General features: G+C 44.2%; 1 protein-coding gene across 1 annotated transcript; it reads right to left on the bottom strand.

The window, feature by feature from the left end:
- Nucleotides 1–134,604: 134,604 nt before the first annotated feature.
- GABRA6 (gamma-aminobutyric acid type A receptor subunit alpha6) lies at nucleotides 134,605–254,049 on the bottom strand. Its single transcript, XM_075344444.1, has 9 exons — nucleotides 253,753–254,049; nucleotides 253,497–253,612; nucleotides 253,291–253,358; nucleotides 249,817–250,037; nucleotides 216,776–216,858; nucleotides 170,331–170,474; nucleotides 164,681–164,833; nucleotides 153,172–153,425; nucleotides 134,605–140,295 (listed from the first exon to the last, which is right to left on the bottom strand). The coding sequence occupies exons 1-9, from the start codon at nucleotides 253,791–253,793 to the stop codon at nucleotides 140,005–140,007; spliced, it is 1,371 nt and encodes a 456-aa protein (XP_075200559.1). The 5' UTR covers nucleotides 253,794–254,049; the 3' UTR covers nucleotides 134,605–140,004.
- Nucleotides 254,050–288,358: the final 34,309 nt, after the last annotated feature.

Raw genomic sequence — 288,358 nt, 5'->3', positions numbered from 1 at the left:
AAAAAGGAGCAGGGGAGGAGGGAGATTACCGAGGCACCGCAGTACCTCGGTTCATAACACCCAGCTTGGGCTTCTGTGGACAAGCGCCCTGTAAGTTAAGTGGTTCTCCTTGATACAAACATGTGGACAATAACTGTGGTTTAGGCACATTGTGATGATCAGAAGGGAGGAGTATGGGTTTGGGAGAGCAGATTTAGTTTATTTTCTTTTAGGGAAAGCCATGTAGTTTTCTAGAGCCTTTGTGCTACTGTGGCGCCGCTGACCTGGTCAGGCGCCACTGAGTACTGCACCCAGGAGGGGGCAGTGCAATACAGGTAATCCAGAAGGCTGACCGAGGTGTGACTACACAGGCGCATAGTAATCAGGTCTCACACATCTACATTTGGGAGGACTCCTGAGAGATTCCAGGAGGGGGCGTGGCCCCCATGTCCACTCAAGGGGTGTGGTGGAGTGCCTGGTTGCTAGGTGGCATAGGCAGGCACAGTGGGGAGAGGAAGTAGAGAGGAGAGAGGAGAGAGTCTGAAAGTGGAGCTCAGGGAGAGCAGACATGCAGGACCCACGAGTGAGCCAGTTTAGTGTGCAGCTCAGGGAGAGCAGACGTGAGGAGCAGACCCTGGAGCTGTTGCAGTCTAACAGCGTCCGCGCAGTGACTACCGACGGGGAAGACCAGTCACCTGGTAGTGCCACCCGAAATCCACCCAAGGCTAAAGAGAGCAAAGGGGTGGCAGAGTAAGGGGACTGCCAGGGAGGTACCAGGCCCGCAAGGGTAACAAGTCCCAGTGCAGAGATAGATTCACCTTTCTTCTGCCAAACCTACCTGAGGGGGCACTTCAGACCTCCAAGACAACACCACAGAGTCCGCAGCCACATAGCAAAGAGAGGGCCCATAGTTCACAGGAGGCAAGCAGCCAGAGTGACCTGGTCCAGGCTACAAGCAAACGGACCGAAATGAGGGGAGAAAAGGCAGCAGCAACTTCCCTGGGTGACCCCCGTAGGGACTTCAAGTCGGGGTCACCACAAAACACAAAGGGCTAAGGAAGGCTAGTTGGTAGTCACCCTCATCAGCCAGCCGGAAGGATACCTGGTTCCAGCCTGGTTCATCCCAGCTACGCCCGGGTTACTCACTCTGCCACCTAATGTGGGTAAAACCCCTGAAAGACATTCTGCTTCTGTGTTTGAGTCATTCTGCGCCTTGTGGTTCCACACACTTACACAGTGCCCTGGGTCTTGTCTCACTCTCGGGAGGCCACTACAAAAGACTGCACCCACCATCATCCCCAGGCACCCCTTAATCTGCAGTGGTGTTCACCCTGACCGCAATAGTGTGAGCGGCGTCACGAAAATCTTAAAAGAAGGTTCCCTACCTGTGACCAGACTGTTCCATCCACGTGGAGTCCCTGAAGGTAATGCACTGACACAACACCTGTGGGGCTTCACACTACCAGTAACGTGGAAACCAACTACAGTTCTGTTAACAGATTTTGGTAATTGTTTTTGTGAGATGTGTTGAAGCTTTAATTGATAATATTGTGGGGTACATACCATTTTGGATCACTTGGTTCACATTTATCCTGTGCTTTACGCTGAGAACTTACATTGCGATTTCCATCTAAATCTATGAAAATACATGATTCAGATGGAATCTCTGACAGATCCCTTCAGCTTAAGGAAACACAATTACTCTGGAATCTGTCTTAGGCCTCTTTCACACGTCTGTGAAAATCACGCACGTTTTTCACGGACGTTTCAAAGGTGCGTATTGCCCTCCGTGAGCCGTGTTTATGACACACGTGTGTTCTCCGTGTGCTATCCGTGATAACACATGGAGAACAGGAACTTTCTGCTCACCTGTCCCTGGCGTTGCTGTCCGTGGTGCTGATCTTCGGTCTTCGGTCCTGCCGACTCCCCGCTGCTGCTGCTTCCGGCCCACAGTGGAGTGAATATGCAATGAGCATAATGAGCTGAGGTCGGAAGCAAGTAACAGCAATGGGAGAGACAGCAGTGCTGGAGAAGGTGAGTAAAGTTTTTTTATTTTTTTCTCAGACACGTGTGTTTTCTCCAGTGCGTGTCACATGGAACACATCCGTGTAGTCCGTTTGCGTTCCGTGTGACACCCGTGATGCCGGAGAAAATGGACATGTCTACGTGTGGAGCACAAGGGCACACTATGCTCCACACGGGCACACGGTCCATGGCAGAACACGCACGTGAGTGCAGACCCATTGATTTTAATTGGTCTACATGTGCCCGTGTCTCTGATATATGAGGAAACGGACATAACACGTACCGGAGACACGGACATGTGATGGAGGCCTCACTTCAGGTCAATATTGTCCATATTCTCACAACTGAGCAAAACTGTGATTGAGCATACTTTTGTGCAAGCCTAAAATTACGGACACTGACAGTTCATAGGCCAGAGTGACTCCATCTGTCTCATTATAGGGAATGTTCTGTCTGGGTTTTTCCCTGAATCGCATATTTCAGAGATTTACATGGAATCCTGTGTGGTCAGTATAGAGCACAGGATAAATGTGAACCGGGCTTTAATGCGATCCTTGGGAGTTAAGGGTACTTTGCACGCTGCGACATCGCTAGTCGATGATAGCGATGCCGAGCGCGATAGTACCTGCCCCTGTCACACATGCAATATCATGTGATAACTGCCGTAGTGAACATTATTCACACGCACTTACCTGCCCTGCGACGTTGCTCTGGCCGGCGACTTAACTCCTTCCTAAGGGGGCGGGGCGTGCGGCGTCACAGCGATGTCACACGGCAGGCGGCCAATAGAAGAGGAGGGGCGGAGATGAGCGGGATGTAAACATCCTGCCCACCTTCTTCCTTCCGCATAGCCGGTGGAGGCAGGTAGGAGATGTTCCTTGCTCCTGCGGCTTCACACACAGCGATGTGTGCTGCCGCAGGAACGAGGAACAACATCGTATCTCCTATTGGTGCGACATTATGGAAATGTCCGACACTGCACAGATCACCGATTTTCGACGCTTTTGCAATCGTTTATCAGTGCATCTAGGCTTTACACGTTGCGACGTCGTTACCGGCGCCGGATATGCGTCACTTTCGATTTGACCCCGACGATATCGCAGTAGCGATGTCGCAACGTGCAAAGTACCCCTTAGAATGTACAAGTCAACAGTAGTTCAAGAAATGCTTTTATGTATTTTATCTTTTGCATGTTCATGAGTTGGTATAATTGATCAGACAGCTTTTATTTTCTTTGGGGTCAGTATGATAACACCGATATCAGATTTCTTTTGTGGTTTTTTTTTTGTATTTTTGCTTGTTTGTTTGTTTTTTCTACTATCCCAAGTTAAAAAATATTTTTCTCCCCCATAAAAAGATTTTTGCATCACCAAAAATGAGTTAAAATTTTCATTGATAGCATTCTGGAGTATGTGACATTTTTTGAACGCTTTGTATTATGACTTTTTGGAGGCAGAATGAACTATAAACAGATGGAAAAATACCACATTTTTATGCTGTTTACTGTGTAGTAAAAGTGATGAAAGTTTTATTCATCTGGTCAGTGATAAAACATTTACAAAGATTTTATCATGTTTTGCTGCTTTTACACAATTACAATAAAGAAATGGTTTTGCATTGTCATATACTAAGAGGTATAGGTTTTCTACTTTTGTGTCCACATAGCAGAATGGTGACTTGCTTTTTGCGAGGCAAGATGATGTTTACAGAGATACAATTTCTATTTTTAATCAACATTCGGAATGTGTTTTTTTTCCACTTTTTGTTAGGTTGTAAGATGAAAACAGTTTATGCAATGTTTTATATTTATTTTTTAAGGTGTTCTCTGTAAGGGTTGAATAGTATGACAGGGTAAAAGATTAGGTTGTTACAGTTACAATAGCACATTTGTGTACTTCGTTCACATAAATATATGACTTTTAGTGATTTTTTTTCCTTGTTTGTTTTATATACGTATACTTTTACACTTGTTTTTAACTTTTTTGTCTGAATGTTGACCTAGTGCATTGCAATAATTATGCTTTGCAATATATTAGACCTGTGAGCTTCTTAAGGCCCAGTCACACACAACGACTTACCAGTGATCCCGAAAACGATGCGACCTGATAGGGATCGCAGGTAAGTCGCTGGGAGGTCGCAGGTGAGATGTCACACAGTCAGATCTTACCAGCGATGCAGGAACGATACAGGTCGCAGTAGTGACCTGTATAACGATCTCAGCAGTCACTGTGACCCTGTCACACAGCGTCAAACACAGCGATGTGTCCTGCCCAGCAGGACACCGCCTTTGAAGAAAATGGCCTGGACCATTCTGCAACGACCGGCGACCTCACAGCAGGGGCCTGATCGCTGGTAGGTGTCACACATAACGAGATCGCTAACGGGATCGCTACTGCGTCACAGAAACCGTGACTCATCTGCGATCTCGCTAGCGATCTCGTTATGTGTGACAGTACCTTTACTCTCAGAATGCCTTTTAGATCCTGTTTATGGCAGAGTCTAACAGGCCACTGAATTATCTGTATGATCCCCTGTGAAAAAGCTGTAGCCTGCAGTGAAACATGTGTTGGGGTGTCACACCCTCCTGCACTGTGAGTCGACTCTACTTGCCAGATTCTAAGGTACTGTATATTGCCTCACTAAGTATGGGCTAAGTTCCCACTATTACATGTGTCAGGGTGCTTGTTTGACCACTGTCTTGGATCTTTTGGTGTTCACAGATACAGAGACATGTGGTCCATTTTACCTCGGCTTTTGGGAATTATTGATTAACTAGGTCACTCTGTCTCTTTGTCTTTTCTAGCTACATCAGATATATATATATATATATATATATATATATATATATATATATATATATATATATATATATATATATATATATCCTTCAGCTATGGTTACTCACAGCTCATTTTGGGGGTGATGTTTTCCACATAAACAGACGTGTATATCATTTTTCATTTGCCTCCACTTTTCTGTCTTTTTTACATCCATGTAAGTTATTTCACTATTTTTGTATTGATCAATTGTTAAAATAAAATGTATACTTTTATAATTACTTTTTCCCATGGTGCTATTAATCTTTGTTCTCCTTTGTGTCTATTCTATTCTTGTGTATTGGCCAAGGGTCTTCTTGATATCAACCCTTGGAGCATTTATAAATAGCATGGTTTCCTGGACTTTTTTAAGGCCACTGAATTTTGCAGACCCCTATGTCATTATTTCACCTCTGGATGCCATGACGACTATCGGATTCCCACAATTAGGAAACAGGGATTTTGATGGGTTGAAAGAGTACCTCTCTTGAATATCTAAATACAGTGATTGCTCCTGATAATGTCATTTATATGGATAAAATATGGATAAAAAGCAAGAGGCGTTGCTGACACCTGCCCTGGTTGTTACAGCAAGCTGGTTTCATGACAGGGATTGAGAGGGGACAGCACCTGTGCCGAGAGTTGAGCGATGTTTGATTTGAATGGTTCGCCAATTTCAAATTCGAGTGATTTTGGGCGGCGTTCCAGTCGTTCGACAAACGATTTGCTTAAAGTTCGGCAGTTCGAGTTACGTTCGATAACGGTTCGATCACCAAAAGCGTGGCTTTTCACAGTAAGGCTATGTGCATCCTGCATCCCCAGCACAATCCCTCTCTCTTTCCTACTCACCGATTATGGGCGCGACACTGCACGGCTGTCACAAAGCTCCGGCGGCTTTTCCTCTTTTGAAAATGGCTGCTGCTTCATTATTTAATCAGGTATTCCTTGCCTTTCCCACCCACCGGCGCCCATGATTGTTTGCAGTCAGACACGCCCCCATGATGAGTGACAGCTGTCTCACTGCAACCAATCACAGCCGCCGGCGGGCGGGTCTATATCGTGCAGTAAAATAAATAAATAAAAAAAAAAAATGCGGTTCCTCCCCAATTTTGATACCAGCCAGGATAAAGCCACACGGCTTGAGGTGGGTATTGTCAGGATGGGGAGCACCACGTTATGGGGAGCCCACCACTCTTAACAATATCAGCAGGCAGCCGCCCGGAATTGCCGCATCCATTAGATGTGACAGTCCCAGGACTCTACCCAGCTCATCCCGAATTGCCCTGGTGTGGTGGCAATCAGGGTAATAACGGGTTTGATCATGGCAGGCGTCTCCCCGAGATACCTTCCATGATTAACCTGTAAGTGAAAGTAAATAAACACACACAATGAAAAATCCTTTATTTGGAAAAAAAGACAAAAAAACCCTCTTTCAACATTTTATTAAAATCCCCAAATACCCCTCCAGGTCCGACGTAATCCACAGAGGTCCCACGACGCATCCAGCTCTGCTACATGAAGCTGACAGGAGCGCCGTAGAACATGAGCGCTCTGTGTCAGATCCACAGAGCAATGAAGTGAGCAGCGCTGTCAGCGGGGACGTCACTGAGGTAATGCCTGCGTGTGCGATTATGATGGGGGTTGTACTGCCTGTGTGTGCGGTGATGATGGGGTTGTAGTGCCTGCGTGTGTGCGAGGATGAGTACGGTACTGCCAGTGTTTGCCCGCCCATCCGCCCATCCATCCGCTGATCCATCCATCCATCTATCCGCCCATCCATCCATCCGCCCATCCATCCATCCATCCAGTCCATGTGAAAAGAGACGGAAGGCACTCACCAAATATGCGGTAAAAAAGCTGTTTTATTCGACCATCAGGTCAGAGGGAAAGGCATGGCCTTTCACTGGAATGAGCACCGTGGCCAGAATGGAAGGAAATTTACAAGCCATATAATGCGTGTATAAACCTGAAATAGAAAGATTGAGCAGTTAGCTCGCTGAATGGTACCAGTGTTTCCTCCTTTCACCATCCATCCATCCTTGGAGCTTGAACAATCTGCTTCTGGATTCTCTACTGCAGGATAGAGGTCAAGATTACCAAATCTTCCTATGCTTTTCATTAGAGGCAGTGGCTCAATAGATAGAGCTACTGCCTAAGAAAAGTTAGTTTACGAGTTCGAGTCCCGGCTGTCCCGGTAAAGAATTTAATTTATTTTAATATATAATTATTATTTATTTATAATTATAATTTAATTTAATTATGCACTGAGGGGAGGAGCCGGACATCAGCTGTGAGCCACGAGACACACCTCTAAAATTGGAGCAGTTCACGGAATGAGGCTGCATTGCTCTCTCCTCTCTCTCCTCTCTTCTCTCTCTCTCTCCCTCTCTCTCTCTCTTTCTCCCTCTCTCTATCTTTTTAACTCTTTTTTTCCTCTCTCTCTCTTTTTCTCTCTTTTTCTCTCTCTTTCTTTCTCTCTTTTTCTTTCTTTCTCATTCTCTCTCTTTCTCTCTTTCCCTCTCTCTCTCTTTCTCTCTTTCTCTCTCTCACTCTCTCTTTTTCTCTTTTTCTCTGTTTCTCTTTTTCTCAGTCTCTCTTTTTCCCTCTCTCTTCCCTCTCTCTCTCCCTTCCCTCTCTCTTCTCTCTCTCCTCTCTCTCCCTCTCTCTTCTCTCTCCTCACTCTCTCTTCTTTCTCTCTCTCATCTCTCTCTTTTTTCTCTCTCGTCTCTCTATCTCCTCTCTCTTTCTCTCTTCTCTCCCTCTCTTCTCTCTCTCCCTCCCTCTCTTTTCTCTCTGTTTTCTCTCTTTTCTCTCTCTCTTTTCTCTCTCTCAGACCTTGCGATGATCAGCTGATGCGGTCACCTGACGGGATCAGCTGACACTATAAGTCGAGCGGTGAGGCCGGCTTTTTACCGCCCGGCCGGCTAAACTATCAGCTGCTGCTGTCGGACAGGAGTCTGCACAGAAGTGTATAGTTTGGGGTTTTTTTGCACTGATGAATCAGCTGATTGTATAAAAGCTGAATTTCATGAAATAATTAAAAAAAAAAAAGACGTGGGCTTCGCCCAATTTTTGTGCCCAGCCAGGTACAACTAGGCAGCTGGGGATTGGAATTCGAGCACAGATTGGCCCGATCTTTCTGGGCCCCTCTGCTGCGAATTGCAGTCCGCAGCCACCCCAGAAAATGGCGCTTTCATAGAAGCGCCATCATCTGGCGCTGTATCCAACTCTTCCAACAGCCCTGAAGCCGGGTGGCTTTCTGGGTAATAAGGGTTAATACTAGGTTTGTTTTACTAGCTAGTATTAAGCCAAAGATTCTTAATGTCAGGCAAGTTTGAGCCGGGCATTAAGAATCTCCAATAAGGGGTTAAAAAAAAAGACACCACACAGAAAAAATACTTTAATAGAAATAAATACACAGACACACTTAGAGACTCCATGTTTATTATTCCCTCTCAATCCTCCACGATCCTGGTCTTCTGTCTTCTTTTTCCTTCAACCCATGCAGCTCTGCTACATCAGACAGTACTGCATGGGAGGAAGGCGCTGCTACTCCCCCGTGCAGTCTAATCACTCAGTGAGTGAGCAGAGGCTGCAGGTTGTAAGCGGTGACGTCACCACTGCCATCGTTGCTAAAGTAATCTGACAGGCGGGTTACTATTGCAACGGTGCTTCGATCACGTGATTCCCGGTGCCGCAATTCACTAGCTGTGCCAGCCAGTCCCTGCATGTGGGCTGACTCTGTAAAGAGCACCGACATGCAGGAATGGGGAAGCCGACCATGTGCCCAAGCATCTCGCCGGTACACGGAGATGCTCAAACAAGCACCTCGTACCGGAGAGATGCACTGACAGGATCTAGCATGACGTATATAGCCATGTGACCAGTCTGTAGCCAATGAGATAATAGACACGTGACTGGTCACATGCTATGACGACATCACGGAATATCCTATCATCAGTGCTGGTTACCAGGAAGATGTAGCGATTATCGGAAGGAAAAGCGGCGGGAGACCGAGTGCAGGATGCGTCGCGGGGACCTGTAAGTGTAATGGCAATGTTTATAAACTGTATGTGTACATGTATAATGTGTTTTTATGTGTTTGTGTTTGCCTGCCATTGTTTTCAAAGGGGTTCAAAGGTGTTCGTCGAACGGTCGCCGAACGTTCGCCGAACGGAGCCGCCGTTCGACGAATCGAACCGAACTCGAACGCTAGGGGGGTGGCTCAACACTACCTGTGCCATATAATTACAACTTACCGGTACATCCATTTCTGTGAATCCACTGCAAAGTAGGACATACTGATAGGTTCAATATTGGGAAAGAATCAATAACTTCGCTCTACCCTGCACCCACTCTAGTTTAACTATATGATTCTTATACAGCAAAAAAACAGATAATTATATCACTTTCTGTAGCATTATAAGAATAATCTGTATATCATTTTAAATGAGTGACAATCCATCTGCTGACTCATAGAATTGCTTAAAGGGAACTTGTCACCAGATTTGGCAACTATAAGCTGCAGCCACCATTAGTAAGCCCTTATATACAGTATTCAAGAATGCTGTATATAATTGCCCAGACCACGCTGTAGAATGTAAAATCCCTTTTATTACACTCACCTAGATGGCGGTCTGGTCTGATGGCTGTCGCTGCTCTCTGGTCTGGCACCTCCTCTCTGTGGCGATCACTGTCCTCCTTCTAACCATCTTAGTATGGATGATGTGTCCTACGCAGGCGCACTTTGATCTGACTTCCTGAGGGCAGATCAAAGTATTGTAGTGCACAGGCAAGGGTGGTCTTTAGCCTTTCCTTGTGCTTGTGCATTACACTACTTTAATCTGAGCAGGCCAGATCAAAGTGCACCTGCAAATTATCGCAATACTGGCCTGTGTGGATGACATAGGACACGTCATCCATTCCACAGTCGGCTGAGTAGAAGGAGGACAGTGATTGCCGCAGAGAGGAGGCGCCGGACCAAAGAGCAGCAACATTCATCAGACCAGACCGCCCCTTAGGTGAGTAATATAAAAGTGATTTTTACATTCTACAGTGCTCTTATATACAGTATTCTAGAATGCTGTATATAAGAGCCCACTGATGGTGGCCACAGCTTTTTATCGCCAAATCTGGTGACAGGTTCCCTTTAAAAGAAGGGAAAAAGATGACATATCCAATTGTGGTTAAATTCTTCCAATTTTATTAAATGTCCATAGTGTTAAAAACCACAGATTGGTAATGGCATCATCACTCTGACATGTTTCTGGCGCACTATATGCCCTTAGTCATAGAGTAATATCAATAGGAAATGAACACGGATTTATAAAAATCCGCCAAAATACGTGAATCTAACTAATTAATTATACAGATGTGACACCTGCTTTGGGTGCGATCTATAGTGTTCCACCCACATTCACCTCTACAGATGCTGCTTCTTTGGTTGAACTGGAGAATACTACAATTCCCAAAGTGCCTTGCAAATCTGGGGGGGGAGGAAACAGGACGGAGGGGTGGAAGGAAGCTGAGTCATCTTGGAGGCGGGAAGCTGCAACTCTGGGTGAGGAGAGACTGTCTAAGAAAGTGACAGGAGGCACCATTAGTAGGAGCTGCGGCCTTCCAGGTTTACCACACCGAAGAAGGATTTTGCCTGCTGTACCAACTCTCTCCCAGACATTGAATCCAGACGCCCCAGTGTGGAATAGTCTGAGAGAACAGACCTGCTGCAGACAGAAGTGAGTAGGACATTGCTGTGACTTGTAGTTCTACAGTTTGAGAAGTGTGCTGGAGCAAATTACAAGGCCTTGCTAGAGAGGACTTTTGACTGCACTAACTGGGAGTTTGTATAGGACCAGCCCTGGGGAAATACTGCCTTCATTACTTTAAGTGCACCAACGTACTGCAAGCACGCCAACGTACTGCAAGCGCGCCGACATCCGCGGCAACTGGGGCCCCAATTTGGGACTGTGTCAATTGTGAGGCTGCAGCTGTTAGTTGGTAGATTGTAAGTAGTCAGCAGAGTGTGTGGTGTAGGGTAAAGAGGAAGCATTACCCTTAACCTTCAGGTCTATTACAAAGAGCCCCTCCTGCATTTTTGTAGAATACTGCGTAACAATACCTGTCATTTCACTGTTATTTGCTTGTTCCCTGCAATTACCATTGTCATCCTCCTGCAACTAAACCTGTTAATTTCTAACCTGAGTTATTGTGAGTGTGTACGGAGCATGGGTAGGGGTTTCCCGAGTCGACCCCTAGCAGAAGACAAAGACCCTTCTGCATTCCACTAGAGCTCCTAGCAAGATTCGGGTGGAGGCACTGCGTCATATCAAGGTGAGAACTACCAAACACCCTGCCCCAGCGGCAAATTAAAGGGGTGTTAAAAACCACAGATTGGTAATGGCATCATCACTCTGACATGTTTTTGGCGCACTATATGCCCTTAGTCATAGAGTAAGATCAATAGGAAATGAACACGGATTTATAAAAATCCGCCAAAATACGTGAATCTAACTAATTAATTATACAGATAATTAAAAAACACACCCGTATGCAAATGTAACTCACCATAAAGTAGAAAAACAGAAATAAGAAAACATATATAACAATCACATTCAAAATGCACTATAATACTTTGATCTGCGCTGCTCAGGGCAGATCAAAGTGCACCTGCGCAGGACCTCAATGCTGGCGAATGTAGATGACATAGGATGCGTCATGCACCCAGACTGCAGAAGAAGGAGGACAAAGATGGCCGAAAGAGGAGGCGCCGCACCTGGAGATCAGAGCCACCCATCTGACACGCCTGCACCATACCAAACGTTTAGGTAACTATTATAAAGTCATTTTTATGTTCTACACAGCAGCCTGGGCTCTTAAGGCCCTGTCACACACAGAGATAAATCTTTGGCAGATCTGTGGTTGCAGTGAAATCACGGACATATTGTTTCATTTGTACACAGCCACAAACCTGGCACTGATTGTCCACAATTTCACTGCAACCACAGATCTGCCGCAGATTTATCTCTGTGTGTGACAGGGCCTTTATACTGTGTGTCCACCCATATCCTATCCACCGCCATTAACTTGAGAACGGCGGCAGCTATAGGCATAGAAGTGGTGTCTAGGTATAGTAAAGTAGCCATGCTCTACGCAATGAAACCACCTATAGCGCTACCTGGTGGAAAACAATGGAGATAGCATTTTTATCTTGAAAATAGAACGAGATAGAGAAAAAAGTGAACTAATAAATTCTAGGGCATCATCAATTCAATACGAATTGACATCTTGCATACAGAAATGCTATAATATGAAACCGATGACCACCCCAAAACATTGAATGCTGGTCACGCATATGGTGCTCATTTAACTTTGATGCTCAAAGTGGCCACTGTCAGCTGCAATGCACATCTGGACTCTGGACATTATACTGTATCTTGCTGCACGTTGTGCAATGTGGTAGGTGACACGTTTGCACAAGCATCTGTGATACGTCATCGTAGGTCCTGCAATGTTGGTGGAGGGGTCGCCTACACCTGCTGTTTGAGTGACCTCACAGAAAGAAGTCCAATGAGGTCAGATCAGGTGAGCGTGAAGGCCACTCCATGCAGCCACCATACCCAATGACTTGTAGGAAGGTCTCCATGATGTATCGCTTCACGTCCGCAGCCTTGTGAGTTTTACACATTCTAATCATAGCATTTCTGTATGGAAGGTGTTGATTCGTATTGAATTGATGAAGCCCTACAACTTGGTAATTCCATTTTTTTCTCTATTTCGTTCCCTTTTTGAGATAAAAATGCTAACTCCGTTGTTTTCCACCAGGTGGCGCTATGGGTGGTTTCATTGCGTAGCGCATGGCTACTTTGCTATATCTAGACACCACTTCTATGCCTATAGCTGCCGCCGTTCTCAAGTTAATGGAGGTGGACAGGATTTGGGTGGACACACTGTATACAGCATGTTAGAATGTGTATATAAGAGCCCAGTGGTGGTGACTACAGCTTATAGTCCCCAAATCTGGTGACAGGTTCCCTTTAAAAAGAATCAAAATTGTTTTGCAAAAATATAGTCCAGTCCCACTTGCAGAGATTTTATGCAATTAGGACATTTAGCAATGTTTTTTGCTAAAAAAAAAACCTTACAAAATGATTAAAAACAAAAACATAGAGTATTTTTATTTTGTGCAAATTTCCTAACTACATAGCCAGTGTTTTAAGAATTTGGAACAAATAAACACAGAGAAGTAGCAGAAAACAAAAGAAAGAATAGTGATAAATAAACACATATGATTAATCTTCATCAGGCTGCATAATTCAACGTTAACAGGCTGCAGAGGTACAATTGTACCTTCATATATACCTCCACTGTGGGAAGACTTTCTCCTTTACTTGGTTTCAGAAACTAAAGTTCATTCAGCTACAAATGTTATGCTGATATCTATTGGCCAGTGTTGTTACTGCACACTTATGTTGCTGTCAATTAAGTTGATTCAAACTGGGAGTGGCTTCTACTTCTCTTCCTGTCTCCCTCCTCTCAGTAGCCATTTTGCTGTTCATCTCATTGCTGTGAGCACACACATTTTTAGGCTTGTGAAGTCTTCAATTTCTTGGATACGAAGGTAGGAAAGTCTCACAGCATCTATCAGCCAGTTATACCTTCATTCGCCTTATGTGGGGACAGAACAGTCAGAAATTGTCTTTGAGACTGGACTTGGCTTACATATATTTTGTATGAAACTTATCACTATAGGTATGATTTTTATACGAAAAATGGATAATAATTAGTATCTACATATTGTTTTATGATGTTTTACTTATATTCAGCACAAAATAAAGATGGTGGCTCTGTTACAATTTTCCTATTGGTCGAAAAAACAGTCGAAGATGGAATGAAAATTCTGAAACCGTATACGGTTTACATAATATATAAATGACATTTATAAATAATTATCACTAAAAATAATTTACTTTTTTACCTGCACTTTAGAATCGAGTTTCATTCTACTTGCCACGTGTTACTGAACTAAATTACGAAGCCAAAATTCATCTACCAAGTCATCATGAGTGATAGTGATGCTGGATCTAGTTTCCGCCATAATCCAAGAAAATGTGTTTGCAGGTTAGTATCATTTTGTGAAAAGCCAATAATGTAGTATTGTGTAGTATTTCGGAAAATTATTTATTTTTCATTTTTTCACATTTACAGATTTACGTCTGACGAAATAATGCGAATGCTAAAAGAATCTGCTACTGAGCATGAGGAAGAACCATATGTTGCATCTGATGATGAAAACTATGTACCACAAGTGTATGTTACTGAAGAAGAATCAGACATTGAACAAGAAATGGTCATAGAGCAGGAAAAAGAATACGACTCAGACGAAAGTGTTGAGGATGAGTCTGTGCCTCAAAGTGCAGGCGACGTTTGGACTGCTAAGGATAAAACTCAATGGTGTAGTTGTGGCGCCCTGGACTAGCCAGGTCGTCACAGGTAACACACACACCTCCACTAGACAGTAACATTAGCCAAACACAAAACCTCCCTCCCTCCAGGGTCTGATGTCCACACCAGGTGGGGCGGAGCCAAGCGGTTGGCCCCACCCACCGAGGAGTTTACAGGCCTGGAGGCGGGAAAAGTGACAGATCAGTTCAGGAGGTTGAAGTGAGAGGAGAGTGTCTGGGTTTGTGGCCCAGGCACTGACAACAAGGTTGGCAGACGGTGGTGGCCGTCTGCAGGAGTGGTGAATCAACGCCGGACCGTAAGACCGGGGTCGGGCGGCGGCCCGCTGGTACCGACCGGGGAGCGAAGTGAAGCCAGCACACACAGGCAGGGCCATCGGACCCCGACCAGGCTTGGAGTCGCCGTCAACAGTCAAATCCGAGTGTGACAGGAACCCCAGGGGTTTCCTAACAGCCAAAGACCCATTAGAAGGCAACGTCCGCACCGTGAGGGTATACAGCTACTGCCTAAGGCTAGAGACCCAAGGGCCAGCGCCTGCGGGCAAACGGGCTCCTCCGGCACCCATACACCGGGGAGCGGACTACCGTTGGGGACCCATCGTAGTCGAAACAGTACACAAAGGTGCAGGGAAAGACAGCCGCCATCACCTGTCCGGGAAGAGACACAGCAGCCGGCTGCGGGACCCGTCCATTCAGCCATTTAGTTTACCGAGGACTTTGTGCATCTCTTACTGAGTGAGTACACCCGTGCCATCTGGCGCCGCGCTGTCCCTGCAACCCTGCACCTCACCAACCCTGCCTCCCCGTCACACCACCGGGCCCCGGGACCACCGACCCCTACCCATGGAGGGGGAAAACAACATCCCAGCTGCTCCCCACCATCGCTCCCGGGATTCTCGTCACCAGTAGTGGTGGTGCCCATCTTCACCACAAACCGTGGGTGGCATCACGGACTAAATCCCCCAAAACCAACCACTCTTTTCACTCACGGGCGAGGAGCGCCGCTCAAGTCCCCGGATCCAGCCCACCGCTCGAGCCACATAGCAGCAGCCGCAGCAGCGCCGGACCCGAGCGTTAGCAAGCGCGCCGGCGGCGTCCTCCCTGCCCGCGACATAGTGATCCACTGCCAAATGCACAAACAAAATCTCATAATGTCCTATGACAAAGAGGTGGCCCTGCAGCAATCAGCAACCTGTATACAGCAAAAGAGCTGTTCAAGTCAATCATGACTCCCGAGATGTGTGACATCATATTACGAGAAACGAATCGAAAGGCCAAGAGAGTTTGTGATGCTTACAACAACGAACTGGTACAACGTTTTCCTGATTCTTCTGAACGGCCACCACAAAAAACATTCAAGCAATTTACTGAAACTGAACTCCATGCATTTTTGGGCATACTGATTGCTGCTGGTGTGCACAGAGACAACAAAGAGAATCTGGATGAAATGTGGAATGTTGCTGCTCTGCCTCTTATACGTGCAGCCATGTCTTGTGACCGCTTCAAGATGATACTCAGATTTATCAGATTTGACAACGAAAATACACGTGCAGAATGTGTGCAAACAGATAAAGCTGCACCAATACGGGACATCTGGACAATGCTGAACAGAAATCTGAAGAGAGCCTACAAGCCATATAATTGTATCACCGTAGACGAGCAATTATTTCCATTTAGAGGCAATACTAAATTTACCCAGTATATACCTTCAAAACCAGCTAAATATGGCATAAAGATTTTCTGGGCTTGTGACTCGTCAAACGCCTACCCATTACAAGGTCAGCTCTACACTGGGAAACCAACTGATGGTCCTCAATAAGTAAACATTGGTGAACGAACAATATTGGACCTAGTGAGCTCGTATAAAGGCTCTGGAAGAAATGTCACCACCGATAACTTCTTTACAACCATGGAACTAGCTAAGGTATTGAACTCCTGGAACATGACACTAGTTGGTACAGTGAGAAAAAACAAAAGGTTCCTACCTAGCAACATGCAGCCTGCCAAAGAAAGGCCTGTAAACTCGACAAATTTTGCCTACAATCATGATGCAACAGTCTGTTCATATGTACCAAAGAAGAACAAATCAGTCGTGCTTCTATCATCTATGCACATGACGGGAGAAGTTGAAGAGACACTAGCAGCCAAGCCAGAGATAATAAAATACTACAACAAAACAAAAGGCGGAGTTGATGTTATGGATAAAATGTTGGGAGAGTACACTGTGGAACGACGAACATTACGTTGGCCTCTGTCATTTTTCTACAATATGATTGACGTCACTGGGTTAGCATCCTACATCATCTACAGAGAACACAATCCAAGCTTCAGGACTAAGGTGGGCTTTGCACACTGCGACATCGCAGGTGCTATGTCGGTGGGGTCAAATTGAAAGTGACGCACATCCGGCATCGCATGTGACATCGCAGTGTGTAAAGCCTGGATGATACGATTAACGAGCGCAAAAGCGTCGTAATCGTATCATCGGTACAGCGTCGGCGTAATTCATAATTACGCTGACGCGATGGTCTGATGTTGTTCTTCGCTCCTGCGGCAGCACACATCGCTGTGTGTGAAGCCGCAGGAGCGAGGAACATCTCCTACCGGCGTCACTGCGGCTTCCGTAGGATATGCGGAAGGAAGGAGGTGGGCAGGATGTTTACATCCTGCTCATCTCCGCCCCTCCATTCCGATTGGCCGCCTGCCGTGTGACGTCGCAGTGACGGCGCACGACCCGCCCCCTTAACAAGGAGGCGGGTCGCCGGCCACAGGGACGTCGCACGGCAGGTGAGTGTGTGTGTGAAGCTGGCGTAGCGATAACTTTCGCTACGCCAGCTATCACCACATATCGCTGCTGTGACGGGGGCGGGGACTATCGCACTCGGCATCGCAGCATCGGCCTGCGATGTCGCAGTGTGCAAAGTGCCCCAAAGGATCAACGAAGAAAGTTCCTGAAAGATCTCGCAAATCAGCTGTGTATGCCTGCAATTGAAGATCGTAGTACAAACCGAATGATGATGAGAAACAATTTTCTTCGAGGTGCAGTAGAAATGGTGTTTGGTCGATGCATTCTGGTAGCATTGCAAGCAGCAGCTGGCCCTCAAATACCTCATGGTAGTTGTGGACCCTCCCCTGTTGTTGGTAGTTGCTATGTCTGCCGAGACCTGAGGCGAAAACAACGTAAGACTAGAAAGTCTTGTGTGGTTTGTGTGAAACCCATTTGCGATGAACACTCGGTAGCAAAGACAACATGCATTACTTGCGAAGAAAATCAATGAAAAAAAGTTTCTTACATTTTCATTTTCTTTTATAATGTAAATGAACAGTCGTTTTACTTGTTTATAATAATAAAATAGCATTATCATTAAAAAAAATATTATTCTTTTTTCCTTGCATTATCTTCATTCAGAATATATGAGGGTACATTTGTACCTATGCAGCTTGTTATGGATGCAAAAATATCTCGACCCCTTATCTCGGAAATAGGTGCAGATATTTTATTGAAATTTGGCCAATATATTCTGGACCAAAACTGCAGAGATGTCACGATATTTCAGCCCTCTACGGCTTTTCGAAAAAAAGTTATTGCAATTTTAAAATGGAATAGTTACAATTGTACCTACTCAGCCGGACGAAATTGAACCTATGGCCTCATTGAGGTGCAAAACAGCTTGAGGCCTCTGTCACACGTCCGTGCAAAACAAACATTTTGCACAGTACGTGGTGTAGGCGCGTATGTGTGTGCGTGTGTCCTTGTGTGTGGTCAGTTTGCTATCCATGCGACATCCGCATAGCACACGGACAGCATGAATTTCTATACTTACCTGTCTATGGTGCTGCTGTCTCCGGCGCTGCTGCTGCATCTGGTCCTAAGTGCAATGCATATGCAATGAGCATAATGAGCAAGGGTCAGAAGCAAGTGTCAGAAGCACTGGATACATCAGTGGTGGAGACAGGTGAGTATAGAAAAGCATTTTATTTCACAGACACATGGTTTTCTCCGGTATGTGTCACACTGATGTCACACGGATCACATCAGCATGCAGTCCGTGCGATCCATGCTACACCTCTGCTGCCGGAGACAAACGGATAAATCTACGTGTGGAGCACACGGACACGCATATGCTCCAGACAGAAACATGGTCCATGTGAAAACACACAGTAATGCGAGGAGTCATTGATTTTAATGGGTCTACGTGTGTCCGTGTCTTTGGTATGTGTGAAAACAGACGTCACACGTTCCGGACATACGGACAAGTGAAGGGGGTCTAAGGGATCAGTGCAGTTGACTTACCAAATTTTTTTGTCTACATTACATATGTATACCAAAACTACTTGTGACGGGGGTCCTTCTCCAATATCACACAATCAACAGAGCAAGTAAAGTTCCTTTATTCCATGCAATCCAGAAGGTTCATAAAAATAATCCACAATACAGAGGGTAAAATAGTCCAAGAACACGGATACAGTCCAAGAGGGGATAAATGTCCAGGTCTCTCTGGGAAGCCTCAGCTTCTCCCACAGTGGATAAACAAGTCACAATCCTCCAGCAGTCTTCTTCCAGGGAAATCGGGGTATCTCAACGGCTCTCTGGGGTGCTGCCTGTAGCCGCAGCTTCTAACCAGAGGATGAATCTTCCTGCTTCTCTAGTATTTCCCAGCCAGACTGACTAATCTCCAGGTAAAACAGAGAGTTTAGGTGGATCCCAGTCCCCCTCCACCAGACTCAGTGACAAAAAAACCCGGGAGTGATTAAACCTGCAAACAGGACAATGTACACACAAGGAATACAGAATGGACAGAGCAGCACACCTAAAATACAAACTTACACAAAATTATACACAACCCCCCATATTTCACCATCACACTACTGATTCATATTTTTAGTACATAATCCAACATTGCAATGTAAATAAAACTAAGAATTAGATTTATGACAATTCATAACTACTTTCATACATGTATGACAAAACAAAACAAAATATTGCAGTGTTGGAGTTTATAAATAGAGATTTTTTTTTTAACAGAGGGGTAACGTTTGGTTCCAAAATAAAAATTGTAGGATTACTCTCAAGTTACCAGGTGCCATTTCCAATGATTTTGTGACATGATTAGGAGGAACCCTCCATCCAATATACAAAACAGGGCTTGGGTGCACCTGCACTGCCCACCTTATAGGGTCAACCTTGGACTTAAGAAAAGATTCCTAAGTGAAATAAGTTCTTTCAATTCCAAGATGTGTTATTTCAATGAATACAACACTGGTTTCTACTATACAGCACATCTATATAAAATATAAATGATATGTTATCAACAAGTCAAACTTTGATTGACGTGCAATACAACGTAAGCTTTTAAATGTATCCTGGGGTCTGTAATATGTACAATTAATCAGAACAAAACATTAAAATTGCATTTTCTGAACATGTTGACTACAGCTAAATGCACAGTTTAAAATTTTTATGTCAAATTATGTTTAAATTTAGACTGAACAAAACAATAAAGATGAAGTAATCTATTTACAAAAGATCAAGTCCCTGACATTCAGCACAGGCTGAAAGGTGGAAAATTAACTACATGACCACACAAAGTTTGTATCTTGTCTGTCAAAATTATTCAATATTGTCTTACTTTTATTTATCTAACTAGCTGTAGTACCCGGAAGTAAATGTCTCTCTGTCTGTCTCCCATCTTCTTCTGTTTTTGTCTGTCTGTCTGTCTCTGTCTGCTGTCTCTGTCTGTTTGTCTGTCTGTCTCTGTCTCTGTGTCTGTCTGTATGTGTCTGTCTCTGTGTGTCTGTTTCTGTCTGTCTCTTTCTGTCTGTGTCTGTCTGTCTCTGTCCGTCTGTCTCTGTCTTTTTGTCTGTCTCTGTTCGTGTGTCTCTGTCTGTTTCTGTCTGTCTCTTTCTATCTCTGTGCCTGTCTGTCTCTCTTTATCTCTGTGTCTGTCTGTCAGTCTCTTTCCCCGTCTGTCTCTTTCCTCATCTTTCTCTTTCCTAGTCTGTCTCTTTCCCCGTCTGTCTCTTTTCCCGTCTGTCACTGTCTCTTTCCTCGCAAGAAGGCCTGCGGAGACACCATCACATGTTTCTCAACGCTGGCAGGAAACTAGCCAGGTCTTTCACCGGGAAGGAACAACCACGGGAAGAGCAGTCTCCAGTCAAGGAGACCACCTATGCCAAACATGGTATCCATCCACAGACAGCCGTTTCGGGGTATTTGCCCCTCATCAGTGTGGAGTAGGAATCTGGCTAGTGGGACATTGCCTAGTAAAAGACTATGTGAGCAAGGATGGTTGACCTTAGGGAGATCAACATCCACCACTGCGGAGACACCATCACGTGTTTCTCAACGCAGTGATTCTAGAGCAATGCCCCCTGGGAAATATTCAAAGCGAGAAGGCCTGCGGAGACACCATCACATGTTTCTCATGATTCCTACTCCACACTGATGAGGGGCAAATACCCCGAAACGGCTGTCTGTGGATGGATACCATGTTTGGCATAGGTGGTCTCCTTGACTGGAGACTGCTCTTCCCGTGGTTGTTCCTTCCCGGTGAAAGACCTGGCTAGTTTCCTGCCAGCGTTGAGAAACATGTGATGGTGTCTCTGCAGGCCTTCTTGCTTTGAATATTTCCCAGGGGGCATTGCTCTAGAATCACTGCGTTGAGAAACACGTGATGGTGTCTCCGCAGTGGTGGATGTTGATCTCCCTAAGGTCAACCATCCTTGCTCACACTGTCTCTTTCCTCATCTGTCTTTGTCTCTTTCCTTGTCTCTTTCCTTGTCTGTCTCTTTCCCTGTCTTTTTCCTTGTATATTTCACTGGTTTTGTCTGTTTCCCTGTCTCTTTCCTTGTATCTTTCCTCGTCTGTCTCTTTTCCTGTCTTTCTCTGTCTGTCTTTCTGTTTCTTTTCCTCTTTGTCTGTCTCTTTCCCTGTCTGTCTGTCTGCTTCTGTCTGTCTCTTTGACTGTCTGTCTCTCTCTCTCTGTCTCTTTCCCTGTATGTCTGTCCTCTCTTTCCCTGTCTTCCTCTTTCTGTCTCTCTCTGTCTGTCTATCTGCCTGACTGTCTCTTTCTGTTTCTCTCTATCCGACTCCCCAATGACATCTTATTACCTCACACATAAGCTTCTTATACTAACAGTTTATTTTGTTTCTAAAGCAACCACTGACAGTTGCTATTAATAGCTTGTAGCTCCCACCTCCATTCAGTTTAATGGAGGCAGATTTTTTGGAGAGTAACTGTAAAGCACGGGGTTAAATTTTCCCGTCAAAACATAGTATATGATGTTCCCTGAGTCACATGGTGTGTCTGTGCAAAAGTTTGTGATTGTAAATGCGACGGTGCGGATTCCTTTAGCGGACATACAGTACAGACCAAAAGTTTGAACACACCTTCTCATTCAAAGAGTTTTCTTTATTTTCATATCCCTGAAAATTGTAGATTGACATTGAAGGCATCAAAACTATGAATTAACACATGTGGAATGAAACACTTAACAAAAAAGTGTGAAACAACTGAAAATATGTCTTATATTCTAGGTTCTTTAAAGTAGCCACCTTTTGATTTTGATTACTGCTTTGCACACTCTTGGCATTCTCTTGATGAGCTTCAAGAGGTAGTCACTGGAAATGGTTTTCACTTTACAATTGTGCCCTGTCAGGTTTAATAAGTGGGATTTCTTGCCTTATAAATCGGGTTGGGACCATCAGTTGTGTTGTGCAGAAGTCTGGTGGATACACAGCTGATAGTCCTACTGAATAGACTGTTAGAATTTGTATTATGGCAAGAAAAAAGCAGCTAAGTAAAGAAAAATGATTGGCCATCATTACTTTAAGAAATGAAGGTCAGTCAGTCCGAAAAATTGGGAAAACTTTCAAAGTGTCCCCAAGTGCAGTGGCAAAAACCATCAAACACTACAAAGAAACTAGCTCACATGAGGACCGCCCCAGGAAAGGAAGACCAAGAGTCACCTCTGCTGCGGAGGCTAAGTTTATCTGAGTCACCAGCCTCAGAAATCGCAGGTTAACAGCAGCTCAGATTAGAGACCAGGTCAATGCCACACAGAGTTCTAGCAGCAGACACATCTATAAAACAACTGTTAAGAGGTGACTTTGTGCAGCAGGCCTTCATGGTAAAATAGCTGTTAGGAAACCACTGCTAATGACAGGCAACAAGCAAAAGATACTTGTTTGGGCTAAAGAATACCAGGAATGGACATTAGACCAGTGGAAATCTGTGCTTTGGTCTGATGAGTCCAAATTTGAGATCTTTGGATCCAACTACCGCGTCTTTGTGTGACGCATAAAAGGTGAATGGATGGACTCTACATGCCTGGTTCTCACCGTGAAGCATGGAGGAGGAGGTGTGATGGTGTGGGGGTTCTTTGGTGGTTACACTGTTGGGGATTTATTCAAAATTGAAGGCATACTGAACCAGCATGGCTATCACAGCATCATGCAGCAGCATGCTATTCCTTCCGGTTTGGGTTTAGTTGGACCATCATTTATTTTTCAACAGGACAATGACCCCACCACACCTCCAGGTTGTGTAAGGACTATTTGACTAAGAAGGAGAGTGATGGGGTGCTACGCCAGATGACCTGGCCTCCACAGTCACCAGACCTGAACCCAATCGAGATTGTTTGGGGTGAGCTGGACTGCAGAGTGAAGGCAAAAGGGCCAACAAGTGCTAAGCATCTCTGGAAACTCCTTCAAAACTGTTGAAAGACCATTTCCGGTGACTACCTCTTGAAGCTCATCAAGAGAATGCCAAGAGTGTGCAAAGCATTACTCAAAGCAAGAGGTGGCTACTTTGAAGAACCTAGAGTATAATACATATTTTCAATTGTTTCACACTTGTTTTGTTAAGTATTTCGTTCCACATGTGTTAATTCATAGTTTTGATGCCTTCAATGTGAATCTACAATTTTCATAGTCATGCAAATAAAGAAAAATCTTTGAAAGAGAAGGTGTGTCCAAACTTTTGGTCTGTACTGTACATACACACATACACACATACATTTAGCTTTATACTGTATATTAGACTAGATATTGCTATATTGCTAAAAAAAAAAAAAGAAGAAGTTTATGCCATCAGAAGATCACCCTGAAATTTGACTTGGAAGATGGGTATGTCCAGAATATTGTGACTGGTAATTTGTGCAATCTATTGTATAAGGCTGCCTAGGTGTGTAAATACAAATATTGTTAGCAAATGAATTGCTACATTGCTTTCATACCTTTTATTTCTATACTAAACAACCATGTAATGTGTAGAGTGGTGTAGGTTGGTAATTGTGGGTGAAATGTTGCTTCCCGACTCCCTGTTACGCTTACATGAAAAACATGGTCCTGGCTGGGTGTATAGATTTGTGTAGTGTGGGCCGTAGACCTGTCCAGGCCACATGATGTTGATGGCTTCAGCTGGCCAGGGCGACCACCAGTTCTGTTTAAATGATAAAACTTTACTTAATAGTTTTTTTTATCAACTTTATACTCTAGATAGTGGGCACTAAACTCCCTGCATGAATTATGCACTGGGAGGCCCAGGATGAGTGGCGCCGCTGATGTATCCTCCTCTGCTCAGCCTGGGCCTCCTGGTCATGAATCGTGCATCGGGAGGAAAGGGATGAGCGGCACCGGCGGCATTTCCTTCTCTGCTCAGCTTGGGCCTCCCAGTGCATGAACTGTGCACCGGGAGGCCTAGGATGAGCCGAGCTGGTGATGTTTTCCCCTCTGCTCAACCTGCACATACTGGTGCATGAATCGTGCACCAGGAGGCCCAGCATAAGCCAAGCCAACGATGTTTCCTCCTCTGCTCGTCTGACCTGCAGACAGCATTTGTGAGCGGAAGCAGTCAGATGCTGTCACAAAGGCTGGGGCTATGTCTGACTGCAACCAATAACAGTTGTCAAGCCGGCCGGTGGGCAGGGAAAGCAGTGCATATGTGATGAGCAGCCTAGGATGGCTGCAGGAGCAACGTATAGCCGGCCAGAGCCTCAGTAAGTATGAAGCTAGCGCTTCATTCTTATTCTCTATACTTTTCCTTTATTTTTTTTTAAATTTCTTGAGTTACAGATCAAAGACCTGAAATCCCAGGCCTGGGTCCGGCACCCAGGCAACTTTGAAACCACGTGGATCTGGACTTTTACAGCCCTAATGTCCACCTCTGACATACCTGCTATGTAAATTTGCAACATGAAATTTGACCACCCATTCTAACATTATCTATATTTAAAGTATAGTGTGAATTGTTTTCCCATCACCCATCATTAATCTGCAGACATTCTCCATGTGCCTAAATATGTCACTTAATGTATAATTAAATTTAAAATCTTGCCCACAATATGCCTCAATTAATTTCAATGAACTTGTTTGAATGTGCTTTGCCAGTGGTTAAGTTTTGTAAAGGACGGATAATGCCATGGCTTGTTTTTTGAGGATTTGCCAGAACCACTTAGTTCCAGTAAATATCTGAATGCTTCAGCATTCCAAGAGTTTTGTATGCTTGTACAGTTTGTTTCAAACGTTGAGTACTAGGAATACAGTGCCTTGCAAAAGTATTCAGCCCCTTTGAATTTTTCAACCTTTTCCCACATTTCAGGCTTCAAACATAAAGATAAAAGTTTTAATGTTATGGTGAAGAATGAACAACAAGTGGGACACAATTGTGAAGTTGAACAAAATTTATTGCTTATTTTAAACTTTTATAAAAAATAATAAACTGAAAATTGGGGTGTGCAATATTTTTTGGCCCCTTTAAGTTAATACTTTGTAGCGCCACCTTTTGCTGCAAGTCGCTTGGGGTATGTGTCTATCAGTTTTGCATCGAGAGACAGAAATTCTTGCCCATTCTTCCTTTGCAAACAGCTGGAGCTGAGTGAAGTTGGATGGAGAGCGTTTGTGAACATCAGTTTTCAGCTCTTTCCACAGATTCTCGATTGGATTCAGGTCTGTACTTTGACTTGGCCATTCTAACACCTGGATACATTTATTTGTGAACCATTCCATTGTAGATTTTGCTTTATGTTTTGGATCATTGTCTTGTTGAAAGACAAATCTCTGTCCCAGTCTCAGGTCTTTTGCAGACTGCAACAGGTTTTCTTCAAAAATGGTCCTATATTTGGCTCCATCCATCTTCCCATCAATTTTTACCATCTCCCTGTCACTGCTGAAGAAAGTCAAGCCCAAACCATGATGCTGCCACCACCATGTTTGACAGTGGGAATGTGTGTTCAGGATGATGAGCTGTATTGCTTTTATGCCAAACATGTCGTTGTGCCCACAAAGTTCAATTTTGGTTTCATCTGAGCAGAGCACCTTCTTCCACATGTTTGGTGTCTCTCCCAGGTGGCTTGTGGCAAACTTTAAACAACAGTTTTTATGGATATCTTTGAGAAATGGCTTTCTTCTTGTCACTCTTCCATAAAGGCCAGATTTGTTTAGTATATGACTGATTGTTGTCCTATGGACAGACTCTCCCACCTCAGCTGTAGATCTCTGCAGTTCATCCAGAGTGATCATGGGCCTCTTGGCTGCATCTCTGATCAGTCTTCTCCTTGTTTGAGATGAAATTTTTGAGGGACGGCCGGGTGTTGGTAGATTTGCAGTGTTATGATACTCCTTCCCAGGGGCAGACTGGCCCACCAGGAGGTCGGGAGAACCCCCGGTGGGTCCCTGCTATTGATGGCCATGCCCCCTAGGCCCCACCCCCCTACCCCTCCTGGGCCCCTATGGATATGTGTGAGAGCCCCCCCCCGGCCGGTAATTTCACTAATCATATCGGCACATTGCCGATATGATTAGTGACAATCCCATTCCCTCTGGAGCGGCAAGCAGGGAGAGCGATCTCCAGCTCTGCCTGCTGTCACTGTCAGTGCCGCATGGCTCTGACTCATCTGCGCAGCCAGCGACACTGCAGGAGGAAGCAGTCTCAGAGCGATGACTGCTTCCTTCCTGTGCAGGTGCTGGCAGCATCGCGCTGCGCGCTGCGGAGGACGAACCGGCGTCACCCCACTGGGCCCCGGGGGGTGGTGCGGGGGCCCAGGAAGGGTGTATGGGGTCCCCGGAGGGGGGGTGCGGGGTCCCGGGGAGTGAGCAGGGGCCCCTCATACTCACCTGTCTGCAGCCTCCCGGTGCCATGTCCGCTCCCGGTACCACGGCTCCGGCTGTGCGCAGACGGCCAGGACACCTCCGATAGCTGCAGGACCTGGCGCTGATCACCTGATGCGGTCACCTGATGGAATCAGCTGACATGATAGTGACAGCGGTGACGCCGGCTTTTTACTACCCGGCCGGCTAAACTATCAGCTGATGCCGTCAGGAGACTTTATCAGCTGATTACCGCCGGGTCCTGCATTGATCAGTCTGACAGGAGTCTGCACAGAAGTGTGTGGGGTTTTTTTCTTTTTTTTTGCACTGATGCATCAGCTGATTGTATAAACGGCTTTTATACAATCAGCTGCTGTGCCATGGAATTCACATCCTTGATCCTGACACATCATCTGATTGCTCTGCCTTCCAGCAAACGATCAGATGATATTGGATCTGGATTGGACGGCGCGGGACCCTGACCCAGGATTACTGCGGAGGGGGGTCCTTTATTTCAAAAAAGATGGAGTCACTAATTGTGTTGTGTTTTATTTCTAATAAAAATATTTATTAGAAACTTCAGGATCTAATTCTGATTGAATATGTGTTTAATAGCACTTAAGGTACCCTAAAATTAAGTTTGTTTCCATAAATTTTCTTTGTAGAGTTTTTTGACAGAGTCGTACTGGGGACTATTTGGCGGGAGTTTTGAAATGTTTGTATTTCAGAGTTATTAGTTTTATGTTAAGCAAATGGGGTTTTTTTTACACCTGATTATGTGTAGTCTCTTTTATTACATCCCTATGAAGGTCACTGATCACTTTTAGAGCACTGAAATTGCAAACATTAGATATTAGAGGTATTTTTCTAGCCTGCGCCTGACAGTCACATTGTATGTGAACTCGTTAGAACCAATATTGTATGTGACGGAGGGTTAAACACTTCTTTTGTACATATTGTACTTATAATTAACTGTTTTATAACGTATTTGTTAAAAAATGAACAATAAAAGTTGCTTAGTTATTACTATTATCATTTCAATAATGCAAAATTGCATGTCCTTTTTTGGGGGGAAAAATAATTTTTGCCTTATTTCATATGAATGAAAGGGGGAACTTTTTTTAAAAAACAAATAAAAGCAATACTTATTCTTAAATTACCCATAAAAGTTCCTCGATTGCACATGGTTTCATAAACTGTCTGTAGGGGTAGGTGTATTGGGACACGGGTGGTTGTAGTGTTTCTTATGACATGTGACTATTATATTTATGCATGATTTCATATCACTAAAATCAATAATGATGAACTGTTTTCTTTGCCTTGGGCAATTTCCTGTTTTGCTCTGCTATCAGGGTTTTCAGCCAACTTATTTGAGACAAAAACGTATGCATCAAAAATGCATGTAACAAAAAGATACACACAAAAACGCAAAGAAAAAATGCAAATAAACTGTGGTGTGAAATCGGTGCAGAAAATCTGCAGCGTCAAAAACAACAAACACTGATCGTGTGAATATATCTTAAAAGTATGAACAATACTGCTATCGAAGTTTAAAAAATACCACTAATCTATGACCACATAAAAACACCACACACTGATGGAATGCCACCATACCGATTATTACCAAAACCGACTGTACCAAGAATAATATTACCATCAATACTATATTTTGAGACAAATAATACAGCCCGTAAGTAACTACATGTTATTTGCATATACTACTGACAACACGTCTCTGAATTTCCAAGCAAAAAAAATTGTATTTATTTTCTGAAAATAGTAGCTTATAGAATAAAACAACAATTTACATTTTACTCAAAAATATACCTATAAAGAGAAAAATCAGAAAAAGTTAAAATTTTGCAGTGGTCTCTTAATTTTTGCCAGAGCTGTGTATGTATGTAGATCTATATATATATATATATATATATATATATATATATATATATATATATATATATATATATATACATATATATATATATATATATATATAAATAAAAATGAATCTAAATATATATATATATATGTACTGTATATATATATATATATATATATATATATATATATACTATATATATATATATATATATATATATATAATATATATATTTAGATTCATTTATATATATATATATATTTATGTTTTTATGTATATATATATATATATATATATATATATATACAGTATATATACACAATATATCATTATGTCATTGTATAACAAATAAACAATGTAAAAAAAAATGACAACGCTCCGCGGTATTTTTGATTTTCAGCGCAGATAAAGCGGACGGCTACGGGTTGCCACTCCCATCTGCCTAGCTTTATCTTGGCTGAAAAGCCCATTAAAGTTTTTTTTTATTAAAAAAAAAAAGAAAAAAAACAAAACAGTACAGACCAAAAGTTTGGGCACACCTTCTCAGTCAATGAGTTTTCTTTATTTTCATGACTCTGAAAATTGTAGATTCACGTTGAAGGCATCAAAACTATGAATTAAAACATGTGGAATGATAAAATTAAAAAAGTGTGAAACAACTGATAATATGTCTTATATTCTAGGTTCTTCAAAGTAGCCACCTTTTGCTTTCATTACTACTTTGCACACTCTTGGCATTCTCTTGATGAGCTTCAAGAGGTAGTCACCGGAAATGGCCTTCCAACAGTCTTGAAGGAGTTCCCAGAAATGCTTAGCACTTCTTGGCCCTTTTTCCTTCCCTCTGCGGTCCAGGTCACCCCAAACCATCTCGATTGGGTTCAGGTCTGGTGACTGTGGAGGCCAGGTCATCTGGCGTAGCACCCCATCACTCTCCTTCTTAGTCAAATAGCCCTTACACAGCCTGGAGGTGTGTTTGGGATCATTGTCCTGTTAAAAAATAAATGATGGTCCAACTAAACGCAAACCGGATGGAATAGCACACTGCTGCAAGATGCTGTGGTAGGCATGCTGGTTCAGTATGCCTTCAATTTTGAATAAATCCCCAACAGTGTCACTAGCAAAGCACCCTCACACCATCACACCTCCTCCTCCATGCTTCACGGTGGGAACAAGGCATGTAGAGACCATCCGTTCACCTTTCCTGTGTCACACAAAGACACGGTGGTTGGATCCAAAGATCTCAAATTTGGACTCCTCAGACCAAAGCACAGATTTCCACTGGTCTAATGTCCATTCCTGGTGTTCTTTAGCCCAAACAAGTATCTTCTACTTGTTGCCTGTCCTTAGCAGTGGTTTCCTAGCAGCTATTTTACCATGAAGGCCTGCTGCACAAAGTCTCCTCTTAACAGTTGTTCTAGAGATGAGAAGGTGTGTCCAAACTTTTGGTATGTACTGTATGTGGGCTTCCGCCGTATTTTGATCATCAGTCAGGTAAACCCAGACAGCTGGGGGCTGTGATTCTCTGTAGCCCACACCCGCCCCTGGAAATGGCGCATTGTTTCTTAGCGCCATTTCCAGGCACTTTACTCGGCTTGACCAGTGGCCCTGGTGACGGTGGCATGCTGCATAATAAAGGGTTAATACCAGCTTTGTGTTCTCAGATGGTACTAAGCCAGAAATTCATGGTGTCACGCGAAATTAGATATGGCCACCATGAATTTCTAGTAAACAGTAAAAAAACACAACACATAGAGAATTTTTTTGTTACAAATAAAACAAAAAAAAATTTAGAGTCTCCATCTTTATTATAAAAAAACCTCCATAGTCCAACATTGTCCACAGGGAGAGCCATGTCAACTCTGCTTCATCACTTTGTAAAGACAAGCGGCTCTACAGAGAGAGAAGCAGAGAGAGCATTTTCAGTTCTGTTACATCCCTCTGTACAGAGCGAGAAGCAGGCTGACAGTGATGGTATGATTCCACTTGTGTCTTGCATCGGTATCAGCCGTTATTGCATGACGATCTTCAGATAGGAGCGCCTCAGCTGCATGGAATCGAATCCATGAGCCATGAAGTTGGGTGAACCCTGAGGTCACCACGAACACGGCCGAAGACAGCCAAGTGACGAGCAGTGCAGTGCATATGCCCCCTTATTTCCTTCTCTGTAAACTGGATTTTTCCTTCTTTCTGTTGATGTTTGACCTGGACCAGGGCGTCTCAGTACGCAGACTGTGAGTCCTTTCATGTGCTTACCATAGGGGGGCTTATACTCTTTATGTTTTTGTTAACCAGTTTTTTATCCATGTGCGTATAGTTTTCTGTAGTCCCTGTGTCTGGAGCTTTAGTATAAGGCTGTTATGTGGTACAGTATCAAATGTCTTTGCAATATTCAGATATATCACATCAGCCAAAAGGTCAGTATCCAGATTTGCACTTATCTACTCATAGAAACTCAGCCTGTGAGCTAGAAACGACTTATCTTTCATGAATCCATGCTGATTATCAGTTATTAAATTATTCTGGGCACTATACTATATTTTTGCAGGTCATCCCTCAAAATTTGTTGCCTGGATCCACCTTCTTACCTTCCTTAAGTATTGGTAACGTGTGAACCATACTCCAATCCTATGGCACCAATCTTGTCACAATACAATCTCAGAAGATGAAATACAGCTGTATGTCAATTACTGAGCTCAATTCCCTCAATTTTCTTGGATGAAAGATATCTGGCTCTGGGTATTTGTCAATATTTAATTTTATTTTCCTTTTGTCATTAAAGGGGTATTCCCATCTTTAAGATACTATACCAATATACCAATATGTAGTAGCTGTAATAATTATAATATTATTAAATATCCCCAATTAGAAAGGTAGCATAGTTTTCCTGATTTGCTATGTCAGTTACCTCATGTGCAGGGCATTAAAGTGGCTTAGATATCCATGGTTACAAACACCAGCAACTAACCAACTGTCAGTATATGTGTGGTCATAACCACATCCCAGCCCCCTCTAAATCCTCATTGGAAACTATTATCTCACTCTCTCTGTCTTCTATAACCCTGGCCCCTTAGATACTAGCTTAAAAGCTCCTTCTTCTGAACATTTTTTTCCCCAGCAGAAGCTCAATACTCCCCATTGAGATACAGCCAACAGAGACGTCGGCCCACTTCTCCTAAAACCCATATAATTCCTTTCTGCACCAATTTCTAAGCCACTCATTTATCTCCATAACCTCCCGCTGCCTTTCTAGTGACACTGGTGGCTGCAATTGTATTTCTGAAAACACCACCTTTGAGGTCCTAAACTTTATCTTTTCTCTCAGTCTCCCATAGGCATTTTTAAGTACCTTTCATCTCCCTCTGACTTTGTAATTGGTACAAATGTGTTCCATGATTGCTGGGTTTTGCCCAGCTCCACCCAGCAATCTGTGTATCCTGTGCACAATATGCCGACGATTTTGTAGAAAACACACTGTTCAGCATTCAAGGTACCAGTGGCAGATGACCCTGTCAGTCCACCTACTTATAGAGTCCCCTACTACCAACATCTGTCTGGCATTTGAACTCTTGTTTTCCCACTTCTGTTGCACTGAGAGTTCCACTATCAGGAAGATATTATCTTTATTTCTCTTGGTAGCCATGGCTTTCAGTCAGAGTCCTGACCAATCGTTTCAGTTACTACTTATACATAGTAAGTGGAAGCTGTAACCATGCCCTTGCACTGACTGACAGATTCTCTGTGTTGGATCTGTTGCAGGCGGGGAGAACGCCGTCGCTGCTGCGCTCTGGCTAACGCTCGGGTCTGGCGCTGCTGCGATGGCTGCTCGGTGGCTCGAGCGGTGGGCCGGATCCGGGGACTCGAGCGGCGCTCCTCGCCCGTGAGTGAAAGGGGTGGTTGCTTTGGGGGATTTAGTCCGTGACGCCACCCACGGGTCATGGTGAAGATAGGCACCACCGCTGCTAGTGATGGGGAACCCGGGAGCAATGGTAGGGAGCAGCTGGGATGTTGTTTTCCCCCTCCGTGGGTAGGGGTCAGTGGTCCCGGGGCCCGGTGATGTGACAGGGAGGCAGAGTCAGTGAGGTGCAGGGTTGCAGGGACAGCGCAGTGCGGTGCCGGATGGCACGGGTGTACTCACTCAGCAAGAAAGGTACAAAGTCCTCGGTAAACCAAACGGCTGGATGGATGGGTCCCGCAGCCGGCTGCAGTGTCTCTCCCCGGACAGGTAATGGCGGCTGTCTCTCCCTGCACCTGATGTTCTTCTTCTGACTACTATGGATTCCCAATGGTAGTCCGCTCCCCGGTGTATGGGTACCGGAGGAGCCCGTTTGCCCACAGGCGCTGGCCCTTTGGTCTCTAGCCTTAGGTGGTAGCTGTATACCCTCACGGTGTGGGCGGTTGCCTTCAATCAGGACTTTTGCTGTTGTGAAACCCCTGGGGTTCCAGTCACATTCGAATCTGACTATTGTCGGCGGCTCCAAGCCTGGTCGGGGTCCGATGGCCCTGCCTGTGTGTGCTGGCTTCACTTCGCTCCCCGGTCGGTACCGGCGGGCCGTCGCCCGTCCCCGGTCTTACGGTTCCGTGTTGCTCCACCACTCCTGCAGACGGCCACCACCGTCTGCCAACCTTACTGTCAGTGCCTGGGCCACAAACCCAGACACGCAAGTGCTTACTCCTCAAACTCCAAACGCTATCTGACACTTTTCCCACCTTCAGGTCTGTGAACTCCTCGATGGGTGGAGCCAACTGCTTAGCTCCGCCCCACCTGGTGTGGACATCAGACCCTGGAGGGAGGCAACAAGGGTTTTGTGTTTGGCTGGTGTCCCTATCTAATGGGGGTAGGGTGTTTGAATGTTATCTGTGACGACCTGGCTAGGCCAGGGCGCCACAGATCAGTACAGAGCCAGCTGTCCTTCAGTGCCAGGGGTGCGGTTGCATCCCTCATTTAGTATGCACAGAGCGGTGGCTAAAAGCACACCAGCTGTGCCTCTATGACTGAAAGCCTGAGGCTGCCAGGAGGATTAAAGTTAATTTTCTCCTAACAGATTGACTTTCAGTGTGGCTGACACTCAGAATGATATTAACTTGCAGATTCACACCATATATGCAGGTTGTAGCCATTTTTAACATGATAGGTAATAATTAATTAATTATAAACCAAATATACAATTAAAAAGTGATATTTTTTTCACTTTTAGTACTACTATTGGGAGTAATAAAGAAGTTACCATTCATAATGTTTCCAGAAGAGAAGGATTAGTAGTCGTGCTGTAGATTTTTTACAAAGAAGCATTGAATTCAATAAAATTGAATTTTACCGGAAGTATTTCCATTGACTGCAATATCAATATTGCAGAAACAAAATATCATGAGACGCAATCAGAGCGATGCAATGTATTATGGTTGAATACGCCTGGGGACAGGTCATTTTTGTCATGTTTTTGCTTCCCAGGGTTTCTAATCTTTCATTTTATATTAAAGATACTTCATTTAGCTATTAACTTAAATGAGCAAGCAGCAATAACAGGGTATAAAGCGTAATGTTGTATATCTGACAAATCGAAATGTAGCTTTTAAGTAAGAGCATGTTTGTTTTAATTTCAGAAATTGATGGCATTTAATGCTTTAGGCAGCCTTTATATTTTTCGGAGTCCCTTAATAAGAATACAAGTTGCTAAATACGAGTATAATTTATGCAGAGAATTTTAATATATACAACAATAAAGAACGTTGATTTAATTTGAAAACATGATATTCTACTATTCTACTTCATTACAGTCTTTTTAATGGTATTTTACAAAAAAGAAGATTGCAAATGAGAAGTGCTGGGTTTGTATGTATTTCTTGTAGGACTATTACAATAATATACAACAAAAGGAAAAGTATATTATTAAAAGCAACATGGAAATGATAATGCTAGAAGCCCTGCAGGAATTTAAAGATGTGAGATATATAAGAAAATATAGAAATAGAAAATTGGCTTCACAGGGAATATTCGTATATTTTCAATATTCAAAATCAATGATGTACGTCTATAGGATATTGGAAGACCTGACTATAGGATGCCTATATTGAATTTGCCCCTTTCTCATGATTCTAAAGGAGATACAATTAGAAATGAACATAGAAGTAACAAAACTGAATTTGCCAATGTATTTCCCATCTATGAATTAAATAACACAATGTGTTAACTTTATATGCTGAGGCCACTCAAGGTATAATATATTTTTTTCATTTTGGGATGACCATTGCAAGTTGCAAACAATGGTAATCAAGACATCTACTAGTAATTCCAAATTCCAAGGTTCCATAACCTCCAATGAAATACATCCAAAGAAATGTTGTTTAAAAAAAATTATGAAAAAACTACCCTGAAAATAAGGCCTAGCTGGAGTTTTCAGCAAGGCTTAAATTTAAGACCTACCCTGAAAATAAGCCATAGTCTCGATTCAATAATGACGTGTCCATGCAGCTAAAAAAGTTAAAGAATACTGCAGGACACTTCATTATAGAAAGAAGACACCCCAAAAATGAGAAGAAAGAAGACAGAAGACCCCGCGATCATACTGACCATACTCACGCCGACTGGGAGCAGTGGAATACATCAAGGGCCTGCGGCAGAACACACACCCAAACACATGAGATCACACACATGAGATCACACACACGCAATCACACATCAGATTGCAAACACTCTCACCACATCCAGCGACATCAATTGATTCTGGGCAGAATAAGGACCTGGAACACTGAGCAATGGAGTGCCAGGACCTGTGCAGGGAACACATGGAGGAGCCAGTGGTGGAATGCATCATGGAGACAAGAGAGCAGAGAGTCCCCTGCTGGCTGGAAGTAAGTGGTGTGGCCAGATGTGATGACTGTGTACGCATGCGATTGTATGTGCGATATCATGTGTGTGTATGGTGTGTGTGTGCAATCTGATGTATGAGTGTTGGCCAAAAGGATGGGAGGACGGCGGGGTGCATACCTGTTGGGATCATCCCCCTGAGATCGCTGGTGGACCTGGAAGACATCCAGATTCCTGGGATCTGGTAAGTATTACAATCCTGGGAAGGGCGATCTGCATTTCTTAGGAAGTAATCTTTCTCCCAACCATGTTTCCCTGAGAATAAGCCCTCCCCCAAAAATAAGACCTACCACTTTTTTGACGGCAAAAAAATTATAAGACAGTGTCTTATTTTCGGGGAAACAGGGTATTAGAGAGAGAGGAATTACATAGAAATATATAAATTAGCTGCAGAAGGCTGTATTTTTTGAAAAATCAATAATAATAATAAGAAGAATAAGGATGAAAAGAAGAAGAAAGAAGGACAAGAAAACAGGAGGAGAAAGAATGAGCAGAAAGAAGAAAAAAGAAACAGGAAAACAAAAAAAGACCAAAATGCATCAATTGCTCTGACTTCTCATTTATTAAACATTGCAGAATTTTTCAAAGTAGGTAAATATACCTCAAAATAATGGAAAACCCTCTTAAGAACAAAATTAGATCTAGCATAATACTTTCGCACTCTGAGCCTGCAGTTTCATCACATGAAGGAAAATAGTTTGAGGGAAGAAGCAGAAGATTTAAGCGGGCTTTACACACTGCGATATCGGAACCGATATCGCTAGTGTGGGTACCCGCCCCCATCTTTTGCGCGACATGGGCAAATCGCTGCCCGTGCCGTACAACATCGCCCAGACCTGTCACACATACTTACCTGCCCGGCGACGTCGCTGTGACCGGCGAACCGCCTCCTTTCTAAGGGGGCGGTCCGTGCGGCGTCACAGCGACGTCACCGAGCGGCCACCCAATAGCAGCGGAGGGGCGGAGATGAGCGGGATGTAACATCCCGCCCACCTCCTTCCTTCCGCATAGCGGCCGGGAGGCAGGTAAGGTGAGCTTCCTCGTTCCTGCGGTGTCACACGGAGCGATGTGTGCTGCCGCAGGAACGAGGAACAACCTCGTTACTGCTGCAGTAACAATTTTTGAGAATGGACCCCCATGTCACCGATGAGCGATTTTGCACGTTTTTGCAACGATGCAAAATCGCTCATCGGTGTCAAACGCAACGGCATCACTAATGCGGCCGGATGTGCGTCACCAATTCCGTGACCCCAACGAGTAAGCATTAGCGATGTCGTAGCGTGTAAAGCCCCCTTTAGGCCATGTGCGCCCGTTGCATCTTTGTGGTGACCACAAAGATGCATGTTTTTGGTCCCAAAAAAAACGCTCCTTAAGCATGCATTTCTTGCCGTGCTTTACTGAGTTTTTTACAGTGTTTTCGCCCAGTGCTTTTTTTTAGTCAAATCTATTAACTGGAAGGGCTCAAAAATGCTTGCAAAAACGCAGAAAGAATTGATATACTGCATCTTTATGGTCACCACAAACACGCAGCCAAAAAAAGCTGCAACGTGCGCACAGCAAAAATGAAATTTCATAGACTTTGCTGGGGAAGGAAATGCATGCACCTTTGGGACCAAAACTGCACCCAAAAAACACGCAGAAAAATAGCCAAAAATGCAGTGTGCGCACAAGGCCTAAATAGGAAAAAAGGGTGACTAGAGGTAAGCAGATCTTTTGAAATTTCAATTCACCAACTTCACCGATTTGCAGAAAAATTTGATTCCTCGGCAGATAGATCCACTAATCTCTAATAGGGACCTATGATACGTTGTTAATTTATTTTTTAATAGTAATTTCTCCTAGTTGACCATCAGTTGGGTTTCATATTTGACTAAACTTGTTGAAGATAAACCTATTTTTATACAAACATCGCTCATCATGCACTGTTTTATTTACCGTATTCAACTATTCCACTAGTTTATATTTTGTGGTTTGGCTATCTGGGCATAACTTTTATTTCCTCAAGTTAATTTTGACCATTAACAATAACCAAAATACATATAAAAATCTAATTGACTAGCTCTCTACCATATATTTTCTTCATTATGCATATAATATTTACTTCATAGCTTTTCCACCATGTGTGAGAAATATTAGAATTCTTACAACTGAATATCATCAATTTTACCAGAGACCTGAAACGGCCTTTTGGGTGTATAAGACAACCTCTGAGTAATCGAAAAGAAAATGTTATATATATTTTCAAAACTCTTGTAAGAGGGTGGCTAGGCCCATGTGCCCCTGCTCTGAAAACACCGATCATTATTAAATCATATTAATGTGAATTGTGTTTATGTATGTAATGCGTTTAAAGCATAAACTTTAAGTGTGGCCAGCTAGGGGCCGAGTAAATAACTGCTCACTGGTAAAGAGAATAAGTTCTGCCTAGTACAGGTGGACTTAGGTAGGGAACAATTAAGTTCTGTGGGTCGTCCACAGGGGGAGTAGCCAGCTGAAGAATACAGCCTTAATCAGTTTGACTCCTGTTAGTCAAGGACAAGTAGTTAGAAAGCTACACTAGTCAGTAGTGTAGCAACAAGGAGAAGTGTGCAAACCCATCAGATACCTTAGGCCGAAGAAACTGGTTGTTAATGGAATTCGAGACCTGACCCTCAGGGTCTAACTGGGAACTGAGCAAAAGAGAAGTAGTCCAGTCTAGGACAGGTAGAGGGTCACCTTTTTTCCCAAGTCGTGAGTACCAGGCCTAAACTCTACAGAGGTTTCCAAGTCAGTAGACTGACTCCAGCGGTACAAGTCCTCAAGTGGAGGCTTGGCATAGATCTGGTCAAACAGGTCGCCATGAAGAGAATGGTAGATGAGCTTTGTCCTATTGCTGTTGAAACCATTATACAGGATGAGTCCCTTTAGGTGGGACGAGACCATGGCCATGTGGGGATCTATGTCTTTATTATGTGAAACTGTGTTCCCAGGCGTACAGGAGGAGGAAGAGCAAACTGCAGCAATAGTACTAGTAACGATGGAACATGATGATGTGTTGCAACAATTTTGCATAATGTTGAGTAAAAGACTGTTGAAAAAAAATCAGACACTGTATGTGTCTGTAACGCCCCAGTGAAAGAATCCTGTTCATCATATGGCCTAAACTCAAGTATGACTTGCACATACAAAGACCACACACCCATTCAGTAACACCATGACCAATTCCTTCACCCTTGCTTTGTGGAGGTGGAGGTGGTCAGGTAATGTACCACCAAAGGAGGACAACCACTGCTGAGAAGTAGCCCCTTCCTCGCGATTACCGCCCTGAACTACCCTCAGATTCTTAAAGTTGTTGTCCCACATCATAAAGGCAAGACATGTTGGAAATTAGGATTAAGTAGTTGCTAACTGTAACAAAGTAGAAGATATATTTCATGTGTATGGGGAATTTTAATGAGTAATTGTATACACAGGTTTAAAGTAGAGAAGCATATGCACTGCTTTATTCATATGCAGTGGTGTGAAAAAGTGATTGCCCCCTTCCTGATTTCTTATTCTTTTCCATGTTTGTCACACTTAAATGTTTCAGATCACCAAACAAATGTAAATATTAGACAAAGATAACCCAAGTAAATACAAAATACAGTTTATAAATGAAGGTCTTTATTATTAAGGGAAAAATAAATCCAAACCTACAGGGTCCTCTGTGAAAAAGTAATTGGCCCTAAACCTAATTAGAGATGAGCAAACCTTTCAAGGTTCAGCTCGTTCTCTGACTTTCCCAGTGTTTTTATCGAACAGTTTGCGAACATATAAAAATCCCACTGAATTCAATGGGAAGCAAAACCAAAGACATAGACGACACCTTTAGGGGGGCCCACATGCTGCTAAAACAGCTCAAAAGCACAGTCATAAAATATTAACATGGGAAATATTGAGGTGACAGGTGTAGGCTGGGAGCCCTCTTACCTAATTCAACAGCTCAAACTACTTTTCTGCCAAGCCACACTTGAATGGCACCAATAGTACCAGAGTACCAATAGTATCGTGACGCAGTAGTCAAACATGGGCCTTGCATGAGACAGGGTCTGGGCCAGCATTTTCATATTTCAATTAAGTTAAAATTAAGAGGAACATGAGTGAGTGACCACTGTAGGCCTGCTGAGCTGTGAGACATCAGCCACTACATGCAACACACAACATGGAGACTCAACTTCAAAAAATTTGGGGCAGACAGCACTAAAGTGGCATCAGAGTGCAAGTAGTATAATGGCACAACATAGATGCTTGCGACAGAGCTTGACCAAGCATTTCTAGATTGAACATTGATCAATGACAGGTGCAGAGTGACAGCTGTAGGCCTGGTGCTTTAAGACCCCTGCCATGGCAAGAAACACAAAATATGGAGACTCAACTTGGAGTTTCCACATTTCAAAAAATTAGGGGCAGACACCACTAAAGTGGCATTAATTGCTCCAGAGTATAAATAGTATAATGGTATGGCATTGTTACGGTTGCTGCGAGCACTGGAGACTATGTCCAGATTTCTTGCTACTGCACATGTGCGAGCGCTGGAGACTAAGTCCAGATTTCTTGCTACTGCACATGTGCGAGCGCTGGAGACTAAGTCCAGATTTCTTGCTACTGCACATGTGCGAGCGCTGGAGACTAAGTCCAGATTTCTTGCTACTGCACATGTGCGAGCGCCGGAGACTAAGTCCAATCTTGGAGCCATTGCACATGTGCGGGTGACATCATCGCTGACACGAGGTCACATGTCTCTGACACCTTCTATGCCGATTGGTCGCTGGTCATGTGCTTGTGACGTCTTGCTCGGTGATAGGCCAGCATGACGTCACTCCTGTCGTTCTGGAAGCGGATTGGCTCTGGTGTCCTCCATCTTGGATGAGGCACAGAGTCTATATAAGACCCTGACACACGCCGCATGGTGCTCAGTCCTCTTGGTTCATGCATATGAGTAGACGCTCTGTGCGCGTTCCTCTAGGCATTCCTCTGTCTATGCTAGGTGAGCGCTACCGGCAGGGTAGCGTTCTTATACCTTACAGCTTCGGCTGCTGTCCGTATCCTTACCTCTTAGGGGAGCGGACATAGGCAGGTGCCTGAGGCACATGGTCTGGCTGGGCCTTGTGATTGTACTCGTAGGTGGACGTTGCCGCTAGGGTAACGTTCCTTATACTGCGTCTGGCAGTTGTTCGTATCCTCGCACACTAGGGGAGCGAACAGAGGTAGGAGCTTTGTGCGGCTTACGCTGCTGTTCGTCTCTTTTGCACCACTAGAAGAGCGGACCTAGGCAGGTGCCATATCTAGTGGTTCGTGTCCTCGCACACTAGTGGAGCGAACGCAGGTAGGAGCTTTGTGCGGCTTACGCTGCTGTTCGTCTCTTTTGCACCACTAGAAGAGCGGACCTAGGTAGGTGCCATTTCGCACACATTGCCTTTGTATCTGTGATTATTAACAGAGATCATTCCACACACCCTCCAAGTAAGGGAGGAATTGCTTTACTTTCTTATTATATCCTTCTGTGAGTTAACAGAGGTATTGCACTCTGCCATAGTCTGCAGCAAAGTCTTTGCACGGTGGACCCTGACTGTCTGATACTCCTTTCGGTTATTATCAGACAGCCCCCCGTAACATTAGGACTGAGCCAAGGGTCTGGCAGTTATGGCAGAATATCAGCAGTTACACCGTTACGTACAAGTACTTGAGTCACGGCTCAAGAGTATAGAGGATAAACCTCAGACCATGGTGACATCTGCACATGATCCTCGACTTGCTCTACCAAACAGATATTCTGGCGATGCCAGATCATGTCGTGGTTTCATTAGTCAGTGTCAGATACACCTAGAGGTTAACTCTTCTCGCTTCTCTACGGAGAGGTCCAGAGTAGGCTTTATCATCTCCTTACTTCAGGACAAAGCCTTAGAATGGGCGACTCCCCTATGGGAGCGCTCTGATGTGGTTACTCTGAGACATCAAGACTTTCTTGATGCTCTTAAGGCGGTATTCATGGGTCCGCAGGTTACCCATGATGCGGCCCTGAGACTGTTAGATCTATCTCAGGGTTCGTTATCCACTAGTTCTTATGCCATTGCTTTTAGAACTCTGGTGGCAGAACTAGATTGGCCAGAGAAGGTGTTGATTCCTATCTTCTGGAGAGGGTTGGCTGGCTATGTCAAGGATGCCCTTGCTACTCGTGAAGTCCCTGCTTCTCTGGAGGACTTGATCACAGTAGCAACGAGGATCGATGTACGCCATAAGGAACGTAGACTCGAGGTCTCTTCCTCACGCCCTAAGCATCGGGCTATTCCAGTTGTTGAGGGTCCACTACCATCTTCCTCAGCATCTGAAACATCTCCCACTCCTATGGAGTTAGGTCATACGTTCTCCAGACTACGCAAGTCTGGTCCTCCTATATGTTACGTATGTCGTCAGGCTGGGCACTATGCCAACAAGTGTCCTAGTCGTCAGGGAAACTCCCTGGCCTAGTAACCATTAGAGGGGGGTTACTAGAGACGTCTTCTGCACCCTCTAAGTGTTGTATCCCAGGTCAGCTCTCGTTATCTGAGAATACATGGCCTATTATGGCTTTTGTGGATTCCGGAGCTGACGGGATTTTTGTGTCCTCAGGATTTGTACAGAGACACAATATTCCCTCTATCATGTTAGAGGCGCCTATTCCTGTCCGTGTTGTTAATGGAACTATGTTGTCTGACTCCATTACATTGAGGACAGTTCCCTTGCGCCTTTCCCTGTCTCAGGGTCACATAGAGGAGATTTCTTTTCTTGTTTTGCCTGAGGGTATAGACGACGTCCTTCTGGGTCTTCCATGGCTTCGGACTCATGCTCCTCACATTGACTGGGAGTCTGACAGCATTATTAGTTGGGGTTCGAAATGTCAGTCCCGATGTCTTCCCTTACCACCTAAGGTCGTTGCAGTTGCATCAACTGATCTCTCTCCCATACCTACACCCTATTTGGATTTCGCTGACGTGTTCTCCAAACAGGGTGCTGAGGTTCTTCCACCCCATAGGCCGTATGACTGTGCCATAGACCTTATCCCAGGTTCGGTTCCACCTAAAGGCAGGGTTTACCCCCTGTCGATACCTGAGTCGGAGGCCATGTCGACCTATATAAGAGAGAGCTTAGAGAAGGGGTTCATTCGTAAGTCTGTCTCTCCCGCGGGAGCTGGGTTTTTCTTTGTTCGGAAGAAAGAGGGTGATTTGCGTCCCTGCATAGATTACAGGGGTCTCAACGCAATCACAATAAAGAACAAATACCCATTACCTTTAATTTCGGAGCTCTTTGACAGACTGAGAGGAGCTCAAGTTTTTACGAAGTTGGATCTGCGGGGTGCGTATAACTTGGTACGAATTCGAAAGGGTGACGAATGGAAGACCGCTTTTAACACCCGAGACGGTCACTATGAATACCTCGTCATGCCTTTTGGGTTATGTAATGCACCCGCAGTATTTCAGGACTTCGTAAATGATGTGTTCAGGGATTTACTGTTATCCTCAGTAGTGGTGTATCTGGACGACATCCTGATTTTTTCTCCTGATCTGGAGACTCATCGTCAGGATGTCGTTCGTGTCCTTTCCCGTTTAAGGGAGCACTCATTGTTTGCTAAACTCGAGAAATGTGTATTCGAGCAGTCCTCGTTGCCTTTTTTGGGTTACATTATCTCACAAGAGGGTCTGGCTATGGATCCTGCGAAGCTCTCTGCTGTCCTGCAATGGTCCGAACCTCATTCCTTGAAGGCGGTGCAACGCTTCTTAGGATTTATAAATTATTACAGGCAGTTCATACCCCATTTTTCTACTTTGGTGGCCCCTTTGGTGGCCTTGACTAAGAAAGGTGCTAATCCCAAAGCCTGGTCTACTGAGACATCTCAGGCTTTTGAGGCAGTAAAAAGACACTTTTCAACTGCTCCCGTTCTTCAAAGACCCGATGAGAGTAAGCCCTTCCTCTTAGAGGTTGATGCCTCTTCAGTGGGTGCTGGTGCGGTCTTGTATCAAAAGAACGGTGCAGGTAGAAAAAGGCCGTGTTTCTTCTTTGCTAAAACCTTTTCACCGGCAGAGAGAAACTATACCATTGGGGATAGGGAACTGCTCGCCTTGAGATTAGCCTTGGAGGAGTGGCGTCACTTGCTGGAAGGAGCGAAACATCCTTTCCAGGTCTATACAGACCATAAGAATCTGACGTACTTACAAACCGCTCAGCGTCTGAATCCTCGCCAAGCCCGCTGGTCCTTGTTTTTCTCCCGCTTTCACTTCTCCATCAACTATTTGTCTGGGAGTAAGAGTAACAAGGCAGACGCCCTGTCTCGCTCTATGCTTTCTACCCAGGAAGAGATTGACGAACCTCGTCTTATCCTTCCCTCCAGGGTTTTTCATACGCTCTCTCCTGTGACGTTAGACCAAATCCCACCGGGAAAGACATTTGTTCCGCCTGATCGACAGAATGATATACTGTCATGGGCCCACACCTCAAAGGTGGGTGGGCATTTTGGTATTAGGCGGACACGAGAGTTACTGGAGAGGTGGTATTGGTGGCCACACTTAGCCAGCCACGTCAAGAGATATGTCGGTTCCTGCTACTCGTGTGCTCGCAACCGTCCATTACGGCAGAGACCGGCTGGGCTCTTGCATCCTTTACCAGTGCCAGATAGACCATGGGAGGTGGTAGGCATGGACTTTGTGGGTGATCTTCCATGTTCACAGGGACATAGATTTGTGTGGGTCATTACGGACCATTTCTCCCGGATGGTTCATCTCGTACCGTTATCGAGAATCCCATCTTCCAGGGTACTAGCCAAACTATTCCTCAAGCATGTCTTTAGGCTTCACGGGATGCCAGATCGTATCATTTGTGATAGAGGCCCGCAATTTACTTCCCGTTTCTGGCGAGATCTTTGTAGCCTTCTGCAAATTGAGTTGAATCTCTCTTCGGCATACCATCCGGAGACTAATGGTTTGGTTGAACGTACCAATCAATCTATGATTATATACCTTCGACACTTTGTTGCGGAGAACCACGATAACTGGTCCTCCCTCCTACCCTGGGCAGAATTTGCCCTTAACAATTCGCTGGCTGAGGCCACTGGGCAGACACCGTTCGTACTCAATAATGGGCAACACCCTAGGGTACCGGTACCGTTTCCCGCTGCTGCACCTCCTCCTCTTGTGGCCGACTGGGCAACTAATGCCAGAGAGGTTTGGGATCGGACTCAAGAGTCGATCCAAGCAGCTAAGGACCGTATGAAGACGGTGTCCGATCGGTTTCGTCGCCCGGCTCCTGTCTTTTCTCCAGGGGACTTTGTGTGGCTCTCTGCAAAACACATGAGACTTAGAGTGAGCTCTGTCAAATTGCTCCTCGCTTCCTGGGTCCTTATGAGGTTCTTCGACAGGTAAATCCTGTAGTCTATCAATTGAAGTTACCTGTCCATCTTAGGATTCATGACAAATTCCATGTCTCACTGCTAAAGCCGGCTATTTTACCTCACGCTCGTGAAGTGCACTCTCCTGCCTCTGATTCCTCTCGCTCTAGCTATGAGGTACGAGCCATAGTTGGTTCTAAGATGGTTAGAGGGCGCAGGTTCTTCTTGATAGATTGGGAGGGCTATGGCCCGGAACATCGCTCTTGGGAGCCTGAGGAGGCTGTCCATGCTCCCGACTTAGTTGCCGATTATCTGCGTCGCCGGGAGGGGGGCCCTTGAGGGGGAGGTACTGTTACGGTTGCTGCGAGCACTGGAGACTATGTCCAGATTTCTTGCTACTGCACATGTGCGAGCGCTGGAGACTAAGTCCAGATTTCTTGCTACTGCACATGTGCGAGCGCTGGAGACTAAGTCCAGATTTCTTGCTACTGCACATGTGCGAGCGCTGGAGACTAAGTCCAGATTTCTTGCTACTGCACATGTGCGAGCGCCGGAGACTAAGTCCAATCTTGGAGCCATTGCACATGTGCGGGTGACATCATCGCTGACACGAGGTCACATGTCTCTGACACCTTCTATGCCGATTGGTCGCTGGTCATGTGCTTGTGACGTCTTGCTCGGTGATAGGCCAGCATGACGTCACTCCTGTCGTTCTGGAAGCGGATTGGCTCTGGTGTCCTCCATCTTGGATGAGGCACAGAGTCTATATAAGACCCTGACACACGCCGCATGGTGCTCAGTCCTCTTGGTTCATGCATATGAGTAGACGCTCTGTGCGCGTTCCTCTAGGCATTCCTCTGTCTATGCTAGGTGAGCGCTACCGGCAGGGTAGCGTTCTTATACCTTACAGCTTCGGCTGCTGTCCGTATCCTTACCTCTTAGGGGAGCGGACATAGGCAGGTGCCTGAGGCACATGGTCTGGCTGGGCCTTGTGATTGTACTCGTAGGTGGACGTTGCCGCTAGGGTAACGTTCCTTATACTGCGTCTGGCAGTTGTTCGTATCCTCGCACACTAGGGGAGCGAACAGAGGTAGGAGCTTTGTGCGGCTTACGCTGCTGTTCGTCTCTTTTGCACCACTAGAAGAGCGGACCTAGGCAGGTGCCATATCTAGTGGTTCGTGTCCTCGCACACTAGTGGAGCGAACGCAGGTAGGAGCTTTGTGCGGCTTACGCTGCTGTTCGTCTCTTTTGCACCACTAGAAGAGCGGACCTAGGTAGGTGCCATTTCGCACACATTGCCTTTGTATCTGTGATTATTAACAGAGATCATTCCACACACCCTCCAAGTAAGGGAGGAATTGCTTTACTTTCTTATTATATCCTTCTGTGAGTTAACAGAGGTATTGCACTCTGCCATAGTCTGCAGCAAAGTCTTTGCACGGTGGACCCTGACTGTCTGATACTCCTTTCGGTTATTATCAGACAGCCCCCCGTAACAGGCATAGATGCATGGGATAGGGCCTGGAACAATGCCTGGTCCAGCATTTCTAGCTTAAATATTGATCAGTAAGAGGTGGATGAGTGAAAGGTGTAGGCCTGGTACTCTGAGATAACCGACAAGTACTACCAACAACAAGAAGATCCAAATAAGAGTCTCCATTTACAAAAAAAATTGCTTTTTGTGACACAGGAGGAAGCAAAAGGAGGAGGAATATGAGGAATAGTAAGTGTTTCATACATACAAAAAGCCAAATTTTAAAAGTAGTAGAGTTATACACACCTTTTCATTGTTGCGCCCCCAAGGCACTTGTTAGTAACATCAGCAGTAGTAGCAATAGCAGCCATTACAAAGAAATCACAGACTGCAATAACGCAAAATCATTGCAGCACACTGAAAACTACATCCTCGCCTAGTCTGCACAGTCTGCAAATGTGGTGGAAAAGTCTTTGGAGATCCATAACTTGTTCTATTTGATGAAAGTTAGGCGGTCTACACTTTCAGGGGACAGCCGGATGTGCTTATCTGTCAGGACACCACTAGTAGTTCTGATGACACGTTCTGAGGGAACGCTGGGGGTTACGCTGGGGGTTAGGCATGACAAAACCTCCAAGGCATGACTGGCAAGCTGAGGCCACGCTTCCATTTTTGAAGACAAAAAGGCAAAAGTGTCCATCCAAACCCCCCCAGTGTTAGTGGCGGGGTAACGCTCAAGCTTGCTTCCTCAATCCCCTCCAATCACGGACAACAGAGAGAGGATCAATATCTTCTTCATCTCTTTACTGTTGCGCACCCATCACGTCTTACTTCATTTGTTTCTCGGCTCCTGCACCTTTACTAACAGTGTCTGGTACCATAAGCCCCCCTCAGTCACTGTATTACACCCTACAATGCCACCTGCTTGTGCGGTGACATTCCAGATCTTAGAGATAATGGTCTCCCTTCCACATCCTCCTCTTCCTCTGGGACCCCCACCTCCTCCCGCAGACTATTAAAGTCCTCCAGCATGTAGATTACCGAAATCGTGAAGCTGATGACAGCATTGGCAGTGTTAGCCATCTTATAAGTCATTTCAAAACTGTGCAGAAGGATGCAGAGGTCCTTCATCTGTCCCCACTCTGTAAATGTCATTTGCCGCACCAAAGGATTGCGTTGGCCCAGGCTATGCACCATGACATACAGTCCCTGACAGAAGTTCTGTCACTTATCCATGTTATGTAAATAAAAGCTTATAACCTGACTTTAAATTCATCCATTAGTTTCATAAATTACTCATTTGAAAGCTGAAAACCTCCCAAATTTGGTTTAGGTTATGAAAATAAAGTTGCTGCAAAGCTGAAATATTGATCTTTTAATGAACACAGAAAGGTCAGATTTTGGCAAGACAAAAGTTTTGTTGCCTTGTCATATAACGCACCCAATCCTAGTTTACATCCTCACCTGTGCTCACTAAATGATGGGTTAATTAGTGGGTGTGTATAAAAAGTAACCCAGCTCCCCAGACCTTCAGTTTAACTGCAACTTGACCTCTGACAACATGCCAAAAACAACCCTGCGACCAAAGCATTGATTATCAAGAGGCTGAAGAACAGATCCACTGCAGAGGTGAATGGCACCTTTAATGTGTCTCAGCATCAAGTACAAAGAATTAAAAAAAGATTTGAAGAGACTGGAGATGTTTTTGATAAGCCCAGGTCTGGCAGACCTCACAAGACAACTGTGCAGGAGGAACGTTTGTTGGTTAGAAAATCCAAAGCCAGTCCCTCTTCCACGGCAGCAGAGCTCCAAAAGGCCTGGTCACCTCAAGTCCTTGTGTCAACTAGAACAGTTTGTAGGATTCTGTTTCATAATGGCCTCCATGGTTGAATCAGTGTCCAGAAGCCAGCACTAAACAAAAGGCAATTAAAAAATCGTGTGGTGTTTGCCAAGTTCCACAGCCTGCTAAACAGATGGACGCTAGAAAAGTGTCAGAAGGTGGATTTCTCTGATGAATCTTCAGTTGAATTACACCACAGCCACTGCAAATACTGCATGAGACCTACTGGAGCCCGTATGGATCCAGAAAACAGTTACGTTTGGTGGTGGAAAGATCATGGTTTGGGGCTACATTCCGTATGGGGTATTGAAAGCATTTGCAAGGTGGAATGCAATATCAATAGCCTAAAATATCAAGACATATTAGCTACCTCTTACATTCCCAATCATAAAATGGGTCAAATTCTGCAGCAGGATTGTGCTCCATCTCATACATCCATCTCTACAACAAAGTTCCTCCTGGCAAAGAAGATCAAGGTGCTCAAGGACTGGCCAGCCCAGTCACCAGACATGAACATCATTGAGCATGTTTGGGGTATGATGAAAGAGGAAGCTTGGAAGATAAAACCAAAGAATCTAGATGAACTCTGGGAGGCATGTAAGACTGCATTCTCTGCTATTCCTGATGACTTTATCAATAAATTGTATGAATCATTGTTGAACCGCATGGATGCAGTCCTTCAAGCTCATGGAAGTCACACAAAATATTAAATAATGCTCTAATAGCACCACAACGTCATTCACCAATGTTATGCAACATATCTTTGTATTAGAAGTTAATTATTTGTTTGAATTTCACATTACTTTCTGTGGGCGACAAAACTTTTGTCTTGCCAAAATCTGACCTTTCTGTGTTCATTAAATGATCAATATTTCAGCTTTGCAGAAACTTTATTTTCATAACCTAAACAAAATTTGGGAGGGTTTCAGCTTTCAAAAGAGTAATTCATAAAACCAATGGATGAATTTAAAGTCACGTTATAAGGTTTTATTTACATAGCATGGATAAACGACAGAACTTCTGTCAGCGACTGTACTGCACCAGGGTTCGTTGCAGCTGCCAGAGCCGCAGCATCATGTGACAACAACTGCAGGACCAAGAGCTGGCTGCTGTGCTGAGAGAAAGGGTGGAGGAGAGTATACACGACAAAGTGGTGGACTATGTGGGAGGTATAAAGAAGTTATGGTGGATTGAGAAAGATGTGGTGAATTTGGTGTCTGAGATCGGTCAAAAACCGCAGGCAACACCACTTCCATAACAGCTGGGGTCCTCTCACTCACCCCAACTGTGGCCAGAGATTTGTGTGAGAACAGTTGCCACTAGAGATGAGCAGTGTTCGAATTGAACTGTTCGCCAATCTCAAATTTGACCTGTTTTAGGCGATGTTCGAGTCGTTCGACGAACGTGAACAATTAGCTTCAAGTTCGTCAGTTCGAGGTTATGTTCGATAACGGTTCGATCACCAAAAGCGTAACTGGCTTTTCACAGTAATACTGTCATTCAATGTTAATACAGTGGAACCTTGGTTAAAGAGAACAATACGTTCTGGGAGTGTGCTTGTTAACCAAGTTACACGTTCAGTTAAGCAAGATCTCCCAAAGGAAATCCCAAAGGTCGGCGATGGAACAGAAGGTAAGGTGAGCATAATATGTGTCTGTGCATTCGTGTTTGTGCATGTTTGCATGTGTTTGTGTTTGCCTGCAATTGTTTTCAATGATGTTCGATGGTGTTCGAAAGTGGTCGACGAACATTCGAACACACGCCAAGTTCGACGAACCGAGCCGAACCCGAACACTAGGGTGGTGGCTCATCTCTAGTTGACACACTAGGAAGATGAAGAAGCAGCAGACATGGTTGATGGGTGGCCGGTGGTTGGCAAAGCCTGCTAAGCAGCATTTTAGCAGAGTAAGATTCCCAGTATAATGCATGTTGCATGCGCATGTGCCAGTTCATGCATGTAGGAGTCAAATTATTAGAATTTCTGCCTCTACTGAGTTTTTTTTTTAGAAAGTTGGCAGATTACATAAGTTGTGTCATCCTTTGCGGTCTCAAAAAAGTCCCAGGAAAAGCAACTCTTTCCGCCCAATGCGAACTGCAGACCCATGAACGCTGCTGGCCACAGCTAGAGTTATGTCTGAGGATGCAATACTTGTCGTGGTTACATCACTCCAAGTCTGTATGGGAAGCCACAGCGTAAATGCCACATCTATCTCCTCCTCCACCTCCTCTGCTGAGCTAGTCAGCTGTGTGCCTCTGGGTTCAAACTAAGTGGGATCTAGAACCTCCTTATCATCCTCTTGTTGTCCCATTCCTCTCCCTGAGAGTAACCCTCATCCTCCTCCTGCCCTGACAGAACAGTACAGTACATGTGCACCTCAGGTATCTGAGTCTCATCATGCTCACTTTCACCCCCCAGGGCTTAATGTCTGTTGATGATGGACTGAATTCTGCTATGACCTTACTTTGACCAGCAATAGATTCAACAGACAAAGATTTTGGCCATTGGGACAGATGTTTTCCACTTGTGGAGCATATAAATCATTGAAGCAGACCTCTAATGCCCATAGAATAGAATGTGTGAACAGCTCTGCAGACGTGCCCATCTGTGGTTCCACAAACTCAGTTGGGCGATTGAAGAATTTTGCTGTGGAGGGAAACAAGAGTAATTGGGGTACCACCTCTGCAGGGGTTCTGCCTTTTTTACTCTGAGCTCATAAACTGGGAGCTTGTGGAAGGTGAGTCATCCAGCTCCTTTCACAGGGTGTTGGTACTGTGTCGTGGCCATTGTTGTGCTGGTTTTGTGTCAGTGTTGTAATGTGACCTGGAGTCATGGGGACTCTGCCTTGCAGCATTGGTGTTGTGAGGCTCCAGGTCACATACCCCACTAATGCACTGTCGCTGCGGCAGTGGTTAGCATACGGTGTTGCACCATTTAAGGCTTCATATAAGTTAAGGATCCACTCAGAGGTTCGCCGTGATGTGGCAGTGGCCTTCATACAGTCTGATCAGAATGTTAAACCAAGAACCTCCTGTTCAGGTATTTAAATTTTTGCCTAGTAGCATTAGATCAAGTGATGTTTTTGTGATGTGCAGTCTAATTCTGTAGTTGTGCTATATTTTATCAGGTGACAATTGGTGATGGGCTAGTGTGCTCATCACTGCTCGATGTTCCATCAAACATCATGGTGCTTGAAATACTCGGCACTTGATCGCGTATATTGCGGGTGCACGACATGCTTCAATCCCTACCCAGTTTTTCTCTCTCCTCATGTGTTTCCCATTGACTTCCATTATACTCACTACACGAGTCTAGCATATCCAAGCATCCAACCTGCTTAATTCCAATACCGAGCACTCAAGCATTCCAAGTTCTCACTCATCACTAGTGACAATTAATACAATTAAATCTATTATTTTTTAGAATAATAATATAGTTTTCAACAGCTGACATGTGTGCCTGCTAGCCGTGGGTGGAATCGCTTCCACCCGCGGCCATTAACCCCTTAAATCTTGCTGCCAAAGTCTGGCAGCAAGATCTATATGCGCACGGCCATGTTTTTTACTTACCGCCGCCCCCACCGGAAGTCATGTGCATGATCACGTGACTATCGGTGGTTGCCATCGTAGCACAGGGTCATGTGATGACGCCTGCAGCTGTGAAGTTTCACTTTCGTTTTCCTTCGGTCGCGAGCAGAGAGAAACAGAAAGTGACTGAATCTGCTGTTTGCAGCTGTATAGCTGTGATCAGCAGATAGATAAGAGCGATCGGATTGCTGATCGCTATAGCCCCTAGGGGGACTAGTAAAATTAAAAAAAAAAGTAAAAAGAAAAGTTTTAAAAAATAAAAAAAAAACCTAAATCACCCCCCTTTCCCCCCATTGAAAATTAAAGGGTTAAAAAATAAATAAATACACACATATTTGGTATCGCCGCGTTCAGAAATGCCAGATCTATCAAAATATAAAATCAATTAATCTGATTGGTACACGGCTTAGTGGCAAAAAAATTCCAAACGCCAAAATTACGTTTTTTGGTCGCCGCAAGTTTTACGCAAAATGCAATAACAGGCGATCAAAACATAGCATCTGCGCAATAATGGTACCATTAGAAACGTCAGCTCGAAACACAAAAAATAAGCTGTCACTGAGCTAAAAATAAGAACGCTACGTATTTCGGAAAATGGCGCAAAACGTGCGCCACTTTTATTGGACAAACTTGTGATTTTTTTTAACCCCTTAAATCCAAGTAAACCTATACATGTTTGGTGTCTACAAACTCGCACCGACATCAGGCATCATACCCACACATCAGTTTTACCATATATTGAACACCATGAATAAAACATCCCAAAAACTATTGTGCCATCACACTTTTTTTGCAATTTTTCTCATTTGGAATTTTTTTGCTGTTTTCCAGTACACTATATGGTAAAACTTATAGTTTCATTTAAAAGTACAACTTGTCCCGAAAAAAACAAGCCCTCATATGGCAAGATTGACGGAAAAATAAAAAAGTTACGGCTCTCGGAAGAAGGGGAGCAAAAAACAAAAATGCAAAAACGGAAAGTGCCCCGGGGCTGAAGGGTGGTGGTGAAGCTATGGTCACAGTGAAGAACATGTCAATCATGCCAAATGGGTGGGATTACAGAAGTGGAGGCTAGGACTAGCTAAGGGTACTAAAAAGCTGCAGTGGACTTGTCCTGGCTATTTAGCAATTCATGAACAGTGATAGAAAGTGTTTTTTGTTGCTCACATCAAGAAGGTTTGTAACACATCATACTTAATTAGAACAAATTATACTTGTTGCATTTTGAGGGCATTGGGGAATCTGACTAGCTGCATTTAAGTTAAATTGAGGCTTTGTGCATAAAACCAACTTCTGCACTTTGACGATTGAGGTTCTTTGAAAAAAATAAGGATCAAGGAAACTTATCACAAAGATGTCTTTTTTATACAGCCTTGTGCATGCAGGATTTTTTTTCATCTGAATACTGATTCAATGGTATTGAGTTCAACATAAGCTGCTGTTTTCAATGAGAATCTGATTGTATTAATAAAGTATTTTTTTTCTGCAGCCTTGATTAATATATAACTATATTCTTTGTTATTCTTTCACCTAGAAACTCTCAATTTCATTAAAGAAAAGTTACATAATTCATAGCTTTTATGGATGAAATGAGTCCATTGAGTTTAACCTATACCAAAACACGTTGATGCCAAAAATGGTAAAAACCTCATGAGGCAGATGTAACTTCCGAATATAAGGGAAAAATTCCTTCCTACTTCCACATCCAGCAATCAGACTAGTTCCTTGGATCAGCATCTTATCACAGAACTTAGTGCCACATGAAAGGCACTAAAGGGTGCAAGATTACAAAATGCAGGGAGGGGGGACATTATATATGTCTTTCTTATCTATCTATCTATCTATCTATCTAGCTTTTGACTGTATGTAACCATCCTTCTGTAACTTTATTCAGTGCTATCAGCTCTTAATAGAGCTTGTAGTCTAGTTTCTGGATGGTACTATGGAGGTAGTGACACACGCGGCATTAAACACGGTCCCTGCTCAGAAATATGTCCCTCCCTACACTACACTGACCTACACTGCAGGTAGCCCTGAAAAGGGCTTTTTGTGTTATTAGTAGGCCTACATTCTCCCTAGCAGCAGCTCGCTCTATCCCTATACTCATACAATGCTGGCTCCAGATGCAATGTGCACAAAATGGTGGTGGAAGGTCTTTTATAGACCCTATGATGCTGCGGGGCCAGCTATTTCCAGTAATGCCACAACCAAGATGGCTGCAGCATTACTGTGATTGGTTAAGAAACACAACATGTTTAGTGGCTGCAAATCAGCCGCCAAATATGCTGGGTGAGATAACTGAATACAGCGAGGCGAATACACCATTACTCGCTATTTAACGAATACCCCGAATACCTCACTATTCTGTGAATAGCAAATAGTGATGAATACATTTGCTCATCACAAGAAATCACTACTTGGGCAGTTTGCCCACATACAGCCACCCATATACAGAACAGATCCAGGGGCGGGTGAGGGGGGGTTTCCATTTTTTTGAGGGGGTACACACTACTTTTGATCATGCTGTTGTTTCCCCAAAGCAAGCCAATCAAACACTGCAAGAGGCTCACCCAAGCATCCCTGAGTACAGCGATGCTCACTTTAATGGTTTGTATACGTAAAGCACCCAAATTCAGAAACCAAACTCTGCTTTTTTTTGGTAAATTCTGTGTTCAGTATGAACACTGAACACCAAACATCGAGTACGCTCATCTCTATGCTTGAATTCCCGTTTCATGTTCATTCTGCCTCTCAAAAGTCTGAATAGTTGTGCCTGAAAATTGTACCAATAAAAACATCAGCTCATCCTTCAAAAAACAAGCACTCACTACTGATGGGTGAATAGTAAAATAATAGGATTCGGATTATTAGTGCCAAATATTTTGTACTTTTTGTGTATTCATCACGAATAACAAACCTAATGCAAGGCAATGGGAAACTGAAATATTTTTCTATAGGACCTTGGAAGTAGGTCTGCAAGCTGTAGAAATGCTGCAATGGTTGGAAAAGTGCTTAAACTGAATGGGAACAGCATGTGGAAGATGCCTGGATGCATTTCTGCCTCACAGCTGGTTTCTGGAAATGATGTTATCAGAACAACATTATTATTATTATTATTTATTTATTTATAGAGCACCATTGATTCTGTCGCAGGCGGAGGAGGGGACGCTGCGCTCTCCCACTGCTTGGGTCCGGCCGCTGCTGCTGCGGCTGCCGCTGCTGCTCGGTGGTGGCTCGAGCGGTGTGCTGGATCCCGGGGACTCGAGCGGCGCTCCTCGCTCGTGAGTGAAAAGGGGATTTTGATTGTGGGGGTTTTGATTATTGTCCGTGACGCCACCCACGGTTGTGGTGATATTGGTGACACCACCGCTGCTCTAGACGGGGATCCTGGGAGCGGTGACAGGGAGCAGCTTAGTTGTTAGTTCTCCCCTCCGTGGGTAGGGGGTTGGTGGTCCCGGGGCCAGATGATGGGGTAGGGATGGATGGCAGGCGGGTTACGGAGCCTGGCGAGGTGCAGGGTCGCGGGGGCAGCGCTGTGCCGCACGGCACGGTGGTACTCACTCAGCCAATGATGAGGACACAGTTCTCGGTAAAACAAACGGCTGGATGGACGGGTCCCACAGGCGGCTGCGGTAGTTTTTCCCCTGACCCTGGTTGGTAGTGTAAGTCCTTTCTTTCACCTCCGTGCACGCTCCTCCTGCGCTCCGGTTTCCAGCTGGCTCCCCGGTTCGGTACCGGTGGGCCACCGCCCAGCCCCGGCTACCTACGGTTCCACCAACTGTCTTCCCGGCTCCCACAGACGGCCACTACCGTCTGCCTCACTCTCTACCCAAGGGTCCTAGGCTCTAACCTAGGCCCCTGTCTGCTTCTGTCTCCCTGCAGACCTCCTCTCTCTTCCTCTGCCTGGACTTGTCTGGACCTGCTTCCTGCCTCAGGCCAGCTAAACTCCTCGGTGGGCATCTCCATCTCCTCACTCCGCCCACCTGGTGTGTCTGTCTGAGCCCGAGGAAAAAACCAGGTCTCAATGGGGATGTCTGCTGTGAACTGCTGGGGGTGTGTAGGTGTTGTTCTCTGTGGCCCCTGGCTTGTCCAGGGCACCACAATTCCATGGTACTGTACATGAGAAGGGGGTTACATACAGAATACATATACAAGCTACAATAGACAGACTAGTACAGAGGGAAGAGGACCCTGACCTTGCGGGCTTACATTCTGTAGGAATGAGTTGAATAAAGCATGAGAATCATATTTAGAGAGTTTCCTGCAGCTGTCACACTACTTTCAGGTCTGATCAATAACCCTTATGAATATTCACTGTTTCTCCTGCCCGCCTTCTGTAATATTGTCTGTGATTAGTTGCAGTCCTGCTTCCCCCACCCACCCTCTCTCCCACATCTATGATTGTTTGCAATTACACTAGCTGTCTGGGTCAGGAAGTGGAGTGTATAAATAAATAAGTAATTGGAAAAAATGACATAGGGTCCCCCATATTTTGATACCCAGGGCAGATAAAGCAGACTGCTGGAGGTTGGAGTCCACAGCTGTGTGCGTTATTTTGGCTGTGTATCAAAATATTAGGGACTTCATGCTTTTTTAAATAATTCAAATAAATAATTTAAAAAACTTTGCTGGGTCTCCCAATTTTTGATAACCAGTCAACCGAAGCAGGCATATGAGGGCTGGTATTCTCAGACTGGGGAGACCCATGGTTATTGGGCTGTCCCCAGCCAAAAATAGCAGTCCACAACTGCCCAAGAGTTTGTACATTTATTAGATGCACCAATGCTGGCACTTTTCCCTTCTCATCCCAATTGCCCAGTAGAATTGGCAATCAGGGTAATATAAGAGGTTAATGAAAGCTGTGATTTGTCTAAAACTCACAGCTGTCATCAAGGCCAAGGTTAGTAATGGGATGGGATCTTTGAGACCACCCTATTATCATGTAAGTAAAAATAAACAAACACACAAAACAGAAAACAATCCTTTATTTAAAACAAAAAACACCCTCTTTTTATAATATATTAACGCTCAAAACACCCTTGCAGGGCCAACATAGTCCACAAGAGGTCCCACAATGATCCCATCTTTGCTACATCTGAAGTCGCAGTACGTGGTCACGTGGTAGAAGACATGAGTGAGCACTGCGGCGTTAGGGACACACTAACTGAGCCACATCTGTGAGAGTGGTGATTTCAGTGCGTTCAGCTGAGGTCACAGCTGGGGTTCCCATGGTACCCCAGCTGTGACCTCAGGTGAACTGACCAGAGATAAATTCACTAAACTCAGTGACCTTACCTCAGGTGAAGTCATTGACCTCAGTGCCAGCTTACTGGAATAGGCTATGTGCACAAATTCAGTATTTTGTAGCAGATATTTCTGCACCAAATCTGCATCTCCTGGCAAAAATAAACACACCAAAACTGCTTGCATTTTGTTATGCATTTTAGGTGAGTTTTTCATGAGGAGATGCAGATTTGTTGCAGAAATGTCTGCTACCAAATACTTAATGTGCACTCATTGTGTGCCGTCCCAGCAGCGGACCGAACCGCTCGGATTCAGGGGTGGTGGTAGTTCGTGGCTCGAAGGTTTTCGGACCCGGGGGCTTAGGGGCCACACTCAAATGTAAAAGGAAGTATTTACAGAGGATGTGGTATAGTTCGTGATGCCACCCGTGGTGTGCTATAATTGGGAGTACCCGGGGTGATGGAGTGGGGCAGCTAGGTGACATTGCCCTCCACGGGTAAGGGTAGGTCCGGGGACTCTGGATTGTGGGGACACAGCGCAGGGGTCAGTCAGTTACTCACTCAGCATTGAAGCAGACGCTGACAACAGGGTAAACCAAGTCTCTGACTGCCACTGCCTCTCAAAGCTTGTCCAGTTCCCGTCCCCTGCAGTGCTGCCTGGTGTTCCGTAACCTGCCTCCTGGCACTAAATATTAGAGTGTCTTTTGTGGTCCAGTAGCTTGGAGCTATCCGGGCCCCGCTCCCCGCTGTGGCTAAGTGGAGGAGCCTGCTCTCAGGACTCACGCTTGGGATTTCAGTGGGCTGCTTGCTAGGAAAGCCCTATCCCCCTCGTTGCACTAGTGCCCGGATTCTGGAGCTGGTGGGAACAGTCCGCAAAGGCCCCGTTCTCCTCAGATTAATTGCCGGGTTGCCTGAAGCTTCTCCCGACCTAGGGTCCATGTACCCCTCTGTGCCTTCGGTCCCAGAGCAGTGACAGGAACAGGCTGCTGGCCATCCTCCTCGATGGGTTCCAGGCACCTAGCCTCAATCCCCTGCTAAAGGATGTCCGACTCCTCTAGGTCCAGACCACCGTCTGCATCCTAGTTTTCCTCTCCAACTCCCAGCTTCCTCAGAGCTCCTCAAGCTCGAGGGTCGCTACTCAACTAACTGACTTTGACACCTCCTATCTCCCTGTCTGACCCCTAGGTGGGCGGCCTTATTCATGCTTAAGCAGCCCACTGGTGTGCCCAACAGGTGTGGTGCAAAGTGTATCTAGGATTTGTGAATGCTGATGGAGGCAACACTGCAGGATAGAGACCCAGAACAATGGGGGGTTGAATACTACACGGGTAGGACAGTTTGTGCAGTACCCTGTGATGACCTGAATAGTCCAGGGGCATCACAATTGCCTAGTCTAGTAATCTGGCATTGAGTTAAATGACTTCCCCTTAGGAGTAGCTAATATCCAGAATACCTTAAACACTTCTTGTCATTGGACGTACTGGGACGTCCTATTTTTCATGCCTGGAATGTAATCACTCAATCTTTCTTCATGCAGCTCTGACAGATGCAATGTTGTGCAGTGATTGAGCACTGCAAAACATTGCAGCTGCAGAGACCTGTAAAGTGATGTCCCATATAGGGACTAAGTAAAAATAAAAATCACAAAATAAAGAGCCCCCCCAATTTTTTTTCCAATAAATAGTTATATTTGTGTAAAAAAACACCATAAAAAGTGCACCAATTTGGTATTGCATCCATAACAACTGGATCTATAAACCTATCACAATAGTTAACCCTTTCAGTGAACACCCCAAAAAATGAAAAAACAGAGCAAACACTATGTCTTTTCATCAGACAGCTGACAAAAAAGAGGAATAAAAAGTGATCAAAAAGTCATATATAAATAAAAATGGTGCCGCTGAAAACGACATCTTGTCCTGCAAAAAACAAGCCGCCATACTCAGGGAAAAAAAATAAAAAAGCTACAGCTCTCAGAATACAGTAATACAAAGCTCCAAAAAACCATTTTATAGTATTGGCAGAAGGGTACCATAACAAGGTCCCTTAAAAACCAATGCAAACTCCATATAGCACATTCAAAACACAGGAGAAAGAGGAGTTTTAAATGCAAAATATATTTATTGTAGACAAGGAGGGGTTAAGGCAGGAAATTTAAAACAAATATGCAGGGCAGAAGTGGCAAAAAGGTTATAGACATCAAATACAGAGTTGTATATATACTAACAAGCAGGCATGAATAATATATGTATACAGAAAACCCGCTAGGAGATACAGTGGTCTCTTACAAATCAAGTGTGAGATGAATTCCCCAAAGGACATAAAGTGCTGCAGTGCATAATTCATAAATAGAAGTTCATCCAAAAAACACACACAAGCGGGTGTTCTGTATAGGCTCGCCCCATATGCAGGAAACTAAAGTACCTGCCCTAAAAAATTTTTTTACAAGTGCAAAACATACCTATATTAGGAACAGGGATAGCCAATGCCACATAGATGCCCCGAAAGGAGAGGTAACCCCCCGGCCCAACGACACGTGTTTCGCCAGGAGGGGGCAAGTGCACCCCACCTCACGGCTTCATCAGGAGGGAAGAATCGTCGCTCTCAGAATACAGCAGTGCAAAAAATGTTTGTTTTTTTCTATAAAATTATTTTTATAGTGTAAAAGAGGCAAACCTCCCAAAAAACTACAGAAATGCAGCATTGCTGTAGTTGTACTGACCCGAAGAATATATATATACATCCATATATCCATATATCCATATATCCAACTCATCTCACAAACAACAAGCTATCAAATGACTGTCAGCGAAAAAATAATAAAACTATAGCCTTCAAATTTCAGTGATGCAAAAAAACATTTGTTTTGTAAAAAAGCATTTTTAGGGTGATTGTATCTAAAAAAACTATATAAATTTGGTATCGCTGTAATCATACTGACAAGACAAATGAAGCCACTTAATCACTTATACCAGGTGAACGGCATAAAATACAAATAAATAAGTAAAGCCAATTCTTAACCTGCTATTGATTTCTTCATTCTGCCTCCTAAAGATTGCAGTACTGCTCAGCGCATATTTGTTCTGCGCTCTACGCCGAGAGCTTACACTGTGATAACGTGTAAGGGTACATGTAAGGAAGGCAGCATATTGGACGCATGTTTTTGCCGTGTCCAAAACACTGATTTGTGCAGTACACGCACAGTGGATGGAATTTATAGAAATACTATGCACTTTCCTTTTTTTCTCCGAAGTATAAACTGACATGAAGTGCAATTTCCCTTGCAACAGCATGTCAATTTATGCTTGCGGAAATGCAAGTGTTCTCCATGGGGAAAACAGAGCAAAGGTCCACAGTGCCCCAAACCCTGATTATGAGAACATGTATCTCCACAGGAGAAGACACAGCCACGCAGCGTGTGTGGATCGTGGGCATATACTCTAAATCTCTGAAAAACGTGAAGCAGAGGGAGTCATTTTAACCTCATGGTCTGGCCTGTGGTACAGCGGTGTCTATCTTTTTACGCCTCTTTTTAGGTGTGCACAAAAATGCATTCATCAACAGTTTTGTTCACATTTGAAAAGACAGACACCACTAAATAGAGGCCAAACAGAGTGGCTCATTAGAGGCTCATTAGTGAATGGATCAATCACGAGTTTCACCTAAATCATGAATTTCAGAGATATAAATGGAAACCCCAATGTAATTCCTCAGCATTGAGCACAGGATAAATGTGAACTGATCCAAAATATTCTGTTTGCTGCCAAATAGCATTCAACTCAACCCACAAAAACACAAGTCCCCACTCAGGTACATCATCTGTTAAGAGAAATATAGGTGGTTTCCACCCCACTGGTGCAGTTTGTAAAATTGGGTCAAGTGTAGGAGATTTATGCTGTTCTGGCACCTCAGGGGCTCTGCCGCCTTGACATGGCACCTGCAAACTATTCCAACTAAATCTGCAATCCAATATGGCACACCTTCCTTTCTTCACTTTGTACTGTGACTCAAAAATAGTTTTGAACCACACACGGGGTATTTTTGTACTCAGGAAGAATTGCACAACAAATTGCATTTTCCATTATCTCCTGTTACCCTTGTGAATTTTAAAAATGTGTGGTTAAAGCAACATTTTTGAGGTTAAAAATTTAATTTTTCATTTTACGGTGGTTTTGATGCCATTTCAGTGCAGTTTTCTTCCAGGAGGTACAGATTTGGTGCTGAAATCTGGTGCAGACATTTCAGCGCTAAATTTTCACCTCCTGGAAGAAAACTGCATCAAAAAAGCGTCAAAACCGTTTTGGTTTTTTATCTTCATTTTCTTTTGCCAAGAGATGCAGATTTGGTGCTGAATATTTTATACCATATTCCTTAACTAAATCAACACCTCCTGGAAAAAAAAGTCACATCACTACCGCAGGCGGTATGATGCAATAGTGATGCAATTTTTTTGCCAGGGGATGTAGATTGGTTGCAGGAATAGGATGTAAATATTTCAGCACCAAATCTGCATCTCTTGGCAAAAACAATGCCATTTTATGCCAGGAGATGCAGGTCTGTGAACTCAGTGAGAGTTCATGGAGGTCACCGGAGGCTAGGTTACCTACGGTCACAATTGGAGGCCCATGAAAACCTCCAGCTGTGAGTGCAACTAATTTAAGTGGCGTCACCTCTGATCACTGCTCAGTCTCTGCCTGAAGTCTGCAACAGGCGGTCATATTCCATGGTTGCTCGCTGTGCCTTCAGTAATGTAGCAGAGCTGGAATCGTTATGGGACCTTGGGTGGATTACGTTGGACCTGGGGGTTTGGGGTTAATAAAGTGTTGAAAGAGGGTGCGCTTTTCTCTTTTATTTCAAATAAAGGATTTTATGGGTGTTTGTGTTTATTTACTTTTACTTTTTAAAGATTAGAAAATAGCAGTTATCTAGAATTTGAAACTAGCCACCTACTAAGATGGATACAGAATATCCCATATGGCCAATATTGGCACTTCTGGAAAAACTGTTCCAGCTGCTCCATCTTCAAAAGAGAAGCAGATTTCCTTAGGACCAGATCTCTTAAGAAAGGGTACCCAAAAGAACTCATCAGGGATGCTTTTAGTAGATACAGAAATCCTTAATAAAAATTATTGTATCACAAGAATTAATAATAAGCTCACCAATTCTTCTAAATTTGGGACAAATCTTAACACTAATTTCAAATACAGCCTGATCACAACATTCAATAACTCCTTTATAACCATAAACAAATTAGTCCAAAAACATTGGCATATATTAGTAAATGACCCAATACTCACTGGCTCCTAACCCAGTAAACCTGTCGTTATTTTCAGAAGAAACAAAAATCTAAAAAAGTATATAGCCCCTAGTCATCCGCACACAAAGTATATCAGTAGCAATACATTAATTCAAAGCCTTATGGGGGTGTTCCGGTGTGGTCACCCAAAATGTATGTGTTGTTTTAGTTTAAAACATGGGGCAAAAGTTTTGAAGTCTAACATCACACATGAAACCTTCCCAATCAAGCAATTCCGTAACAGCTCCTACATTATTTATCTGCTGGAATATAGTTGTGGCCTAAACTACATGGGCCGCATCATACACACTATGAAGAAAGATCTGAACAAACATAGATCCAATATCAAGAAAGGGGTTTGCAACCAGAGTGTCTCCAAACACTTCCTCATTGAACTTGGTAGGGACCCCGCAGGTCTTAAAGTTACTATTCTGGAGCAGATACCAGACTCCACTCCTGAACAGTTCAGAAATCTCATTCGGAGGGAGAGTTATTGGATTTTTAAACAGGGCCACCCTTACCCCGAAAGGTCTAAACATCAGCATAGAAGACATTAAATAAATAATTTCATATGCAACGCTATTAATCACATAAATAAAAATAATATTAAAAAATTCAACAAACAAGCATTTTTGCACTTCATCATGGGTTATGCCGATGTAAAATGTGCACACCATCAGTGGTACAGTAGTATATCCAATTTAATAGCCTCACTAATTCATTCTCTCTCATATATTCACATCATATAATTATGATTTCATCACATTTTTGCTACACACATTTTATATTTTGACATGTGTGCGGATCCCCCCAGCTGCCGGCAACAGCCGGTGGCGATTAACACTATGACCACAGGGACGTAATATTACTGCCCTCACATCAGGGCTTCTCCAAACGCGAAATGGAGTCCGCTATCTAATCCAGACAATTTTGCAGTCTAAGGCCGGCGTCACACAGTACGATCTATCGTGTGATCGCAAGAGCGATCGTATCCGCCCCCGTCGTTTGTGCGTCACGGGCAATTTGTTGCCTATGGTGCACAAAGTCGTTTACCCCCGTCACACGCACTTACCTGCTGAGCAACGTCGTTGTGGGCGGTGAACATCCTCTTCCTGAAGGGGGAAGGACGTTCGGAGTCACAGCGACGTCACACAGCGGCCGGCCAATAGAAGCGGAGGGGCGGAGATGAGTGGGATGTAACATCCCACCCACCTCTTTTCTTCCGCATTGCCGGCGGGACACAGGTAAGCTGTGTTCGTCGTTCCCGGGGTGTCACACGGAGCGATGTGTGCTGCCTCGGGAACGATGAACAACCGGTGTACAGAAGGAGGACTGACATTTTGAAAATGAACGATGTGTCAACGAGCAACGATAAGGTAAGTATTAGTGCTCGTTCACAGTCGTTCGGTGGTGTCACACGGTACGATATGTCTAACGATGCCGAATGTGCGTCACTAACGACGTGACCCCAAAGACATATCGCCCGATATATCGTACCATGTGATGCCGGCATAAAATTCAAATGTTGCTCTTTCCCTGCCAAGCGCTGTTGTACAACCAAATGGTAGATTTACACCATACATGGGGTATCAGTGTATTCAGAAAAAAACTGCCAAACAAATTATATGGTGCATGTTTTGATGTTACCCTTGTGATAATTCTAAATAACATTTTTGTGGGAAAAAGTAAAATATTCATTTTTTCCTTCCACATTTCTTTAGTTCCTGTTAAGCACCTAAAGGGTTCTTGGATGTGATTTTGAGCAGTTTAAGCGGTTTAATTTTTAGAATGGTGTTACTTTGGGGTATTTTTTTTATCACCTAGGCCTCTCAATGTCACTTCAAATGTGATGTGGTCTCTAAAAAAATGTTGTAAATTTTGTTGGAAAAATGTGTCATTTCCGATAAACTTTGAACCCTTCCAACTTGCTTACAAAAAAATGATGTTTCAAAACTTGACTAGATTAGTGATGGTCGAACTTGTGGATATCTGGGATCTGCGAAACAAAATAAAATTTCCGGCGCAAAATTGATCCCAGATATCTGGCCAGACGCCAGTCCCCACATGAGTCTATCGGGACCAGAATCCGGCTCTTAAAAATTGTGGGGAAGGGATAGGAGCATTAGAGCAAGGGCTTCATAGTTACCGAGTCTCCGACATGGCTGTAACTACTTTTAGGTCGCTCATTCCTCTGGGGCCACTCACCTTCATGCATTTTCACTGCTTACACCACCCTCTGTCAGTCCTGACGTCTGTGATTGGTTGCAGTCACACACGCCCTCAACCTGTGTGACAGCGTCTGACTGCTTGCGATCACAGACACTCTCTTTGTGCTACTATCGTGGTATAAAAATAAATTGTCATACGGACTCACAATATTATGATACCCAGCACAGATAAAGCATACGGCTACAGGCTGCAGCCTCCAGCCATGCACTTATCTTGGCTGTGTAGGAAAATAAGAGCAATCGCATGCAGCTTTTTTTTTAATATTTAAATAAATAATTAAAATTAAAAAACATTGTGGGGTCCCCCCAATTTTGATACCCAGCCATGATAAAGCCCAACAGCTGGGGGCTGGTATTTTCAGGCTGAGGAGACTCCAGCCTAAAAAGAGCAGCCAACAACCGCCCAGGATTGTCGCATCCATTAGCTGTGATAATCTAGGAAATGTATCCAGCTCTTCCTGATTGCCGTGGTGTGGTGGCAATCAGGGTAATAAGTGGTTAATAACAGCCCACAGCTGCCACTAAGCCCTAGATGCTCTCACACAGGTTCGGGGCACATCTGACTAAAACTAGTCAGACGCCAAGACTGCCGGTAGGCAGGTGATGCAGTGAACATGTATGAGGCTAATAAATGGCCCCAGAGAAAGAGTGAGTGACCAAGAAGCAGTTACAGCTGTTCCTGCGGCTCTGTAAGTATAGCGTGCTTGCTTTTTTTTATTTTTCCTTTAATTTATTTTCCCGGGTTGCCAGACCTTGATTATTAGCTGAGCCTGGGTCCATCACTCAGACACTTTTGAAACCGCCCGGATCCAATTTGTTACTGTCTAGGTGCACCCATTACTAGTGCTGATGTAAAGTAGACATGTGTGAAGTATTATTTATTAAAATTTTGTGTGACATAACTCTCTGAATTAGGGACATAAAAATTAAAATTATCAAAATTGCTAAACTTTCTAAATTTTAATCAAGAAAACGCAAAAAAAATTGTCTTAAATTTACCACTATCATGAAGTACAATATGCCATGAAAAAAACAATTTCAGATTCACTGGGATATGTTGAAGTGTTCCAGAGTTATTACTTCATAAATTGACACTGGTCAGAACTCAAAAAATTGGCATGGCAATGAAGGTGAAAACAGGCTGGGGGTTGAAGGGGTTAACAAAGAAAACCTCTTTCTATTTCATGATATCAGTAATGGCACCATGTAGAAAAGAAATGTCATAAGACATCCTCTCCTAAAACCCATGCTCAGAGAAGAACACCTGCAAGTGTCCATGCTGAAAAATATGAAAACCACTTGAACTCAGTACTCTGGGTTGCTGGCGTGATGGGACCAAAATAAATGTTTTTGGAAGGCATGGCTTCAAACCTCTATAGTATCATAAAGATGAGGAGTGCAAATAAAAACTATATGGTGCCTATAGCGAAACCTGGTGGCTGCAATGTCCTTATGTGGGGCTGGATGGCTGCTGTTTGCAGCTACATTTCATAGGTAGCATCATTAATTCACAGAGGTACCACACTATATTGATAGAGAACATGCTACCATCACTCTGTGCCTTTGATAAGTGAGCAGTTTTCCCACACAACATTGATCCAAAACACACCTCTAAGGTCACTGATGTATTTCTGAAGAAGAACAGAGTGAAAGTGAATCAGTGGCCAAGTACATATCCTGACGTGAACCCAACTGAACACCTATAGGGAATACTAGAAAGACAAGTTGGGCATCACTCTTCTTCCAGCACCTAGACTTTAACCCTTTCACCTCCCCCCCGGGGATTCTCCACTTTTCATTTTGCGCCCCCCCCCCTCTTCTTTTAATTACCATAACTTTTTTATTTTGCTGTCAATATAGACACGAGGGCTTGTTTTTGGCAGACTGAGTTGTACTTTATTAATGAAACCATTAATCTTCCCACATAGTGCACTGCAAAATGGGAAACAAAATCCAAGTGGGAGGAAATTACAAAAAAGTGCTATTCCATAATTGTTTTTTTTTTGCTTCGTTTTTTTCTTTATTCAAAATGACCAATAGTGCTCTTATTTTTTGGGATCTGGGGCGCAGTGATGGCTTTTTTTTTTGGACCTTCATTGGGCTTTTATAATTATACCATTTTTGCCTACATGTGATATTCTGATCATCTGCTATTGCATCTTAATGCAAAAAACCTTAATTTTGGCGTTTGGAATTTTTTTCTTGCTACACCGTTTACCTATCAGATTAATTGATCAGGCATTTCTGAATGCAGGGATATGAAATATTTGCATTTGTTTTGTTTGTTTGTTTTATTCTCAATGTGGCAAAAGGGGGGTGATTTGAACTTTTAGGTTTTTTAATTTTTTAATATTTTTAAAACTTTTTTTTTTTTTTACTTATTTTACTAGCCCCCCCATAGGGTACTTTATGACTGCAGTCTCTGATCGCTTCTCCGGTTTAGAGCGATGCTTCATATAGTTACATTATTATCCATACTTTTATGGTCCCAATTTGACAAGTAGGAGCACAACATTCACCTATCTCCAGACTTTATAGTTGCTGGATGGATGATTATATTTAAATAAAAGTTGAGGTACGTAATAGCATAGGAAAGTTTAATTGTAACTGATTAGGAAAATGAGCTACCAATGGACTCCAGTGATCAAGACAATACTTAATGGAATGGAGCTTGTGCACTGCATGTATTCTCACAACACTCCTAGACAGCATTGGTGGCCAGTTCCATTGGCTGCAAGCTTTCACACGAGGGCAAGGGAATACTGGGTGTGCTATGCAAAACAGAGGCAAGATGTTAAAGACTTGTGGCTTATCCCTGCACTCCCAAATATCCCTAGGTAGGTCCTTCCCCCGTGCGCCATCATGTGCCTAGGCCCTGGTTGGCCCTGATCTTATCCTGACTAGTGTGTAGGCCTGCGTGACACTAGTCCCACTACTACAATAAAACAATCAAAGAAATTAAGACAAATGGGTGGGGAAAGACACAACAAATTGCATTCCTTGGTTTCTCAATCAGGTACTTCACAGCTGCAATTGCAACAACACCTCAGGCCCTTTCAAAGTGGTCAGTATGGAAGATCTATCACTAGCATGAAGTAAAGCCAGCAGTGGGTAGATATAGCAGATGGGACAACAACCTGCAATCATCTGATCGCTTGTGCTATCTAAAGCAGGGCCACAGTATTGCTGCATATAGCAGAAATCACGGTCTCCTTTGCAGCCCAGCCACAGGCATGTTTCAAAGGAGGGCTGCTATGACATGCATAGAGGTATGTAGCAGACCCCTTTGCTGTCATAGCAGCCCATTGGTGACCCACAATCACGTCACTGGCACACTGATGGGGGCTGAGAATGGTGCACCCCTTTGCCGGTGCTTGTTAAATTCCCCTGAGTTGGATAATGGGATTTAACAGGTTAACAATTGCAGGTGGAACTCCGCTTCACCAGCTATTGTTAGCAGCAGATCCTAGCTGTAAGGCTGTACTCACACGAGCGTATAGCATCCGATGAAAAAGCATCGGATGCGATATACTAATGACTCCCGACTCAGACTCCGCTGCGAGCGTGAGCCGAGTGTCATGTGACTGTGACCCGATCTTGCAATCAGGTCACAGCTGTGAAGCTGAGGGCGGGCGCTGCAGAGGAGAGGGAGGGGTTAATTCCCCCAATCTCCTCCATTGTCAGCCTGTGCGTATATCGCAGTGCACTGGGATAACATCTGAGTGTAGTCGATGTTTCGCTCTCTCCCATTTACTTGAATGGTTGTGAGTGACACAGCTCTCACAGAAAATCGCAGCATGCTGCTTCTTTTCTCACATCCAGATTCTGGATGCGAGAAAAGCTGACCAACTGCTCTCCCTCATTGACTAACATTGGTCAGAGTGCAATGCGAGATTTTCTCGCATTGCACTCGTCAGATTTCAACGCTCGTGTGAGTGTGCCCTAACACAGCCATTAGCTGCCGAGTATAGGGCAAGCTCACTGTACACCCACTTTCGACATGGGCCATGCATGTACAGCAGATATCGTTAAGGGGCTAAAGGTGTTGTCCAGTCTAGAAATAAAAGTCTGCAATCACTAAATGATTTGTTGGTGTCAGGTATGCGATATGCATACTCCCAGACACAGCCTGACTAGTGGGCGTGGCCTCACTCTATACAACTGCATTGCAGTGGGAGGAATGACAAGTCTTCAAAAATCTCCTTCTAGACTGGATAACTCCATTTAAAGAATCCACCTCACCAGGTGAGCAATAAAGTATACTTCTCTGTGTCCTTGTTTCTATTATTATTTTACAAAGCTCACAAAACTATTTGGGTGCATTTATCATATCTATCAATTTATGAAGGTCTTCATTATCTTCTGCACTCCCCTGACTTGGAATTTTGTGCAATGTTCAAAACTATTTGATAAAAACTAAAATGTTAAAGGAATAAAATAAAGGGGAAGAAGACTATCTGCCTTCTACTAAGGTGAAAAATTGTACTATAACTACGATGCTTATAAACTATAACACAGGAATGGAATGAGCCCCTGACAAGCTTGTTTCGTATACAATAGATAACAGTGTAATTTCTACATTTTACTGGTTGTAGGTGATGTTCTCTTTTCTGAACATTGTGAATCTTTTTGAAGTCAGTGATACATGTGTGCCATCTCCATATGCAGTCATTGGTGAGAGCCATGTTTTAAAGATGACACTTAAATTATATTTGCACGCTATTGAATGGCTTAGCCACCTTCCAGACAATGATCAGAGAAAGCTAAAAAAGTTATGTTTTCAGTTAGAATAAAGGAATTACTTTTCTTGTCATGCTTGTGAAGCACTAAGCTTTAAATACTATTATACTAGTACATTTCATTTTTTTCTTTTCTTGCTTAAAAGCCCTGATAAAATTGCTATGCATTATATGTTATATGCTACAACCCAACCATGTTTATACTACAAATCAAGAGACTTTAAATTATCTGAATTTTCTTTTGACCTCCAGTATTTTGAGTCCATAGGATGATGTAATTGATTCATACTTATTTTTGGTCTATATAGAACCACCATCTTGCTTAAAAGATGGCTGGTGAACTTGTGAGAAATCTACCACTCAAGAAAACTCTGTCTAGTACTCACTAACTGTGGAAACAACAGGTACCCTGTTTCCCCGAAAATAAGACACCGTCATATTTTTTTTGCCCTGAAAAAAGCACTAGGTCTTGTGGCACCCCAGGGTTCAGTTGCCACAAATATACCTGTACCTGGGCAGGGAAGGATCTCCACATCAGGTAATCCCACATATAACATTTCCACTCCAAGCCTGGAGGGGGAGCTCTACAAGTCGAGTTCAGGTGAGGTCCCCTTTAAAGCCAGGTTTGGAGGCGGAGTCAGAGAGACAGTTGACAGTTGGAGAAAAGGAGACTGTGCGAGCAGAGAGTGAGGGGAGACATCAAAATGGAGAGGCCAGTGCTTAGCCTGCACAAGTAATTGTGTGACCGCCTGAGGGATCAAGAGTGAGGCAAAAGAGGAGTGACCGGGGAGGTGGAGCCAGACCGGTTCATCCCCAAGGAACAGCGCTGATTACCGGACACCGGCGTCTGAGATTGTGAGGGATCTAATCTGCCCAGCAATAAAGACCGGGGGCCAGGGAGACTGCAGATCTCCTGGCCGCAGCAGCATCTGAAGGCAAAGCCGCTACACAGAGCTTAGGGACCGCAGTGAGTACAGCAGTACCTCTTAGAGAAGCTCCCGCCGCCTGTCATACAGGTGAAGACTGTGAGAGGGACAAGGTATAGCTACAGGCAGCCTAGTACGAAGGAGAGACACAGCGCAGCAGGGAGGCCTCACAACTGACCTGGTGCAGAGATCCTGAACTGTTCCCAGATCACCCAAAAACTGTAACATCAGAAACTGAACCCCTTTTTAACACCTGCAAGTTAAATCTGGTCAGAGTTAATGAATTGGTGTGACGCACTTTATTTCTTCATCTGAGGAGCCATAGGCTGCTGCACTAAAGTGACAGTTGAAAAGGCTGTGAAGAAAAACCGCCATATCTGTGTACTACTAAAACTGCCCTGGGGACCCCGCTTCACCTACGGGAAGCGTAAACAACTGGCTGCCTAACCATCACCCCAGAGGTCTGACCTGCAGCCCCAGTAACCATACTGGAACCGTAGGTGGCATCACGAAATACTTTTATTTATTTATTTTTTTCTTTATTATTTTTTTTTATTTTATTATTTATTGACTTTCAGCGACCACCAGGGCCACGGAACCGGGCACAGGCCCCCGTGACATAATCCCATTAACCAACACCCGGAACCAAGTACCCCACGGCCCTGGGGCGGGTCAGTCTTATTTTCAGGGGGTGTCTTATTCTCGAGGAGACATGGTTGGGGGTAAGTTTACCCCCACAAAAAGCAGACTCACCCTTCCAAGGATCGTCATACTTACCAGCCCCGGGCGTCTGTATAGCTCCCAGATCTCCCTGTGATCTCCCAGCACATATGCTGCATGCCTCCCCTGCATCTGGCTGCCACTTATATAGATCACATCACACTCACTCATACTCATACAGACACACACACATCAGATTCCACATCATTCCTCCCTGTGATCTCCCAGCAGCTGTGCTCCCCTGCGTCTGGCCGACACTCATACATCAGAACACAGTCACACATCAGAACATACAGTCACACATCCGATCGCATACACTCACAATATCACACATACCGGTACAATCGCGCAAACACACTCACAACATCTGGAGACACCACATGCTGCTGATCATGTGATACCCTGGCAGGTCCTGGAAGCTCACTGCACAGCGTCGCAGGTCCTTACGCCGCCGAGAAGCAAGTGATATCGCTGCATGTGGTGAGTGTGTGGATGCGATCTGTAGTGTGTGTGTGTCTGTTTCTGTGTGTGTGTGTGTGATCTGATGTGTGTGTGATCTGATGTGTGTGCGTGTGTGTTCCACCGCAGATCCTTGATGCGCTCAACTGCTAACAGTCAGCGTCTGGTGAGTATGACTGTGGGGTCTTTTTTTTCTATCGTCTCTTTTCTGGGGGTGTCCGCTTGTCTATAATGAAGTGTCCTGCAGTGTCTTTAACTTATTTACCACTGCAAGGACACTTCATTATTGACCGCGGCTAGGTCTTATTTTCAGGGGAAGTCTTATATTTAAGCCTCCCTGAAAACTCCTGCTTGGTCTTATTTTTGGGGGAGGTCTTATTTTCAGGGAAACACGGTAGACAAGAGACCAGTTCAGCTCAGCAGAGTAGATAGGATATCACAGAGGGTGCGATGCATGGAAAATATCAGGCTGGTTCCTGAACTGAAGCAATCCAGATTAGAAGAAGACCAGCCTCCACAGATAATATATTAAAACCTTTGCTTTCGTCTTCCAAAACTTAAAACATAGACACCGTCCAATCTACGCGTTTCAAACTGAAAATGTTCTTAATCATGACACCAATCATGATTAAGGACATTTTTAGTTCGAAACGCGTAGACCGGACGGTGTCTATGTTTTAACTTTTGGATGAATAAAGCAAAGGTTTTAATATATTTCTGCCGATGCTGGTCTTCTTCTAATCTGGATTAGTAATCACAGTATACAATATATTCAACCAACAATAGCTTAAAAAACTTTGCACTGTCCATTCTCCATATGTATAAACTTATCTATTGTACTAGCTCACAATCTTGGCACTCTAAGATTAAAAGCTAAACGACAAAAAGAAGAATTATATTTTCCCAAAAAAATTCTGAAAAATTCTCAGCAACAAAGGGCAACAATGTTTACCTGCCCAGGCCACAGAAACAAATGTACAACAGGATGCTGCAAAACCCCTTATTAAAGATAGAGGCAACAGGTGCAAAATACTGATGGAGCAACCACTCACACACTGCCAGTCTATGGAGGGGGTGATTGTTTAGTATTAAAATTGCACACAAATAGCATGTAGATGCACAGTGTCTGGCATACAGCCTATTGATGATGCCCAAACTATTAGACGAGGCAGACTGCCCAGTACTATATAAGTGAACTGCACAGGAATGGAGACCCTAGTTTACATGGCCTACATCAATGGGCCTGGCTGCACCCTGTATAAATATATGATAAGTGCAAGAAATATATATATATATATATATATATATATATATATATATATATATATATATATATATATATATACAGTCATATGAAAAAGTTGGGTACCCCTATTAATGTTAACCTTTTTCCTTTATAACACTTTGGGTTTTTGCAACAGCTATTTCAGTTTCATATATCTAATAACTGATGGACTGAGTAATATTTCTGGATTGAAATGAGGTTTATTGTACTAACAGAAATGTGCAATCCACATTTAAACAAAATTTGACCGGTGCAAAAGTATGGGCACCCTTATCAATTTCTTGATTTGAACACTTCTAACTACTTTTTACTGACATACTAAAGCACTAAATTGGTTTTGTAACCTCATTGAGCTTTGAACTTCATAGGCAGGTGTATCCAATCATGAGAAAAGGTATTTAAGGTGGCCACTTGCAAGTTGTTCTCCTATTTGGATCTCCTATGAAGAGTGGCATCATGGGCTCCTCAAAAGAACTCTCAAATGATCTGAAAACAAAGATTATTCAACATAGTTTTTCAGGGGAAGAATACAAAAAGTTGACTCAGAGATTTAAACTGTCAGTTTCCACTGTGAGGAACATAGTAAGGAAATGGAAGAACACAGGTACAGTTCTTGTTAAGCCCAGAAGTAGCAGGCCAAGAAAAATATCAGAAAGGCAGAGAAGAAGAATAGTGAGAACAGTCAAGGACAATCCACAGACCACCTCCAAAGACCTGCAGCATCATCTTGCTGCAGATGGTGTCACTGTGCATCGGTCAACAATACAGTGCACGTTGCACAAGGAGAAGCTGTATGGGAGAGTGATGCAAAAGAAGCCGTTTCTGCAAGCACGCCACAAACAGAGTCGCCTGAGGTATGCAAAAGCACATTTGGACAAGCTAGTTACATTTTGGAAGAAGGTCCTGTGGACTGATGAAACAAAGATTGAGTTGTTTGGTCATACAAAAAGGCGTTATGCATGGAGGCAAAAAAACACGGCATTCCAAGAAAAGCACTTGCTACCCTCAGTAAAATTTGTTGGAGGTTCCATCATGCTTTGGGGCTGTGTGGCCAATGCCGGCACCGTGAATCTTGTTAATGTTGAGGGTCGCATGGATTCAACTCAGTATCATTAGATTCTTGACAATAATGTGCAAGAATCAGTGACGAAGTTGAAGTTACGCAGGAGATGGATATTTCAGCAAAACAATGATCCAAAACACCGCTCCAAATCTACTCAGGCATTCATACAGAGGAACAATTACAATGTTCTGGAATGGCCATCCCAGTCCCCAGACCTGAATATCATTGAAAATCTGTGGGATGATTTGAAGCATGCTGTCCATGCTCGGCGACCATCAAACTTAACTGAACTGGAATTGTTTTATAAACAAGAATGGTCAACTATACCTTCATCCAGGATCCAGGAACTCATTAAAAGCTACAGGAAGTGACTAGAGGCTGTTATTTTTGCAAAAGGAGGATCTACAAAATATTAATGTCACTTTTATGTTGAGATGCCCATACTTTTGCACCGGTCAAATTTTGTTTAAATGCGGATTGCGCATTTTCTGTTAGTACAATAAACCTCATTTTAATCCAGAAATATTACTCAGTCCATCAGTTATTAAATATATGAAACTGAAATAGCTGTTGCAAAAACCCAAATTGTTATAAAGAAAAAAAGTTAACATTAATAGGGGTGCCAAAACTTTTTCATATGACTGTATTTATAATTTACTAGCTGTAGTACCCGGCGATGTCCGGGATAGTAACTGTCTCTGTATTTCTTCACCAGTCTGTGTTTGTCTCTATCTCTCTGTCTCTTTCTGTCTCTCTTACTCTCTCTATCTCTTCCCCTGTCTGTCTCTTTATCTCTATCTTTATATATATATATATATATATATATATATATATATATATATATATATATATATATAGTGTTTATGTATATATATATATATATATATATATATATATATACTGTATATGCTGAATATATATTGTATTAGTTGATATTTTGGCCAAAATACGGATGCTTACAACCCAACGTCAAGGGTCCTCATGCTATTGAGTCCCTACACTACATTTAAAAGCTGAACCACAAAATGAGGAATTAAATTTTCTCCCAAAAATTCTGAAAAAATTGAATCAGTCTAAGATTAAACAATAATCCCCAATGATTGTACCATCAAAAAGCTGTGGAGAGAAAAGCGCACATAGGGTCTTATCTGGCAAACAATGCAGGCTTAGAAAATGAAAACAGGTGCTCACCTATGGAAGTTGTGACAGGCACAACTCCTATGCATGCAGAAAATGGTCAAGCAGCAGCCCCGATATGCAACAGGGAATCATGAATGGATAAGAAAGTCGGGTTTAACACTGCGCTAAAACCATGAAGCCAAACGATGTGATGAATTCTTTGCTATATTTTCTTTATTTAGGCCAAGTCTACGCGTTTCAAAGGCATGTCCGCCTTCTTCATCAGGACAGAGGAAAAAACAACATCAGATGTTGTTTTTTCCTCTGTCCTGATGAAGAAGGCGGACATGCCTTTGAAACGCGTAGACTTGGCCTAAATAAAGAAAATATAGCAAAGAATTCATCACATCATTTGGCTTCATGGTTTTAGCGCAGTGTTAAACCCGACTTTCTTATCCATTCATGATTCAATGATTGTACCATGGCATGCTTAGGTGGGAGAGTAAGTATATCATAAAATGGCTGGTTCATACAGAAGCTAAGAGTAATTACGAGACATGGTCTGTGTTTATTATTCCCTAATTGCTCAGTGTTGAGCTTCTTGTTTAGGTGAAGTTTAGAAATTTGGCAGGCCTTCTGCACTAAAAGCATTTAACAAAATGTTGCTTAAGAGAACCTGTCAACACTGTTATGCATTAGTGATGAGCGAACACTACCATACTCGGGTGCTCGGTACTTGTAACAAACAGTCGAACACTTGGACAGGCTCAACTCGTGTACAGAGTATAATGTAAGTCAATGGTGAACTAGAGCATTTTTCTGGAAGATCTTCTGGAAAAATGTTTGAGTTCCCCATTGACTTCAATTATACTCTGTTAGACCCTCAACACACATCCGTTTAATTTGTACGTGTGCGGTACGTATTTGCACGTACCGGAGACATGTACACACGGAGACCCATGTTATTCAATGGTAGATGGCACACACACGTAAAATCACACGTTCCGTGTGACCGTGTGGTAAGTACGTGTGTGCGCTTTTCTACACGGACGACATGTCCGTTTTTGGCCGGCAGAACGCAGGCACGGACCCGCTTTAGTCTATGGGTCCGTGGCTGCACGTACCGCACACGGAGTATGTCCGTGTTCAGCACGTTTCGTGCGTGTGCGTTTTTACACTAGCGATCTTATTTTTCTTTTTTAAATTAAAGTCAGTATACTTACCTTTTTTTCTGCTGTTCTCAGTCGTACTTATATTGGTGCTCGGTTTTTTTCTTCCCCCGGCTCATACCGCTCTCCGATCACCAGCTCGGCGAGGAACAGCTGTGCAGAGAATACGCGGCAACAATTACTTTGAATATGCCGGCCGCTCATTAATCAATCTCGTATTCCCTGCTTTCCCCACCCACAGACGCCTGTGATTGGTTGCAGTCAGACACGCCCCCCACGCTGAGTGACAGCTGTCTCACTGCACCCAATCACAGCAGCCAGTGGACGTGTCTATACTGTGCAGTAAAATAAATAAATAAATAATTTAAAAAAACGGCGTGCGGTCCCCCCCAATTTTAATACCAGCCAGATAAAGCCATACGGCTGAAGGCTGGTATTCTCAGGATGGGGAGCCCCACCTTATGGGGAGCTCCCCAGCCTAACAATATCAGTCAGCAGCCGCCCAGAATTGCTGCATACATTATATGCGACAGTTCTGGGACTGTACCCGGCTCTTCCCGATTTGCCGTGCTACGTTGGCAAATCGGGCTAATAAGAAGTTATTGGCAGCCCATAGCTGCCAATAAGTCCTAGATTAATCATGTCAGGCATCTCCCCGAGATACCTTCCATGATTAATCTGAAAATTACAGTAAATAAACACACACACCGAACAATCCTTTATTAGAAAAAAAAACCACTAACAAATTGCCTTGTTCACCAATTTAATAAGCCCGAAAAAGCCCTCCATGTCCGGCGTACTCCAGGATGGTCCAGCGTCGCTTCCAGCTCTGCTGCATGAAGGTGACCGAAGCTGCAGAAGACACCGCCACTCCTGTCAGCTCCATGCAGCTAATGAAGGGAATAGCGCGATCAGCTGAGCTGTCACTGAGGTTACTCGCGGCCAACGCTGAATACAGCTGATCGCGCTATTCCCTTCATTAGCTGCGTGGAGGTGACTGGAGCGGCGGTGTCTTCTGCAGCTTCGGTCACCTTCAGCCAGCACAGCTGGATGCGACGCTGGACCATCCTGGAATACGCCGGACATGGAGGGCTTTTTCGGGCTTATTAAATTGGTGAACAAGGCAATTTGTTATTTTTTTTTTTCTAATAAAGGATGTTTTCGAGTGTGTTGGTTTATTTACTGTAATTTACAGATTAATCACGGAGGATATCTCGGGGAGATGCCTGACATGATTAATCTAGGACTTATTGGCAGCTATGGGCTTCCAAAAACTCCTTATTACCCCGATTTGCCAACGCACCAGGGCAAATCGTGAAGAGCCAGGTACAGTCCCAGAACTGTCGCATCTAATGTATGCGGCAATTCTGGGCGGCTGCTGACTGATATTGTTAGGCTGGGGGCTCCCCATAAGGTGGGGCTCCCCATCTTGAGAATACCAGCCTTCAGCCGCATGGCTTTATCTGGCTGGTATTAAAATTGGGGGGGACCGCACACCGTTTTTTTTAATTATTTATTTATTTATTTTACTGCACAGTATAGACACGCCCACCAGCTGCTGTGATTGGGTGCAGTGAGACAGCTGTCACTCAGCGTGCTGGGCGTGTCTGACTGCAACCAATCACAGGTGTCTGTGGGTGGGGAACGTAGGGAATACGAGATTGATTAATGAGCGGCCGGCATATTCAAAGTAATTGTTGCCGCGTATTCTCTGCACAGCTGTTCCTCGCCGCACTGGTGATCGGGGAGCGGTAAGTATGAGAGAGGGCTGCGCACTTCAGTCACTCGGGGGATTAGTGGTCACTGGTGAATCCTTCACAGGTGACCGCTAATCAGTACGCGGCACACAGACAGAGCCGCGGCATGACAATGAAGTCGGGTGAAGTTCACCTGAGTTCATTCTCATCGCGCAACTCTGTCTGCTGTCAGTCGACATGTATCAATGACATTGTGCAACACACAAACGGACATTCCACACGGACATTCCACGTACACATACATGGGCATTTTACACACAAACACGGACATTTTACACGTACACACGGCTCGCATACGCCATCACACGGATGCCATACGTACCGGAGAAACGCCCCAAAAAAACGGAACACGGACCCGAAAAACGGACCGTGTCACACGGACTTTTTTTGTGGAAGTGTGTTTTAGGCCTAAATGAGTCATGCCCATCCAAGAGCCTGACTGCTAGTTATGAGTACCAAGCCCCCGATGTGCTTGCTCATCATTATTTTGCATAGTAAACCAAATGTGTTCCCATAATGGCACTGTTAAACTGATTCAATATATACTATCAGTGAAGAAATATGCAGCTTTTTTTTTTTTTTTTTTTTTTTTAAATCATCACTATTAGTTTTGGTCTCCCTGCATTGAGGGGGGGATGTGGGCAGGGACTGTGGGCATTGTCTTTGACTCCACCACTGCCACTTTGGTGTCTTTATCTTCTTCCTTATTTAAATGTTGCGCAAGTGCCATCCTAGCTGTGGGTGGGGTTTATGTGTCGCCCACCTGCAGCGATCACCCCAGGGACTCCACTCGTTGGTATCTCTGGCCACAGGTATGTCAGGTTTATTTACATGGGGGTAATGACGCCACTCACGGTTTGCAGTCAGGGTTTTGGGTGACCGCCACTGCAGGTTTAACGAGCGTCTGGGGCTAATGGGGTCTGCAGTCGGATGGTATGGCCTCCCGTGAGTGAGGCTGGCCCCAGGGGCTCAGGTACATGGAACAACAGGTCCCAGAATAACTCAGTCTCAGTCCGGAAAGTCTTTCAACTTGTTTACTCACTTTTTGATGTTATGTGAGGTACCCGGGCGATGCTGAAATAAACCAAGTGGAACCAGGAACTCTTTCAGGCCGAACTGAGGGTAACCATTAACTCGACTTCCTAGCATTTCTTGTTTCGGATAACCTCTGACTTAAAGCAACGTGGGGTCTATCCAGGAAAGTCGCTGCTGCCTTTTCTCCCCTTTTTGGACCGTTTGCCGGCAGCGTGGACCAGGTGAGATGGCTTCTGGCTCTGTCTCCTTATGGGTCCCCCTGTTGCTGCTGAGGCTCGGACTCTAGATGGTTGGCGAGGGACCTCCAGTCCCCTCACCGGCAGGTTTAGCAGATCAATAAATGGACGTCTACTCTAGGGACCTGTTCCCCGTGCGTGCCTAGTCACCAGGAGTCTCCATACTCGACCAGCTGACTTCTTCAGCATCTTTCTGACCGACTGGCTGGTAATCGTTCTCCCTCGCTAACGGCTATTACACGTGCAGGGTCTGACTAGGGTGTCCGTGCGTCTGCGTCTCCAAGACCACTGCCGCACTCCACCCCCCAGACTGGCTCACTCCTCCTACTATTCTTACAGCCTCTGCAGCTTAACTTCCAGCCCCTTCCCTCCACCCCTTGACAAGAATTGAAAGCTAGCCTCTTCCAGAGGCTATCCAAGGGTCCCATCTAATGATGTGGGAGACCTGGTTGCTATGTGTCTGTGCGTACACACCCCTTTCTTGCCTTTGGAATTACCTGGAAGCACTGTCCCAGCAAGGATGCAGTACTCAGTGGTGCCTGACCAGGTCAGGGGCGCCTCATTTACACAATGGGCTTAAATAAAATGTTGCTGTAGTGGCATATGTGCAGATTGACCTCCTGACAGTCTTCAGTAAAATGGCATCTGTCTTTTTGTGTGTGCAGATTGAGATCTTGGCTTGTCATTAAGCCCAGATATAAATCTGCGCATGCGCTGGGATTGGCGCCATTTTTCCTGAACACTGAAAAGAAATAAATCTTCATAAATGTTGTTCATGGCTAGGATGGTGTCTGCATGAAACTTAAATAAGGAAGAAGATGGAGACACTAGAGGCAGCGGAGGGGTCGTGGCAGATCCAAGACTCTACCAACTCTCCCGCCATACAGTTCTGCCCTGATGAACAGAGCACAAATTGTCTAATGATGACTTAAGAAACCCAACAGACTGCAGATTTCTACACTGAAGGAATGTATTAGTTCAGAATAACAGCGTCATTATGGACAACACTTTTAATTAATTATGCATAAGCCTGATTCCTGGTTTTCTTTAAGATTTCAACTTATCAAACACTTTTCATCAATATACAGTAGTTATGCTAACATCAATACAGATATAGGAGATACCACTGTATTTGCACATACTGTGAATGTGTAGAAGGTGGTCGCGTCCCGTGTTTTAGGTATTAAAAATGCTGTAAATGCAGTTGGTAAAATAATTGCTGCTAGTGAAGTACGGGTCCCCGACGTAGTAAACCCAGGACCATGTATTGTCCGGCGCCTCCTAGCGGTCAGGCAAGAACAGCAACACATTAGATATTAGGTAAGACAGAGGAGGAGTGACAGATGGTTAGTGGGTTGGTTAGAGAGATGGACATTGTGAGGGGAGTTTTGCAAAAGGGTTCAAAGAGTAAAGATGTGGTACAATGTCAGGAGCTAGTCAGGTAACCCAAAGGTAACCTCTTAAGCTCCAGTGCCTATGGCTCACCCCAGCAGGCTCAGGGAAGTCATGCGACTAAAAAGCTGTTGGGGCCAAGATGCAGATAGTGGCGAGAACATGCATGGAAGAATGGAGACATAGATGCCCAGAAGCTTACGGATGAGATCCAAGATAGCGGTGATAGGTTGAGTTAGAGTACCCCACAATATAACAGCTGCAGTACCATCAGGAGTCAGGCTATGTCTGTCATAGAGGTGGAAAAATTAAACTGTTCAAGTTTGGTTTGCCAAGAGAACTCCGGTTTCACGTGTTTTACTACTACATCTAAACTGTGATCGGCTGCGGAGTGATGGATTCCAGCCCGAGAAGTGTAAAACACGAAGTGACAATAACCCATTATCCTCCAGAGCTGTCATATTCCAAAAAATAAACCATCCTGGAGACAAAGAAGTACAATGACTCATCTAGATACAGAATGGGAAACATCAAGAATGAGTCAAGAAGTATTTGGACCGATTTTCCAAAACTTTTATGGACTGATGAGATGAGAGTCACTATTGATGGACTTGATGGATGGGCCCAACGCTAGATCAATAATGGGCATACACCTCCACTTTTCCACAGATGTCAGCAAGGTGGAGCTGGCTACAGCTAAGGGCTGGTATTATTAAAGATGAGCCTGTTTGACCTTTTTGAATTGAAGAAAGATTCAAAATCAACTCCCAATATTACTACAAGTTTTTAGAACACACTTTCTTCAAGCAGTGGTACAGGCAGAAGTCTGCATCTTTCAAGAAAACAATGTTTTTTATGCAGGACAATCATTTATTGCATGCTCTCCACTGCTTGGCTGTCAGTAAAGGCCTTAAAGATTAAAGAATAATGACCAGGCCTCTTCTTCACAGACATAAGGGTAAGTAGCAGATTTGTGTGCAGATTTTGCATACAAAACTGCATGTTTTGGCAGGAAAAACATGCATTATTTTATTGCATTTACACATTTTTTTCCATGTATTTTTCCATGTGTTTTTCTATTATTTTTTTTTAGTCATGGCGTTTATGCGCTGTACCCCTGGCGATCACCGCAAGGTCTCTGGCTGATGTTACTCCTGAGACCCAGTTCTCACTGCTCAGAGTGGTGCCCGCTTTTACCCAGGAGTGTAATTCCCTGAAGGCTGTAATTAAAGAGGTAAGGTGATGACAGCAATCACAGGGACTCGATCGCTGCCATGGCAACCCTGGGTCATCACTATGACAACCCCGGGTTACTGAGCTACGGAGAACCTCACACACCATACCGGATGCATGGTGTATGACGCAAAGTGTCAGTACTCTGAGTGCAGCACTGACAGATATAATCCATTGTAGTGACTGAGCACTGCAGGGGATTATACCTGCAGGAAAAATAGAGAAGGAATTGACATGCTGCTTCTTTTTTCAGCACCAAAATCTACAAGGAAAAAAGAAACAACATGTGCACAGCAAGTGAGGATTCTCATAGACTTTGCTGGGATGCATTTTTCCTTGCAGTATTGGTTAAAATGGGCAAGAAAAAAAGCATGCAAAAACACAATAAAAACACAACCTGAACCCTTTTAGGCCTGCGACACACATCCGTGCCGCCGGCACGTGTTTGTCATTTTTTCCACGTACCGGCGGCACGGAGACACGTTAAGCAATGCTACCCTATTGTAGCAGGCACACACATGTAAAACCACACGGAACGTGTGTCCGTGTGCGTTTGTATGTGTGTGCGTTTTTCAAAGCGCTGACATGTCAGTGTTTTCTCCCGCAGCACGGGTGTCACACGGCCCACACCCGTACCACACGGGTGTTGTGTGGATGCGGTCCCGTCTGACAAGCGCCAGAGAAAACACATGTGTCAGTGAAAAAAACCCAAAACATTTACTCACCTTCTCCAGCCCTCCTGTCTCTGCCGCTGCTGCCTCTTGCTGCCGACCGCCGCTCATTATGCTCATTTAATATTCACTTCACTGCCTGGCAGCAGCAGCAGCGGGGAGACGGGAGTGCTGGAGACCGAGGATCAGCACCACGGACAGCAGCGTGGACAGCAGGAAGGACCAGGTGAGTAAGTAAATTACCGGTTCTACGTGTGCTATCGCGGATAGCACACGTAGAACACACGTGGCTCGCACGTACCAGAGACACGTACTTACCTGCACGCAACACGCAGGGGAAATACGTGTCTCTCGGCACGTGCGTGAATTTCACGTGAGTGTGGCAGAGGCCTTAGGGAAATTGTCAGTCCTTCATAAATGGTAACCTCTCTGATCAGTGTTGGGGAGGCTGTGTTTGTTACTGGACAAAAAGTGGATCATGTACAGATTAAAATGCTGACATACTGAATTTAAGGAAGGATTATGATTGATAGGGTACGCTCACAAGAGCGCAGGAATCGGACAAGTGCAATGCGAGAAAATCTTGCATTGCACTCGGACCAATGTTATTTAATAAGGGTGAGCAGATGGTCATCTTTTTTCTCATCCAGATTCTGGATGAGAGAAAAGTCACCGCATGCTGCGATTGACAGGGAGAGACATGTCACTCGCACCCATACAAGTCTATTGGTCCGAGGGAAACATCGGGCTGCACTCGGATGACATCCTAGTGCAGTGCAACATAACCATATGCTGAGGCCCTGTCCGCACTCATGCTTTTTTCTTGCTTTTTGGTCGCTTTTTAAACTACACTGTGTCAATAACAAAATGTATGCGTTTTGCTTCCCCAGCAAAGTCTATGAGAAATCAGAATTTCCAAGAGCACATTGCTTTTATTTAGGCAACGTTTTGTTTGACAAATATTTGTAAAAATCATTGCATAGAAAAAGCAGTATGTCACTTCTTCATTACATTTTGGTTGCATTTTCCATCCATTGACTTTTCAATCTCAAAACGTACTGTTTAAAACGCGGCAAAAACGCATTGAAAACACATGCGTTTTTACCACGTTTTTTGTCAAATGCAGTGTTTATATTTGTCAAAACTTTGCAGTTTAGTTGTCAAGCCAGAACACAGACGTGCGGACATAGCCCGACGATGGAGGAGATGGAAAGGTTAATCCCTCCTTCTCCTCCACTGCTGTAATCTAATCTCAAGATTTGATCACAGTATGATGACAGTCTGCTCACAGTCGCAGCACAGTGGGAGCTGAGGGTCATTAACATATTGCACCTTGCATCTTGCATTGGATGCCATACCATTGTGTGAATCTAGCCTTGTTGAACAGAAAGGAAGATATATTGGACACTCATATATTTTGTTAAATGTCAGAAATGTATTTTTGCAAATCGAAAAGGTCCGTGGAGCCTCTGTTAGGAGTCTTGACACGGAAAATAGCCAGATATCCCTCTGGGAAGGACTTAGCCAAGGAGTGGCTCTTTTTAGGAGACCACCATAACCACCATATTAAGTGGCCCTTTTAGTCAATATCTAGCTCTTGACGAGTTTAAAGATGTGGCAAGGGAAATACAAAGACAAGGTATCCATCCACAGACAGCTGTTTCGGGGTATTGCCCCTCATTAGTGTGGAGTAGGATTCTGGCCAGGTGAGAGCAATACCTAGTAGACCAGCAAGACAAAACAATCACTGATCTCGGGGAGACCATCCAGAGAAAACACTGCCGGCAGCCAGTGAAAGTGCTCAACACTGTGAAATCCTAGGTTCATTGCCCCCTGGGGGCACAAGAGGTGCATATTGACTAAAAGGGCCACTTAATATGATGGTGTTGGTGGTCTCTTAAAAAAGCCACTCCTTGGCTAGGTCCTTCCAGGAGGGATATCTGGCTATTTTCCATGTCGAGACTCCTAACAGAGGCTCCACTGACCTTTTTGATTTGCATACTTCCCAGGGGACAATGCACCTAGGATTTCACTGTGTTGAGCGCCTTCGTTGGCTGCCGGCAGTGTTCTCTCTGGCTGGTCTCCCTGAGATCAGTGATTGCTTTGTCTTGCAGAAATGTATTTTTGTACAATTTGAGTTGTTTGGATATTATTCTCATTTTAACAGATGAAAATTAACCATTGAAAAGAGAAAACGTACGTTTTTCATTTAGTTGCGTATATTCATTCTAGTTTGTGTCTGTATCTTGGTAGCTGAGAGGACTATTTTTTTGATTTGCTAAATATTTTATTATATGATTTTTAGAGACTTCCTGTCATGAATTTCACTAAAATATAGAGGACAACTTACAATTCATTGTCAATAATAGCATCCTGCCTCCAGTTTACATACCCACTCTTTATATAGAAATGCTGTATTCACCACTATCGTAATGAGCAGATTATTACTTTATTTGCACTTGTTCATGACTCTCATAAGAGAGAGGCAAACACCATGAATACACAGAAGACACAAAACAAATGGCCTCTAGTGACAAGAACATATTACCTATGTACAAAACACATGACCTTTACCAGCTCAGGCAGTTTGGCCATATAAAATTGTTATGGACCTCAAAATCAATCACTGAGGAATAAAGCTGCATCAGGGAACTACCGTAATAAAACCCATAACTATTCCTGAATTACTGGCCAATTTAAAAGCAAAAAACTAACACAGATCACAGATTTTCTTATAGTTTTGCATCAGATATTGTGAAGTATTTTAGTAAAACTAAGCAATAATTAACAGCAAGAAAAATAAATAAATAAATAAAATCCAAAAATTAATTACACAGTAGGTGAAATAAATATTGAACACATCACCAATTTTCAAAATAAATATATGTATAATGGTTATATTCACATTAGGTTCTCACCAGATGTTAGAAACAACCTATGCAATTCACACAGACAAAGAAATCAAACCATAGATGCCCATAAATTTAGTAATGTGTAATAATGAGAAATGAGAAAGGGAAAAAGTATGGAATACTCCTACTGAAATCTATTTATTACTTCATACAAAAGCCTTTGTTGGTTATGATGACAGCTTCATGATGCCTCCTGTATGGAAGAACTAGTTCCGTTCACTGCTCAGGGGGGATTTTGGACCATTCTTCCACACAAACACTTTTCAGATCCTGAAGATTCCGTGGGCTTCTTCTATGAACTCTAAGCTTTAGTTCCTTCCATAATTTTTCGATTGGATTCAGATCAGGTGATTGCCTGGACTATTCTAGCAGGTTTGTGTTTGGGATCATTGTCTTGCTGAAATTTCCACCCTCGTTTCAAGTTCATCATCGTGGCAAATGACATCAGATTGTAAGGAAGAATGTCTTGGTACATTTATCCATTCATCCTTTCTTTAATTATATGAAGTTTGCCAGTGCCGTGTGCTGAAAAAAGAACCACACTATGATGTTACCACCTCCAATGTTCACTGTAGGTATGGTGTTTTGGGGTGATATGCAGTGCCTTTTTGCCTCCAAACATTGTGAGTATTATGGCATTCAAAGAGTTCAACTTTGGTCTCATCTGACATGACTATGTTCTTTCAGTATTTCACAGGCCTGTCTAAATGTTATTGAGTGAACTTTAAACATTCTTGAACATGCTTTTTGTTCAGCAAAGGAGCCTTGTATTGTGCGAGTGCATACAGGCCTTGAAAATTCAGTGCATTACTTATTGTTTTAATTGAAACAATTGCATCTGCTGATTCCAGGTTTTTCTGTACCTCTCCACAGGTGGTCCATGGCTCATGGACAACTTTTCTGATCATTTTCATCACTCCACAGTCTGAACTCTTTTGGGAACCACCTGGTCATGGTCGGTTTACAATGAAGTTATGTTCTTTACACTTCCAAATAATGACCCCATTAGTGTTCACTGGAACCTTCAGTAGTTTAGAAATTCTTCTGTAACCGATGCCATCAGTATGATTTGCAACAACAAGGTGGTGAAGGTGTTGAGTCAGCTCACTGGTTTTATCCATCATGAGATATTTCTTGTGTGACTCCTTGCTAATGAGACACCTTTTTTACCTTCCCTCAAAGAGAAATACAACTAAATCTGCACTCCCAAGTCCAAATGCACCTCTCTATTCTGAGCTACACATTGTGCCTAAATCACATCAAACCTCCACATGTTTCACATTTTTATAGTGACAGCCCACTTAATTTACCAGGTGCGTGTCTCCAGAAGTTCGAGCTAGGCACATTCTATGGGCACTACAATGTACGGGAACTACAATGTACTGGAACTACAATGGCAGATTTGCAATTTTCTCTAAGCAACATCCATTGCTGTTTGTTTCTTGAAAACATCCATGAAATCAAAATAGTCACTACACCCATGCATAAATTTGGAGATGAGTGTAATTTTCAAAATGAGCAAAAAAATGGGGAATTGATAGACTGTGCAAAATCTTTGTGCACACCAGTATAGACCAGGGGTCTCAAACTCAGCTGGGTGTATGGGCCACACATAGTAAAAAAATAATTCTCTTCAGGACAAAGTGACATTTTTATTGGTGCCATATTATTTTTTCTATAGACCTTTGGATCACTGTTTTTGAAAATTGTTCGCTCATTTCTTATAATAAATGGGAACTTTTTTGTTTTATATATATATATATATATATATATATATATATATATATATATACTAGCTGTAGTACCCGGGCGTTGCCCGGGACAGTAACTGTCTCTCTTCAAGTTTCTGTCTGTCTCTGTCTGTATCAGTTTCTCTTTGTCTCTGTATCAGTCTTTCTGTCTGTCTCCCTCTATCTCTGTGTCTCTCTCTGTGTCTCTCTTTCCCTGTCTGTGTCTGTTTGTCTCTCTCTATCTGTCTGTCTGTCTTGTTCTCCGTCTGTCTCCTTCCAGGGCTGTCTCATTCCAGGGCTGTCTCTTTCCAGGGCTGTCTCTTTCCACGACATCCCAGCCCGGCCAATCACGGTTCACCACATCACCAGCCTCGTCATCAAGCCGTGTGATGTCAGTGGGTGAATCAAAACCTGCCACGTGGTGCACATGCTCATTCTCCTGCCTCTGAGACATAAAGGCGGGATCTGTGGCTTCACAAGATGCAGGGATAACGAGATTCTTGCTGCTTCCCTGAGTAGCTATCCTCTGTACATTGTGTAGTCTCTTTGCCCGTCTGTCTCTTTGCCCGTCTGTCTCTTTCCCCGTCTGTCTCTTTCCTCATCTGTCTCTTTCCCCGTCTGTCTCTTTCCAGGTCTGTCTCTTTCCCCGTCTGTCTCTTTCCCCGTCTGTCTCTTTCCCCATCTGTCTTTTTCCCCGTCTGTCTCTTTCCCGGTCTGTCTCTTTCCCGGTCTGTCTCTTTGCCCGGTCTGTCTCTTTGCCCATCTGTCTCTATGCCCGTCTGTCTCTTCCAGGGCTGTCTATTTCCAGGTCTGTCTCTTTGCCCGTCTGTCTCTTCCAGGGCTGTCTATTTCCAGGTCTGTCTCTTTGCCCATCTGTCTCTTCCAGGGCTGTCTACTTCCAGGTCTGTCTCTTTGCCCGGCTGTCTCTTTGCTTGGCTGTCTCTTTCCAGGGCTCTCTCTTTGCCCGTCTGTCACTTTGCCCGTCTATCTCTTTGCCCATCTGTCTCTTTGCCTGTCTGTCTCTTTGCCTGTCTGTCTCTTTGCCTGTCTGTCTCTTCCAGGGCTGTCTATTTCCAGGTCTGTCTCTTTGCCCGTCTGTCTCTTTCCAGGGCTGTCTATTTCCAGGTCTGTCTCTTTGCCCGGCTGTCTCTTTGCCTGGCTGTCTCTTTGCTTGACTGTCTTTTTCCAGGGCTCTCTCTTTGCCCGTCTGTCTCTTTCCCCGTCTTTCTCTTTCCAGGGCTGCCTCTTTGCCCGTCTGTCTGTTTTCCCATCTGTCTCTTTGAACGGCTGTCTCTGTCTGTGTCTCTGTATGTCTATGTCTGTTTGTCTGTCTTTCTCTATCCGTCTCCCAACCGACATCTTATTACCTCACACATAAGCTTCTTTTACTTACAATTTATTTTGTTCCTATAGCAACCACTGACAGTTGCTAATAATAGCCCGTATCCCCCACCTCCATTTAGATTAACGGAGGCAGGATTTTGGAGACTAACTGTAAAGCACGGGGTTAAATTTTCCCTTCCAAACACAGTTTATGACGTTCCCTGAGTCACATGAGGCGTCTGAGCAAAATTTCGTGATTGTAATTGCGACGGTGCGGATTCCTTTAGCGGACACACACACACACAGACATACTCACATACACTCAGCTTTATATATTAGATATATATAGCGTATATATATTTTTTTTATATATATATATATATATATATATATATATGTTACGAGGGGGACTCGGGGAAGCGTGCCAAGATGGTGAAAGAGGCAGCTTCCGCTGGTCAAGGTCCACTGTGCGGTGTAGGGGACAGCTGCTATGGTCGTTAGAGAGTGAGCGGGTTGTTGCTGATGATCGTCTGTTATGTAAGAGACCATCTGCGTACACCGGCTTGCCCTAACCCGTGAGGGTTGTATGGGACGAGGCTTACAGCTCGGTGCACTTGTTGCACGAAGAAGCACAGTGGCGCCCACGCACGTGTGCCCAAACGGAAGTCACGGAAACGTGGCACGAGGGTAGCACAGCGGTGTCCGCGCACGTGTGCTTTAATAACAAGGTGAATCAGAGGAGGTCCCTAGGAGCTCACCGAAGGCAGGGACATGACCTGCAAAACAAGGCGCTGCCGGAGCAGCAAGGGCAAAGCCCACAAGAAGACCATAATGCATGTACAGCGGCGTAGCAGCATGCTGCCAGTCATCCAACAAAAGAGGACGGTCGAGCGCCGCCATATTGGAAAGCGGGGCTTTTAAGGAGGCGCAGCTCCACCCAAAGGCGGACGCGAGGCGGAGACGACGGATTTGACCCAATCGGGATCCACGACATCCCAGCCCGGCCAATCAGGGTTCACCACATCACAAGCTTCGTCATCAAGCCGTGTGATGTCAGTGGGCGAATCAAAACCTGCCACGTGGTGCACATGCTCATTCTCCTGCCTCTGAGACATAAAGGCAGGATCTGTGGCTTCACAAGATGCAGGGATAATGAGATTCTTGCTGCTTCCCTGAGTAGCTATCCTCTGTACATTGTGTAGTCTCCTGGACCTTTGGTGCTGCTGAGCAGGAGGGCTCATGGCAGGAAAGGAATGGGAGACCACATCATTCCTCGCAACAGGTGAGCCACGAGGTGTAACAATACCCCCCCTGTCTAGGGCCCCCCCCCCCTGCCGGTGCTTGAAGGCTGTTACTAAACCTGGGACGTGGATATGATCCTCCAACTCCCAGATCCATTCTCTGGGCCACGATCAGCCCACTAAACGAGGTAGTACCTCCTACCCTGTATGAATTTTCTCTCCACCAGCTTCACTATCTCAGGGTCGTCTTTCAATACCTCAGGGTCGTTGGACGAGAAGCCGGATTGGGCCGGCAAAGACCCCGAGAATTTATTAAGTCGTACGGGTTTCAGAAGAGACACATGAAAGGTATTGGCTATAGCCCAGCATGGAGGGAGCTGGAGCCGGTATGCCACCGGGTTGACCTGCTCTAAGACTTTAAACGGCCCCAGGTACCTAGGGGTGAACTTGGCTGCCTGTATACGTAGATTGATATTTTTAGAGGACAGCCACACTAGGTCGCCAGGGGCGAAAGATGGTGCAGGGCGGCTGTGCTCATCAGCCGTCGTCACCATCCGGTCCTTGGCCCTCTTAAGGGCTTCCTGGGTGTTATCCCAGATCTCCCGGGCCTCAGTCGCCCAATCCTCCAATCTAGGGTCAGGTGACGTAAGGGGCATTGGAACCGGGAATCTGGGATGTTGTCCGTTGTTTAGCTGGAACGGGGTCTGGCCAGATGACTCGTGGACCGCATTATTAATGGCAAATTCAGCCCAAGGAAGGAGGTTAGCCCAGTTGTTGTGGTGCGCGGAGATGAAGTGGCGGAGGTAAGTTACCAGGGTCTGATTGGTCCTCTCCACCAGTCCATTGGTCTCAGGATGGTATGCGGAGATGTTAAGCTCTATCACAGAGTTCTCTTCAGAAGCGAGACGCGAACTGGGGACCCCGGGCGCTCACCACCTTGTGAGGCATGCCATGCAGCCTAAATACATGCCGAATGAAAAGGTAGTGAGGGCACGTGACGTCGGGAGTCGTGGGAGAGGCACCAAGTTGACCATTTTAGAAAAGTGATCCGTGATGACCCACATGACCCTGTGCCCTGCTGACTTGGGCAGATCTCCCAGGAAGTCCATCCCCACCACTTCCCAGGGACGAACCGGCACCGGCAGTGGATGAAGAAGACCCGCAGGTCTCTGCCGGGATGGCTTATTCCGTGCACACGACATACAGGCTCCCACATATTCCTGTATGTCCTGGGATACTCTAGGCCACCAATAATGCCTGGCCACTAGGTCTCTGGTCCTTTTGACCCTGGAGTGACCCCCGACCTTGGAGGCATGGGCCCACGTTAGCACCTCGTTCCGTAACTCAGGGGGAACGAGGGTCTTGCCCGGTGGCACCTGGTCCAGAGAAGTGGGAGTAACCATCCTCAAGCTGTCCAGGGGTAATATAAGACGAGGCTCTTCCTCTTCTTCCTCCAGCACGACCATACAATGCGACAAGGCATCGGCCCGTACGTTCTTCTCACCGGCCATGTGGTGGATAATAAAGCGGAACCGGGAGAAGAACAGAGACCATCGAGCCTGCCTTGGGTTCAGACGTTGAGCTGTCTGGAGGTATGTGAGGTTTTTGTGGTCGGACAATACATCAAATGGATGCTTCGCATCCTCTAGGAGATGCCGCCATTCCTGGAATGCCAACTTCATCCCGAGTAACTCCCTATCCCATATGGAGTAGTTCCTCCCAGCCGGAAAGAAGGTTTTTCAGAAAAAGAAGCACGGATGCTTCCTTCCTCGTTCGTTCTTCTGATACAGGACTGCGCCTGCACCGACCGAAAAGGTGTCTACCTCCAGTAGGAAGGGTTTAGAGACATCTGGACAATGGCGAATGGGAGCTCTGGAGAAGTGGATTTTAAGAACGTGAAAGGCCTCTACAGGGGAGCCACGAGGTGTAACATATATATATATATATACTGTATATATGTATAAAAAACATTCTTGATGATAAAAAAAATGAATGCTTATAATATAATAGATTCATCCTTTTAAGTCGAGTAACCAATTATATATTAATAGTGACCCATGGACAGGGGTATGAGAAATTATCTCAAACATGCGGCTTACGGGCCACTGCGGCTCCTCAATTTGCCATATTTAAGTTCATATTTAATTGGAATGGTTTGCAGGTGCAATGCCATATTCATAGAGCCCTTGAGGTACCCAAACAGCAGAAAACCCCCCAAAGTGACCCCATTTTACAAAATCCCCCCCTCAATGAATTCATCTAAGGGTGCAGTGAGCAAATTCACAGCACAGGTGTGTCACAAAATGTTATACTATTGGCGGGATTGAAGAAAAACTAATTACATTTTAACCAGCACAAATTCTCCTTAATGTGGCAGTACCCCACATGTGACTGTACAGTACTGTTTGGCCACACCACAGAGTTCAGGAGGGAAGGAGCGCCATTTGATTTTTGGAGCAGAAATTTTCCTAGTTTAGTTTGTGGACTCCATTTGTAGAAAAATAATAGTTTTTGAATTGCTGCATTCTGATAGCTCTAACATTTTTATTTTTTCACTCATGGAGCTCTTTAGTTTTTTGTTGAACGAGATTACATTTTCAGTTATACCATTTTTATTTATATATGACTTTTTGATTGCATTTTATTCCACTTTTTTGTTAGGTGTATGATGAAAAGCCATTGTTTTTGTGAGTTTTTTTTATTTTTTTACCATACTCACTGAAGAGGTTAACTAGTGTGAGAGTTTTATAGGTCGGATTGTTACAGAGGTGAAGATAACAAATATGTGTGCTCTTTTTCTTTTACACAAATTTACATATTTTTAGCAATTTTTTTCTTTCATATTTTACTTAATCCCTTTATGGGACATTACTTTTTATCCCTCTGATCACTTATATAATCCATTGGAAATGCATGATCATTGCAGTGGATTATATGTCAGTGCTGCACTCTCAACACTGTCCGTTCACCTCTCACACCCTGCATCTCACATGATCTGTGAGGCTTTCCGTAGGTGTATGACCCTGTTAAAGAAGTCACCATTTTGATGGATCACCCATTTTGTCTCTAAGTCTATTTCTCTATTGAAGCCAATTAAAGTTCATTATATTCCATTCTCATAAGTTATGTGATAAACAAGTTATGTCTAATTTGGCAGAACATGTGTCCCTGGCAGGACAATGCATTTTTGTCTTATTATTCCCTTTATTTCTCCAAAATCAAGTTTATTCTCAAAACAACATGTGTTGACCCACGGTTAACTTGTGTTCTTTTAAAATATGTATATTTGGCAGAGGTTTTGTTATCACATCCTTTAATATTGTAATTATCAAGGTCAAATTGACCCAAAGAATGTTCAATCCAGACAGATTTCAAGATGTTCTGAAAAACATGTAAAAATTGATTAATTACTCTAGAAACATTTAATTTGTCCAAGAAAACCTCCGCTCATTGTATGATCTCTTATGTCATCATTGCATATGTACTTTAGAAAACCTATACAAACCCTCTGTTATAATAAAGGGGTTTGACACTCATATGCTAGGACGATTCTCTGCGTCTTCCTTACTGAGCGCCTCCAGGATACAGCTGCCGATCCAATCACTCTGTTACCTGAGTAGAATAGAATCTCCTGACTTTAACAACCCAGGAGTCATCATAAAGATGACCTTGACATTGATCAGGTCTCCGTGATTGCATTACGGGGACCTGATCACATGAGAAAGAAACACGATCCTCTCCATGCCACCTAAATGCTGTGATCTATTGGTGGCAGCATTTAGGGGGTTAAACTTCCTGAAGTAGTGTGGGCACCACTACTGACAGTGAAAGCTGGTTCTCAGCTTTAGCATAAGCTAGAGACTCGGCGGCGATCAAGGGTGTACAGCGACTGACTTCCACATGACGCACTGGGTATGTCCTTTGTTGGGAATGGAATGCACTGACTTTCAGGACATACCCAGTATATGCAATTTTGAAAACTGGGCAGCAGGGCAGTATTCCAACATGATATTGAGCCCCAAACACACCTCCAAGACAATTACGACCTTGCTAAAGAAACTGAAGGTAAATGTAATGCACTGGTCAAGCGTCTCCAGACCTAATCCCTATTGAGCATCTGTGTGGCATTCTCAAAAGGAAGGTGGATGAGCACAAGGTCTTTAACATTCACCAGCTCCATGATGTTGTTATGGAGGATGGAAGAGGATTCCAGTGGAAACTTGTGAAGATCTAGTGAACTACATGCCCAAGACAATTAATGCAGCCCTTGAAAATAACCGAGGACACACAAAATATTCATACTTTGTGCAGAAGTTGAACATTTTCAATTGGGGGTGTACTCACTTTTGCTCTCAGAGGTTTAAATATTGGTGGCTGTGTGATGAGGTATTTACACTGTTATACAAGTTGTACACTGAATACTTTACGTTGTATCAAAGTGTCATATCGTCAGTGATGTCCCATGAAAAGATATAATAAAATAGTTACAAAAATGTGAGGTCTACACTCACTTTTGTTTTATACTTTACCAATATAAGAAACAGATGTAAAGGGGTTCCTGTGTAAGAACATTTTATTGGCTCTCTGTAGTCCAAGAACTCATCAACTTGCATAATTTCACCTGCTTTATAGGTATGGGGCCCCCTTAAGTCCAGGACCCCTGTGCCACAGGGTATTGCACCTCACCCGAGGTGTAGTATTCATCTTGGATACGGAGGAGGTTGTCACCTGTAATCACCACCAACAGACTCATCCAACACATAAACACGGGAGTTCTTCCACTGGGACTGGGCTAGGGTAGGTGCTGGAGTGGCCACCATGAGGTATGGGATCTCTTGCCCACTAGTTCAGGAACCCAGGAGGCGGGGCACAAATAGGGGAAGTCAGGAGCCATCAGACACAGCATTCAGTTGGATTTAGCTTCGGAGGCAGCAAGCGCCAGGTGGAGCTCAGGAAGAGAGAGACAAGCAAGTACACCGACAGTTCGGGGCCTGTGGTCTGGAGCTGGAAGCTCGACCCGGGTTCTTAGGAAAGAATGGGAATCCCAAAGTTCATGGCGAGTGCAGAAGGCACCAGTGACCTGTCTCATGGCCCAGGAGCTGGGGTGAAGGGAAATTGTTGAAAGGTGATGCACAGAAGGAAACAACGGCCTGGACCTCCAAAGTATCTGGGATCAGCTGGAGCTCGGTACTCCAACGGCAGTGTATTTTCAGTGAGTAAAAGAACTTGAACTGCACCATCTGGGTCGTCCCATCACTGCCAGCATTCGACCTCCTTGCGCCTCTTCTCCATAAGCGACTACTACAACCAACATCCTCCCCGGGAACTGAGCTCTGCCTGTGGAGAGCTGTACCATCTGAGCTGCATTATCATCCACCCCAGAGAAGACCTCCCACAACATCGGTAAATACTGGCCACACACCATAGGTGACATCACGAATATCTATTCCCCACAAACTGGGCCAGGCCACCAGGACAACCCAAACCGACACCGGCCCGGTGACGAGTAACCCCCGAGACCTCGTGAGCACGTCATATACATATGTATATACAGTATATATGTACTGTGTATATATATACTGTGTGTGTGTTGTGAGGTAGCGTGGTCGGCTGCGCAGCAGAAGACACGGGATCCAGGCATTAAGGTTCACAGCACACGGTTTAATGTCCAAAACAAAAGTCCATAACACAATACATGTGCCTCTCCAGCAGAAAAACTCAGGGAGTTATGTTCACTCCCTCACACCCGGCACACCTGCCCTTGTTCCTGATTCTATTTAACCCTTCCCTTAGCCTGTAGGGAAACAGCATTAACCCTATAGTGGATTCACTTCCTATCATGGAGTGAGCACAACCGGAGCGAGACATACCGGCCGTCATAGATAACCCCGGTCACAGTCTCACATACCCCCCCCCTCAGTTCAAGCGTGCGGGGTTGAACTCCAGCCATCAAACACGGGCCGCGGGACAAGGCATCGGCGTTGCCCTGCAACCTACCGGCCCGGTGTTCAACCGTAAACCGGAAGTTCTGCAGAGAAAGGAACCACCGGGTAACCCGGGCATTCCGTTCCTTGGCGGACCTCATCCAGACCAGTGGAGAGTGATCCGTCACCAAGCGAAACTGCCGTCCCAGCAGGTAATAGCGTAGGGACTCCAAGGCCCACTTGATCGCCAGGCACTCCTTCTCCACTACGCTATAATTCTGCTCGGGAGTAGAGATGAGCGAACCGGTCCCGGTTCGGCTCGAGGCGGTTCGCCGAACGGGGGGTCTGGCTCGAGTTCGGCTCGTCGAACGTTCGACGAACCGAACTCGAGCCCATAGGAAACAATGGCAGGCAATCACAAACACAGTAAAACACCTAGAAAACACCCTGAAAGGTGTCCAAAAGGTGACAAACAACTCACAACATAACACAAACACATGGGAAAGTGACAAGGACATATACTCATGTGAAAACAAAACAGCTGGACAAGGAAAAAGAGGGAGACACACAGATATATGAGTATATGCAAAGAAACATCGATTCCATTATTGTGCAACTTGAGCCCTGCTCATTTTAGGCTTCCAATCTGGATAAATTGCCTGAGCTCGCCACGTACGCCTTGAGGATCTTGTCGTGTCCTGCAGCCAGCGTTCTCTCGGAACCTGTCTTCAGTGCTGCTGGGGGTCTGCTGGCAGATAAGCACACGTGTCTGTCCACTGACAATGTGGACCTGGCTCTCAGAGGACTTTTCTTCCCCTGGGTCAGCCAGGGGAGGCGAAAGGCACGCGTATTTTTGAGAGTGCTTCATGCAAAGCATCTTTTTCTTTGTCAAAAGGGGGGCTCAACCGATGCCAGTCAAGTGGGGTGTGTGTGGCCCAGTTAGTGGCAACGAGGGAGACTGTGGTTGGAGTCCCCTCGCTGTGTCTCTAAAAGAACCAAGATGAACAAGTCATGGCTCTCAGAGGACTTTTCTTCCCCTGGGTCAGCCAGGGGACGGGAAAGGCACGCGTATTTTTGAGAGTGCTTCATGCAAAGCATCTTTTTCTTTTTCAAAAGGGGGCTCAACCGATGCCAGTCAAGTGGGGTGTGTGTGGCCCAGTTAGTGGCAACGAGGGAGACTGTGGTTGGAGTCCCCTCGCTGTGTCTCTAAAAGAACCAAGATGAACAAGTCATGGCTCTCAGAGGACTTTTCTTCCCCTGGGTCAGCCAGGGGACGGGAAAGGCACGCGTATTTTTGAGAGTGCTTCATGCAAAGCATCTTTTTCTTTTTCAAAAGGGGGCTCAACCGATGCCAGTCAAGTGGGGTGTGTGTGGCCCAGTTAGTGGCAACGAGGGAGACTGTGGTTGGAGTCCCCTCGCTGTGTCTCTAAAAGAACCAAGATGAACAAGTCATGGCTCTCAGAGGACTTTTCTTCCCCTGGGTCAGCCAGGGGACGGGAAAGGCACGCGTATTTTTGAGAGTGCTTCATGCAAAGCATCTTTTTCTTTGTCAAAAGGGGGGGTCAACCGATGCCAGTCAAGTGGGGTGTGTGTGGCCCAGTTAGTGGCAACGAGGGAGACTGTGGTTGGAGTCCCCTCGCTGTGTCTCTAAAAGAACCAAGATGAACAAGTCATGGCTCTCAGAGGACTTTTCTTCCCCTGGGTCAGCCAGGGGACGGGAAAGGCACGCGTATTTTTGAGAGTGCTTCATGCAAAGCATCTTTTTCTTTTTCAAAAGGGGGCTCAACCGATGCCAGTCAAGTGGGGTGTGTGTGGCCCAGTTAGTGGCAACGAGGGAGACTGTGGTTGGAGTCCCCTCGCTGTGTCTCTAAAAGAACCAAGATGAACAAGTCATGGCTCTCAGAGGACTTTTCTTCCCCTGGGTCAGCCAGGGGACGGGAAAGGCACGCGTATTTTTGAGAGTGCTTCATGCAAAGCATCTTTTTCTTTGTCAAAAGGGGGGGTCAACCGATGCCAGTCAAGTGGGGTGTGTGTGGCCCAGTTAGTGGCAACGAGGGAGACTGTGGTTGGAGTCCCCTCGCTGTGTCTCTAAAAGAACCAAGATGAACAAGTCATGGCTCTCAGAGGACTTTTCTTCCCCTGGGTCAGCCAGGGGACGGGAAAGGCACGCGTATTTTTGAGAGTGCTTCATGCAAAGCATCTTTTTCTTTGTCAAAAGGGGGGGTCAACCGATGCCAGTCAAGTGGGGTGTGTGTGGCCCAGTTAGTGGCAACGAGGGAGACTGTGGTTGGAGTCCCCTCGCTGTGTCTCTAAAAGAACCAAGATGAACAAGTCATGGCTCTCAGAGGACTTTTCTTCCCCTGGGTCAGCCAGGGGACGGGAAAGGCACGCGTATTTTTGAGAGTGCTTCATGCAAAGCATCTTTTTCTTTGTCAAAAGGGGGGGTCAACCGATGCCAGTCAAGTGGGGTGTGTGTGGCCCAGTTAGTGGCAACGAGGGAGACTGTGGTTGGAGTCCCCTCGCTGTGTCTCTAAAAGAACCAAGATGAACAAGTCATGGCTCTCAGAGGACTTTTCTTCCCCTGGGTCAGCCAGGGGACGGGAAAGGCACGCGTATTTTTGAGAGTGCTTCATGCAAAGCATCTTTTTCTTTTTCAAAAGGGTGCTCAACCGATGCCAGTCAAGTGGGGTGTGTGTGGCCCAGTTAGTGGCAACGAGGGAGACTGTGGTTGGAGTCCCCTCGCTGTGTCTCTAAAAGAACCAAGATGAACAAGTCATGGCTCTCAGAGGACTTTTCTTCCCCTGGGTCAGCCAGGGGACGGGAAAGGCACGCGTATTTTTGAGAGTGCTTCATGCAAAGCATCTTTTTCTTTTTCAAAAGGGGGCTCAACCGATGCCAGTCAAGTGGGGTGTGTGTGGCCCAGTTAGTGGCAACGAGGGAGACTGTGGTTGGAGTCCCCTCGCTGTGTCTCTAAAAGAACCAAGATGAACAAGTCATGGCTCTCAGAGGACTTTTCTTCCCCTGGGTCAGCCAGGGGACGGGAAAGGCACGCGTATTTTTGAGAGTGCTTCATGCAAAGCATCTTTTTCTTTTTCAAAAGGGGGCTCAACCGATGCCAGTCAAGTGGGGTGTGTGTGGCCCAGTTAGTGGCAACGAGGGAGACTGTGGTTGGAGTCCCCTCGCTGTGTCTCTAAAAGAACCAAGATGAACAAGTCATGGCTCTCAGAGGACTTTTCTTCCCCTGGGTCAGCCAGGGGACGGGAAAGGCACGCGTATTTTTGAGAGTGCTTCATGCAAAGCATCTTTTTCTTTTTCAAAAGGGGGCTCAACCGATGCCAGTCAAGTGGGGTGTGTGTGGCCCAGTTAGTGGCAACGAGGGAGACTGTGGTTGGAGTCCCCTCGCTGTGTCTCTAAAAGAACCAAGATGAACAAGTCATGGCTCTCAGAGGACTTTTCTTCCCCTGGGTCAGCCAGGGGACGGGAAAGGCACGCGTATTTTTGAGAGTGCTTCATGCAAAGCATCTTTTTCTTTTTCAAAAGGGGGCTCAACCGATGCCAGTCAAGTGGGGTGTGTGTGGCCCAGTTAGTGGCAACGAGGGAGACTGTGGTTGGAGTCCCCTCGCTGTGTTTTACATGCTTTTAGAAGGGCATGAAATGGCTTGGAGGTTGACTTTCATCATATGCAAACTGTTGGCTACCAAAATGCTGCCTTTCCAACAACTGTGGTTATAGGCAATGAGGAACATACTGATGAAGATGAGACGCAGATACCCGATTGGGATGACAACTTAAATATTCGGTCAGGGCAAGAAGAAACTCGGTCTGAGGGGTAGGGGAGTGCAAACACAACAATTGATGATTAAGTTCTAGATCACACCTACTGTCAACCCACAGTCAGACACTCGAGGAGGTCAACAGAGGCGGTGGAGGAGGATGCAACCGACGTCGAAGTAACCTGGCGCCTTCCTGGACACAGTCTGAGCACTGGTAGCACGTCTACAACTGCATCCTCAGCCACCACTCTGCCTCTGAGCATTATTCGGGGTGGATCAACAGGTCGCATGGCCTCTAAGCCTTGCCTAGCCAGGTCCTTTTTTGACATAGAAAAAGATCGCCCAAATTATGTGATCTGTAAAATTTGTCATGGTTCTCTTAGTAGAGGTCAAAACCTCAGCAGTTTGACAACTTCTTCCATGAATCGTCACATGAATAAATATCATATGGCCCGATGGGAAGCTCACCGTGCTGCAATGCGGCCTAGCGGAGCGAACCATCCACCGCCTGCCCCTTCCAGTGCATCCGCGCGCTTGTCATCTTCTAGGACTGTGGGGACAGCTGTCACACCTGTTTTTCCACCCACAACTTCCACCACTGTAACCGCAACAGGCAGTTTGCTTGGTAGGTCGTCAGTTGGTTTGGAAGGGGAAACAAGTGAGTGTGTACAGCTCTCTCAGACATCGATAGCACCAACTTTGGATGAAGGCAACATCATGTCTCCGCCTGCACTTTCCTCACAAAGCTGCATTTTTCCAGGGACACCCGACTCAACACCGTCTACACACAGCAGCCAGATCTCTGTCCCTCAGATGTGGTCAAATAAAAGGCCACTTCCTGCGACCCATGACAAAGCGAAGAGGTTGACTCTATCCCTCTGTAAGCTGTTGACTACAGAAATGCTGCCTTTCCGCCTAGTGGACACACAGGATTTTAGAGACCTTATGTCTGTCGCTGTGCCCCAGTACCAGATGCCTAGTCGCCACTACTTCTCTAAGAAAGGTGTGCCCGCGCTACACCAGCATGTCGCACACAACATCACCGCTTCCTTGAGAAACTCTGTGTGTGAACGGGTGCATTTCACCACCGATACTTGGACCAGTAAGCATGGACAGGGACGTTACATGTCGCTGACTGGCCACTGGGTAACTATGGTGATAGATGGTGAAGGGTCTGCTGCACAAGTCTTGCCGTCCCCACGACTTGTGTGTCAATCCTCTGTCTGTCCAAGTTCCGCCACTGCTTCTGCATCCTCCACCTCATCTGGGTCCTCCACCTCCGCCCCAAGCCTGCCTGGTCAGGCCACCAGCGTTCTCACTGCGCAGAAGGAATCACGCACCCCTCATTACTATGCTGGTAGCAGAGCGCAACGGCATCAGGCGGTCTTTAGCTTGACATGTCTTTGAAATAGGAGTCACACAGCGACTGAGTTGTGGGCAGCTCTGGAGACTGATTTTGATAAATGGTTGTCTCCACTCAACCTGCAGCCTGGTAAGGCCGTGTGCGACAATGCTGCAAACCTGGGTGCGGCCCTTCGCCTGGGCAAGGTGACACACGTGCCTTGTATGGCTCACGTGTTTAACCTTGTTGTCCAGCAATTTTTAACACACTATCCCGGCCTAGATGGCCTTCTGACCAGGGCACGGAAACTGTCTGCAGTGCTCACTTCCGCCGTTCAACCGCCGCACCTGAGCGACTTGCATCGCTCCAGAAGTCTTTCGGCCTGCCGGTTCATCGCCTGAAATGCGATGTGGCGACACGCTGGAATTCAACTCTCCACATGTTACAGCGACTGTGGCAGCACCGGCGAGCCCTGGTGCAATACGTCATGATGTATAGCCTGGGCCAACGAGATGCAGAAGTGGGGCAGATCACCCTGATGGAGTGATCTCAGATCAAGGACCTATGCACCCTTCTGCACAGTTTCGACATGGCGACGAATATGTTTAGCGCTGACAATGCCATTATCAGCATGACGATTACAGTCATTTACATGCTGGAGCACACGCTAAACACTATTCGTAGTCAGGGGGTGGGACAACAGGAAGGGGAGGAACTACAGGAGGATTCATATGCGCAAGACACAACAACATCACCAAGGTCCAGACGTTCATCATCACCAACGCGGCAGGCATGGGACCATGGGGGACAGGGATCAACAAGGGCGCATGGTAGCAGGTGAGATGTTGAGGAAGGTGCAGGAGGACATGAAGATATGGAGGACGAACTGTCCATGGACATGGAAGACTCAGCAGATGAGGGGGACCTTGGTCAAATTTCAGTTGAAAGAGGTTGGGGGGAGATGACAGAGGAAGAAAGAACGGTTAGCACCTCTATGCCACAAACACAGCGTGGACTTGGTGCGCATGGCTGCGCAAGACACATGAGTGCCTTCTTGTTGCACTACCTCCAACATGACCCTCGTATTGTCAAAATTAGAAGTGATGATGACTACTGGCTTGCCACACTATTAGATCCCCGGGACAAGTCCAAATTTTGTGACATAATTCCACCCATAGAAAGGGACGCACGTATGCAGGAGTATCAGCAGAAGCTGTTACTCGATCTTAGCTCGGCTTTTCCACCAAACAACCGTGCAGGTGAAGGGAGTGATTCTCCCAGTTGTAACTTGACAAACATGGGACGGCCTCGTCATCTTCAACAGTCTACCCGTACCAGTAGGACCGTATCTGGTGCTGGTAACAGCAATTTTATGGAATCTTTTCATAATTTTTTTAGACCCTCCTTTGCAAGGCCACCAGAGACAACAAGTCTGACACATAGTCAACGGATGGAGAGGATGATACAGGAGTATCTCCAAATGAACATCGATGCAATGACTTTGCAAATGGAGCCTTGCTCCTTTTGTGCTTCAAATCTAGAAAAATGTCAAGAGCTCTCCAGTTACGCCTCGAAGATTTTGTCGTGTCCAGCTGCCAGCGTTGTCTCTGAACGTGTCTTCAGTGCTGCTGGGTGTGTGCTGACAGATAAGCGCACGCGTCTGTCCAGTGACAATGTGGACAGACTGACGTTCATCAAAATGAACAAGTCATGGATCCAGAAGGAATTTACTACCCCTGTGTCATCCTGGGGAGAGTAAATGCTTGTGGATTTGGAATGTGCTTGATGCAAATCAAAACATCCTGTTTGCAACTAGGGCACAAGTGCTGCCACTGATAAGGTGTCTGTGTGGGGCCCAATTTTTGGAAAAAAAGGGAGACTCCGCTTGGAGTAACCCTTGCTTGCTGTGTTTTTTAAAAATGATACAAGATGAACAGATCTGAAGGCAAGATGAAGCCAACATCATGTCTCCGCCTGCACTTTTCTCACAAACCTGCATTTTTCCAGGGACACCCTACTCAACACCGTCTACAGACAGCAGCCAGATCTCTGTCCCTCAGATGTGGTCAAATAAAAGGCCACTTACTGCGACCCATGACAAAGCTAAGTGGTTGACTCTATCCCTCTGTAAGCTGTTGGCTATCGAAATGCTGCCTTTACGCGTAGTGGACACACAGGATTTTACAGACCTTATGTCTGTCGCTGTGCCCCAGTACCAGATGCCCAATCACCACTGCTTCTCCAAGAAAAGCATGCCCGCGCTACACCGGCATGTCGCACACAACATCACCACTTCCTTGAGAAAATCTGTGTGCGACAGGGTGCATTTCAACACAGATACTTGGACCAGTAAGCATAGACAGGGTCATTACATGTCACTGACTGGGCACTGGCAAACTATGGTGAGAGATGGAGAAGGGTCTGCTGTACAAGTCTTGCCGTCCCCACGAGTTGTTTCAATCCTTGTTCTGTATGTAGAAGTTAATACACTGCTTCTGCCTCTTCAACCTCGTGTGGGTCCTCTACCTTTGCGCAAACCCTGTGTGGTCAGGCCACCCTTCCTTGCAACTGCGCACAAGGACTACCACACACCTCCTTACTATGCTGGCAGCAGAGCTCAATGCCATCAGGCGGTCAAAGTTTTACTTTGAAATGTATGGGAAATGTGAGTCACACCGCTATTACAGAGAATAGTAGTCAGGCAGGGTCAAAACATTAATTGAGGAACAGGAACAGAATGGGACGGCCAGGACTTAATCAGAAAACAAGCAGAGGTGAAATGCGTATCGGCCAACAAGGTACATAAACAGCAAGCAGGAAAAGTAGTCAGGTAACAAGCACACAAAATCATAAAACTGAACTGGGGGTAAAATTAACCAGAGGTTCATAGCTATGTCTGGCAGTGGTCTGCAGACAGGATGGGCATAAAAAAGGGTGTGGTGTCTTCCCATTGGTTGTAGCTGAATGATGGTATTTCATCTGTGAGATACCCACCAGCTACATTCAGCCAGAGATTCTGCATCTGTCAAGGTAATGCAGCCCAGTGGGTGAGCATAACCTGCGTCCACCTGCGCCGCTGGCATCGACTACTCTCCCATCATCAGCACTATTCATGAAAGGAACACGTTGTCACCTGGCGACCGGAGTACAAATTGACGGAGCGGACTCCGTTGGTGACTTAACAGCCGTGTGCGGCAATGATGCAAACCTGGCTGCGGGCCATCCTCAGGGCAATGTGACACACGTGCCTTTTATGGCTCACGTGTTGATCCGAATTCTCCAGCAATTTTTAAAACACCATCACGGCCTACATGGCCTTGTGCAGCGGGCACGCTCGCTATGTGCTCACTTCCATCGTGCGCACACAGCAGCTCAACAACTTTCATCACTCCGGAAGTCTTAGGGTCTGGCAGTTAAACGCCGGAAATGCGATGTTCCGACACGCAGGAATTGGAATCTGCACATGTTGCAGCGTGTGTGGCAGCACCGCAGAGCCCTGCTGAAATACGGTAAGACATATAGCCTGGGATAAGTTGATCCAGAGGTGGTGCAGATCACGCTGCTGGAGTGGTGTCAGATCAAGGACCTATGCACCCTGCTACACAGTTTTGAAATGTCGACGAAGATGTTTAGCACTGGCAATGTCATTCTCAGCGTGACAATTCTGGTCATCTACATGATGGAGCACACTGTAATTATTATTCGGAGTCAGGTGTTGGGACAAGAGGAAGGGGAGGAAGTACAGGAGGAGTCATATGCGGAAGGGATAACAAGATCTACGAGGTCCAGATGGTCAGCGGCACCTATGCGGCAGTCATGGTGAGGGAGAGGGATTAACAAGGGCGCATAGTATCAGCAAAAAGTGTTGATGAAAGTGCAGGAGCCCATGAAGAAATGGAGGACGAACTGGCGATGGGCATGGAAGACTCAGCAGATGAGTGAGAGCTTGCTCACATTTCGGTTGTGCGAGGTTGTGGGTAGAGGGCAGAGGAAGGATGCACGATTCTCACCTCTCTGCCACCAACACACCAAGGACTTGGTCCTCCTGGATGCACAAGACACATGAGCGCCTTCTTGCTGCACTACCTACATGACCCTCGGATTGTATGAATTTGAAGTAATCCTGAATACTGGGTTGCCACACTGTTAGATCCCCGGTACAAGACAAAATTTGGCGAACTAATTCCTGCCATAGAAATAGACGCACGTATACAGGAGTATCTGCAGAATGTGGTACGCAATCTTAGATCTACTTTTCCACTAAACACCAGTGCTGCACAGAGTGAATCTCAACACTTTGTCATGGATAGGAGGAAATGGTCTTTTACTTGTCCACATCGGAGGGACCGAGGGATGGCTGCTGTGCTGAGATGGCGTTGAGTACGGTGTCCCTGCACAGTTGCACTTTTGGTCATATCCCAAAATGAGTTGAAAAAGGACAGATGCTGTTGGAAAGGGGAACAGGTGTGTTGGAAAGGGGAAAAAAATTTTGGTCCGTGGATTTGGTGGTTAAACAACTGTAACATTTGCTGAAGAAACAACATCTGTTACAGTGGGACTGGCAGATTTGGATAAAGTGGTATATAATCTGTGACCGCTATATAACAAAAATTAATAAGAAAAGAAAGAGAAAGGTATATATCACCTTCAGCAGTCAGTGTCCACCGTGCTCCCAGTTGGAAAAGGAGAGGTTGGCAACTTGAAGGTTTGGTGGAGGATACAGAGCTGTGTGGCTATGAAACTAATAGTAGCCTGAACCGAGTTAGACGCCATTCGGATCTGGAGACTGTGAGCCCTGTTAGCGTCACAGGGTCCACATGCCCACCCAGCCCAGGAACTCCCTGTTAACAACACAGGGGCCATTGAGTACGCTGACCGTGTGCGTAGGGGCCACACCTGTGGACAGCAGGCGCATCAGCAGCAGCAGGCCTGTTAATGCCACTGGGCTGCACAAGCAGGACTGTTAGGACAGGAGCTGGTCTTAACCGTTCTGCGTTACCAACTGTGGTGGTGGCCTGCATCCACCACCCTATCCCTGCCTACCTCTGGCCTAAAGCCGCAATGGGTTCAACACATGGAGGTGTGCTCTTTCGGAGCATAATAGAAGACTGCGCACCTCCTTGTTGGCTCCAGCCCCTTTTATAACCTGGGTCCGCCCCAAACCAGGGTGAACCACAATGCACCTCCTGGAGACAAAAGCAGAGTGACACGTCATGAGTGGCATAACTAGCGTCCTATTTGGAAACGCAACTTCAATGATGACCTCATGGCTGCCATGACCCAAACACCTCACCAGTCATCGTCTGACCATCAATAATGCGGTGACAAGTCATAGGTGTGGGCCTCTGCAAGCCATTTGGGAGGACACCTGATGCCCTGTGGTCTATATGGGACCCCCACATCAGGGCCAGGGCCAAAGAGTTCATTACCGGACCTAGTCTCTGATGCAGGAAGTGCCTGAGCATGCTCAGTAGCATGAAATACAGTCTCTGAAAAAAGACTATCAGCTTTAGCATGGTGTCTAGGCACAAAACAGGACTTAGACCCGGCACAGAATGCAAGCACCTGTGCAAAGAGGCTTTTCACACTTAGTGTGGGAGCATGCGCTGTATCCCGAAATGAAGACTTAGCGTCAGGAATGGCACAGTCAGGCTGAGCATACTCACTAGGCGAAACACTGTAATTATGCTGCAGCTGGGGTACATCGGCACACGCATGCGCACTAGCTGCCTCTCCACACTTAGACGTGGAGGGGAAATTTGTCTTGGAGATGCTGTCTATGAACAGAAGGAAAAGCTAAAGGAAGCCTGACTTTCTATCCCTCCGAATTATGAAATGCAGCAATGAATTCCATGAGTTTGCTATAACATTAGCGTAGCTAAATGTGCATGAGGGTGTGATGTAGAGGTGCTAGAAATAGCTTGTCACCAGTGGGGCACTAATGGAATACAACAGCCAGTTCTATGATGCCACAAAATGGCAGTATTTTGTGCTATCATTATAGCTTATTAAAAACAGAGCACGAGGTTGTCATGCAGAGGTGCTGCACATAGATTTGCAGTAGTGTGAATAGACAAAAGTACAATAGCCACGTTTAGGATACAACTAGGTACACTGAGTGTTTGCTACTATAAATGGCTGAGTTTAAAAAAGTTTGAGTGTGCAATGCAGGCAGACGTGCTGCAAATAACGTTCCAATACTGTGAATTGACAAAAGTACAATAGCCACGTTTAGGATACAACTAGGTACACTGAGTGTTTGCTACTATAAATGGCTGAGTTTAAAAAAGTTTGAGTGTGCAATGCAGGCAGACGTGCTGCAAATAACGTTCCAATACTGTGAATTGACAAAAGTACAATAGCCACGTTTAGGATACAACTAGGTACAGTGAGTGTTTGCTAGTATAATGGCTGAGTTTAAAAAAGTTAGAGTGTGCAATGCAGGCAGACGTGCTGCAAATAACGTTCCAATACTGTGAATAGACAAAAGTACAATAGCCACGTTTAGGATACAACTAGGTACACTGAGTGTTTGCTACTATAAATGGCTGAGTTTAAAAAAGTTTGAGTGTGCAATGCAGGCAGACGTGCTGCAAATAACGTTCCAATACTGTGAATTGACAAAAGTACAATAGCCACGTTTAGGATACAACTAGGTACAGTGAGTGTTTGCTAGTATAATGGCTGAGTTTAAAAAAGTTTGAGTGTGCAATGCAGGCAGACGTGCTGCAAATAACGTTCCAATACTGTGAATTGACAAAAGTACAATAGCCACGTTTAGGATACAACTAGGTACACTGAGTGTTTGCTACTATAAATGGCTGAGTTTAAAAAAGTTAGAGTGTGCAATGCAGGCAGACGTGCTGCAAATATCGTTCCAATACTGTGAATAGACAAAAGTAAAATAGCCACGTTTAGGATACAACTAGGTACACTGAGTGTTTGCTAGTATAATGGCTGAGTTTAAAAAAGTTAGAGTGTGCAATGCAGGCAGACGTGCTGCAAATAACGTTCCAATACTGTGAATAGACAAAAGTACAATAGCCACGTTTAGGATACAACTAGGTACACTGAGTGTTTGCTACTATAAATGGCTGAGTTTAAAAAAGTTTGAGTGTGCAATGCAGGCAGACGTGCTGCAAATAACGTTCCAATACTGTGAATTGACAAAAGTACAATAGCCACGTTTAGGATACAACTAGGTACACTGAGTGTTTGCTACTATAAATGGCTGAGTTTAAAAAAGTTTGAGTGTGCAATGCAGGCAGACGTGCTGCAAATAACGTTCCAATACTGTGAATTGACAAAAGTACAATAGCCACGTTTAGGATACAACTAGGTACAGTGAGTGTTTGCTAGTATAATGGCTGAGTTTAAAAAAGTTAGAGTGTGCAATGCAGGCAGACGTGCTGCAAATATCGTTCCAATACTGTGAATAGACAAAAGTACAATAGCCACGTTTAGGATACAACTAGGTACACTGAGTGTTTGCTACTATAAATGGCTGAGTTTAAAAAAGTTTGAGTGTGCAATGCAGGCAGACGTGCTGCAAATAACGTTCCAATACTGTGAATTGACAAAAGTACAATAGCCACGTTTAGGATACAACTAGGTACACTGAGTGTTTGCTACTATAAATGGCTGAGTTTAAAAAAGTTAGAGTGTGCAATGCAGGCAGACGTGCTGCAAATATCGTTCCAATACTGTGAATAGACAAAAGTACAATAGCCACGTTTAGGATACAACTAGGTACACTGAGTGTTTGCTAGTATAATGGCTTAGTAACAATGAGTTGTAGTGTGCAATGCAGGCAGACGTGCTCTGCAAATGTCTTTGCACTAGTGGGACTATAGCAAAGTCCAATAGCCACGTTTAGGATGCCACTAGGTACACTGAGTGTTTGCTAGTAAAATTGCTTAGTTTAAAAAAGTTGGAGTGTGCAATGCAGGCAGATGTGCTCTGCTAATATCTTTGCACTAGTGGGACTATAGCAAAGTCCAATAGCCACGTATAGGATGCCACTAGGTACACTGAGTGTTTGCTAGTATAATGGCTTAGTTAAAATGAGTTTGAGTGTGCAATGCAGGCAGACGCGCTATGCAAATGTCTTTGCACTAGTGGGACTATAGCAAAGTCCAATAGCCACGTATAGGATGCCACTAGGTACACTGAGTGTTTGCTAGTATAATGGCTTGGTTTTAATGAGTTGGAGTGTGCAATGCAGGCAGACGCGCTCTGCAAATGTCTTTGCACTAGTGGGACTATAGCAAAGTCCAATAGCCACGTATAGGATGCCACTAGGTACACTGAGTGTTTGCTAGTATAATGGCTTGGTTAGAATGAGTTGTAGTGTGCAATGCAGGCAGATGTGCTCTGCTAATGTCTTTGCACTAGTGGGACTATAGCAAAGTCCAATAGCCACGTATAGGATGCCACTAGGTACACTGAGTGTTTGCTAGTATAATGGCTTAGTTAAAATGAGTTTGAGTGTGCAATGCAGGCAGACGCGCTATGCAAATGTCTTTGCACTAGTGGGACTATAGCAAAGTCCAATAGCCACGTATAGGATGCCACTAGGTACACTGAGTGTTTGCTAGTATAATGGCTTGGTTAGAATGAGTTGTAGTGTGCAATGCAGGCAGATGTGCTCTGCTAATGTCTTTGCACTAGTGGGACTATAGCAAAGTCCAATAGCCACGTATAGGATGCCACTAGGTACACTGAGTGTTTGCTAGTATAATGGCTTAGTTAAAATGAGTTTGAGTGTGCAATGCCGGCAGACGCGCTATGCAAATGTCTTTGCACTAGTGGGACTATAGCAAAGTCCAATAGCCACGTATAGGATGCCACTAGGTACACTGAGTGTTTGCTAGTATAATGGCTTGGTTTTAATGAGTTGGAGTGTGCAATGCAGGCAGACGCGCTCTGCAAATGTCTTTGCACTAGTGGGACTATAGCAAAGTCCAATAGCCACGTATAGGATGCCACTAGGTACACTGAGTGTTTGCTAGTATAATGGCTTGGTTAGAATGAGTTGTAGTGTGCAATGCAGGCAGACGCGCTCTGCAAATGTCTTTGCACTAGTGGGACTATAGCAAAGTCCAATAGCCACGTATAGGATGCCACTAGGTACACTGAGTGTTTGCTAGTATAATGGCTTGGTTAGAATGAGTTGTAGTGTGCAATGCAGGCAGACGCGCTCTGCAAATGTCTTTGCACTAGTGGGACTATAGCAAAGTCCAATAGCCACGTATAGGATGCCACTAGGTACACTGAGTGTTTGCTAGTATAATGGCTTAGTTATCAGTTGGAGTGTGCAGAGGACAAGAGGGTACAGTGGCAGGATTGTGGTGCTCTGGGTAGAGGAATGGAAGCCTGCCTTTCTATTCCCTCCTAATGGTGAAATGCAGGTAGGAAATCCCTGACCTGGGCTACACAGACGCTGTTGCTGTTTGCAGGACCTGTCACCTATGGCTCTCTGACCCTGCCGGTTGGAGCCCTTAAAAGGACTGCTATAAAGTGCTCTCCCTAAGCTGTCTAACGCTGTGTATGCAGCGCATACAGCTGTATCGGCTATAGGACTCAGGAAGACGGAGCTGCGACAGTGATGTCTGACACCAAAGACGCAGAAGGCAGATAATGGCGTCCGTGAAGAAAATGTCCGGTTTTATAATGCAGGGACATGTGACATGCAGATCCTATCACACATGCCGTTGCTTCTCTGGCTCAAAGTCCACTTAGCTGTGTGTGTGTCTGGGATTGGCTGACATGCTGGCCCGCCCCACAAGACGCGCGCACTTAGGGAAGGAAGACAAGAAAAAAAAAAAAAAAAAATGGCGATCGCCATTATAGAAACAGCAGTGATCTGAAGGCGCTGTTCACGCACACTATACACTGAAATGTGATAATAGTTTGATTCACAGAGTGACTTACACTATTACAGCAGAAACCAAGCTATGATTTAGCTGTTTTTTGGCTGCTAGAACCATTCTCGAACGTTTCTAGAACTACCGAGCTTTTGCAAAAAGCTCGAGTTCTAGTTCGATCTAGAACATGCCCCAAAATCACTCGAGCCGCGAACTGGAGAACCACGAACCACGAACCGCGCTCAACTCTACTCGGGAGGGGTGAGCTTCCTACTCAAGAAGGTGACGGGGTGTTCCTCCCCCTGAACCACCTGAGACAGCACTGCCCCCAGGCCGACCTCCGAGGCGTCAGTCTGTACAATGAACTCCTTCCGGAAATCAGGGTTGACCAGAACGGGCTGTCCGCACAGGACCTCCTTCAGGGCCCGGAAGGAGTCCTCGGCCTGCGGAGTCCAGCGCACCATGACGGACTTCTTGCCTTTGAGAAGGTCCGTCAAGGGGGCTGATAGTCCCGCAAAATCTTTTACAAACCTCCTGTAGTACCCCACGATACCCAGGAAGGCCCTAACCTGCTTCGTGGTCAGGGGTCTAGGCCACTTCTGGATTGCCTCAACCTTGTTAATTTGGGGCTTAATCACTCCTTGGCCTATCACGTAGCCCAAATAGCGGGCTTCCGTGAGTCCCAATGCACATTTCTTGGGATTGGCTGTCAATCCGGCTGTTCGAAGCGCGTCCACCACCGCTTGTACCTGTTCCAAGTGAGTCTGCCAATCGGAGCTGTAAATAATGATGTCATCAAGGTACGCTGATGCATACGCCTGGTGGGGTTCCAGCACTAAGTCCATCAACCTCTGGAACGTGGCCGGAGCGCCATGTAACCCGAAAGGCAAGACAACATAGTGGAAGAGACCCTCCGGCATAACAAAAGCGGTTTTCTCCTTGGCGGACTCCGTTAGTGGCACCTGCCAGTACCCCTTGGTCAGGTCGAGGGTGGTAAAATATCGCGCCTGTCCCAGCCTATCAATCAGCTCATCCACCCGGGGCATGGGGTAGAGATCAAACTTGGATATTTCGTTCAATCTCCTAAAGTCATTGCAGAACCTTAAGGAGCCATCGGGTTTTGGTATTAGGACAATCGGACTAGCCCATTCACTCCGGGATTTTTCGATGACCCCCAGGCGTAACATTGTCTTTACTTCCTCCGATATGGCTTGTCGTCGAGCCTCCGGTACTCGGTATGACTTCAGGCGTACCTTCAGGTGGGGCTCGGTGACAATATCATGTCGTATCAGACTGGTCCTACCGGGCAGCTCGGAGAAGACATCGGGGTTCTGCTGAACCAACCGTCTGGCCTCTCGCCTCTGTGTCTTGGTGAGGGCTTCTCCAATCCTTACTTCCGGTTCGTCCTCTCCGGAGGTCGCTGGAGCCGAATGTGAACAACCCGAAGAGGAGGGAGGTGGAGAAAAAACAGCCATCAGGCTTTCCCGTTCCTGCCAAGGTTTTAATAGGTTGACATGGTATATTTGTTCAGGTTTCCGCCTACCGGGCTGCAATACTTTATAGTTAACCACCCCGACTCTTTCCTTTGTCTCGTAGGGGCCTTGCCACTGCGCCAGGAATTTACTCTCCGCCGTGGGAATCAATACCAACACCCGATCCCCGGGATTAAAGGTCCGCACGGTGGCTTGTCTATTGTAGCGGCCGCTTTGCGCGGCCTGAGCCTCCTGTAAATGCTCCTTCACAATTGGCATGACCGCGCTTATGCGGTTCTGCATACCCAAAATGTGTTCAATCACACTTTTATGGGGGGTGGGCTCCTGCTCCCAGGTTTCTTTTGCCAGGTCCAACAATCCCCGGGGATGTCGCCCGTATAACAATTCAAAAGGCGAAAACCCCGTGGATGCCTGTGGCACCTCTCGTATGGCAAACATCAAATAGGGAAGCATCATATCCCAGTCTTTCCCGTCTTTGGAAATCACCCTTTTGAGCATGGTTTTAAGGGTTTTATTGAATCGTTCCACTAAACCATCCGTCTGAGGATGATACACAGACGTACGCAACTGCTTGATCTGGAGTAGCCGGCATAGCTCTTTGGTCACTTTAGACATGAATGGGGTCCCCTGATCCGTAAGGATCTCCTTGGGCAACCCCACCCGGCAGAACACAGCAAACAACTCCCGAGCTATAAGCTTGGCTGCAGTATGTCTGAGAGGTATCGCCTCTGGATACCGGGTGGCATAGTCAACGATCACTAGGATATGCTGGTGCCCTCGAGCAGACTTTACGAGGGGCCCCACCAGATCCATCCCTATCCGTTCAAAAGGGACTTCTATAATGGGTAACGGTACCAACGGACTGCGAAAGTGGGTCAGGGGTGCGGTAAGCTGACACTCCGGGCAGGTTTCGCAGAACCGTTTTACCTCCCCAAAGACCCCGGGCCAATAGAACCTTTGCAATATTCGCTCCTGCGTTTTCTTGACCCCTAGGTGACCACTCATCAGGTGTTTATGAGCCAAGTCGAGGACCCGCCGGCGATACGGCTGGGGCACCACCAACTGCTCCACCCCTACGCCCCGTATTTCATCTACCCGGTAGAGTAAATCCTGCTTAAGAGCGAAATGGGGGTATCTTACCTGGGCACCAGGCAGCTGTGCCACCCCGTCAACTACTGTCACCCGACTCCGGGCATGTGTTAACGTAGGGTCCTGGAGTTGGGCTGTCCCAAACGTATCCGGGGACGCCTCCAACTCCGGGATGGGCTCGACCGTCTCAGCCTCTCCTGCCAATACCTCTAGGGGCGACCTATCAGGTTCACATCCTGTCCCTATCATGGGGACCCCTACGGCAGGCGTCCCGGATTCAGGATTGTAGGGCTCAGGTCCCGGACTGACCAATATCTGAGGGGACTTATGAGGTCCCTTCCATAAAGTCCAAAAATAGGGCAGATCCCTTCCTAGGATCACATCATAGGGAAGAGTATTAATAAGTCCCACCTCATGTTGCACCTGACCGCAAGGTGCTGTGATGGTGACTATCCCCATGGGATAGTCTCGGCGGTCCCCATGTATGCAAACCACCCCCACGGTACGTCCTGTGGCCTTTACTTTAGCCCTTAGGGTTGATCGCACAAGGGTCACTAAGCTTCCGGAATCCAACAAGCCTGTAACCGGACATCCATTCACCTGAATTTGGCACAAGTGGGGCTCAGTCTCTGGGTAGACCAGGTCAGCGGTACACACCACCTGAGCATACATTGAACCCCGCCGGGTAACCCCAAAATCCATGGGCTCCGGGGTGAGTGGACACTGGGCTTCCATATGTCCCACCCGCTGGCACCGCCAACATCTAATAGGGAAGGACACCCCCTTGACGAGTTGTCGTTTAGGGTACGTAGTTTTCCGGACCTCAGGGACGGAGGGTGTGGTTTCAGACGGGACGGTAGCGGACTCCCGCACCGGTGTCAGCGGTGGGTCCTTGGCCCTAGGCCTGGAGGGGCCGGACCGACGGGCGGTACGCAAAGTCTCAGTGTCCCGTATCAAGTCCTGTGTAGCCACATGCCGCTCTACCAGAGACACTAATTGGTCCAGGGTACTCGGGTCACCCTGTCCGACCCACCGTTGAACGGTGACGGGTAAAGTGCGCACAAAACGATCCACTACTACCCTTTCCACCATTTGCGCCGGGCTCAGAGTGTCAGGCTGCAACCACTTTTTTACAAGATGCAACAAGTCATAGGCCTGGGAGCGTACGGGTTTGGCTTCCTCAAAGAACCACTGATTTACCCGCTGAGCCCGTACATAGGTATTCACCTCCAACCGAGCCAGTATTTCGGCTTTCAGGGTCACATAGTCAATGGCGTCCTCGGTACAGAGGTCTAGGTATGCTTTTTGGGGTTCCCCCGTCAGATAGGGCGACAATACCTCAGCCCACTGCGGGGTCGGCAGCTTTTCCCGCTCGGCCACCCGCTCAAACACCGCCAGGAACGCTTCCACATCATCACCCGGGGTCATCTTTTGCAACGCTTGTCTCACCGCTTTCCGGACGCTGCCGTCGTCATCCGGTCCCGGGGTTGTTGCTGCCGTTCTGGCACGGATCGACTTGGCCAGGAGAACCATCTGTTCTTGGTGCCTTTTTTCCTGCAATTGCAAGGCTTGCTGCTGACGTGCATTGGCCTGCTCCATCTGTTCTTGGTGCACTTGCAAGGATTGCTGCTGACGTGCATTGGCCTGATCCATCTGTTCTTGGAATTTTTTTTCCTGCATTTGCAAGGATTGGAGCAGGTGTGCATTGGTCTGTTGCTGCTGTGCATTAGCCTGTTGCTGCTGTGCATTAGCCTGTTGCTGCTGTGCATTAGCCTGAGCCAAATGCTTTAGTATGTCCTCCATGGCGTCGCCGGGTTTGGGCTGTAGTATAGCCGCTCGAATCCAGGACATGTGCTACTGGGTCACCAGGAATGGATGCTACACCTCACCGGCTGTCATGCCCGCCGATTCTCCACCATATGTGAGGTAGCGTGGTCGGCTGCGCAGCAGAAGACACGGGATCCAGGCATTAAGGTTCACAGCACACGGTTTAATGTCCAAAACAAAAGTCCATAACACAATACATGTGCCTCTCCAGCAGAAAAACTCAGGGAGTTATGTTCACTCCCTCACACCCGGCACACCTGCCCTTGTTCCTGATTCTATTTAACCCTTCCCTTAGCCTGTAGGGAAACAGCATTAACCCTATAGTGGATTCACTTCCTATCATGGAGTGAGCACAACCGGGGCGAGACATACCGGCCGTCATAGATAACCCCGGTCACAGTCTCACAGTGTATATATATATATATATATACATCTTTATGCAATAGTTAGCTATTTTAGTTATCAGAATGCAAAAGTCTAGTAAAAGAAAATGTCTGAACAAAACTTCAAACACATCTGAACAGTAGGTCTCTAACATTATATAGTTTGCAGGTCTATTTATATAGAATTCCCTCGTTGATTCCTGCCCCTATTTGTTAAAAGTTGACCCTAGTTTGCTCTGCAGATATACACAAAAAATAGAGATTTTCCTTTGGGAGACCATCCATCAACTGAGGAGAAAAGAGCACATTCAGCAAATATAAATGGATACACATATATGTTTCACTATTAAGTCTTTGTACAGCATCTATAATAATTTATGAGAGCCTGTAAAATAGACAGAGAAAAAGTACAAAAGGGAAAGTGGGTGACAAGGGAAACACATTGACATTTGCTCTTAGTCAAACATACATTTATGATTTATGTGTCTGTGTATTTAATATATAATTTTATGTCAAAGATATTGCTTAAAGCGTAACCGTGAGTTTAATTTTTATTTCATAAATCAATAGTGCACATGAAAATAAGCAACTTTATAATATATCTTATCAGACAAATTTGCTTCTTTCTCTGGGAGAATTGATCAGTTATTATCAAAATTCTCAATTCTAATGTAAAATTTGGATTCAGTGAACACTTAACAATTACTGAGATAGGGGATGGCAGCTGTTATTGATGAGATTCTATGAAACCAGGAAAAGGGAGGGGCTAGATGAAGAGGGAGGAGCTAGAAGAGGGAGGAGCTAAATGCAGAAGGAGGAGCTAGATGCAGAGGGAGGAGCTGGATACAGAGCTCCACACACTCCTTCCTCTTTTATCTATACAGAATAATACATAGAATAGAATGCATAATTATTAATATTATTATTATTATTATTATTATTATTATTATTAGCAATAACCAAATCTTTTAAAATTCAAAGTGACTTTGTGAAATTTGCCATAAAAAATTTGATTATCTACAATTACTGTATGTGAATTTCAATGCTGATAAGTAACCTTGAAAAATACTCAAGACAGAGGAGAGAGACAGAGAGAGAACCTCGTTGACCACAAAAGCTTACACTATAGGAAAGAGAAAGCGTGGACCCCTTTATCATAACAGCTTTCACTGTGTGTGAGACAGAGAGAGCCCTGTTTATCTTAAGAGCTTACATTCTACAAAAGATAGAGTGATAGGACACCACTAACCATAACAATTTACAATCTATAGGAGGGAGAGAGAAAGGACCTCGCTGATCATAAGAGCTTGCACACTACATACTGTAAGAGTTAAAGAGATAGAAAACCCTGCTGAACCTCGTAGATTATACTTTACAGGTGAGAGAAAGTGAGAATGAACCTGCTGACTATAAGAGATTCAATTCTACAGGAGAGAGAGGGTCCTGCTGACCATAAGAGCTTACACTCTACAGGAGAGATAGGACCCTGTTGACCATAAGAGCTTACACTCTACAGAAGAGAGAGAGGGCCCCACTGATCATAAGAGTTTACACTCTACAGGAGAGAGAGTGATAGGACCCCACTAACCATAACAATTTACAATCTAGAGGAGGGAGAGAGAAAGGACCTCGCTGATCATAAGAGCTTGCACACTACATACTGTAAGAGTTAAAGAGATAGAAAAGCCTGCTGAACCTAGTAGATTATACTTTACAGGTCAGAGAAAGTGAGAAAGAACCCCGCTGACCATAATAGATTAAATTCTACAGGAAAGAGAGGGCCCTGCTGATCATAAGAGCTTACACTCTACAGAAGAGAGAGAGGGTCCTGCTGATCATAAGAGCTTACACTCAACAGAAAAGAGAGAGGGCCCTACTGACCATAAGAACTTATACTCTGCTGGAGAGAGTGAGGGCCATGCTGACCATAAGAACTTACACTCTACAGGAGAGAGAGAGGACCCTACTGACCATAAGAGCTTACACTCTACAGGAGAGAGAGAGGACCCCACTGACCATAATAGCTTACACACTACAGGAGAGACAGAGGGCCTAGCTCACCATAAGAGCTTACACTCTACAGGAGGGAGAGAGAGGACCCTGCTGACCATAGGAGCTTACACTCTACAGGAGAGAGAGTGAGGGCCCTGCTGACCATAAGAGCTAACACTCTACAGGAGAGAGAGGACCCTACTGACCATAAGAGCTCTTACACTCTACAGGAGAGAGAGAGGACCCCACTGACCATAATAACTTACACACTACAGGAGAGACAGAGGGCCTAGCTCACCATAAGAGCTTCCACTCTGTTCTAGGAGAAAGAGAGAACCCTGTTGACCATTAAGAGTTTACACTCTACAGGAGAGAGAGGACCCTGCTGACCATAAGAGCTTACACTCTACATGTGAGGGAGAATGCTGACCATAAGCGATTACAATTGCGATTATCACGGGGTAAAAAGTAATTTTAAAGAAGCAATAGTATGCAATATACTTGTTTCACGCAAAATACTAGTCTTTGATCTAACCAAGAGAGCAGTAGTTGGGTAAATTATAGTTCTTAGGGGGAAATTTTCTCTTTTTGGATGCACTGTAATAGGTTTGATCAGCGTTGTTATGCTGTATACACCAACAGTAGTCTGCCATCGTGTTTGTGTTTCATCTGCCTTGATATCTATGTTCCATAGTCCTGATGTTAAGGTGAAAGCAATCTTCTTCTTCACTCATAGCTCAAATATTACAGGAGAAGTAGTACAGGTTGACTTGCCATGAAAGAAATACAATTTAATACTCATGTTTGCTCCTTTGCTTGGGTGTTGTAAAACAATCAAAATGTAACAAAATATATATCAGGATCAATCTTACACCTTCAAGGAATTGTTTGAGTTTTAGATGACATATTCAACAAAAAACATTTTAACAGAGTTAAATTTGCTGTGACTTGTATGCCGCTTGAATGACTTAATGCTGCCATAGGTCTTTACACTGTTTATATAGTCATATAATTTTGACATCAGCAGTTTTTAACTACTTATTAAGCAGTCTTCCTATTAGTTACACCAATTGCATATTCAGCATTTCTTTTTGCATATTCAGCATATTTAAATAATAATAATAATAATACTAATAATACTAATAATAATAATAATGATATATAATGTTACCTTATTACTGTAAGAGTTCCTTAGTAAACCAAATTTTGCTGAAGAAGTGGACATTAACTGGAGGAAAAAGATGTGATTTTTTCCACTTCTGCGCACTTCACTCTGTTCTTCTGAAGGCAGAGCAAAGTACTGTAATGTACAGGTGTAGGGAAAGGTCAAAGAATGTCCGTGCATGTACAGGGCAATTAGGGATGATCAAATACCTCAAATATTCAGCTTCGCGAATATTCGATGAATAGCTCGCCACTATGTGACTTTTCAATGCGCAATATAAGTCTATGGGAAGTATTTCCCATAGACTTATATTTTGCATCGAATATTCGCGAATAGTCGAATAGCAATAGTGGCGACCTATTCGGCAAATATTCGCGAAGCCGAATATTTGAAGTTTTTGATCATCCCTAAGTACAATACTTTGCTCTGCCCTCAGCAGGGCATAAAAAAGTGCATTTGCGCAGGAGTGCTATTGGGGGAGGCTGTGTGGATGATGTAGGATACATCCACCATGCACCTTAAGCAGAAAGGAGGCACTGGATCAAGATCACCAATGGCCATCAGACTAGACCGCCCCATACGTCAGTATATTAAAAGGTAATGTTTATGTTATTCAGATCGGCTTGGGGACTTATATAAAACTTTTTAGAATGCAGTATATAAGGGCTTACTGGTGGTGGTCGCAGTTTATATGGGAAAAACTGGTGACGAGTTCCCTTTACGTGTAGTAAATGTCTTTCTAGCATGTCTTAAAGGGGTGGTTCAACCATATTTATTATTTGCTAGATCGATATTATGTTGAGAAACAATGTTTCTCTCAAATACCTTATGTTGGCAATAGTGCCTGTGAGTGGCGCTATTGCGTATTGCTGTTCCCCATCACCTGACCCCCGGGCTCCATGACCTCAGGGATCCGGTGATGTCATGTCAACTTCCTGCTGACCTGACATCACCGCGTTCAGCCACAGTCTCCGTGAGTGATTGGCTGTGGGTGGGGTTTCATTGCTCAGCCCAGCGTGACAGCCCATCAGCTCCCAGCTCCCTCTTCCCCCACAGCAGAGAGCTGCAAGCAGGAGGGATCCTGGGCTGTAATGAGCAGTGAAACTCCACTTAGTGACTCAGGAAGACTGGGGCCGGCAGTGGTGATGTCACGTGATCAGGAAGTTGACGTGACTTCACTGGATCCCTGAGGTCATAAAGCCCGGGGGGGTCAGGCGATGGGGAAGAGCAAACTGCAATAGCGCCACTCACAGGCACTATTGGCAACACAAGGTTTTTGAGAGAAACATTGTTTCTCAACATATTATCGATCTAGCAAATAATAAAAATATGGGTGAACTACTTCTTTAATGCCAAAAGACATGGAAATAGCATGACATTGATCCACTAATGTGGGACATCTGCTGGGTGACAAGGTCTGTTTGCTCTTGAGGTTAAACAAGTACCAGCAAATTTTTGATGGTTACACATTAAGTTACCATATTGTCTTCTGATTTTATTTTATGAACACACTACAACATAATGCTTTATAATAATTTTATTGAGGAAGAATAATATTATATTTTATCATGATATGGCTAATTTATATTACAAGTCTAATGCCTTTTTTGCAAACAGTGCATAATAAAGAGTATCTGTCACCAGGTCATATGTGTCAAGTTTTTGCTTTTATTTTGTTTCCACTGCTCTCCTGAATATGAAGCTTTTTGTAGAGATGTGCAGGCCCGTGGAAGTTTGAGTTCGAGTTCAGCCAAACTTTAGGTAAAGTTCAATTCAAGACTCAAAGTTGAACTGAACCTCAATGGAAATTAATTATTGGGAAGTTTGGCTCTTCGCCCACATACAAGAGCAGCTCAATAAATTAGAATATCATCAAAAAGTTAATTTATTTCAGTAATTCAATACAAAAAGGGAAACACATATTATATAGAGTCATTACACACAGAGGGATCTATTCCTACATATTATATAGAGTCATTGCACACAATGGGATCTATTACAAGTGTTTATTTCTGTTAGTGTTGATGATTATGGCTTACAGCCAATGAAAACCCAAAAGGCATTATCTCAGAAAATTAGAATATTATATAAGACTAACTAAAAAAAATATTTTAATCTCAGAAATGTTGGCTCCTACTGAAATGTATGCTTGTGATCGCTTTTTATTCCAATTTTGGGAGATGGAATGAACAAAAAACAGCAATTCAGGAATTGTTTTCTTTTTATGCCTTTCAACATGTGCATTGCAATGTATTATACCTGCCAATGTTACATTGACAGAAGCCTTTTAGACCATGCTGTTTATGTGGTCTAACAGGCTACCATAGCTGTTAGACCACGTAAACAGCATGGGCTAACAGGCTACCATAGCTAGCAGACCCAAATATCATCTCGACTCCCTCAGGTTGCCATAATTACCACAGGTACCTCTAAATTATGTTGAGGTGGAGTGCAATTCATCATCCAGCAGCCTAAATGCAACTATCTCTATTCGTCATGGCATTTAGGGGGTTAGACAGCCAAAGCTTGGCTATAACATACACCAATCTTCCAGCGGCTATCATGTGGCACAGCTCCAGTGCCTGCATGATTACCAAGATGTAAATTTACATCATAGGTCATGAACCTCTTCCCCATCATGGCATAAACTTTTGTCAAAGGTCGTGAAAAGGTTAAAAAAATCAGTTTTGCTAATTAGTAATACTAAATTTATGCCAATGTACATTATAATGCTTTGGACTAGCCATTCTTCTGTAAAACACACAAAAAGGTCAAGGTGCTTAGGTGCATAATGTCAGGTAAAAAAAATAAATGTCTTTTTTAGAAGTTTTTAGCTCTAATGACAGACAACATTTTTTCAGCTGTGGCCCATTTTGTCAGCGGTTTTACCTTTCATATTGACATAGTTACATAGTTACTTAGGTTGAAAAAAGACCTAGGTCCATCTAGTTCAACCTTCCTCCACCAGTTCATGTATGGATATTTCATATCTCCAATGGGATATATTTTTTGTACTAAAATACTGTGCTAATTCTGCAGTCTTTTTACAGAGCAAAAATAGAAAAAACTATTTTCTACAATATGTTTAGGTAAAAGATAAATCTTTATTGAAACAGAGTAAAAACAGGGCAGGGGTGTAGTTACATGACAGTGCACAAGTCTGTTCTCAGTCATATTCGGCTGAAATCCATTTTATATTTTTTAATGTATGTTTTATTATCCTATGCTTGGTTTTAACATTTTGGTTTTGTTATAGATCACTATATATGCAATATGTCCTTTTGCAATCACAAGTCTCCTGATGTCTATTCCACGGCGAAATGGTTCCCATTGATTCTTCACCAAGAAAGATGTATTAATACATCCCTGTTTTATTCAGTTTGGTGGATTAGAATTTCTTTTTATTAATTTTGTCTATATGTATACATTTGTATAACCTTGTAAATTTTTGAATTGATTCACCTTTGTATAGTTGGATTTACCCAGTTTAATGTATTTCACTTGATCCTTCTTTCCACCCCCACCCCCTCACCCCCCACCCCACCCCCCCCCCTCCCACCCCTCCTTCACTATCCCTTCACTACACTCCCCCTTCCCCACAACACAAACTAACACACCCTCCCCTCCCACTACCTTATCGATCAATTTTTACAATTTTATATTTATATGAAATTATTACTATTTATATATTTTCACCTGACAGTTAATGGATTTTAATATATTTATACTGTATACTATTTTTGTAAGGTTATAGATTATATATATATTTTTTCCATATATATTAGGCACGCACTAGTTTATGTACACAGTCTTATTTATATATTGACTTAGCACTAATTTTGTATAGACTCTTTGCATGCTTCCTTTCGCCGTTTTTGACATCTCCTATCAATAGTCATTATTTATGTGGTTATAAAGTACCAGTGTATATGTCATTCACTTTCTGTAACATTCAATAGGTTTGCCTTCTTTGGATCGGCTTTCCATCCTTTCGGACCAGTGCGCATGCGCTGTCCCCGTGTGGTGTTCAGTCTGGGAGCGTATCTATAACACTGCGAGATTTTGGGCGGATTTGATTACGTCACACGCGTCACGTGAGTTGATCACGTGGGGCGGCGTTTGCTGGGATTGAATCCCTATGCCCTCCGTAGTGATGACGCGCTCCTTTCGTCTGCACGCTGCATTGGTGCACAATGCGCATGCGCCATTTGACTTGTTCCGATTGGTTGGGGCGCCGTATTTATACTCTCACTTTGCCGATATGAAGCCACGCCCCCCTGACGAAGGCTAGCGCCGAAACGTGCGTAGGCGGGACCTGGCATCATTTCAGCGGTGAGTTTAAGTGGTCTCCGGTTTTGTACCTCTCCTTATACATAAGTCCTTTGAGTGTTACTACCCACCATGGGGTGTATAATCTAATTTATCCCTGGTATTGGGTTTCTCTTAGGCTATATTGAGCTGACTGTTCATTCATTTACCGGACACTAGGACTTTTCTCACCGCTCATGTACGCCACCTTGTGCACTGTCATGTAACTACACCCCTGCCCTGTTTTTACTCTGTTTCAATAAAGATTTATCATTTACCTTATTTTTCTCTGATTCGTGTGTGTGAATTGGTACTATAACTATTTTGAGTCAGTCTTATATCCATTCACTGTAATCATGGGGTGGTGGTACTATCTTGCATTTTGATGGACTACAGAATTTTCCTCGTTTGATTACCAAATTGTTGGTTGTAAATTTGTTTGGAATATGTTTAGGTGTGTTTTGTATATTTTTCATGTTTTATAAACCACTAATGCTATTAATAATCTAAGTGTATGTTTTACAGTGTGCATGTATTGACAGTATATCCAGGAAAATATATTGAATATATTCTCTTTTTACCTTTTTCATGATTAGGGTCTAAAAGTTACTTTAATGTTTGCACCTACCATATTTTTTGGTTTATAAGACATACCAGATTATAAGACGCACCCAAAACTTAGAGGAAAAAAAGGGTGAAAAAAATGGGGTCCGTTTTATAATCCAATGGTGTGTTACCGGAGGGGGGTGTCAGTGGTGGTTGAGTGGGGTCACAGGTGGCAGGGGCAGTGATGGAGCAGGGTGATGCTGTGGGCAGTGCATTGGGTGTCCCAGATGCTGTCCCAGAAACTTTCAGCGGTGGTGGCTATACTGGGGCAGCTGTGCTGGTGCTGGGGCGACTGTGCTGGGGCTAGGGCTGCAGTCAGTGAGGGCTTCAAATAATGGCACTTGGAGTTGGGGCGCATGCAGATGGAGCTGTTGGCTCATAATATCATCTGCGCAGGTGCTGCCTCTTGTCCATTGATCTCCCAGCAGTGGACTTAAGGAAAATGGCACCCGGAGGTGGTGCGTGCACAGATGATCTCTCGGCTTGTAATTGAGCTCAGCCACCACAGACCGTGCCCAACTACTGCAGACCCTGCACAGCCACTGCAGCATTGCCTCTGCCTCCTGCTACCCTTCTCCACCACACCCCGGTAAGCTACCTTCGAATTATAAGATGTACCCTTCACTTTAATACCAAATTTTTTGGTAGGAAAAGTGCTTCTTATAATTCAAAAAATATGGTAATTCATTATTTAATCAGTGTCTATTTTTAATTTATTATTGCTTGGGTTCATCTCCTTTTTTGTTTAACAATGTGATGCAGTTTCCAATATCTATAGTAGATGTTTTAGCCTAATTCATCATTCACAATTACTACCAAATGTTTCAAAAATTTTGTACAATTGGACTGAAAAATATATCTAATTTAATTCTGCGCAGTTGAAAACTAATGTGTAACATTGAAATTATTCCTTGTTTGTTTATTCTAAAATAATATCAAAACGATAATAGACAAAAAGAAAGTGCACCTCTGATTATTACAAAACTAATAAACCCACATTCATTCTTTTGAAGAATTTTGAGAAGAAAATAACAGAAGCAAACACCGCAAGACTAAAGAGAAAAGTTATTTCAGTAAAATCCCAAATGATGACTTGGAGCCTATATATAATTTTTAAGAATACAGGGCTAAGTGCGAAGAATGCCCTAGTCCATTATTGAAACCCAATGGCCATGTTGAATGATAAAGTTTCTTTTGATCATACTTGGGGTACCTGCTAGAATCGAAAAAACTTGGAATCTTGGCCTAGGTCATTGTAGTCAAGCACCACTATTATGGTGTTGAGGAGCAAATAATATATTACAGTGCGGTAAACACAAAGAACTCTAGATTAGGACCTTTTAGGGTTTTATTATTATTGTTATTATTATTAGTAATAATATTAATATTAATAATTTTATCTTTATATAGTTCCAAAATATTTTGAAGCATTTTACCATTAAATGGGAACATGTACAGACAATAGCGACCTTGATTCATCTCACACCAAAGGATTTTTTCATTGTGGACAGCATGTTTGCACCTGTTGCAAGCATGTGATATCAGGTAATACTTTTTGTTCTGGTAAAACAGTGAAAACAAACAACATTAATTATATTACTTGTAATTCCATCTTTGTTGTATATTTAATTACCTGTTCAGACTGCGATTTACAGTACGTAGGATGTACCTCCGGAACGCTGAAAAAATAGGATCCGCCACCATCTGTCTCATGTGGTTACAAAATTAAAAGTAAAATGTTCATCACCCTCCTTTAATTTTGCTGTTGTACATAATGGTAATATTGAAGCATGTAAGGTGATCAGGATTGAAAAAATGTGTGTGCCCTCCAGAGGAGGAGATTGGAGGTGGATCCTACTAAATAGAGAATCCTGGTGGATTTTTACGATCTGATCTATCATTATAACTAATGGGATGTATGCTTTTTTTTTTTGTTTGTTTGTGATCTGTGAGGATTGGTTGATCTGGCTTTTGGGAGTAGCAGGATGTGAGATAAGATGCTGGGTGCATGTGCTTTTAGTATGCGATGATTAAGGACTCCTTTGCCCGAAACATATTTGCCTTTACCTGAGATATCTCTGTGTTTTTTTATCATGTCAATTTCTTTTTTCTACATTTTTAAATGATTTTGGAATAAAAACTGTTTATTTTACATCATTGGACACTGGATTTTTTCCTCCCTTAAGGTTATATTGTGCTCTGTAGCAGATGGGTTATCAGTGCAATGACTGGCACAGGGTGTAGGCTTCGATGTAGCAGGCTGGATAGAAATATGACTGACCCTGGCTGCCACATTCAGGATGGATTGAAGAGGAGAGAGTTTTGTAAGATGGACACCGATCGTTAGAGAGTTGCATTAGTACAGAGAAGAGTGAATAAGAGCGACAGTGAGAGTTTTTGCAGTTTTAAAGGTTAAAAGATGTCAGATTCTACAAATTTGTTAAGGGAAGGGTGGCATGAATGAGTAAGGAATTGGAAAAAAGGGAATTTCGGAAAGTTCTGTGTCAATTCTGACCCCTCAAACAGCAAGCATATTGTTACGGGGGGCTGTCTGATAATAAAACCTAAAGGAGTATCAGACAGTCAGGGTCCACCGTGCAAATACTCTGCTGCAGACTATGGCAGAGTGCAATACCTCTGTTAAACTCACAGAGGAATATAATTAGTAAATAAGGCAATTCCTCCCTTACTTGGAGGGTGTGTGGAATGGTCTCTGTTAATAATCACAGAGACAAAGGCAGTGAGTGTGAAATGGCACCTACCTAGGTCCGTTCCTCTAGTGGTGCCAGGAGACGGACAGCAGCGTAAGCCGCACAAAGCTCCTACCTGCGTTCGCTCCACTAGTGTGCGAGGACACAAACCACTAGATATGGCACCTGCCTAGGTCCGCTCTTCTAGTGGTGCAAAAGAGACGGACAGCAGCATAAGCCGCACAAAGCTCCTACCTCTGTTCGCTCCCCTAGTGTGCGAGGATACGAACAACTGCCAGACGCAGTATAAGGAATGTTACTCTAGCGGCAACGTCCACCTATGAGTAGAATCACAAGGCCCAGCCGGACCATGTGCCTCAGGCACCTGCCTATGTCCGCTCCCCTAAGAGGTAAGGATACGGACTGCAGCCGAAGCTGTAAGGTATAAGAACGCTACCCTGCCGGTAGCGCTCACCTAGCATAGACAGAGAGATGCCTAGAGGAACGTGCACAGAGCGTCTACTCTCATGCATGAACCAAGAGGACTGAGCGCCATGCGGCGTGCGTCAGGGTCTTATATAGACTCTGTGCCTCATCCAAGATGGAGGACACCAGAGCCAATCCGCTGCCAGAACGACAGGAATGACGTCACGCTGGCCTATCACCGAGCAAAGCGTCACAAGCACATGACCAACGACCAATCGGCATAGAAGGTGTCAGAGACATGTGACCTCATGTCAGCAATGATGTCACCCGCACATGTGCAATGGCTCCAAGATAGGACTTAGTCTCCAGTTCTTGCACATGTGCAGTAGCAAGAAATCTGGACATAGTCTCCAGTGCTCGCACATGTGCAGTAGCAAGAAATCTGGACATAGACTCCAGTGCCACAGCAACCGTAACAGTACCTCCCCCTCAAGGACCCCCCTCCCGGCGACGCAGGTAATCGGCAACTAAGTCGGGAGCATGGACAGCCTCCTCAGGCTCCCAAGAGCGATGTTCCGGGCCGTAGCCCTCCCAATCTATCAAGAAGAACCTGCGCCCTCTAACCATCTTAGAACCAACTATGGCTCGTACCTCATAGCTAGAGCGAGAGGAATCAGAGGCAGGAGAGTGCACTTCACGAGCGTGAGGTAAAATAGCCGGCTTTAGCAGTGAGACATGGAATTTGTCATGGATCCTAAGATGGACGGGTAACTTCAATTGGTAGACTACAGGATTTACCTGTCGAAGAACCTCATACGGACCCAGGAGCAAATTTGACAGAGCTCACTCTAAGTCTCACGTGTTTTGCAGAGAGCCACACAAAGTCCCCCGGAGAAAAGACAGGAGTCGGGCGACGAAACCGATCGAACACCGTCTTCATACGGTCCTTAGCTGCTTGGATCGACTCTTGAGTCCGATCCCAAACCTCTCTGGCATTAGTTGCCCAGTCGGCCACAACAGGAGGAGGTGCAGCAGCAGGAAACGGTACCGGTACCCTAGGGTATTGCCCATTATTGAGTACGAACGGTGTCTGCCCAGTGGCCTCAGCCAGCAAATTGTTAAGGGCAAATTCTGCCCAGGGTAGGAGGGAGGACCAGTTATTGTGGTTCTCAGCAACAAAGTGTCGAAGGTATATAATCATGGATTGATTGGTACGCTCAACCAAACCATTGGTCTCCGGATGGTATGCCGAAGAGAGATTCAACTCAATTTGCAGAAGGCTACAAAGATCTCGCCAGAAACGGGAAGCAAATTGCGGGCCTCTATCACAAATGATACGATCTGGCATCCCGTGAAGCCTAAAGACATGCTTGAGGAATAGTTTGGCTAGTACCCTGGAAGATGGGATTCTCGATAACGGTACGAGATGAACCATCCGGGAGAAATGGTCCGTAATGACCCACACATATCTATGTCCCTGTGAACACGGAAGATCACCCACACAGTCCATGCCTACCACCTCCCATGGTCTATCTGGCACTGGTAAAGGATGCAAGAGCCCAGCCGGTCTCTGCCGTAATGGACGGTTGCGAGCACACGAGTAGCAGGAACCGACATATCTCTTGACGTGGCTGGCTAAGTGTGGCCACCAATACCACCTCTCCAGTAACTCTCGTGTCCGCCTAATACCAAAATGCCCACCCACCTTTGAGGTGTGGGCCCACAACAGTATATCATTCTGTCAATCAGGCGGAACAAAGGTTTTGCCTGGTGGGATTTGGTCTAACGTCACAAGGGAGAGCATATGAAAAACAGTGGAAGGAAGGATAAGACGAGGTTCATCAATCTCTTCCTGGGTAGAAACCATAGAGCGAGACAGGGCGTCTGCCTTGTTATTCTTACTCCCAGACAGATAGTTAATGGAGAAGTGAAAGCGGGAGAAAAACAAGGACCAGCGGGCTTGGCGAGGATTCAGACGCTGAGCGGTTTGTAAGTACGTCAGATTCTTATGGTCTGTATAGACCTGGAAAGGATGTTTCGCTCCTTCCAGCAAGTGACGCCACTCCTCCAAGGCTAATCTCAGGGCGAGCAGTTCCCTATCCCCAATGGTATAGTTTCTCTCTGCCGGTGAAAAGGTTTTAGCAAAGAAGAAACACGGCCTTTTTCTACCTGCACCGTTCTTTTGATACAAGACCGCACCAGCACCCACTGAAGAGGCATCAACCTCCAAGAGGAAGGGCTTATTCTCATCGGGTCTTTGAAGAACGGGAGCAGTTGAAAAGTGTCTTTTTACTGCCTCAAAAGCCTGAGATGTCTCAGTAGACCAGACTTTGGGATTAGCACCTTTCTTAGTCAAGGCCACCAAAGGGGCCACCAAAGTAGAAAAATGGGGTATGAACTGCCTGTAATAATTTATGAACCCTAAGAAGCGTTGCACCGCCTTCAAGGAATGAGGTTCGGACCATTCCAGGACAGCAGAGAGCTTCGCAGGATCCATAGCCAGACCCTCTTGTGAGATAATTAAGCCCAAAAAAGGCAAGGATGACTGCTCGAATACACATTTTTCGAGTTTAGCAAACAATGAGTGCTCCCTTAAACGGGAAAGGACACAAACGACATCATGACGATGAGTCTCCAGATCAGGAGAAAAAATCAGGATGTCGTCCAGATACACCACTACAAAGGATAACAGTAAATCCCTGAGCACATCGTTTACGAAGTCCTGAAATACTGCGGGTGCATTACATAAACCAAAAGGCATGACGAGGTATTCATAGTGACCGTCTCGGGTGTTAAAAGCGGTCTTCCATTCGTCACCCTCTCGAATTCGTACCACGTTATACGCACCCCGCAGATCCAACTTCGTAAAAACTTGAGCTCCCCTCAGTCTGTCAAAGAGCTCTGAAATTAAAGGTAACAGGTATTTGTTCTTTATTGTGATTGCGTTGAGACCCCTGTAATCTATGCAGGGACGCAAATCACCCTCTTTCTTCCGAACAAAGAAAAACCCAGCTCCCACGGGAGAGACAGACTTACGAATGAACCCCTTCTCTAAACTCTCTCTTATATAGGTCGACATGGCCTCCGACTCAGGTATCGACAAGGGGTAAACCCTGCCCTTAGGTGGAACCGAACCTGGGATAAGGTCTATGGCACAGTCATACGGCCTATGGGGTGGAAGAACCTCAGCACCCTGTTTGGAGAACACGTCAGCGAAATCCAAATAGGGTGTAGGTATGGGAGAGAGATCAGTTGATGCAACCGCAACGACCTTAGGTGGTAAGGGAAGACATCGGGACTGACATTTCGAACCCCAACTAATAATGCTGTCAGACTCCCAGTCAATGTGAGGAGCATGAGTCCGAAGCCATGGGAGACCCAGAAGGACGTCGTCTATACCCTCAGGCAAAACAAGAAAAGAAATCTCCTCTATGTGACCCTGAGACAGGGAAAGGCGCAAGGGAACTGTCCTCAATGTAATGGAGTCAGACAACATAGTTCCATTAACAACACGGACAGGAATAGGCGCCTCTAACATGATAGAGGGAATATTGTGTCTCTTTACAAATCCCGAGGACACAAAAGTCCCGTCAGCTCCGGAATCCACAAAAGCCATAATAGGCCATGTATTCTCAGAGAATGAGAGCTGACCTGGGATACTACACTTAGAGGGTGCAGAAGACGTCTCTAGTAACCCCCCTCTAATGGTTACTAGGCCTGGGAGTTTCCCTGACGGCTAGGACACTTGTTGGCATAGTGCCCAGCCTGATGACATACATAACATATAGGAGGACCAGACTTGCATAGTCTGGAGGACGTATGACCTAACTCCATAGGAGTGGGAGATGTTTCAGATGCTGAGGAAGATGGTAGTGGACCCTCAACAACTGGAATAGCCCGATGCTTAGGGCGTGAGGAAGAGACCTTGAGTCTACGTTCCCTATGGCGTACGTCGATCCTCGTTGCTACTGTGATCAAGTCTTCCAGAGAAGCAGGGACCTCACGAGTAGCAAGAGCATCCTTGACATAGCCTGCCAACCCTCTCCAGAAGATAGGAATCAACACCTTCTCTGGCCAATCTAGTTCTGCCACCAGAGTTCTAAAAGCAATGGCATAAGAACTAGTGGATAACGAACCCTGAGATAGATCTAACAGTCTCAGGGCCGCATCATGGGTAACCTGCGGACCCATGAATACCGCCTTAAGAGCATCAAGAAAGTCTTGATGTTTCAGAGTAACCACATCAGAGCGCTCCCATAGGGGAGTCACCCATTCTAAGGCTTTGTCCTGAAGTAAGGAGATGATAAAGCTTACTCTGGACCTCTCCGTAGAGAAGCGAGAAGAGTTGACCTCTAGGTGTATCTGACACTGACAAATGAAACCACGACATGATCTGGCGTCGCCAGAATATCTGTTTGGCAGAGCAAGTCGAGGATCATGTGCAGATGTCACCATGGTCTGAGATTTATCCTCTATACTCTTGAGCCGTGACTCAAGTACTTGTATGTAACGGTGTAACTGCTGATATTCTGCCATAGCTGCCAGACCCTTGGCTAAGTCCTAATGTTATGGGGGGCTGTCTGATAATAAAACCTAAAGGAGTATCAGACAGTCAGGGTCCACCGTGCAAAGACTCTGCTGCAGACTATGGCAGAGTGCAATACCTCTGTTAAACTCACAGAGGAATATAATTAGTAAATAAGGCAATTCCTCCCTTACTTGGAGGGTGTGTGGAATGGTCTCTGTTAATAATCACAGAGACAATGGCAGTGAGTGTGAAATGGCACCTACCTAGGTCCGTTCCTCTAGTGGTGCCAGGAGACGGACAGCAGCGTAAGCCGCACAAAGCTCCTACCTGCGTTCGCTCCACTAGTGTGCGAGGACACGAACCACTAGATATGTCACCTGCCTAGGTCCGCTCTTCTAGTGGTGCCAGGAGACGGACAGCAGCGTAAGCCGCACAAAGCTCCTACCTGCGTTTGCTCCACTAGTGTGCGAGGACACGAACCACTAGATATGGCACCTGCCTAGGTCCGCTCTTCTAGTGGTGCAAAAGAGACGGACAGCAGCATAAGCCGCACAAAGCTCCTACCTCTGTTCGCTCCCCTAGTGTGCGAGGATACGAACAACTGCCAGACGCAGTATAAGGAACGTTACCCTAGCGGCAACGTCCACCTATGAGTAGAATCAGAAGGCCCAGCCGGACCATGTGCCTCAGGCACCTGCCTATGTCCGCTCCCCTAAGAGGTAAGGATACGGACTGCAGCTGAAGCTGTAAGGTATAAGAACGCTACCCTGCCGGTAGCACTCACCTAGCATAGACAGAGAGATGCCTAGAGGAACGTGCACAGAGCGTCTACTCTCATGCATGAACCAAGAGGACTGAGCGCCATGCAGCGTGCGTCAGGGTCTTATATAGACTCTGTGCCTCATCCAAGATGGAGGACACCAGAGCCAATCCGCTGCCAGAACGACAGGAATGACGTCACGCTGGCCTATCACCGAGCAAAGCGTCACAAGCACATGACCAACGACCAATCGGCATAGAAGGTGTCAGAGACATGTGACCACGTGTCACAAGCACATGACCAGCGGCCAATCGGCATAGAAGGTGTCAGAGACATGTGACCTCGTGTCAGCAATGATGTCACCCGCACATGTGCAATGGCTCCAAGATAGGACTTAGTCTCCAGCGCTTGCACATGTGCAGTAGGAAGAAATCTGGACATAGTCTCCAGTGCTCGCACATGTGCAGTAGCAAGAAATCTGGACATAGACTCCAGTGCCACAGCAACCGTAACACATATTACTTGAGTGTTATGGGTAAATCGCCCAAGGAAATTGCAATATTGGGAATAGGTAGGTTAGTAGAGGGATGAAACGTGATCATTTCAGTATTGGAGAGATTCATTTTTAGAAAGAGGGAGGACATGATGTTACAGACAGCAGACAGACAATCCCTGGTATCTTTTATTAACCCTCAACTGGTGAGGGGGTATTTTTGTCATGCAACTGGTGATGTGGTGCTTCCTATACCCCAGTTTTTAGAAATCTCAAATTTTTACAGAAAATGCAAAGATCACGTTTGTTTTAATCGTTTTCTTATTGGCAATTGATTACACATGAGTATACCAAATTTTTGACACCCACAAGTATCGGAAAATGTAATAAATTGATGATTCATACCAACATTTTCCAATGAATGCCAGCTGAACAAAATTTCCCTAGGGTGTTGCAAACCCCACCTCACCAGTTGATGGTTAAGGTGGGGGTGATGTCAGGAGAAGTTTCATCAGCATATAAATGGTACTGGAAACAAAATCTGCTGCAGTTTGTCCAATAAGATCAGAATTTAAAGAGAAGGTGAGTGGACCTACCACTGTACTTCGGGGAACCTTAACAGTAAGGGAAGAAAAGGGGAAGAGGGGCCGGCAAAAGATACAGTGAAGGAATGGTCAGAAAAATAGGAGAACCAGTAGAGAGTAGGGTTTTGTTTGAGGCCAAGAGTGGGGCATAGTAAGAAGAAGTTGGTGGTCCACAGCGACACATGTAATAGAGAGATCCGGGGGAATCAGCAGACTTTATTAAAGGTAACTGTTAGTAAATTTCAACTTAGCAACTTTGCAGTTCAAATTTAAAGAGAAAAGGATTAATAGACCGTGCTACTGTAGAAAAGAGGATCCATATAGATGGAATGATTTTATTTGTCTATGCATTTCAAAGCCTTATGGCTTCTTCCTCAGGACAAGATATATACCATAGCTTAACAACTTTAAAAGGTTTGATGGCACAAAATTTGTTTGGAAGATTATATTTCCAAATGTAGCTTTTGGTTGGACTTTTTTTAAACAAACTACAGTGCCTACAAGTAGTATTAAACCCCCTGCAGATTTAGCAGGTTTACACATTCGGAATTAACTTGGCATTGTGACATTTGGACTGTAGATCAGCCTGGAAGTGTGAAATGCACTGCAGCAAAAAAGAATGTTATTTCTTTTCTTTTTTTTTTTTTTAAATTGAGAAAAGTTTATTCAGAGGGTCATTTATTATTCAACCCCTCAAACCACCATAATTCTGTTTGGTTCCCCTAAATTGTTAAGAAGTATTTCAGGCACAACGAACAATGAGCTTCACATGTTTGGATTAATTATCTCTTTTTCCAGCCTTTTCTGACTAATTAAGACCCTTCCCAAACTTGTGAACAGCACTTATACATGGTCAACATGGGAAAGACAAAGGAGCATTCCAAGGCCATCAGAGACCAGATCATGGAGGGTCACAAGGCTGTCAAGGGGTTCAAAACCCTTTCCAAGGAGTTGGGCCTACCTGTCTCCACTGTTGGGAGCATCATCCGGAAGTGGAAGGCTTATGGAACTACTGTTAGCCTTCCACGGCCTGGACAGCCTTTGAAAGTTTCCTCCTGTGCCGAGGCCAGGCTTCTCTGAAGAGTCAAGGGTAACCCAAGCACAACAAGAAAGGAGCTCCGGGAAGATCTCATGGCAGTGGGAACATTGGTTTCAGTCAATACCATAAGTAACGTACTCCACCGCAATGGTCTCCGTTCCAGACGAGCCCGTAAGGTACCTTTACTTTCAAAGCGTCATGTCAAGGCTCATCTACAGTTTGCTCATGGTAACTTGGAGGACTCTGAGACAGACTGGTTCAAGGTTCTCTGGTCTGATGAGACCAAGATCGAGATCTTTGGTGCCAACCACACACGTGACGTTTGGAGACTGGATAGCTCTGCATACGACCCCAAGAATACCATCCCTACAGTCAAGCATGGTGGTGGCAGCATCATGCTGTGGGGCTGTTTCTCAGCCAAGGGGCCTGGCCATCTGGTCCGCATCCATGGGAAGATGGATAGCACGGCCTACCTGGACATTTTGGCCAAGAACCTCCGCTCCTCCATCAAGGATCTTAAGATGGGTCGTAATTTCATCTTCCAACAAGACAACGACCCAAAGCACACAGCCAAGAAAACCAAGGCCTGGTTCAAGAGGGAAAAAATCAAGGTGTTGCAGTGGCCTAGTCAGTCTCCTGACCTTAACCCAATTGAAAACTTGTGGAAGGAGCTCAAGATTAAAGTCCACATGAGACACCCAAAGAACCTAGATAACTTGGAGAAGATCTGCATGGCGGAGTGGGCCAAGATAACTCCAGAGACCTGTGCCGGCCTGATCAGGTCTTATAAAAGACGATTATTAGCTGTAATTGCAAACAAGGGTTATTCCACAAAATATTAAACCTAGGGGTTGAATAATAATTGACCCACACTTTTATGTTGAAAATGTATTAAAATTTAACTGAGCAACATAACTTGTTGGTTTGTAAGATTTATGCATCTGTTAATAAATCCTGCTCTTGTTTGAAGTTTGCAGGCTCTAACTTATTTGCATCTTATCAAACCTGCTAAATCTGCAGGGGGTTGAATACTACTTGTAGGCACTGTATATCTGTAACAAGAAAAGAGTGCATATCTTATTCTCCAAGGCACTTAAAATGGTGCAATTTTCTGAAATATTTTTTTTTACAGAAAATGATTCATTTACAAAGGGAAAGTTTAATATATAATTTATTATGATTATTGCAATTCTCATAACAAACAGTTTTCAAATAGAAACATCTGTGCATATGTTTAAGGCAAACTGTAAATTCCGAACCACCGTTAATTTTGTCTTCATTATTGCTTTAGTTGGTATATATTACAACGTATGGGAAAAAGTATAAGATTTATGAACAAATAAAAGTAAATTTTTAAGTTATTCTTTTAGCAGCTTTTCAGTCATAGTATCAGGCAGAGTTGCACTCTTTTGTACAGTATATTGCTGTGCTTCTTCGTTGCGCAAGTTGGGGTCAATCAAGACACTGTACCTCCATTAATCATACACTGCCTTTCATAGATAACATATTAAAGAGAAATCTTTAACAACCATTTGAACTGAAGACAAATTGCATTAGCTTACAAACAGAAAATAAAACACCAGTGAAGGAAGAGCATTAAGTTTAATGTGCAATCCAAAAAAACTGACACAGTGCTATCTTGAATTCTGTTTTTTTCTTACTTTCATTTCTACTATGTAAGAATGTATTGAGCTGAGAAAACTCAACATTTCAAGGGAGCCAGTCACTTGAATATGTAGGGTTAAGCTACAGGTAAGCAGCATTGGAATGTTATAAACCTACAACTTCCCTTATAGGGAAGGTCTAAATCAACAACCAAACAAAAAACCCAGTGACCAATCCACAAATAAAGAGATGGTAAAGAGGGCCACTGATAAAAAAAAAGACCAAAAGGAAGTACTAGCAGGCAAACAGGTGGTGGTGGGCGGGGCCTCGACGCGCGTTTCACCAGGCGTGACTTCGTCAGGTGAAACGCGTGTCGAGGCACCGCCCACTGCCACCTGTTTGCCTGCTAGTACTCCTCCAACATGTCTCAAGGTAATCCTGCTAACATGTTGAATTGTTGACATGTCTTTGGCCCGTATAGGGAGGGAGCACCTGGGTGATTGTAACCAGTTAATTATTTATCATATAATCCTTTCACCCATCGGGTAATGGGATTTAACATTAACCCTTTAGTATACTAGCAGTTGTATAATACTATCAGGTGGCATTTGTGCAACTCTGTGTCCGGTGATATTGTCATCTTGGTTGCCATCACTGTCTGTCATTGTTCACAACTATTATAATAAATATTTTGTATTTCACCAAGTACTTGCTTTTGGTCTTTTCTTTATCAGTGGCCCTCTTTACCATCTCTTTATTTGTGGATTGGTCACTGGGTTTTTGGTTTGAGCATTAGAATGTTGCCCAGTGGTCTGACTGAAATTGTGGCTACAGAGAAAAATAACTTACCATATTTTTGGGATTATCAGATGCAGTTTTCCTCCCAAAAATTTGGGGGGAAAATGAGGGGTACATCTTAACATCCAAATGTAGCTTATCAGGAAGTGGAGAACGGGCGCTGTGCTGGCCATCAAGTGAGCATTTGGGACATTCGCCGCACCACTCTGCTCCACACAGCCAGCACAGACCCCACCGCTACCATCACAGACACCACTACTGTCATCACAGACCCCACTGTTGCCATCACAGCCCCCACTGCAGCATCGCCCCTGCCTCTTTTGACCCTACTCCTCCACTACTGCCGAACCTCCTCCAGTAAGACACCACCAGAGTAAAAGACGGACCCCATTTTATTTTATTTTTTTACATTTTTCATCTCTAAATTTGTGGTGTGTGTTATAAAATTAAAAATATGGCATTTTTCCTGGGAGTTACTGGCTTTCAATACGGGCTAAATATACATGTTGCAAATCCAGCTCTCAATCAAAGTTCTGGGATGTGGAAACTCTATATAGTCAGCGGTACTGTGTGTGACTGTAAACACTATATGCATTCCCCGATCATTTCTGGGAGAAAGTAAGTTGGCTTCCTGGAGAAATAAGCTTATTTTCTCCTTGCAGCTGCACTTTCAGTAAGGCATCTGGGCATAATTACAATTCAATTTGCCTGGAGATTAACAGATTAACCCTTTATCTGCAGGTAAGTAGCATTTTTTTGAGGTGACATTTCCCAATTGATATGTCAAAAAGCAAAAAATACAGATGTACATACAGTCTTATTGTAATAACAATACTTTAATTAGTTGCCTTGCTGCAGTAAATATAAACTAACGTGTAACATAATTTAACCTTTTTAAATATTTTAAATATGAATTTAAATGTCATTTCTGCATGAAATGTAATATATAAAGCTGAGTGTGTTTGTGTGTGTGTGTGTGTGTGTGTGTGTATGTCTGCTAAAGGAGTCTGCAACGTCTCATATACAATCATGAAATTTTGCACAGATACCCCATTTGACTCAGGGAATGTCATAGACGACTATGTTTTGAGGGAAAATTTTAGCCCCATGCTTTACAGTTATTCATCAAAAAACCTGCCTTCATTAAAGTCAATGGAGCTGGGAACCACAATGCAGCCAGAACTTCAGAAGAATGCACAGCCACGCCTTTGAATGGAATGTTGGCATGTCACAATGCAGCCATGGAAAGAGACAGACAGACAGACACAGAAAGACAGATGGACAGACACAGACAGGGAAAGATACAGACAGACACAGACAGGCAGAGACAGACAGGGAAAGAGAAAGACAGACACAGACAGACAGGGAAAGAGACAGACAGAGACAGACAGGTAAAGAGATAGAGAGCCAGAGAGGGAATGAGATAGAGAGACAGGCAGGGGAAGAGATAGAGAGAGTGAGAGAGACAGAAGGAGACAGAGAGAGAGAGACAAACACAGACTGGTGAAGAAATACAGAGACAGTTACTATCCCGGGCAACGCCGGGTACTACAGCTAGTAAATTATAAATATCAATTTGCATTTGATTTAGATGTGATGGCTGCTAAAAAAGCCATGTATTATAGACAGAGGTTTGTCATCCCCACAGCTAAGAAATGGATGAGCTTAAGGCTCTAAAAAGCTATAAAATTATTACACTCACTTAGTCCTTTACCTGTCTCTGCCGCCATAGCTCCCCATCAGTATTCCACTGATTTCTTAAGGCACCTTCTCCACTCTGGTTTTGTTTTCACTCTTCACAGCCACATCCAAAGACAGCTAGACTTTAACACAACTTATGATGTCCTGACATGACTGTGCGGGGTGGAGAACTTTATGATGTCCTAAGAATCCAGTGGAGCATTGACTGGGTGCTGTAATTGCAGAAATCGGTGCAGGATTAAGTTAGTATGATAAGTGACTGTTTTTAACCATCTCCTTTCCAACGCGAATCCAGCAAAATGGTTACAGTCTGGCATTTTCAAAAATTCATAAGAATCAAATTCCCCAAATATAAAGTTTCCTAAAAGCCATGTTTGGGAAATTTCAATGGTTTACAATTGATTTGCTAAAATCCACCCCACCTACCACCTGCTCAGTTTCAATCAGGAACTGCGTGGCAACTATGAACATATAAAATAAAAAGGTAATTTCATATAAATGTAAATATTTAAACCCCAAGTATTCCATTCTATTTTCTTCAAAAATGTACTAAATACTGTATATTTTATCATCTTAAAATATAATCTTTAAATTTTTCTTAAATGAAAACTAGAATTGAGTGAACCCATGGAAGTTCAGTTCGATGGGATCAGTTGGACTTTAGATACATTTCGGTTTAGGATACAGACTTGACCTGAACCCCAATGAAAGTCACTAATTGGGCAGTTCGAGTCTCCACCCACAGTCAGCCATAAACAGATCACTTCTGGGCAGGTGAGCAGGTTTTTTCCTTTTTTTTTTTATTTGATGCAAATTACATCCAATCATGCTGTTATTACCCCCAGTGCGAGCCGATCAAACACTGAACTAACCTTGTTTTTTGATCCCCCATTCTGTATCCTAAATGTCATGCCTGTGTCTATTACAATAGCATCATGATTTCTGCATCCATTTCAGAACATGCATGCCAAATATTATTTGTGGTCCACTGTAAACCTAGAATCCCTGTATCCAAAGCTGTAATCCGTGTTTGGTGTCCTGAATGTGTAACTGTTGAGACCATGTTATTATTTATTATGCATTCCTTATATAGCACCATCATATTCCACAGCGCTTTACAGATATCATCATCACTGTCCCCATTGGGGTTCACAATCTAGGTTTCTTATTAATATGTCTTTGGAGTGTAGTAGCAAACCAGAGTACCCAAAGGAAACCCACGCAATGGGGAGAACATAAAAATTCCTTGAAGATGTTGTCCAGATGTTGTCCCTGTTGAGACTTGTCTCAGGACCCCCGCAGTGCTTTTCGTTCTGCATGCATGCTGCAAATTCAACTCTACTGTCAACTCTATATCTTGATAACCATGATAGTGTCCTAAACCTTGAATATGAGCCTCCTGACACCGCACAGCTTACCAAAGACCTAGGTCCACTATGTATTCTGTAACAGCCATTCAGGCTTGTTGATTGAAGGAAAAGGGCCCTTGGGCATAAACTTGTTAATCCACACCCTAAATCTGATGTTGTTACTGGCAACTAGGCTCAACCTACTGCTACATTTCTTTACTATATATTTTATTCACACCTAATTGATTTATAGACTGTGGTTCATGGAGGTAACTCATCTCTGCAATTCAAACCAAGCTCGGCTGTATTTGTATTGGCAAAACAGGATTTGCAGACATCTATCCTGATTGCTGGTTTTCAGTATCAGGCCAGAATAATGTGTTCATTATTCATAGTAATTTTTCTATTCAACTATATTGCTCTATTGCCTGTGTTGAGTTTTATGACTTTTCTTACTTATCTTTAATCAATACTGCTCTATTGCAAGACTAAATGTACCAAAAATAACATTAAAGGGATTATTCAGTCTTGTGATGGAAGTCTGCAGTCAATCTATGTGATCACAGGTTCCTGAATCCTTACTTTGTGCATTCCAGTGTCGCTGGTGAGAGCTAATGGAGGTGATGTGACCGCAAGTAAGTAATTTGCATAAATGTAGCCACTTGCCAACTAGACTTGACTACCCCTGATACAAGGAAACTGAGCCAGGCCAAGGATGTCTAGTCGGAATGTGGCCAGAAGAATCCAAATCTCATACTTTCTGTGATATGACCACCCAGTCCACACTCGCAACACCATAGAATTATTAGTGTGTGGTTACAGGATTCCGAAGTCTGCGGACAACCCTTTTAACTCCAGATTCCCTTGTGTTCTGGCTATGCAGTGAGCTAGATAATAGCAAAACGGTTGTCAAAACTTTTAAACCTCATTAACTCACTATGCATTTGAAGAACAAATTCTGTTTTGCTTTATTTGTGTCGTATAATCTTAAAAATTGTCATTTTAGCTATTAGGGTGTATAAATAATCCAAAACAAATTTAATCTTGGTGTTAGCTTCATATAATTGGCTGTTCTTTTGCAATTGCTTACCTTTTATTCTCTTAAACACTGCTATTTATCTCCATTGTGTCTTTCGAAAGATAAACAACCCAATACACTAAATTAAATGCTGCAAATGCCACTGGGAATAGTATTCTTGCATATTGGTCTATTTTGCTAGTTCCACTTAAAGGGCTTGTAGACATTCCTAGCTGTGAAAGGTCTGGTGGTGGAGCTTCTAGTTGTGAACAGTAGGATGCCCCATAGGATGGTAGGTTGTCTTCTAGTGACACATTTCCTTGAGAGACCATTGAGTTGACTCTCTTCTTTAAGTTGCAGTTGGAGTCGGAATGCTGAAGACAGAGAACATCATATTTTAAAGACATCAGACTTTAGTTATACCATCACATGTCAAGTTGAATAAAAGCCTTTCAGTGCTCTTTAACAATCCACCACTTTATGCTTTATATTTTAACAAAATATTACTAAAATTAAAAAAGTGCCCTACAAATGTTATTGGATATAACACGGCCAATAGAGATTATCAATTACAAAAAAAAAGAAAACAAAATGCAAATTATTTTTTTTTCAAAAATAAATAAATAAATCAACACTGCTAACCTTGCTTTCTCCCAGGAGATCAGTGCCAATAGGGTCTTTACTAACCCAGTCTTTGTTTTTACGGCCAACAAATGACCATTGATTTTATATTTTTTTGGACACATTGGAAAACCATTATAAATCATAACCAAATGTTGAAAGAGTCCAGAAAAGCAGAGATATTCCAATAAGACTTATTCTAACATGATTAATAGGAGATACCAAAATATAAAGGGGCAGATGAACTGGAGAACATTTACTTTGAAGTTTTTATTCATGCATACTGTCACGATACTCTGTGCAGAGCATCTTACAGACCTGGAGATGCTCTGCGGCACTTACAGATCTGACAATGTGTCCATTCCCTGTGCAGAGCATCTTGCTCTTGGAGATGCTCTGCGGTGCCATCCTTGTTAATAAACTAGCAGCTTGGTCACTATACTGGAGTCCAAATTGGTTCTGGGAGGTGCAGGTTACTCAGCTTGTTGCTCAGGCTCAGGCTTCTTTACTGGACATGCTCCCCAGAACTCTGACAGTTGTATTCCCTGGCTCTGCTGTGTTGCCATAGTTTGTGTGTCTGCTAGTATTCTGATCTTGGTATTCTGACCCCGGACTGTTATTGGACTTTCCACTGCCTGTTCCCTATTCCTGTCGTGTATTACTGTCTTGGACTCCGGGCCGTTTTCTAACTACAACTTTGCTTGCTCTCTTTTACTACTATGTGCTTTTCTGGTATTGTGACCCTTGAATTGTGCCCTGACTACGTCTCTGTTTACTCCTTATGATTATACATAACCTCCTGTTACCAGACTCCGGGTCTCCTGACTACCCTTCTGTTCATGCAACCCTGTAAGGCAGTGACAAGCGTTACACATACTGAACTCATGCAGTTTCTTTTAGATATAGTGCCTTGCAAAAGTATTCAGCCCCCTTTCATTTTCAACCTTTTCCCACATTTCAGGCTTTAAACATAAAGATAAAAATTGTAATGTTATGGTGAAAAATCAACAAGTGGGACACAATTGTGAAGTTGGTCAAAATTCATTGCTTATTTGAAACTTTTTAAAAAAATAAATAACTGAAAATTGAGGCATGCAATATTATTCGTCCCCTTTAAGTTAATGCTTCTAGTGCCACCTTTTGCTGCAATTACAGCTACAAGTCGCTTGGGGTATGTGTCTATCAGTTTTGCACATCGAGAGACTGAAATTCTTGCCCATTCTTCCTTTGCAAACAGCTGGAGCTGAGTGAGGTTGGATGGAGAGCATTTGTGAACAGCAGTTTTCAGCTCTTTCCACAGATTCTCGATTGGATTCAGGTTTGGACTTTGACTTGGCCATTCTTACACCGTGAAGTAGGGCCAGAGACCCTGACTCCAGCAATGTATTATTTAGTATACTGGGGCCAGAAGTTGTGCTACAATCATATTTTCTCTGTTACAAGATCTATCAAAGATCAGTTTTTGACCTCTGTATAACCCCACCCACACTACAGCTTTCTGTGTACATTGTATAGTGATAGAGAGCTGATAATCAATGCTGGAGGAGTGGTTGGACTAGGATGCACAGTAGTTGTCCTTTAGTGATAATCTCCTGCTGATAAAACACTGACTAAATTGAAGCAACAGAACACAGCCCAGTAACACATCACTATTATCAGGGTCTATGCTCCTACATTGTGGTGCTTTCAGATTATATACAGTTAGGTCCAGAAATATTTGGACAGTGACACAATTTTCGCGAGTTGGGCTCTGCATGCCACCACATTGGATTTGAAATGAAACCTCTACAACAGAATTCAAGTGCAGATTGTAACGTTTAATTTGAAGGTTTGAACAAAAATAGCTGATAGAAATTGTAGGAATTGTACACATTTCTTTAAAAACACTCCACATTTTAGGAGGTCAAAAGTAATTGGACAAATAAACCAAACCCAAACAAAATATTTTTATTTTCAATATTTTGTTGCGAATCCTTTGGAGGCAATCACTGCCTTAAGTCTGGAACCCATGGACATCACCAAACGCTGGGTTTCCTCCTTCTTAATGCTTTGCCAGGCCTTTACAGCCGCAGCGTTCAGGTCTTGCTTGTTTGTGGGTCTTTCCGTCTTAAGTCTGGATTTCAGCAAGTGAAATGCATGCTCAATTGGGTTAAGATCTGGTGATTGACTTGGCCATTGCAGAATGTTCCACTTTTTAGCACTCATGAACTCCTGGGTAGCTTTGGCTGTATGCTTGGGGTCATTGTCCATCTGTACTATGAAGCGCCGTCCGATCAACTTTGTGGCATTTGGCTGAATCTGGGCTGAAAGTATATCCCGGTACACTTCAGAATTCATCCGGCTACTCTTGTCTGCTGTTATGTCATCAATAAACACAAGTGACCCAGTGCCATTGAAAGCCATGCATGCCCATGCCATCACGTTGCCTCCACCATGTTTTACAGAGGATGTGGTGTGCCTTGGATCATGTGCCGTTCCCTTTCTTCTCCAAACTTTTTTCTTCCCATCATTCTGGTACAGGTTGATCTTTGTCTCATCTGTCCATAGAATACTTTTCCAGAACTGAGCTGGCTTCATGAGGTGTTTTTCAGCAAATTTAACTCTGGCCTGTCTATTTTTGGAATTGATGAATGGTTTGCATCTAGATGTGAACCCTTTGTATTTACTTTAATGGAGTCTTCTCTTTACTGTTGACTTAGAGACAGATACCCCTACTTCACTGAGAGTGTTCTGGACTTCAGTTGATGTTGTGAACGGGTTCTTCTTCACCAAAGAAAGTATGCGGCGATCATCCACCACTGTTGTCATCCGTGGACGCCCAGGCCTTTTTGAGTTCCCAAGCTCACCAGTCAATTCCTTTTTTCTCAGAATGTACCCGACTGTTGATTTTGCTACTCCAAGCATGTCTGCTATCTCTCTGATGGATTTTTTCTTTTTTTTCAGCCTCAGGATGTTCTGCTTCACCTCAATTGAGAGTTCCTTAGACCGCATGTTGTCTGGTCACAGCAACAGCTTCCAAATGCAAAACCACACACCTGTAATCAACCCCAGACCTTTTAACTACTTCTTTGATTACAGGTTAATGAGGGAGATGCCTTCAGAGTTAATTACAGCCCTTAGAGTCCCTTGTCCAATTACTTTTGGTCCCTTTAAAAAGAGGAGGCTATTCATTACAGAGCTATGATTCCTAAACCCTTTCTCCGATTTGGATGTGAAAACTCTCATATTGCAGCTGGGAGTGTGCACTTTCAGCCCATATTATATATATAATTGTATTTCTGAACATGTTTTTGTAAACAGCTAAAATAACAAAACTTGTGTCACTGTCCAAATATTTCTGGCCCTGACTGTAGCAAGAACCTGCTTACAGATCCACTTTTGGCTTGAATTACATATTGTTGCCTTCATCTATCTTAAAGAATTTTTTTAAAATGTAAAATTGCTTCTTTTCTTTTGTACTTTGCTTTTACTTCTGCCTAAAAAAATACATTACAGTGTCTCTTCTAAATTTAGTTTGAAGCTAGCCTTTGTATTTTATTGTGATCAGTTAAAAAAAACTATAAGAGTGTGGAAATTATAGCTGATGTATAATTCAACGTGGCCATAGGCTGGCTTGCTATTTTCTAAAAAAAAAAATATATTGTGCGTGTATAAAAAAAAAAATGACCTTCTCACCCCCTGTGGGTGGTATTTGTCCTTCCTCATTCTCGGGTCCTCTACCAGAGGCCTGGGAGTTTGAGGGTTCTGCGCAGGATCTAGTTGTTCCCAGCACTGTGCTTTTCTGGACAGAAAGTTCAGGTGTTGATAATGGAATCTGTTGCAGCCATTTTTCCAACTCAGGGGTCACTGCTCCAAGTGCTCCTATCACCACTGGAATCACTGTTACCTTCACCTTCCACATCTTCTCCAGTTGTACTTTAAGGCCCTGGTATTTCTCCAGCTTCTCATATTCCTTTTTTCTGATGTTACTGTCATTAGGCACTGCCACATCTATCATTGCTGTCTTCTGATCCTTGTCTACTATCACAATATTTGGATGGTTAGCTACCACTTGCTTATCCATCTGGATCTTGAAGTCCCACAAGATTTTAGCCCTTTCATTTTCCACCACTTTTTCTGGGGTCTCCCACCTGGATGTAGGGGGGCTTAGCATACGCTGTACAGATATTCCTGTATACAATTTCCGCTAATTGGTTGTGGCGTTCGGTGTACGCTACTCCTGTTTGCATTTTGCATCCTGCTATGTTGGATTGTTTCCATGGTTTCTTTACATAGTCTGTGTGACGCCCTGGACCCCAGGGGTCACAGGTCACTACATAACACCATACACACCCCCTTCCCTGGACAGGTCACACCAGTCAAACATTAAACCCTTGTTGCCACCCTCCAGGGTTGATGTCCACACCAGGTGGGGTGGAGCCAGGTGGTTGGCCTCGCCCACCGAAGAGTTCACAGGCTGGAGGCGGGAAAAACACAGTAGTTGAGTCCAGTAGTGGTCAGTGGAGAGTGAGGAGTGAAACTGCTCTGTGTCTGGGTGAGAGCCCGGGCACTTCCAGCAAGGTCGGCAGACGGTGGTGGCCATCTGCAGGAGTTGGTGAAGGTCAGCGGAACCGTAACACCAGGGTCGGGTGGTGGCCCGCCAGTACCAAACCGGGGAGCCGATTGGAACCAGGCACCAGGCAGGGTACTCAGACCCCAACTAGGCTTAAAGCCAACCTCTAGTCAAATTCTCTGATTGCGGTCTGGACCTCAGGGGTTCATTCCCACCCAAGTCCCGATTGAAGGCAACAGCCCAACCGTTCTGGATAAGTGCCACCGCCAAGGGCCAGAGATCCAAAGGGCCAGCCTCTGCGGGCAAAAGGGCTCCTCCGGCACGTATATGTCAGGAAGCGGACTCCCGGTGCCCAGGCATCGGAGACAAGACACAAAACACAGGTGCAGGGAAACGACAGCCACCATCAACCCATCCAGGGAGAACACCGCGGCCGGCTGCGGGCCCCGTCCATCCAGCCGTTTGGTTTACCAGAGACTCTGTCCATCTGTGTCTGAGTGAGTACACCAGTGCCATCCGGCACCGTGCCGCTCTGCACCACAACCCTTCACCCTGCGAACCCCATTCTATGGGAACACAGCCTCCCACCGGGCCCCGGGACCAACTGCCCCTACCCACGGAGGGGTCAACACCTAGCTGCTCCCCGCCATCGCTCCCGGGAACCCCGTCACCAGGAGCGGTGGTGGCCTCCATCACCACAACCCGTGGGTGGCATCACAAACTGTATCCATCCCAAAAACCAATCCAAACCCCCTTTCACTTGTGGGCGAGGAGCGCTGCTCGAGCCCCGGGTCCAGCCCGCTCGAGCCACCGAGGAGAAGGCACCGGATCCAAGTGCGATCTCCCCGAGCAGCCCCCGCGACGGGGAAGCTGGCCCCCGCTCCCGACAACTTGGCGTCACGAACAAGATTGAACCAGTCTACTTACCAATAGACGTGCGCCTTGTGATCCCCGTCAGCGGCGTCCCGCTGAAAAATCTGAAGATCTGCCATTTTGGGCGCGAAGATTTCCCGCTCGAGTAATCTTCCCGAGCAGTGAGTGCGCGAAAAGTGAAGCCCCGCCCCCAAGAAGGTGAAGTGCTGTAGAAAAACCAAGGGGGGCGGGCGAAGATTAGGCCCCATGTGACCCTGGGGATAAGAAGCGGGGACGCCAGGACTCTGCACCCGCTTTGTTCCTGGAACCCATGCGTGCAACATGCCTACCCCGTGTGGAAGGCCCGAATTCCCGGAGCCCGCGCCTGTAACATCGGCATGCGTGGAAGACCGGACGACCCTCATGTGCTGCCGGCTGCAGGTCCAGGTGAGGTACCTAATGGAGCAATGGACGGCTGAGATGGGGGAGATCGCCGCGGCCGTGCGGGCGCTAGTGATGAGCGAGTACGTTTGTCACTACTCGGTACTCGCACGAGTATCACTGTACTCGGGCTACTAGGCGGGTACCGAGTAATTTCGCGATACTCGTGCTGTACTCGTGGTCTTCATCCCTGCATGTTGGCGCTCTTTTGAGAGCCAGCCCTCATGCAGGGATTGGCTGGCAGACCACTGCAATGCCACAGCCCTGTTAGTTGTGGAATTGCAGTGATTGCCCGGCCCGCACAGCGTGACCGAGCCTTTATACCGGCAGGCGCGCTGTGCTCTGCACACAGCCATCTCGTATTCCCTGCTTTCCTCGCCCACAGGCGCCTATGATTGGTTGCAGTGAGACAAGCCCCCACGCTGAGTGACAGGTGTCTCACTGCACCCAATCACAGCAGCCGGTGGGCGTGTGTATACTGTGCAGTAAAATAAATAAATAATTTAAAAAAACAGCGTGCGGTCCCCCCAATTTTAATACCAGCCAGATAAAGCCATACGGCTGAAGGCTGGTATTCTCAGGATGGGGAGCTCCACGTTATGAGGAGCCCCCCAGCCTAACAATATCAGTCAGCAGCCGCCCAGAATTTCCGCATACATTAGATGCGACAGTTCTGGGACTGTACCCGGCTCTTCCCGATTTGCCCTGGTGCGTTGGCAAATCGGGGTAATAAGGAGTTAATGGCAGCCCATAACTGCCACTAAATCCTAGATTAATCATGTCAGGCATCTCCCGAGAAACCTTCCATGATTAATCTTTAAATTACAGTTAATAAACACACACACACACCTGAAAAAATAATTTATTAGAAATAAAAAACACAAACCAATTCCCTCGTAACCAATTTAATAAGCCCCAAAAAGCCCTCCATGTCCGGCGTAATCCAGGATGGTCCAGCGTCGCTTCCAGCTCTGCTGCATGAAGGTGACCGGAGCTGCAGAAGACACCGCCGCTCCTGTCAGCTTCACACAGCAACTGAGGTGAGTAGCGCGATCAGCTGCTGTCAGTCAGGTAACTCACGGCCACCGCTGGATCCAGTGGTGGCCGCGGATAACCTCAGCAACAGCCCAACCGTTCCGGATCAGTGCCACCGCCAAGGGCCAGAGATCCAAAGAGCCAGCGTCTGTGGGCAAAAGGGCTCCTCTGGCACGTATATGTCAGGAAGCGGACTCCCGGTGCCCAGGCATTGGAGTCAAGACACAAAACACAGGTGCAGGGAAACGACAGCCACCATCAACCCATCCAGGGAGAACACCGCGGCCGGCTGAAGGCCCCATCCATCCAGCCATTTGGTTTACCAGAGACTCTGTCCATCTGTGTCTGAGTGAGTACACCAGTGCCATCCGGCACCGCGCCGCACTGCACCTTAACCCTGCACCCTGCGAACCTCATTCTACGGGAACACAGCCAGCCACCGGGCCCCGGGACCAACTGTCCCTACCCACGGAGGGGTCAAAACCTAGCTGCTCACCGCCATCGCTCCCGGGAACCCCGTCACCAGCAGCGGTGGTGGCCTCCATCACCACAACCTGTGGGTGGCATCACAAACTCTATCCATCCCAAAAACCAATCCAAACCTCCTTTTCACTCGTGGGCGAGGAGCGCTGCTCGAGCCCCGGGTCCGGCCCGCTCGAGCCACCGAGGAGAAGGCACCGGATCCAAGTGCGATCTCCCCGAGCAGCCCCCGCGACGGGGAAGCTGGCCCCCGCTCCCGACAACTTGGCGTCACGAACAAGATTGAACCAGTCTACTTACCAATAGACGTGCGCCTTGTGATCCCTGTCAGCGGCGTCCCGCTGAAAAATCTGAAGATCTGCCATTTTGGGCGCGAAGATTTCCCGCTCGAGTCATCTTCCCGAGCAGTGAGTGCGCGAAAAGTGAAGCCCCGCCCCCAAGAAGGTGAAGTGCTGTAGAAAAACCAAGGGGGGCGGGCGAAGATTAGGCCCCATGTGACCCTGGGGATAAGAAGCGGGGACGCCAGGACTCTGCACCCGCTTTGTTCCTGGAACCCATGCGTGCAACATGCCTACCCCGTGTGGAAGGCCCGAATTCCCGGAGCCCGCGCCTGTAACATCGGCATGAGTGGAAGACCGGACGACCCTCATGTGCTGCCGGCTGCAGGTCCAGGTGAGGTACCTAATGGAGCAATGGACGGCTGAGATGGGGGAGATTGCCGCGGCCGTGCGGGCGCTAGTGATGAGCGAGTACGTTTGTCACTACTCGGTACTCGCACGAGTATCACTGTACTCGGGCTACTAGGCGGGTACCGAGTAATTTCGCGATACTCGTGCTGTACTCGTGGTCTTCATCCCTGCATGTTGGCGCTCTTTTGAGAGCCAGCCCTCATGCAGGGATTGGCTGGCAGACCACTGCAATGCCACAGCCCTGTTAGTTGTGGAATTGCAGTGATTGCCCGGCCCGCACAGCGTGACCGAGCCTTTATACCGGCGGGCGCGCTGTGCTCTGCACACAGCCATCTCGTATTCCCTGCTTTCCTCGCCCACAGGTGCCTATGATTGGTTGCAGTGAGACAAGCCCCCACGCTGAGTGACAGGTGTCTCACTGCACCCAATCACAGCAGCCGGTGGGCGTGTGTATACTGTGCAGTAAAATAAATAAATAATTTAAAAAAACAGCGTGCGGTCCCCCCAATTTTAATACCAGCCAGATAAAGCCATACGGCTGAAGGCTGGTATTCTCAGGATGGGGAGCTCCACGTTATGGGGAGCCCCCCAGCCTAACAATATCAGTCAGCAGCCGCCCAGAATTTCCGCATACATTAGATGCGACAGTTCTGGGACTGTACCCGGCTCTTCCCGATTTGCCCTGGTGCGTTGGCAAATCGGGGTAATAAGGAGTTAATGGCAGCCCATAACTGCCACTAAATCCTAGATTAATCATGTCAGGCGTCTCCCCGAGAAACCTTCCATGATTAATCTTTAAATTACAGTTAATAAACACACACACACACCTGAAAAAATCATTTATTAGAAATAAAAAACACAAACCAATTCCCTCGTAACCAATTTAATAAGCCCCAAAAAGCCCTCCATGTCCGGCGTAATCCAGGATGGTCCAGCGTCGCTTCCAGCTCTGCTGCATGAAGGTGACCGGAGCTGCAGAAGACACCGCCGCTCCTGTCAGCTTCACACAGCAACTGAGGTGAGTAGCGCGATCAGCTGCTGTCAGTCAGGTAACTCACGGCCACCGCTGGATCCAGTGGTGGCCGCGGATAACCTCAGCAACAGCCCAACCGTTCCGGATCAGTGCCACCGCCAAGGGCCAGAGATCCAAAGAGCCAGCGTCTGTGGGCAAAAGGGCTCCTCTGGCACGTATATGTCAGGAAGCGGACTCCCGGTGCCCAGGCATTGGAGTCAAGACACAAAACACAGGTGCAGGGAAACGACAGCCACCATCAACCCATCCAGAGAGAACACCGCGGCCGGCTGAAGGCCCCATCCATCCAGCCATTTGGTTTACCAGAGACTCTGTCCATCTGTGTCTGAGTGAGTACACCAGTGCCATCCGGCACCGCGCCGCACTGCACCGTAACCCTGCACCCTGCGAACCTCATTCTACGGGAACACAGCCAGCCACCGGGCCCCGGGACCAACTGTCCCTACCCACGGAGGGGTCAACACCTAGCTGCTCCCCGCCATCGCTCCCGGGAACCCCGTCACCAGCAGCGGTGGTGCCCACCATCACCACAACCCGTGGGTGGCGTCACAAACTCTATCCATCCCAAAAACCAATCCAAACCTCCTTTTCACTCGTGGGCGAGGAGCGCTGCTCGAGCCCCGGGTTCGGCCCACTCAAGCCACCGAGGAGAAGGCACCGGATCCAAGTGCGATCTCCCCGAGCAGCCCCCGCGACTGGGAAGCTGGCCCCCGCCCCCGACATCTGCATCTTGGGTCTTGTCTTGTGTGGTAGATCCCTGCTTCTATGGATCTGGTACTTAGCGCCTGCTCTTGTGCTCTGTTGCTGCTATGATTGATATGCTGCTATATATATATATGTATGTATATATGTATATATATATATATATATATATATATATATAATATATTGTAAGCGTTTGCCTGCTAACGTGATGGGGGACACTCACTTTGCTGCGTTTCAGAGGTAACACAGGAACACAAAGTCTTAAAAAGTCCAAACGGTTTATTATAAAAAACCAGCATAAACCGCTTCTCCGAGCAAAATCATAAGCAATACACAGTTAAGCCAGATACCAGTCCATTAACTCCAGAGAGGTTTCGGTGCCTCTTTCTCTGAGTCCAACAGCCCCTTTACCTCTTGCTGGCTGTTTCCCCAGAAACACGGATTTCTGGTCCGCCTTTGTCGCAGACCGCCCGCTCAGGTTTGGACACTACCAGTGTCAGACTGGAGCTCCCTCAGCCTCCACACATTCAGTTCCAGATGGTTGAAGGCAACCCACGCTTCCTTAAGTGAGTTCCTTCCAGAGGCTGCAACCTCTCTGAGAGTAGTAGCCTTTTTTCCCTCAGAGGCTGCTCCTCATGCAGTGCTGTTCCACACACTGCTCCATACTCACTGACTGCGATGTACCAAACAAGCAAACAAGCTAATTAAGACCTGTGTTAGACACACCCATTGGCAGGGGTATGCGGATGGCCAGTCACACCCATCTCTTAGCCATCCGTAATCCTGGCCCATTTAATACTACAGGAAGATGTGGTACTACATGTAACAGAAAGAACTCCCAGGATCACAACACCTCCGTGGTACATGCCTGTCATTCACAATATAAACAGTCGCCTTGTCACAATATATATATATATATATATATATATATATATATATACACATATATATATATATATATATATATATATATATATATATATATATATATGTATATATATACAGTCATATGAAAAAGTTTGGGCACCCCTATTAATGTTAATCTTTTTTCTTTATAACAATTTGGGTTTTTGCAACAGCTATTTCAGTTTCATATATCTATTAACTGACGGACTCAGTAATATTTCTGTATTGAAATGAGGTTTATTGTACTAACAGAAAATGTGGAATCCGCATTTAAACAAAATTTAACGGGTGCAAAAGTATGGGCACCCTTATAAATTTCTTGATTTGAACACTCCTAACTACTTTTTACTGACTTACTAAAGCACTAAATCGGTTTTGTAACCTCATTGAGCTTTGAACTTCATAGGCAGGTGTATACAATCATGAGAAAAGGTATTTAAAAAAGGTGGCCATTTGCAAGTTGTTCTCCTATTTGAATCTCCTATGAAGAGGGGCATCTTGGGCTCCTCAAAACAACTCTCAAATGATCTGAAAACAAAGATTATTCAACATAGTTGTTCAGGGGAAGGATACAAAAAGTTGTCTCAGAGATTTAAACTGTCAGTTTCCACTGTGAGGAACATAGTAAGGAAATGGAAGAACACAGGTACAGTTCTTGTTAAGCCCAGAAGTGGCAGGCCAAGAAAAATATCAGAAAGGCAGAGAAGAAGAATGGTGAGAACAGTCAAGGACAATCCACAGACCACCTCCAAAGACCTGCAGCATCATCTTGCTGCAGATGGTGTCAATGTGCATCGGTCAACAATACAGCGCACTTTCCACAAGGAGAAGCTGTATGGGAGAGTGATGCGAGAGAAGCCGTTTCTGTAAGCACGCCACAAACAAAGTCGCCTTAGGTATGCAAAAGCACATTTGGACAAGCCAGTTACATTTTGGAAGAAGGTCCTGTGGACTGATGAAACAAAGATTGAGTTGTTTGGTCATACAAAAAGGCATTATGCATGGAGGCAAAAAAACACGGCATTCCAAGAAAAGCACTTGCTACCCAAAGTAAAATTTGGTGGAGGTTCCATCATGCTTTGGGGCTGTGTGGCCAATGACGGCACCGGGAATGTTGTTAAAGTTGAGGGTCGCATGGATTCAACTCAGTATCAGCAGATTCTTGACAATAATGTGCAAGAATCAGTGACGAAGTTGAAGTTATGCAGGAGATGGATATTTCAGCAAGACAATGATCCAAAACACCTCTCCAAATCTACTCAGGCATTCATGCAGAGGAACAATTACAATGTTCTGGAATGGCCATCCCAGTCCCCAGACCTGAATATCATTGAAAATCTGTGGGATGATTTGAAGCGTGCTGTCCATGCTCGGCGACCATCAAACTTAACTGAACTGGAATTGTTTTGTAAACAGAAATGGTCATATAGACCTTCATCCAGGATCCAGGAACTCATTAAAAGCTACAGGAAACGACTAGAGGCTGTGATTTTTGCAAAAGGAGGATCTACAAAATATTAATGTCACTTTTATGTTGAGGTGCCCATACTTTTGCATCGGTCAAATTTTGTTTAAATGCGGATTGCACATTTTCTGTTAGTACAATAAACCTCATTTCAATCCAGAAATATTACTCAGTCCATCAGTTATTAGATATATGAAACTGAAACAGCTGCTGCAAAAACCCAAATTGTTATAAAGAAAAAAGGTTAACATTATTAGGGGGTGCCCAAACCTTTTCATATGACTGTATATATATATATATATATATATATATATATATATATACATAATGAATATATATAATGAAAAAACATAAAATTATTGTTAAATGTTTACCATTCTTGGGGTGGTCAGTATTGAGCCATTGAATGATATCCTGTAATGATTTAGCACCGTGCTAAGGAATTTTCAGTGTGATTTATGGAGACCTTACCGTAACAATTTCTCCTTCTGTGGACGCTGTTACAGACACGGCTGCTAATGAAGACTCTTTTGCTGTTTTCATGATTGCCTGTTGAGTCTGTCGATTGGTAAAATAATTCACTGCTGCAAACTCAATGAGTGCAGAAAAGACAAAGGCAAAGCATACAGCTATAAACCAATCCATAGCGGTGGCATAGGACACTTTCGGGAAGGAATGTCTGGCGCTAATACTTAAAGTGGTCATTGTCAGAACAGTTGTAATTCCTGAAAAGCAAAATAAAAAAAATACAAATTTAAAATTTTATAAAGAATTCATTATTTTTCATTTCAGATTTTACAGTTACATGTGCAATAACATAATTCCTATTCTTCAGAGACTGATGACTTAATGAGTGCATACTGGAATGAGTGACTGATGAAAGTTATTTCTTATTAAGAAAAAACAAGTCCTGATTGTGCCAAAAAACAAATGAGGTACAAAGCATTTCTTTCCTAAATAACAAATTCAGGGACTATAATTACCAGATTTGATTACCATGATGCCCTTGTACATACCTGTCGGCATGCTTTACAATGGATATAGTCTAAAAACTCCACTAGGGAAGTGGGCATCACAAGCTTAATTTGATTAAAGGTTCGCTCACACTAGTGTATAAAGTGAATGCAATGCTAGAAAAAAAGGTATTGCACTCGGATCTATGTTATTCCTGGAGGCAGTGGTGATCTGCAATTTTTCTCCTCAGCTGTATTCAGCCTGTCTATATGAGTCTATGGATGGCCTCCTAGCTGTTGTGCATTGTAGGTTACAGTCTGTTTATATATCAAAAAACTGACGTGCACATCCAACAAATGTGAACAGGTGCTAACTGAAAAAACATAGTAACTATAAATGCATACAGTTGCACACTGAAAAAGCCAAAAATGTACAAGGGAAAATATGGCACTGCATTACTGCAAAAGAGAGATATTTAGTTTATGTTTTGGCCATGCATGTAAGCCCGGACACCAAACGGCAAGGTATATCTCTGTAATCCGGGAACCTAACTTAAATGCCACTCTCTAGGTTAAAAACATCCGTATCTGTGCAAAATGCCACTATTTGGACTACAAACCTCCATGTATGGGCAGCTAGGCTCCTGCTATAATGGTTATGAACAGCCAGGTCTTAGGGCGGAGTGCTCAGGCAGAAAAAGACTCACTAGAAATATAAAAAAAACTGACCCGCACATGCAAGAAATGTGAACAGGTGCTAACTGAAAAAACATAGTAACTATAAAATGCATCACTGAAAAAGCCAAAAATGTACAAGGGAAAATATGGCACTGCATTACTGCAAAAGAGAGATAGTTTATGTACTGGCCAATGCATGTAAGCCCGGAAACCAAGGGCAAGGTATATCTCTGTAATCCGGGAACCTATCTTAAATGCCACTATCTACAATGGTTATGAACCCAGCCAGGTATTAGGGTGGAGTGCTCAGTCAGAAAAAGACTCACTAGAAATATCATAACCATTGTAGCAGGAGCCTAGCTGCCCATACATGGAGGTTTGTAGTCCAAATAGTGGCATTTTGCCCAGATACGGATGTTTTTAACCTAGATAGTGGCATTTAAGTTAGGTTCCCGGATTACAGAGATATACCTTGCCGTTTGGTTTCCAGGCTTACATGCATTGGCCAATACATAAACTAAATATCTCTCTTTTGCAGTAATGCAGGGCCATATTTTCCCTTGTACATTTTTGGCTTTTTCAGAGTGCAACTGTATGCATTTATAGTTACTATGTTTTTTAAGTTAGCACCTGTTCACATCTGTTGGATGTGCGGGTCAGTTTTTTAATATTTCTAGTCAGCCTTTTTGTGACTGAGCACTCCGCCCTAAGACCTGGCTGTGTTCATAACCATTGTAGCAGGAGCCTAGCAGCCCATACATGGAGGTTTGTAGTTCAAATAGTGGCATTTTGCCCAGATACAGATGTTTTTAACGTAGATAGAGGCATTTAAGTTAGGTTCCCGGATTACAGAGATATACCTTGCCGTTGGTTTCCGGGCTTACATGCATTGGCCAATACATAAATTAAATATCTCTCTTGTGCAGTAATGCAGTGCCATATTTTCCCTTGTACATTTTTGGCTTTTTCAGTGTGCAACTGTATGCATTTATAGTTAGTCTGTTTATATGTCTCTATTTATGGCTGCCCAGTTGTTGTATATTGTAGATTTCAGCCTGTCTATATGAGTCAATGGATGATCGCCTAGCTGTTGTGTATTGTAGATCGCAGCCTGTCAATATTAGTCTATGGATATCCATCTAGCTAGTTTTGTATTGTAGATTGCAAACTGTCTATACAAGTCTATGGATGGCCAGCTGTTGAATATTGTAGATTGCAGCCTGTTTATATATGCCTATAGATGGCAGTCTAGCTGTTGTGCATTTTAGATTGCAGAATGTCTATATGAGTCTATGGACAGCTGTCTAGCTGTGTTGTATTATAGATCACAGGACATCTATATCAGTCTATGGATGGCCAGCTGTTCAATATTGTAGATTGCAGCCTGTTTATATATGCCTATAGATGGCAGCGTAGCTGTTGTGTATTGCAGATTGCAGACTGTCTATACAAGTCAATGGATAGTCGCTTAGCTGTTGTGTATTGTAGATTACAGCCTGTCTATATGAGTCTATAGATGGCAGCCTGGCCATCATGTATTGTAAATTTCAACCTGTCTATATGTGTCTATGGATGACCACCTATCTGTTGTCTATTGCAGATTGCAGCTTTTCTATATTAGTCTATGGATGACCGCCTAGCTGTTGTGATATAGATTGCAGCCTGTTGAGAGTTTTTGTAGCATGGCATGCTATTGTATTTAATTTTCTTTTTGAGAGATTAGAGTTTTCCAAAAAGAATTTAGAAAACACAAGCTCGACACACTGGTATGTTTTTGAACTGTATGAAGAAATTGTAGAAACAGTGAAAAATTTCTGGTGGACATCTAAATGTGAAGAAGAAGTTGTCTTCCTAATAACACCAGTATTGTGAGACAGCAGTGGCATTCAGATTGGTCAGATGAATGTTCTGACATTCATCATCTCTTACTATATCTGACAACTAAACAGCAAATGAATGAAGGAAGCTTAAATGGAATAGGATGAGATTCACATTGCCCAAATCACAGGCAGCATGAATCAGACACTGGATGTGTTAAAGCAATCTATGAATACAATTAAAAATAAAGTATACAGTGGAATCTTGGACTAAGCATAACTTGGTTTGAGAGTGATTTGCAAGACAAGCTAAATTTTAAAAAAAAATTTTAGCTCGGTAAACAAGCAAGATATCACAATACAAGCATCACGTGAGCCCTCCCCACTTTTCTAAAGTACTGTACCTCCCTCCCTACGCGGATACAATGCAGTACTAGTACAGTCCCTGACAAAAGTCCTGTCGCTTATCCATGTTATGTAAATAAAGCTTATAACCTGACTTTAAATTCATCCATTGGTTTCATAAATTACTCTTTTGAAAGCTGAAACCCTCCCAAATTTGGTTTAGGTTATGAAAGTAAAGTTGCTGCAAAGCTGAAATATTAATCATTTAATGAACACAGAAAAGTCAGATTTTGGCAAGACAAAACTTTTGTCGCCGTCTCATATAATGCACCCAATCCTAGTTTACATCCTCACCTGCACTCATTAAATGATTGATTAATTAGTGGGTGTGTATAAAACGAAACCCAGCACCACAGACCTTCACTTGAACTGCAACTTGACCTCTGACAACATGCCAATAATCCACCCTGCGACCAAAGCCTTGATTATCAAGCGGCTGAAGACTAGATCCACTGCAGAGGTGGCTGGCACCTTTAATGTGTCTCAGCGTCAAGTACAAAGAATTAAAAAAATATTTGAAGAGACTGGAGATGTTTTTGACAAGCCCAGTTCCAACAGACCCCGCAATACAACTGCTCAGTAGAAACATTTGTTGGTTAGAAAATCCAAAGCCAGACCCTCTTCCACTGCATCAGAGCTCCAAAAGGCCTGGTCACCTCATGTCCCTGTGTCAACTAGAACAGTTTGTAGGATTCCATCTCGAATCAGTGCCGAGAAGCCAGCACTAAACAAAAGGCAATTAAAAAACCATGTGGCATTTGCTAAGTCCTACAGCCTGCTAAACAGATGGATGCAGAAAAGTATCAGAAGGTGGATTTCTCTGATGAATCTTCAGTTGAATTACACTACAGCAGCCACAAATACTGCAGGAGACCTACTGGAGCTTGTATGGATCCAGAAAACAGTTTCAATAGCCTAAATATCAGGAAGTATTAGCTACCTTTTACATTCCCAATCATAAAAGGGGTCAAATTCTGCAGCAGGATGGTGCTCCATCTCCATCTCATACATCCATCTCTACAACAAAGTTCCTCCTGACAAAGAAGATCAAGGTGCTCAAGGACTGGCCAGCCCAGTCACCAGACATGAACATCACTGAGCATGTTTGGGGTAGGATGGGGTAAAATGAAAGAGGAAGCTAGGAAGACAAAACCAAAGAATCTAGATGAACTCAGGGAGGCATGTAAAACTGCATTCTTTGCTATTCCTGATGACTTCATGATGACTTCATCAATATATTGTATGAATCATTGTTGAACCGCATGGATGCAGTCCTTCAAGCTCATGGAAGTCACACAAAATATTAAATATGGCTCTAATAGCAACCCAACTTCATTCACCAATGTTATGCAACACATCTTTACATTCGAAGTTACTTATTTGTTTGAATTTCACATTGCTTTCTGTGGACGACAAAACATTTGTCTTGCCAAAATTGGACCTTTCTGTGTGCATTAAATGATCAATATTTCAGCTTTGCAGCAACTTTATTTTCATAAATAAAACGAAAAGGGACAGAATATAGAATCATTACTTATTCTATTCGACTAAACCCAAGTAGCAATAATATTGAACAGAGGAGAAGGCTGGGAGTCATAGTCTACACATATAATAAAGATGCGTCAAAGCTAATATCTTGCATAAAAAGGTTTTTTTTATTATTTTTCCAAGAAAGATTAATAGCAAGATTATAAGTACATCATAATTATTAGATTATAAATAACGTGTAGGTTTATACAGGAGGGGATCCTGACATAATGCACTATGGTCCAACACCAGACATGGGAAAAATCCTAAATCCTATAGCGTTCTCAAAGAGAAGCCTCACATAAGTTACAATCATCAATAGACATATAGTCTTATATCAAAAACATAAATACCTTGTGGGCATTCAGAATATCTATAAGGATTGAATAGGTGCTGCCGCAGGAACAGGGGAATTTCAAACAGTCATCATAGTAACAAAATCACAAGGTGAAACCTAATTATTCCCCAGTCTAACGTGCAGCAATGTAATGGTTAAGTATAATTACCCATGTTCGGGTGGATGCCAGTGTAGAAAACGTGCCCCGACGCGCACGTTTCGTTAGCTTCCTCGGCAATTGTCCTTGTTTTGAGTATTTCTTATGGTAAAATTTGTTTTGCTATACGAGTGATTTGGATTACAAACACATTTACGGAACAAATTATGCTAGTAATCTTTTGTACTTTGAAAAGCCAAAAACAAAATATGTGTCTTGGCCAACTAAACATTGAGGTTTCTTTCACTGATTAGCTATATTTACAGTGCCTTGCAAAAGTATTCGGCTCCTTGGAATTTCTCAACCTTTTCCCACATTTCAGGCTTCAAACATAATGATAAAAATTTTAATGTTATGGTGAAGAATCAACAAAAAGTGGGACGAATTGTGAAGTTGAACGAAATTTATTGCTTATTTTAAATTTTTTAAAAAAATAATTAACTGAAAAGTGGGGCATGCAATTTTATTTGGCCCCTTTAAGTTAATACCTTTTGCTGTGATTAAAGCTGCAAGTCACTTGGGGTATGATTCTATCAGTTTTGCACATGGAGAGACTGAAACTCTTGCCCATTCTTCCTTTGCAAATAGCTCAAGCTGAGTGAGGTTGGATGTGAACAGCAGTTTTCAGCTCTTTCCACAGATGCTCGATTGGATTCAGGTCTGGACTGTGACTTGGCCATTCTAACACCTGGATATGTTTATTTGTGAACCATTCCATTGTAGATTTTGCTTTATGTTTGGGATCATTGTCTTGTTGGAAGACAAATCTCCGTCCCAGTCTCAGATCTTTAGCAGACTCAAACAGGTTTTCTTCAAGAATGGTCCTGTATTTGGCTCCATCAATCTTCCCATCAATTTTAACCATCTTCCCTGTCCCTGCTGAAGAAAAGCAGGCCCAAATCAGGATGCTGCCACCACCATGTTTGACAGTGGGGATGGTGTGTTCAGGGTGATGAGCTGTGTTGCTTTTACGCCAAACATATCGCTTGGCATTGTGCCCAAATAGTTTGATTTTGGTTTCATCTGACCAGAGCACCTTCTTCCACATGTTTGGTGTGCCTCCAAGGTGGCTTGTGTCAAACTTTAGATGACAATTTTTATGGACATCTTTGAGAAATGGCTTTCTCCTTGCCACTCTTCCATAAAGGCCAAATTTGTGCAGTGTACAGCTAATTGTTGTCCTATGGACAGACTCTCCCACCTCAGCTGTAAGTCTCTGCAGTTCATCCAGAGTGATCATAGGCCTCTTGGCTGCATCTCTGATCAATCTTCTCCTTGTTTGAGATGAAATTTTTGAGGGACGGCTGGGTCTTGGTAGATTTGCAATGGTATGATACTCCTTCCATTTCAATATGATCGCTTGCCTGTGCTCCTTGGGATGTTTTAAGTTGTGGAAATCTTTTTGTAACCAAATCCGGCTTTAAACTTCTCCACAACAGTATCATGGACCTGCCTGTTGTGTTCCTTGGTCTTCATGATGCTCTCTCTGCTTTAAACAGAACACTGAGACTATCACAGAGCAGGTGCCTTTATACGGAGACTTGATTACACACAGGTGGCTTATAATTATCATCATAAGTCATTTAGGACATCATTGGATCATTCAGAGACCCTCAATAAACTTCTGGAGTGAGTTTGCTGCACTGAACGTAAAGGGAACGGATAATATTGCAAGCAGAACTTTTCAGTTATTTAATTTTTTTAAAAGTTTAAAATAAGCAATACATTTTGCTCAACTTCACAATTGTGTCCTACTTGTTGATTCTTCACCATAACATTAAAATACTTATTTTTATGTTTGAAGCCTGAAATGTGGGAGAAGGTTGAAAAACTCAAGGGGGCCAAATACTCACAAGGCACTGTGTATATATATATATATATATATATATATATATATATATACATATATATATATATACAGTTAGGTCCAGAAATTTTTGGACAGTGACACAATTTTCGCGAGTTGGGCTCTGCATGCCACCACATTGGATTTGAAATGAAATCTCTACAACAGAATTCAAGTGCAGATTGTAACGTTTAATTTGAAGGTTTGAACAAAAATATCTGATAGAAATTGTAGGAATTGTACACATTTCTTTACAAACACTCCACATTTTAGGAGGTCAAAAGTAATTGGACAAATAAATCAAACCCAAACAAAATATCTTTATTTTCAATATTTTGTTGCGAATCCTTTGGATGCAATCACTGCCTTAAGTCTGGAACCCATGGACATCACCAAACGCTGGGTTTCCTCCTTCTTAATGCTTTGCCAGGCCTTTACAGCCGCAGCCTTCAGGTCTTGCTTGTTTGTGGGTCTTTCCGTCTTAAGTCTGGATTTCAGCAAGTGAAATGCATGCTCAATTAGGTTAAGATCTGGTGATTGACTTGGCCATTGCAGAATGTTCCACTTTTTTGCACTCATGAACTCCTGGGCAGCTTTGGCTGTATGCTTGGGGTCATTGTCCATCTGTACTATGAAGCGCCGTCCGATCAACTTTGCGGCATTTGGCTAAATCTGGGCTGAAAGTATATCCCGGTACACTTCAGAATTCATCCGGCTACTCTTGTCTGCTGTTATGTCATCAATAAACACAAGTGACCCAGTGCCATTGAAAGCCATGCATGCCCATGCCATCACGTTGCCTCCACCATGTTTTACAGAGGATGTGGTGTGCCTTGGATCATGTGCCGTTCCCTTTCTTCTCCAAACTTTTTTCTTCCCATCATTCTGGTACAGGTTGATCTTTGTCTCATCTGTCCATAGAATACTTTTCCAGAACTGAGCTGGCTTCATGAGGTGTTTTTCAGCAAATTTAACTCTGGCCTGTCTATTTTTGGAATTGATGAATGGTTTGCATCTAGATGTGAACCCTTTGTATTTACTTTCATGGAGTCTTCTCTTTACTGTTGACTTAGAGACAGATACACCTACTTCACTGAGAGTGTTCTGGACTTCTGTTGATGTTGTGAACGGGTTCTTCTTCACCAAAGAAAGTATGCGGCGATCATCCACCACTGTTGTCATCCGTGGACGCCCAGGCCTTTTTGAGTTCCCAAGCTCACCAGTCAATTCCTTTTTTCTCAGAATGTACCCGACTGTTGATTTTGCTACTCCAAGCATGTCTGCTATCTCTCTGATGGATTTTTTCTTTTTTTTTTTCAGCCTCAGGATGTTCTGCTTCACCTCAATTGAGAGTTCCTTAGACCACATGTTGTCTGGTCACAGCAACAGCTTCCAAATGCAAAACCACACACCTGTAATCAACCCCAGACCTTTTAACTACTTCATTGATTACAGGTTAACGAGGGAGACGCCTTCAGAGTTAATTGCAGCCCTTAGAGTCCCTTGTCCAATTACTTTTGGTCCCTTGAAAAAGAGTAGGCTATGCATTACAGAGCTATGATTCCTAAACCCTTTCTCCGATTTGGATGTGAAAACTCTCATATTGCAGCTGGGAGTGTGCACTTTCAGCCCATATTATATATATAATTGTATTTCTGAACATGTTTTTGTAAACAGCTAAAATAACAAAACTTGTGTCACTGTCCAAATATTTCTGGACCTAACTGTATATATATATATATATATATATATATATATATATATATATATATATACAGTTAGGTCCAGAAATATTTGGACAGTGACACAATTTTCGCGAGTTGGGCTCTGCATGCCACCACATTGGATTTGAAATGAAATCTCTACAACAGAATTCAAGTGCAGATTGTAACGTTTAATTTGAAGGTTTGAACAAAAATATCTGATAGAAATTGTAGGAATTGTACACATTTCTTTACAAACACTCCACATTTTAGGAGGTCAAAAGTAATTGGACAAATAAACCAAACCCAAACAAAATATTTTTATTTTCAATATTTTGTTGAGAATCTTTTGGAGGCAATCACTGCCTTAAGTCTGGAACCCATGGACATCACCAAACGCTGGGTTTCCTCCTTCTTAATGCTTTGCCAGGCCTTTACAGCCGCAGCCTTCAGGTCTTGCTTGTTTGTGGGTCTTTCCGTCTTAAGTCTGGATTTGAGCAAGTGAAATGCATGCTCAATTGGGTTAAGATCTGGTGATTGACTTGGCCATTGCAGAATGTTCCACTTTTTTGCACTCATGAACTCCTGGGTCATTGTCCATCTGTACTATGAAGCGCCGTCCGATCAACTTTGCGGCATTTGGCTGAATCTGGGCTGAAAGTATATCCCGGTACACTTCAGAATTCATCCGGCTACTCTTGTCTGCTGCTATGTCATCAATAAACACAAGTGACCCAGTGCCATTGAAAGCCATGCATGCCCATGCCATCACGTTGCCTCCACCATGTTTTACAGAGGATGTGGTGTGCCTTGGATCATGTGCCGTTCCCTTTCTTCTCCAAACTTTTTTCTTCCCATCATTCTGGTACAGGTTGATCTTTGTCTCATCTGTCCATAGAATACTTTTCCAGAACTGAGCTGGCTTCATGAGGTGTTTTTCAGCAAATTTAACTCTGGCCTGTCTATTTTTGGAATTGATGAATGGTTTGCATCTAGATGTGAACCCTTTGTATTTACTTTCATGGAGTCTTCTCTTTACTGTTGACTTAGAGACAGATACACCTACTTCACTGAGAGTGTTCTGGACTTCAGTTGATGTTGTGAACGGGTTCTTCTTCACCAAAGAAAGTATGCGGTGGTCATCCACCACTGTTGTCATCCGTGGACGCCCAGGCCTTTTTGAGTTCCCAAGCTCACCAGTCAATTCCTTTTTTCTCAGAATGTACCCGACTGTTGATTTTGCTACTCCAAGCATGTCTGCTATCTCTCTGATGGATTTTTTCTTTTTTTTCAGCCTCAGGATGTTCTGCTTCACCTCAATTGAGAGTTCCTTAGACCGCATGTTGTCTGGTCACAGCAACAGCTTCCAAATGCAAAACCACACACCTGTAATCAACCCCAGACCTTTTAACTACTTCATTGATTACAGGTTAACGAGGGAGATGCCTTCAGAGTTAATTGCAGCCCTTAGAGTCCCTTGTCCAATTACTTTTGGTCCCTTGAAAAAGAGGAGGCTATGCATTACAGAGCTATGATTCCTAAACCCTTTCTCCGATTTGGATGTGAAAACTCTCATATTGCAGCTGGGAGTGTGCACTTTCAGCCCATATTATATATATAATTGTATTTCTGAACATGTGTTTGTAAACAGCTAAAATAACAAAACATGTGTCACTGTCCAAATATTTCTGGACCTAACTGTATATACACAGTGCCTTGCGAGTATTTGGCCCCCTTGAGTTTTTCAACCTTTATATATATATATATATATATATATATATATATATATACATATATATATATGTATAGATACATATATATGTATCTATATATAAAAACACGTACACGTAGGGAGAGACCTGCCAATTATGAAGCTTGAGGTGGAGAAACTCAACTGGGGACCTTTCTCTGACTATTCAGATGAGACTCAAAGTCCCTGGCTGTTTTTTCAAAGAGTGTTTTCTCTGAAACACCACAGCATTTCAAACTACTCATGTTTGCGGTTATGTAGAAGGTGTCTATTTCATGTCGTCTCTGACTCGGGCAGAATGAATCCAATGGCAGACTACGTTTGTAGGAGATGGTTCAAGTTAATAACAAACATGGATGACTGAGCTTTTGACTATTGAAGGTGACCTCATTTACTCAGCTGAAACCTTGGTATGGTACTAAGCATTACTCCATAGAATAGCATGATACTCTTTCTAGACATGCAGTATGTCTTTTATTTCTAATCTGAAATAACATGATTATTAGTTGAATTCTTGGTTTACATTAATAAATCGATAACATAGATATATAACTAGTCTAATATCCATACCAGCAACAGTTCTTGCTGGGACTGATTCTTTGTTGATCCAAAACACAACTTGAGACAAGACAACGGTCATGCTGCATGGGATGTATGTATGGATGATGTAATACCCTATTTTCCTTCGCAGGAAGAACAACACAACTTGATGAGAATATTCACCTACAACAGATAAGCGTTGGATGACAAATGAGTAGTGATGACATGGACTTTATGGAAATACTACTGAGTGAGCAGTAGTCATACCAAAAACTGTTCTGGCTGGAACAGATTCCTTGTTGATCCAAAAAGAAACCTGGGAAAGAATGACGGTCATTATGCAAGGGATATAGGTTTGTATTACAAAATAGCCCATTTTCCTTTGCAGATGAAAATGTACCGTCATAACAATATATTCACCTGTTGATGAGAAAGATAAGGTAACAATGACTTTAATTACTTAAACAAAAGGTTAAAATGAGTAACAAATTTTGGTTTACAAAAAATGTCCGACTATGTCCTCCTACACTAGTGCCGTTCACTATGTGATGGCACATGGAGTTCATGTGAATGCCTTGACTTTGTTTTCTATAATGTGCAACCCGCTTAGACCTACAATTAAGCCTACAAGCAGTGACAAACGGCTGAATGATTTTATTGTCTGTGCAACAAAATCGTTGGATCATAGATCAGATCACACACCCAGACATATCAGATCACACACAATCACAAATCAGCACAGCGATACTGATTTCCTGAGATGCAGTGTGGTGGAGCGCAAGGACCTGTGGCTGCAGAAAGAATGCTTATGTGTAACTTCCTCCCATGTTTTCCTGTGGCCGGAGGCATTCAGTACCTCCAGATGTGGTGAGTGTGTGTGTGTGCAATCTGATCAGTGATTGTGTGTGCGATCTGATGTGTGTGTGTGACTATGAGTGTGTATGCTCGCTATCTGATGTGTGTGTATGAGTAGGAGTATATGTGCGATCTGATGTATGTGAGTGTCAGCCATAAGCAGGGGGGGATAGTGTGCAGCATACCTACTGGGAGCGCCCGCAAGAGATCACAGGGAGGACCTGGGAGCCACACAGGCATCTGGGGCCTGGTAAGTATGAGTCTCCCAAGAAGGGGGAAGTCTGCTTTTTTGGGGGGTAACTTACCCCCACTGTGTTTCTCCAAGAATAAGACTATTCCAAAAATAAGTCTTAACGCTTTTTTGGAGGCAATAAAAGTATGACAGTGTCTTATTTTTGGAAAAACACGGTGCTATCCATAGTATAACATTGAAATGCTTATGTATGTAAATAAGAAACCTGTAAAACTGAATCTCCTGCCATAAAACATATGTACTTACAGTGCCTACAAGTAGTCTTCACCCCCCTGCAGATTTAGCAGGTTTGATAAGATGCAAATAAGTTAGAGCCTGCAAACTTCAAACAAGAGCAGGATTTATTAACAGATGCATAAATCTTACAAACCAACAAGTTATGTTGCTCAGTTAAATTTTAATAAATTTTCAACATAAAAGTGTGGGTCAATTATTATTCAACCCCTAGGTTTAATATTTTGTGGAATAACCCTTGTTTGCAATTACAGCTAATAATCGTCTTTTATAAGACCTGATCAGGCCGGCACAGGTCTCTGGAGTTATCTTGGCCCACTCCTCCATGCAGATCTTCTCCAAGTTATCTAGGTTCTTTGGGTGTCTCATGTGGACTTTAATCTTGAGCTCCTTCCACAAGTTTTCAATTGGGTAAAGGTCAGGAGACTGACTAGGCCACTGCAACACCTTGATTTTTTCCCTCTTGAACCAGGCCTTGGTTTTCTTGGCTGTGTGCTTTGGGTCGTCGTCTTGTTGGAAGATGAAATGACGACCCATCTTAAGATCCTTGATGGAGGAGCGGAGGTTCTTGGCCAAAATGTCCAGGTAGGCCGTGCTATCCATCTTCCCATGGATGCGGACCAGATGGCCAGGCCCCTTGGCTGAGAAACAGCCCCACAGCATGATGTTGCCACCACCATGCTTGACTGTAGGGATGGTATTCTTGGGGTCGTATGCAGTGCCATCCAGTCTCCAAACATCACGTGTGTGGTTGGCACCAAAGATCTCGATCTTGGTCTCATCAGACCAGAGAACCTTGAACCAGTCTGTCTCAGAGTCCTCCAAGTGATCATGAGCAAACTGTAGACGAGCCTTGACATGACGCTTTGAAGGTAAGGGTACCTTACGGGTTCGTCGTATGTTACTTATGGTATTGACTGTGTTGTAGCTGTTCTGTTTTGTCACAAGTCAGCTTATGGGATCACCAGTGAGGTCCTCTGAATTAGGCCTCTTCAGACCTTAATCCAGATCGAGCGCTCGGAGAGAAAAGACCAGCATCCATGTGGGCATGATCAATTTCTTCTGTTTATTTAACCAACGTACAGTTTATTTATACCATTTACAGATCAATGTGATTTTGCAAATAAGGCTTTTAGCTGGACTTTACAAGTTGCTCATATGACCTTTAAGTTTTAGCAAAACAAAAATGTAGAGTCGTGCATATGAGATAAGAAGAAGATAAGAAGAACATTTAGAGACAATAATAATCCTTGAGACTGTCTCTTATTCCGAAGGCTCTATGACTATGAACTACCATCAGATATACTTACTAATAACAATAAATCTTTAATGAAGAAATAGAGAAACTATTAACCCTTCTATATCAACTGAAACCAATGTCCCCACTGCCATGAGATCTTCCCGGAGCTCCTTCCTTGTAGTCCTTGGGTTAGCCTTGACTCTTCGGACAAGCCTGGCCTCGGCACGGGTGGAAACTTTCAAAGGCTGTCCAGGCCGTGGAAGGCTAACAGTAGTTCCATAAGCCTTCCACTTACAGATGATGCTCCCAACAGTGGAGACAGGTAGGCCCAACTCCTTGGAAAGGGTTTTGTACCCCTTGCCAGCCTTGTGACCCTCCACGATCTTGTCTCTGATGGCCTTGGAATGCTCCTTTGTCTTTCCCATGTTGACCAAGTATGAGTGCTGTTCACAAGTTAGGGAGGGTCTTAATTAGTCAGAAAAGGCTGGAAAAAGAGATAATTAATCCAAACATGTGAAGCTCATTGTTCTTTGTGCCTGAAATACTTCTTAATACTTTAGGGGAACCAAACAGAATTCTTGTGGTTTGAGGGGTTGAATAATAAATGACCCTCTGAATAAACTTTTCCCAATTTAAAAAAAAAATAAAAAAAGAAATAACATTCTTTTTTGCTGCAGTGCATTTCAAACTTCCAGGCTGATCTACAGTCCAAATGTCACAATGCCAAGTTACTTCTGAATGTGTAAACCTGCTAAATCTGCAGGGGGTTGAATACTACTTGTAGGCACTGTATATATTGTACTAATAGTTTAGGCATTTGCTTCTAAATTATACGTCTCCTGTCTGTTGCCACTTCTAGATTTGCTTCAAGGAATCATAAATGTATTGATTGCAGCCTAAATGCACTGGGATATTCCAGGATGATTTTCAATTTAGTATTATAGGTGGCTGCCTACTCACATAAAAATACTGAGTATTAGAATAGATAGAGGGCTAGATAGATAGAGTCCCTGTGAGCACACGCTGCATTTCTCCCAAGCGGTAATGTGTTGTTCACATTACTGGCCGTGAGAAATGACCTGTGGTTACCTCTGCAGGCTCGTTACGAGACTGCATTCAGCGCTGTGTGTCAGTCGCAGCTGGATGAAGCATTGCAGGATGTGGATTACGCCGGAGCTGTGTGTTTGGGAGGGGTTAATAAAGGGGTGAAACGGGCTTTTTTGTGTTTAGTTTAAAATAAAGGATTTTTCGGTGTGTGTTTATTCACTTTACTTACGGGTTGATCAGCTGTCTCATAGACACTGCCATGATCAAGCTTAGAGGCAGCAATCCGCTGCCATTAACTCCTTATATTACCCTGATTGCCACCGCATCATGGCAACAGGAAGAGACGGGGACACTCCGGTACTGACGCATAATGGATGCGACAGTCCCGGGGCAGCCGTGTTCTGATATTCTCGGCTGCGGGGGGGGGGCATTAACCCTGTCCCTTTCCCTCCCCAGCTTGTGAATACCGGGCCGCCTCTGTGTGTTTACTTCGGCTGGACGGTAAAAATACAGCGGAGCTCTTGTGTTTTTTTTTCTATATGTCCGTTTGATTTGTGTGCTGATTCTATATGTCTGTGTGTGAGTGTGATTATGTGTGTTCTATGTCTATGTGATCTTTGTGTGTTTACTCTCTGCTCCACTTCCTCTTCCTGTCATAATGACATCACTTCGCTGCAAACCGCAGGCAGCGATAAACATTATGTCCCGAAACCGCGAAATACCGCAGGGAATAACGCAGGAAAACGCAATGAACCGCACAGAATTTGCTACCTGCATTATTCCCTGCAGAATTTCACGATTACATTGCAGTCAATGGAGTGAAATACAGTGATGTGCGGAAAAGAAGTGACATGCAATTGTTTTTGCTGCGGGAATCCCGCAGCAAAACATGCAGCTGTCAAAATCCGCATAGTGCGCACAGCATTTTTTTTCCCATAGGTTTTGCTGGTGAATCACTGCAGAGATGTTATGAACATAACATGCAGCGAAACATGCAGCAAAACCGCAGGAAATCCGTGGCAAAAACCGGCAAGTGCGCACAGGGCCTAAAAGCTTTAAGATATCAGAGCACACCACAAATACCAGATCACATTACCTAAATATACAGCTTCATCTTCCATTGAACCCATACTGTAAATTAACCAATCATTTGCATTTTTGACCATTACTGTCTATCTTGCACTTATGATACTAATGGTAATATTTATGTTATTCATTTCATTTTTATCTATTTTGTTTTATCTATGGTTGATGCACAAGATTTTTCATTGGATGATTTCATGATAAGAAATATATTAATTAAAGGAAAGTGATATTCCTTTTAGTTAGGTTAAGGTTACTCCCCAATAAATTTTATCCCAAGCTACTGTATATTTCTGAAAAATTTTGCTACATTATGTTCTTCCTCATTAGAGATGAGTGGTCCTGTCAAGGTTTAGTTCTGGTCATGTTCACCGACTTTCCTGGTGTTTGCCGAACAGCTCAATGGACAGCTCAACGAACATACCCGAACACCATTGAATTCAAAAGGAGGCAAAACGTATGTGTTAATAAGAGCTAAGGAGGCTGGTGTTAGTAAGAGCTAGTGTTAGTTTATGCTAAGGAGGCTGCAAAAGAAAGAAAACTAGGAATAAACCAGGCACGTTATGCTTACTGAGTCTTTCGCGCAGCTGTAATACTACTTCCAGGGCCATTCATTATCTCTCATGTATATACACTACTTCCCCTGCCCACCATCTGTGATAACATCTGTGATTGGCGAAGTCACACTGCTGGTGTCTGATTGGCTGCCCTTCCAGTAGCAGTCTGTCTGCCCGAGAGAAGTGTAAAAATAAAAAAATAAATAAAAAAATTGGCGTAGGGTCCTCCGTAAATTGATACCAGCACAGGTACAGCATATGGCTGCAGGCTCACACACTGTCTGTGTGAGGTTCACTGCAGTGAACTGAGATATCCTCACTGTCCTCTCATTAGTTAGGGCATCTGTAGGGTTTCCAAGGGTCTCAGGGTGCAGCTTGGCTACAGTTGCGGAGACTGTATACGGACTGGCTAGGAGAGTAGGGACAGCTATAGGTGAGGGAGGTGTCCCATCTACCCTCTCACTAGTATCAGGGCCCACCATTGTTATTGTCTCCCCGGTGTCCCCCCTTGTTTGTGGTGTTGACTTGGTGATTATTTCATTGTGCATGAGACTCTTTTTGGTCTGAACACGCTCGCCACGCAGGAAAGTATGACAGGATGTTGGAGATATGTATAATCCTTTAAATTAATAATGGAATCTCATTTACCTGTATTAGACTTCAATGTTTCACTGGAAACAGTTTGTCCAACAAGATCATACTGTAGAAGACTTGAAGACTCTTGTGGCACTTCCACTGAATACAGAGGACCTTTTTTCCATGTATAAATAATTTCAGATTTGGGATAGGCATCTGTGCAAGAATGATAAATATAATTAATGCAAAGATTAAGCTGATGAATACAATATAAGAAATATCATTTGCAAAGAAATGCATGTAATTAAATATTTATATTTTAAAATATTTATGCCTAATCATTTTTTGACAGAAAGCTCAAATAGGATCAGGCGTACAGATCCAATATTAGCAAGTATCTAATTTTTTACTTAAAAAAATCATTGCAACTGCAGTATTTTCTGCTGTACCAGGTCATGGTAGAAAAATGTCCCCCCAAAAATAAGCATGCATGTTTACAATGAAAGCTTCTACTATTTTAGAAACTCAAGCTTTCTTATTTTTCCTGGAATGATAAACCATAGGAATTGTAAGGCCCTAAATTATCACAATGGTACCTGTAAGGCTTGTAAATTTTTAGCAAGAATTCAGAATAATGGTATACAGTGGTATGCAAACGTTTGGGCACCCGTGGTCAAAATTACTGTGATTGTAAACAGTTCAGCACGTTGAAATTTAACTGATCTCAAATAGGCATAAAGTTAAAGATGACACAATTTATTTGTATTTTAGGCAAAAAAATGTACTCTTTTACATTTTTGACTCTTCCATGAAGGCCAGAGTTTTGCAGGTGTCTATTAACAGTAGAGATGAGCGAACTGGTCCCGGTTCGGCTCGAGGCCGGTTCGCCGAACGGGGGTCCCGTTCGAGTTCGGCTCGTCAAACGTTCGACGAACCGAACTCGAACGTATAGGCTATAATGGGAGGCAATCACAAACACATAAAAATGCATTATAAATGTACACAAACAGTTAATAAACATTGCCATAACACTTACCGGTCCTCGCGATCCCTTCTGCACTCTGTCTCCTGCCGCTATTTTATCCGATGATCGCTGAATCCTCCCGGTGACCTGCACTGCCAGCAGAGAAGCAGGACCTATCGTGACGTCAAAATAGCCATGTGACCAGTCACGTGGCTATTATCTCATTGGCTACAGACTGGTCACATGACTATGACACGTCATGTAGGACCTGCGAGTGCATCTCTCTGGTACACGGTGCACATATGTGTATCGCCGTGTACCGGCGACATGCTCTAGCACACGGTCGACTCCCCGTTCCGTTAGGGACCGGCTGACACAGCCGGTCATTAACGGAGATCACCGTTGCCATAGCAACGCAGTTAGCGGTGACGTCACCGCTAACCGCGGCTCCGAGAGCACCGTTGCTATGGTAACGCGTCTGTCAGCATTACCGCTAGCAGCCAGCACTGATCACTCACGGAGTGAAGGCTGTATGCTGCTTCCCGATTGTAGTAAGCATTGTAGTGAGGATGGAGGTTCCCCAGCCCCAAGTGATGAGCTGGTGAATCTCATCCTCACTACAATCGTCACTACTACTACACTAGAAAGAAAGAAGACAGAAGAGCAGGATCGTGGAGGGCTGACAGGGGGTAATAAAGATAGAGTCTCTAATGTGTCTGTGTATTTATTTCTATTAAAGTATTTTTTCTCTGTGTGGTGTCTTTTTTTAACCCTTTATTGGAGATTCTTAATGGCCGGGTCAAACGTGCCTGACATTAAGAATCTCTGGCTTAATACTGGCTGGTAAAACAAAGCCAGTATTAACTCATGATTACCCAACAAGCCACCCGGCTCCAGGGCTGTTGGAAGAGTTGGATACAGCGCCAGATGATGGCGCTTCTATGAGAGCGCCATTTTCTGGGACGGCTGCGGACTGAAATCCGCAGCAGAGGCGCCCACAAACCTCGGGCTAACCTGTGCTGCGGATTCCAATCCCCAGCTGCCTAGTTGTACCCGGCTGGACACAAAAATAGGGCGAAGCCCACGTCATTTGTTTTTTAATTATTTCATGAAATAAGTGAAATAATTAAAAAAAACGGGCTTCCCTATATTTTTGGTTCCCAGCCGGGTACAAATAGGCAACTGGGGGTTGGAGGCAGCCCGTGGCTGCCAGCTGTACCTGGCTAGCATACAAAAATATGGCGAAGCCCACGTCATTTTTTTGGTGGGCAAAAAACCTCTGCATACAGTCCTGGATGGAGTATGCTGAGCCTTGTAGTTCTGCAGCTGCTGTCTGCTCTTCTCCATACATACAGACAGCAGCTGCAGAACTACAAGGCTCAGCATACTCCATCCAGGACTGTATGCAGAAGTTTTTTGCCCCCTGAAAAAATTATGTGCGCTTCGCCATATTTTTGTATGCTAGCCAGGTACAGCAGGCAGGTACGGCTGCCCCCAACCCCCAGTTGCCTATTTGTACCCAGCTGGGAACCAAAAATAAAGGGAAGCCCTTTTTTTATTATTTCATGAATTTCATGAAATAATTAGAAAACAAATGACGTAGGCTTTGCCCCATTTTTGTGTCGAGCCAGGTACAACTAGGCAGCTGGGGATTGGAATCCGCACCACCGGTTGGCCTGAGCTTTCTGGGCCCCACTGCTGCGAATTGCAGTCTGCAGCCACCTCAGAAAATGGCATTTTCATAGAAGCGCCATCTTCTGGCGCTGTATCCAACTCCTCCAGCACCTGCCTGCTATACCTGGCTAGCATACAAAAATATGGCGAAGCTCACGTCCTTTTTTTGTAGTTTTTTGGCAAAAAAAATAAAAAATGCTTCCCTGGATTTTCCATTGCCAGTGAAGGTAACACCAAGCAGTGGGGGTTAGCAGCCAGTAGCTGCTTGGATTACCCTTAGCTAGCAATACTAAAAATGCAGCGGGAGCCCATATATATTTTTTTTAATTATTTATTTAAATAACTAAAAATAAAATGGGCTTCCCTGTATTTTGATTGCTGGACATCACAGTGCTGTAAAAATAAATCTTTAAAAAAATGACGTAGCACTCCGCGGTATTTTTGATTCTCAGCGCAGATAAAGCAGACAGCTATGGGTTGCCACCCCCATCTGCCTGCTGTTACCTTGGTTGGCAATCAAAATACAGGGAAGCCCATTAATTTTTTCTATTTAAAAAATAGTTAAAAAAAAAAAATTACGTTGGGTCCCCCCATTTTTGATAGCCAGCTAGGGTAAAGCAGACGGCTGTAGCCTGAAAACCACAGCTGGCAGCTTTACCGTGGTTGGGGATCCAATGTGGAGGTCCCCTCAGGTTTTTTTTTATAATTATTTTATAAATATTAATAATTACACAATAAAAGTAGGGTCCCCCCCAAATTGGATCACCAGCCAAGGTAAAGCGGACAGCTGTGGTCTGGTATTCTCAGGATGGGAAGGTCCATAGTTATTGGGCCTTCACAGCCTAAAAATAGCAGGCCGCAGGCACCCCAGAAGTGGCGCATCCACTAGATGCGCCAATCCTGGCGCTTCACCCCAGCTCATCCCGTGCCCTGGTGCAGTGGCAAACGGGGTAATAAATTGGGTTGATACTAGCTGTAAAGTCACCTGAGATCAAGCCCAGCAGTTTGTGATGTCATGGCGTCTATTAGATACCCAACATCATAAACTGTCAGTACTAACAAAAACAAAAAATCGACAAAAGAAATTTATTTGAAAAAACAGTCCCCAAAACATTTCCTCTTTCACCAATTTATTGTAAGAAAAAAAATAAAGGGGTCCCACGACGACTCTGGACCGTCTAGAATATGGGGGGGAGACACTCAGGGAACGTATCCCCCATTTTCTAGGAGTGCGGACCCTTCATGTGAGGAGTGTGGGTGCAATGAATCTGCACTCACTCTTCTCAGGTCCACAGCAGCAGAGTCCATGTCGTAATGGTTGCTACCAAAGCTGCAATGCCCTGCTCATGAGGTAAGGGCATGCCTAATCAGGAGAACTACTGTAGAGGAAGCTCTGCTCACTGGTATATAGGTGCTCAGAGGTAATAATAGATAAAATTAGTGAGTAACCTCGGCACTCTATATCTCCCAGACTAAGTCAGTAAGTCACAATGGATAGTAATGCAAAATCACTCTTTATTGGTCCGTATTAAGAAATTTTTTTTTTCATAAGCATATATGTTTTTGTCCAAAACAAGTTACAAATGACGTTTCGGCCTGAGCCTTCGTCAGATTGGACTTATCTGCATGTAAACATGAAAAATGACAATAATCAGTATCACATAAGAGTGAGAGAACAATAACATAAACTCGAACAATGTAGAGGTACAATTGGGATGCAGCAAAAAAATTGCAACACAGCAAGAAATGAAACACATGATACAAATGTCATAATACAGTACAAGGACAATATAGTAATGACAAATATGGGGTCAGAGTAGGCTTAGACAGCTCTGGTACGAAAGAGATGTCAATCATAAAGTAACATGTGCAGTAGGTGTAGAGCTACAGTATGCATGGCAGAGCTAATGGGTAGACCGACCATAGAAAAAGAACGGAGAAAAAGTGGAGAAAAAGTGGAGCATAAGAGGAGAAAAAGTGGAGAAAAAGTGGAGAAAAAAGTTGAGAAAAAAGTGGAGAAAAAGTGGAGAAAAAGTGGAGCATAAGAGGAGAAAAAGTGGAGAAAAAGTGGAGAAAAGTGGAGAAAAAGTGGAGCATAAGAGGAGAAAAAGTGGAGAAAAAAGTGGAGAAAAAGTGGAGAAAAAGTGGAGCATAAGAGGAGAAAAAGTGGAGAAAAAGTGGAGAAAAAGTGGAGAAAAAGTGGAGCATAAGAGGAGAAAAAGTGGAGAAAAAAGTGGAGAAAAAGTGGAGAAAAAGTGGAGCATAAGAGGAGAAAAAGTGGAGAAAAAGTGGAGAAAAAAGTGGAGAAAAAGTGGAGAAAAAGTGGAGAAAAAGTGGAGAAAAAGTGGAGAAAAAGTGGAGAAAAAAGTGTAGAAAAAAGTGGAGAAAAAGTGGAGAAAAAGTAGAGAAAAAGTGGAGAAAAAGTGGAGCATAAGAGGAGAAAAAGTGGAGAAAAACTGGAGAAAAAGTGGAGCATAAGAGGAGAAAAAGTGGAGAAAAAGTGGAGAAAAAGTGGAGAAAAAGTGGAGCATAAGAGGAGAAAAAGTGGAGAAAAAAGTGGAGAAAAAGTGGAGAAAAAGTGGAGCATAAGAGGAGAAAAAGTGGAGAAAAAGTGGAGAAAAAGTGGAGAAAAAGTGGAGCATAGGAGGAGAAAAAGTGGAGAAAAAGTGGAGAAAAAGTGGAGAAAAAGTGGAGCATAAGAGGAGAAAAAGTGGAGAAAAAGTGGAGAAAAAGTGGAGCATAAGAGGAGAAAAAGTGGAGAAAAAGTGGAGAAAAAAGTGGAGAAAAAAGTGGAGAAAAAGTGGAGAAAAAGTGGAGAAAAAGTGGAGAAAAAGTGGAGCATAAGAGGAGAAAAAGTGGAGAAAAAGTTGAGAAAAAGTGGAGAAAAAGTGGAGAAAAAGTGGAGCATAAGAGGAGAAAAAGTGGAGAAAAAAGTGGAGAAAAAGTGGAGAAAAAGTGGAGCATAAGAGGAGAAAAAGTGGAGAAAAAGTGGAGAAAAAGTGGAGAAAAAGTGGAGAAAAAGTGGAGCATAAGAGGAGAAAAAGTGGAGAAAAAGTGGAGAAAAAAGTGGAGAAAAAAGTGGAGAAAAAGTGGAGAAAAAGTGGAGCATAAGAGGAGAAAAAGTGGAGAAAAAAGTGGAGAAAAAGTGGAGAAAAAGTGGAGCATAAGAGGAGAAAAAGTGGAGAAAAAGTGGAGAAAAAGTGGAGCATAAGTGGAGAAAAAGTGGAGAAAAAGTGGAGAAAAAGTGGAGCATAAGAGGAGAAAAAGTGGAGAAAAAAGTGGAGAAAAAGTGGAGAAAAAGTGGAGCATAAGAGGAGAAAAAGTGGAGAAAAAGTGGAGCATAAGAGGAGAAAAAGTGGAGAAAAAGTGGAGAAAAAGTGGAGAAAAAGTGGAGCATAAGAGGAGAAAAAGTGGAGAAAAAAGTGGAGAAAAAGTGGAGAAAAAGTGGAGCATAAGAGGAGAAAAAGTGGAGAAAAAAGTGGAGAAAAAGTGGAGAAAAAGTGGAGAAAAAGTGGAGCATAAGAGGAGAAAAAGTGGAGAAAAAGTGGAGAAAAAAGTGGAGAAAAAAGTGGAGAAAAAGTGGAGAAAAAGTGGAGATTAAGAGGAGAAAAAGTGGAGAAAAAGTGGAGCATAAGAGGAGAAAAAGTGGAGAAAAAGTGGAGAAAAAGTGGAGAAAAAGTGGAGCATAAGAGGAGAAAAAGTGGAGAAAAAAGTGGAGAAAAAGTGGAGAAAAAGTGGAGAAAAAGTGGAGATTAAGAGGAGAAAAAGTGGAGAAAAAAGTGGAGAAAAAGTGGAGAAAAAGTGGAGATTAAGAGGAGAAAAAGTGGAGAAAAAGTGGAGAAAAAGTGGAGCATAAGAGGAGAAAAAGTGGAGAAAAAAGTGGAGAAAAAGTGGAGAAATAGTGGAGATTAAGAGGAGAAAAAGTGGAGAAAAAGTGGAGCATAAGAGGAGAAAAAGTGGAGAATAAGAGGAGAAAAAGTGGAGAATAAGTGGAGAAAAAAATGGAGAAAAAGTGGAGAAAAAAATGGAGAAAAAGTGGAACACCCTTTGGTACCTTTCATGTGGCACTAAGGGGTGCTTAGCTTTGTATTTAGCCAAAAAAATGAAAAAAAAATGATGTAGGGTTCCCCCTAGTTTTGTAGCCAGCTAGGGTAAAGCAGACGGCTGCAGCCTGCAGACCACAGCTGGCAACCTCACCTTGGCTGGTAATCCAAAACTGAGGGCACCCCACGCTGTTATTTTAAATTAAATAAATAATTAAAAAAAAAAACACGTAGGGGTCCCCCAAAATTGGATCACCAGCCAAGGTAAAGCAGACAGCTGGGGCCTGATATTCTCAGACTAGGGAGGTCCATGGTTATTGGAATCTCCCCAGCCTAAAAATAGCAGGCCGCAGCCGCCCCAGAAGTGGCGCATCCATTAGATGCGCCAATCCTGGTGCTTCGCCCCAGCTCATCCCGCGCCCTGGTGCGGTGGCAAACGGGGTAATATATGGGGTTAATACCAGATGTGTAATGTCACCTGGCATCAAGCCCTGGGGTTGGTGAGGTCAGGCGTCTATCAGATACCCGACATCACCAACCCAGTCAGTAATAAAAAAAAATAGACGACAAACACATTTTTATTTGAAAAAACACTCCCCAAAACATTCCCTCTTTAACCAATTTATTAGATTGAAAAACAAATCCAGGTATGCTGTAATCCAAGGGGTTGCCATGACGATCCACACTGTCCCAGTCAATGAAGAGCAGGATGTTCCCCATTGGCTGGGAGAGCAATGCAGTGACCTGAGCTAACATCAATGGGTCAGCCCAGGTCACTGCAGGGGGGTGACAAGTGCTGCTGTCAGCGAGGTACATTACCTGCGCTGATCTCCAGCACACTGACAGCACCTGTCACTGAGTTCAATGACCGGCGCCTTCCCCTCAAGTATCGCGAGAGGTCCGTGACGTCACCGCTAGTCAGTCTCGGGTCGGAAGCGAGAGGTGATGTGACAAGCGGCGGCCATGGAGGACAGTGACAGCGCTGAGGTCGGGATGGCGGGACTTTATCACCGCAGGTAAGCCGAGCGAGCGGGCGGGGGGGGGGGTGTGTGTTTGTGTGTGTGTGTGTGTGTATGTATGTGTACATGCCGCGGGCAGGAGGGGGCGGAGCGAGCTGAGCGGGAAAGTGTGGGCTTCCTGCACGTAACTGAGATAAACATCGGGTTACTAACCAAAGCGCTTTGCTTGGATACCCGATGTTTATCTTGGTTACCAGCTTGTGGCAGGCTGCCAGCGATGGCTCCTGCTCACTGTAGCTGTAAAAAGCCCTGCTTTTTGCTGCTAGAACCGTTCTCGAACGTATCTAGAACTATCGAGCTTTTAGCAAAAAGCTCGAATTCTAGTTCGATCTCGAACAGCCCCAAAAATCACTCGAGCTTAGAACTGGAGAACCTCGAACCGCGAACCGCGCTCAACTCTAATTAACAGTAGAATAATGTACCACAACTCCAGAGTCTGCTAAACCTTCCTGAAGGTCTTTTGCAATAAAGCAGTGGTTCGGATTTGCCTCTCTAGCATTCCTACCAGCAGATTTCACAGAAATTTTGCTTGGTCCTCCAGACCTTATCTTGCCCTCCACTGTTCCTGGTAACTGCCATTTCTTAAATACATTACAAACTGAGGAAAGGGCAACTTGAAAATGCTTTGCTATCTTCTTATAGCCTTCTCCTGCTTTGTGGGTGTCCACCAATTTCATTTTCAGAGTGCTAGGCAGCTTCTTAGAAGAATTCATGGGTGCTATTTTTTGGCACAAAGATAGAATAAGCTAAGTTTTTATAAAGCTGTGAATTTTGCATCATCTGGCCTTTCCTAAAGATGACAGTGAACAAGCCATAACCCTAACAGGCTAATTAAGGTCTAAAATAATTTTTCAAAGTTATCTGAGCACACAAATCTTCAAGATTATCCAAAGTTTTGCATCAGCCCAATTACTTTTTGCAAACTTTAAATAAAAAAGATTAAAATATATTGTTTTGTCTAAAATAAAAAGGAAATGTGTCATCTATAACTTTATGCCTTTTATGAATCATTTCATCTTCACCTTGCTTAACTGTTCACAATAACCATAATTTTCACCAGAGGTGTACAAACTTTTCCATGCCACTGTATGTGATGTAAAACTGTAAAAAAAACTGGAGGAATCGAGTATATTGTGCAAAAAAAATATTTTATTCAACAACAAAGGTGACAATTAAAATACCAATGGTACAGAAAAAGAAAAAAGAAAGACTTAAGGAAGGTTGAAAACACTGACAATAAAATGCACCTATGTACAATTCACATTAATGGGATATTACACCTTTGCCCATCAAAAGCATAATGCAGATTAGTAGAAGGCATGCACTAAACAAATCTCCTGTAAAAAAGTGAGTGCAAAAAATCGTGGAAAGCATAATGGTGGTTCCTGAGAAGATTTACAGATATGAGCCACAAGCCAGTTTAAGGGAGAAAAAATTAATTCCCATGATACCTACCAGTGTATATGTGGTGCAAGGGTAAAACAGGGACAAACGATTGTACATGGGTGAGAAGTAAGAAAAAAAATGGCCCAACCTTTCTGGATGAGAATGGACCGATTAGACTGGGGTTGAGCATAAAAAAAATATTTTATAAGACCATTTAAAGTTTACTATCTTACAGAATTACAATGTAGACATAAAATCGAAAGTCACACTGATGGTCTGTATGGCATCCGATTTTTCTCTTCCACTATACCGATTTTGGTGAGAAATCTCAGTGCGCTGCCATTTTTTTTTCATGCCAAATACAGTTGAGAAATAAATACAGATCCGCATTGCTTCATTGAATAACATTGGTTTGAGGGCAATCCTTTGTTTTCTTATCAGATTGTACTTGTCTGATTTATACTCTTGTGTGAGCGACCCTTAAGGGGTACTTCACACACAGCGAGATCGCTACCGAGATCGCTGCTGAGTCACAGTTTTTGCGATCTCGCTGTGTGTGACACTAAGCAGCGATCTGGCCCCTGCTGTGAAATCGCTGCTCGTTACACAGCCCTGGTTCATTTTATTATTGTTGCTCTCCCGCTGATAAGCACACATCGCTGTGTGTGACAGCAAGAGAGCAACAATCCTGAATGTGCAGGGAGCAGGAGCCGGCGTCTGACAGCCTGCGGTAAGCTGTAACCAAGGTAAACATCGGGTGACCAAGGTGGTTACCCGATATTTACCTTCGTTACCAGCGTCTGCAGCTCTCACGCTGCCAGTGCCGGCTCCCTGCTCCCTGCACACGTAGCCGGAGGATACATCGGGTAAATAAGCAAAGGTTTGCTTATTAACCTGATGTGTGCTGTGGCTACAAGTGCAGGGAACCAGCGCTAAGCGGTGTGCGCTGGTAACTAAGGTAAACATCGGGTAACCATACTCGATGTTTACCTTAGTTACCAGTGTCCGCAGCTTCCAGACGCCGGCTCCCTGCAAGCGCAGCGTCGCTTCCACGTCGCTGCTGGCTGGGGGCTGGTCACTGGTCGCTGGTGAGATCTGCCTGTTTGACAGCTCACCAGCGACCATGTAGCGACGCAGCAGCGATCCTGACCAGGTCAGATCGCTGGTGGGATCGCTGCTGCGTTGCTAAAGTGTGACGGTACCCTAAGGGTCAGGGTTTTGAGGTTTCCTGTTTTCTTTGGAATACTTTAGCCTCCAGAATCAGTTCTAAAGTAATCATTTGTGAAACATTATCTGTACTGGAATATTCTAGTGTTTAAATCTGTGCTTGATGGAATCACACTTTGATCCAATAATGGGCTACTCATGGATCCCCTCTAAGTCAACTGGAAAAAATAGATCACATCTAAACTAATCTGATTTAACTGAACTAATCTTTCATATCCGTCATTGATCCTATAAAACAAAGCTATAATGCCAGTGTGACCATAACATAATCCATTTAGGGTCTATTCATAATATCTTTATGCTGTTCTATTATTTCCAATACTTTTTGGGCCTGTTAATTCCAATAAAAAAAGAAAAAGTAAAAAGGTTGAGACAGCAATGGATCATCAGATCTAAATATATATAAAAGTATAAGTATATTTTGTTAATTTGCAACACTAAAATTATAGATAACTTCCGATGTCTTAATTTAAAGGGGTTAGTCAATATTTTTTTCTTTTAAAATATTATATTATTGTTTATTTTTTTATTTGCCTTAGTTCATTAACAGCCTACAAAGCATAAAGCATGAGTATGTAACATGCCAAGTTGTGTAGAAGCATAACATTAAGTCAGATAAATTCTCAGGAAAACATTGAGCAATATTCAGTTAATGAAAAATTGGGCAATTTTACAAAGTAAAGCCTGCTTTACACGAGTCGATCTATCGTGCGATAGCACGAGCGATCGTACCTGCCCCCGTCGTTTTTGCATCACGGGCAAATCGCTGCCCGTGGCGCACAAACTCGTTTAACCCCCGTCACACGCACTTACCTTCCGGACGACCTCGCTGTGGGCGACGAACGTCCACTTCCTGAAGTGGGAGGGACGTTCGGCGTCACAGCGACGTCACACGGCAGCCGGCCAACAGATGCGGAGGGGCGGAGATGAGCAGGATGTATACATCCCGCCCACCTCCTTCCTTCCATTAAGCCGACGGGTGCCGTGGGACGCAGGTACGCTGTGTTCATCGTTCCCGTGGTGTCACACGAAGCAATGTGTGAGGCCACGGAAACGATGAACAATCTGCACTCATGAAAATAAATGATATTATGAAAGTTAACGACGAGTACACGACTCACGATTTGTGAGCGATACTGCGTCGCTCAGAAGTGTCACACGAGACGACGTCATGCGCTATGCCGGATGTGCGTCACGAAAACCATGACCCCGACGACATATCGCACAATAAATTGTCTCGTCTAAAGACCGCATAACAATATAAAACTGCCATACCAGATGGGACCAAACAGGTCAATTAAATCATAGTAGATCATGCAAGTCAAAGGACATTGTCTACACACACAAAAAATGCACTTTTTGATCATAGAATGGGAGGTGGTCTATATCATTGTAGTGGTAGACATCAATATGACTTTTATTTGGACCAGAGCTGCTTCAAAAGAGCTCAGAAACGCTTTCAAGAAAAGAAAAGTATCATAACAGCCCCGCGCTGGTCCCATTCTGATGATACCAGGTTACCTGCAGATCTGAAATGCCTGCCTGGAACCACAGTCTCAGAATGGCTGTCATGGACAAGCTAGAGGAAAGCCGCCCACTAAGCAGGATCCCGAGAACCCCAAAACCCTTTAACCCCTTTACAGGGATTTGGAATTACTAGAGGGCCCTGGAGATTGCTACCTGTGGAAGGCTGAGTCCAGAGGAGAGTAGTCAGAGATCAGGCAGGGGTCAAAACACAAGGATCAATATTCAGAACAGAGTGAAAACCAGAAACAAGCAGGAATAAAAAACTATATCTGGCAGCAATCAGCAAACAAGAGGGGGAATTTGAAGGGTGTGGTGTCTTCCTATTGGCTATAGCTGAGAGGTGGAAACTTCAGCTGGAAGACACACCACCACAGTCAGCCAGTGGTATTACAGGTCCTAGGGAAACCTAGCTTAGTGGATGGGCCCACCAGAGCCATTGGCACCGACTTTTCCCCTATCACCAGCACTGTCCGCAGCGGGAATACGGCGGCGCTTAATGACCGAAATAGAAGTCGCAAGAGCGTACTCCAATGGGGATGTGACAAGATCTTTATTTTCTACTGTAGGATTTACATCTTGACACACGGAAATATCACTGCTAAATAAAGCTACTCCAACTGTCAAAATACCGGGAGCGGCAGATCACTGCTCAATTAGTAAAAAAACCCCGATCCACTCCGGAATCTGGTGCCCATATAAGTTAATGGGGACCAGAATCCAGAGATTAAAAATGTTGGTGGAAGGGATAGGGGGGTAGGAACATGCGTGGTATACTCACTAAGGCTGTGTCATGGCGGCAAACTCCTTCCGGGTCACACTTTTCCCTTCCGGAGCCGACAATTCAATATTCACTGTTTTGCCCACCCACCGGCACGTGTAATTGGTTGCAGTTAGACGTGCCCTCACCCTGAGTGACAGCATGTCAGCTGACTGCAAGCAACCCCAGGCACCAGGACGGTCGGTGGGCAGGGAAAGCAGTGCAAGTGTCTGCGTGTCAGTATGTGAGCGTGCATGTAGATAGAAACACATGCGGCCAGCTCCTATCAGAAGAGTGTGTGGCTTTGCCAGTGATGCGATGTCAGGCTCTTACAAGTCTGGCTTGACATCAGCCGTCACGGCCTGCCGCTGTCTGAACATGAGTGTGCATGTACCTAAAAACACATGCACGCTCCTGTTAGAAGTGTGCGCGGCTGTGCCGATGATGCAATGTCAGATTCTTACAAGTCTGGCATGACATCACCTGGCACAGCCTGCCATTCTCTGAACATGAGTGTGCATGTAGCTAGAAACAAAATTATAATCTTGTTGTGATACCTTTTAATGGCTAACTAAAATAAAATGTTACAAAGCAAGCTTTCGAGACATCTCAGGTCCCTTCATCAAGCAAGGTATGACAAAATATCTGAAGAAACACAAATATATACACAAACAGAGCAGAGGGATGGCATAATAAAAGGATATTTAAATAAACAAATACTGAGCTTAGAGAGTGAATCCTTAATTAACTTTGATTAGTAGTGTGAAAGTTTTATTGTTCCAATATCCTTGTAGGATCAGAAGTCTGTTGCCCTAGCAGTCTCTGGAGCAGACTCCTCAGATTTTGTAGTGTGTCATAAATCCTCCTGACAGGATGTGTCATAAGTCCTCCTGACAGGTTGATTCCTGTATCCACAGAGTTAAACATTTTAATGAATTTGCATTTTCAGACCCTTCGATGGCTCTGTGATCTGAAGTTCAGATGTCTAGGTACAGATTTCACAAACCTTCTGGACCTTATACCTGAGAATCCAAGGATGGGAGTTTTATTTATGCAACCCAAGATTCATAAACCAGGTAACCCAGGGAAGCCAATCATCTCAGGGGTGGGATTGCTCACTGAAAAACTTTCCGGGTGGGTAGAAAATGTCCTTATGCCACTGGTAAGGAACATAGCCAGCTATATAAAGGACACCACTGACCTTTTAAAAAAGCTATCTACAATAGGTCCCCTACCCGAGAGTACCATCATAGCCACCATGGATGTGGAATCCTTATACTCTAACATCCCACATGAAGATGGACTAACCACCTGCCAAATGTTTCTTGTAGCTATGGGATCCCTTCTGAGTCTGTATTAAGACTCACCAAATTCATCCTCACACACGTTTTCTCTTTTGGCGAGGAGCTATACTTACCACACACAGGAACTGCTATGGGAAGCAAAATGGCACCACAGTATTCCAACCTTTTCATGGCTAAACTGGAAAATGACTTTTTAGCATCCAGCAACCTCAAACCATTGGCCTATTTCCGTTTCATCGATGACATCTTAATAATCTGGGACGAATCTGAACAAGAGTTTCTAAAATTCCATGAAAATGTCAATGCATTTCATCCTACCATAAGCTTGACATTGGAACACACAAAAACAGAAACAACTTCCTGGATACAACCATAAAAATTCAAAATGGTTCAATCCAGACATCGGTGTGTTGGAAACTTATTGACAGTCCCACATACCTCAGATGGGACAGTTTCCATCCCAAACACAGTAAAAAGTCCATTATCTACAGCCAGGCCCTCAGATATAACTGTATCTGTTCCAGCCCTGCAGGCAGGGATGAACACTTAACCCATCATAAAAAGACATTTCTAAACCAAGGCTACCGCCTCACCTCCATAGATAATCAGATCTTTAGAGCAACAAGGACCCCTAGAAGTGAACTGCTTCAATACAATCAAAAAGAGGAAAATAGTTGAGCACCTCTGGTGGTGACCTACAACCCACAGCTTGAGGTACTGAGAAGAACGGCCAAGAAACTTCACCACATTCTACACAAGAATAAGGCTGCTTTCACACTACGTCCTTTTAACATGCGTCCTGAACGTTTTTTAACGCAGAAACGGATCCAGTGCAAATGCGTTTTCATTTCAATGCATTTGCAATGGACTTGCGTTAACATGCGTTCCCCTGCGTTTGCGTGCGTTATAGTGAGGATCCAGCGACTTGCAGTTTTTTAACATCTTTCAAAAACGCTACTTGTAGCGTTTTTGAGCTGCGTCCAACTTCTGCAAATTGCTGGATCCTGACTAAACAGCACGCAAACGCATGTGAACGCTGGCGTGCTGATAGGCAGGATCCTGCTTGCTCTACTGAGCATGCCCAGAAGCCAGCCCCGTGATCAGTCTCTCTCTCTCCTACCTCTCTGTCTCTCTCCCCCTCTCTCTCTGTCTCTCCCCCTCCCTCTCCCCCACCTGAGAGCTGCGGACACTCGTAACCAAGGTAAATATCGGGTAACCACTTATCTTAGTTACCCGATGTTTACGATGGTAACGTGTGCAGGGAGCCCGGCTCCTAGCAGCTGCAGACGCTTGTAACCAAAGTAAATATCGGGTATCCAAGCAAGTATACCCGATGTTTACCTTGGTTACGAGCCTCGCAGCTGTCAGATGCCGGCTCCCAGTCTGGCACGTTTAGTTCCCCTCACTCCCGATCACATGACTCCAATGCCCGCCCCTAAACATCCAGTGACAGGATCCTGCAAAGTAACACATGCGTTTGCATGCATTTTTTGCTGTAAAAGCAGGATCTGCTTTTGCAGCAAAAAAACGTTCAGGACGCATGTTAAAAAGACGTAGTGTGAAAGCAGCCTAACCGGTTAAAAACAATATTCAAAGATGCTCCTTTGCTGTGCTACAGGCAACCTCCTAATTTAAGGAGCATCATGATCCAAAGTTCTATGCTCTCAGACACACCAAGAGAAACTTATCCTTGCAATGTAAAGAGCTGGAAAACCTGCACTCATGTAGAGACCAAAGACCGGATACAGATCCCTAACACAAAGAACGACTATAAGATTCCTGGGACATTCATGTTCCTCTTCCAACTTGGTGTACTTAATCCTGTGCACTATACAGTGCTGGCCAAAAGTATTGGCGCCCCTGCAATTCTGTCAGATAATACTCAGGTTCTTCTTGAAAATGATTGCAATCACAAATTCTTTGGTATTTTTCACTTCATTTATTTTGATTGCAATGAAAAAACACAACAGAGAATAAAACAAAAATCAAATCATTGATCATTTCACACAAAACTCTAAAAATGGGCCAGACAAAAATATTGGCACCCTTAGCCTAATACTTGGTTGCACAACCTTTAGCCAAAGTAACTGTGAACAACCGCTTCCGGTAACCATCAATGAGTTTCTTACAATGCTCTGCTGGAATTTTAGACCATTCTTCTTTGGCAAACTGCTCCAGGTCCCTGAGATTTGAAGGGTGCCTTCTCCAAACTGTCATTTTGAGATCTCTCCACAGGTGTTCTATGGGATTCAGGTCTGGACTCATTGCTGGCCACCTTAGAAGTCTCCAGTGCTTTCTCTCAAACCATTTTCTAGTGCTTTTTGAAGTGTGTTTTGGGTCATTGTCCTGCTGGAAGACCCATGACCTCTGAAGAAGACCCAGCTTTCTCACACTGGGCCCCACATTAGGCTGCAAAATTTGTTGGTAGTCTTCAGACTTCATAATGCCATGCACACGGTCAAGCAGTCCAGTGCCAGAAGCAGCAAAGCAACCCCAAAACATCAGGGAACCTCCGCCATGTTTGACTGTAGGAACCGTGTTCTTTTCTTTGAATGCCTCTTTTTTTTTTGCTGTAAACTCTATGTTGATGGCTTTACCTAAAAAGCTCTACTTTTATCTCATCTGACCAGATAACATTCTTCCAAAACATTTTAGGCTTTCTCAGGTAAGTATTGGCAAACTCCAGCCTGGCTTTTTATGTCTCGGGGTAAGAAGTGGGGTCTTCCTGCGTATCCTACCATACAGTCCCTTTTCATTCAGACGCCGACGGATAGTACGGGTTGACACTGTTGTACCCCCGGACTGCAGGGCAGCTTGAACTTGTTTGGATGTTAGTCGAGGTTCTTTATCCACTATCCGCACAATCTTGCGTTGAAATCTCTCGTCAATTTTTCTTTTCTTTCCACAGCTAGGGAGGTTAGCCACAGTGCCATGGGCTTTAAACTTCTTGATGACACTGCGCACCGTAGACACAAAAACTTTCAGGTCTTTGGAGATGGACTTGTAGCCTTGAGATTGCTCATGCTTCCTCACAATTTAGATTCTCAAGTCCTCAGACAGTTCTTTGGTCTTCTTTCTTTTCTCCATGCTCAATGTGGTACACACAAGGACAGAGGTTGAGTCAACTTTAATCGATGTCAACTGGCTGCAAGTGTGATTTAGTTATTGCCAACACCTGTTAGGTGCCACAGGTAAGTTACAGGTGCTGTTAATTACACAAATTAGAGAAGCATCACATGAATTTTCAAACAGTGCCAATACTTTTGTCCACCCCGTTTTTTATGTTTGGTGTGGAATTATATCCAATTTGGCTTTATGACATTTTTTTTTTTTTTCATTGAAGACTAATTAAATGAAGATAATAATACCAAAGAATTTGTGATTGCAATAATTTTCAAGAATAAACTGAGTATTATCTGACAGAATTGCAGGGGTGCCAATACTTTTGGCCAGCACTGTATGTCCTATTGGGGGCCTCTATGTTGGAGAAACAGGACAGAGACTGAGAGCAAGGATGAGATCTCACCGCCACACAATTACAGACAAAAAAAGCCATTTACCTGTGGCCAAACATTTCTGTGCTTCAGGACACAACATAAACCATATGAAAGTTGTCATATTAAAAGGCAACTTCAGATCACAGAGCCATCAAAGGCTCTGGGAATACAAATTCATTAACATTTTTAACTCTGTGGACACAGGACTCATCCTGTCAGGAGAATTTATGACCCAATACAAAATCTGAGGAGTCCAGAGACAGTGAGGGCACCAGACCTCTGATCCTACATGGATATTTGGACAATAAAACTTTCACACCACTAATCAAAGCTAATTAAGGATTCACTTTCTAAGCTCAGTGTCTGTTTATTTAAATGTCCTTTTATTATGCCATCCCTCTGCTCTGTTTGTGTATATATTTGTATTTCTTCAGATATTTTGTCATACCCAGCCTGATGAAGGGACCTGAGATGTCTTGAAAGCTTTCTTTGCAACATCATTTTATTTTATTTTAGTTAGCTATTAAAAGGTATCACAACAAAATTATAATTTTGTTTCTCTCATGAGAACAATCAATCATTTCAACTAGCTAACATGGTACCAAAACCTTTTCTCTTGTACCTAGAAACACATACACACCTGTCAGAAGTATGCGCGACTGTGCCGGTGATGTGATGTCAGACTCATACAAGTCTCGCATGACATCACTTGGCACAGCCTGCCATTCTCTGAACATGAGCGTGCATGTAGACAGAAACACATGCACACTCCTTTCAGAAGTGTGCACGGCTGTGTCGGTGATGCGATGTCAGACTCATGTGAGTCCCTCACAAGTGTGACTCGGGTCTAGGAGAACCTGCATGCAGCTTTTTTTTTATTTAAATAAATAATTTAAAAAAAACGACATGCAGCCCCCCTAATTTTGATACCCAGCCAAGATAAAGCCATCTGGGGGCTGGTATTCTCAGCCTTCAGCCGCCCGGTATTGCCGCATCCATTAGATGTGACAATTCCGGTGCTTTACCGGCTCTTCCCAAATTGCCCTGGTGCGTTGGCAATCGGGGTAATAGCAGGAGTTAATAACAGCGCACAGCTGCTACTAAACCTTAGGTTAGTGATGGCACAGGTGTCTATGAGATACCTGCATCAATAATTTATAAGTGACAGTAAATAAATACAAACACAGAAAAAAATCCTTAATTTGGAAAAAAAATACAAAAAATCACCCTCTTTCACCACTTTATTAATCCCCAACACACCACTCCAGAGACACATAAACCACATGACGTGCCACGACAACGCATCCAGCTCTACTACATCTCACAGCCAGCGGCCATAGAGCACGACCGCTGGCTGTGAGTGTAGCTTATGACTGAGCCGCGATGAGCGATGACTGCAGATAGACGCTGTCACAGGCTGGGAGTGCATCTGACTACAACCAATCACAGACGACAGGACAGCCAGTGGGCAGGGAAAGCACGGAAAGCTGCGCAGTACAGGAGTGAATACGTGACCTGGAAGCAGTTTGTCACCATGATACCGAGTCTCGTAAGTATGAAACTGTCACAATCCTTTTTTTCTTTATTTTTCAATTAATTTCCCCAGTGCCGGATCTGGATCATGCACCTGAATCCTGGGCCTGGGTCCAGCATCTTTGTAAACATGCGGATCCAGACTTTTACAGTCTGGATCTGCTCAGCCCTACTGCTAAAGTCATTGCTAAAGTCAAGCCAGTGACTAGCTAAATTGGCCACGTGTCTTTGTTGGGATATCACAACAACAGCAGGATGTGGAGATTAATGCAGCATAGGGAAAACTGGAGCTGGAATGTCAAGAGCTTACTTAAATGATCCAATAGAATCCAGAAATGTTGCACTTACCATCCATTAAAGCACCTTTGTTCAAAAAAACAGTGATAAAACATGCTTGCACTTGGATACAGCATGGTGAAAATGAAGGCGATTGCTGTTTCGCACTTAGGGGTACTTTGCACACTATGACATCGCAAGCCAATGCTTGCGATGCTGAGTGCGATAGTCCCTGCCCCCGTCGCAGCAGCGATATCTTGTGATTGCTGCCGTAGCAAACATTATCGCTACGGCAGCTTCACATGCACTCACCTGCCCTTTGACGTCGCTCTGGCCGGCGAACCGCCTCCTTACTAAGGGGGCGGGTCATGCGGTGTCACAGCGACGTCACACGGCAGGCGGCCAATAGAAGTGGAGGGGCGGAGATGAGCAAAACGTAAACATCCCGCCCACCTCATTCCTTCCGCATAGTTGGCGTGAGCCGCGGTGACGCAGGTAAGCTGATGTTCCTCGCTTCTGCGGCTTCTCACACAGCGATGTGTGCTGTCACAGGAATGAGGAACAACATCGTACCGTCACTGCAGCTACATTATAGAAATGTCGGACACTACACCGATGATACGATTACGACGCTTTTGCGCTCGTTAATCGAATCATAAAGGATTTACACACTACGATATCGACAGCGACGCCGGATGTGTGTCACTTTCAATTTGACCCTTACACTAGCACTTCTACAGGTCTACATGGCATGATACCATGGCAGTATACCTTCTTTCATGTTAAACTATCTAATAACTTGTAGTAAAGCAACATGGTACTCAAATCAATAAGTGTAGAGAAAAAAGTTTTTATTTTGTAGCAATCCAATGTTTTATACAACAAATGTTTTGGTCACTTCTAGATCTTCTTCAGTGTATGGATTGCTTGATGGAAAGAACATCCAGTGAGCAGTACTATGGAATACTGCGGTATCCACTGCAGGCATAGGAGAATGGTGCCTACCACAGTTTTCCCCAGAGTTTCTCACTAAATGTTCTTTCCTTAAAGCAATCTATACACTACAGAAGGTCCAGAGGTCACCGAAACGTTTATTGCGTAAACAATAAAAATTGCTACAAAGTTAAGAACTTTTTTCTGCACACTTATTGACTTGAGTGTCTAGTTGCTTTCCTACAAGTTTATGGGATTGGACTCTATTTGAGCACCCATAATACCAAAAGTGTCGTGGTACTTTTTTACAACCTATCTAACAATGTCATGATAGCCTTCAATCAAACAAGATCTAAACTTATCAAAATCTTTTTTAGAACTACTTAACATAAACATTTATAAGAGCACTGTTAAATAATTTTTGTAATTGAAACTTAACGGACCTTAAGCATTATCCATTTTTCTTCTTGCTGGAGTAAACGTTTATGGCACATCCCGCCTCTGATCCAGTAATTAACCATTTTCAAATCAGCTAAAGTCAATATTGCCTCATTACCTTGATTTTTTTCTCTAACATACTGTATTTTATTAGTTTTGTAGTACCTTTGCTGGTTTGAGTGGACTTTATATGCTTCCTAAAACTTACAAAAAAAGGTCTGATTTTTTTGTTCCAATAGAAAAAACTTGACATGGGCAGAAATTAACAAAAAAACAAAATTTGTTTTATAAGAAATAAAGTTCAAAACACAATGTAAACTTGAACTTATCAGATTTGGAGTAGATGATATTTTAATATTACAAAAGAACATTGGAGACATTTATAAATTCTATTGGTTGCACTATACTCAGCCAATTATTAGTAGAAACATCTAATCTTTTTTTACAATCTTATCTTTATATTATTAGTGCATTTATACAGTTAGGTCCAGAAATATTTGGACAGTGACACAAGTTTTGTTATTTTAGCTGTTTACAAAAACATGTTCAGAAATACAATTATATATATAATATGGGCTGAAAGTGCACACTCCCAGCTGCAATATGAGAGTTTTCACATCCAAATCGGAGAAAGGGTTTAGGAATCATAGCTCTGTAATGCATAGCCTCCTCTTTTTCAAGGGACCAAAAGTAATTGGACAAGGGACTCTAAGGGCTGCAATTAACTCTGAAGGCGTCTCCCTTGTTAACCTGTAATCAATGAAGTAGTTAAAAGGTCTGGGGTTGATTACAGGTGTGTGGTTTTGCATTTGGAAGCTGTTGCTGTGACCAGACAACATGCGGTCTAAGGAACTCTCAATTGAGGTGAAGCAGAACATCCTGGGGCTGAAAAAAAAGAAAAAATCCATCAGAGAGATAGCAGACATGCTTGGAGTAGCAAAATCAACAGTCGGGTACATTCTGAGAAAAAAGGAATTGACTGGTGAGCTTGGGAACTCAAAAAGGCCTGGGCGTCCACGGATGACAACAGTGGTGGATGATCGCCGCATACTTTCTTTGGTGAAGAAGAACCCGTTCACAACATCAACTGAAGTCCAGAACACTCTCAGTGAAGTAGGTGTATCTGTCTCTAAGTCAACAGTAAAGAGAAGACTCCATGAAAGTAAATACAAAGGGTTCACATCTAGATGCAAACCATTCATCAATTCCAAAAATAGACATGCCAGAGTTAAATTTGCTGAAAAACACCTCATGAAGGCATCTCAGTTCTGGAAAAGTATTCTATGGACAGATGATACAAAGATCAACCTGTACCAGAATGATGGGAAGAAAAAAGATTGGAGAAGAAAGGGAACGGCACATGATCCAAGGCACACCACATCCTCTGTAAACATGGTGGAGGCAACGTGATGGCATGGGCATGCATGGCTTTCAATGGCACTGGGTCACTTGTGTTTATTGATGACATAACAGCAGACAAGAGTAGCCGGATGAATTCTGAAGTGTACCGGGATATACTTTCAGCCCAGATTCAGCCAAATGCCACAAAGTTGATCGGACGGCACTTCATAGTACAGATGGACAATGACCCCAAGCATACAGCCAAAGCTACCCAGGAGTTCATGAGTGCAAAAAAGTGGAACATTCTGCAATGGCCAAGTCAATCACCAGATCTTAACCCAATTGAGCATGCATTTCACTTGCTCAAATCCAGACTTAAGACGGAAAGACCCACAAACAAGCAAGACCTGAAGGCTGCGGCTGTAAAGGCCTGGCAAAGCATTAAGAAGGAGGAAACCCAGCGTTTGGTGATGTCCATGGGTTCCAGACTTAAGGCAGTGATTGCCTCCAAAGGATTCGCAACAAAATATTGAAACTAAAAATTTTTTTTTGGGTTTGGTTTATTTGTCCAATTACTTTTGACCTCCTAAAATGTGGAGTGTTTGTAAAGAAATGTGTACAATTCCTATAATTTCTATCAGATATTTTTGTTCAAACCTTCAAATTAAACGTTACAATCTGCACTTGAATTCTGTTGTAGAGGTTTCATTTCAAATCCAATGTGGTGGCATGCAGAGCCCAACTCGCGAAAATTGTGTCACTGTCCAAATATTTCTGGACCTAACTGTAAGTAATCAATGGTCTTCTTACAGTTATTTCATTTAAATCCTTATCACTGTCCAGCAAGTATCAGGTTTTTTTTAATCAATTCTCTCATAATTGTAATTATTTTATCCTTTGGGTTATATTTGAAATTGAAAGTAAATCTCTTTTGTTTTTTTATTTTCCCTTTTGATTTATTTTGCCTTAATAATAATTGTCTCTGATTAACCTTTGTGGCTTGTCGAAGTGCTCTTTCCAAAATGGAATTAAGATAGTCTCTCTCCAAGAAATGTATTTTTAATTAATTTGCTTGCTCTAAAAAGCACACTTCATTTTTATTTTACGTAATCGCAAAAATTGGCTATAGTGGAGCAATTTTTTTATATTAAATGGATGAGCACTATTAAAAAGCATTAAGGATTATTAATTCATTGCTTTTCTAAACAATTTAGTACACAATTTGTTGACAGTACACTATGTTTTTTATTGAAAAACTCTTGCTTGTTATTCCCAAAATTAGAAGTAAATTAGAATAAGCGTTGTTCCAAAAATCACAAAATTAATTAAATTGCTCCTCTGACGCTAACCAAACAAGTAATTCATCATCCATATACCCAAAGAAACATCTGCTATATTTGATTTATCCATATAGGGATTATCAATTGTGTAGATATACTTCTCGTCAAAAAATTCTAAGTATAAATTGACAAAAGTACATGCTACTGGTGTACCTGTCCGTTGTATATACCATTTGTCTGGGAATTTTCATGCGTTGTGAATACAATTCAATTTAATGTTTCCAAAATAATTTCAATGTTTTGTAAGTTATCAGTTTTTAATAGGATCTGTCTAATTGCATAAAAACCTTGGGCTTGAGGTATTCTGAAATAAAGACTCTCTACTTCAATAGATGCAAGTTGAAAATTATCCTGACACTTTAATTCTTAGACAGCTCATAAAAAATATCCTGTATCCTTAAGATACAACAGAATATTTTTAATAAGGGTTCGTAGTGACCAGTCCACATACCTAAACTATGGCTCAGTGAGAGATTCATCTTCTGCCTTTATTGGGTGCCCTGGAGGAACTGCTAATGATTTATGCAATTTAGGAATGAAATGCCATTTGGGTTTTTGTGGAAGTTTGGGCAACAATCTTTCTGCTTGCTTTTCTTTTAGATAAAACCCCATTATCTACATAGTAAAGATTGCAATTGATTTTTATAGTTTAAAGTTGGATCTAAAGATAAGAAAAAATACACTGAGAAGCAAAAGGGTAACAATATTTGATCTTTTGACATTCCGGCTCCATATCTCACCATCCACGTCAGCTTTGAACAAGAGACGACCTGTATGTTGTAAGACAATCTTCTTGGCTACCTTTGACTCGCAACTATTTTGCATATGATTAGTTATGCATATTCTTGTCATGTCACTGCATTGCTACTTTTTTACTCCTGGTGTTTTCAAAATTGTTTTCTTCCTCTAGACTAAAAATTACAACCTATTGTATTGTATTCCCTAATAACTCAGTATGTTGTCATGTTGATTCCCAAGGGAAAGGTCACTGGTTTGACTGGAGGAGCAGCCATGAAGATTTCCCAAAAAACAGAAACAGCATCATCCAGCTCATTGATAGTGGTCTCTTGGCCAAGAAAATTTGAAAAAAAAAATGCATCATGTAAGTGCCATGACAGTTGGATGAAGCCCATCCATCTATTCAAAGCCAAGAGATGGGTGTCCAGGCAAACTATTAAGGCTGCTTTCCACGCAGCAACATCGCTAATGAGATATCGTTGGGGTCATGGAATTCGTGATGCACATCCGGACTCATTAGCGACGTCGTTGCGTGTATCACGTACGAGCGACCGCTAAGGATGAAAAAAACTAACCACATCGTTGATCCTTGACACGTCGTTCATTTTCCAAATATCGTTGCTTGTTCTGGATGCAGGTTGTTCATTGTTCCTGAGGCAGCACACATCGCTACGTGTGACATCTCAGGAACGACGAACAACAGCATACCTGTGTCCTCCGGCAACGAGGTGGGAGTGTCGATCCTGCAGCTCCTCTCCGCCCCTCTGCTTCAATTGGTCTTCTACTGGGTGACGTCACTGTGACGCCGAACGAACCACCCCCTTAAAGAAGAGGTTGTTCGGCAGCCAAAGCATCGTCGTTTGTAAGGTAAGTTATTGTGACACGCAACAGCGATATTGTGTGCCACGGGCAGCGATTTTCCCGTGATGCACAAATGAAGGGGGCAGGTGCTTTCACGTGCTATGTGTAAAGTGGCTTTTAGAGTCAAGAAGTCAGCTCTTCACAAAGTCTATCAGTTCTGGTGCAACAAACATTGCAGTGGAGGTGGCTCATATGCTACATAATAGTGAGATCAAAGATGTCCATGCAAGCAGCTTTGAATGCACATTGTATAAGTCTGGAATGGTGACCCGAAAAAGATGAAAAAGCCTTCAATAACGTCATAAGACGCATCAGCCTGAGTTTGCAAAAAAAGTACAAAAAAATAGGCAGTAGAAGATTGGAAATGGATGATTTGGAGCTATGAGAATAAAGTGAATAGACTAGGCTCTGATGGATGTAAATAGGTCTGGAAGAAACAAGGGGAAAGGGTCTAACAGATTGAGAAATTGAAGGAAGCATTAAGTTTGGTAGGAGAAGCCCTATGATATGGAGTTGTTTCAAAGCTGAAGGCATTGGATACTTGACAAAGGAGTAATGATGATCTTAATTTTGAGTTATATGTGAGTAGAGATGAGCGAACCGGTCGCGGTTCGGCTCGAGGTTGGTTCGCCGAACGGGGGTCCCGTTCGAGTTCGGTTCGTCCAACGTTCGACGAACCGAACTCGAACCAATAGGCTATAATGGGAGGCAATCACAAACACATAAAAATGCATGATAAATGTACACAAACAGTTAATAAACTTTGCCATAACACTTACCGGTCCCCGCGATCCCTCCTGCACTCTGTCTCCTGCCGCTATTCCATCCGATGATCGCTGAATCCTACCGGTGAACGGCACTGCCAGCAGAGAAGCAGGACCTATCGTGACATCAAAATAGCCATGTGACCAGTCACGTGGCTATTATCTCATTGGCTACAGACTGGTCACATGACTATGACACGTCATGTAGGACCTGCGAGTGCATCTCTCCGGTACACGGTGCACATTTGTGTATCGCCGTGCACCGGCGATATGCTCTAGCACACGGTCGACTCCCCGTTCCGTTAGGGACCGGCTGACACAGCCGGTCATTAACAGAGATCACCGTTGCCATAGCAACGCAGTTAGCGGTGACGTCACCGCTAACCGCGGCTCCGGGAGCACCGTTGCTATGGTAACGCGTCTGTCAGCGTTACCGCTGTTACCGCTAGCAGCACTGATCACTCACGGAGTGAAGGCTGCACGCTGCTTCCCGATTGTAGTGAGGATTGTAGTGAGGATGAGGTGCCCCAGCCCATGATGGGCTGGTGCACCTCATCCTCACTACAATCGTCACTACTACTACACTAGTGAGGATTGTAGTGAGGATGAGGTGCCCCAGCCCATGATGGGCTGGTGCACCTCATCCTCACTACAATCGTCACTACTACTACACTAGTGAGGATTGTAGTGAGGATGAGGTGCCCCAGCCCATCAAGTAATGGGCTGGTGCACCTCATCCTCACTACAATCGTCACTACTACTACACTAGTGAGGATTGTAGTGAGGATGAGGTGCCCCAGCCCATCAAGTAATGGGCTGGGGCACCTCATCCTCACTACAATCCTCACTACAATCCTGAAGTGCAGTTTCTTCAAATTCATTTAAAGGCACTTGGAACGCTGAAATTGCTGCTTATAATTTAAGCCTCTATTAAAAACCTCTTATCAGCGCTGGTTTATTGGGGATTTTTTGGGCTGACAGGGGGTAATAAATATGGAGTCTCTAATGTGTCTGTGTATTTATTTCTATTAAAGTATTTTTTCTCTGTGTGGTGTCTTTTTTTTAACCCTTTATTGGAGATTCTTAATGGCCGGGTCAAACGTGCCTGACATTAAGAATCTCTGGCTTAATACTGGCTAGTAAAACAAAGCAAGTATTAACTCATTATTACCCAACAAGCCACCCGGCTCCAGGGCTGTTGGAAGAGTTGGATACAGCGCCAGATGATGGCGCTTCTATGAGAGCGCCATTTTCTGGGACGGCTGCGGACTGAAATTCGCAGCAGAGGTGCCCAGAAACCTCGGGCTAACCTGTGCTGCGGATTCGAATCCCCAGCTGCCTAGTTGTACCCGGCTGGACACAAAAATGGGGCGAAGCCCACGTCATTTGTTTTTTAATTATTTCATGAAATAAGTGAAATAATTAAAAAAAAAAGGGCTTCCCTATGTTTTTGGTTCCCAGCCGGGTACAAATAGGCAACTGGGGGTTGGAGGCAGCCCGTAGCTGCATGCTGTACTTGGCTAGCATACATAAATATGGCGAAGCCCACGTCATTTTTTGGTGGGCAAAAAACTTCTGCATACAGTCCTAAATGGAGTATGCTGAGCCTTGTAGTTCTGCAGCTGCTGTCTGCTCTTCTCCATACAGACACATAGCAGCTGCAGAACTACAAGGCTCAGCATACTCAGCATACTCCATCCAGGACTGTATGCAGAAGTTTTTTGCTGAAAAAATTATGTGGGCTTCGCCATATATTTGTATGCTAGCCAGGTACAGCAGGCAGGTACGGCTGCCCCCAACTCCCAGTTGCCTAGTCTCAGCTAGCCCTGAAACCCCGGAGATTTTCTGACGCTGGGGGGCGTTATTCACTTATTTCTGCCTGCTGTTTATAAACGGCAGATCAGAATAAGGCTACATTAACACGACCGATCCATTTTTGTAGTCTGCAAAAAACAGTCCGTTTTTTTTCACGGGTGCATACGTGTGGCATCCGTTTTCGTTCGGTAGACGGTCCGTATGTCATCTGTTTGTCATCCGTGTGCCTTCCGTTTTTTTTGTGTACTGCAAAAAAACTGAATGAGGGTAAATGCATAAATTTACCCAGGATCCATAGCTTCATCCTACATGAGGCGGTCACATGTTCACTCCAGTGCCATTTTCTACTGCTTTTCACAGCGTAGAGCGCTCTGGTGATTTTCTTGTGCTTGTGCACTTCATATCAGTCTTTTCTGTCATTATAATGGCAGAAAGACACATAATGTCCCACTCTCCTGCATTTTGTAATTTTGCACCCTTTGGTGCCTTTCATGTGGCACTAAGAAGTGCTTAGCTTTGTATTTAGCCAAAAAAATGAAAAAAAAAAAATGACCTATTTTTGTAGCCAGCTAGGGTAAAGCAGACGGCTGCAGCCTGCAGGCCACAGCTGGCAACCTCACATTGGCTGGTAATCCAAAACTGAGGGCACCCCACGCTGTTATTTTAAATTAAATAAATAATTAAAAAAAAAAAACACGTAGGAGTCCCCCCAAAATTGGATCACCAGCCAAGGTAAAGCAGACAGCTGGGGTCTGATATTTTCAGACTAAGGAGGTCCATGGTTATTGGACTCTCCCCAGCCTAAAAATAGCAGGTCGCAGCCGCCCCAGAAGTGGCGCATCCATTAGATGCGCCAATCCTGGTGCTTCGCCCCAGCTCATCCCGCGCCCTGGTGTGGTGGCAAACGGGGTAATATATGGGGTTAATACCAGATGTGTAATGTCACCTGGCATCAAGCCCTGGGGTTGGTGAGGTCAGGCGTCTATCAGATACCCGACATCACCAACCCAGTCAGTAATAAAAAAAAATAGACGACAAACACATTTTTATTTGAAAAAACACTCCCCAAAACATTCCCTCTTTAACCAATTTATTAGAAAGAAAAACAAATCCAGGTCTGGTGTAATCCAAGGGGTTGCCATGACGATCCACACTGTCCCAGTTAATGAAGAGCAGGATGTTCCCCATTGGCTGGGAGAGCAGTGCAGTGACCTGAGCTAACATCAATGGGTCAGCCCAGGTCACTGCAGGGGATGACAAGTGCTGCTGTCAGTGAGGTACATTACCTGCGCTGATCTCCAGCACACTGACAGCCCCTGTCACTGAGTTCAATGACCGGCGCCTTCACACCAAGTATCGCGAGAGGCCCGTGACGTCACCGCTAGTCAGTCTCGGGTCAGAAGCGAGAGGTGATGTGACAAGCGGCGGCCATGGAGGACAGTGACAGCGCTGAGGTCGGGATGGCGGGACTTCTTCACCGCAGGTAAGCCGAGCGGGACCATGTGTGTGTGTGTGTGTGTGTGTATGTATGTATGTGTACATGCCGCGGGCAGGAGGGGGCGGAGCGAGCTGAGCGGGGAAGTGTGGGCTTCCTGCACGTAACTAGGATAAACATCGGGTTACTAACCAAAGCGCTTTGCTCGGATACCCGATGTTTATCTTGGTTACCAGCTTGTGGCAGGCTGCCAGCGATGGCTCCTGCACACTGTAGCTGTAAAAAGCCCTGCTTTTTGCTGCTAGAACCGTTCTCGAACGTATCTAGAACTATCGAGCTTTTGCAAAAAGCTCGAGTTCTAGTTCGATCTCGAACAGCCCCCAAAATCACTCGAGCCTAGAACTGTAGAACCTCAAACCTAGAACCGCGCTCAACTCTATATGTGAGTATCCTACAAAATGAGTTACTTCATACTCTTGAGTACTATGGGTATGAAAAGGATGACATAATGTTCAAGCAGGACAACGACCTGAAGCATACTTTGAGATTGGTGAAAAATGGTTCAATAACAATGAAGTAGATGTACAGGATTGTCCCCACAGTCCCCAGACCTCAACCCAATCGAACACTTTTTGGTAGAGTTGAAGAAAAAGCTGTATACATGCCCAAATAAGTTGAGCAGTATGCATTAAAATTGGAAACATGTAAAAGAGACCTGGGATCAGATTTCAGTCAAGAAATACTTGAATTTGATTGAGACCATGTCTAGAAGGATTCAAGCAGTGTTAAAAGCCAAAGATGGATTTACAAAATACTAAACAAAATTAAAATCTAAATTTAGATTTTTAGCAGCAAAACAGTAACAATGCAATGGCAGGGCAAGAATCTGCATAACTAATCATATGCTACATAGTTGCAAGTCAAATTTATGTATAAGAAATTGCGACCGGGCCCGCAGAGTTAGGGGCCCGCACTGCAGATCAGCAGCCGCTCCTGTAAGTGAGAGAGGAGCTGCGCGGTTCCTGCATTTTCTGTAGAAGCGGCTGGGCAGCGTGAGCTCTGACTCTCTAGTCTCTGCATGTGATTACTCTACACTGTAGTGCCGGCCTCTGCAGGAGATATATCAGGTGAGGGCAGCAGTGCAGTCTGACTGGCACATGTTTGTGAGGCAGCACTTACCGTGCCTCTCTGTCCCAGCAGTGCAGGCATGGCTGTATATACTCTGCCTCCTTTCCCATCACTCTGTGCAGTCACCGACAGCGTCTGATCATTTATTTACTTATGTGCGACCATGTGGAGAGGGGTGAGCTGTATGGCAGGAACGTTTATCTGACTTTCTTTACGTTCTATGTTATCTTAATGTAAACCGCTCACGGTGCTGGTTTGGACACTTTGGGATTTGGTGTGTGTGTGTGGGGGGGATGAGAAGGATAAGGCTGATAAGGTGATTGGGGTCGCCAGCCCACAGAATCAGGCACAATGTGGGCAGTGGGGGAAGTGTTGGCAGCAGTTTGTTGAAAGCAGCACAGCCAGGCCCTGTATCTAAATACAGCTAAATTATTGTGCTCTGCTAAGCTGTATACACAAAAGACCTTGTGCCCACGTTGTTTTTTTCATGCATTTTTCCTTGCTTTTTTTAATCGATAAAGCAAGGAAAAATCATCCCAGCAAAGACTGAGAATCCTGACTTGCTGTGTCCATGCTGCTTCTTTTTTCCTTGCAGTTTTTGTTGCTGAAAAAAGAAGCAGCGTGTCAGTTGTTTCTGCATTTTTTCCTACTTTTTCACCACTTGACTTCAATGGGGTCAGTGAAAAATACAGGAAAAAACACACATGTGTAATGCCCACGTTGAATTTTTGTGTTGTATACTTTTTTGATGTCACTGGGGCTCCCTGCAGCCATTTCCTCAACTCACAGTCTTTACTACAGGACATTGCTTCTGCGAAGTCCAGTGATATTGTGGCGCCCTGGACAAGCCAGGACGTCACAGGTACTGCAACAACACACCCTACACCCCGGTTAGGCACATCAGCCACACACACAAATCTTTGTTGCCTCCCTCCAGGGGCTGATGTCCACACCAGGTGGGGCGGAGCAAGGCGGTTAGCTCCTCCCACTGAGGAGTTCACAGTCCTGGATGCGGGAAAACGAGTCAGTGAAGTCGGAGAGAGTCGAGTAGGAGAGTTGAAAGTGGAAGGAGGTAGTAGTGGAGGAGCAGACTGACCGTGTCCGGGTACGTGGCCCGGGCACATACAGCAAGGCCCCTATGTCCCGGAGGGACGGCCACTGCGGCTGGAGGACCCGGTCTGCCCCTGGCCCCCATCCTGCCTTCGTCTTCCCTGCCTGCGCATCCCGCCGCCGCTGGTCCATCTTGCTTGCGGCCGGCAACAGAAGGAGCGGCGAGCCTGGAGACTGCGTCAGCTTGCGGCAACCCGCCTGGCGCAGGCACGGACGATATCGACTCCGGGCCTGACACCAAACCTGTCTCGGAGGACGAGGGAGTCGTCGCCATGTGTGGCATGGAGGCCACTTACATCCCCAGGAACGGAAATAATGGATATCGGGCGGCCCTCCCCTGTCGCGCCTGCTATGCGCTGGAGGGGCTGGTACCCGTGTTTTTCCACCCGGGGCCGAGTGAAGAAGATGAAAACGAGCAGTGATGGCAGCGGTCCTCCACCGCAAGTTGTCCCCGTTGGGACCACCAGAACCGTTGTGATGTTCTTGATGTTGTTGAATGAAACCGAATGATAAGTAAAGTATAATCAACCGAACTGTGACCAGATTAAAACCGTGATTTAACTGGCCGTTGCCGGCAACTAGTCCCCGTTGGGACTTTCTGCAACCGTTCCGTAAGGAACTGATTACGGACAAGCCCGAGAACTTGCAGGGCAACCACAAACTTGTGGGATGTAAATAAATGTTGGCTTATACCGTGACCACCTCCGGAGAGGCTGATTTGGGAGGATGGGCCTGGAGGAAAGGGATGGCCCAGACCCGCCACTACTGTAACCGGTGGCGATCCTCCGGGGTTCAGGCGTTCCCCATGAACGTGGGTTCCCCTGAAGGAGACCGTACCCGCTCGGGTAATTTGGTTCTGGACTGGGGCAAGGGGTGCTGCCCATTTTCTTAGGGGCAGCATCAGGGCCAGGTTGTTTGGGCGGGAAGAGAGCGGAAGCCGTTACCGTTAATAAAAATGTTTGTAACGTTAAAAGTACCGTGCCTCCCGCTAGGGGAAGTCCGGTACCGGACCGGAGAGCGAAGAGAAGTCAGCACCATCCGGCAGGGCCTACGGACCCCGACCAGGCTAGGAGTCGCCGTTAAACCGGTCAAATCCGTCAACGACGGGAACCTCCGGGGTTTCCCAGCAATAAAAACCCGACTGAAGGCAACCGTCCAAACCGTGAGGGAGATAAAGCTACCGCTAGAGCTAGAGCTCCCAGGGCCAGAGCCTGCGGGCAACAAAAGGGGATCCCTTAGCCAACACACCGCTGGGGAGCGGGCTACCGGTGGGAAGCCATCGGGGCCAAGGACATAACACCGGTGCAGGGAGAGACCGTTACCGCCAACCGACCGGGAATGACCGCCGCAGCCGTCTGTGGGACTCATCCATCCAGCCGTTTGTTTTACAAGAGACTCCGTGTGCGTTACTGGCTGAGTAAGTACCACTGTGCCGTCTGGCACTGTGCTGCCCCGCGACCCTGCACCTGACCAGGCCCCGCAATCCACCAAACAGACAATAACACCGGGTCCCGGGACCACCAAAATCCCCCTACGCACGGAGGGGAGGAAAACATCCCAGCTGCTTCCTGTCATCGCTCCCGGGATCCCCATACAGAGCAGCGGTGGTGCCCCCAACCTCACTACACACCGTGGGTGGCGTCACAAACCGACATCCCAAACCCAAACAAGCCACCCTTTTCGCTCACGGGCGAGGAGCGCCGCTCGAGTCCCCGGATCCGGCCCGCCGCTCGAGCCACCGAGCAGCAGCAGCGCCGGACCCGAGTGTGGTGAGCGCAGCGTCCCCTCCTCCGCTCGGGACAACTGGGCGTCACAAACAGGATCCTACCGCTCTGCCGTCTAGTAGAGGGTCCGGCCAAAAATTTCCAGTAGCCGCCATTTTGGGCGCGAAGAGTCCCCGCTCGAGCATCTTCCTGAGCAGCAGAGGAGCGAAAGCCGAAGCTCCGCCCCTGAAGAGTAGGTGCCGGAAAGACACCAAGGGGGCACGGATGGCGTCTGGCCGCATGTGAACCGCGGCTGTGGACGCAGGGACGCCAGGACTCTGTGGCCAAATTCCGGTTCCTGGAAGAAACCGATGCCGGCATGTCCTTCCCGCCCAACCGTGCAGAGGTCCCAGAGTCAGTGCCCGGTACAGCGGCATGGATCAGGGCCCGCGTGGTAGGGGTCTGCTGACGTTACCAGGAGCAAGTATGTCGGCTGATGGAGCATTGGACCGCGGAGGTGGAGGAGCTCACTGCGGTTGCTCGGGTGTACGGAATGGAGGCTGCGATGGAGGACCTGGCGAATAACCCACGCCTCTATGTCCTGCAGGGACCGGCCACTGCAGCTGGGGGGCCCGGTCTGCCCCTGGCCCCCATACTGCCTTCGTCTTCCCTGCCTGCGCATCCCGCCGCCACTGGTCCATCTTGCTTGTGGCCGGCAACAAAAGGAGCGGAGAGCACGGAGACTGCGGCAGCTTGCGGCAACCCGCCTGGCGCAGGCATGGACGATATAAACTCTGGGCCTGACACCAAACCTGTCTCGGAGGATGAGGGAGTCATTGCCGTGTGTGGCATGGAGGCCATTTACATCCCTAGGAACGGATATAATGGATACCGGGCGGCCCTCCCCCGTCGCGCCTGCTATACGCTGGAGGGGCTGGTACCTGTTTTTTTCCACCCGGGGCCGAGTGAAGAAGATGAAAATGAGCAGTGATGGCAGCGGTCCCGTGGTCTTTACCACGGGACCTTGTTGCAGGGAACTCTGGTGACGTAGGTGCCCTGGTTTGTGAGGCGATCCATACCTCAGTAAACCGGGGTCATCATGGTGATGACCCAGGGTTGCCATGGCAGTGATCAGGTCCCTGTGATTGCACTACAGGGACCCGATCGCCCGGGAGGGGTAAGCAATGCCTCTCCCTGCCTTCTGAATGCAGCAATCGCATTGATTGCAGCATTTAGAGGGTTAAACTGCTGAGAGCGGCGCGAGTACTGCTCCTGGCACCGAGAGCCAAGTTCTGGCTTTAAGATCAGGCGACCGCGGGGGTACAGCGCTTGAACCCCCTTGATCACCATGACTAAAAAACGCTCAAAAAGAAGCAGGTGAAAAAACACTCAAACGCAATTAAAAAAATGCTCTTTTTTTCAGTTGCTTTTTTTCATTCCAAACATGCGTTTTTATGTGCAGATTTTCTGCACATAAAAACGCAATGTGGGCACGTAGCCTAAAGTAGATTTGATGCAGTATGTCCTGGGAGGGTGCTTTATCTTTACAATACATGAGCTGACTTCAGCAACCAATAGTTTGTGGATGGAATGATGAGAGCAAGCAGGGGAGTAACAATCACAAACATAGAGATTGTTACCAGGCCCAAAGGTACAGGGGACATGCCAATCGAAGCTCCTACTTCAGCTGGATGTGCGTCTAAGGGCGCACATCAACTGAAATGCATCACAGCACATAGACCCGCTGGGTCCTGGGTCCCTGCACTGCGATACACACTGCCGGGAAAACAGTGGCTGGCAGCTGATGTCCATACCATGACTGGGGGCAGCGCATGGTAGTACTGTCATTCTCTATTGCACGCACTCCGATGTCAGCTGCAGGCCACTCCGCGCTCACTACAGAAGACACTGGGAGATGTAGGAGCAGAGACAAGATGAGTAGAATTTTTTTTTAACCCTGCTGTTCTGTTCGCATTTGCTATACACTTGTACTGTTCCCGGGTCAATATGACCCGACCTATTAATTCTTGATTTTTAGCTACTTTAATTGTTTTGTTTGAATACTTTTTTCATTGAAATACTGTATGTGAACATGGTTGATCATAAACAAATGAAACATTTAAATTCATACTTAATTATTTTTTTTTTTCATAAAAAGGTTACACAGGCTTTTTGCAATTATCTTCGATTGTTGACATTCTTCACACAAATAATAAAGAAGCTTTACATTACTATTACTAAAACATGAAATTTAACTTTTTGAAAACAAATTTTCTAAATCAACAAATGAAAAATCATAAAAACTTCAACCTTTTTAGAAAGAAAAAAGAATAAACTGAACATGTTCATGCGTTTTTACACTGAACACAATAATAAGACACATGTCCTTTACACAGAAATTTTGAACATCCAGCACATGTCAGATTAGTCTTATTGTCACAGGAAGATGGACAGAAGCTACATCTCTTCCTTTTTTTGCTGGTAGCTGTGCTGGTGGAGGCCGTGGATGTGGAGTCTCTTTCTTGAGCATGCTGGACACTTTTTACAATGCCTATTGCTCCATCACTTCTGGGGGTCACTTTTCTGCTCTCAATATATGGTCTCACCAGGGATTTTCCCAATTCCTCAAGAAATAATATTTTATGCAGCTTATTCCGGTTCCAATCGGGGTCGATTTCTCTCCATAAGACAAATGCATTGTATGCAGAAACGTCCAGTATGTTATAAAATAAAATCATTGGCCACCGATTAGTTTTGCGTTTGCATGTATATGTTGATATTGCTTGGTCTAAAGTATCAACTGCTCCCTTTGTGGCATTATAATCCAAAATAATGTCAGGCTTTCTGTCTTCTCTATCACTTATGGCATTGTCATGGTGCATTGTGCTCATTAGAATTACCTGTTTGTTTGTTTTTGGAACATAAGAAACAACAGTTGTATTTCCAGAAAAATAAAAAGTAGAACTGTACACCTCTCTCTTGCTAAGGATACCTTGCGGTAGTTCAGGTTTGTTTTTTCTCATAGTACCCAGCATGGTAAGTTGTTTTTTCTTCAACATCTGGCCTAGTTGATAGGATGTAAAAAAGTTGTCACATGTGACATTTTGTCCTTTTAGTCCATGAGTCAAATCTAGAACAACACGCATACCCTGATTTTTTTCAGGTCTTTCATCAGGGGTTTTTCCTGTATACACCATTTTGAGGTGAAGTACACATAAAAAAACATAACTTTTGCAGTCAGAAATAATCAGAGACCTGTAGAACAGTAGAAAATGCTATCGGGTCATATTGACCCGAACAGTACAAGTGTAACAATCAGCGTGTAGCAAAAAGTAAACAAAAGAAAAAAACAAAAACAAAAAAAGATGTAGAGCTCCACAAATGAGGAGAAGTCAAGGAACCACTAGTTTCAAATCCTCATTAACAAAAATCTGCAGGGTCTCAAAAATCATTTCGGGTCATATTGACCCGAACAGTACAGCAGGGTTAAATTATTTTTACCAGGATGGGGGACATATATACCAGGATTAGGAACATATATATCAGGATGGGAGACATTTATATATTAGGATGGGCCCAGAATGTGTGATATTTTTACTAGGATCGGCCCAGGATTGGATAAATATATACCACGATGCGAACATTATATACCATGAATACCAGGATGGGGGTCATGTATACCAGGATGGGGACATATATACCAGTATGGGGGACGTATGTACCAGGATTGGGAACATTACTGCATAATGAAGGGGGGGAAGGGGCAATTAATATGTCTTTATAGGATTTAGAACACTACAGGTGCCCATTCATCTGACCAATGTCCGGAGGGGGGCCCAGGTCCAACTTTCGCACCGGGACCCATCGCACTCTAGTTATGCCACTGGGTGGATACATCTCTCAATTATCTTAAAATATCATTAACTTAGTACTATTTTGTAAGGGGTATATTATTCCCTCCTTTATCTTCCTTATGAAAAACAACATCTTTAAAACCGCTTAATTTTTTAGGGCAGAGATTTCATTTTGGCTCAGGTTAGTAGTGAACTCAGAATATGTCGCGGGCGGAGAGGGGTTTTTGGGGAACGCCGCTCGCCTGGGGGAGAATCTCTGGTGCTCGGGTCCGGTGCTTCTGCTCCTCAGTGGCTCGAGCACGGGGCCGGACCCGGGGCTCGAGCAGCACCTCATCGCCCACGAGTGAAAGGGGAAGGTTTGGTGATGGGATGTCGGTTGTGACGCCACCCACGGGGTTGTGGTGATGATGAGCACCACCACTGATGATGCTGGGGGTTCCCGGGAGCGATTGCAGGGAGCAGCTGAGGTGTTGGCCCCTCCGTGGGTAGGGGCGGTTGGTCCCGGGGCCCCGGTTGGGGGAGAGGTTTGGTTGGATGGTTGTTGATGGGTAGGGGCTAGGTGCAGGTGCCAATGCGGGGAGGCAGCGCGGGGCAGCGATACGGTGCAGCGCTGTGTCGGATGGCACTGGTGTACTCACTCAGGTAGTCAATAACAGAGTCTCTGGTAAACCAAACGGCTGGATGGACGGGGTCCGCAGTCGGCTGCAGCATCTTCACTCTCCCCGGACGGGTTGATGGCGGCTGTCTTTCACTGCACCTGTGTGTAAGTGTTTGACCCCTATGGATTCCCACGGGTGGTCCGCTCCTCGGCTTGTATGTGTCGGGAGAGCCCGTTTTGCCCGCAGGCGCTGGCCCTTGGATCTCTGACCGTTGGCGGTGGCTCTTATCCGGACGGGTTGGGCTGTTGCCTTCTAATGGGACTTGGGTGGGAATGAACCCTTGAGGTCCAGACCGCAAACAGAGAATTTGACCGTGACGGCGGCTTCCGAGCCTAGTCGGGGTCTGAGTACCCTGCCTTGGTGCTTGGCTTCACTCCACTCCCCGATTCAGTACCGGCGGGCCACCGCACGACACCGGTCCTATGGTTCCGCAGATGTCCACTAACTCCTGCAGATGGCCACCACTGTCTGCCGACCTTGTTGACAGTGCCTGGGCTCCGACCCAGACACTCACAGTCTCCCCACTTCAACCTCCAACACTCAACTCCCTAAACTCAACTACTAACTTTTTCCGCCTCCAGGCCTGTGAACTCCTCGGTGGGTGGGGCCAACTGCCTGGCTCCGCCCCACCTGGTGTGGACATCAGACCCTGGAGGAGGCAACAAGGGTTTTTGTTTGACGGGTGTTCCCTACCAGGGAAGGGGGGTGTGTATGTGTGTGATGTTATGCTGTGACCCCTGGGGTCCAGGGCGTCACAGATACATCAGCATTTGGATTTTGGATGATCCTAACCCTACCCAAACAAACCCTGTTGAATAAAATTGGACACATCTTATTTAGTGAGGCTCAGTAGCTCTGCTGTATCCTCCATGACAGAGCTAACTATCAAAGATGATGCGCTAAAACCAAGAAGACATGAGATGCTAGGAACTTCACCAGGATATGGGGGAACATGACTAGAGCTAATATTGTGAAATGATGTATACAAATACATTTTCTTACTGCTTTAAACAAATTTATTTTGAAACTAACAAAGTCACATTTTTCAGTAATGCAAAAATGTAAACCTTAGACAAAACTAATAAAGAATCATCCTTTAGAGTGTAATTTGTTAAGCTCACTACTTTAACCACTACTTTAACCACTTAATGACCGCAGGCTGTAATGGTATATCTTAACCTACCATAGTGTAATCACCGGTGGCTGCTGCGGACAACTGCCAGCAATCCGCACACATGTTAGCTGACTTGAATAGCTGACATGTGTGCCTTGCAGGCAATCCACCCATGCCTGTTAACTTCTTAAAGCATGATGTCAAAATGTGACATTGTGATTTAAATCCTCGCTGCGGTAAATATTCACTTACCCCGCCCCATAGGCAGCGCTGTGACGTGATCACTGTGAGCCGATGGTTGCCATGGTAGCACAGGGTCATCTGATGACCCCTGTAGCAATCATGACTCACTTCCTCTTTCACCCGGCCAAGTGCTGCCAATAACAAGAGGTGAGTGTGCGATGAATGAGCAATCAGACTGATGATCCTTATAGTCCCCTAGGGGGACTAGTAAAGGAAGAAAACCTAAAAGTTAAAATTACCCCCTTCCCTTCGCCCCATTGAAAATTAAAGGGTTAAAATAATTAAAAAATGTACAAACATTTGGTATCGCCACATTCAGAAATGCTCGATCTATCAAAATATAAATTTAATTAATATGATCGTTAAACAGCGTAGCGGCAAAATTAATTCCAAACACCAAAATTACGTTTTTTGCTTGCCGCAAATTTTGCGCAAAATGCAATAACAGGCGATCAAAATGTAGCATCTACGCAAAATTGGTACCGTTAAAAATGTCAGTTTGAGACAAAAAAAGCCACCTCTGAGCCATAGATCCTGAAAAATGAGAAATGAGAATGCTACTGATTGAGGAAAGTTATACTGACACACCAGTTTTACCATATAGTGAACACGGTGAATAAAATATTCTAAAAACAATCATGCAATCGCACTTTTTTTTGCAATTTTTCTGTACTTGGAATTTTTTTACAGTTTTCAAGTATAGCATTTGGTAAAACTTATGGTTTCTTTAAAAAATACAACTTGTCCTGCAAATCAAGCCCTCATATAAGAAGATTGACAGAAAAGTAGAAAAGTTACGGCTCTCAGAAGAAGGGGAGCAAAAAACCCCAAAAAATGAAAAGCGGAAAATCGGCCGGGTGAAGGGGTTAATTATTGGGCATCACTCTTATATAGCAACACCAGGTCACTTGTATATGTTCCTATGTTCAGATTTATTTTGCTTCAAAAGTCTCCTGATGCTCATTTTAATGGAATGGGGTCTCCTCGATTTTCCTGAAAGATAACGAGGAATTATCACCAGCTGATTTTTTTTTGTTCTCAGGAACACTAGAGTCAATAGTGAAAAAATCTGAAGATCTTCTTCTGAACTTTCTCTGTTGTTTTGTTTATTAACTGTTCCAATAAAATATTCGTCTAGATTCATAGTCCTTTTTGTCTATTAAAAATACTCTTTTTCCATTGTTTAATTAAGGCTTAAATGGGAACAAGTTTTTTATCCAAAATCTTGTCAAATACTTGTATTTGACTGTCTGTTAATTGAGTGCGCAGTTCCCATTTTGCTTTTCCCATTTCAGCGGTAGTATGTTTGTATTCTTTCTCATTATGTCGCAAGATAAATTTTAACAAGTTTTGAGAACATTCTAAATGTATTTGCTCCCAGGCTGGCACAAAATCCTCATCTTCTGGTTTTGAGAAAATAAGAAGTCCATTCAAATCGGAAAAGATACGAAACTTATAAAACATGGTAGAAATAAACATCAAGGTAATGCGGCAGTATTGACTTTCACAGACCTAGAATGGGTTAATTACCTGATAAGAGGTGGAAATTGCCATAAACTTTTACTCCAATGGAAAGCAAAATGGATCATTTCTACAAATGCTCAAGTTGTTACGGTTCGGGGTTCTGTTGTGCCTCGAACCAGTCTGTTCCCATCATTGACTTCCACATTGGGGTCAATTAACTCTGCAGCACCACCTGGCCGTCACTTGAGACATCACATGGCTAGAGTTTTGTACCATTCTGAGCCTAAGTGCTCATGCAGCCACACTGAGCATGTGCGTGATGTTATTGATGACAAGGCGGCCACTGATTGGTCATCAGTGACATCAGCAATGAAGTGGCAGCCGCTGATTGGTCATCATGACTTCAGCAATGACGTGGCAGCCCTTTTATTGCTGCAGCCGACGCCATTACCACATGCCATTTGGCTTGGGCCAGTGTGGCAGCTATAAAAGGTCTGTAGCTCTGCCCATTGGGGCACAAGCGTCATTCTGCATGCTGACAGCAAAGGCTCCTTTCCTGGCTGTGAGAGTGAGTGAGTTCCAGTGCTATTTTAGTCTGCAGTGCCTGTGGCAGACTTGTGTATATGTACCAGTGTGAATCTGAATTTAGGGCAGGTGCTGGTACCAGGTATTCGTATCTGGGTACAAGCTGTGTCTCGGCACAGTGAGGGATTAGGGTCCTTTTGGACAGACGTGCCCCCTACGCACTTGACCAGTCTGCAGAGTCAGTGGCAGACTTGTGTGTGTGTGCCAGCCTTGGGTACCCAGTGACGTTAACTGGGTGGCCTTCCCGGTCTGATGTGCCCCTGTGCGCACATGATCAGCTCAGTGGTTATGTTCTAGGTTTCCCGCTGATGCTAACTGGGTAGCCTTCACGGCCTGATGTGATCCGTACGCATGTGACCAACTCAGTGGTTATGTTCCAAGTTTCCCAGTGACGCTAACTGGGTAGCCTTTGTGACACCCTGGACTAGCCAGGTAGTCACAGACATAACACCACACACACACCCTCCCCTGGATAGTCACATCAGTCAGACAAAAACCCTTGTTGCCTCCCTCCAGGGTCTGATGTCCACACCAGGTGGGGTGGAGCCAGGCGGTTGGCCCCACCCACCGAGGAGTTCACAGGTCTGGAGGTGGGAAAAGTGACAGAGATTAAGTTTGGAGGTGAAAGTGAGAGGTCAGAAACTGTCGGTGTCTGGGTAGGGGCCCAGACAAAAACAGCAAGGTTGGCAGACGGTGGTGGCCGTCTGCAGGAGTTAGTGGATCTTCACAGAACCATAGGACCGGGATCAGGCGGTGGCCCACCGGTACCGAACTGGGGAGTGGAGTGAAGCTAAGCACACAGGCAGGGCCATCGGACCCCGACCAGGCTTGGAGCCGCCGACAACGGTCAAATCCGAGTGTGACCGGAACCCCAGGGGTTTCCCAACAACCAAGACCCGACAGAAGGCAACAGTCCACACCGTGAGGATATACAGCCACCGCCATAGGCTAGAGATCCAAGGGCCAGCGCCTGCGGGCAAAACGGGCTCCTTCGGTACCTATACGCCGGGGAGCGGACTACCGGTGGGCAACCACATGAGTCAGAACATTCTAACCAGGTGCAGGGAAAGACAGCCACCATCACACTGTCTGGGGAGAGCACAAACACAGCAGCTGGCTGCGGAACCTGTCCATCCAGCCGTTTGGTTTACCAGAGACTCTGTCATTGACTGCCTGAGTGAGTACACCAGTGCCATCCAGCACCGCGCTGCCCCTGCAACCCTGCACCCCAGCCATCCAGCCTCCCCGTTACACCACCGGGCCCCGGGATCACCAACCCCTACCCACGGAGGGGACAACATCCTAGCTGTTCCCTACCATCGCTCCCGGGATCCCCGTCACCAGCAGCGGTGGTGCCCTTTATCACCACGACCCGTGGGTGGCATCACAAACTATCGCCCTAAACAAACCACCCCTTTTCACTCGTGGATGAGGAGCGCTGCTCGAGTCCCCAGGTCTGGCCCACCGCTCGAGCCACAGAGCATCAGCAGAAGCCCCGGACCCGAGCGTGGTGAGCGCGCCCCCTCCGCCCGTGACAACTTGGCGTCTGCGAACAGGATAGAACCAATCTACCTACCGGTAGAAGTGCGCCTTGCAGTCCCCGCCGGCGGCGTCCGGACGAAAAATTTGAAGTGCCGCTATTTTTGGCGTGAAGATTTCCCGCTCGAGCGTCTTCCCCGAGCAGGGAAGGTGCGAAAGTGAAGCCCCACCCCCAAAGAGGAAGTGCTAGAAAGAACCAAGGGGGGGCGGGTGAAGGCCTGCCTGATGTAACCGAGGGAATGAGAAGCGGGGACGCCAGGACCCTGAAACACATCCGGTTCCTGGAAGCACCAGCGCTAACATGTCCGTCCCGTCTGGCAAGGCTGGAATTTTGGAGCCCATGCCAGGAACAGTGGCGTGGGTGGAGGCCCGGTCCGCGCGAATGTGCTGCCACCTGCAGGCCCAAGTCCGATTCCTAATGGAGCGGTGGGTGGCCGAAATAGAGGAAGTGGCGGTGGCCGTGCGGAGACGCGAGGTGGAGACAGTGTTGGAGGAGCGGGTAAGCGACCCACGCCCCTGTGTCCTTGAAGGACCAGTTGCTGCGGTTGTGGGGCCCGGTCTGTTCCCGATCACTCTGCTGCCTCCCCCGCCATCCACATCGGCTGTTGCTGCCCCGCCACTAGGCCCGCTGCCCCCGACTCCGGTAGCGGAGTTCAGTCCATCCGCCCTGGAGGACCAGCCTGTAGGCGTTACTCGTGAACGGCCCGCACCCCTCCCGCTGCCATGGAAGATCCCGCGGGAGGTGCCAGTCCGCGAAAAGAAGCCGTCGGCCCCGGAAGTGGACGCACCCAAGACTGTCCCAGCTCCAGCAGTCCGTCCGACTACAGGAGAGGTGGAAGCCGAGAACCGGAAGGCCCAGCAGGTGAGGCCTGCTGTCCCCAAACTCCACGCCTCGGCTGAGGCTGCGCCGGGTTGCTGCTGCAAAGCAGCACCCCAGGCCACGTCACCACAGGACCCCCCAAAGAGAGTACCGGTCATGGCCGGTGTGGGAGCGGTCCAGCAGGGCCCGACCCATGCGCAGGGGCACGCAAATGCCCCCTACTGGGACACTTGTAGAGCTGTAGGGGGAAAAAGCGCAATAGGGTCTTACCCGGTATGAGGGTAGAGAGACAGGAAGAGGTACACTCACCTGGTAGGGTTGTGAAAGTCACAACTCCTTATGATCGCATGTGAGTGCCTTTTTGTGGTTTAGCAGCGGCCCCGGAATGCAGTATATAAAATATAGGTCAGGTAAAGAGAAAACCGGTTTAAATGCCGCGCTAAAAACCACTGATGTTGTAGATGAAAAAGATTTCCTTACTACTGGGACAGGGAGCCAACCCCGCTGGGCCGCGAGATTGCCGCAAGAGAGCAGCAGAGAGCCAAAGTGCTGGCACGTGTCATAAAAGAAAAAGATCATCTCCGCAACGCCACCTTCCGAGTGTGGGGCCCGGTGTACGAAGGCCAGGTCAAGCAGTTTGACCCTCAGCGGGGATATGGCTTTGTTTACAAACCGGGCCTGGAGGCCGAGATATTTGTGGGTCGCCGGAATGTAAACTCCCATCTGCCAATGGGCCACCCGGGTCGTGACCTGCAACCGGGCGACCTGGCGACCTACACCCGACATTGCGGGGAGAGGGGCTGGTTTGCCCTAGATGTGAAGAAGAAGGAAGGCTGCAGTGTCCAGATGCGGTCCCAGTCCCCTCCCCCACCGTGCCATCCAGATGTCGAGTTGGAGGATGTGTATGAGGAAGGTGACCTCAAATAGTGGCAGCGGTCTTCTGTTGCAACCCAGTTGTCCCCGTTGGGACCCCCAGCACCGTGTTTCCGTTAAATAAATGAACACCAATCATCCGAGTTTGTCATCTGATTATCAACAAGTTGATTATACCGGCCATTGCCAACAAGTTGTCCCCGTAGGGACTCTATGTGTGTTACCTACTAGTCCTTTAAGAGACAAGGCTGAGAACTTGCAGGCCAACCATGAACTTGTGGCCTTCTAAATAGTTTGTTGGGCTGTTTTCCGTTACCGCCTCCGGAGAGGTAGATTGGAGGAAGGACCCGCAGCAGAGCAGGCTGGGGTCCGACCACCACCAGGACCGGTGGCCATCCTCCGGGGGGTCAGGGGTCCCCCTGGACGTGGGGTCCCCTGAAGTGACAGCCGGGTGCGAGACACCGTACCCGTTCCCACTTGGGTGACCTGGAACTGAGTTCCTGCTTCCAGACTGGGGAAGAGGGGTGCTGCCCGTTTCTTAGGGGCAGCATCAAGGTTTAGGTTACTTGGGTGGGGAAGCGGATGAAGATGAACCCGTCCGTTATTATTAAAAATGTTTTCATATGTTTGAAACGTTAAAGTGCCATGCCTCCCCTAAGGGAAGAACTAAAAGAATGCTTGTGTTAAATGTTTTCCATGTTAATTTATATTTTACAGAAAAATAAAACCGGTGATGGACGGGTAGCCCACGGACGGTCTGCATTTCACCAAGGGGGAATGTGACGCCCTGGACTAGCCAGGTAGTCACAGACATAACACCACACACACACCCTCCCCTGGATAGTCACACCAGTCAGACAAAAACCTTGTTGCCTCCCTCCAGGGTCTGAAGTCCACACCAGGTTCACAGGTCTGGAGGCGGGAAAAGTGACAGAGATTAAGTTTGGAGGTGAAAGTGAGAGGTCAGAAACTGTCGGTGTCTGGGTAGGGGCCCAGACATAAACAGCAAGGTTGGCAGACGGTGGTGGCCGTCTGCAGGAGTTAGTGGATCTTCGCAGAACAGTAGGTCCGGGGTCGGGCGGTGGCCCGCCGGGACCAAACCGGGGAGTGGAATGAAGCTAAGCACACAGGCAGGGCCATCGGACCCCGACCAGGCTTGGAGCCGCCGACAACGGTCAAATCCGAGTGTGACCGGAACCCCAGGGGTTTCCCAACAACCAATACCTGACAGAAGGAAACAGTCCACACCGTGAGGATATACAGCCACCGCCATAGGCTAGAAATCCAAGGGCCAGCGCCTGCGGGCAAAACGGGCTCCTTCGGTACCTATGCGCCGGGGAGCGGACTTCCGGTGGGCAACCACAGAAGTCAGAACATTCTAACCAGGTGCAGGGAAAGACAGCCACCATCACACTGTCCGGGGAGAGCACAAACACAGCAGCCGGCTGCGGGACCCGTCCATCCAGCCGTTTGGTTTACCAGAGACTTTGTCATTGACTGTCTGAGTGAGTACACCAGTGCCATCCAGCACCACACCGCGCTGTCCCTGCAACCCTGCACCCCAGCCATCCAGCCTCCCCGCTACACTACCGGGCCCCGGGATCACCAACCCCTACCCACGGAGGGACAACATCCTAGCTGCTCCCTACCATCGCTCCCGGGATCCCCGTTACCAGCAGCGGTGGTGCCCTTTATCACCACGACCTGTACGTGGCATCACGAACTATCTCCCTAAACAAACCACCCCCTTTTCACTCATGGACGAGGAGCACTGCTCGAGTCCCCGGGTCCGGCCCACCGTTCGAGCCACAGAGCAGCAGCAGAAGCCCCGGACCTAAGCGTGGCGAGCGCGTCCCCTCCGCCGGCGACACCTTCACGGTCTGACGTACCCCGTACGCATGTGACCGCCTCAGTGGTTACATTCCAGGTTTCCCATTGATGCTAACTGGGTTACCTTTTGGTTTGTCGTGTCCCTACACATGTGACCGTTATCTGTTGCATTTCCTTTAGTGTTGGCGTGTCCCTACACACGTGACCATTGCTTGTGCACCTGTGAGGTTACCAGGGACACGCTATACGTAGGAGTGTGCCCTCACAACATCTCCTTCGTTTCCTTTGTGGTCTCCTGAGTTGCTGTAATTTGTCCTCATGTCCTTAGTGGCTTTAATACTTGCCCAGTGGACTTGGGGCGATGATTGATATCATATTATTTTATATTCAATCATCCCCTCCGTAACACAAGTTCCCTTAGGATTCAGTGACAAAAGTGATTTAATAATGTTGTTAAGTAGTTTTAAAAATGCTATTGGATATACAAATATCTTTGTGTATAAACTGTACACAACTGAGTCCTCCAGCCAGAGTGTGAATCTGGCTCAATTAATCCATTTTCACTGGACAGTGCCAAGCATTTTTTTTCCTTTGTTTGAATCAGATTATTTAGATAAGTATGCCCATTTTAATTTTGTAAACCATTAGGAGATTTATCAGTAGAGAAAAGAATTCATTGGACAGCCACATTAAATTTCTTTAAAGTACATTAATTTTACTTACAGCTGCCAAACTTGAGTGGGCATGCATGTCCATCCATTGGAAAATTTATTAATCTCATTGGGCATTCTGCTTTGATTGTCAACCTGGAATAAACATAATGATCGGATTAATATTTTTTTTTAACTCTGTCATTGCAATTACATTTACAGTGAAATATAAACACAACTCTTGTTTTAGCTTCCTTTTTCATGAGCTGAAATCTGCTGAACATACTGTGCTGTACTTCAGCCTCCTTTCCATTACAGTGTTTCTTTGTCTCTCCTTCACTACTCTGCTGCCATTTTGTGGGGAATACACTGTACTACATCTTACTAGCCTTTGTACAGCGTTATAAGAACATTCTAAATAGCTTTTCTATGGTTTCATTCTATAAAGTTATCAAAAAGCAAGAATATCATTACTTACAGCAAGCTAACAAAAAACCTCATATATTTTTTTGTACAGGATACAGCCAGGCCCCTTTTTGTTCAGCCTTGCCATTAGAGTTTCTGTCCCTATGTAGCGCGCAGTGGGGGTTACCGCTTGGCAGCCCGCCTGATCTAATAGTATGGGCGTCACCTAATAGGCTGCGGGTTTGTGACTGTGCGTCTGCTAGTGTGAACAGTGCTCTATGCAAGCCACTAGTGTGCAGTTTTACAATCCAGCCATTACCTCCTCTATATTTGGAAATGAGTGTGAATGGCTCCCCCTGCACCTGTGATGCCTCCACCTAGTGGGGGTTTAGCTGTATCCTGCTGGAGTAGCAGTAGTTTTTTGGCCTGAGCAATATACAGCTGCAATTCCATCTTGCTGTAAGTAATAGTTTCTATAAAGTTAATCAAATAAAATCCCAATTTAGGCAATGTTCACACAGGGCTTTTTTGTTTTTTGGTAAGTTTTTGCTGCATTTTTTAGCTGCATATTTGCCTTGGTTTTATGCAAATCCATGCTAATAAAAAGCTGCTTTTTACAGTCCCAGCAAAGTCTATGACATTTCTGAAATCTCATGCACACACAAACTAACGCATCAGGTTTATTTCCTGACTGTTTTGTCAAATATCAGCGTTTTTGGTCAGGTTTTTAAAGAAATGAGCATGCCAATTCTTTGCTGCAGATGTGTTGCGTTTTTTCTTTGATACAACCCATTTTATAAAAAAAAGCAACAAATCTGCACCAAAACTGCAGCAAAAATGCCTCTAAAAAACGCATGAAAAATGCACAAAAAATGCACCAAAAATGCAGATGACTCAAAGGAGATTTCCTGCCAGAAGATCAGGTTTTAGTCAGGAAAAAAACTTACCAAAAAAGCCCTATGTAAACATAGCCTAATCAACATTTAAGCAGACCAAGATACTATTAAAAAGATGTCGGGGTGAAGGATGGTCACCCCTGCGGGTTCCCCTACCTTCCTTCTCCCTCCTCTTGCCCATTCTTTCGATCTCCCTCTCTCTATTCTCCTGGTTCCCTTCCTTTTTTTTAACCTCTTCTTTCTCTTTTTCAACTTTTTTCTCTATGTCTTTACGTTTTCCTGTCGCTCAGTGCAATTATTGTCCTCATCTGTTTTGTGACCCTTGATTTTATTGTGCTTAATGTTCCTTTGAGAAGTCTGTTTCATTTTATGTTTGAGAGACTTAATAAAACTTCATTTAAACAAAAAAAAGGAATACTCATTTAAGTGAGAATGAAAAAATGTCATACCTAGGAATCTTCTTAACAAAACCCTTAGCAAATATTATACAAAGAAAGTTAGAGACAATATACCAATCTATACAAAAAATCCTATTAAACTTTGCAAAAGTCGAATTTTCATGGGTAGGAAGAGTACTCTCATACGAAATGTCAATTCTACCTAAACTCATATGATTTCCACCCTATCCCCTTAATCATCCCCACAACATAAAAAACATAAAACATAAAAAGAGTGGTGGACTAAACCACTCCAACATATCCGCTTACTATTCAGCAAGCGTTACAAAGTTTAGCCAAAATGGCTGCAAGATGGAGACAACTCAACCTGGGTTATGATTGAAAGAAGTGTAAACAACAACAAATCTCTACTCGCCCTAGTACTGGCTCATCTCATAGATCGTTTGAGACCCTTACCCAAAAATATACTACATAATTCTACCATCATTGCCTGGAAATCTCTCCTTCAGAACGCCCAGATGTGCGAAATAAATGATACTCCATAATTTATAACCCTAGAATTTATTATCCCCAAAATAAAAATTGCATCTTGGAAGCAGCACGGTATAACAATCTATTGGACATCCTTATAGATGACATCCTGGTCACCTTTGGCGAGATTAAACTTAAAGTTGGTCTCCCCAACAAAGAATATTGAAATTGGTTATGCATTAATTACTCACCATTTTTTAATGGAAGAAGTCAAACTTAAACTACCATCTACTATATTCAATCTACTGAACAATCCCCTAAGTGCCCTAACATGGAAAACTAATAATATTAATAAGGTATTTAATGAAGACTCAGGTCTTTACAAAGGGCCCAATTTAACGACCTGGGAATAAAAATTGAGGAGATTTTTTTGAAAACACTAGATACCATATACACCACCTCCCCCTGCGTTACTCTTCAAGAAACGTACTGTAAGGTGCTCTCTAAGTGATATTTCACCCTACAAAAATAAAACATGATTTATCTAGAAAAATTACCCCTCAGCTGGAGGAATTGTGGGGAAATAGGAAGCCTAAGTCATATATTTTGAACTGCCTAATCCTTGATAATTTGTGGTTGGATACAAAAGGCCTTAGATTAAAAATTACTCATCTAAATATCCCTCTCACTCCCCAGCTAATTCTGCTCTCAATAGGTCTTGAAGACATTCCAAACAAATGTAGACATATCATCTGCCATATTTTACTAACTATAAAACATCTTATAGCGTTAACATGGAAATCGGTGTTTTCCCCCAAAATAGAGGACCTAGTGGAGAGAGATTCCCCCCGCAATACATTTGAATATAATTTGGTGCTAAAAGAGAAGAACTACAAAAAATACAACCAAAATAATCTTCCTTGGATCAAAACCTTCACACGCAACTTGTATATTAATGACTCCATTGACTGCGACTAAACTCTCTTTATGCCATTATATATCCATCTATGATGTGTATATATAATAATTGTACAAATATTCAATCATATTAACAAACTGTTAACAAAAGGAAAAAGCTCTCATCTTTCCATGTAAATTGCTTTGTTTATTTATGTATTTCCCCCATATAATCACCATCCCTATTTTTTCCTTCTGTATCCCCATCCATTCCTAGTGCATACCCTACCCTATATTTGAAAATCAATAAAAACCATTTGAATCGAAGAACATTCATTTATCTCTGTACAGTCAACACCTGCTGCTAACCTACCTCTACATGGGCGTACCTGTTACGGTTGCTGCGAGCGCTGGAGACTAAAGGCTACTTTACACACTGCGATATCGGTCCCGATATCGCTAGTGTGGGTACCCGCCCCCATCTGTTGCGCGACACGGGCATATCGCTGCCCGTGCCGCACAACATCGCCCAGAGCCGTCACACATACTTACCTGTCCGGCGACGTCGCTGTGACGGGCGAACCGCCTCCTTTCTAAGGGGGCGGTCCATGCGGCGTCACAGCGACGTCACTGAAACGTCACTGAACCGCCGCCCAATCGCAGCGGAGGGGCGGAGATGAGCGGGACGTAACATCCCGCCCACCTCCTTCCTTCCGCATAGCGGCCGGGAGGCAGGTAGGGAGAGCTTCCTCGCTCCTGCGGCGTCACACGCAGCGATGTGTGCTGCCGCAGGAACGAGGAACAACCTCGTTACTGCTGAAGTAACGATAATTGGGAATGGACCCCCGTGTCGCCGATTAGCGATTTTTCACTGTTTTGCAACGATGCAAAATCGCTAATCGATGTCACACGCAACGGCATCGCTAATGCGGCCGGATGTGCGTCACGAATTCCGTGACCCCAACGACTCCGCATTAGCGGTCGTAGCGTGTAAAGCCCGCTTAAGTCCAGATTTGTTGCTACTGCACATGTGCGAGCGCTGGAGACTAAGTCCAGATTTGTTGCTACTGCACATGTGCGAGTGCCAGAGACTAAGTCCTATCTTGGAGCCATTGCACATGTGCGGGTGACATCATCGCTGACACGAGGTCACATGTCTCTGACACCTTCTATGCCGATTGGTCGCTGGTCATGTGCTTGTGATGCCTTGCTCAGTGATAGGCCAGCATGACGTCACTCCTGTCGTTCTGGCAGCGGATTGGCTCTGGTGTCCTCCATCTTGGATGAGGCACAGAGTCTATATAAGACCCTGACACACGCCGCATGGCGCTCAGTCCTCTTGGTTCATGCATAAGAGTAGACGCTCTGTGCGCGTTCCTCTAGGCATTCCTCTGTCTATGCTAGGTGAGCGCTACCGGCAGGGTAGCGTTCTTATACCTTACAGCTTCGGCTGCTGTTCGTATCCTTACCTCTTAGGGGAGCAGACATAGGCAGGTGCCTGAGGCACATGGTCTGGCTGGGCCTTGTGGTTCGACTCGTAGGTGGACGTTGCCGCTAGGGTAACGTTCCTTATACTGCGACTAGCAGTTGTTCGTATCCTCGCACACTAGGGGAGCAAACAGAGGTAGGAGCTTTGTGCGGCTTACGCTGCTGTTCGTCTCTTTTGCACCACTAGAAGAGCGGACCTAGGCAGGTGCCATATCTAGTGGTTCGTGTCCTCGCACACTAGTGGAGCGAACGCAGGTAGGTGCTTTGAGCGGCTTACGCTGCTGTTCGTCTCTTTTGCACCACTAGAAGAGCGGACCTAGGTAGGTGCCATTTCGCACACATTGCCTTTGTCTCTGTGATTATTAACAGAGATCATTCCACACACCCTCCAAGTAAGGGAGGAATTGCTTTACTTTCTTATTATATCCTTCTGTGAGTTAACAGAGGTATTGCACTCTGCCATAGTCTGCAGCAGAGTCTTTGCACGGTGGACCATGACTGTCTGATACTCCTTTAGGTTATTATCAGACAGCCCCCCGTAACATTAGGACTGAGCCAAGGGTCTGGCAGTTATGGCAGAATATCAGCAGTTACACCGTTACATACAAGTACTTGAGTCACGGCTCAAGAGTATAGAGGATAAACCTCAGACCATGGTGACATCTGCACATGATCCTTGACTTGCTCTGCCAAACAGATATTCTGGCGATGCCAGATCATGTCGTGGTTTCATTAGTCAGTGTCAGATACACCTAGAGGTCAACTCTTCTCGCTTCTCTACGGAGAGGTCCAGAGTAGGCTTTATCATCTCCTTACTTCAGGACAAAGCCTTAGAATGGGCGACTCCCCTATGGGAGCGCTCTGATGTGGTTACTCTGAGACATCAAGACTTTCTTGATGCTCTTAAGGCGGTATTCATGGGTCCGCAGGTTACCCATGATGCGGCCCTGAGACTGTTAGATCTATCTCAGGGTTCGTTATCCACTAGTTCTTATGCCATTGCTTTTAGAACTCTGGTGGCAGAACTAGATTGGCCAGAGAAGGTGTTGATTCCTATCTTCTGGAGAGGGTTGGCAGGCTATGTCAAGGATGCTCTTGCTACTAGTGAGGTCCCTGCTTCTCTGGAGGACTTGATCACAGTAGCAACGAGGATCGATGTACGCCATAAGGAACGTAGACTCGAGGTCTCTTCCTCACGCCCTAAGCATCGGGCTATTTCAGTTGTTGAGGGTCCACTACCATCTTCCTCAGCATCTGAAACATTTCCCACTCCTATGGAGTTAGGTCATATGTCTTCCAGATTACGCAAGTCTGGTCCTCCTATATGTTACGTATGTCGTCAGGCTGGGCACTATGCCAACAAGTGTCCTAGTTGTCAGGGAAACTCCCTGGCCTAGTAACCATTAGAGGGGGGTTACTAGAGACGTTTTCTGCACCCTCTAAGTGTTGTATCCCAGGTCAGCTCTCGTTATCTGAGAATACATGGCCTATTATGGCTTTTGTGGATTCCGGAGCTGACGGGACATTTGTGTCCTCAGGATTTGTAAAGGGACACAATATTCCCTCTATCATGTTAGAGGCGCCTATTCCTGTCCGTGTTGTTAATGGAACTATATTGTCTGACTCCATTACATTGAGGACAGTTCCCTTGCGCCTTTCCCTGCCTCAGGGTCACATAGAGGAGATTTCTTTTCTTGTTTTGCCTGAGGGTATAGACGACGTCCTTCTGGGTCTCCCATGGCTTCGGACTCATGCTCCTCACATTGACTGGGAGTCTGACAGCATTATTAGTTGGGGTTCGAAATGTCAGTCCCGATGTCTTCCCTTACCACCTAAGGTCATTGCGGTTGCATCTACTGATCTCTCTCCCATACCTACACCCTATCTGGATTTCGCTGACGTGTTCTCCAAACAGGGTGCTGAGGTTCTTCCACCCCATAGGCCGTATGACTGTGCCATAGACCTTATCCCAGGTTCGGTTCCACCTAAAGGCAGGGTTTACCCCCTGTCGATACCTGAGTCGGAGGCCATGTCGACCTATATAAGTGAGAGTTTAGAGAAGGGGTTCATTCGTAAGTCTGTCTCTCCCGCAGGAGCTGGGTTTTTCTTTGTTCGGAAGAAAGAGGGTGATTTGCGTCCCTGCATAGATTACAGGGGTCTCAACGCAATCACAATAAAGAACAAATACCCATTACCTTTAATTTCGGAGCTCTTTGACAGACTGAGAGGAGCTCAAGTTTTTACGAAGTTGGATCTGCGGGGTGCGTATAACTTGGTACGAATTCGAAAGGGTGACGAATGGAAGACCGCTTTTAACACCCGAGACGGTCACTATGAATACCTCGTCATGCCTTTTGGGTTATGTAATGCACCCGCAGTATTTCAGGACTTCGTAAACGATGTGTTCAGGGATTTACTGTTATCCTCAGTAGTGGTGTATCTGGACGACATCCTGATTTTTTCTCCTGATCTGGAGACTCATCGTCAGGATGTCGTTCGTGTCCTTTCCCATTTAAGGGAGCACTCATTGTTTGCTAAGCTCGAGAAATGTGTATTCGAGCAGTCCTCATTGCCTTTTTTGGGTTACATTATCTCACAAGAGGGCCTGGCTATGGATCCTGAGAAGCTCTCTGCTGTCCTGCAATGGTCCGAACCTCATTCCTTGAAGGCGTTGCAACGCTTCTTAGGATTCATAAATTATTACAGGCAGTTCATACCCCATTTTTCTACTTTGGTGGCCCCTTTGGTGGCCTTGACTAAGAAAGGTGCTAATCCCAAAGCCTGGTCTACTGAGACATCTCAGGCTTTTGAGGCAGTAAAAAGACACTTTTCAACTGCTCCCGTTCTTCAAAGACCCGATGAGAGTAAGCCCTTCCTCTTAGAGGTTGATGCCTCTTCAGTGGGTGCTGGTGCGGTCTTGTATCAAAAGAACGGTGCAGGTAGAAAAAGGCCGTGTTTCTTCTTTGCGAAAACCTTTTCACCGGCAGAGAGAAACTATACCATTGGGGATAGGGAACTGCTCGCCTTGAGATTAGCCTTGGAGGAGTGGCGTCACTTGCTGGAAGGAGCGAAACATCCTTTCCAGGTCTATACAGACCATAAGAATCTGACGTACTTACAAACCGCTCAGCGTCTGAATCCTCGCCAAGCCCGCTGGTCCTTGTTTTTCTCCCGCTTTCACTTCTCCATCAACTATCTGTCTGGGAGTAAGAATAACAAGGCAGACGCCCTGTCTCGCTCTATGCTTTCTACCCAGGAAAAGATTGACGAACCTCGTCTTATCCTTCCCTCCAGGGTTTTTCATACGTTCTCCCCTGTGACGTTAGACCAAATCCCACCGGGCAAGACCTTTGTTCCACCTGATCGACAGAATGATATACTGTCATGGCCCCACACCTCAAAGGTGGGTGGGCATTTTGGTATTAGGCGGACACGAGAGTTACTGGAGAGGTGGTATTGGTGGCCACACTTAGCCAGCCACGTCAAGAGATATGTCGGTTCCTGCTACTCGTGTGCTCGCAACCGTCCATTACGGCAGAGACCAGCTGGGCTCTTGCATCCTTTACCAGTGCCAGATAGACCATGGGAGGTGGTAGGCATGGACTTTGTGGGTGATCTTCCATGTTCACAAGGACATAGATTTGTGTGGGTCATTACGGACCATTTCTCCCGGATGGTTCATCTCGTACCGTTATCGAGAATCCCATCTTCCAGGGTACTAGCCAAACTATTCCTCAAGCATGTCTTTAGGCTTCACGGGATGCCAGATCGTATCATTTGTGATAGAGGCCCTCAATTTACTTCCCGTTTCTGGCGAGATCTTTGTAGCCTTCTGCAAATTGAGTTGAATCTCTCTTCGGCGTACCATCCGGAGACCAATGGTTTGGTTGAGCGTACCAATCAATCTATGATTATATACCTTCGACACTTTGTTGCTGAGAACCACGATAACTGGTCCTCCCTCCTACCCTGGGCAGAATTTGCCCTTAACAATTCGCTGGCTGAGGCCACTGGGCAGACACCGTTCGTACTCAATAATGGGCAACACTCTAGGGTACCGGTACCGTTTCCCGCTGTTGCACCTCCTCCTCTTGTGGCCGACTGGGCAACTAATGCCAGAGAGGTTTGGGATCGAACTCAAGAGTCGATCCAAGCAGCTAAGGACCGTATGAAGACGGTGTCCGATCGGTTTCGTCGCCCGGCTCCTGTCTTTTCTCCAGGGGACTTTGTGTGGCTCTCTGCAAAACACGTGAGACTTAAAGTGAGCTCTGTCAAATTTGCTCCTCGCTTCTTGGGTCCTTATGAGGTTCTTTGACAGGTAAATCCTGTAGTCTACCAATTGAAGATACCCGTCCATCTTAGGATTCATGACAAATTTTATGTCTCACTGCTAAAGCCGGCTATTTTTCCTCACGCTCGTGAAGTGCACTCTCCTGCCTCTGATTCCTCTCGCTCTAGCTATGAGGTACGAGCCATAGTTGGTTCTAAGATGGTTAGAGGGCGCAGGTTCTTCTTGATAGATTGGGAGGGTTACGGCCCGGAGCATCGCTCTTGGGAGCCTGAGGAGGCTGTCCATGCTCCCGACTTAGTTGCAGATTACCTGCGTCACCGGGAGGGGGGCCCTTGAGGGGGAGGTACTGTTACGGTTGCTGCGAGCGCTGGAGACTAAGTCCAGATTTGTTGCTACTGCACATGTGCGAGCGCTGGAGACTAAGTCCAGATTTGTTGCTACTGCACATGTGCGAGTGCCAGAGACTAAGTCCTATCTTGGAGCCATTGCACATGTGCGGGTGACATCATCGCTGACACGAGGTCACATGTCTCTGACACCTTCTATGCCGATTGGTCGCTGGTCATGTGCTTGTGATGCCTTGCTCAGTGATAGGCCAGCATGACGTCACTCCTGTCGTTCTGGCAGCGGATTGGCTCTGGTGTCCTCCATCTTGGATGAGGCACAGAGTCTATATAAGACCCTGACACACGCCGCATGGCGCTCAGTCCTCTTGGTTCATGCATAAGAGTAGACGCTCTGTGCGCGTTCCTCTAGGCATTCCTCTGTCTATGCTAGGTGAGCGCTACCGGCAGGGTAGCGTTCTTATACCTTACAGCTTCGGCTGCTGTCCGTATCCTTACCTCTTAGGGGAGCGGACATAGGCAGGTGCCTGAGGCACATGGTCTGGCTGGGTCTTGTGGTTCGACTCGTAGGTGGACGTTGCCGCTAGGGTAACGTTCCTTATACTGCGACTAGCAGTTGTTCGTATCCTCGCACACTAGGGGAGCGAACAGAGGTAGGAGCTTTGTGCGGCTTACGCTGCTGTTCGTCTCTTTTGCACCACTAGAAGAGCGGACCTAGGCAGGTGCCATATCTAGTGGTTCGTGTCCTCGCACACTAGTGGAGCGAACGCAGGTAGGAGCTTTGTGCGGCTTACGTTGCTGTTCGTCTCTTTTGCACCACTAGAAGAGCGGACCTAGGTAGGTGCCATTTCGCACACATTGCCTTTGTCTCTGTGATTATTAACAGAGATCATTCCACACACCCTCCAAGTAACGGAGGAATTGCTTTACTTTCTTATTATATCCTTCTGTGAGTTAACAGAGGTATTGCATTCTGCCATAGTCTGCAGCAGAGTCTTTGCACGGTGGACCCTGACTGTCTGATACTCCTTTAGGTTATTATCAGACAGCCCCCCGTAACAGTACCCAGCGAGGGGCAGCTGCCCCCCCTAGAAGCAGGGGCACGCATCTATTATGACCTGTCTCTGTCAGGTAGCAGGTGCATCAGGCAGTGCGGGTGGTGAGGAGAGGACAGAGCGGCATGGTGCATCGGCACCCGCCACCCACTAGTATCGCAGGGCAGGCTGACCGCTGCTCCCGCAGCCGCTCCTAGTAGGAGCTGTAAAATCCCATCCTCAGTGCCTGCCGGCTACTCTGCACTGCAAACAAATCAGCACAGTGGGGACTGTACTGGAGTGATGACATTGACATCATCACTCTACGCCCTGTTGTGTCGAGTCCTACAGTGCAGAACGGCCGGCACAGTCACAAACTGGGGAGACTGCTGGGAGGCTGAGCTGCTGACACAAGTAAAAAAAATGTAAGTATTAAATCAGGCAGTCTGGGGGTTGTATATGATGGGGGGGCTGAATATGGGAGCCCTATGGAGGGCCTTATATGAGATACAGCCCCCCATAGGGCTCCTATCATGTGAGCCCTATGGAGGGGCTGTATATGATATGGGAGCGCTATGGGTGGACTGTATATGAGATAAGAGCCCTAAGGGGGAGACTGTATATGAGATGGGAGCCCTATGGGGGGCTGTATGCAGTATGTGTTTGTGGGGGGGGCTCTAGGACCCGGAAACACCATGTGACTGGTGACGTTGCCCGGTCACATGGTGCTGTTTAAGGTCCTTCTCCAGGTCCTGCGCTGCATAAATACAGAAATATGCAGCATGTGAACACACCTTTTTCTTTAAAACAACTAATCATTCAAATTTATTCCAGATATAATTTATTAGTTTGCCTTCTTATTTACATTTAGAAGACATCGAGGCTGCCTAAATGGATATAAGAAACTGGTTCCAAAAAGGTAAGTTAAGTAATTTCTGTAGGAAATGAAATTGAGAGGAAGCAACCGAGCCTAGAGACTAGTGATGAGCGAGCATGCTTGTCACTACTCGGTACTCGCACGAGTATCGCTGTACTCGGGCTGCTCGGCGGGGACCGAGTAATCTCGCGATACTCGTGCTGTACTCGTGGTCTTCATTTCTGCATGTTGGCGCTCTTTTGAGAGCCAGCCCTCATGCAGGGATTGGCTGGCAGACCACTGCAATGCCACAGCCCTGTTAGTTGTGGAATTGCAGTGATTGGCCGGCCTGCACAGCGTGACCGAGCCTTTATATCGGCCGGCGCGCTGTGCTGTGCTCACAGCTATCCAGACTGTCAGTGCAGGGAGAGTGTCGCTGATTCAGGGAAAGCTTTGCGGCCCTTTATAGCTTTTTCAGTTGCAGGGCTGCAAACAGTGTGACCAAAAGTCCTTCTCAGGACTATTCTAGTTGTATACAGGCAGGCAGGGTATAGCCAGGTCGGAGTACAGTAGCAGAGTCCTTCTCAGGACTATTGTTGCTATATACAGGCAGGGTATAGCCAGGTCTGAATACAGGCTAGTGACCAAAAGAGTCCTTGTCAGGACTATTGTACCAGTATACAGGCAGGCAGGCAGGCAGGGTAGTGGTGACCGTATACCAGCCTTCATCATATCTGGGGCTGGTGTACACAGTGAAAAACAGTCCAGATAGTGTCTGACTTGTCTGTAATTGTCGCTCCCCAAAAAAACCTGTTAGGTTCTTATTGCGTCCGTGCTTGGTTTTTAAAACCGCACGTGTGTGCCTGTTGGTGGCAGCGTACAGGTGCACTTGTGTGCAATTTCCACAAACTTTGATATAACGCACAAGTAGTGAATATACACGTCAGCAGTGCACAGCATTGCAAAATGCGCAAGGGCATTGGCAAGGAACAAGGAAGTGGACGTGATGGTGGTGCAGGCAGAGGCCGAGGTCGTGGGCAAGCTCTAATTTCGCCACAACAAAGGGCCACATCTAGTCGGTCGCACGTCCTGTCCCAAATTCTTGGGGACCGCAGCAGTACACCGCTCTTGAACCAAGACCAGTGTCAACAGGTTGTTAGTTGGATAGCAGATAATGCTTCCAGTCAGATTGGCACCACCACAAACACTCTGTCTTCCACACGGTCAAGTGTCAGTAGCTGTGATACTGCACCGCACATTTCTGAACCTGATCCTCCTTCCTACCACCAGGCTGAGTACACGTCCTCCTCGGACATTAATGATCCCACACTTGGACAATCGGAAGAGCTGTTCACGTTTCCATTCACACATTCTGGCCTCTCGCCAGCTCATATTGAAGTGGGTCATGAGGAGATCGTCTGTACAGATAGCCAAATATTTGAGCAGCCACGTTCTCACGAAGTTGGCAACGTGTCCCAACAAGTGGTGGACGATGATGAGACACAATTGTCAGGAAGTCAGGAGGAGGAGCAGGGTGCGGAAGAGGAAGACGACATGGTGGATGATCCAGTAACTGACCCAACCTGGCAGGAGGATATGCAGAGCGAGGACAGCAGTGCACAGGGGGAGGGAGGCATAGCATCACAACAGGCAGTAAGAAGCAGGGTGGTGGCCCCAGGCAGAAGTCAGGCAACCGTTCCCCGGAACAACACGACGACACAAGGTGCCTGTACAAATGTTAGGTCTTCCCGAGTCTGGCAGTTTTTTAAGTTGGATCCAGATGATTCAAAAAAGGCCATTTGCAACACCTGCCGTGCCAGCATCAGCAGGGGTACCAAAACTAGCAGCCTGACCACCACCAGCATGATCAGGCACATGTCAGCCAAGCACCCGACTTTGTGGGAAGTACAACAGAGTCGAGGAGCAGTGCTTGCTGATGTCACTGCTACGTCTTCGCTGGTTGTGCATGCGAGCCAATCCTCTGTCCATGCTGCCTGCGAACAAGCCTCCTCCACTCCTGCACCTGCAGTTGCCTACGCAGAAAGAACACCATCATCAAGCACGTCCTTGTCCCAGCGCAGCGTTCAGTTATCCATTCAGCAAACCTTTGAACGCAGGCGCAAATACACTGCCAACACCCCACATGCCACAGTTCTAAATGCTAACATTTCGCGACTGCTTGCGCTGGAAATGTTGCCTTTTAGGCTGGTGGAGACAGAAGCATTCCGTGACCTGATGGCGGCAGCTGTCCCACGTTACTCGGTCCCCAGCCGCCACTATTTCTCCCGGTGTGCCGTCCCCGCGTTGCATAACCACGTGTCACAAAACATCACACGTGCCCTGAACAACGCTGTTTCACCCAAGGTCCACCTAACCACAGACACGTGGACAAGTGCTTGTGGGCAAGGCCGCTACATCTCGTTGACGGCACACTGGGTTAATATTGTGGAAGCTGGGACCCAGTCTGAGCGAGGGACGGAACACGTCCTTCCCACACCAAGGTTTGCAGGCCCTACCTCAGTCAGTGTTTCACCCACACTCTACAGCTCCGGAATGTCATGCTCTTCAGCCTCCTCCTCCTCCTGCGCATCCTCATCCACTGTGCCCTCCACACCAGTCACAAGCTGGAAGCACTGCAGCACTGCCTCGGCGAAGCAGCAACAGGCTGTGCTGAAGCTAATCTGCATAGGTGACAAACCCCACAATGCAGAAGAGCTGTGGACAGCTCTGAAACAGCAGGCAGATCACTGGCTCACACCTCTGAACCTAAAGCCAGGAAAGGTCGTGTGTGACAATGGCCGGAACCTGGTGGCGGCTTTGAGGCGAGGCCAGCTGACACATGTTCCATGCGTGGCCCATGTGCTCAACCTCGTGGTTCAGCGGTTTATAAAGTCATACCCAGAGCTGTCTGATCTGCTGGTAAAAGTTCGCCGCCTGTCTGCACATTTTCGAAAGTCACCTACTGCTTCAGCCGGCCTTGCCGGCTTTCAGCGCCGTTTGCATCTTCCGGCTCACAGACTGGTGTGTGATGTCCCCACGCGTTGGAATTCAACTCTGCACATGTTGGTCAGGATATGTGAGCAGAAGAGGGCAGTTGTTGAGTACCTGCATCACCTAAGCCGTCGGGAAATGGGTCAAACTCCACACATAACACCTGAGGAGTGGAGATGGATGTCAGACCTATGTACCATCCTCCAAAACTTTGAGGACTCCACCAAGATGGTGAGTGGTGATGACGCCATTATTAGCGTCACCATACCGCTACTCTGCCTTCTAAAACGGTCTCTGCTGAAAAACAAACATGATGCATTGCAGGCGGAGCGCGATGAGTTGCAGCAAGAAACAGTAGTGGGTGTGGCGGTAGCTTTGATAGATGCGGTGTCTAATTAAATAAATCTAACACCGCTATTTGAGTGATTCTCAACGGCGGTTGTAAAAATCATCTAAGTCCTGCTTTTATGACACGGCGCATGCGTGCTGGGGATCTCTTTATTGGTTAATGTGATGCGGTCTCTTAGGACGCTTAAGCTGTATCGACGGAGGCCGCACGCATGCGCGGTAGCATTTGTTTTCCCGTCCATGTAATATGATCCAGGCAGGCTTCCGTCCTGGCGCGTGCGCAGTATTCCCGCGATACTGGGCATGCGCGGCCGGGTCTAGCCGGATATAGCTGGACGGCAAATGTTTTGATCTCCGTTTAGCACGTGTATGAAGCGCGTGTCATCTAGGGGGCGTACACCGGACATCCGGTAGCGTCCGCCCTGCTGTGCCCTCAGGTGTTAAGGATTATGTGTGGTATATATATACCCTTATGGTGGTTCAGCTCCATGGCGATCACTTGGACAGTGGTGGTCATCTACACAGCATTGTCTGTACCATTGCTGATCCTGTCTTTCTGATGCCATGGACCTGTACACCTAACCTTCATCTGTAGGCAAGTACTAAATGTATTACTGATTCTCTATTTTCTTCATGCTATTGTGATAATGTCTTCAAACTGTGTATCCCTATATACTTTGATGCTGATTAAATGTATTTAAACTCATAGCCTCCTGATGAACCATACTTGCTGTGTGGGGAAACGCGTCGAGGTGGAGGAATTGAATATATCTGTATGACATCCAAGTGGACTGTTCATTTCAAAGGACTTCAGAAAGAGCAATAGCACATATATGCTTGGACCTTATGGACTGATATGCTCCAATTAATCTCTGGTGCTGAACAAAGATATAATTCCAGCCTAAGTTAAGTCCTGTGCTCTAAGTGGTCTGTGAACCTTGTCAACTTGTCATATTTATTGTCCTTTTTGAACATTTTATATGTACATGATCTAGAGATCACTTGTTTATTTACACTGTGGTGTGGATTTTTAATATAATAATAAATGTTTATATTGGGAATATCTGGTGAATTTTTGTACAACTTGTAGTATTCCCTGGACGTATTGATCCATAAGATTATATGCAAAAGTTTTTCCAGAGTATGGCAGGATTTTTATCAGGGCCTGTCAACACGGCATCTTGGGCTGAGGAAGCAAATCAAGTTTTCTCCACGAGTGATTTTTCCGTAGGGACCACAGGCTCCACCCTTAAAGACTCTTTTAAAGACCTATTGGCGAATTACAAAAATAATATACGATCGTGGTGGGAAATAAAGGGTTTGGAAAACTATATAAAACATCAGATTGTTCCTAGGGGATTAAGGATCAATATTCATCCTTCCCCTAGGACTGCGTCGGAAACATTTTTGGCTGTGTGGCGAAAGGAATCTATAGCTTCTTCCCTAAGATTAATGACTCTCCTATTAGAGGAGGAGAAGAAATTATTTGCTGAATCCACTACAGTCCTTAACTCAGGTATTGATAACATCTTACGCCTGAAAAACGACCCTGACTTTGTCAGGAGGGAAGGACTATTACAAACCTCTGTAGAAAGGTTTCAGAATAATTTAAAGGAGAGAAAACACTCCCAATTTGTTAGGGATTTGGCAGAGTTTAGGGAGGATAGGGCTTTTCAACCTTCTCCCCCCCTAGACAACCACCATCAGTATCTTCTTCTGATCTTGATACTTCGGATTCCGAGAGATCAAGGACAACTACTAACCCCCCTGAGACAACTAATAGACCTCCATGGCAAGCTCCAAAAAAATCAAAGAAAAGGAGAGACGGGCAGTTTGGTTATTATGGGCCTCCTCGTGGGCCTTCTGGTCCATCTGGGTCTTTTTTGGAGCAGAGACACCTGGGGGGCTATTACCCACGAACAAGGGCGCATCAGGCCAGGGGAGGATTTTGAATCTCTCAGATTCCTCCCTTTCTAGCGAGGATTATGCGGTTCTATCAAAAGGCTTGGGATTTATTCCTTCAAACAACTATGACTGCTTCAGCTGGATAAAAGACCTAGAGTTATTTGGGCGAAAGCTGAAGTGGAAATTATTTTTTGAGCAGAACACGCGGGATCAGTGTAGGGCCTTGGGCATTCAGGAAGAGGATTTTGATTGCTTCCAATCCCTCACTGATCTCCTTAAGGATAGCACTAAAGGTAGGGGAGACGGTCCCTTCACTTGTTTGAAGAGGCCGAGTAAGAAATCTCCACCAACCAGTACGTGTACAAGTGTTGACATCTTTCTTAAACTTGTACAGGAGGATCTGTTGAAAATCCCAAGATCATTTCATGGACATCTGAATCTCTCGGAGGGGGAATCTCGGGCACTTGATCGGCTATCAAAAAATGATAATATCGTTATAGAAAAATCCGATAAGGGTGGAAATCTCGTGGTTCTAAGCCACGCAAAATACCTTGACATGTGTTACTCCTTATTGAAGGATGGGGAGACATATGAGAGGTTACCTAATGACCCAACCAAAACATACTTGGACGTTCTTCTTCCCATACTTGTTAGAGCGAAAGGTTCTGGCCTAATTTCAGACAATGAATATGAGTTTTTATCACCTCTGAATTCAATGATCCCTGTGTTCTATGCACTTCCTAAAGTGCACAAGGGCCTTGAGCCACTCAAGGGGAGGCCCATAGTGGCAGGAATTAATTCACTATCTCAAAATATTGGGATCTATGTGGATAAGGTTCTACGCCCCTTTGTGACCGCCCTACCGTCATATATTCGAGATACTCCTCATCTATTGCAGATCCTTGAGGATGTAAGTGTGAGCCCAGAGACTATCTTGGCCTCCATTGATGTGGAGGCACTCTATAGTTCAATCCCCCATGAGTTAGGTCTACAGGCGGTTGATTTCTTTCTTAGGACCAGAGCCGTCGAGTGTGGTAGACACAGTAAATTCATTGGAGAATTGCTGTCCTTCACACTATATCATAATTATTTTTTATTTGATACCAAGTACTTCCACCAGCTCAGGGGTACAGCTATGGGGAGCCCTTGTGCCCCCAGTTATGCTAACCTTTACCTGGGCTGGTGGGAGGAAACGGTAGTTTTTGGGGGGGAGGATGAGGAATCTCATCAATGTATCGGACTATGGGTCCGGTACATTGATGACATCCTCATCCTTTGGACAGGGTCCATTTTTGATTTTGAGCGGTTTGTTGGGGGTCTTAACAATAATTCCCTAGGGCTTAGGTTTACGTATACATGTGATCATAACTCAATTACCTTTCTGGACTTGGTAATAGTAAAAGATGGGAGAGTCAGAATCCAGACACTTACACACCGTAAGCCTACGGCAACGAATTCTTTGTTAAAATGGGACAGCCATCACCCTCTTGCCCTTAGAAAAGGTATTCCAAAGGGACAATTCCTGCGTATACGCAGGAATTGTTCCAGAGAGGATGATTTTAAAAAACAGGCTGCAGATCTTTTTGATCGCTTTTTGGAGCGGGGCTACCCCAGGCGTATCTTACAGCAGTCTTATGCCTATGCTCAAAGTGTTAATAGACATTCGCTTATGACCCCGAGGATACGTGAAGAGAATTCTAATATCACACGTATAATCGGTACTTTTGACACTCAATCTGATAGAGTGTTTTCAGTCATAAAAAAACACTGGGGTATTTTAAGGGCTGACCCTGATCTTTCCAAACACATTTCAAAATTACCATCTATAACATACAGGCGAGGGTGTTCTTTGGGTGACAAGCTTACCCATAGCATGTACCAGGCACCTAGACCAGAAGGAACTTGGCTGGACAGAAAGATTGTTGGCATGTTCCGTTGTGGTAATTGTAAATATTGTGGATCAATGGAACAATGCAAGGGAATAAAGAGTTCGGCCAATGGCAAAACTTTTTATCTGCGTGACTTTGGTAATTGTAGGACCTCCGGAGTTGTCTATAGGGCACGCTGCACGTGTCCTTTGGACTACGTGGGCAAGACCCGAAGAGAACTCCGGAGGAGAGTGGGGGAGCATTTATCCGATATTCGGAATAAACGGGATACACCCATCTCCCGTCACATAAATACGACTCATAGGGGTGATTTAACTCATATTCTTTTTTCTGTATTGGAGCTAGTTAAACCTAACCCTAGAGGTGGAGACTTTGATAGGCTCCTTCTACAGAAGGAGTCAGCATGGATTTTTAAGCTGGGCTCCCTGACACCAGGAGGGCTAAATGAGCAGCTTTTATTTAGTTGCTTTCTCCCCACATAGCATTGACAGGGCGTATACTGTTTAAAGGTCTTTTTCTTACTGTATTCTGGAAGCCTGCCCACTTATTATAAGGGGTTTCTATATTATTGGTTATCATCAGAATTATCTCTGTATATGCTTGTCTTAGGAATATATAACTAACTAACTGATTGCCTATGCATGTGGTCTTGGCCATATGTATACTTGTGCAATCTGTGTAATTATTCTTTATGTAATGGTTTCTAATGTCGTATTGCCCTGTGTATACCTCAGGGCCTGGGGCGGTAGCTTTGATAGATGCGGTGTCTAATTAAATAAATCTAACACCGCTATTTGAGTGATTCTCAACGGCGGTTGTAAAAATCATCTAAGTCCTGCTTTTATGACACGGCGCATGCGTGCTGGGGATCTCTTTATTGGTTAATGTGATGCGGTCTCTTAGGACGCTTAAGCTGTATCGACGGAGGCCGCACGCATGCGCGGTAGTATTTGTTTTCCCGTCCATGTAATATGATCCAGGCAGGCTTCCGTCCTGGCGCGTGCGCAGTATTCCCGCGATACTGGGCATGCGCGGCCGGGTCTAGCCGGATATAGCTGGACGGCAAATGTTTTGATCTCCGTTTAGCACGTGTATGAAGCGCGTGTCATCTAGGGGGCGTACACCGGACATCCGGTAGCGTCCGCCCTGCTGTGCCCTCAGGTGTTAAGGATTATGTGTGGTATATATATACCCTTATGGTGGTTCAGCTCCATGGCGATCACTTGGACAGTGGTGGTCATCTACACAGCATTGTCTGTACCATTGCTGATCCTGTCTTTCTGATGCCATGGACCTGTACACCTAACCTTCATCTGTAGGCAAGTACTAAATGTATTACTGATTCTCTATTTTCTTCATGCTATTGTGATAATGTCTTCAAACTGTGTATCCCTATATACTTTGATGCTGATTAAATGTATTTAAACTCATAGCCTCCTGATGAACCATACTTGCTGTGTGGGGAAACGCGTCGAGGTGGAGGAATTGAATATATCTGTATGACATCCAAGTGGACTGTTCATTTCAAAGGACTTCAGAAAGAGCAATAGCACATATATGCTTGGACCTTATGGACTGATATGCTCCAATTAATCTCTGGTGCTGAACAAAGATATAATTCCAGCCTAAGTTAAGTCCTGTGCTCTAAGTGGTCTGTGAACCTTGTCAACTTGTCATATTTATTGTCCTTTTTGAACATTTTATATGTACATGATCTAGAGATCACTTGTTTATTTACACTGTGGTGTGGATTTTTAATATAATAATAAATGTTTATATTGGGAATATCTGGTGAATTTTTGTATAACTTGTAGTATTCCCTGGACGTATTGATCCATAAGATTATATGATAACACACAGCCCAGCCTCGTCTCATCACAACGTGCAGTGGAGGACTATGACGAGGAGGAGGATGAAGACATGGAGCAACTCTCCGGCCAAATTGAGGATATGACATGCACACCAGTCATATCCTCGGTTCAGCGTGGCTGGCCAGAGGACAGGGTAGATGAGGAGGAGGAGGAGGAGGAGGAGGAGGAGGACAGCATGTTCAGTCATCTTGTTGGTCAGGCTACTGAAGTCCTGGCTGTTAAGAGTCTGGCGCACATGGCTGACTTTATGGTAAGCTGCCTGTTTCGTGACCCTCGCGTTAAGAACATCTTGGCCGACAATCATTACTGGTTGGTAACACTGTTAGACCCACGCTACAAGGAGAACTTTTTGTCTCTTATTCCCGTGGAGGAGAGGTCAACCAAAATGCAGCAGTTCCGGAAGGCCATACTCACGGAAGTAGGCAAAGCATTCCCCTCACAAAACGCTAGCGGCATAGGTCAGGAATCAGTGGACAACCGAGGCGTACAGCCGAGAGAGGCACAAGTCCAATCCGCCAGAGGTAGGGGAACAGTCTTTAAGATGTGGGACAGTTTTCTCAGCCCCTCACGTACCACAGCCCCTGAGGTGCGGGGTAGTGCCACAAGAAATCCTAAGTTTGCCCAGATGCTGAAGGAGTACCTTGCAGATCGAACAACTGTACTCCGACATTCCTCTGTGCCTTACAATTATTGGGTATCCAAGCTGGACACGTGGCAAGAATTGGCTCTCTACGCCTTGGAAGTCCTGGCCTGCCCTGCTGCTAGCGTTTTGTCAGAGCGTGTTTTTAGTGCCGCAGGTGGAATCATTACAGATAAACGCACCCGCCTGTCAACTGAAAATGCTGACAGGCTGACTCTGATCAAGATGAACAAGGGTTGGATTGGGCCAGACTTCACCACACCACCAGCAAATGAGAGCGGAATTTAAAGTTTGCCATGTACCTCCACTCACCCATGGGTACACACTTCTGGACTTTGGATAATCGCTGGACTGCTCCTCCTTCTCCTCATGCGCCACCATGATGATGACCGTTACAAATTGCAATACTTAGGCCTTTGTTTCAGGTATACCCCCAGTGGTAAATTTTTTCGCCCATTCTTTGCAGAATGGACATTACAACGACAGGAGACCCGCTCCTTTGCAATGGGAACAATGTTTTGAGGCCCTCATGCACGTCTCTACCCAGGGACAACATGGAGCCTCCCAATTTTTGGCTGCCCTGCCTAAGGGCTATACTATAATACACCCACTTCCTTAAAATGGACACTTAATGTTTTGAGGCCCTCATGCACGTCTCTACCCAGGGACAACGTGGAGCCTCCCAATTTTTGGCTGCCCTGCCTAAGGGCTATACTATAATACACCCACTTCCTTAAAATGGACACTTAATGTTTTGAGGCCCTCATGCACGTCTCTACCCAGGGACAACGTGGAGCCTCCCAATTTTTGGCTGCCCTGGCAAAGGGCTATACTGAAATAGACCCACTTCCTTACAATGGGCACTTCACGTTTACAGGCCCTCATGCACGTCTCTATCCAGGGACAATGTGGAGCCTCCCAATTTTTGGCTGCCCTGGCAAAGGGCTATACTGAAATAGACCCACTTCCTTACAATGAGCACTTCACGTTTACAGGCCCTCATGCACGTCTCTATCCAGGGACAATGTGGAGCCTCCCAATTTTTGGCTGCCCTGGCAAAGGGCTATACTGAAATAGACCCACTTCCTTACAATGGGCACTTCACGTTTACAGGCCCTCATGCACGTCTCTATCCAGGGACAATGTGGAGCCTCCCAATTTTTGGCTGCCCTGCCTAAGGGCTATACTATAATACACCCACTTCCTTAAAATGGACACTTAATGTTTTGAGGCCCTCATGCACGTCTCTACCCAGGGACAACGTGGAGCCTCCCAATTTTTGGCTGCCCTGGCAAAGGGCTATACTGAAATAGACCCACTTCCTTACAATGGGCACTTCACGTTTACAGGCCCTCATGCACGTCTCTATCCAGGGACAATGTGGAGCCTCCCAATTTTTGGCTGCCCTGGCAAAGGGCTATACTGAAATAGACCCACTTCCTTACAATGGGCGCTTCACGTTTACAGGCCCTCATGCACGTCTCTATCCAGGGACAATGTGGAGCCTCCCAATTTTTGGCTGCCCTGCCTAAGGGCTATACTATAATACACCCACTTCCTTAAAATGGACACTTAATGTTTTGAGGCCCTCATGCACGTCTCTACCCAGGGACAACGTGGAGCCTCCCAATTTTTGGCTGCCCTGGCAAAGGGCTATACTGAAATAGACCCACTTCCTTACAATGGGCACTTCACGTTTACAGGCCCTCATGCACGTCTCTATCCAGGGACAATGTGGAGCCTCCCAATTTTTGGCTGCCCTGGCAAAGGGCTATACTGAAATAGACCCACTTCCTTACAATGGGCACTTCCCGTTTACAGGCCCTCATGCACGTCTCTATCCAGGGACAATGTGGAGCCTCCCAATTTTTGGCTGCCCTGGCAAAGGGCTATACTGAAATAGACCCACTTCCTTACAATGGGCACTTCAGGTTTACAGGCCATCATGCACGTCTCTATCCAGGGACAATGTGGAGCCTCCCAATTTTTGGCTGCCCTGGCAAAGGGCTATACTGAAATAGACCCACTTCCTTACAATGGTCACTTCAGGTTTACAGGCCATCATGCACGTCTCTATCCAGGGACAATGTGGAGCCTCCCAATTTTTGGCTGCCCTGGCAAAGGGCTATACTGAAATAGACCCACTTCCTTACAATGGGCACTTCAGGTTTACAGGCCCTCATGCACGTCTCTATCCAGGGACAATGTGGAGCCTCCCAATTTTTGGCTGCCCTGGCAAAGGGCTATACTGAAATAGACCCACTTCCTTACAATGGGCACTTCAGGTTTACAGGCCATCATGCACGTCTCTATCCAGGGACAACGTGGAGCCTCCCAATTTTTGGCTGCCCTGCCTAAGGGCTATACTACAATAGACCCACTTCCTTACAATGGGCACTTCAGGTTTACAGGCCATCATGCACGTCTCTATCCAGGGACAACGTGGAGCCTCCCAATTTTTGGCTGCCCTGCCTAAGGGCTATACTACAATAGACCCACTTCCTTACAATGGGCACTTCAGGTTTACAGGCCATCATGCACGTCTCTATCCAGGGACAATGTGGAGCCTCCCAATTTTTGGCTGCCCTGCCTAAGGGCTATACTATAATACACCCACTTCCTTACAATGGGCACTTCAGGTTTACAGGCCCTCATGCACGTCTCTATCCAGGGACAACGTGGAGCCTCCCAATTTTTGGCTGCCCTGCCTAAGGGCTATACTACAATAGACCCACTTCCTTACAATGGGCACTTCAGGTTTACAGGCCATCATGCACGTCTCTATCCAGGGACAACGTGGAGCCTCCCAATTTTTGGCTGCCCTGCCTAAGGGCTATACTACAATAGACCCACTTCCTTACAATGGGCACTTCAGGTTTACAGGCCATCATGCACGTCTCTATCCAGGGACAATGTGGAGCCTCCCAATTTTTGGCTGCCCTGCCTAAGGGCTATACTATAATACACCCACTTCCTTACAATGGGCACTTCAGGTTTACAGGCCCTCATGCACGTCTCTATCCAGGGACAACGTGGAGCCTCCCAATTTTTGGCTGCCCTGCCTAAGGGCTATACTATAATACACCCACTTCCTGACAATGGACACTTAATGTTTTGAAGCCCTCATGCACGTCTGTATGCAGGGGCATTGGTGAACCTCACAATTTTGGACTGCCCTGGCAAAGGAAAATACTACAAAGACTCACTTCCTCAAAATGGGCACATTAGACTCAAGAGGCCTTCATGTACGTCTCTTCTCAGGGACATCGGAGTGCCACACAATGTTTTCACGTAAAATCTTTCATGTATTAATCTCAAAAAGTAACATACACCAGCTCTATCTCACTATTGGGTATGTGCCCTTAACATTTCCGCCATGAAAAATCATTTTGGGGTCATTTTGGAAGGTTTTCTGGTGAGTCCGTAAAAATGGCGTAAAACGCGGACAAAATTGTTCACAGCTGTGACTTTTCAGTGATAAATGCTTCAAGGGGTCTTCCCCATGCTGTTGCCATGTCATTTGAGCACTCTTCTGAGACTTTTGTGACATTTTTAGGGTTTCTCCATGCTGCCGGGGGGTCATTTCACAAAAATACTCGGGTCTCCCATAGGATAACATTGGGCTCGTTGCTCGGCCCGAGTACACGAGTATCTTGGGAGGCTCGGCCCGAGCTTCGAGCACCCGAGCTTTTTAGTACTTGCTCATCACTACTAGAGACATTTAACCATAAATTCCATGTTTTCCAACAGGTCTATAATAATGATCACTGATGAGCGAGTGTAATCATTACTATTCGCTATTCGCATTATTCGTTATTCGGCCAGTATCGCTGGTGCTCGTAAGTGATGTGTCGATCAATATGGATCTGACACAATATGATAGCTCCCTTCACTATTTAAAGTGAGCTGGCACCTCCCCCCAGTTTTGATCCTGGGTACGCCCATATTCCTCTATCTGTTGAGTAAACCATTCGATCCTGCCGCCAGTCACTGACAGTGGAATTCAAGAGATTAGATACCGATGTTTTTTACAGTTGTCTACTTCCCCCTCCATATACTATCAGACAAAACAATTGCAGGGTGCTGATGTCGTCATGGCAGATAAAAATCAAAAGACCGCTATGTATCTACTCATATATCACAAACTTTACAATACACTGTAATGCTAATGTAATAAGGAGAAATGTGAAAACAATCAAATTATTGTCCCCCAAACAGAATACAAATATGTAAAAAAAGTTTACAAATATTTTAAAATATGAAAGACCTAGAAGTTAAAATTCCTCCCTTTTTTAACAGTTTGAAAGTTAAAAAAAATTACAAAAATGGAGGATATAATTGTTTCATCCCTTGCTGATTTTGTACGTTTGCCACTGACAAAAACATGAACAGTCTATAATTTTAAGGGTATGTTAATTTTAACAGTGAGATATCTCTATCGAATATTGCCAAAAAACCTGCCTCTATTAAAGTCAATGGAGCTGGGAGCCACACTGCAGCCAGAACTTCAGAAGAATGTGCAGCCACACCCTTAAATGGAATCTTTGCTTGTAATAATGCAACCAGGGAAAGAGACAGACAGACAGACAGAGACAGATAGACAGGGAAGAGACAGACAAAGAGACAGGGAAAGAAAAAGGGAAAGAGACAGAGAAAGAGACAAACAGGGAAAGTGACAGACACAGACAAAGAGACAGGCAGACAGGGAAAGAAACAGACAGGAAAATAGACAAGAAAAGAGAGACAGACAGGGAAAAACAGACAGGGAGAGAGACAGACACAGACAAAGAGACAGACAGGGAATGAGACAGACAGACAAGGAAATAGACAGACAGACAAAGAGATAGAGAGAGACACAGACAGACAGAGGGGGAGACAGACAGAGACTGGGAGAGAAACAGACACTTACTATCCCAGGCAACGCCGGGTGCTACAGGAAGTCTAAAATAAAATCCAGAAAGTCACATTATATAATTTATGCAAATTTATTTGCATTTTGCAGAGAGAAATAAGTATTTGATTCCCTACCAACCATAAGTGTTTTGGCTCCTTCAGACCACTTAGACGCTCCTAATCAACTCGTTACCTGCATTAAAGACAGTTATCTTAAATTGTCACCTGTATAAAAGACTCTTGTCCACCGACTCAATTAATCAGTCAGACTCTAACCTCTACAACATGGGCAAGACCAAAAAGCTTTCTATGGATGTCAGGGACAACAACATAGACCTACACAAGGCTGGAAGGGGCTACAAAACCATAAGTAAGACGGTGGGTGAGAAGATGACAACTGTTGGTGCAATAGTAAGAAAATGGAAGAAATTCAAAATGAGTGTCACTTGGCATTGATCTTGGGCACCATACAAAATCTCACCTTATGGGGTATCCAGGATCATGAGTAAGGTGAGAGATTAGTCTAAACTACATGGGGCTCCGTTCTCGTCAGGTAAATTGTCACGATGCCTGAAGCTACTCCCTGACCTAGGGTCCACGTACCCCATCATGCCTTGGTCCCAACCCAGTGATGGTGCAAGGCCACCGTCTATACTCCTCGACAGATCCGTGCCCCTTGCTACGGTCCCCTGCGACCGGGGGTCCTGCTCCTCTAGGCCAAGACAACCGTCTGCTACCTAGATTGCATCCTAGGAGCCCTGCTCCTGACCTCCTCACTCCTTCACTTCCAACACACAACTCCATACTCCTGACTCTCCTGACCTCCCCTAACCACCCCCCAGGTGGGCGACCCTGTTACACTCAGGCCGTCCACTGGTATGTTTGGTGGGTGTGGTGCAGAGTGTACCTAGGATCTGATTAGCTGATGAAGGCAACACCATATAGTTGGGGACCCATAACCAAGAAGGAGGTGGATACTGCACGGGAGGGCAGATTGTGCAATACCGTGTGACGACCTGATAGTCCAGGGGCATGACATATATACAGTATATATATATATATATATATATATATATATATATATATATCTTTACTGTATCTATATTTTAATATGTATTTTCATGGGAGTACACTGCAGATATGTCACTTTGATGCAATGTAAAGTAGGCACTGTACAGTTTGTATAACAGTGTAAATTTGGTGCCCTCTAAATAACTCAACACACAACCATTAATGTCTAAATCACTGGCAACAAAAATATGTACACCCATAAGTAGAAGTGTCCAAATTTTGCTCAGTTGGCCATTTCCCTCCCTGGTGTCATGTGACTCATTAGTCTTACAAGATCTCAGGTGTTAACGGTGAGCAGGTGTGTTTAATTTGGTGTAATCGCTCCCACACTCTCTAATACGAAAGAATTCTCTGGGGATCTGAAAATAGAATTGTTGCTCTACATAAAAATGGCCTATTACAGTGGCCAAGACCATACAGCGGTTTTACTGAGAACTGGCCTCACTATGGTTGACCAAAGAAGTTGACTGCGCATTTTCAATTGCTTATCTTACCCCAAAGAAATGCTAGATAAAGAAATGGAAACGTGACATATACCTTGTTAAGGTACCAATCACAATTACTTTTAAATCCTTCCTCAGGTTATCCTAAAAAACAAGACCCTATACAGCTCCAGCCTGTCATTTATTTTAAGTAATGGCTAATAGAAAATAGGAAGCTGAAAACAAAATTGCAAAAATGAAAACTGTCTTTGTTGTGAAGGGTTTAATAAAATTTGAGCATGTTTTAAAATCTTGATTCTTCAAAATGTAGACTAATTTAATTTGCTGTAAATTAAATTAATGTATATCTTTGGAAAAATAAGGTCAGATTGAACTATCCTGTTTATACAGCTTTTAAAACTTTCTAAAAATATATTAGTATTTTGGCAGTTTGAAATTTTCTTTATAATTCCATCCAGATTTCAACTTAATGTATAAATCATAGTTACATAGTTACTTAGGTTGAAAAAAAGACCTAGGTCCATCTAGTTCAACCTTCCTCCACCAGTTCTAAATTTGGTCATTAAGTCAGTTATAACCAACAATGTTGTGTGTACTGAGGAAATCATCCAGACCTTTTTTAAAAACTGTTATAGTATCTGACATCACTACCTCTTGTGGTAGGGCATTCCACAGTCTGACTGCTCTAACTGTAAAGAACCCTTTCCTATTTAGCTGTCAGAATCGCTTTTCTTCCACTCGCAGTGAGTGCCCCCTGGTCCTTAGTATTGTCTTTGGAAGAAATAAGTCATGTGCCAGTCCTTTATATTGACCACACATGTATTTATACATATAAATGAGATCTCCTCTGAGACGTCATTTTTCTAAGCTAAACATATCTAACGTTTTCAACCGCTCATCATACGGGCGGCCTCCATTCCTTGTAGTAGTCTAGTTGCCCGCCTTTGAACTGACTCTAACTTCTGAATGTCCTTTTTAAAATGTGAAGCCCAAAACTGAATCCCATATTCCAGATGGGGCCTTACAAGTGATTTATAGAGGGGTAACAATACGTTGGGCTCACGGGATATAATCTCTCTTTTTATACACCCTAAAATCTTGTTTGCTTTAGCAGCTGCTGCCTGACATTGAGTGCTGCTGCTCAGCTTATTTGTAATGAGAATACTCAAGTCCTTCTCCTATTCTGTAGTCCCGAGTTTACTTCCATTTAATGTATATGCAGTTATAGGATTACTCCGTCCTAGGTGCATTACTTTACATTTATCAACATTAACCCCTTAACGACCTTTGACGTACTGGCTATGTCATGGTGACATGGTGCTAAACGACCCATGACGTACCCAGTACGTCATGGCGAAATAGGGGTCCCGGAGCCCCGGGGGGTGAAATTTGTTTAATTAAACTGTAGATTCGGGAAGGAGGGGACCTCTGCCTGACCTCAGGAGGGGTGGTGCCTCCTCCCCGAACCTACAGAGGCTGTTATTGGCTGACGAACGCCGCTCAGCCAATTACAGTCACTATAATGTTCCAGCCATTGAAAATGGCTGGAACATTGAAATCCAGCCCTGATCAGTGGTGCTGTAGCACTGGCCATTGGCTGGAGCTGGGTGATCGGTGCTTCACCCGCCCCCAGCTCTGATTGGAGAGACCGGTCTTGTGACCGATCTCTCCAATTACCGTGGATCTGGTGCCGATGACCTGTGTCCGTCCCTGAAAGCCGAGGAGAGCGGTCTCTGCGGGTGCCCATCGGTAAGTTGCCGCCCGCCCCTGTACCCGATCGCCCTGCCAGCCCCGCCGCTGTTTCCTATCACCCCGCCCGCCACCGCCAGCCCCGCCGCTGTCTCCGATCACCCCGTCCACCAGCGCCAGCCCCGCCGCTGTCTCCGATCGCTCCGCCCACCACCGCCAGACCCGCTGCTGTCTCCGATCGCTCCACCCGCCACCACCAGCCCCGCCGCTGTCTCCGATCGCCCCACCAGCCCCGCCGCTGTCTCCGATCACCCCGCCCACCAGCCCCACCCCCGCCGCTGTCGCCAATCACCCCGCCCGCCACCGTCAGCCCCACCGCTGTCTTTGATCGCCACCGCCAGCCCCACCGCTGTCCCCGATCGCCCCGCCCGCCACTGTCCCCGCCGCCACTTTCGCCACAGTCCCCACCGCCACGTTCGCCACTGTCCCCGCCGCCACGTTCGCCACTGTCCCCGCCGCCGTCGCACCCACCTTTTTCAGACGCTGCTGCCCCCGAATCGGCCCCCACTGTTCCTGATCGGCCGCCGCTGCCTCCTTCATCGGCTGCCCCTTCTCCATCGCCACTACACCTCCTCCATGTGCTGCAAGCCACCCTCCCCCCACATGTGCTGCAAGCCACCCTCCCCCCACATGTGCTGCAAGCCACCCTCCCCCCATATGTGCTGCAAGCCACCCTCCCCCCTCCATGTTCTGGGGGCCCCCCTCCCCCTGGGGCCCCCCCTCCTCCATGTGCCATCTCTCTCTCCCATCAGACTCTGCCCCCCTCCCCGATCTGCTGCCTGCTCTCTCCCATCCTCTTCATCTACTGCCCCCTCTCACACTCCTCAATCTGTTGCCTCCTTCATCTGCTGCCTCTTCTGTCTGCTGTGATCCTAGATCCATCCTGTAAGGAAGGTATCCCCATCTCACCTCCCTCCCCCCCATCCTCCGCCGCTCCTCCATCCGCTGCTCCCTTTCCTATCCTCTGCCGCTCCTCCATCCGCTGCGCCCTTTTACATCTTCCATCCGTTGCGCCCTTTCCCATCCTCTGCCGCTCCTCCATCTGCTGCGCCCTTTCCCATCTTCCATTCGCTGCGCCCTTTCCCATCCTCTGCCGCTCCTCCATCTGCTGCGCCCTTTCCGATCTCCCATCCGCTGCGCCCTTTCCCATCTTCTTCTGCTCCTCCATCCGCTGCGCACTTTCCCATCTTCCATCCGCTGCGCCCTTCCTCACCTGCCGCCCCGCCCTCTCGCATCGCATTATCCAGCGCAGTTGCTCGCTTCCAGACTGGAGTGGATGATGCGATGCGAGACTCGTGCATTGCTCTCACGTTTGGCACTGGTCTTAGTGGCAGGCGCTCATATTTTTTTTTTTATTCATTTTTTTTTTACTGATGTATGTATTTTTTATTTTGCCAAACTATTTTTTTTGTATGAGGGGGGGTCTAGTTTCCAAAATGGGATCACATGTGGGGGAGCTCCATTGTTTAGGCACCTCAGGGGGTCTCCAAATGCAACATGGCGTCTGCTAATAAATCCAATCAATTTTACTGTGAAATGGCGCTCCTTCTCTTCTGAGCCCCGCCGTACACCCAAACAATTGATTTCCACCACATATGAGGTACCTGTGTACTCAGGAGAAATTGCACAATACATTTTATGGTGCATTTTTTCCTGATACCCTTGTGAAAAAAAGCTACCTGTTTGAAAAAACAATTTTGTGGTCTAGTTTCCAAAATGGGGTCAATTGTGTGGGAGCTCCATTGTTTAGGCACTTCAGGGGGGTCTCCAAACGCAACATGGCGTCCGCTAATAATTCCAACCAATTTTGCTGTGAAATGGCGCTCCTTGCCTTCCGAGTCCTGCTGTGTGCCCAAACATTTGATTTCCACCACATATGAGGTATCTGTGTACTCAGGAGAAAATGCACAATACATTTTATGGTTCATTTTTTCCTGATACCCTTGTGATAAAAAAAGCTACCTGGTTGAAGCAACAGTTTTGTGGTAAAAAAAAAAATTTTCTTTTCACGGCTCAACGTTATAAATTTCTATGAAGCCCCCAGGGGTTAAAAGTGCACATCAAACATCTAGAAAAAATATGTGAGGGCTCTAGTTTCCAAAATGGGGTCACTTATGGGGGAGCTCCATTGTTTAGGCACCTCAGGGAGTCTTCAAACCCGACATGGCGTCCGCTAATGAGTGCAGCTAATTTTGCACTCAAAAATTCAAATGGCGCTCCTTGCCTTCCGAGTCCTGCCGTGTGCCCAAACATTTGATTTCCACCACATATGGGGTATCTGCGTACTCAGGAGAAAATGCACAATACATTTTATGGTGCATTTTTTCCTGATACCCTTGTGATAAAAAAAGCTACCTGGTTGAAGCAACAGTTTTGTGGTAAAAAAAAAAATGTTTCTTTTCACGGCTCAACGTTATAAGTTTCTGTGAAGCCCTAAGGGGTTAAAAGTGCACATCAAACATCTAGAAAAAATATGTGAGGGCTCTAGTTTCCAAAATGGGGTCACTTATGGGGGAGCTCCATTGTTTAGGCACCTCAGGGAGTCTTCAAACCCGACATGGCGTCCGCTAATGAGTGCAGCTAATTTTGCACTCAAAAATTCAAATGGCGCTCCTTGCCTTCTGAGTCCTGCCGTGTGCCCAAACATTTGATTTCCACCATATATGAGGTATCTGCGTACTCAGGAGAAAATACACGATACATTTTATGATGCATTTTTCCTGATACCCTTGTGAAAATACTAATTTTTATGGCTAAAGTAACATTTTTGTGTTAAAAAAGTAAAATTTTCATTTTTTCTGCTACATTGCTTTGGTTGCTGTGAAGCTCCTAAAGGGTTAATAAACTTCTTGGATGTGGTTTTGAGCAGAGTGAGGGGTGCAGATTTTAGAATGGGGTCACTTTTGGGTATTTTCTTTCGCCTAGGTTTCTCAAATCACTCCTAATGTGATGTGGTACCTAAAAAAATTTTTTTTGTAAATTTTGTTGGAAAAATGAGAAATTGCTGATGAACTTTGAACCCTTCTAACTTCCTAACGGAATTTTTTTTTTTTCAAAAATTGCGCTGGTGTAAAGCAGACAAAGGGGAAATGTTATTTAGTAACTATTTTGTGTGACATATCTCTCAGATTAATGGGCATAAAATTTCAAATTTTGAAAAGTGCGAAATTTTCAAAATTTTCGCCAAATTTCCAAAATTTTCACAAATAAACGCAAAACATATCGGCCTAAATTTACCACTGACATGAAGTACAATATGTCACGAAAAAACCATGTCAGAATCGCCAGGATCCGTTGAAGTGTTCCAGAGTTATAACCTGTCAAAGTGACACCTGTCAAAATTGCAAAAAATGGCCGGGTATTTAAGGTGAAAACAGGCTGGGGGCTGAAGGGGTTAAATCTCATTTTCCAAGTATCTGCCCATTCTGACATCTTATCTTTTTGTAATATTGTACTATCAAGGTCAGTTTTTAATATCCTACATAGTTTGGTGTCATCAGCAAAGACTGACACTTTACTATCAAAATAGTTGTGATTGGTGGGATACTGTTTTTACGACTAAGACCAAAACAGGTCGAAATGCGTTAACTGAGACTGCCTCCCTTGACTATTAATCTGGCTTTTATGAATTTTACAATAAATTGAATATTTTATGGAATTACTGGACATTTTTTTTTCTTTTGTTCTTACATACTGAGGTCAATATTAAGTACTACACTTATGATAGTGGTGAAAAGAGGTGTTGCATATTTTAAAAACATTTCAACATTTTAATCAGAAAAAATAGTGAGCTACAATATATTTTTTAATAAAAAAAATTCTGTTTTAAATTGAACATTGGATAGTTGGGAAATCTGTAACCTTGAAAGAGTTAAGTTGTCTGGCTTTACTGTGGCAGCCAATGTTCACTGAAGCACCACTATACTTATGCCGGCTATCATAACTAGTTTTCGTCATTTCTTGAGGCTTCAAATTGTCCAAATACCCCCTCTATTAAATGAATTAATTGGTGGTCCACAATATCAAAGACTTCCAGATGACCTACTTTTACTCTTTTAACACTAATTATCAGGGTCAGCTAAAGTTTAATATCATGTTAGGCTTTGACATTTACGGGTGATTTAGTATGTATCACGTGAAAATGTCAAAGCAAACAGAAGAAAAGTGCATTTTAAATATATCAAAATTGTTTCAGCTTATACATAGACAGTTGTTTAAGATGCAATTTGCTCACCTCATGGTGTAGAGGATGGTCCCATTCTGCATGATTCTGAAAAGTTTATTGGGGGTTGTCATATTGTGAGAGATTGACCTTTTCCCATTTCTGAAAAAGGTATCTGGAGTCCAGATCTTACTGACCATTAAGTTATTTAACCTTAATATTTCTGTAGGGCCTTCAAACTTCAGTCTCTCGTCAATCCACGTCTGTCGGAAAAAAACGTCCATTGTGTATTCCTGGAGGAAAATTAAGACCATTAAAGGTTTCAGGCCACAACACCAGCCCCAGTAATTTAATAGACAACTTAACCAGCATGTTAGCCACACTTCTGTCACTGCTTAATGATTTTAATCCTTTTGCCATTAAGCAGTTACTTAAAAAAGCTACGACAGGGGGAGGGGGAATGAGTCTTTTACTTAACGTCTCGCTGAACAAAAACTTAATCAAGCAGTACAAAATGACTTGAATGTTTTAAGGCAAATTAGCTGAAAACCTGTAGAATAATTATATGCAAATATATCCTTTAAAAATACTCTGTAAAAAAATGTTAAAATAAAGAACAAGGAAGATTTTTTTATACTGTGTTTTAGGCTGAAAATAATTTACCGTACTTTATCAATTTCATTACGTAAAACTGTATATTATATAAACAAAATACATTTCACAATATTATTTGATCTTGTTTTGTGTAAAACAATTAATAAAAGAATATATATATTTTTATATATATATATATATATATATATATATATATATAGATAGATACAGTGACAAGCAAATGGGTAGCATTGTTTAGCTCGTCACTGTATATTGTAAAAATTGGGGACTTTTTTGAGTCCCTTCAGTTCGACACAACAAAGCCATATATTCTCAGGATGACACACTGTCATGTTTCTGTACAGTACAGTATACAGTATAATAATTCTGCAATAAGACTTGTAATTTTTTTACATTACTTCTGTATGAATCAATGGAACTAAAGCATTTGCCTTTTTGCCTTCCTTTTTTATTTAGATTTGTACTATTACAGATCAAAACAAAGACCCGTTGAAGTTTTGGTTCACTCGGACATTTGGTAAAGTTCAGTTCTGGACTCAGACTTGACCTGAACCCTATTGGGTTCTAACTCACTCATTAGTTTGGCTCTTCACCCACATAGCCATCCAGCCATAAACAGACCACTTCCGGTGAAGGGAGGACGGGGTGTTTTCATTTTTTTTAACACACTACTTCAGATAATGCTGTTGTTACACCCGGTGTGATCCATTCAAACAATGCATGCGGCTCACACTAGGCTGAGCAGCAAGTGTACCCAAGCACACCGATGCTCACTTGAGTGGTTTAGATACATAAAGCATCCAAAGTACAAATTGGAATACTGATTTTTTGTTAAGTCCATGTTCGGTACTAACACCAAATTTTACTGTTGGGGTTCGGTATGAACCTTGAACTTTACTGCTTGGGTTCGCTCATCTCTAATCAAAACTATATTTTACAAACATGAACTTTAACCCTACGTGAAGCTCAGATGTCACCTTGTTCTTCTTGTTTGGACCACATTAGAAAAGGTTTGAAAAGCCCTAACCTATATTATGTTATTATGCTTGTATTTATTATCACAATTTTATACACTTTTCTGAGACTTCTTTCATGGTACGCTTACATCCTACATTTTTTACTTTCTAGGTATTCTCACACATCTTATTAGGAATACTTTGAGATATAGATCAACATCTTTGTAACCTTTACAAACAAAAGTGTGTCAGCTCACCTTCTGAGTATAGAGTCTGGGTTGCTAATCTGTTGCCTGGATGCCTGGGCAAGGCAGGGAATCCAACAAAGCAAGACATTCCAGCACTGGAAGGGCCGAACTAACAGGACGAGTCATATAAAATTTCTCGTGGTGACCATGGTTAAGGCATAGGCTGAAATACATCAGTTGGTTTCCCCCACAACTCCTTTCATGGATGTCTGTATTTTTAGCTGTCTGCCCATTTAGCAACTATTTTAATGAAAGAACAAATGAGAATTTTTTTATGATACGTCTTGTCAGTTTGGTCCTTCCAACACTGGAATCTCTTGCTTTCTTTGTAACCTTTAGTTTATATATGTGAGCAAATATGCATTCTTTAAACACAAATACCAACTTTTATTGATGACCACACTCAAATTATGATTCGATATATTGCTTTTAGCATCATTGTAATCAGCCCAATGTTTGGTTGACGTTACTGCTGTCTACAATGATATGTCCCAGTACTTGCATCCATGGCCACCAGTGAGCATCTCATAATTGATGACTTTCGAGTAAAAATGTCTGCATGACAAATTTAAAGACCTATTTTGCCCATTTAACATGATGCATCAAGATACATTGCTGTAAAACTTTATCTTGACTCCTTACTTGATATATTCAATGGTGTGTGCTGTGTGTCAGATTACAGTTTTTGGCATCATGGTATAGGTAGCACGTTGAGAGTTACGTTGAAGAAATTTCCCTTCAGTATTTTAAATAAGTGAATAAATATATATTTGATTACATGCAATATATACACAACGAAGTTGAATTAACTTCTCATGCTTTAAGTAGACTTTTTATGTTTATTGTATACAGTAAAGACATTTTGAGTTATACCAAGTTTACATTCACCATAATCTAAATGTGAAAACTTTACTACATAATGTAAAGTAACGACTCGACTGATTCAAGATTGTGGTAGACAATTAACCATCAGTACATTGTATATGATGTGTTACCAAAATACAAATTCTAATTTTCTTAATTAAATACAAATTATGTAAGGCCTGTATTTTATTAATATAGCTCATGACTTTTGTAATTGGTCTTTTTTTATTAGGTTTTGTTTTATTTAAACAGATTTAAAAACTTGATAGATAAGTTTAAAAACAATAGAGGTTTGATAAAGTTTAGACTTAATTGATCCAATATGTTAATTGATTAACACATTATATAAGCATATTGTTCTACTACATTCTCTTGGTTTTTCCTTTTTATTTTTTGGGTGATAGTCACAATTAGTCTATTTTTTGAGGATGCTATGCTAATTCATATATTAGGATTTGTCCGCCATTACGCTTTTTAACTTGAGTGAGCTTTATTTGGATTATTTTGTAATGCAAAAATCAATATAAAAATTTTACATACAAACTTTGAAAACTTTAAGAAATTTACAATATTAAAATTTACCCCAATAAAATGGCTATTATGGTTTATATATGTAATCATTTACTCATTTCTGATTAACACACATCTATGTATAAAGCACATTGGTAGAAATAGGGCACAAATTCCTTCCGTAGCATATACTGACAAGAAGATTATACTAAGTAATCTGTTCTAATCAGTTTGCTTAAGCACTGCTGATGTATTATAACATGAAAGAATAACACAGTAGCAACAAGTATCTACTATAGGATACATTTTACCAAACATGCAAAAAAACGGAAACAATAAAATGAAACTCTTACCATTTCGACGTCCGAAACTGGACCAAAGCTTGTTACGTATATATCAGTTTTGACTTCAGTGACACGACCTGAAATTTTTTTTGAAAGCTACATTGTAATTAATGGAAATAACTGATAAAAAAGAAAAGCAAAACACAACTAACATAAACATTAACAGACAATATAATATCTATATTAATTCTATAGAATTTTTCCTTAAAAAATACCTCCAAATCCAGGTCGTAGTCTGTTGTCGTAGCCATCCAGTAATCTATCTAAGATGCGTGTTATATTTTCTGAGAAAACATTGTCATAGACAGAAGAATCTCCAAAACCTTTTGTCCTGTGAACATATGGATGTTCATATAGACATATTAAATATTTATATAAATGTGCATTTATACAAGTTTCTTTAGAATGGCCAGATGTGCTGGTCTGTGAATATATTTATCCTACAGATCTCAAGTTAATTTCTTTACTTACCATGAAGCAATGTAGTACATCCAGAAGATTAGCCAAGCCATGCTTCGGTGCTGATAAAATTTCCAGTAAGATCTCTGTGCCCAGTCACCCGTGGTAAGCTTCACATGCCATAGGTTTTCCTTTTCTTTTTTCAATAATCCATCTTAATTTTGATGTAAAACTGTGTATTACAGAAGGAGGTTTTCTCCCCCTTTTTTTGCTCTTTGATTTCCTTTACAAGGCAAAGGCTCAACTGACTTGCTCAGCTGAGGGAATTAGATGTTTGAAGGGACAGTACACGGTTGGAGAGCATTGACAATAATCGAATGAGGCATTATGGGAGATTAAAAGGAAGATATCCACAGCCAGTTTTGGCATAGAATTAGCAGGGACCCGTTAGGAAATCTGGACAAACCACGGTATCTCGCTGATTAAGCAATGGCCCTTGCTCTGGTCATGTGAATTGAAATGGATTCAACATGACTATCACAATATGTTGCATTTTCACTGTTGTATGGAAACAGAAAACACCAAACCTTTTCAAGACAATGGATGCAAAATTAGCTGTTTGACATTATACAATTTCAGCATAAATGCAGTAATTAGTTTTAGCTGTACAACTACTTTCTAGATATTAATCCAAAGCAGTATTGAATATTATGGGTAGGTGTTGGAATAAATAGATGTAAATAGTAAAAAAGTGAGTTTTACTTAAAATTTAAGTTTTAATCTATTTCTAAAAATATAAACAAATGTGAAATGACAAGCAACATATATTTCCTTTCAACCATTTAAAGCTGAGATGTAAAAATCCTAGACTGTGGTCCAACAGCCTTTCTTTAGTTCACAGTTGTGAGTCATTTAAAGATTCAAAACAGCCTGAGTTTTTGGCTTCCTTAATCCTTATGGAGGCGTCATTTACATATACACGAAAGGAAAAAGTGTAGAAAATTATCCAGCATCCAGATCAGTAGATTGGTTAAAACCAATCTACTGATCTGGATGCTGGATAATTTTCTACACTACGTCCTGCTGCAGAGGGATCCTGCTTTCTTTTCCATGCTCCGATCGAACATTTAGCCATCTCCATTGGGTGAGCTGGACTTTTTCTATATACTACCAAAGGAAAAAGTATTATGGAACTGTCTCACTACTTTCCTTGTGATCCTGTCACATCCGTCCTTTCTGTCTGTACCTGGGTTCTACCAATCCTGACTTCCGATGGACTGTCGGCTGGAGTTTCTGATGTCCTATTACAGTCCTAGACTGTCCATGTTGGGAGGCACAACATGGACAGTCTAGGACTGTAACAGATACTAGGAAGCAGCTGTGGACTGCCCTTGTCAGGACGGGAGTTTTTATGGGATGTTAGGGCCTGTATAATATAGGGCCTAAAAGGATATCAGAAATCCCCGACAGCAGTCCATATGAAGATAGGTTTGGTAAAACACGGGCACGGACAGAAAGGATGGATGTGATAGGATCACCAGGAAAGCAGTGAAATGGTTCCATAACACTTTTTCCTTTTGCGTATATATAAATGAGGCCTCAATGAGGATTGCTCAGGTTTTTTGAATCTCTAAATGACTCACCTTTGTGAACTACAGAAAGGGTGTTGGACCACTGTCCAGGATTTTTAGATCTCAGCCTAAAATGGTTGAAAGGAAGTATATGTTGTTTGTCATTTCACATTTGTTTATATTTTTAAAAATAAGAGATTAATACTTACATTTTATGTAAAACTCACTTTTTTGCTATTTACTGATTTGATATTAGTGGGTTGGTCTAGAGGATTGACAGAAAATAATATATTTATTTATTTTTCGATGGCGCGACTGGCACCGTTTAAAATAAAGTAACCATGCTTCTGTGATTTCAAACCACCTCTATAAATTTCATATAAGTTATCAATGCCTGGTAATTATCACATCTACATGTCATTATAATTTTTAGAAATATGCTTATTCCCAATCATTTTGGTTCAAAATCTCTATTGTTATAGTTTTTGAAAGTTTCCATAAAACAAACAATTCAGTGATCGAATCGAATGAATTTAACATGGCATCACTAACAATATTCGAAAAGAACTCAAGTTTCACAAACTTAAGGTTTCCTTAGTCATGACGCCATCCAAAACGCGTGGATAATTAATTACTAAAACTTGGTTAATGCTGTTATTGGCAGAAATTTAATGAATAAAGTAGAGCACAAGTTTGTGGTGGTAGTAATGATGAGGTGGACTGTTTTCCTTGTAGTACTAAACAATGCAATGTTTTGTAACGTCTGCAGATCAATCCATTAGTAGTCTCCATTCATAAACATTGTGCTTATCACTTGAGATATTTTGTACTGTAACTGATTTAGAATTTGTTGCACGGCAACAAAATTCTTATTTTTTTCATTTGATCAAAACTTATTCTATATGAAATGAAGTATTTTTACCTAAAAAGTTAAAAAGTAAAGCCTGCTTTACACCATACGATCCAGCATACGATATCGTATGCGATCGTACCCGCCCCCATCGTATGTGTGGCACATTCAATTTGTTAAATGTGTCGCACAAATGAATAACCCCCCGTCACACGTACTTACCCTTCCATACGACCTCGATGTGGGCGGCGAACATCCACTTCCTAGAGTGGGAGGGACGTTCGGCGTCACATCGACGTTACGCGGCAGCCGGCCAATAGAAGCGGAGGGGCGAAGATGAGCGGGATGAAAACATCCCGCCCACCTCCTTCCTTCCGCATTGCCGGTGGGAGCCGCGGGACGCAGGTAAGATCTGTTCATCATTCCCGGGGTGTCACACACTGCGATGTGTGCTACCCCGGGTACGATGAACAACCTGACGTTCAATTTTTAGGAATTGAACGACGTGCATACGATGAACGTTTTACCGTTCAATCGCAATCGCACATTGCTGTTACATGCTACAATGTAACTGACAATGCCGGATGTGCGTCACTTACGACGTGACCCCGCCGACACATCGTAAGATATATTGTAGCGTCTAAAGCGCCCTTAAGGCAATGGGTCGAATTAATATAATATTTTTTTTTAAGCTATGATGCTCAGTAAGAACAATATATGATTTTGACCTATTTCATGTTATATTTGGATGCCAGGCTTCCATGATGGACACTGGTAGTTATGGACCCTGTGTAGGATGTGTGTCTGATTTCCAATCATGCCTTTTAAAAAAAGACTAAAATATACACAATAATATAAAAAACCCTTTTATACATTATAGAAACAAATACATATAATAAGCCTGTATAGAAACATACATAATATACTGTATTTATATAATAGTGGAGTATAGTAGTAATATCGTAGTTCAGGGAGGGCCATAAGTATGGATACACCCTAATAAAAAAGAGTAAAGTTGATATCAAAATGGTGGTTTTGTAGATGGATGCCATGGGCGTCACCCGGCCTCAAATGTTTTACCCCTCCCATGTACTAATATGCCACAAACGGTAAGGTGATATCAGCAACCACTTTCATTTTATCAGGGTGCATCCATACTTATGGCCCACCCAGGGAATATCCATATTAATGGCTCACCCCAGGTGTATCCATACTAATGGCCTACTCAGGGTGTATCCATACTAATGGCCCACCCAGGGTGTATCCATACTTATGGCCCACCCAGGGTGTATCCATACTAATGGCCCACCCAGGGTGTATCCATACTTATGGCCCATCCTGTATAATAAATAATGTAATATACACTTACACATGGACTTTTTTTAAGCACTTAAGCAGATGGTCAGAAGAATGTTTTTGTTTTCCAACATTTATAGCCATAACAGCTTTAATGTTTCTTTTTCCAGAAATTTTGTAACTTTTTTCCATAAACTTTACTTACTTGATTGTTTTCTGTGACACAAGCTATAGGTATCATTTTAGCTTCCATTGATGTAAGATTTACATTTATTTTTATGTTGTTGGGATAAGCTGTAGGCATCATTTTGCTTCACACGTAAGCTTTACATGTCTATTTATTTGTCTTATGTTATACGTTTTACACCATTTAACAATCACTATAAATGTTGTGTTCAATGTATTGTGCGGGTTGTTGTGATTACAGAGATACCAAATATGTCAGTGTTATTTATGAGTTTGTGACATTGAATTGAAAAGGTATGTTACAAAAATTAGACTTTTAATTCTTTTTGAAATATTTTTTCTAGTAATCTTCTAAAAAGAAATCTCCGGCTTTACTTTTCAGCTTTTTTAGCCAACATTTACAGATATGTAAATACAAATATTAAAAATTATCAATTAATTAATTCAGTCAGTAAATCCATTAGGCCTTTAACTGTAATAATTTCCATTAAATTTATCTCCTAGGGGTTCTAATTTTAATTGGCTTTGGTCCACCATTTTTTTTCAATATGCAACTTTGATCATTTTTAACCTTAAGATGCAAAATCTCAAAATGACATCATATGAGTAATACTCATAAATGACAAATGTATCAAGATTATCAAATGCTTTAAAAAGGGCCTGTCACTTGCTCAAAACAAATTGCTAAAAATCAATGAGTGTCCCTTATTTTGCATTTATCCATTTTATGCGACATCAGTCCATTGTAGACATTATACAGTATTTGTTGCTTTTGGAGTGCAGTATGCTAAATCTCTGCTTGTAGTGCAGTTGGATGTTTCTCAAAGTGACAGCTAGGACATTAAAAGGAACACAAAGAACTCACTTAAAATGAATAAATGCATACAGTCATATGAAAAAGTTTGGGCACCCCTATTAATGTTAACCTTTTTTCTTTATAACAATTTGGGTTTTTGCAACAGCTATTTCAGTTTCATATATCTAATAACTGATGGACTGAGTAATATTTCTGGATTGAAATGAGGTTTATTGTACTAACAGAAAATGTGCAATCCGCATTTAAACAAAAATTTGACCGGTGCAAAAGTATGGGCACCTCAACATAAAAGTGACATTAATATTTTGTAGATCCTCCTTTTGCAAAAATAACAGCCTCTAGTCGCTTCCTGTAGCTTTTGAGTTCCTGGATCCTGGATGAAGGTATATTTGACCATTTCTGTTTACAAAACAATTCCAGTTCAGTTAAGTTTGATGGTCGCCGAGCATGGACAGCCCGCTTCAAATCATCCCACAGATGTTCAATGATATTCAGGTCTGGGGACTGAGATGGCCATTCCAGAACATTGTAATTGTTCCTCTGCATGAATGCCTGATTTGGAGCAGTGTTTTGGATCATTGTCTTGCTGAAATATCCATCCCCTGCGTAACTTCAACTTCGTCACTGATTATTGCACATTAGTGTCAAGAATCTGCTGATACTGAGTTGAATCCATGCGACCCTCAACTTTAACAAGATTCCCGGTGCCGGCATTGGCCACACAGCCCCAAAGCATGATGGAACCTCCACCAAATTTTACTGTGGGTTTAAAGTGCTTTTCTTGGAATGCCGTGTTTTTTGCCTCCATGCATAACGCCTTTTTGTATGTCCAAACAACTCAATCTTTGTTTCATCAGTCCACAGGACCTTCTTCCAAAATGTAACTGGCTTGTCCAAATGTGCTTTTGCATACCTCAGGTGACTCTGTTTGTGGCGTGCTTGAAGAAATGGCTTTTTTCGCATCACTCTCCCATACAGCTTCTCCTTCTGCAACGTGCGCTGTATTGTTGACCGATGCACATTGACACCATCTGCAGCAAGATGATGCTGCAGGTCTTTGGAGGTGGTCTGTGGATTGTCCTTGACTGTTCTCACCATTCTTCTCTGCCTTTCTGATATTTTTCTTGGCCTGCCACTTCTGGGCTTAATAAGAACTGTACCTGTGTTCTTCCATTTCCTTACTATGTTCCTCACAGTGGAAACTGACAGTTTAAATCTCTGAGACAACTTTTTGTATCCTTCCCCTGAACAACTATGTTGAATAATCTTTGTTTTCAGATCATTTGAGAGTTGTTTTGAGGAGCCCATGATGCCACTCTTCATAGGAGATTCAAATGGGAGAACAACTTGCAAGTGGCCACCTTAAATATCTTTTATCATGATTGGATACACCTGCCTATGAAGTTCAAAGCTCAATGAGTTTACAAAACCAATTTAGTGCTTTAGTAAGTCAGTAAAAAGTAGTTAGGAGTGTTCAAATCAAGAAATTGATAAGGGTGGCCATACTTTTGCATCGGTCAAATTTTGTTTACATGCGGATTGCACATTTTCTGTTAGTACAATAAACCTCATTTCAATCCAGAAATATTACTGGGTCCATCAGTTATTAGATATATGAAACTGAAATAGCTGTTGCAAAAACCCAAATTGTTATAAAGAAAAAAGGTCAACATTAATAGGGGTGCCCAAACTTTTTCATATGACTGTAAATAAATATACACATAATTATAATGTTAACCCCTTAGTGACAGAGCTAATTTTCACCTTAATGACCAGACCAAATTTTGCAATTCTGACCAGTGGCACTTTATGAGGTTATAGCTCTGGAACGCTTCAACGGATCCTGGTGATACTGAGATTATTTTTCATTACATATTGGACATCATGTTAGTATCAAATTTTGGACAATATTTTTTGCGTTTATTTATGAAAAAAATTGAATTTTGGCAAAAAATGTGAAAATTTTGCAATATTCAACTTTTGAATTTTTATACCGGTAAACCAGAGAGTTCTGTGACCCAAAATAGTTAATAAATAACATTTCCCACATGTCTACTTTACATCACTGCAATTTTGGAACCAAATATTTTTTTGTTAGGAAGTTAGAAGAGTTCAAAGTTCATCAGCAATTTCTCATTTTTAAATCAAAATTTACAAAACCATTTTTTTAGGGACCACATCACATTTGAAGTGACTTTGAGAGGTCTAGGTGACAGAAAATACCCAAAAGTGACCCAAAGTAGTCAAAACCACATCCAAGAAGTTTATTAACTTTTTAGGTGCTTCACAGGAATTAAAGCAATGTGGAATGAAAATAAGCAAAAAATACAATTTTACCTAGAAATTTTGCTCTACCCCAAATTTATTCACTTTTAGAAGAAATAACACAATAAAATGGACCCCCCAAACTTGTTACCCACTTTCTTATGACCGCGCCAATACCCCACATTTTTATTGGAATTTAAAACATTGAGCTATGAAAATAAAAAAATAAAATTTTACCACAAAATGTTTACTTCAACCAGGTAGCTTTTTTTCACAAGGGTAACAGGAAAACAATCACTATAAAATTTATTGTGCAATTTCTCCTGAGTTTACCCGTACCTTATATGTGGTGGAAATCAACTGTTTGGGTACACGGCGGGTATAGTGAGTATTTTGAACCTCAGGAGCATCACAAAAATGTTGCTCTAGCAGAAAATTCTCACTTTTAGGCTATGTTCCCATGATTCAGTGACACCGCGTCTAGTACACAGTGCCAGCCCTCCTGCGGAGATGTGAGTGTTATCTACGGAGAATGCAGCTTCCCATGACCATGATCCAGGTTCGGGCTGCTGCTGACTTTAGCTTTATTCTCTCTGCATAGAAGACTTGTCTCCGCAGCATGAATTGACAGATGTCAGTTTATGCTGTGGAGAAAATAAGCACTGCGGGCACGGGATTTCTAAAAATCCTTCGACTGCGTTTCTACTGTACAACGCAGCGTTTTAGTCGCAGCAAAAAAAAACAGCGAAAACACAGCGTCCAAAACGCTTGAATCCCTAATCGCGGGCACACAGCCTAAAAAGCTAGAAAGGTGGTTGGATGGATAGATAGCCAAAAAAATAAATAAATAAAAAAAAAATTACGTGTTGTCCCCTCCATTTTTGATAGTCGGTTCGGTAAAGCAGACGGCTGCAGCCTCCACACTACAGCTGGCAGCTTTACCTTGGTTGGGGATCCAATTTGGAGGGCACCCCAGGCTCTTTTTTATAATTATTTCTAAATAAATAATTAAAAAAAAGTGGGGTCCCCCTAAATTGGTTCATCAGCCAAGGTAAAGCGGACAGCTGTGGTTTGTTATTCTCAGGGTGAAAAGGTCCATAGTTATTGGTTCTTCCCAACCTAAAAATAGCAGGCCTCAGCCGCCCCAGAAAAGGCGCATCCATTAGATGCGCCAGTCCTGGTGCTTCGCCCCAGCTCATCCCGTTGTCCTGATGCGGTGGCAAATGGAGTAATAAATGGGGTTAATACCAGATGTGTAATGTCACCTGGCATCAAGCCCAACAGTTTGTGACGTCATGGCGTCTATCAGATACTCGACATCACAAACTGGCAGTCATAATAAAACAAAAAAAAAACGACAAAAAAAATTCATTTGAAAAAACATTCCCCAAAACATTCCCTCTTTCACTAATTTATTGTAAAGGAAAAAAAAAATGGTCCGCAGTAATCTAATAAGGGGGTCCCACAACGACTCTGGACCTTCTAGAATATGGGAGACACACTCAGGGAATGTATCCCCCATTTTCTAGGAATGCAGACCCTCCATGTGAGGAGTGTGGGTGCAAAGAATCTGCACCCACACTCCCCGGGTCCACAGCAGCAGAGTGCGTGCAGCCAGCACAGCTCTCAAAGCAGGAAGCTGAGCTGACAGCCGCTCTCTGCACATGCGGCAGCGTTCATTGTGAAAGAAGAGGGATCGCGGGGATCAACACTTTGTCAGGTACAGGGGAACACTGGGGGACACCAGGGGGGTATGGAGGGGTGATCTGGCAGGGCCTGGGGAGGAGTTTTCTGTCGCAAGTGTCATGGCACATGCAACAGAAATCAGAGGAAGAGGGAGAATGCGGACGGCGTGCTAATGTGCGCACTGCCATCTTGGATTATCGGGAGGGGGTTAGAGGTCGGGGGGGTACTTTGGCCACACCGGGGGACTGGGGAGGAGATTTATCTCCCAGCTGACATGTTTGATCATGCCAGGCGGGAGATAAATCATTTTTTATCGGCACTGTCATTTACTGTAACGTGATCATCGATATACGTTGTATACCGGTGATCATGTGACCGGGGACTGGAAAAACCGGCCTGAATCGTGAGCACCAGGGTCTCATCTACCCCTGGAAGCTGAAATCCTGGAGATTTTCCATCGCTGGGGGGACGCTACAATCTTTTTTTGGCAAGACATTTTAAAGCATCGGAACAAATAAGTACCCTGTTTGTTTGACGCTTTAAGTCGTACGGCCATCATTATGAGGTTAAAGATTCTTCAATCCCCAACTATTCTATCCCATACAGTATATATAGTAGTACATCAATATTTGTGTCACATGTGGGACACCATGCCTGACCTCCATTTGTAGCAGTAGAAATCTACAGCGAGGCACCACTTCTACAACCTATAATTATTATGCTGATTACACATTGTTTTTTCCCAATGATTTACTACTAGTGATGCACTACTATGTGTATAGGTTGGAATTAGTGATGAGAAAACCTGAAAGGTAAAGTTAAGCATTCCGTACCAGACATCTAGTGTTCTTATCCTGAACACAAATATAGATTTCTAAGCGAAGTCCATTTTGAAGTTCAGCATTCGAAGACCAAACAGTTTTTTTTTTAATTATTATTAAGGGATAGGGAAGGGAATGATATCAGTGAAATGGTAGCAAACAGCGTTCAAATTAATAGCAACACTAAACAACAGGTATTCACATTTGCCGGGTACTTACTACAACTCTCATCAGGGCAACGGATCAATGCTTCACTCAGCGAGACTTAACGGCTTTGATGTGAGTGTAGTCAGTACCCGTCAAATGTAAATAGGTGTTCTTTACTGTTCCCATTAATTTGAGCTTGTTTTTCTAAGATGTCACTGATTTTCTTGCCCTCCCCAGCCTTTAATTTGAATAATAAGAAAATGAAGTTTGGTCCCCTCTATTTTAATAACCTGCCAATAGTAAGGCAGCAGCAGTGGGCTATCAGATTGTTAAGAGGCCAATATCCATGGCCCTTCCCTGACTGATAATACCAGCCTTCAGCTGTCTGCTTTACTACTGTCATGATCCAGGCCGGTTTTTCCTTGCTGTGGTTACACCCAGCTCTAGCCTGGTTATGTCAGGGATTAACTCCCTTGCCTCGTTCTGGATCCCAGGACACTATATCTTGCCTCTCTATCTATGGTTCAGTGCCAGTGATATTTCTGCTTTGCACCATGTATACTGGCTCTGGTGAGTGTTCCCGATCTTTACTGCCTCCCAGCAACTGGGTCCTGACTTGTACCCTTCCCCGTTTGTCTGCCTGTCCTGGTCCCTGACTTCCCACTCCAGCCTGTTGTTTATGTTTCCTTCTGCATACCTGATCACCGAGCTTACGACTCGGTTCTGTTTTCTAACTTGATTTTGAAACTCCTCTTGCAGTGACTTGACTTTTCTTGCTAGACCCTGACTGTTTAACTACTCTATTGCCCCCTGGTGGTTCGCCTGTTAACTGCCTGCTGAAGTTACTCTGCTGTACTTCAGCTGCCTTTCTTTTACAGTGTGACTTTGTCTTTCTTTCACTACTCTGCTGCTACCTAGTGGGGAATATGTTGTACTACGTCTTACTAGTCCTTTGATCAGCGTGACAACTACTATCAGGGTAGGAACAACCATTGTTATTTGGCCCTTCCTAGTCTACATATACCAGCCTGCAGTCACCCCAGAAACAAGCCATCCATTAGATGTGCCAGTTCTAAAGCTTTGCCTGGCTCTTCCCTATTGCCCTAGTGTGGTCACAATCAGAGTAATATTTTTGGGTTTGCTGAAGCCCAGGTTTTGTGATGGATAGGGATTTATCAGACACCCCTATTACTTACCAAGCAAGTGTAAAGTTAAAAAAAAAAACACAGAAGAAAAACTAAATATTTTAAAAACACTCCCCGAATCCCTTGTTCACAAACTTATAAACACAAAAAAATTCCATGAACATCAAGCATAATCCACAAAATCAGATGTAGTCCAATAATGGGAACATGAAAGACATAAAAAGAGAAAAGTTAAATACATAAAAACAAGACACAGTACCTCATTTACCCCTTTATTAGCATTGCCCAAAAGAATTCTGCAGGTCCGACATAATGCCCAGGAAATAGCAATCCCACGACTTCCAGTGATTCTTGAACACCTGCTAAAGAGCCTAGTTCTGAGAACAAGGTTCCATTGGTTACTCATGGTCCTTACATGACCTCATCACTCGTGAGAGGTTACTGACATGATCCCTGTTCTTGCCTGTGGGCAGCTCTGCCCCCCCAGCGAGAGTAGCGATGAGATTAGTAACCTCACATGACCTTACCACTCTCGCAAGTTATCGTAGAGGGAAGCTAAAGATGCAGAGTTTTTACAGGCACTGACCTCAATGAGTTACTATTGTCACCGCTCAGGTGAAATGACCATGAGTACCTATGAAACCTCATTCTCAGAACCAGGCTCTAAAGCTTGTATTCGAGAATCACCTGATGTCATGGAATTACTATTCATTATTACATCAGACCTGCAAGATTTTTTTGGGGGGGCTAATAAAGTAGTGAAAGAGTGACTTTGTCTTGTTTTCATTTATTTATTTATTTAACTTCTCTTTTATGTTTTTCAAGTTACCATTATTGGACTACATCTGATTCCAAGGACTACGTTCAATTTTCATGGTTTTTTTTTGGGGGGGGTTATAAATTGGTGAATGAGAGAGTCAGGGGGTGTTTTTAAAAATAAAATATTTTTTTCCTCTGTGTGTATGCCTTTTTTAACTCTGCTCTTGCAAGGTTAGTAATGATGGTGTCTGATAGATGCCTATTCATCACTAACCTCTGGGCTTAATTTCAGCTCTCAATTCACAGCTGACATCAATCCCACAAGAATTACCCTGATTGCCACCACATCAGTGCAATCAGGAAGATCTGGGTAACGTACTAGAATTGGCACAGCTAATGGATGCGCCACTTCTGGGGCAGCTGCGGGTTAGTATATTTAGGCTGGGAAGGGCCCAATAACTATGGGCCTTCCCAGCCTGATAATATCAGCCCCCAGTTCGCTGCTTTTCCTTGTCTGGCTATAAAAATAGGAGGGACCCCACATCTTTGTTCAATTATTTATTTATTTATTTATTTAAGATATGGGGTCTCCTCTATATTTGCTAAACAGCCAAGGTGAAGCAGACAGCTGGGGACTGATATTATCAAGCAGGGAAGGGCCCTGGATAGCCTCTTCCCAACCTGATATCAGCCCCCAGCTGTTTTTTTTTTTTTTTTTTACCTTGGCTGGTTATCAAAATGGGGGGCACCCATGTCATTTTTTTAATTATTTATTTTTGCACTACATTTGAAACTATCACACTTGGGTTAGGAGAGCAGACAGCCAGTGCGAGGAGGAATACAGGAGACTGACGGCAACCAGTCACAAATATTGGTACAGAGGGTGGGCAGGGAAGGCAGTGAATATGCATTTTGTTTAAACAGTGGGCCAGAACAACAGTCTGACTGTTGTCTTATCTTTGGGAAAACATGGTGTGTATAGTTGTCCTGCTCCTACCCCCATTTGCTTCCTTATGCAACCTGAAAGCTCTTACTAGGACCTTTTTACAGCACTTAAGGTTGTGTCCCCATTGCCTTATATGAGGTTTGCATCCAGGTTCCAGTTCAGGCAATGTCCGAGTACTTGGACTGGACTTTGGACTAATGTTCGCCTGGATCCAGTGACCCAAACATCCAAGAATCCACTCATCCATATTCTACACATATTTTCACGCAATGAGAGGCTTTTCAATTATGCTATTTGTATGAATTTATTTGCAGCAGATCAGATTTTAAGGGGAAATTCACTGAAGTCGGTGAATTGTAATTTGAGAAAGTCCAGGAATCTATTCTATGCATTAATTGCTTGGCACATTATTTTTACCTGGAGTGTCTCTAAACGTTATATCTTGGGGCACAGCAATAACTGAGCTGAGTTCTTTAAAAACTATTGTATGTAACCCATCTGACGTTGGGGCCTTGCTCATATTGATTTTCTTTAACTTTGCATTGAACATATCTACATTTAGCCAACAACTAAAGGCTGGAGCTGACGTTTCAGGTTTATAAATTTTAATTGTATTTTTTGCCATTAATGAACTTTCTAACAACAGGTGTAAGGCATGTAGGATTTTTTTTTTGTCATTTATTTTTATCTGAATTTATATAACTTTGCAGGCTGATTAACCAATTTAAATGTAAGATGTTCACATTTATGATTTTTTATTATCATCACTATGTGACAATAGCTGCTCTTAGTAAATATCATGAAGTCCAGCCATGAACCTAGAAGAGTTGAGCTTTTTAAAATTACGTGTTATTGTCTTCCCTGTCCAATGAGTGAAATTGTATTTTGATCACTGATACCAAGGTTTCCCCAAACAGTAACATTTCCAACAAGCTCTACATTGTTAAAAAATATCATATCCAACAGAGCATCATCTTGGGTCTTCCATGAATTGGCAAATAGCATTAATCTGCAACAAGCTCAGAAAATGTCTGCCCCTTGCAGATGTAACACAACTATGACCCCAGTCTATATCTGGGTATATAAAATCTCCCATAATCACTAATGTTCCAGCCCACACGATGTGATTATGCACATGACATTCTAACTCTTTAATCTCTTGTTGAGAGGTTTATGTATTACACCAAACATACTTTATCACCTTTTTCCTCTCTGTGTAATTCCACCGACAACAGGGTTCTACTTTCTGACAACCTTCCTAGATTATTGCCTCTTTCACTCACGCTTTCATATCACACCTAACATGTTCTTGTTTCCCTCCATTTTAGCAATTTTCTAGCACCCCCAGCCCTTCTTGGGGGGGTCTTCTGTAAAAATGTTTGAGTCCCCTATTGACTTATATTATACTCGTTACTCGTATATATTATACTCGTTACTTATATTATACTCGTTGAGCTCATCCAAGCGTCCAACCTGCTCGCTTTGAGTAACGACCACTCAAGTACTTTCGGGCTCGGTCACCAGTACTGGTCGTCATAAGAGTTTATACTGCAAAGGAGAGAGAGGGAGTGAGAAAGAGATATAAAACCCTACTGTCCATAAGAGCTTACACTTTATGAGAGAGTAAAATACCTGCTGACCATAACAGCTAACAGAAGCAAGAGAAATAAACTCTGGAGAGATATAGCGCAATAGGGTCTTATCCGATATACAATGTCAAGTAAATGTACTTGAATACACTCTCCTGATGGAGTTGTGACAGTCACAACACCTGTAACAGCATGGAAATTGTGATAGCAGTAGCCCCAGGGATGCAGTGGTAAAGATAGATCAGAACGGGTTTTGAATGCCGCGCTATCACACTAAGCGATGTGGATTAAACATTCTCTTTATTCATGTGCAGTTCAAGTCAACGCGTTTCCGAGGTCGCAGCCTCCTTCATCAGGACTACAGAGAAAACCAACAATGATCTTCAATCTTTGGAAACCCTTTACATACAGGACCCCATACAGCTGTAAAGGCTCCTCTATGCATGCCTCAATATCCATTGTCTATACAGGATAATAAACTCATTGGCATGTCAACAGAGAATTAGCTAATCAGTGATCTACACAGCTCTAATCAGGGCATTTCTTCTAAACTGTCAGTGCTGCATAGCTCACTGTTTGGCTATCATGCTGTCCATGTGATATCAGCACTGCAGACAATTCCAGACACATAAGCAGCTGTGAAAAGAATAGTAAAGCATTCATTTTTTTTTCTTAAAACAAACTGTGATCAGGGATTGGAATTTCCTGAAAGGAAAAAGCTCTTTTAAGTTTGTTGTTGTTGTTTTCCTATACTGATGGTGGTTCTGGTGATGTATTCCTGTACTGCTGATCGTTCTGGTATTGTATTCATGTACTGATGATGGTGCATTGAAGAGGCCTAAATTAGCTTAACTTTATCTATATTGAAAAGTGTAGCTTACATGGCTGGTTTCACAATAGAAGGATTTACCTTTTCCAGATAACTCCAGTAGATACCAATGGATGGTCTTCCATGCTAAAAAAGTAAACTGCATACCGACTCTGTAAGGAATAACATAGCAAACTACACTACTTGATACACAGTAAAAAAAAGCTATACCAACATAAACAGCCTGATAAAGGCCAAAAGGACTTTGTTTTGGCTTCCAATGAGTATAAGGGATTCATCTGGGCCTATAAAGAAGTTTATCATATGTGCTGTAAGCATTTTTTGCTTATGCAGCAAACAAATACTGCAATATAAAAGGAACCTGTGCTGTTATATGCCAGACTATGAGGTATATTTTTTTATAAAGCACTTTTACATGGCTATGTAAATTACTGTATGTCATAGCAGTTCAGAAGTCGATACATTTGAAGTAGGTAGGGGAAATGATCTGGTGGTAATATCAATTAATAAATATACTAGATTACTTCAATGAGGGCTAAATTATAACTACTTTGCTTAGTTAAATGTTATTTTAAGATGTCTAAAACTAAATGTTAACAAAAGAAAAACAAACATTTAGTCCCACTCAAAGTAGATATAGAGAAGATAATTACTACTGAGATTGCTATAGTCAAAACAACGGCTTTTAATACTGCGTAAACAGATACACAAGCAATCATCAGATTCATCGAAAGTGCATGTAGCTTGTTTAGCATAGTCTATACAATTTGCAAAAAGGGTTATTTTTATATTTTCTCCTATTGTCAGCGGGACTTCATTGCTGCTTTTTAGTGTTCTTCATTGAAAGGCAATCCATTTTTAATTGTGGGGCTCCTACTGCGTTACTCCGTAGAGAACAGAGAACATCTTTATGCGTCTATGTATGTAAAACTTACTTAAGCTTAACTTAACAAATACATAAAAGCCGGGTATTATGGATTTAAAAATGTAAAAAAATAAAAAAGTCACCTTCATTTTGTCCATTATTCGTTTTGAAAATCCAAAGGGTATTATGGTTCTTTTTGGTATTTAAAATTCATTTATTTTAAATCTTTAAAAAAAAACAAAACCCATTTTAATTCTTGAATACCTGTGAAATTGTGAACCCCATAACCATACTGCAAGCTATTGGTTTCTGGGTGTTTGTATCATTTACTCAGCATTGTAATATTTTTAGGAGGGAAAAGAAGGAGGAGTGCAGCACAGCCATCCGGTAAGTATAAAATACACTTCCCAGATGGCTGTGCTGCACTCCTCCTTTTACCTGGTATTGTGTGCTGCGCAAAACCAGCGTTGGACCAGCACCCTCCGGCTCCATGTGTTTCCAAGTCTTCAAACTAAAGGCCGCTTTACATGCAACGACATCGCTAACGAGATGACGTTGGGGTTACGGAATTCGTGATGCACATCCGACCTCGTTAGCGATGTCGTTGCGTGTCACATGTACGAGCGACCGCTAACGATGCAAAATACTCACCTAATCGTTGATCGTTGACACGTTGTTCCTTTCCCAAATATTGTTGCTGCTTTTAGATTCAGGTTTTTTGTCGATCCTGTAGCAGCACACATCGCTATGTGTGACACCGCAGGAACAAGGAACAACATCGTACCTGCGGTAGCCGGCAATGAAGAAGGAATGAGGTGGATGGGATGTTCCGGCCGCTCATTTCCGCCCCTCTGCTTCTATTGGGCGGCCGCTTAGTGATGCCGCTGTGACGCCAAACGAACCTGCCCCTTAAAGGAGAGATTGTTTGGCGGCCACAGCGACGTCGGTGAACAGGTAAGAACGTGTGACGCTGCCGTAGCAATATTTTTTGCTACGGCAGCGTTCACCCCGTGATGTACCACCGACGTGGGCGGATGCTATCGATCGCGACATTGCTAGCAATGTCGCAGCGTGTAAAGCCCGCTTAAGTCCACGGCATAGTGAGTTCCAAGAAACCCCATTAATATTTTTAGGGTTACTTTTGAAGTTTTGCACATGTTTTACTATTTCAATATTGCAAGCGTATGCAGCAGTATAATACTTCTGGCTGTTGCTGCAGCTCCTTTTCTGTAAATGCACCAATCTAGCAACATGTTTTTCAGGGAATTTTTGTTAAGATGGAGAATTTTAATAAACAATACACAGCTCTGGCAAAAATTAAGAGACCTCTTCCAAATTTTCAGTTTTTCTGATTTATCGCTTTATAGGTATATTTCTGAGTAAAATGTTCTTTTATTCTATAAACTACGGACAACAAGTCTCCAAATTTCCAAGCAAAAAAAATTGTATTTATTTTCTGAAAATTAGAAATGGTCAAAATAACAAAAAAATGCATTGATTTCAGACACCTCAAATAATGCAAAGAAAACAAATTTATAATCAATTATAAACAACAATAATATTAATGTGTTAACTCAGGAAGAGTTCAGAAATCAATAATTTGTGGAATAACCATGATTTTTTATCACAGCTTTCATGTGTCTTGGCATGCGTTCCACCAGTCTTTCTTTTTGGGTGACCTTATGCCATTCCTGGCGCAAAAATTTAAGCAGTTCTTCTCTGTTTGATGGATTGTGACTATCCATCTTCCTCTTTATTACATTCTAGAGGTTTTCAATGAGGTTCTGGTCTGGAAATTGGGCTGGCCATGACAGGGTTTTGATGTGGTGATCCTTCATCCACACAATGATTGATCTAGCTGTGTGGCATGACGCATTGTGATGCTGTACAAAACAGTCCTCAGAGTTGGGGAACATTGCCTGAGCAGAAGGGAGCAACTGTTTTTCCAAGATAACCCTATATGCAGCTTGATTCATACGTCCTTGAAATTGTTCCAGAAAAGGAACTATTTCTCCAAGAAAATCATTGCAATTACACCTGTTTTGTTATACACATTTACTTCCTTTGTGTGTTTTGAAACAACACAAAAAAAGGAAAAAAAATGGTAAGTTGTATATAATTTCACACAAAACTAAATTACAAGGACAAAATTGTTGAGACCCTCAACTTATTTATTTGCTCACCGTTTGGAACAAATAACTGCAATCAATCGCCTTCCTTTGTAAACCTCATTTAGTTTTAATGATGTACTTTACCAAAAAGCTCTATATTGGTCTTATTTGTCCACAAGATGCTTTCCCAAAAGGATTTTGGCTCACATATCTCTTGGCAAACTGCATTCCAGTTTTTTTTATGTCTGCAGTGGGTACATCCTGGGTCTCCTGCCTTGGTGATTCATTTCGTTCAAATGTCGACAGATAGCTTACACAGACAATAACAGATCCTGAGCCTGCAGGACAGCTTGAATTTCTTTGGGTCTTGATTGGAGCTGTTTTGCAATGACCCATATTATTCTGTGTTGCAACCTTTCTTCAATTTTCCTCTGCCATCCACATCCAGGAAGATTAGCTACAGTGCAATGGGTTGTAAACTTCTTGATTATGTTGCGCACCATAGAAAAATTAACCTCATGATCTCTGAAGATGGACTTTTAACCTTAATATTATTGATATTTTTCAACAATTTTGGTTTTAAATTGGTCAGACAGTTCTCTTCTCTTTTTGTTTTCCATGCTTAGTATGGCACGCACAGACACACAATGCAAAGATTGAGTTAACTTCTCCCCTTTTTATCTGGTTTTAGGTGTGGTTTTCATATTACCCACACCTGTTACTTTCCACAGGTGAGTTTGAACAAGCATCACATGCTTGAATAAAACTTTTTACTCACAATTTTGCAAAGGTGCCAACAATTTTTTCTTACCCATTTTTCAGATTTTGTTTGAAATTATGTCAAATTTGTCTTGTTTCTCAGCTTTTTTATGTTGTTCGAATATACACAAAGGAAATAAACATGTGTGTAACCAAATATGTGTAATTGTAATAATTTTCTTGGAGAAATACTTAATTTTCTGGAACAATTTTCAAGGATGCCAGCAATTTTGGCCATGACTGAATATGCAGATACAGTATAAAATTTATGGAGGTTTTTGACTTGACTAAGAAAAGAATATTTGCAATACTGCTTTAGTTCTTTACTGCTATTTAGGACATCTGTTATGCTTTAAAATACTGCTTTTCATTAATTAAGATATCATTCAGAGAAGTCTCTTCATTTAGATGTTTTGTAATGTTCTGCAATAGATTTGTTGATAGCCAAACAGTGTAATTCAGAAAGTTGTCTTCTACTTTGGAAGCTTGATCAGCTGTAAGATTATGCCTTCTAACATCTGGTGAAAACCACTTTAAGCAATAATAGGGTCTGAAAAATATCATTTCTGAGATTGATAAGACTAATTTTGAAATATTCTCTGCAGGAGCAGCAAACAAGAAACTTTGAAGTCTAAAGATTTCCACATTTAATATGATGTTCACACGAACCCATACACTTGAATGGGTGCTAGTGAGACCAGTTTTGCAGACATTCGCAGCATGCAGCAATTCTTTTCTAATGCATGAGAAATATGGCATATACAAGAACTGAACTCACAGGAGAATATGTATTAATATAAAGTTTATTGTGCAACATTAAAAAACCTAAAACCAATACTGAATAATAATATTGTGATCTTATGCAATGAATGTTCATCCTGGTGCTTATATTTTTAAAAACTCCCTACATCTAACTGATTATGTTTTTTGTTTTCTTCTATTTAACATACTAAATAAATGCCCCATTGTGATTATATGTATATAACAATAGGAATTCTATAACAATAGTTCCTTTAGATTTTTTCCATGCACATTGGCCTCTGCAGTTTCTTTCGGGCATCTTATGTTGTCCTGTTGGCAATTTAAAACATGTTTGTCTCTTGTTTTGTGCGATCTGCTGGCCTGATTTATTGTCAGCGCAATAATCTTGTGAATACTAATCTTGGTAGGCATGCACATATTAACGCATGCGTTTTATAAGTAGTCAACTGCCACACTCTAGCTATCTTAAATACGTTACACCTATTTAGCGCTGTGAATAACAGGCCTGATGCGTGAGCGTACATCACCGCTAGCGCAATGCATTTTTTCATCTCCTGCACTTCAGCTGCTCTTGGAGCACGAGCACTGCCCATTTCTGGACACTATGGGGATCACATGCTTGCAACACACCAGTATTGTGTTCATTTATAATTGTAATCTGTATATATACTTGTTTAGCTTGTTCTGTGTTTATCCCTTCTCCCCTGAAGAAGCACCAGAAATGACACATGGTGGGTTGGGTGACCTTGATCATGCTCTTTGTCTATATACTCTGATAGGCTGTTCATGGATGTTTAGGCTAGTGTCTATATACTTCATCGTGGACTCCTTGTAAGCCTTTGGGGACCTTTTGGTCTGTATCTAATTTTTAGGTTATTCACTGGCCTTGTCTCATGATATGTATGCCTTCTTTACTTGACTGAATTTACATTTATACCTATACCATGGGCCATTTCTTGTAATTGTGGGGGCACTGTGATATATATAAATATATATGTATATATTGTGAGGGAGCAACCACCAATGTGGTAAATGGTCGCTATGTGTCGTAGTAGAGAAGGTCCCTGCGATATTAAACTGAAGAGGTTGCTATGGGACTTGTAGTTCCACAAAGGCTTGGTTCTGCATATGAAGGTCAAGTTCCCTTTAACAATGCCAGTGTGCTGTGCAGGTCTGGAGAATAAGACCTCCACCTGTGGGTGTGTCCAGTCTGATTTAGGAGACTGACAGAGTCTGGAATTGAGTCTCTCAGTTGAGCTGGAAGGTGAGTGCAGCCAGGCTAGGGCTGTGGCTGCATTGCTGAAACTGTCCTGCAGGAGAGAGACAGGGATCTCCAGAGGGCCCTGCTCTGCATTTCCTGTGGTGGAGGAAGTAGCCGGGTTTGCCTGTATGTGGTGGTGAGGAAACCTGCTGGCTGTGAAGGCTAGGCTGGGACTTATGTGCTGGACTGAACTTGGAGACCTGGTGTTTGGGAACGTGCCTGTCTCCTGTTTGTAATGACATTGTTGTATGCAGTCCTGGCAGTATGCTGTATAAAGTCTAAATAAAGCAGCCTGAGAATAAGGAAGTGCCTCCCGTGTTTACTTGAAGCCCTCATGCTGAGTGAGTACCCCCCATGTTGCAAGGTGCAACATCACAATATATATACAGTATATATATATATATATATATATATATATATATACAGTCAGGGCCAGAAATATTTGGACAGTGACACAAGTTTTGTTATTTTAGCTGTTTACAAAAACATGTTCAGAAATACGATTATATATATAATATGGGCTGAAAGTGCACACTCCCAGCTGCAATATGAGAGTTTTCACATCCAAATCGGAGAAAGGGTTTAGGAATCATAGCTCTGTAATGCATAGCCTCCTCTTTTTCAAGGGACCAAAAGTAATTGGACAAGGGACTCTAAGGGCTGCAATTAACTCTGAAGGCATCTCCCTCGTTAACCTGTAATCAATGAAGTAGTTAAAAGGTCTGGGGTTGATTACAGGTGTGTGGTTTTGCATTTGGAAGCTGTTGCTGTGACCAGACAACATGCGGTCTAAGGAACTCTCAATTGATGTGAAGCAGAACATCCTGAGGCTGAAAAAAAAAGAAAAAATCCATCAGAGAGATAGCAGACATGCTTGGAGTAGCAAAATCAACAGTCGGGTACATTCTGAGAAAAAAGGAATTGACTGGTGAGCTTGGGAACTCAAAAAGGCCTGAGCGTCCACGGATGACAACAGTGGTGGATGATCACCGCATACTTTCTTTGGTGAAGAAGAACCCGTTTACAACATCAACTGAAGTCCAGAACACTCTCAGTGAAGTAGGTGTATCTGTCTCTAAGTCAACAGTAAAGAGAAGACTCCATGAAAGTAAATACAAAGGGTTCACATCTAGATGCAAACCATTCATCAATTCCAAAAATAGACAGGCCAGAGTTCAATTTGCTGAAAAACACCTCATGAAGCCAGCTCAGTTCTGGAAAAGTATTCTATGGACAGATGAGACAAAGATCAACCTGTACCAGATTGATGGGAAGAAAAAAGTTTGGAGAAGAAAGGGAACGGCACATGATCCAAGGCACACCACATCCTCTGTAAAACATGGTGGAGGCAACGTGATGGCATGGGCATGCATGGCTTTCAATGGCACTGGGTCACTTGTGTTTATTGATGACATAACAGGAGACAAGAGTAGCCGGATGAATTCTGAAGTGTACCGGGATATACTTTCAGCCCAGATTCAGCCAAATGCCGCAAAGTTGATCGGACGGCGCTTCATAGTACAGATGGACAATGACCCCAAGCATACAGCCAAAGCTACCCAGGAGTTCATGAGTGCAAAAAAGTGGAACATTCTGCAATGGCCAAGTCAATCACCAGATCTTAACCCAATTGAGCATGCATTTCACTTGCTCAAATCCAGACTTAAGACGGAAAGACCCACAAACAAGCAAGACCTGAAGGCTGCGACCGTAAAGGCCTGGCAAAGCATTAAGAAGGAGGAAACCCAGCGTTTGGTGATGTCCATGGGTTCCAGACTTAAGGCAGTGATTGCCTCCAAAGGATTCGCAACAAAATATTGAAAATAAAAATATTTTGTTTGGGTTTGGTTTATTTGACCAATTACTTTTGACCTCCTAAAATGTGGAGTGTTTGTAAAGAAATGTGTACAATTCCTACAATTTCTATCAGATATTTTTGTTCAAACCTTCAAATTAAACGTTACAATCTGCACTTGAATTCTGTTGTAGAGGTTTCATTTCAAATCCAATGTGGTGGCATGCAGAGCCCAACTCGCGAAAATTGTGTCACTGCCAAATATTTCTGGACCTAACTGTATATATATATACTAGCTGTACTACCCGGATTCGCCCGGGTTAATAACTGCTGTTAACAAAATAGAATGTATTAACAAAAATGTATTCTGCACACAAAAACCACAAAGTAAATAGATAGAAATGTAATTATTAAATTGTTGCCTATATTAACCAATCAGTGCTCAGATTAATTAACTGTATCAAAATAGAAGCTACCGTATTTTTCGGACTATAAGACGCACCCTTGTTTTAGAGGAGGAAAAAATAGAAAAAAAATAAAATGAAAGTAAAAGAATGTGGTCATGACACACTGTTATTTTACTGCTGACAGTGTTACTGAGGCAATAATATCCCCAAATTCTGTCCTCATATCCCCCATTCTGGGTACCTTCCAGGTATATATGGCCCCCATCGTGGAATATGTATGTTCCCTATCATTATATGTGTGATCCTCCAATCTGGTGTGTGTGTGTGTTTGTGTGCATAGTTATATTGTGTGTGTGTGTGTATATAGATTTATATACTGTGTGTGTGTGTGTATATAGAGTTATATAGTGTGTGTATAGTTATATAGTGTGTGTATAGTTATATAGTGTGTGTGTGTATATAGTTATATAGTGTGTGTGTGTGTACAGTTATATAGTGTGTGTGTGTGTGTGTGTGTGTGTGTATATAGTTATATAGTGTGTGTGTGTGTAAATATATATATATATGTATGTATATATATATATATATATATGATCCAACCCCATCCAGGTGTACAGTAATGCCTTTATACACTATATTATTTATTGCCTTACTTTTACTGATGTGCTGCTCACCATGCTTCAGTTTGGTCCGGGCATTACAAACAAAGTCTCCCATATCTCAAGGACCTGCAGTGATGAAATGAAGAGGCGGGCACTGTGCTGTGCTGCTCTGGCCCACCCCTCTGCATTACATCACTGTAGGTCCTTGTCGGGAGACTGTTTCTAGTGTAAAGGCAGCAGGAGCAAAGTGAAAGTAATTTGAGCCCTCAGCACAGAGACTGCGGCTGTGCTGTGAATATATGCCATGCTCTGGCCCGGACACTGCAGTGATCTGCACTTCCCCCGGGCCAGACATGACTGCAGCGGCCCCCTGCTCCTGCCTCCTACACAGCGGACACACAGTCTCCCCAGCCTCTGCAGGAAGCCGGCGTCTGGAGCTCCCACGTGTGACCGCTGTTTACATTAAACTATTTATTTTCTGCTCCTCACCCCCGCTGACTGCAGAGAGAGGTGGGCGGGGAGCAGCTAATCAATATTCACTTTCTTTAAGCAGCGGGCACACGTGGTTTCTCCAGCGCCGGCTTCCTGTAGCTATGATCCCTTCATATCGCTGACTCCCCACAGCTCCCTACCCGGCAGCTTCAGACCATAAGACGCACCCTACACTTTCCTCCCAAATTTGGAGGAAAAAAAGTGCGTTTTATGGTCCGAAAAATATGGCAAGCTGTGATTGGTTGCTATTGGCAGCCTGATAAATCTCCAGGCAACAGAAAGCCCTCCCCACTGACAGTATATATTAGCTCACACATACACAATATAGACAGGTCATGTGACTGACAGCTGCCGTATTTCCTGTATGGTACATTTCTTGTTCTTGTAGTTTGGCTGCTTATTAATCAGATTTTTATTTTTGAAGGATAATACCAGACTTGTGTGTGTTTAGGGCGATTATGTGGTGAGGTTGGTGTATGTGTGGTGAGATGTGTGCTGAGGGTGGTATATGTGTTCAAGTACGTGGTAGTGTGTGGCGCATTTTGTGTGTGTGTTCATATCCCCACGTGTGGTGAGTATCACATGTCGGGGCCCCACCTTAGCAACTGTACGGTATATACTCTTTGGCGCCATCACTCTCATTCTTTTTGTCCCCCTTGGTCACATCTGGCAGCTGTCAATTTACCCCCAACACTTTTCGTTTCACTTTTTCCCCATTATGTAGATAGGGGCAAAATTGATTGGTAAACTGGAACGCGCTGGGTTAAAATTTCGCCTCACAACATAGCACCCGGCGCTGCCCAGGATAGTAACTGTCTCTCTGCTTCTCTCCCATTCTCTGTCTGTCTCCCCCTCTGTATATATCTCTCTGTCTCTCTATCTCTTTGTCTGTCTATTTCCCTGTCTGTCTCTGTCTCTTTCTCCGTGTGTCTCAATCTCTTTCCCTATCTGTCTATCTATCTCTTTCCCTGTCTGTCTATCTATCTCTGTCACTGTCCCTGTCTGTGTCTTTCCCTGTCTGTCTCTTTCCCTCTCTATCCCTGTCTGTCTCTTTCCCTCTCTTTCCCTCTGTCTCTTTCCCTCTGTCTCTTTCCCTGTGTCTGTCTCTTTACCTGTCTTTGTCTGTCTCTTTCCCTCTCTTTCACTGTCTGTCTTTTTCCTTGTGCCTGTCTCTGTCTCTTTGTCTGTGTCTGTCTCTTTACCTGTCTGTGTCTGTCTCTTAACCTGTCTGTCTCTTTCCCTGTCTGTCTCTTTCCCTGTCAGTCTGTCTCTTTGTCTGTGTCTGTCTCTTTGTGTCTGTCTCTTACCCTTTATATGTCTGTTTCTTACCCTGTCTGTGTCTGCCTCTTTCCCTGTCTGTGTCTGTCTCTGTTCCTGGCTGCATTGTGACATGCCAACATTCCATATAAGGGCATGGCTGCGCATTCGTCTGTAGTTCTGGCTGCACTGTGGCTCCCAGCTCCATTCGCTTTAATGGAGGCAGGTTTTTTGGTGAATAACTGTAAAGCGCGGGGTTAACATTTCCCCTCAAAACATAGCCCAAGAGCGTCATAGGCTATGTTTTGAGGGGAAATTTTAACCCCACTCTTTACAGTTATTCGCCAAAAAATCTGCCTCCATTAACCCCCTTCCCCCCGGCCACTAAAACACCCTAATGACCGGGCCATTTTTTGGTGAATAACTGTAAAGCGCGGGATTAAAATTTCTCCTCAAAACATAGCCTATGATGCTCTTGGGGTCCAGAAGTGTGAGTCTGCAAAATTTTGTGGCTGTAGCTGCGACGGTGCAGATGCCAATCCCGGACATACATACATACACACATACACACATTCAGCTTTATATATTAGATATTTATATATTTATTTCAGTGTTACCTGATTTTTAGGTACTATTTGCAGTGTTACAGTGTTACTTTATCTTTATGTATTGGTTCGCTCATGTTTGCACATACTGAAATATGGTCTATCAGGTGATCTCTTAGTAGCATGATGTTTTGTATATTGGTTTTAGGTATTTTTAATGTTTCCCACTAAACTTTATATTAATGCATATTCTCCTGTGAGTTGAGTGCTTCTATATGTCTATGCACCCTCACTTAATTGAAATATTATGTATTCCCTTTTCCATTCTTGTGCATATGCTGTGCATCCCTGCTTCTGTTTATCTACTATTACCCCAATGTTTAACACTTGTGCAAGTTTCATTGGATTGCACTCATCCATGTTAATCGCAATTGGGATCAAGCCCGTAACCAAACAATTGCTTTACTCACAGCAGATTTCCCAGGAGCAGATGAGCCACCAGACACTTAAGGCCTCTTTACACACTGCAACATCGCTAGCGATATCGCTGTAATGTCACCGGTTTTGTGACATTTTAGCGACCTCCCCAGCGACATTGCAGTGTGTGACATGCATCAGCGACCTGGCCCCCGCTGTGAGGTCGCTGATCGCTACAAATCATTCACAACCATTTTTTGGTCCTTTGTTTCCTGCTGCGCAGCATGCTTCAGTGTGTTTGACACCGTTACAACGACATCATTAGCGACTTAGAACCCAGCCCGTAGGTGTGCTATAGCATTCCCTTTCCCGTCGCCTTACCTCCGATTGGTGGTCGCTGTTGCGTTCTGATTTGGCAGCTTTCACTGAAAAGAAGGGAACTTTAGCGCTTCTGTCCTTTGTTTCAAAGCTACCTTGTTCCTGAGCGTGCAGGTTTGCAGATCATTAGAGAGTTCTCCAGTCTGCAATACTATAAAGCCTGTACGATAAGCATCATTTGATTGAAGCTGTATTGATGCTGTATAGCTAAACCAGTGTGGAGTCGCCGCACAGAGAACTCTACAAAGATCCGCTAAGCAACAGAAGCTCAGGGACAAAGGATATACAAGCGCGACTTTTGCCAGTCTTTCCAAGCTCAGGGTCGCCAATAAGAACGCACTGGCGATCACCAATCAAAGCTGAGGGGGGCCGTATAAGAAAAACACCTAGGTGGCTTCAGCGTCAAACACCATGCCCCTAACATAGGTGTGAATCGTCAAATAGCTGCTATGTGACACGTCCCCAACGACCAGCCAGGTCGTTCTGCAGGTCCGTATCGCTGCTGCGTCGTTGGCCAGATCTGCCTGTTTAACAGCTCACCAGCGACTTTTTAGAGACTTTCCAGCGATCCTGGCCAGGTTGGGATCGCTGGTGGGATCGCTAGAAAGTCTCAGTGTGTAAAGGGGCCTTTAGACTATCTCTTAACATTGCAGGTGATTAGCCATAATCATCACCAACATCAGGAGTAGCTCAATGGAGCATAGAAAATACACAGATGACTGGTTTATTTAAACAATATATGGCCACTCTTCCGAATGACTTGCGCGAGTTTCACATCGCACCACCCTGGCATGGCCTGATGCTCTCCAGACATGAGCATCTCAGCTGTATAGAAATATATGCAGCCGAGCTGCTCCTGTAAGGAGAGTGTGCGGCCCTGCCGAGTGATGCGATGCAAGACTCACGCGAGTCACTCGCAAGTGTGACTCCGGTATATGACATGACATGAACCCAGGGGAATTGTACACACAATCAACCGCTTTTCAACTGAAACTGTTGCATTACCAACAGATGCATTACCAACAGATTACCACTATTTTGGAAGTTACACTCCTAAATGAATTCATCTAGGAGAATAGTGAGTATTTTTGCTTTACAGAATTTTATATCATTGGGCAATGAAATTAAAAAATTTAATTTTGACACTTAAATATTGATTTAGCCTCAATTTTTTATTTCCACTAAAGACAGCATAAGGAAATAAACCTCTTTGTCTGTTCAACTTCTAGAGTTAAGGAATTTAAAATGAAATTAGCAACAGTTTCACCCAAATGATTACCGTATTTTTCATTTTATAAGATGCACCGGATTATAAGACGCACCCCAAATTTGGAGGGAAAAAAAGGTAAAAAAAAATATGGGGTCCGTTTATAATCTGGTGGTGTTTTACCAGGGAGGGGGGCCTGCAGAGGAGCGGGGGTCATATGAGGCAGGGGCGGTACTGGAGTACTGCAAGTAGTATAGAAGGGGGCCCAGATACTCACTGCGGGTGCTGCTCTGTGCGGGGTCGGCGACATGGGTGCTGCTCTGTGCAGGGCCTGTGTCACTCTGCTCTGTGCGGAGCCAGTGATGCCGCTCTGCTCTGTGCGGGGTCGGTGCCGATCTGCTCAGTGCGGGACCAGCGTCACCGCTCTGCTCTGTGTGGGGCCGGTGTCACTCTGCTCTGTGCGGGGCTGGTGATGGAGCAGCCGAGTGCCGAGCAGGACGGAGAAGCCGCGCACAGAGCTGCCAAGCAGGACAGAGCAGCCGAGCAGAACGAAGCAGCCATGCACAGAGCAGCCAAGCAGGATGGAGCAGCCGTGCACAGAGCAGAACGGAGCAGCTCCAAACAGAACAGAGCGGCGCGGCCCGATCCAGAACAGCGTCGCACAGACCAGCAGCGCCGTCAGCACAGTGCGCTGCTCGGTGCATCTCCCTGCCTCCTTTGACCCCTCTGCACAACCCACCGGTAAGCTACATTCAGATTTTAAGACACACCCCTCATTTTCCTCCAAAGTTTTGGGAGGAAAACTGCGTTTTATAATCCGAAAAATATGGTAAATTAACTTTGCAGAGAAAATTAGATTTCTTGAGATATGCGAATTATAGTTTTCTGTTTTTTTTTTCTTCTCTTAGTGCATCAGTCTTGTCTAACTTCACTTAACAAAGCACGCATTTATTAGAACCACAGAAGAATGGGGATGGCTCAGTCCATATCCAAAGGCATAAAGGTTTCACAACACAAAGTCCATGAACCATAGTCCCTGCTGGGAGAAATTTGAATATGGATTAAAACTGTCTGAGAATTGTCATAAAATGTAGCAGCTATAAACCTCAGAAATTGCTACATTGGTACACAGAAAAAAAAAAGGAAGGGGAAAAGAACTGGCCGTCAAAGACCAGCCAATAATGTAGTAACACAAAGTAAAATATGATGTGTCATTGATTTTCTGGATAGCATAGGTCTGATATAACACAAAGTTATTTTATATATATATATATATATATATATATATATATATATATATATATATATACACATTAGGCACCGAGATATAGAACAAAAAATTCTAAAGAGAACCGATTTAGTCAAAAAGTATAACAAATTTTAGTATTACAAATGAATGCAAACTGGCAAAGTAAAATATGATGTGTCATTGATTTCCTGGATAGCATAAGTCTGATATCACATAAAGTTATTTTATATATATATATATATATATATATATATATATATGTATACATATATATATATACATACATATATACATATATATATGTATATATATATATGTATATATATATCCACATATATGAACAACAACAAGGCAGAGTCCAGCAATAACGTGAGCAATCCAGGATGCTGTTAAAAAATGTTTTCCTTCTTTTTATTCATAAATTCATTAAAATATAATGGTCCAAGCAATTCAGAACAGCATTATCGCAGGAAAATAGCGCAGATAGGACTACGCGTTTCAGCGGTAAAATCCGCCTTCTTCACGGTCCAGAATCTGATCTGCTTTCCAAACATAGAACCTTATATACATCTCACTCCCAACAGGGTAATTACAAACATGTGTGAGAGATTTAAAAACATGTGCTAGAAAAGAAAATCAAACATGTAAGCTATCCGCATATTAATCAATATACAGCATGCATAAGAGTTATAAGGAAAGGATTCAACATTTTGGAGAAAAATACAATCAGAAAATCCAATAACCTGACCATAAAATTGTTTTTAAAGTTATACAAAAGCCTAACACAGTAGTAATAGCCAGCAACATATAATGCAACAATGTATCAATAGTGCATAATGATATCCATACGATTGTTAAAGCCCTGTGGCATGCGGGTCCCCAGCTCAAATATCCACCTACTCTCTCTTGCAAGCACTTTTTTTATGAAAATCTCCCCCTCTCAATGGTTTTTTTACATGCTCTATGCCCATAAAAGAAAAACCACGTAAATCCCCATTGTGTTTTTTTGAAAAATGTCGGGATACTACTGATGCACCAACCATTGGCAAATTGCTAGCATCTGAAAGATGTTTGTGGATTCTGGTTTTAAGGGGGTTCAGCCTACATATTGCATGCGGCATATATTGCAATTAATTAAATAAACTACATTCTCCGTATTACAGTTTATAAAAGAACGTACATTAAACTGTTTTTCATTGGAAATAGATGTAAATATTTTAGACTTATTAGCAAAACCGCAGCACTTACAAATATTAGCACCACATTTAAAAAATCCTATTGTTTTTAACCAGTTGCTAGGGGAGATTTTGTCTGGATCTTTGAACATGCTAGGTGATAATAATGTAGCTAAGGTTGGGGCTCTTTTTGCCACAAAGGCAATATCATTATTTTCCACAATGTTTTTCAAAATATCATTCTGAGATAATAACGGAAGATATTTTCTGATAATTTTAACAATAGAATTAAACTGAGGACTATAGTTGGTGCTGAAAACTACCCCAGATTTTTTGGAGTCAAACTGTCTTTTTTTCTTAGTAGAATCCAACAGCTTAACCCTATCAATGCCTGCTATTTTTTTCTTGGCTCTCTCCAAAGACCAATTGGGATACCCTCTTTTTTTTAAATTGTTACAAGTTATTTCAATTTCTTCCTCCAATCTATCACTAGATGTGGTATTCCTTTTTAGTCTAATAAGCTCCCCCACAGGAATATTCTGAATGACATGTTTGGGATGACTAGAGGACGCCATTAAAATACTATTGCATGCAGTAGGTTTTTTATAGGGAGATATCAAAACCTTATTGCTATCCAAATCTGCGGTCAATTTTAGGTCCAAGAAGTTTGTTGATACCTCATGACTACTACTCGTAAATTTTAGATTGAAATCATTCAAATCCAAATAAGAAAGAAAATTTTTCGCAGACGAGAGACTACCCCTCCAGACAAATATGAGATCATCAATAAATCTACCCAGCCAAACAATATTATCCTTGTATGGGTTATCAATGTTAAAGATATAATTTTCCTCCCACACGGACGTAACCAGGTTAGCTAGGGAAGGTGAAAACGTAGCGCCCATGCTCACGCCTTGTGTCTGGAGGAAGTATCTCTCATCAAACGAAAAATAATTGTGACCCAAAAGAAACTAAATTGAAGAGACAATAAACTTCTGGATGGAATCCTCGTAATTACTGTATCTGGACAAATAATATGTATATATATATATATATATATATATATATATATACTAGCTGTACTACCCGGCTTCGCCCGAGTTAATAACTGCTGTTAACAAAATAGTCTATCTCTGTCACTTTCCTTGTCTGTCTTTTTCCCTGTCTGTCTCTTTCCTTCTCTTTCCCTGTCTGTCTTGTTCCTTCTCTTTCCCTGTGTCTGTCTCTTTGTCTGTCCCTTTACCTGTCTTTGTCTGTCTCTTTCCCTCTCTTTCCCTGTCTGACTGTTTCCCTGTGTCTGTCTCTGTCTCTTTGTCTGTGTCTGTCTCTTAACCTGTCTCTCTCTTTCCCTCTCTTTCCCTGTCTGTCTCTTTCCCTGTCAATCTGTCTCTTTGTCTGTGTCTGTCTCTTCGTGTCTGTCTCTCACCCTGTCTATGTCTGTTTCTTACCCTGTCTGTGTCTGCCTTTTTCTGTGGCTGCATTGTGACACGCCAACATTCTATATAAGGGCGTGGCTGCACATGCTTCTGAAGTTCTAGCTGCACTGTGGCTCCAAGCTCCATTCGCTTTAACCCCTTCACGACCGCGGGCAGTAAAATTACGTCCTATTTTAACGTGACTTAACGACCAGGGACGTAATTTTACTGCCTAAAGTTCATTTGATTGCCGTGGCCATAGCAACGGCTTTCAAATGATGCCCCCTGCTGTTTCTTACAGCAGGGGACCTTTGCTTCACCCCAGATAAATTCTAGTTCCAAAATGGGGTAATTTGTGGGGGAGCTCCACTGTTTAGGCACCATAGGGGGGGTCTAAAAACGTGACATGGCGTCCACTGGCGTGACATGGCGTCCACTAATGATTCCAACCAATTTTGCTGTCAAATGGTGCCCTTCTCTTCTGAGCCACGCCATGCACCCAACAATTACTGTCCACCACATGTGAGGGATCTGCGTACTCAGGAGAAATTGCACAATACGTTTTATGGTGCATTTTTTCCTGATACCCTTGTGAAAAAAAAGCTACCTGGTTCAAGTAACAGTTATGTGGTAAAACAATAGAAAATTGTATTCATGGCTCAACATTATCGACTTCTGTGGAGCCCCTTGGGCCTCACCAAACATCTAGATAAACACCTTGAGGGGTCTAGTTTCCAAAATGGGGTCACTTGTGGGGGAGCTCCACTGTTTAGGCACCTCAGGGGGTCTCCAAACGTGACATGGTATCCGCTAATGATTCAAACAAATTTTGCTGTCAAATGGTGCTCCTTCTCTTCTGAGCCCCGCCATGCACCCAAACAATTACTTTCCACCACATATTAGGTATCGTTGTACTCAGGAAAAAATGCACTATAAATTTCATGGTGTATTTTTTCCTGATACCCTTGTGGAAAAAAAAGCTACTTAGTTGAAGCAACAGTTTTGTGATAAAAAAAAAAAATTCTTTTCACAGCTCAACTTTATAAACTTTTGTGAAGCCCCCAGGTGTTCAAAGTGCTCACCAAACATCGAGAAAAATTATTTGAGGGCTCTAGTTTCCAAAATGGGGTCACTTGTGGGGGAGCTCCATTGTTTAGGCACCTCAGGGCGTCTTCAAACCTGACATGGCGTCCGCTAATGAGTGCAGCTAATTTTGCGTTCAAAAATTCAAATGGCGCTCCTTCCCTTTCGAGCTCTGCCGTGTGCCCAAACATTTGATTTCCACCACATATGAGATATCTGCGTACTCAGGAGAAAATGGACAATACATTTTATGTTGCATTTTTTCCCGATACCCTTGTGAAAAAAAAAGCTACCTAGTTGAAGCAACAGTTTTGTGGTAAAAAAATTTTTTTTTCTTTTCACGGCTCAACGTTATAAACTTCTGTGAAGCCCCCAGGTGTTCAAAGTGCTCACCAAACATCTAGAAAAATGATTTGAGGGCTCTAGTTTCCAAAATGGGGTCACTTGTGGGGGAGCTCCATTGTTTAGGCACCTCAGGGCGTCTTCAAACCTGACATGGCGTCCGCTAATGAGTGCAGCTAATTTTGCGTTCAAAAATTCAAATGGCGCTCCTTCCCTTTCGAGCTCTGCCGTGTGCCCAAACATTTGATTTCCACCACATATGAGATATCTGCGTACTCAGGAGAAAATGGACAATACATTTTATGTTGCATTTTTTCCCGATACCCTTGTGAAAAAAAAGCTACCTAGTTGAAGCAACAGTTTTGTGGTAAAAAAATTTTTTTTTCTTTTCACGGCTCAACGTTATAAACTTCTGTGAAGCCCCCAGGTGTTCAAAGTGCTCACCAAACATCTAGAAAAGTTATTTGAGGGCTCTAGTTTCCAAAATGGGGTCACTTGTGGGGGAGCTCCATTGTTTAGGCACCTCAGGGGGTCTTCAAACCCGACATGGCGTCCGCTAATGAGTGCAGCTAATTTTGCGTTCAAAAATTCAAATGGCGCTCCTTGCCTTTCGACCTCTGCCGTGCACCCAAACAATTGATTTTTACCCCATATGGGGTATCAGCGTACTCAGGAGAAAATACACAATAAATTGTAGGGTGCACTTTCTCTTTTCTCCCTTGCAAAAATGAAAATTTTATGGTTAAAGTAACATTTTTGTGTTAAAAAGTAAAATTTTCATTTTTTCCTTCCACATTGCTTTGGTTCCTGTGAAGCACCTAAAGGGTTAATAAACTTCTTGGATGTGGTTTTGAGCAGTGTGAGGGGTGCAGTTTTTAGAATGGGGTCACTTTTGGGTATTTTCTGTCAACTCGGCCTCTCAAAGTCACTTCAAATGTGATGCGGTCCCTAAAAAAAATTATTTTGTAATTTTGTTGGAAAAATTAGAAATTGCTGATGAATTTTGACCCCTTCTAACTTCCTAACGAAAAAAAAAAATTCTTTCGAAAATTTCGCTGATGTAAAGTAGACAAGTGGGAAAGTTTATTTAGTAACTATTTTGTGTGACATATCTCTCAGATTTATGGGCATAAATTTTCAAAGTTTGAAAATTGCGAAATTTTCAAAATTTTCGCACAATTTCCTAAATTTTCACAAATAAATGCAAAAAGTATCGGCCTAAATTTACAACTGACATGAAGTACAATATGTCATGAAAAAACAGTGTCAGAATCGCCAGGATCCGTTGAAGCGTTCCAGAGTTATAACATGTCAAAGTGACACTGGTCAGAATTGCAAAAAATGGCCCGGTCATTAGGGTGTTTTAGTGGCCGGGGGGGGGTAAGGGGGTTAATGGAGGCAGATTTTTTTGGCGAATAACTGTAAAGAGCGGGGTTAACATTTCCCCTCAAAACATAGCCTATGATGCTCTTGGGCTATGTTTTGAGGGGAAATGTTAACCCCGCGCTTTACAGTTATTCACCAAAAAACCTGCCTCCATTAAAGCGAATGGAGCTGGGAGCCACAGTGCAGCCAGAACTACAGACGAATGCGCTGCCATGCCCTTATATGGAATGTTGGCATGTCACAATGCAGCCAGGAAAAGAGAC

The sequence above is a fragment of the Anomaloglossus baeobatrachus genome, chromosome 4 (genome assembly GCF_048569485.1).
Source record: "Anomaloglossus baeobatrachus isolate aAnoBae1 chromosome 4, aAnoBae1.hap1, whole genome shotgun sequence".
NCBI classification, from domain to species: domain Eukaryota; kingdom Metazoa; phylum Chordata; class Amphibia; order Anura; family Aromobatidae; genus Anomaloglossus; species Anomaloglossus baeobatrachus.
Note: the sequence above shows the minus strand (reverse complement) of the source record. Positions and strands in the feature narration are given on the sequence as shown.

Coding starts and splice junctions, on each gene's coding strand:
- GABRA6 (XM_075344444.1), bottom strand. CDS start 253,793: ATGGCTTGGCTAATCTTCTGGATGTACTACATTGCTTCATG. Junction 253,359..253,496: donor ACTACGACCTGGATTTGGAG/GTATTTTTTAAG, acceptor AAAAAATTTCAG/GTCGTGTCACTGAAGTCAAA. Junction 164,834..170,330: donor AACATTGAAGTCTAATACAG/GTAAATGAGATT, acceptor TCTCATCAACAG/GTGAATATATTGTTATGACG.